General features: G+C 37.2%; 1 protein-coding gene across 1 annotated transcript; it reads left to right on the top strand.

Moving 5' to 3' along the window:
• Positions 1-87163: 87163 nt before the first annotated feature.
• LOC308693030 (leucine-rich repeat and fibronectin type III domain-containing protein 1-like protein) lies at positions 87164-197202 on the top strand. Its single transcript, XM_081369727.1, has 7 exons — positions 87164-87622; positions 132202-132394; positions 148856-150246; positions 179971-180602; positions 185349-185462; positions 185848-186171; positions 196778-197202. Exons 3-5 carry the CDS (start codon positions 148868-148870, stop codon positions 185414-185416), a joined length of 2079 nt encoding a protein of 692 aa, XP_081225853.1. The 5' UTR covers positions 87164-87622; positions 132202-132394; positions 148856-148867; the 3' UTR covers positions 185417-185462; positions 185848-186171; positions 196778-197202.
• The last annotated feature ends 91156 nt before the right edge of the window (positions 197203-288358 follow it).

Here is a 288358-nt window from a genome sequence, read left to right as displayed (position 1 = left end):
CATTTTTCGCCCTTGGTCCGGACCAAATGAACCGAACTACAGATGTGAAAGCACCCTAACATGCTGAGCGTTGTTATGCAGTTATCTATCTATGAACAGGGTTCTAAATTAACACCCGCCAACCCGCCAAATGCGGGTTAAAATTCATTTTGGCGGGTGTTAATAAAAACTTACTAGCCAGTTTGGCCGGTGATGCATGAGGCATTACATGCAGGGATGTAGTGGAGGCTAAACGCACGTAAACGCCGTTTACGCACCTCCCAAAATTCGGAAATAGCATTTCTCCTAAGTGTGTAAATTGCGTTTATCCACCTCTAAATTTCACGCTTTTCCAGTGCGTGATCGCCGAGCGGTACATGATTCGAGCATTTGGCCCGTTAACGACAGAGCAGAACATTGAGCAGAGAGCGCAGCGCGCCGACACACACACACACACACACACACACGGAAGAGAACGGCGCACACACAGAGCGGAAAAGACACGCTCGTGAAGTTACTAGCTGCGAGAGAACGAAACCTGATCGCCGAACACGGAGGGGCGGGACGGAACATTTTTGGTTTTATTTTTATTTATTTTTTTTGCAAAATCGTCTGTTAATGTCGGCAGCCATTACACTTGTGGAAACTACAGTGTAACTTATATTGTCTTTCTTCTGTTAATTACAGAAACTTTTTTTCTGAGTTTTCTTTAGCCTAAAGTTTGCGAGAAACCATGGAAACAAACGGACACAGAAAACACAAGAAATAAGACAAACGGAGTTGGCTAGTAAAGTAGGTTAATATTAAACGAAATGCGGCAGTGGTTTGGACAGACTTCTGGGGGCGAGAAGAGGAACGAGGCAGGGGATGAGGAGGGTATGACAGAGAAACTAAGAAAAGAAAATGTAATGCCAAATGGCTGACGGGTCGTGAATGGCGTTTGATCACAATAATGTCATCATGTATTGTCAGGATTGCCACATGTATAGCCTACTCAAAAAAAAAAAAAAAAAAAAAAAAATTGGCTAGTGGATATTCTGATTGGCTGGTAACTTTAGAAAGTTACCAGCCACATTGGCTGGTGATCAAAAAAGTTAATTTAGAACCCTGTCTATGAAAAGGAAAATGTATCTTTTTCATAGCTTCAAAAGTGTATTCCTATTTTATTGGAGTCTTCTTCTGATAGGCTTGTGACTGAAATGGCTTTGTCCTTTTTGAAGGACAGCTTAGTAAAGATCAGCCACCAGTTTTCATGAGGACAATCTGATTGAAGTTACAGTGAGGTCCAGTCACACTGGCCTCTATTCTTTAAACCTGTCTTTCGATCTTGACCCTTATTCCACAGAGACCCCCCACGCAAGTGTTTAATCTCGTTTCCAGTTCTATGGTTACTCGTCGTCTGACTCCATATTAGTTTCAAAGCTATATGGCAGCAATAAATCTGAATTGATCTGAAGGTCCCTAGCAGGGCTCAGTTACAGTACTGTGGACGGGCCATGATGAATATGTGTTTTTTGTTATTTAAATGTAATGCTATTTACATTATTTATTTTTAATCATGCATTACTATTTACATTAAAGGGGTCATGAACTGCAATCATTTATTATTTTATAACATTTCCTGTGGTGCACTTATAATATTATTATGATTTTTAAATCAACAATTTTTCATAATTTAGAAATAAAAGGCATTTTCCTACCCTGATTTTAGCTCTCTGATTTGATCGCTCTGTTTGAAGGGGCATGTCTGCTGTGAGACTTCAGTGTAAACGCCCACTGCTGTGATTGGCTAATATCTTATTATATGAAATAGGTATTACATGTAGAACTCTCTTGAAAACTTGTTACCATGTTTTTACTATTACAGCTCTTAAGGTTAACTAATCTGAAAAGTGTTGATTATAGCATTACATTTATATCATTATATTTAGATTGTGGCATGACAGGTTGCAGTGATGAGCATGTAGCCGATTACAGACATGTTGAGCGCATGAATGCAGTGATCTCATCATTGCAACTCGATTTCTGATTTGTTTGATCAAAAATACAGTACAAACAGAAATATTGTGTAATATTGTTACTATTGAAAATAACTGTTTTATTTTAATATGTTTGTGTAATATGTATATGATATAAGTGTAATTAACATCTGTGATGCAAAGCTGAATTTTCAGCATCATTACTTCAGTCGTCAGTGTCACATGATCCTTCAGAAACCATTCTAATATACTGTTTTTCATGGTCAAGAAATTTCTTATTAATATTAATGTTAAAAACAGTTGTGTTGTCACTTTTGGTCTACTTAATGCATCCTTGATTAATACATATATGAATTTATTTAAATGTATTACTGACCCCAAACCTTTGAACAGTAGTGATTAACAATTGAGAACTAATTTATTTTCAGATTTATTTATTGGAAATGTAAATCATTCATACATTTCTCCAAATTATAATTGGTAGCTCACAACTGAAATATAATTATGTGTATTATTTGAACCTCTAGCAAATTTCTAACATGCAGAGGACAATTTAAATAAAAAGGGATACCTCATAATCTCACTCTCCATTATATGTCTTTCTCATGTGACTGAAAGGTCTGTCCAATAGAAAAAATAATTGCCCAGTTAGAAGACAAACAGTACGCTTTATTTTTTCAGTTATTTCATAACGAAATCTTATACTGTATACTGCTTAGAGCTGCTTATATTTTTGTAGCATGCTCTTTTTAAATCCTCTGTGAACTGGTTCCAGGTAGATTAGATTTGTTTTAGGTCACTGGTGCAGTGGAAAGGGTGAAGACCTCATGCATGGGGATATTGTTGAATGTGTATTTCACACAACTGACAGCCAAGAAAGTAAGAGCTCATGTTTTTTTCATTCTAAATCGTTTACAGTATTGATACTTGAGCATTGCGCAAGAAACCAGCAAACACATTTTTTCCCCTTGTCAATGAAAACCCCATTTTGTGGCTTGAAATCAATCAGCACAGACCTTCATTTGATAAAGTTCGCTATATATGTTCAATCCATGCTGTGAAAGCAGTTCTAAAGGATTTACTTTTCCGACACAGTGTCCTTCACAAAGGATACATGATGGACTCCACTGACACTAAACCATCTGGGATTTTCAGTTATAATGTATATGTTTTGAATGCTGAGATGGGCATGTATTCTCCTCAGTTCTCGGGATGTGACCATGGCTATCATCTGACCCTTTGTCCCCAGTGACTATACGCTCCATTGATCAACTGTATGTTGCCTGTCGTAATTCAATTTTAGTCTGTGCTCATACTATAGATGATTCAATCATGCTTTAAAACAAAAATCCATGTGGCTGACAGAGCAAGTAAAGTCAGTCAAGTATACAAAAGGTCTCTGAAAGCTTCATTAGACTATTCCCACCAGAACAGGAAAACTTGATATGTGTACGACTAGAGCATGGAGAAACTCTAAGAATTATGCCAAATTATTGCAAACATGCAAAATGAATATGTTTGTCATTCATTATTTGCTCACCCTCATGTTGTTCCAAACCTGTATGACTTTATTTTGTTCGACATAAAAGGTGATTTGATTTTTCACCTGTAATTTCATCTGAATATCAACATTTATAACATTTTGAAATAGTTTTGAGGTTGCTGTTAATTATGTGTCTCTGAAAAATAGTGATCTATGACATTGTACTCTGTTTTGTGTGTGTGTGTGTTTGTGTGTGTGTGTGTGTGTGTGTGTGTGTGTGTGTGTGTGTGTGTGTGTGTTAATGAGGGTTTTGTGGGCACATTTATGTTTTTAGAACTGTTGAGTAAAAATTGTTTTCTTTTGAAGTGAAAAGATAAAATTAGGCCCTTTGGGTGAGATGACCCCCACAGAGCGGCATGCTGCTACTAGTGTTTCTATTTTTAAATGTAATATTAATGTAATTCATGGGGTTATTATTCTGATGTACATTTCAGACATTTTGACTTTTTATTAAAACCCATAGGCTAATTAAGAGAAATCGAGGAATTTGAATTCCTTATGTGCTGCTATCATGACATATCTTCAACTGAAATATGGGAAAACAATCATTTAAATTAATGTTTCTGTCATCGGTTATTCATTAATTCAACCGAACTGTCAAAACACAATTCTAAATAGAATATGATTTTTTATTAATAACACCTTAAAATAAGAACCAGTTTTTGGTTCTCAATTTACTTCCCTGACTAAATAATTTGGTGGCAGCAACGACATAAAGCTCTGTCCCCTCGTCCACGGGTTCTGGCTCAGCGGGGGGCTCACGTGACTTCTCCAAGGTCGTTGGTGAACTCTCCCTTTAAATGTCTTGATCCACACAGTGAGTGAAAAAAAGTTACTTTTGGAATCCAGCCCTCCTTTAATCTTATTTTTCGAATCTTTTGACCAACTTTGCTGAAAACACAGCTGTGGCCTAGTTGTGGCTTGAGATTTTTAAATACACGGTCCTATAACATTCCCCCTCAGATTAAACTGAACCCATCCCATTAAACCGTAATGAGGCTGTCACTCTGGACGCGCAGTAAGGAATAGGAGGTAAGGCCAGATTGAGTCAGAGAGAAAGATTGTGAAGTCCAATGTGACTCTAGTGGTGATTTCTCATTATTGGGGGCAGCATGTGTCAAGAGAGGCAGCTAATGGAGGATTCGGAACTGTTACCATGAAGGAGGCTCGTACCCCCCTCATGCCAGCCGGCCTGTCAGTCCCTCCTCAATCTGGTACTTCATTCTTGGCAAGTTCTGACAGGACCCTCTCTATCTCACCAAAAACATCAGTATTTTTAGTTAGTAGTGCACACAATTATGTGCCCAGCTAAACCCACCAAACATCTCATATGATAAATACAGTATTTGCGATATAGTTTTTATTAAAAATGTATTCTTTAAGCCAAAGATAAACCTAAAAAAAAAAAAAAAAAAAAAAAAAAAAAAACTAACACTATTCTTGTTTCATATAACCAGTGTGGATTAGTTAATTAAAACTAAAATGATTTTTGGTACTTGAAATGAAATAAATGTTAACTGAAAAAAAAAAATAAAAAAAAAAATAATAATAATAATAATATATATATATATATATATATATATATATATATATATATATATATATATATATATATATATATATATATATATATATATATATATATAATAAAAATGTTGCCAAGATAACATTTCTCGAGAAATGTGTCATACCTTTCAGGAAATGTGTCTTAGCAATTGGGAAAACTGTAATAGCTCAGGAGGAAATTCAAATGGAGGGCAGTTTGTACATGATTGAGATGGAGTGGTGCAATTCTGAGCATTATCATAAACCAACACATAATGTAATCAATAAATTACATTAGAAGATAGGCCTAAATTCAGGCTATACCATTATCTGCACTAAACATCTTCTAGGTGGGAAGCAATAACGTTTTTGGACTATCAATCATCAGTTTGAATAATGCTGCATTAGTTTAAGAATGTTTTAAGGATGATCCAAACGAATAAGAAATCTCGACTGATATTACTTTTTACTTCTAATCAGTATTTAGGATTATCTAGCCTTATTTGCTTAACCCTTCATTGCACCAAGTTGCCTCAGGGTAACAAACTAATTTATTTGCTTTACAAGCAAATGATGCATATAAGATGACAATAAAAGGTTAAAAATGAAAGGAAAACGTCTGTCAAACTGTCCTGGAAGTAATTTAAAAATGTTCTTGTGGCATGGTGCAGCACATAGAGGATGCACATTTTTGGAGAACAGCTCTCAGAATAGCAATGTTTATTGATTTTTTTTTTTTTTTTTTTTTACCCATGGAGTGAGTAAACATCATATTAAAACATTCAGAATTCTATAAATTATTTGTATGTTATGTGGAATTGCTTAACACTCCACTGCACAAAGTTGCTTCAGGGAAACAAACATATTTTGATGTATTTGAAAGCACATGTTGGCAATAAGGGTGGGGGGGATATTTCAGAGTATTTGAAATTTGAACGTATTTTTGAAAGTATTTTTGAAAGTAACACTTTAATAAAAAATCGAATAAAACTGAGTCCATTCTACTCAAATACCATTCTAAGTATGTGAGCAATGGATGATCACACATGCACCCATTATAAATAATATTGCAGTTATCATGCATTACATGTTTTTATTTGTAATATACAATTTTTGTAAAATAGCCTCTAATTATATATATAAATTATATGTGACACAATTTTATAAGATTCTGTCATGTATCAGTTATGACACTTAATAATTATGTTACGTTTTTTAGGTATTTTACATATTTTAGGTTTACGAATTGCTTAAGTCCCACTGTTGGGTTTAGGTATGGACCTTCACGTTTAGTTTTTTTTTTATCTTATGATTTTGCACAAATAAGATTGTACGAATTCATACAAATTCGTCACCAATTCACTAAAATGTAAAATAGTTACATTTTCTCATACGACTGAGTTGGTTACAAGGCCTTAAATCAAAGTCTTCTAGTTTCATTTGATGAAGACATCTTTCCGCCTGTCGACATCATAAGCATAAGCCTTTTGAGCTTCATCTTTTAGAGAGAGAGTGAGTGTGTGAGAGAGAGATAAAAAAAACAATGCATAGTCAGTATCCATTCCTTGAGTAATGATGCTGTCAGTACTAGCCTGTGCTTGGCCCCTGCGCGCTCAACCTCAAACATGGGTCATGCACTGTGGAGCACAAGACCCTGGCCCCTCTTCCATCTCTCACCTGATGTGCCTAGCAAAAATGAAAAAAATTAAATAACACACTGCATCCTCTGTCACAGAAGATCTCCAGCCTGACGCTCATCTGCTGGGTCTGTGGAGGAACAACTGCTCCTAATTACTTCACCAGCCTCTATCTTGCCTGTAGTCCACAATCCTAGCGCAGCACTGCTTCCACTCAGCCAGCAATTAGGAGAGGAGAAGCAGGCATTGCTGTTCTGCAGTGGCTCCCTTCACTGATCCAGTGTGTGTGTGTGAATAACTTGTGAAGTGACTGAAGTTCCTGGCGTTTCCCCAGCTCCAATTACTGACCAGCGCCGCTTATGCCCTTCAGAACAACAATTCGCAGAGAAGAACAGAAGCACTTGTGCATCCCACCATCTGTATGACTGCTTTAATGGGGCTTCGTAACAGAGGCGCCTTCGACCAGAAGAAATCAGAAGACATTAAAACTGCAGTGGGATTGTAAGCTGTGAACGCTGACACATGCTTCGCTGGCCCGTCAATAGGTCAAGACTTTGGAGGCACTGACTTGAATTCCATATCTTGATGTTTCATATGTGCTGTATGGTGATTACTGAAAGTGTCATAGCAATAACAAATAATGACCCAGTGAGCTTAGCTAACATATGATTTCTCAAGTGCTTTTGAGTATGAAATAATGACTGGATTTGAGTTTAACAGGTTATTTATGGATGACTAGGTGTGCGGGCAAAAACACAATACTGGTCTTGGCTTGTTGGTAGCATATATATATATATATATGGTCATCCAAAAATAACCTGTTAAACTTGGTGTGAAAAACGTTCATCCGTTCACTTCTAAAAAAAAACGGAAAACTTTTTAAGCAATTTGGTCACGACAACAGTGTTTTGGGAGCCTGAAAACACACACTTTTGTAAACAAAATTCAAAGTGCAAGGTTTTGAAAACAATACTATTATCGCATCCGTGTAAACTACAAAAACGGCAATTTGTAAAAACAATGACGTCATGTGTATGCGTATTACGTGTTCAGTCTATAGGCGTGTTGTGTTTCTTTAAGTGACATATCGCCAACTACTGGCCTGAAATGCATAATAAAGTCTTTGTCATTTTTTGCAGATCAGTGTGAAAGGGGATCGTTTTAACAACATTGTTGTCTGTACGTGAAAAACGCAAAAAAACAACCTTTCCGTTTTTAACGTACCCTTAGACAACTCAATGTGATCAAAGACCAAATACAATGCTTGAGCATCCGAACTGTGCTGTAAATTTGGATCTGCCAGATCTGCTAGGCAATGGAAGTTAATAACAGCAAAACATATGTAACTGTGTATGTAACTGTGCACAGCAGCAAATGAATCTCAAGTATGGTGCCTTGAAGATGTCAGTGAAAGAAAAAAAGACAGAGCGTAAGAGAGCTGACACAAACAACTGCATTGCAGTCAGTCTGTTTTTGTTATTGCACACCAGTTGCATGAAGTAATATTACCTCTGGCTTTAATTCCAGAACTCTTTGATGCTTTTGCCACAGATTGACAGCATATGGAGAATGCATATGTTTCATGCAAAAAAAGGCAATGTGAGCAGGTTTAAACTTAACCCCTTAGGAAGGTTTTTTCAACGTACTGCTTCCTTTCTATTGCAACCAGGGTTTAAAATTGACTTAATGCCACAAATACCAATAGCAAGTGCATTAATATAAAGAAGTATTTCTAAAGTATCCATTTGGATGGCTTACTCCAAGAAATATACCAAATATACTTCACCACGAGGAGTTTTAAGCATCCTATCTGATGGTAAATTTTCCACTGTTGTAAAAGAGGTCAAGTGAATCACAACAGATCAGTCTTTATATATTTCAGCGAACAGTTCTTAAAATAACCTTTATTTTCCTTATTATGAAGAACATTTTAATTATCCGAAGGACCCTTTTCCACTGCAAAGATCCTTTTGTGAAATGGAAAGGTTCCTTGGATGTTAAAGGTTCTTCATGGAACCATATATTCCAATAAAGAACCTTTATGTTTAAGATTGTGGCATGATGTTACGACTACTAATGGGAGCAGTGATCCCCGCCAGACATTTGGATATAGCAGTTGATCATTTAACGAAAACCAAGACCTTCAGTGATTGAGTTGCTGTGAAGACCAAGTTTTATTTAAATTGCTCACATCAGAAAAAGTTAGACTAATTCTTACAGCTAGACTAGTGATAGTTCACCCAGAAATTACAAGTCTGTCATCATTTACTCTCCCTCGTGTAAACCTGTATGACTGACTTTCTTCATTATGAAGAATGATTCAACTGTTTTTGCCCAGTGGCATTTTTCAAAGTTAAGGCCGTTTACACTAAGGATGATAACTATATCGATATAACAATGAAGATAAAGTAAAAACTGTTCTAAATATGAAATAATATACACACCACAACTGATAAAACAGCACAGAGAAACGATATTGTTGGAATCACTTTCAGAATTACTTTTTTTTTTGGAGACTGATATGGACATTAAAAGTGTTATCGTTATTGGTGTGAACAGGCCTTTAAACAGGTTTGGACTGACGAGGGTGAGTAAATGACAGTTTTAATTCGTTTTTGCATAAACTATCCCTTTAAATCACCTATTATGCTACAGTTCCTTATAAAGTAGCGTCTCCCTAGTTTGCTTTTACAAGAAAACAACCTTTGGGAATTTACCATTTAACACAATTAGGCGGTAATTTGGTTTGCACAACATCTAATCACCAACTTGGGTACAATATTTCTTCCTCTAAAGATGTCTGGAGAGTTTTATCACTCAGGAATCTTGCAATTTCAGCTTTGAGACTGCTCATTTGTTTTGTGGATAATAATAATAATGATACTTGAAATGGATTGTGTGTCATATTACCTAGAATTCACTTGGGCTGGTTTGCATTGTGTGGTAGAACAGCGCATCTCCAAGCAAATGGGTCAGAAGGAGGAGGTTGTCGTATTGGAGGGCTACAATTTCGCAACAGAGTGACAGGATGGACCCCGAACTGATCCTAATATCCAAGGCGATTGCGCTTCTGTTGACTCCTTCGCCCACTTCTCCTCGACTATCATTATTTTGGAAGATGACGAGTTGTATGAAAGGCAAATCAGCCTGTCTCTGCTCTGACATCTTGTCTAAACATGTATGTTGGCGGTGAGATTGGCTTGTTTTTGCTTCGGTGAAGACTGGGGGGACTTTGGTCTTGCTGGGTCCTGGCTTGCAGGAGGTGCAGCTTTACTGTTCTCTATGACATAAACAGAAACTGAGAGCCCTCTTCTCCGGCACTCAGGAAGGATGTGTTCCTTCAGGCGAACAGCTCATCTAAATGATCAAAGACACAGCACTTTTGTTCCCATCCTGCCATGTTACATGAGTCAGCTCAAATCGCAAAGTGTATCCATCTAATATGGTTAAGTTTACACGCATGCTTACTCAAGAGGGAAATAAACACGTCGTTTTTGCGGTGTAGGTAAACATGTCAAATGCACTTATAATTGGTTTATGCTTAGCAGTGATGCTATCAAACACAAAAGTGTGAACAGAAAAGCTTGTTTTCGGTCATTCAATTGAAAATTTATGAAACAGAACATTGGCATTAACATGTTTACTGTGTTAACAATGTTTATACTTTGATATACTGTATGGAAGTGATTCACATCTATAGTGGCTCTGCTCTGTGTCAGGGAAATATCACAATGTATCAACATATTTCGTTTGGTTTGGTTTAGGGTTAGTTGCAATGCAATTATGCATAATTTACAGTTATAACTGTAATGTAAATATTACAATGTAACTATTATACACACAGTATAGTAATATTAAGTACCGAGTAATACTAAGTAACTACTGTACATGTAGGTTTAGGGTTAGTTGCATGTAATTATGCTTAATTTATATGTATTACTATAGTAACTACATGTAAAATGTGTACCAATAACACTAAAATAAAGTGGTATTTGGCTCCTATATTAAATTAAATTATGACAATATGCCTATTTATTGTACTGGCCCTTTTTATACTTTTACTGGTCATAATGGCCAATGACCATTATGAATGAATGAACCATTATTGAAAAAAAAAAGAAAGAAACTATACAGAATACAAAAAACAAAAGGTTAAAACAACTCAATATTGTAATAGCCTCTATTTGTTGTAATACAAAATATTATTTTTGAGATGAAATATGAGTCATTTCATTGTGAGGAGAACTTATCTAAGGGTTACAGACTGTAACACTGGGGATTTAATTAGATTTCATTTGAATCTAAGCGTAATATTTAGAAGTGATTTTATACACTTAATAACTTCATTTGGCAAACCTACAGAAAGCACCGGCCTTGACGGCAACGTTTATTCCATTATTTTCATTTATAACACTGTTGCTAAGAAACAGTCTGTCTGATTGCACCGAGATGAGACGCTGTCGTTATTTCCTTCAGAGGTCAATACCAAAGAAGACGACACGTTCTTGCTTGTCACTGGGGATGTTCTTTGGTCACAACCATGTGAAATAGTTTATTGCATCGAAGGAGGAGGATTTATTTAGACAATATTAAGATGGTAGCTATTCTGATCTTTGGAGAAAAAACATAAACATTGTGAATCACACTTGATATAGTTTGAGGCCGAATCAACAGTTTAAAAATAGTGTGGTATACAAGCATAAGGACGGCTTCCAGTGTGTGGGAACTGCACATATATAGCATTCCTCACAGAAGGCTATGCTATCTGTTTATTTACAGTATTTTCTGAGAGAATTCATAAAGTGAATCTATATTGGCTTTGAAGTTTCAATGCCATAGGGATGAGGACGGGACAATCTGTATAACCTTTATTTTTATTGCATGTACTGCTGAGAGCGTGAGGCTACAGGCTTTATAAATGCTGCTTGTTTCCTTTCCTAAATCCTTCAATGAAAAAAAAAAGAGGATTTGTACCAGTTCCAAAAATCTGCAGTGTTTTAAACTATATTGAGAATAAATCTTATAAGCGAGAAGAGGAGGGAAATTGTGTTTATAAAAGCCACCAAATGAGTGATGTAACGGTCAAAGAGCGGCTTGGGGGTGTCGACAAATGGATAAAGACCAAGAGAGGTCTTGGTCTTTAGGTCGCAGATAAAGCATACAGTCCAGAGTTCAAGGAAGTTTCAGAGCGCTCTCATTTCATCATGACCCATGTGACTCTTAAACACTTGAGTCGGCACAACATTGTGGGTATCTGACATAATAATCCTTCCGGTTCTTTCTCATCCGTTCTCTTTCAGAGAATCTAAAACTGCAGTCACAGCTGCAGAAAATCTTTTAAATGATATCAATCTACCAAAAGCACTCTTTTTAATCCAGGATGAAATACTTGATTCTTTTGCATTTTTCATATGATCTTTTCATCCTTAGGCAGTTCATATCTCTCCACTTTTTATCTTTTATCGTTTTAGAGCACATTAAAGCGTTATACTTTAAAGTTACACTTTAACACTGTTATTAAACTGGAATTCGCAGCAGTAAAATCAATGGACTGTCGTACTTTTAATCAAGGAAAACTGTTTGAAAAATGAAATGATTTGAGAGGGAATGCAGAGAAAATTATTATTTTTACCCTTATCTCACACCCAGACTTTTTTTTCCATTATTATATTTTATTATTTATTTATCATTACCATTACTATAATACATTAAATCAATTCATAAAGAAACATAACAATAAAACCATAAAAAATGCATATATTGCATATTTAAAACTATTGTAGTCTAAACAGAGTGAAATAATCACAAACCTTTTCAGTATTAGAGTGATATGACAATATTCTATTATGTGAAAATAATAATTTTCTATGAAAATAATAATTTTCTTATAATTTATTATAATAATCTTTAATCAAAATAACTTCCCTTTCCTCTAGACAGAGACTTCTTCTCTGATTATGTGTTTACTGGCACGAGGGCGGGACAGCATGTCACTCAAATGAGATCGACCAATAGCAAACCACAATCATCCAATCAGTTCCCAAATGGACAAAATCAAGTCCAACCCTACATTTTTTTTTCATGTCCATAGAAGCCATTTCACTTGGATGTCACAATATGAAAAAAAAAGACTATTTCAGCTTCCATTTAATCCCAACTTAAAAAGTCTGAGAAGTGTTTTAAGAATGTATATATATATATATATATATATATATATATATATATATATATATATATATATATATATATATATATATAATAAAATAAAAAAAAAACCTTTATAAAAACGAAAAGTGCATTAGAAGTACGTTGGGACAACTGGCCTAAAGAACCAGGTGTAATTCCACTTAGATGAGTCGGACCTCTTGAGATCTAGAAACCTGAATCTGATCTTTAAAGTATAACAATTAAGCCTGGACAGATATACTTGTTTTCAGTATTGTTTCATCAAAATGTTAACAAACATCTCTTCTTAATAAATACTGTTTACCTCCTGCTGTACTGTATGTGAACCAACTTTAACTGGACACTTTAACAAGGAAAAAAGCTCTGCATTTTGAGAATAAAGTAAAATCATTTGTAATAAGCCTAATTTACATAGAAAGGTGCCATGTTTGTGCTGAAAAGAATTACAATGACTTAATTTACATAGCCAGGAAGCAGAGCTATTTCAGTGCATTTAGTGCCTGGCTAAACTGGATTGCAGGTGGTTGGTAGTTAGGCACCACTCGCAAAACTGTTTAGTGAATTCGCCTGAGAGGGTTTTCAAACACAGCTTTAATTTAACGGCTGGAGGAGACCCAACTGGTGATTCTCTGAAAGCATCAAAAACTGAACAAACTACCCTCTGAGTAATGTGCAATAGAAGGTCTGTTCCAATGTTTCGGGTGCCCTGTGGTTAGAGCTTATGTGCCACGAATGCAGATTGTGTGGAAATTCTCCTCTGATTTTCTCTCAGGAGTAAAAGGTTTTTCTTTAAGATCCATTTACTTGTCCTTTTGGTTAAAAAAGGGCCGCAGAAATTCAGCGCTGTGTGTGGAACGATTCGACAGGCTTTAAGAGAGAGTTTGATTGACATGTGTTGTCCTCCATCCTCCGCCACCCCTGCTGAGCAACACATCACCCCTATCTCTCATCCACCATCTCTCCAGGCGTATTCCCGGAACTCACTGCAATCAGCTGAGCATACCTGCGGAGCAGCCTTGGTTATAAAGCGCTTCCATCAAGGGCACGACATCTGTCAGCTCATGTGACCTAAATCATGTGATCTTCAGATAAACACAGTTCCACCTCTTATCACTAAACACTTCTCACATGTGGAACAACAACAAAACAAATACACCAAGTTGGTTGTGTTGCTGATTCAACAGCCTTTGAACAACATTCCTGTCAAACAATTATAGGTCAAACCCTTTCTGTAACTCTAAATCCCAAACCATAAAATCGTAAAAATCACAAATAACGAAGTAGTTCACTTCAGAATGAAAATTTCCTGATGATTTATTCACCCCCATGACATCCAAGAGGTTCATGTCTTTCTTTCTTCAGTCGAAAAGAAATTTATGTTTTTGAGGAACATTCCAGGGGCCGGTTTCACAAAGCTATTTTAGACGGGTCTATAGTGTTAAACAAGTCTAAAATTTGCTCATAGACAGTCTAATGCAAGTTTGACTGTTTCACAAAAATAAAGACTGACTTAATTTAGACCAAAAAAATTAGACACCTTACCCCCAGGCTAACTTAGGTCTAAGACTCTATGTTACCTTGGCAACCAGCAGTAACAATCAGTTACATTACAAACTGCCAAAAGAAAAGGGAAAATGGCTCATAATTTAAACATTTCTTCTTGTTACTAACGTTACATTCCCAAGTAAAATGTCCTTGTAACTGTTAGCGCCATTACATAGGCTGTGTCCAAATTCAGGGTCTACATCCTTCGGAGTACTCATTTGAAGGATGTTACGTCACAGCGCCGCGACGAAGGCTGTCCAAATTCGTAGGATCCTTCAAATGCGGCCCACAAATACGTCCTCCTTTTCCCCGAATTGGAAGGATGGGTGTGGTGGATCCTTTCCCGTCCTACCTATCCCATAATTCTTTTCGGCAGAGCGTAATGGCGGACGAAGCGAGCGGTAGTGGAGTGGGAGAGGAGTATGCTTTTCGATGTAAGTTTTTTAAAAACTTTTTTTTTTAATAAGGAATGGCCAAAGCTCAGGCTTGTCATGTATTTAACTTTTCATTCTTGAATAAGAATTGTGAACACCCCCATACTGAGATATAATTTAATTTTCACATTAAATTAAATAAAGTTTTCTTATTGTGGGATCCTTTATGGTAATACATATGATATGGTACAACTACAGTGCAATGCAAATAGTAAATATAAGATAAAGTGAGAGGTAGGCTAATAGTAAATAGTTTAGTCAATAAAATAAACAAACATACAGCAAATAAAATAGTAATGAAAAGTATAATTATATAATATCATAAGTACTAATATAATAATAATAATAATATATTGATAATAGCATATAGTTTATTTATAATACTATAATAATAGCAATAGAATATGAAATATCAATTACAGAATATAGACAATAAAAATAATAAGTTAAATAGTTACTATGAATAGTAAAATAATTTAACAGCATAACTATAATAGATTGATAATCGCAAGTGGTATATTATTATAATAACAATAATAAATAATGTAAATTTATACATTTTAACAAATTATTACATAGGCTATATAAAATAAAATGACGCAACCGTTAAATGTTAAATTTTTGTTAAATTTCAGTTTTTAAAAGGTATAAGAAGCTATACAAGTCAATAAATAAAGTAAACGATTCAGTCAAACATACAGCAGGCTACACCGTTAAAGTTAAATAAGCCTAAATATATAAAGTTATGAAACTTCACTTTGCCCTCAGCCACAACAATCTGCCAAGGAACAAATTATAGATTAATGAAACCAAAGATCGCCTGTTAGATAAACACAAGACGAATTATTCTCACTAAACTGACAGCGGCGAACGTCTAGAAGCTCTAGCCGAGGCAAGGCTGTTCTCGGCGGGGTACATGAGCGCTGAGCGCCCGGTGATCCCTGGATCTCACAACTCCGAAACCGTCAGATAACATTTTTAAAATGGCGCTCTCTTTATAAATAAACCACAGATTTGAGCTTTACACAACTACATTGTCGACTGAAAAACTCTTAAAACTACATTTCGTGACACAGTAACAGTAGTATTTTTAAATTTCGCGGCCTTTCTCCTCTGAAAATATGTGAAAGAAGGGTAGGCTGTCCAAATTCACAAACACCGACTTCCGGGCTTTGCGGTCGTCGGAGGACCCCTCCTCCTTCAACCGGGTAGGAAGGATCCTAAGGAGGATGTAGACCCTGAATTTGGACACAGCCATAGTCAACACGAGCAACGATCGACGCGCTCCCTTTCATACGCAAGCGTCACGGGCGATGCGTGAAATGCAATACACCGTGACTGTTCAACCGTCTATTTCGCTTCAAACGCTCGCTTTATACGCGCGTCCTATTCGCCTTGGACGCGCGAATGGATTCAAAATGTTCAAGCGTCGAACTAGACGCGATAGACGCGAATTTGACGCTCTTTTCGCGTTTGGTGTGAACGCTGCATAATAACAGGCTGCGATGTCAAGATTGCAATGCTGGAATGTGTGTGTGTATGTCAGAGAGAGAGATGGCACGGGCGCGATCGAACAGTGGAAACATAAAAACATACTCTGTCATTTATACTCCTCCAACAAACACATATTTTCCGCTGGGGTAAACTGCACTGAGCGGTTGAATGCGCTTACTCGATCCGCCATGTTTTTTGTTTTGAAAAGTGTCTTATTTTACCCAGAATGCATTGCAGTGTAGTCCTACTTAAGCTAGTCAGAGTCTTAAGTGCTTTGTGCAACGGTCTGATTTAGATGTCTATCTTAAGTCTGACTATCTACTATATCTAAGCCATAGTCAAAGTCTATCTTTGTGAAACCGGCCCCAGGACTTCAACGGGGTACAACAGTTTGAAGGTCCAAATTGTAGTTTCAATGCAGCTTCAAAGGGGTCTACACGATCCCAGCTGAGGAATAAGGGTCTTATCTAGCGACACCATGGCGGGCCAGGAAGGGCAATGTGAGTATGTGGTGTGAAGAAGGACGTGGCTGAGAACTGTGGGAGTGGAGAGAGGAGAATGATAGGAGGAGGAGTGACGACAGTGAAGGACGAGAGAGGACCAGGCATGGGACATTTATCTTGTAGTTTTGTTTCCAGTCATCCGTGAGGGCTGTCACTTTACTTTTGTTTTGTTGTTTATGTCTATTTTGTGATTAAAGTTAAAGTTAAGTTTACCGTTTACCGGTTCCCTCCTCCTCCTCCTTCCCTTATCGATGAACTGCGTTACAGAGATCTATCCACCATTTTCAACCAACTTTGAAAATCCAGTTTGTGGAAATGTTCAGAGAAACAGATACATTTATTTTTTTGATGCTCTCTCTTTCGCTCTTTCTTCTACTGTAGATTTCAGACGCTGGCACCAACCTCCATCATCACGCCGATGTCACGTCCAATCCTAGCCGATTTAAAAGACCGCCATGATTTAATCATCTTCATTAGGTTTCCTCATGGAAGTTATGAAAGAGCCACCAATGAATTAATGAAGTTCTTCAGGACAACCCATGTCTGTCTGTCCAGGACATCTGGTTGAGTAAATCACATTGAGCTCATAGACAGAGCTGTGCTTCATTAAACTTCTACTATAGAAAAGAGGGACTTTCACATTGCGAAGGAGAGGGAATACCAGCATGCCAATGTAGACACACGCATTACGCATTCACGCTACAGCTGAAAAAAACACCAATCCTCAAAATGTGAAATGTGTCAGAGGTGATCTGGAGCATATCCACACGTGACATTCTGTCTGAGACGCCATGGCCGTGCATTTGAGAAGCTATTGAGATGTGCCTGGTAAAGGGAAAGACGGGGCGAGAGAGTGACAGGGAAAGAGAAGCAAAGAGATTTGTTGGCAACGTTTCCAGCTTAGTTTACCTGCAATTTTTCCCCTGAGGCAAAGGCATTGTACTCTGAAAACAAACAGCAAAATCAATAAAACCAGCTTTACCAAATTGGTTGCACATTAGGGTTTACCTACCTAATTTAGAGAGCCAATTACCTCAGCAGTTCAGAGCTTTATTATAATTACTAATGCTGCTGTGCTCCTGTTGATCAACTATAATTTATTTCATTTCCACACAAAATATGATCTATATAAACTGCTGTACCAGAAAATGAGTTACTTTGATTTGAGCAGACCAAACTGATCAAACACTTTCACTTTAGTCTAGTCATCATATAATTGTTTTCATCAACAGGTCAAGTAAAATCAGTTTTTATTTTCACAAAACACAATACAGTTTTAACAATTGGATCACTATATCATCAAATGTATCATTACCTTGATAGAAAAAAATACCTATATTGTGGTAAAAGAGTTTGGTCATATTGCCCACCCTATTATTTGTATCTGGGAGTTGCTAGAAAGTTATTCCATGATCCTGTATTTTTGTTAAAAGCTAATTAAATGTTTAACAATTTAACATAAAAGTTTAACAATTCAAAAACAATTTATTGAAATTTTAATCAAGTCTGTAATTAACTTTTTATTTTCATTTGATTCATTTAAATAACGTTGCAATAATTGTATCAAAGTACTTCAATGCAGAGATTCACATCATATCTAAAAACGTTTAATTAAGTTGTATAATTATGTAAGTAAAGCTCTGCACAACAATATAAAAAAACGAAATAAAAAATGCTTATCTGTCCATGTTCTTAAAACACATTTTTCTCCCACAAGTTTATCATTACAATAAACATTACAAAATGTCCAATAGTGAACACACAAGCATCACAGAATAATATATAATATATTCATGATTGTTTGGTTCATGGTCATTCTTTCATACAACAAAAAAGGAGAAGAGAAAAAAATAAAAATAAAACTGAAAATACTAGGTTAAAAAAACATCAGTTTTTAATGTCTGGTTATGTTATCTGCTTTGTAGTTAGTGCTCCATGTTGAAATGTCCAAAATTCAAAAATTACAATGCAGTACAATAGTGTAATTGCCGTACAAGTCTTATTCACCATCACAGTGTTAAGTGTGTTTTTGTCATACTACTAAAGGTGAAACAGTGCGAGCGCAAGGCGGAGCCACTGATAGCGCAGTTACACTGCAGTGCTCCTGATGGATGAGTATCTTTAAACCTTCGTTGAGCGAAAGTACAACAGGAAAAACGTGGCGAGCTCACTACAATCCCAAACCAGAGCAGGAACTTGATTTAGATTAATGGGCCTGGTTCTGACAATGTGAGTATAAATGACCTCCAGCGCGTGGGTCTCTACAGCTAGATCTAAACTGTAAATGGTGAGCTGAGCGTTAACTTCAGCCATACCTGCCCCTCCTCACATGATCTCCACAGGCCTTTGGAGAAGACAGCAGGCTCTTCTATTTTTCTTTGCTTGGTTGCACTTTTGATTTCTCACCCACTCATCCTGCTGGGTTGCAGATTTGTGGAGGCTTCCAGACCGAGGCGCTCCCCAGGCTGAGGGTTCCTTTCACAACGGTCTCAAAACTCACAGTCTTCTTTGATTTGACTGTTCTTCCCCATAATGCACACATTCAAATAAAATGAACTCAGTTTGCTCAGCTTTACTAATCAATTTTCTTGCTTTATTTGGATTTTTACCTAAAGATTGAAGATTACAAATGTAGCTTATTGTAGTAATGTAAATTTGTTTCTGTGAAGTGGTTCTAAACATTAGATTGTTTGGTAACACTTTAGTTAGGGTGCAATTCTCACTATTAACTAGTTGCTTATTAGCATGAATATTACTAGGATATTGGCTGCTTATTCTGCATGACCATATTATACATCCTTTAATCCTACCCAATACCTAAACTTAACAACTACCTTACTAAATGTTAATAAGCAGTAATTAGGAGTTTATTGAGGCAAAAGTCAGTTTATAGTTAATAATGAGAACTGGATCATAATCATTACGATACCAACATTGCCGAAAGATATGGTTCTTGGTTTACTTGAGTCAGTTAGTTATTAATATTGTTCATTATGAGACAGTCATGTTTCGACCAAGAGTCTTGGTTTAATGAGCTAGTAGTTGTTTACCCAGCTCATTATAAGTTGGACATAGCCGAAAGAGTTGGTTCCCAGTTCAATGATTCTGAAAGTTGTTCACCGGCTCATTGACAGGCTGTCATTGTAAATAAGGAATGTGTTCTTAAAAGCATAGTTCACCCAAAAATTAAAATGCTGTCATCATTTAGGATGTCAGTCAAAACTTGTATGACTGACTTTCTTCTGTGGAACGCAAAAGATATTTTGAGGAATGTTTGGAACCAGACAATATTGGAGCCTATTGACTTTCAATAAATGGAAAACATTGAGACATTTCACATAATATCTTATTAATAATAATAAAAAAATGTATGACTCGGTCAGTTAGTTAACCTTCATTGTGAATAAGATGTTTTGAAAAAGGTTCTTGGTTCAATGATCTGACATATGATATGTTTGAAAGTGTCACTTAAAGATTCAATAAATAAGTTGTTAAATCTCTTGGACTGTATCAATCTGATTAGTTAACGCTTCATGCATAAAGTTTTTCTGATTTCAAGCTAGAAACAAACCGTTGCAAGTCATCAGATTCACTGAGCTTGACAGCTTCATTTGTAATACAAATAGGATGCATCCCTTACAGTTATATAACTCAATTTATAAGTTAATGCAATGGGCCCCAAGAGATCCATCTCTGCCGTCTGTGCGTGAACATGTTTGGATGACTTCTACAGATTTTATGCTAATGAGTAGTTCTGCTGTCATTCCAGCATTCTCTTACCTGTACTCGCCTCAGTACCTGCCGCCACACACAGACGCTTCTGTCTCCGTCTGCTGTAAGGTGATAATGTAGAGATTCCCCTTCGATTGCCCTGGAGGATGGCTTGAACTCCTCTCCATTACTACCATTAACAGACTGATAAAACAAATAACAGTTTCATTAGAGGAGGTTACAATTATCAATTGATTCATGTCAAAAGAACATTCTAGGTTTCACTCTCTTGCCTGTAATTTATGCCTTAATCTTTGTAGTGCTTCAAGCCAATTAACTCCCTACATTGCCATTAACTCCCTGCATTGCAATGGCTGATAGGTTCCACTTCAACAACTAAACCATTTGCCACCATTAAGTCAAACAAACTTCATCACGATCATGGGATTTATTTAACATGGGGAAACTTAATTGGCACACATGAAAGATTTGCGAGTATTGTGACTAAAGAAGACCATTGTAAGGCCAGATGCTCCAACACCGGGAGTCCTCCAGTGAGAATGGATGTGCGCACAGTCAATTGGATTCAGAGCACTTTAAATAATGTTAAAACTAGGTCATTAGGGAGGTAATGCACTCCCCACAGAGCTTCTGACAGCCATCATGTCTCATTAGCGTGTATAACAATCCCAATCAGTGATCAATGATAAATAATCTGGGAAAGCAAACCATGACAAGTTGTATTGGTGAGTTAGTAATGGACTAATTTTCTAAAATGTTTCACAATGTATCTAGTTTTTTATTGTCCCAATAGATCAGTGTATGAGGTTTGAGATATAACCTGTGTATGGTTTGAATGCTGCAGAAGGGGCAAGTTCATTTCGATGATCAAGAACCATTTCAATAATTTAGCTCCAGGCAAAATGGCAGCATTTGGGTGGAAAAACTGACAAAGTATATCATTTTTTCCCCTTCGTCTGAAGTATAATGAAGCTCTTTTTTTCACAAAAGCCACCATTAATTCTGAGCTAATGAAGGATATTGGTTTCGTAATACATTACAGCAATTTGGATGACTGTAATTTATATTCAAGATACTAAAGCACAGGTGATTGCTTCAAATTAATTGGCTTTGCAAAACCAAAAACACTACAGCCATAACACAGACACAACCATCAGGATAATTACAATCATAATTCAAAGCGGACATGATCCTACACTAACCCATTATCAAACATCAATAGCATTCAACCTCATGTTTGAGTAAACATCCGTTATAAAACACAAAGTGAATCTTGTTAAGCTATAGACAATGTTACTGATACTCAGAAAGTGGAAGGAGGAAACTGGGGTCATGGGGTGTGAAATTCAAACACTCTCAGAAAATATTAAAGTGTAAAAATGGTACTGTACCTTTAGGAGTACAGCTGTCAGTGGAGCAGTATCCTCAAAGGGATATATTTGTATCTTATCTACCCTTAAAGGTTCATTGTAGTTCCTTAAGGGTACATAATATTAACACTCTAAGGTACTAAAATGCACCTTTCAGGGGTAGATAAGGTAAAAAGTTGTCCCTTTAAAGCAGGGTTTCTCAAACTCGGTCCTGGAGGGCCACTGTCCTGCACAGTTTAGCTCCAACCCTGATCAAACACACCTGAGCAAGCTAATCAATGTTTTCAGGATCACTAGAAACTCACAGCTAGGTGTGTTTGATCAGGGTTGGAGCTAAACTGTGCAGGACAGTGGCCCTCCAGGACAGAGTTTGAGAAACCCTGCTTTAAAGGTACTGCCCCAATGACAAGATGTTGTACCCTAAAGGTAACATTTTTGCATATTTTTCTAATAGTCGATGTCAGTCTAACACTCTTTTCTAACCAGACAGACATGGTAAACTAAATCTGACACAACGTCAAAATATGCCTACTTCTCTACTAGATAGTATGCAAAACACAGTAAGATGAGAGTCGAGGGACATTTTTTCGAGTGCCTCAAAATCAAAAGTTGTTCCTTGTAGTTAAATTGTACTTGTTTAATATTACTGCGCAAATTATTTTGGGGGTAATACAAGGACAATACCAAGATGCTGGATGTACCTGTAGTATGCCACATAATGTATACATACACTGCATATCTAACATACCCACTTGTTACCATACCCAGATGTTCGTCATTTAGTAAAATATACCCATCTAATTTTTCAACGTGGAAAAAAACTATTTCTTATGAATGAGACTTCCACTGCTGAGACATAGCCACTAAATAACTGGAAGAACAAAGTACAAAAAAGGCAAAACTGTTTGCACTAAATCAGTTTATTCATGGTTAAAATGATAACAAATACTGGTTTGTAGAATCAAGCGGCACAACAGTTTTAGTATATACTTGAAGCGGCTGACACCGGATTCCTTGCACATTCAAGTTCAAATTTATCGTGCCCACTCTTGCATTAAAAAAGGGGCATACTCTGAAAGTACACAATTTCGAACACCGCTCAAGTTTGTTTTTTCGCCAAGGGGCAAGCGACAAGACATTTTGTCGATCACTTGATTTCAATTTCCATGATGTGGCCTTGGTTGGCACCGCCCACTACACCATCTCATTGGTCCCAATTCCCACATCCACATAGTTGTATATTAAACATTCAATCTTTTGATTGGCTGTGACTGTGCCATGTGACTGGAAACGTGTTAGTCGCATCATACCTGGTTAGTAAACATTGTAACATTTGTCAAAATACAGCTTTTAATTCTTGTTTACAATATATTGTAACTTCAAGATCTACAGTGCGTGTAAACTAATTGTACATGGATTGTGAAGTAGTCACAAACTCAAAATATGTAGAATATAGCCAGTCATTGGTTTGTGTAGAGGCTGGTTTCAGAGCATATGATGTGAGCTCACTCAGCTCATACAGGAAAAATACACCAGTGCCTTTTTTTTCTTTTTTTTTTAAAGGCGGACATATTACAACCATATCTGCTTTTACTCTAGGCCTATTCGGGGTTATTAATATCACCTTCTCTAATGTAAGCGGGCTCTTCCTCTACCCTGTTTGTGGTAATGCTGCATTCACAGGGGCTCAAGAATGAGTGGTACAGCAGAAATGGCCCCATTGTGCATCCCGGCTAATTACACCAGAGGCCTGCTAAAACATTGTGGGTCCTCAGTAATGGTCATGACACAAGAAGAGATGGAGAAGAGGTGTCTCCATTAAGACCACACTTGCATTGGTCTGCTGACCTCAGTTTGAAGAGCCCTATCTTTTGTGTACTAATGTTCTGTGCACGTTAGGGAACAGCGAAGCTTTGTCATTTCCTTCAAAGACAGGAACATTTTACACTCAATTTTGTTAATATTATATACCTAGTTCTGGCATGAAACTCTACATAGGTCAACATTCAAACAAATACCTATGTGTTGCTGTTAGCAGTTTGCAGCGTGCTTTCAGAAACCCCTCAGCTTCCCCAGCTCCACCTGTATAGGTCTGCTACGGGGGTTAAATCGTGTATTTTACAAATGTAGCAGCAGCAGCATGTCTTATATGCTCACAGCAATGTCTGTGAATGTATTGGCAGTACCAAGTCTCGGAACTTGCTCTGCAACAGCGTAGCAATTCTATTCTGCCAAGACCAAACACATTAGCATTGCCATATCCATTTCCATGCCAATCTCTGTTAACATTCTAATCTCCCGAGAGTTGCCATGACAAAGATTGTGTTATTTGGTCTATGCGTTGTGTTACAGTATGGGTAAATATAATATGTGGTTGAATTTAAAAAGGTAGATGAAAAGCCATTAAGTGGAAATAAGCAGTGTTGGGGTAACTCATTTCATGTAACCTGAGTTACGTAATTAGATTACTTTTTCTAGTAACTAGTAAAGTAACACATTACATAAAGTTTACAACAAAAAATCTGAGTTACTTTTTCAAAATAAGTAACGCAAGTTACTTTGTTTTCCCATTTATTGACTGACAGCTCTCTTATCCCCATGTCGAGACAAATTGAAGTTCAGAGGCGTGGGTAAACATGATGGTTAATTTAGTTCTAGACTAAATGTGAGTGTGCATTTACTCATCTCACTTGCACAAATAAAGATTCAATATTCTTCAAAATGAATAAAATAAGTGAAATGCAGAATCAGAATACTATGCAAACCTCCAATAACTAAATATGTTAAATAAAACATAAATTTTTATGCATTTAATCTCACTTTGATCAATGTAGGCTACTTGCTTCTGACCTTCGGTGATTCAGTTAAACCATAAGCAAAAATGACTATAGATTGTTTTGTTTATATTGGTAAAGTAAGTGTTTTTTCTCCTGCATCCTATTCTTCCGTTATCCAGAATGGCAGCACAGCTGAAAGGTTTGCTTGCGCTGCGCCCTCAACTGTACAGGCGTGAATTTGCATTTCCTTCAGCCTGAGGCTTATTATTTCACTTTTGAAATAATTTTGCAATTGATTTTGTACACCGACGCATGTATCATTCCTATTTTGCACCCGCGCACAGCGGACTTTTCCCTCCACAGACACACGTCGGTAAATTAAGGAATGAACTTGCGCTCCCGGGGGCGGTGCAGCAAAAGAGGAGGAGTGTTCCGGTGCAAACGTTCCCTGGTGCTATTTTGCAGGTTTAGAAAACAATTCCGCCATTGACCAGGAAAAACCTAGTCTAAAGTCAGTGGCGCGTTGTGCATGTTATTCATATGCTATTTTAAGGACGCAAGCTTGGCCATAATCAATGTAGCGTGTGCACAACGCGCATACACTTTGATTCTCTCATCTACACAGAAGCAGCAGTTCTCATTTTTACAAATCATATATACATTATTATGTATATATGTCAATAACATGTTCCCCTGGTCTAACAGGCAAGCCTAGTCCTGGACTAAATTGCAATATTGAGCTGTTTTAACGGAAAGCAACTTTCACTGATATATCTTAAAATATGTCAGTGCCATTGTTTTTGTCTCAAGATGCAGTACTACGAAAAAGTAGATACGAAAAATCTCATTTTTATAAGCGCGGTGGACTAAATGGATCTATTATCAAGCAAAGAATACAAAGTTCGATTTTGAAAGTTTCAATTGACCGTTCGCAAAGCCTCGCCCTCGAACGGTCCTCGTCCAATCCTAGCTCAGCAACTGTAAATAAGGAGAAGGACCTCTGTCAAACATTGCGATTTCAGCAACAAGGTGAAACGATGCGCCTATGGCACCTGCAAGTCTGACACCAGGTACCCCAAAAGTTTAGAGAGAGGGGTCGTTTTTTTTTTGCCTTTCCAAAACCCAAGACCCAAGCGTAAAGATGCCGACAATGGATTACGCAGTGTGGGAGACCTCACTCACAGCTAAGTGCCCCGAAGATTAATAAGCATACATATGTCTGCTGTAAGTAAAGCTAGCGCGCTAACTTAGCATATCAATTATCAATAAGTAGTTTAAGTAAGTTACTCTTACAACACTTTGCAGTTTTAATGATGTCCTGTATGAATAAAATGACGGAGTATTTATTTTTATGTTTCCACTGTTCGATCGCGCCCGTGCCTCCCTCTCTCTCTCTCTCTCTCTCTCTCTCTCTCTCTCTCTCTCTCTCTCTGGTGCATGCTGGGAGTTTGTGGAGGTGTTGAGCGCGTGTTGAGAGCGTTGTTGAGAGTGACTGTGGTGTTTTCGGTGATACCTTTCTGTTTTATGTATTTATTTACTTTTTCCCCTCTCTGTGATTTTAAAAAATAATAATCAGTAAAGGAAGAAAGGTTTTTTCGTGTGTGTGCGGTTTGTAGTCGCCGGGATGGCGACTGCTCACGCGCAGGTAACACCACCCCTATCACTCCGAAACGGCTGCAGGTGTGTTCCTGAGGCTGGAGTGACAGTGGAGGATTTACTCTTAGTTATCGGTCAGAAACTTGGTTTTGAAAACATCGTCTCAGCGTCACGGATGAATAAAGCGATAGTCGTGTTTTTGAAAACTGAATTACTCGTTAATGAACTGACTGTAAGTGGAATATGGGTGAAGGAAACTTTTGTTCCGGTAACCCCGCTATCGGCTCCAGCAACTAAAGTAATAGTTTCAAATGCCCCCCCTTTTATATCTAATGAAGCTATCGTGAAAGAGTTACTGAGATTTGGTAAGATAGCAAGCCCTGTAAAAGCAGTCCCACTCGGATGTAAGGACGCCGCACTAAAGCACGTTCTGTCTTTCAGACGACATGTTTATATGTTTCTCAGTTCGCCGGAGAGGACCTTGGAAGCTTCTTTCCGTGTTACCCACGGAGAGAATTCTTTCATGGTTTATGCGAGTACGGTGAGTTTAAAGTGTTTTGAATGTGGCGATTTGGGCCATAAGCGCTTAACGTGTCCACATAGAGATGAACAGCGGCCTTCTACATCTCGTGGTGAAGGAAATGGAGTTAATCAAGTACCGGTAAATAACACAGAAAGAACCGAGGAGCAGGATAAAGAAGCTACAGAGGGAGTAGACGAGCAACAGGAGGAGGTGAGTGAGCTAAATGAGAATGTTAGCTGCGTGGAGAAATCTGGATGTGTTTATTTACCTGATAAAGATGTGAGTGATGATGATGATGATGATGATGAAGAAGATCAGAGTGATGCTGATGATGATATTGTACAGAAAGGTGTTTCTGAGGAAAATATGGCTGATGAGACTGAAAGTTTATCACAGTTTACTGATGATGGAATGAGAGATGATGAGAAGTGGTCTGAAGAGGTTAAGGAGGTTGTAGAAGATTTATATCCCCTTGAGCAGATTAATTCCTTTCTGGATAAGACAAAAGGAAAGGCAGGTGTTGAAATAAGAGACTATTTCCCTGATGTTGAAAAGTTTATCGCCTCAGTAATGTGGGCTAGGAAAGAAAGTAGCTATGATGAACTTTCACAACAGAAAAGATTTCGTCTTAAAAAGTACTTAACTGTTGTTAGATCAGGAAAAAGGATGGGAAAAGCGAGGGGAAAATCTAAATAAGTATAATGGCTGAAAGTTTCTCTTTCTATCTGATCTGTTTTCTCTTTTTCTCTATTTTTCTTATGGAGATCTTAAGGGTTGGTTCTCTTAATATCAATGGGATGAGGGATGGGAGAAAGAATGAGGTTTTATCAGAAATCATTAATCTGAAAGACTTGAGTGTTACATTCTTGCAAGAAACTCATAGTAGTTGTAGTAATGAAGTTAACTGGGGTTTGTGGTGGAAAGGAGAGTACGTTCTCAGTCATGGGACCAATTTAAGTGCTGGTGTGGCTATTCTTTTTTCTCCTACTGTAAATGTTAAAGTGCTAGTAAAAAATGAAGTAGAGCCAGGAAGGCTTTTAACCGTTAAAGCTGAAATTAGTAATTTTAAATTCTTGTTTGTAAATATTTATGCTCCTAATGTTGGAGTAGAAAGGAGTTTACTTTTCAAGAAGTTTGAACAAATAGTTAGTGAAGAAAATGAAGATGTGTATATTGTTGTGGGGGGGGACTGGAATTGCACTCTTGATTTTACTCTTGACAGAAATGGGGAAGAATCTCATGCATCGTCAGCTTCCTCTTTATCTGGTGTTATAAAAAATATGAATCTCTTGGATGTATGGAGAGAACACAACCCTTCTGTAAAACAATATACATGGGTGAAGGTCTGTAATGATAGGATTTCTGCTGCTCGTTTGGATCGGTTTTATATATCTTGTAACTTGAAAAATAGAGTTGTTAGTACAGAAATTATTCCTAACACACTTTCTGATCATAAACTCATTAGGGTTGGTTTCACAATGTCTAAAAACACACAGAAGAGCTGCTACTGGCACTTTAACATTAAACTTTTGAAAGATAAAGAGTTCTGTGAAACTTTTAAGCTTTTTTGGGAAGCATGGCAAACAGAAAAGAGTCTTTTTGGAAATATAATACAGTGGTGGGAAGTGGGTAAAGTGCACATAAGAGATTTCTCTCAGAAATTTTCTGCTTATTCTTCTGTAGTTTTAAAAAATACTTTAAAGTGCCTTGAAAAAGAGATTGTTGATATAGAAATGGAAATGACTGTTAATGATGATGTTAATTTAAAAGAATGTTGGACTGAAAAGAAAGATCATTTAAGTTTAATTCTGGATGAACGGGTTAAAGGAGCTCTAATAAGAAGCCGTTATTTAACCCTGAAGGACATGGATGCTCCTACTACTTTCTTTTTTAATTTAGAGCGTAAAGTGGGTCAGCAGAAATTGATGCTGTCATTGAAGGACAATAATGGACATGTTACTTCAGACCCACAGAAGATGCGAAAGCTTGCTGTTGAGTTTTACTCCAATTTGTACGCTGCTGAAATATCTGATGAACATTGCAGAAGAGAGCTGCTAAAGGACTTACCGGTGTTATCTCAAGATAATAAAGAGATATTAGAGACTGATATCTCCTTTGAGGAGATCTCTCTGGCTGTAAAGGGTCTCTCTTCAGGCAAGAGTCCTGGCTTGGATGGACTACCGGCCGAGTTTTATAAATCATTTTGGACAATAATTGGAGATGATTATTTTGAAGTCCTTCAGAAATGTTTTAGTGAAGGTGTTCTTCCAACTAGCTGTCAACGGGCTGTTTTATCATTGCTCCCGAAAAAAGGAGATTTAACACTTTTAAAGAATTGGAGACCTGTGGCAATTTTGTGTACAGAATATAAAATTTTGTCTAAGGTTCTTGCAAATAGATTAAATAATGTGTTGTATGAAGTGGTACACAAGGATCAGTCGTATTGTGTTAAAAATAGATCAATCATGGATAATCTTCATTTAATCAGGGATGTTGTTGATTATGCTTATTGTAAAGATGTCAATATGGGTCTGTTGTCTCTGGATCAAGAAAAGGCCTTTGACAGGGTTGACCATGGTTTTCTGTTTGACACTCTTAACGCTTTTGGTTTTGGGGAAAAATTTATTTCAAGGATTAAACTTTTATATGCCGAAGCGACATGTATGATCAAAATGGGTGGTGGATTGAGTATCCCTGTTAATGTTAAAAGAGGAATCAGACAAGGTTGTCCAATTTCGGGCCAATTATACAGCATTGTAATTGAACCTTTGTTAGTTAAAATGAGAAGAGAGTTAAAGGGCCTACAGGTCAACACCCTAAACTGTTCTGTTAAACTCTCTGCCTATGCTGATGACGTCACAGTTATTATCAGAGATCAAAGTGACATTCGGGTGCTTAAACAGGCATTAGAGTTTTATGGAAAAGCCGCATCAGCAGTAGTTAACTGGGGAAAGAGTGATGCTTTATGGTGTGGTAGTGAGGTTAAAGGTCCAAATCTTCCTGGCGGATTACAGTGGGGAAGTGAAGGGTTTAAATATTTAGGAGTGTTTTTGGGAAAAGACGAGTTTAAGAAAAAAAATTGGGAGGGCCTCTTGGAGAAAGTGTGTGCAAAGTTGTCTCGATGGAAATGGTTGCTACCCCAGTTGTCATATAGGGGGAGGGTCCTAATATGCAACAATTTGGTTGCTTCTTCACTTTGGCATAGAATGACAATACTTGAACCTCCTGAGGATCTAGTGCGAGGAATACAAAAGCGACTAGTGGATTTTTTCTGGTCGGGACAGCACTGGCTGAAGGCGGCGGTACTGTATCTACCCAGAGAAGAAGGAGGCCAGGGGTTGGTGGATATCAGAGCGAGACTCAGGACATTCAGAATGCAGACGGCACAAAGACTGCTCTATGGAGTGGACGTGAGCTGGGCTGAAGTAGCCTGTGCCCTCCTAAGACGAGCTGGAAACATGGGGCTGGACCGCCATTTGTTCTTGATGGACTTTGACAAACTGAATTTAAGTGGGCTGAGTGTCTTTTACAGATCAATTTTAAAGTCATGGACACTTTTTAAGTTTTCACGGAGTGCAGACAGCACAGAAAAATTATGGCTGAAGGAGGAACCACTTTTCTTCAATTCTGAATTGGAATCAGATGTTTTTAAATCAGACACTTTCAGAAAAGCCATGTGGGCTGCAAATATGACAAAGATTGGACATTTAAAAGATAAAAAAAGTTGGATAAGCCCTGAAAATTTTGCTTCAAAACTTGGAATAAAATCAGTCAGGATGGCACAAAATATGTTGACTCAGATTATAGAGTCTCTGCCTCAGGACTATCGACAGGCAATGGAGACTTCTGATGAAGAGGCTGATAACTGTGATTTTCCAGAATTGTTTTTCTCAGCAAAGACTGGTACATGGCAAGAAAAGGAGGGCTGCTTATTGACTTTTAAGATACCTTATTTGGCCGGTTTTGCCGATGCTGATAAGAAAGCCATTTACACTATGTGTGTGAAAGTGTGGTATCTTAATACACTGCAGAGTGTCAGCGAGTCCAAATGGCTGGAGGTTCTGGGGCCAGGTGAATCCCCCAAAGGACGCTGGAGGTCCCTGTATAAGCTACCCATTGAGAAACGGTCTGGAGACCTTCAATGGAGAGTAGTGCACGGGATTATAGCTACAAACAGACACAGAGCACACCTTGATCCAGAGGTAGGGGTGGGTTGTCCATTTTGTAGTGAGGAAGAGACTGTTTTTCATTTGTTCTTAAAGTGTGAAAGGCTTCAATCCTTATTTTGTATCTTAGAAGAGTGGGTTAAAAAATTAGGGGGAGTTTTTACTCCAGTACTTTTTATTTATGGACCAAAGTATATTAAAAGTAGGAGGGAAGAACATGTTCTGTTAAATTTTCTTTTTGGTCAGGCAAAATTGGCGATATGGTTATCAAGAAAACATCGCTTGATCGATGCTGGGTCAACTGATGTTGTGTCTGTTTTAAAAGGGTTATTAAAATCTCGTATTAAAATTGAGTTTACATATTATAAATTGGTCAATGATATGGAGATGTTTAAAGGTAAATGGGCTGTAAATCATTGTATTTGTGATGTTGATGTTGATGAGTGTTTACTGTTTAATATTTAAAAAAAAAAAAAAAAAAAAAAAAAAAAAAACATACATGATGTATGTATAAATGTACTGTAAGTAGGCACAAAAGTTTTTGAATTGATGTTGTTATTATGATTATTTAATAAGGCTCTTATGTATTTATTGAATGATTAAAGAAGACCTAAAGTCAAAAGTCTCTCTCTCTCTCTCTCTCTCTCTCTCTCTCTCTCTCTCTCTCTCTCTCTCTCTCTCTCTCTCTCTCTCTCTCTCTCTCTCTCTCTCTCTGACATGCTGCATTCACACCAAATGCGAATAGAGCGTCAAATTCGCGTGTATCGCGTCTAGTTCGACGCTTGAACATTTTGAATCCATTCGCGCGTCCAAAGCGAATAGGACGCGAGCGAGCGAAGTATGAAATGTTTAAAGACACGTAGAACATATGCGATGATGAAAGGTTCAACTTGAGAGGTGGGGAAACTGTAGGCTAACGTTACTTGTTTAGGCTGGTCGTCATCCTTAGCTTAGCTAGCATAGCTAACCTGTCTGTTAGCTAGAACAGGTAGAAACTGAATCTTTGTAACCTAAACTAGATTGCAGCCCTTTCTGTCGTGCCCTGGAGGATATGTCTGCTGCATTACTCCAAAACCAATCACTTATACCAACAGGTATGGAGCTCAACCCAGCCATGGCAATACAATATTTCTACAATAATGCAATACAATATTTCTACATATATACATTATTACAAGGAAAAATATTAACAAACGAGGGAAATCATTGTTGTGTCCATGAAGATGTGAAAAAATAGGCATAAATCTAGCTTACACATTTACCCAAATTATTATACGCCTGTTTAACCGAAGCTAATTTGGGTGGGTTTCTCCCATCCCCAATGTAACTTCTCTGTCTTTTACTGCCCTGACGAGAACGTCGGTCTCCACGGCTGTGAACCGCTCCTGGCGAGCGCCTGGCAAATCCACCATTATAATAGCAATCCGCCATGGAACAAGCGCGCCTGCTCTTAAAGGGAATGTGAGATGTCGCTCTGATTGGTTTATTTCACGTTACGCCCAAACCACACCTATGAATAATGAAGCTACTTCAGACCAACCCATTTTAGATTTGCATCGGGCGCAAGAGTCATTTATCCCGTTGCTATAAATATTTATTTATAGCAACAGCGCCCAAGATCCGCCCACAAAGTTACTTGCGTTTCGCATTTGATACTTGCGTTTCAGATCGTTAAAATAGGGCCCTTGGTGTGAAAGGGTCTTTATATTTGCCCCAAAATAAAACTTTTTGATTATAAAAACAAGCCCACCACAGGTGAAAAAAAGTAACGCAAAAGTAACGTAACGCATTACTATTCTAAAAAAGTAACCAAGTAATGCAATTAGTTACTTTTTAAGGGAGTAACACAATATTGTAATGCATTACTTTTTCAAAGTAACTTTCCCCAACACTGGAAATAAGTAAGACTTTGCACACAAATTCAAGCAATGGCACAACGAAAACAGTTAAAACCAGGTTATGTTACAGCAGTACCAAACAGTACAGTCACTAATCAAAGATGGAAATCTCAAAGGCATAGTTCACCCAAAATGAAAACTTCTGGAGAGTCTTCACACAGCTTTTCCCTCATATAACTTCAAAATTGACAAAAGCACCATAAAAGTCGATGACTCATGTGTTATGTTCCAGATCTCCTGAAGTCAAAAACCACTGGACCTAGATAATTAAGTCAGTGAACTGAACTCGAGACCTGGATCAGTGAAAGGATCATTCTTTTGAACTGGTTCTATTCAAAGAACCACTTAATCCAGTTCACAAACCGGACTGAATGGACAATCAAGACTTATGTTCAACTCCAGACTCAATGAACCAGTTGCAGCCTTTCTTCAGTAAGCAGCTCACTGAAGGGGAAGATTATCAGACAATAACATGTTCCCCTGGTCTAACAGACAAGCCTAGTCCCGGACTAAATTGCAATATTGAGCTGTTTTAACAGAAAGCAACTTTCACTGATATATCTTAAAATATGTCAGTGCCATTGTTTTTGTCTCAAGATGCAGTACTGTTTTTTTTATTTTATTTTTTTTATTTTTTTTCTAAGGCATGTTTAGAAAAGTTACTTAAATGTCCTAAATCAAGGTCTAATTATGGCTTAATCTAAGCCCTGTCTGTTAAACCAGGCTGTTGAATCTCGGTTCCTCACACAAAGCTATCGTATGACTATAGAAGATATTTCATTTCTTTATCTTTGATATGGAGTAGGAGTCATTTATATTACATCCGAGTACACAATGCTGGATGGCTATGATTATTTATTAATAAAAAAAATACATAACAGCTGTCTGTTATTTTGTGCTATGGCTGGAAGATAATGGAACAAGCTGTACTCTTAAAGTAGCTTTGATGGCTTCACATTATAATTATGTAAGTGCATTAGTACAGGCAATTTAGAAATGCAACTGAATGAGATGCTTCTATGCAAAAGATATAGATACGAAAAATCTCATTTTTATAAGCGCGGTGGACTAAATGGATCTATTATCAAGCAAAGAATACAAAGTTCGATTTTGCGAGTTTCAATTAGTGTTAGGTTTTGGGATTTAGTTGCATTCAAATCATATTGTACTGCCAACAAGATATATTGCAGCACAAGTAATTCAGCCTTTCTGAAACTGCTGTTGAAATGCAATACAATATTTCTACAAAAATATTCCCCTTATCCTTAAGCATATAGCCTATGATATCTGAAAGTAAAAAATAAATAAATAAATAAATTCTGATTAAAAATTATTCTTAATTATTATATATAAAATTATTATTAATTACATCCTGTTTTCGGTCGAAGTCCACAGTAATCGATTGTCGAGTTCACGCGCATAGGTTTAGTACCTATGATCACGCGCGTGAACTCGACAATCGACTACTGTGGACTTCGACCGAAAACAGGAAGAAAATACAGGTATGTGCGCTGGCTGAATAAACATCATTTTTATTCATATCTTTCACATCTACTGCAGTCAGATTAACCCGCGTTCACCCCGAAGGAATCACTCACATGACCTGTGCACTTGTAATGACACATCAAGGATGTTAAGAGGCTAAAAGCAGGTTTAAAACTTGCCCCATTGAAGTCAAAAGGGTGCAAATTTTAAAAAGAGGATAACACGGTGTAGGCAACACCGATTTTTGTCGTTGTTCTCTGTACTGACAGCTTTCCAAATGTACAAAAAAATGAGCTCAATGTTAAAATTGACCGGAGTTCTCCTTTAATAAATAATGACTTGATATGATATACATGGATTTTCTTCAGTAAGTCTCCTAAGTGTATAAAGACCAATCTCTGCAATAAAATGTCTCTCTGGGATGTACTAAAGAACGGCATGTTTACCTTAAAGATGATGAGTACATTCTTCTGCACTCTCAACTCAACTCAAGAAAAGAGCAGTTGCTATAACACCCAAATGAGTAAGTAAATGATACTTCTTGACAAAAAAAGCCCTCTTATGTAACTTTAGCCCAGAAATGAGGCTTGCCACTCCAGACGTACTCTTAAACCACTCACACAATTTTAACAGGGAAAACAGACAGATTAAATATATATAGCCTATCCTCCCACTCCTCTACAGGCCTGCTGTCCTGCTCTTGTGAACTGGCTGGTTCTCAGCAGCAGAGCACCAAAAGCTATCTCCAAATGCACATTAGATCGGGAGAGCAATTAGGCTCGATTAGCACCGCAGATGTTAGATGCCACCAAGAAGTCGTTCTGCACAAGTAGACTGTCAAGTGTAACAACCCCTCATCTCATTTATCCACCCTTGGGCTGGCTTCTCATTGAGCTGTGCGCTATACATAGAAGGGTTGAACACACGTTCACTGACACCCTGTGCTGTGTTTCTGTACAGAAATTAGTTATAAATAATCCTGTCTCATTGATTATTAAGGAAGTGCACAGAGGAACTGTAATCTGTGGATTTTAAGACTTGCCAGATAAAGTAAAAACATATTACTCACCCAGTTTGGCAAAATCAATAAGGCTATGTTCAGACTGCATGCAAAAATGGCCTGAATTTGATCCTCCACCCCTCTTATGTGACTCAAATCTTATGTGACTCTTCTTAACAGTGTGAACAGCACAAACCACAATTGCGCCACTTCCATTTGTGGAACTAGATCTGATACAGGTTGTTGTTTTGCAAAGCAACCTCAGTCTGAACAGTCATATCAGAATTCATGTGACTTTTACCGTGTTAGCTGCAGCCAGAAATAAACATTCTGTTATTTATTCACCTTCATGTCATTCTGTATCTGTATGACTTTCTTTTTTAACATGTAAACATCTATTTTGTGAAATGTCTCAGTGTTTTACTGTATGTCCATGCAATGGAAGTCAATAGTCACCAAAACAGTTTGGTTCAACATTTTTCAAAATGTCTTTTTTTATTTTCCACAGATGAAAGAAAGTCATACAGGTTTGGAACGACATGAGTGAATCATAACGGAACTTACATTTTTGGGTGATCAATCACTTCAGCCAGACAAATAGTACATGCCACTCTCAAACTAAATATAAGTAGGGTAAATAAAAAAAAAAAAATGTTATATATATATATATATATATATATTTTTTTTTTTTTTTTTTTTTTTTTAGGGAGGCAAAGCCCCAAATGTGACAGTAATAAAGCTGCCCTGATATGACAGTGAATACATATATTAATATATTCATAATAGATATTAATAATTGATATTTTTCTCATACTATTAAAAAAAACACAGACCCTAATGACTAACCTTGTCTTTGCATAAAAAAGTTTAAATTATATGTTCATGTTTTACGAAATTTATATCTATGTGATACATGATATTTGTTGAAATTGAAATTATTAAGATGTGTACACATGCATTCAAGGTGTAAGAAAAATGATTACATTGTATACTGTATACTGTATGATTTCACCATATGCCATTTTAATCCAATTGTTTGTAATACATACTGAGTACAAGGCTAAATAAAAAAAAAAAAATCTTAGTTTCACTGCTCTGAGTCATTTGTGAAAGGAATTATTTTTCTTTATTTCACACAATGATATTCATTGCATTCATTTTGATCTTTTGAAGAAAACGCTGCCAGAATTTTGGATTATATAATTATACATGTAGAATTTAATGAATAGGAACCAGATTTGTTTTGTACTGTGCGATGATGACAATGGCTACATCATTCTAATAAATACTCCCCGCTGAGTGTGTAGGCTGGCTATGTCAATTTTGTTTTTTTGGCAGTATTGAATATACTGGCCGTATTCAAAGCCTAAGACACCCAGCTGGTGGGAGTCCAAAGGCTAGCATTTGTATGACTATAGTCCTCTGACGCAAATACAGAGGAAGGGTATTTCATAGTGTTAGCTTTTCAGTCTTTCATTTCTCAGAGAAAGAGATTGTTGTTTTAAAGCTGTAAAAACATATTGTAATACCTGTATTCAGGATCTTTTTTACATTATGTCAGAGTCTGAGAACTCCTTAAAAATCTTGGGTGAAAGTTGAATTTAAAGGTGCAGTATGTAATATTGACAGCTAGTGGTTGAATAAGGTACTACATTCCAAATTTAAAAAAAAAAAATTAGAGTGTTTCCCTAGCTCCCTCCTCCTCAAACTCGACGTTCACACGGTTTGCCAGATTGAGGACATACATGCAACAGTAAAGAACGCAATTGACAATGGAAGGCTTCGAGCCCGATAATGTAAGTTTGTGAGTTGATTTATCAGTGTTTTAATATTCTTCTGGTCATACAGGTTTTTAGATGGATGCTGAGGATTTTTAGGTCAGGTAGAATCTGTGATCTCTGACCCAGTTCATTTACTGGATTCCATGGCTGCAATTTTCCACCAACTGGCTGAGTAAATTGTCAGTGGGCGGGATCACACAGACCAAAACAAAAACAGACATTCCAAAACGGAACGCACATTCCAAAGTAGAATAAAGGTCCTTGCACACTGAGTCTGAAATCTTTCTGCAAATCAGAAAAAAAAAAAAAAAAAATAAGATGGATTGTTTAAGAGAAACAATAAAGTGAAATTAGCATGTTTTCTGCAAACATGGTATTTTTATGCAGATAGATGGACAGATAGACAGAGCTATGCATTCTGCATTTTGTTAGATTTTATATAATTTGAATCCCAGTTGCTTTCAGAGTAGGCAATTTTTTTCTTCTTAGTTTAATAAATTGAGGCTGTGAAAATTGAGCCGTGCTCTTCAGTGTTTCCGCCAGTAGTTACGCACATTCAGAATTAGCCGGAGGATCTAATCCACGTTGTTTAAAGCAGTTTCATTCTTCACGAGAATGACATTTTAGGTATTTGAGGCAAGTGCCATTTACTCAAAGGTCAAACCAACCGCTAGAACCATACATTTCATGCATTTCTGGCCTGTTTCATTTTATATTTAAATCTACTGGAACTAATACGTTATTAAAAGAACACAGAATGTCGTGCCACAGGGCTACAGATGATATGTTGGACACGACTGCAGAGGAAATACTAATGAATTTCTTCATGGCTACTCAAGGAGATGGAATTTGGAATTTATATAAAAGTGTTTTGTAACTAGGCTACTGTACACATCATCATATTTCATTAATGTACAGCTATTGTGTATTTTAGCCATTTTTTAAGTACAATCCAATTTACTGTATAATCATTGTAATTAAGAAAAAGAACATAAAACTCCAGATTCTCACAGGGGTTTATTATGACTGTGGATTACCAAAGACATTTTCTCTTCTCAGTGGTTTCCTGGCATGTTTCTCTGACTCAAGCTGAGATTTTTCCTAGAGACTCTTCACGCTAGAGAACCAGCCAATTCCACTTGACCTCCACAAGTCAGCCAGAACTATAACCCTGCTGATCAGCCCAAACCACAAACTTTGTCATCACCTTGACTGTGGTGACAACTAGATTTTTGGAGAATGCTTGCATGCAGGAACATTTATGTGACCATGGATCACAAAACCAGTCACGTCGCACGGGTATATTTTATTTTTACAACAATACATTGTATGGGTCAAAATTATTGATTATTTTTTATGCCAAAAATCATTAGAATATTAGGTAAAGATCATGTTCCATGAAGATATTTTGACATTTCCTACCGTAAATATACTAAACACTTATTTTTGTGAGTGAATGCAGCGTGAACATAAATGGACAACTTTAAAGGCGATTTTCTCAAAGTTTCGATTTTTTTGCACCCTCAGATTCCAGATTTTCAAATAGTTGTATCTCGGCCAAATCCTAACAAACCATACATCCATGGAAAGTTTATTTATTCAGCTTTCAGATGATATTTAAATCTCAGTTGTTGTTTTTTTTTTTAAATTACCATTGTGACTGGTTTTGTGGGCCAGGGTCACATACAGTGACATTCAAATTATGAGCTACAATTGAAAGCTGTTCAGAAACTGGAAAGGTTTCTGTAACAGACACTGTCCCACATTCACGAGATAAGAAATGGACAAAGATACAGAAAGAGAGAGAGAGAGAGAGAGAGAGAGAGAGAGAGAGAGAGAGAGAGAGAGAGAGAGAGAGAGAGAGAGAGAGAGAGAGAGAGAGAGAGAGAGAGAGAGAGAGAGAGAGAGAGAGAGAGAGAGAGAGAGAGAGAGAGAGAGAGAGAGAGAGAGAGTTTTTTGAAAGATGAGTTGTTTAACTTATATAGCTTTTGCTAGGCAACAGATCAAATCCCAATTATTATTATTATTATTATTATTATTATTATTATTATTTTAATAAACACAGTAAAATATATTATATCTGTTTTATCTGAACATTTGAAGATGGACAGTAAATTATGGAAGCAACACAACATATTTGCTATGTTAAATATTTCTCTTATTTGTCATGTACTTGGATCATATCATTATCAAACAAACACTGTTATCAAACACTTTGACTGGCTAACAAGAATGAACAAGCAACACAATAAGGATAATCACACAGTTATAATCAAATTCAACAGAGATAAATTGTGATCCTTCCCCTCCAGAAAAGAAAAGTAACATTATCTGATAAAATTATGAAGCATTAATTCTGCCTTGATTTTGCTCTGATTATGTGTTGCCGAATTTAAGTGCTTCTATAATTCAATTAAACCCTGCTGCAGACATAATAATCAGACAGTTTATTTTCTCAGCATTTTGGCAATCCAAAGAGCCCTGATGGCTCTATTGTCCTACAATGCGCCAAAGGCATATAACATTTGAACAAGTTTGATTGAATAGTTCATGATTACCACTTTGTCTGGCCTCTTGTTGGGCCCCCAGGTGGCACAAATCAGTGCAACACATATATTTACATATGGCACTTGTGCTGATAAGAATAGAGAGGAACAAACTTGAAATACAATTTTTCACTCATGCTTGAAATTTGAGAACATTTGGGTTTGGACTTGTTCCCAGTACTGGCTTCTTCATTTAGTTTGAGTTCCAGTATTTGTTTTGGTTTGCATTATATTGATTCTGAGCCCTGATTTAGATTCACTGCAAACTAGACCATGTTTAAATGCACAGATACTGTCAGTCTAAATCAATTCAGCACAACTGCAGATTCCTAACGAATGGTTTTGTACCGTAAACGCAATCTGACGAAAACATCACATGCATTCTGCACATGTGAAGAGCGTTGTTTACTGTCAGCATTACCATAGCAGTGAGAAACTTCTTGCGAGTCCTGTCTGAGAAAACAACATAATTTCCACGTTTGCCTTTCTAACATATCTAAATATATGGTGAAAAAAAAAGAAGCTTTCTTTTCACGTTGATTAACATACTGTACACAAGTTAGTCTAACATCTCTGGATGAGAGGAAGTAGATTGGTGCATGAGAGGTTTGGAATAGAAACACTTTTAGAATGACACCGCATTTGTTATTTTGGGCTGTGACTTAAATAAAAAAAATAAAAAAACATGTAAAAAGCCCCCACCCTCCCCCCAAACAACTGCTCTATTTCTAATTAGTGCTTGATGTCTTTGAGAAAGATTTGTTTCAGTTCACTAGGGAAATCCTGAGCATTACTAAAAACTATTTATTTACTTGATTCACAATGAAAGATACCATCTCATTAGTATCAAATATCTTGTCCAGATCTGCAGCTGATACTGCAAGTCTTGTAGCCGTTTCTATTGTAATTTGGATAATGAATTAACATTTGAATAATAAGTGACACAGCAGGAGGTCACAGCATTTTCAGATAGTAGGACATCCAGCGTGCTCAGCAAGATATTCTGAATCGATCAAACGTATCGGAAACTACAGGAATCCAAATGGGGGACACAGGTCAGATCAAGAAGATGTGTTCATGTGTATGAATGACAGGCTATCAATTATTTTATTTATTTTTTCTGCTGATTTGGTATCTCGGAACTGCAGCATTAGATGGTATTTATAATTAAGGAAGGGATATTGTCATTCTAGAGATAATTTATTGGACAAATTTGTATATATGCCTCTGTGGATAATTTTGGTTTATTTTGAAGACAAAAATGAATGTGAAATAAATGTGTGTATACATCTGCTAAATTTTATTTCGTCTTTTATTTAGGTCTTCAACGAGGCTAAACCTCCGTATGATGCATGTCAAAGTTCATCGGTAAAGCACAACAAATGCAACATTTCTAAAAGGAATTAACAAAGCTCAAAGGTTGCTTCAGAGGAAATAGAGGAGGTTTACCATTTCAAAAGCAGAGTGAATCAGGTACACACAGGGGTTTGAGTATTTCAAAGTCTCTTTTGAAGTTTCATTCTGAAAAGCCTGCTAAAACCACCCAACAACTGACGGTTTTGGAAACCTTTGCCACTTTTATTAGGACAGCAGCAGCAGCGTTTGTTGTGAGAATACCTGCCGATTTTCTCACTCTTGGTTTATCCTCAAAAATTCCCAATGACTTTTAATAAATTTGGATCATAATTCCAACAGTAAAGCAATGCAAATGTTTCTGTTTTTCTTGCCACAAACAGGTGGATGCGGGGGAGCGACGTGTCCTTTCTGAGATTAGTGTTGCTCTTGTTTAACACGAGAGATTGTCACACGCTCACTTTTGGCAAAACGAAATGCCATCTATGGAGGCGGGGGATTAATTTTTAGATAATTAATCCCTGACACGCGCAAATGTGACGTTGTGTGTCATTCCAAGATGTTCTATTCTTTTAAAGGTGTCATTAAAATCGCATCACCTTAAAATGTTATGAACTGAGAGTGTATTTATTTCGCTGGCAAAATCACCATGATTTGATTTTAACTTGGAAGTAGGGGTGTGACGATACACTTAGCTCACGAGACAAGACGATACACGGTATTGGGTTCAGGAGAACGAGACGAGGCGATATTTTAACACTTTTAAGAAACCTTCAATGACAAAATATGTGACTGAAAGTCAAAATGCAAAACAATGCAGGTGCATTTTTAAATGTTTTAACTAATCTAGGGCTGTCACTAATATATATATATTTTTTTTTTTATTGAGTAATCGGATAATATTTTTTTGTGGCAATAAAAATCGATGTAAGAGAACAAGAGTCAGACTGGGGGAAAAGTTGCTGTGATGCCAAACCCCCTTATGAAAGAAGAAAGCTGTCGTGTTTACAGCTGTGACAATAAGCAAGTATCAGGAATAAACTAAAAAATGAATTTTCAAAAGTATGTGAAATTTACGTTCTTGAATAAATTGCAAAAGGTTCATAAATCTAAACATTAAATCTTGTGAAATACTGTATTAATGAACAACTAATATCAAAAGTTGGATCCAACATGGCATGGTAAAATGCCCTTCAGATAAGATCAGAGATTATGCAGCTAGCACATGGACCGAGGAATTCAGACAGTAAGTATTTATCTAAAGTCCTTTTACCTCATCTTTATCTCTCTCTCTCTCTGTATGTGACACAAATACACAATCACATAAATATATAACTCTGAATGCTAATCTGTCCATCCATCTGTAAGCATACTTTAACAGATGGGAGAGAAATCATGTCATTTTTAATAGTAAAGAGGGTATTTTTAGTCCCGTCATTCCCAGACATGAAATAAAGCTCCTCTCAGGTTCAGAGAGTGAAATTCAGACGAAAGCGTGGGACATTTACAATAATCTTAAACAGTGTTGGGGAGCAACTAACTAAAAATAGCGACGCTACTTAACTATATATTTACAGCAGGTGCTTTTAAGTATCTTATCCTTAGCTTTTCTAGTAAGCATGTTTTCCAAACTGCAAAACAATATGAAACATGTATTATCAATGTAGATATTTCTATATATTTAACTATAAATATATAGTTTAATAGAACATAATTTATTTGAAAAATAAATATTTTGTTGCATTATACATTTACTGTCACTTTTCATTAAAGTAATGCTTCCTTGAAAAATAAATGCATTCATTTATTTAAAAAAAACTAAACATTTAAATGTTAATGTAAACTTTTATAATAGTGCAGACCTACATTCCCTTGTAGACATCTACTTAAAGTGTCCCTATTATGCTATTTTAAAGTTTTCTAATGTTGTTTTGGAGTCTCCTATAACAGGTTTACATGCATCAAAGGTAAAAAAACTGTTTCATTTCCTCATAATATACAGTACATTTGCACATCACCACATTTTCAATGATTCTCAAACAACTCGTCAGATCAATCAATCTCTCTAAATCCCTCCTTTCCGCGAGCTACTCTGCTCTGATTTGCCAGACAGCTCAGTCTGTTGTGATTGGTGTACCGCGTACTACCATACAGCGTGCGCATAGAAAACAAAAACACCCATTGCCATAACATAAGCTCTGCGTGTCCTGAGGCTTCCTACACCGTAAACTAAACACAGTAACGAACAATGACGTCACTGTGACCATATCAATGCGAGTATATTTTTTCTAATATATTGCGGTGAACACATGGATCAACTGTATCAATAACAGTGCATGTATGCAATGTATAGAGTAGCCGAGCTCTAGCGTGAATGACTGATGTTACATAAACGTTGGTAAAACAAATCTTTATCCATGCTTAATCGTTCCTCAAAGTAGTGAGAACAACAGACAATCTGCATTAATAGACACTGTTATAGGTAATAGTGGCCCACAACTGATTAGCAGAAGTATTAATAATATGAGTTAACCAGTTAGCAGGAGATCTTCACAATATAAAACTCAAAACTAAGTATTTTTAACACCATCTTTCAAGAGCAAGCGGTTTGCGAATCCTGCATTGAACTCCGAGATTTGAGAAGCAGTCGTCTATTTCTAGTCATTTAGGTCTCAGCCTATTGGCCCCGACTGAGACCTGGATCAGCCCAGGGGACACTGCCACACCTGCTGTTCTCTCCACTAACTTCACTTTCTCACACACCCCTCGCCTGACCGGAAGGGTGGAGGCACTGGTCTTATCATCTCAAATAATTGGAAATTTGATTCTTTACCACCTCTGTGTGACAACAGCTCATTTGAATTGCATTCAATTACCATCACTAGTCACTTGGCAGTTTCTTGGAGGAGCTTGATGTGCTACTCTCATCATATGAGAGGATGATACCCCTCTCATAGTTCTTGGAGACTTCAACATTCACCTAGAAAAGCCTCAGGCTGCTGATTTCCACACTCTGCTTGCCTCATTCAACCTCAAACGAGTATCTACTGCGGCTACTCACAAATCAGGTGACCAATTGGACCTTATTTACACATGCCACTGCTCCACTGACCATACAGTAGTCACTCTACTGCACACCTCAGATCACTTCCTCCTCACTCTCAACATCAACCTGCATCAGAACACAACACACACTCCTCCACAGGTCACCTTTCGGCGAAACCTGCGCTCATTCTCCTCTCGCCTATCCTCTTTGGTCTCATCCACACTTCCTGCACCTGATCAGCTCTCAACATTAGATACTGGAGATTCCTCCAGGGCCAGCCCACGCCACACCCTCTGCCCCCTGGTTATCTGATGTTCTCCGCGAACATCGTTCTAAACTCAGGGGTGCAGAGAGGAAGTGGCACAAATGGAAAGATCTTACTGACCTTATCAATCCCTTCTCTGTTCCTTCTCTGCTAATATCTCTACTGCTAAAATGACTTACTATCACGACAAAATTAACAATTCTTCTCCTCTCTTCTCAACCCTGCCCCTCCTCCCCCTTCATCAACCCTAACAGTAGACAATTTTGCCACATTTTTCATTATGATAACAACCACCATCAGCGGCCAATTTACCAAACCACAAACTGACATGCACATCTTACCAGCTAACACACACATTCTACCCTCTTTCTCTCTGCTTTCAGAGACAGAAGTCTCTAAACTCCTTTCCAATCACCCTACCACCTGTCCGCTTGATCCTATTCCCACTAACCTACTTCAAGCCATTTCATCCTCGGTTGTACCCACACTCACACACATCATAAACACCTCTCTTCAAACTGGTACCTTTCCCACAGCATTTAAGCAGGCTCGTGTAACCCCACTGCTTAAGAAACCCAGTCTAAATCCAGCACATCTGGAAAATTACAGACCGGTATCTCTCCTTCCATTCGTCGCGAAAACACTTGAACGAGTTGTTTTCAACCAGATCTCTTCCTTCCTTACACAGAACAACCTCTTGGACAACAATCAGTCTGGTTTCAAACGCGGACACTCAACTGAGACGGCCCTGCTCTCAGTAATTGAAGCTCTGAGACTGGCAAGAGCAGCTTCCAAATCCTCAGTTCTCATCCTGCTGGAACTGTGCCTTTGACACAGTTAACCACCAGATCCATCTGTCAATCTCAAAGATGAAGGGCATCTCAGGAACCGCACTTCAATGGTTCAAGTCTTACCTCTCATATAGGTCCTTCAGGGTGTCGTGGAGGGGTGAGGTGTCTAAGACCCAACATCTAGCTATTGGAGTGCCTCAGGGCTCATGCTTGGACCACTTCTCGTCTCCGTCTACATGTCATCACTTGGATCTGTGATTCAGAAACATGGCTTTTCCTATCACTGCTACGCTGATGACACACAACCTCTCATTCCAACCTGATGATCCAACGATAGCTGCTCGCATCTCAGTCTGCCTGACAGACATTTCTGGCTGGATGAAGGACCACCACCTTCAACTAAACCTTGCAAAGACAGAGCTGCTTGTGGTCCCGGCCAACCCAACACTGCACCACAACTTCTCCATTCAGCTAGGTTCGTCATCCATAACTCCATCAAGGTCACCCACGAACCTTGGAGTTGTGATTGATGATCAATTTAACTTCACAGACCACATTGCTAGAACTGCCCGATCCTGCAGATTTGCCTAATACAACATCAGGAGGATTAGGCCCTTCCTATCAGAGCAGGCCACACAACTCCTTGTCCAAGCGCTTGTTCTATCCAGACTGTACTACTGTAATGCTCTCCTGGCTGGTCTTCCAGCTTGCACTGTCAAACCTCTGCAACTGATCCAGAATGCTCCAGCAAGAGTGGTCTTTATCGAGCCGAAGAGAGCACACGTCAATCCTCTCCTCACTAAATTGCACAGGTTGCCAGTTGCCGCTCGCATCAAATTCAAGTCACTGACGTTTGCCTACAGAACAACCACTGGCTCTGCTCCCTTGTACCTAAACGCATTACTTCTGACATAAGTGTCATCCAGAAACTTGCGCTCTGCAAGTGAACGTCGTCTTGTGGTGCCATCTCAAAGAGGCACAAAATCTCTTTCTCGGACCTTTACCTTGAGTGTTCCCTGCTGGTGGAATGATCTGCCTAACTCAACCAGAGCTGTGAGTCCGCAGCCATTGTCAAGAAACGGCTGAAGACACATCTTTTTCGGCAGCACTTGATCGATTAATATTAACGCTTTCTCTTCTATTCTATATCTAAATACATTTTTTTAAAAGTACTAAGTTAGATTAAACTGGGAAGGGTCATATATATTAATTTTGTTTCCACAAATTTTCTTCCACAATTAAGGTGTGGACTGTAATAAGCACAGCCCACAGTTCAGTTATCTGAGCTCTGTTTCTGCAAAACATTTTTGAAAAGAAGCTTAAACTGACAATAAAGTCGAACAAACATGATCATGTCTTGTGGCACAACGATTGTATTAATTCATTAAATTATGCTTATTGAGTGGCTGTAATATGCTAATTGGTTCAGTGGCTGTAATAGAGTTGTAAATGCCTTGTTTTGACAGTGATTTGATTTTGTTTTAAACACATTAATGAACAAAGAACACAAGAATCACTTAACAGTTAAATCACATGTTTGCTATAGGATCACACATGTTCTTTCTGCCTTTGTCTGCCTCTCTTTTTCCCTATGTTTATGGGTAATAATTATGTCTCTTTAGATGTCACTTTTTTGAAGAAATAGTTCACACAAGAATAATAATTCTGTCATCTTTCACTTTCATTCTTACAGAATGGACGCTTGAGTAATTTGAATTGAATGTAGCATACTGTAAAAGAGGTTTGAGACTGGATATATTGCATGTGCATGTATCCTTTTCTGGACAGTGTTTGAATTCCGAAGGGAGAGAAATATTGACTATATGAGGATTAATAATAATTTGTAGCAAATTGTTCAGTGAAAACATGATATATTTTGTTAACAATAATACAAGACACTAAAGGAAGAATCGTTGTACCAGACAATACTTTAGATGGACAGAGTGCAGTATTTGCTGCAATATTCTTCTAAATATTGTTCAAATAATTTCCATTGGTCACATATAACAGTATAAGAGCTTAATAAAATCGAGTGTGAATTTGAAAAATATAGTGCACTAGTCCTCTTTGGTGTTTCTGAACACGAAACAGCCTTCGTCCCTTTATTACTGCTCTATTAGGTCTCCTCTTGAACATCCAGGTACAAGCTTCCCCTTTTACATTTCCGATATTTACACTCTCTCTTACTTTCATGTTTCACCATCTCAAAACATCACAGTTTTCCCTTGCTGCCACCAATCTATGTGGTAAATTTGACAACCTCCTCTTCAGATACTGGAGTCCGATGACAGCTATGATTGCCCACGGGTTGAGCTTACAAAAAAACAACCCCACAGGTGCTGGTTATGCACACATCAAATAAGCAACCAAAAGTTTTTGAGGCGTTCTTGAGATTTTTTTATTTTATTTTATTTTTTAGATGGATTATTTATGTCTCTAAATAACCCTTTATTGGCACAACAATCATAATTAAAAAAATAAAAATAAAGATAAATTATTTATTTGTATTTTATGGTTTCCTCAGGCAGTAATATCGAAACAAACAATGTTTTATTTGTATATATTCAATAATCAATGGATAATAATAATAATGTCCAAGAATCAGCATTGTTATGGTAAAATAAAAAATAAAAAATGTAAGCTGAAATAAAATAAAATTTAAAAAATATGAATGCAAGTGAATATTTGTAAATGACAGATATGCATCAATATTCACTTGCAACATGGTGCAACGATAATAATATGAATAATTGATTGTTGGATGAACTATTCCTTTAATTCAAAATGTGCTCAGCCACACATTTTAGAGGCCAGTTTAAAGGATAATGCAAAATGTAAAATTTGCCTTTGTTCATTTGTTACTTTGGTAAGCATGAAGCTTTACAGACTACAGTCCTCCATATTCAAAACGGCAGCTGTAAATCATCAGGCCTTTTTAATGACTTTGACTGTGTCTATTTTTTTGCAGAGATCAAAACATGAATTTGCCATATTGGTGTTCCACTCTTTTGTTATTAGTCTTCTCTGTCCCTGACACGTCCAATATTTTAGAATATGTTAAATGCTGTCAGAATCACTTGAGATGAAGAGATATATTGAAATTGATGCTCCCAACCAGCCTGACAAGTGAAATGAGATGGAAGAGAGCGTGGTGTTCGATCATGTCTTCACTCTAACATAAATTGTCTGGCTTGCTGAAATTGGAGATGCATAAGATGTTGGTGTTTATGATCTCAACCTTGATTGTTTCCAAGTTATGCATAAAAAGTGATATCCATCCGATTGTTGGGCTTGATTGATGTTAATTCACATATTTTTATGCATGCATATATCGTGACAGAAGACAATATGTTTGTAATTATATTTTGCAACCTAATGAGCACAAAGAACACAATGGGAACTGAACAGGTGTTAAGGTGATGATACACAGGGCAACTTTTTGAGCAATGTTGCTGGGCAATCTTGCCGAGCGATTGTTGCTTGGGCACTTTCCCATTGAAACCATTTCTATCTGGATAATTTAGATTGGTCATGGGCCCTGTGTCTCATCTGGTTGCCCATTGACGGCAACATTGCTCAAAAAGTTGTCCTGTGTATCATCACCTTAGCAGCTGTGATTCTGCAGCTAGAGAAGCTCTTTTAATTTTGAGAAAATAGCCTACACATGCAAATAGATAAAGTGCAATTAAAACACTTAAGTGTATTTTAGATGTTTTCTTCTCACTAGTCTTAAACAACATGTTATGAAGAGCTAAATAGCCCAAAATCTCAAACTTGACCAGTGCATGTAATAGTGTAAATCATTTTAGCATCAATTAGAAGTTCAGTTATGAGTAATAGTAATATCAAGTGATCTTCGACCTATCACGACCTGTCGTGGAAATTCTCAATATGAATACAACCTACTAATCCGGGCTGCGTTTCCAGATAACGATGGATCTTAGCACTTATGAGGATTTTCTACGTGCGACTTTACGAACGTTCGTGTTCATTTCACGTGCGTTTCACAAAAACGGAATTAGCACGATTGCACGCAGCTGTGCCCTAAGTGTGCTGTGCTTTAAGTGTGCTGTGCTTGCAGCTGTGCTTGTATTTTGAAATTTATAAAAAGCTAAAACCTTCGGGTGGAGACATTTTTCTAAAAGAGGAGATTAATGTCATTTTAGATGAGGTGGAGCTATACAAATTATTTTTTTTTTATACATATTATTTTCAACAGGTTTAAGGGCAGTCAAACAAATAAACAAAAACAAAAAAATCTAGGAGGATATTGCTAAAACTGACTGCAACTAAGGGCATTAAAAGATCAGGGAAGGAGGTCAGGAAGAAGTGGCAAGCCTTGCTAAAAGGAAATGGTTACTGCAGAGGACAACATTTAATAAAACAGGTGGTAGGTCCAATAAATCCTCCCTTCTCACAGCAGAGGAAGAAAAGGCATTGTCAATACTTGGCACAAGTGCTTCAGATGGCATTTATGGTGGTATTGACGTTCATGGAGGAGTAGGGGTAACTCAACCTGAGCCTGAGTCAGGTCCTTCATGCTCAGAGGAACTATCAGTTTCATCTGCCATCTCCCAGCACATCTCCTAGTCCTCCAAACAACCCTCCCAGGCCTCAGCCTCCATCTTCTGTTGTTCAGACTGCAACCACACACCTCAGCAATTTGAGAATATTTGTAGTTGTAGTCAGGACATATGAGAGTGTCCTTACTTAACAGGGAGGAATAAGATGAAGAGGTGGCGGAGGAGGAGGAGGAGGAGGAGGAGGAGGAGGAGGTCAAGGATGGCATGATGGGACCAAATGATGGCCAACCCAGAAATGCCCAATACATGGTACAAGTCATTGACAGATTTTTTTTAGTTCATCCCTATTTTTCCCAGTCTTTGAAGCATATTTCATCTTTTCTAATTTTTTTTTTTTTGTTCATTCATTTCATTTAGATTAAAAATTATTGGATTAAATTATTTCTATTTTTGTTGTTGTTTTCTGCCCTTTTTAATTATTTCATTTAGAAATTCATTTAAACAAAAAACGAGTAATAAAGTGTACAATAAACTTAAAGTACAATTGAAACCTTATAATCACATTGCTCTTGAATAAAGGTGTAATCTGCCGGTTGTCCTGCAGGTGACCTCATAACTCTGTCTTCTTACGATGCACTTGGGGATTTACGATTACTCCAGAGCACTTGTAGATCTACGATAATTTTCAAGTGCTACTTAAATTACGATGCTTTTGGGCAACAGACCGTAAAATTAAGATCAGTCGTACGATCGTTTGTACGATCTTCATTGGCTTACGATGCTTTTGGGAAACGCAGCCCTGATTTCTTCACCACAGACAATTCGAGCAACCTTCAGTTGTCAGTATAACACAATACAAAACTATATTATCAATTCAATAGTGCAGTACCTTCAGGGTAATAACCTTCCCGAATTCATACAATACAATACAATACAATACAATACAGGTAATTCCTCTCCCAAAATATGGTGACGGCATCCTGTCAAGAAGCTACTATCCCTACCTCAAACCACACATAAGCACCAGGTCTTTAGCATCTATAAACTCTCACTAGTGTACGCTGGTCTGGTACAGGATCATTGATACTAACTCCGGGTATTACAAGCCTCACCCCGAGTGCGGGTCTATTGTCTTCCAACACTATCAATGTCCCAGCTGTGGTCCTCTGAGCATAGAATCTTTAGTACTTATATTCTGCAGCGGTGCAGCAACCCACACGACTCCTGAGATTCTCTTTCCAGGAATTAAAGTTTATTCCCTGTCGGGAGCTAACGGTTCACAACAACCGAGAGAGAGAAAGATACATGTACATGTATACCTTGCAAATCAATGCACTCAAGTATTCTTCACTGTAATTGGTTATACTGATCTGGTGATTGGTTTGTAATGATCTAAGCTAATCTGTTAGCTCTACTGTGTTCGGCACTTTTTGGGTAAGTCTAGATTCTTTGATCATGTGATGTATTATTAGCCTGCACTTTTCCAAAACATTTAATTTTGAAATACCCTTTTGACCTCTTCTAAGGCCATTACATAAAACATTTCATTCACAATCCTCTAGAGGCTTTCTTTATTACTATTTACTGAAGAAAAGTTAGGCCTACTGTAGTTGAGGAGTTGAGAAAGAACAATACTTCTAAGGTAGGCCATCCATGTCACTAGCTGTCACATAAAGCTGTTCAAACAATGCATCATAAAATCAGAACATTCAAACTTCCTACCGAAGGTCACTTTGTAATACACACCCTGGTCAGCGCTGCCCCATAGACTTCAATAACAGCCTCTGTGCAAACCCTGCATTATGTTTTGACAGGTTCTTAAAACAATCCCCTTGAAATCCCCTTGCTCAAACTGTTAAAGTGGGAATGACATGGGACCTTTTTAAAAGTAACTTTTTTTATAATTCTGCAATCCTCGGGAAAACATTCTGGACTAATTGTTCATTTTTATAGTATCTATTAAAAACCAATGGATACATTAGGATATAAACGATTAGTTCAACAAAAATAAACAAATAAATATTAAATTTACTCACTCTCATGTCTTCACTTGAGAACATTATCAGTACAATGCAAATTGCCCATTCAACAAAAGTCAGTAGGGTCCAATGTTGTTTGGATGTGGTCGCCATTTACTTTTATTGTATGGATATAAGCACTTTGGACATTCTGATAAATATCTACTTATGGGTTTCATGCAATAAAAAAAAAGTCATATAGGTTTGTAAATTATGACAGAGTTTTAATTTTTTGGATGACCTGTTCCTTTAACTCTTTCCCCACCATCGATGTGATTTTCCGTCATCGTTATGGCAGAATGGTTCCTCACCATTGAGAGTTTTTTTTTTTTTTTTCTGCCAATCTGTATTTTCACTGTTTTATGGTAGAGGGCGCTGTCTGAAATAGTACAGCATCTCCGGATCCAAAACTAAGCAAAGAAAAAGATCTGCATAATCCAGATGGAGCAAATAGAAGTTGCTTTCACACAAGTAAGCTACCATCAAACACTCAACAGCATATAAATCAAAACTGCCTAATGGTACGGAATGAAATGTCCAACACAAGAAGAGGTACAGGACTGTGAAGCTTTAGGGGTGTTGATGGACTTGATGTATGTTTTGGTCAACGTTCTGAATCTGATCCGGATGATGTGTTTTGATACATTAACTGATTTCAAGACATTCTGGGATCTATGAACCAACAAACACATTATAATGTAGTTGTTTTAAATTAAGCATGCAGATATAGGCTACTTGTTCAGAATTATCTGTCCTTTAATGTATTTTATTCGATTAGGCAGCTCTACCTATGCAGGAACTTTATGAACTCTCATTCATTTGGCTTGACATCTCTATGAACTAGTGTTTAACTAGAGGTACACATCAGTGCCTCTGTTTCCCTCACGGCACCTTAGATGATGAATGACTAACAATTTGGAGATGAGCTTGTTTGTTGTGAAGTCATTTTCTTTTTCTTGCATAAGCAAGAGCTTCCTTAATAAACTGAATCAAAATATATTAGTACTCAACATTTAGGAGCAAAACACTTCATAAGTTTTAAATGTATGCAAATGTTTTACTCCTAAACTTTGCAATCACACAAAATAGTCCTAGCACTTGATGATAAACAGCGGGATGTTGTTTGTTATGATTGTAAGTGTAACATGCTAAATGACTTCCGCCAGTCTCTCTCTCGACTTCTCGCCAGTACTCAAGAAAAATATGTGGGCTTCAACGTACAGTGGTGTTTTACATGTCACTCCATTCAGAATTACTTGACTTGAGTGAACCTGAGGTGCAGTATGCTTGGCACTTATTACAGGTCTTCAAAGCTGTTTTGTACATCATTTTGCTGGTTTGGGACTGAAACTTTTGAAGCCCCATGAAGGCTACACAGTAAAGCTAGCGATGTAGCATGACAAAATGCTCTCTTTAACTACAGTCTCTTATTTTTAGTGTTAGGAAATCCACCAGTCCTTTTGAAAATGAAGTGCACTTATGCATGCTTTAAAAAAATATTATAGGAAGAATATAGTTTAGTATGAACTGAATGTAAGCCTAATGTTTTTCAGACACTTAATTAGCTGAACTGTAATGTTTTTTGATTCAGTTAAGTAGGACTTAAAGCTAGGGTAGGCAATTTGTTTAATAAACACTTTGTGTTATACTGTTCCTGAGAGCAATCAATAATAGAAGTGGTCTTAATTAGGGGTGCACGATATATCGAATCAATATCGTTATCGCGATATCACGTTGCTCGATATCATATCGAAAGTCTCGCGATATTTATGCGATATTTTGTTTATGATGCGTCCCGTCCGACATGCACCGTTGATTTTCCCCCGACTGATTTCCTGGTTCTACTTCTCCATAAACATGAAATCAAGGAGAGGGTTAACTTTGCATGCTACAGATTTCCAACAGTTGTCAGAAAGAACAGGGGAGACACTTTGTTTCACTTCTCCCTTGCTCTACCACACAGTCCCCACAACACACACACTTGCCGGCTCGACGCACACACCAGCGCGCAAGTATAAACATCAGGCCACCTGGCCACTTCATGCGTTATCACAGATCGGATAGCTATCTAATTTATCAAAACGATTCCTTTTACACCTGTTCACATAAATGTGTTTTTTGCAAAACGGATATAAATCCGATCTTCAATTCCCGCGCTATATGCAGATTTAATGGAGTTCACGTCACCGAACACAGTTATGAGCTGCATTTTATTGATCATCAGCTAAAATGTCAAAATCAAATACCGCAATAATAGAGAACGGCAACAGCACTGGTAAGATAATTTCACTTCTTTACTTTTAATGAAGATACTTGTGTGTAAAGCGTCTGCAACTTACTTTCACTTTGATTTGCGATAGTTTGCGCGTTGGCTTGACCGGTAGATGCTCAGCTGCTCATGCGGTGATGCGTGTTGCAGACGTAGCGTCGTCATATCTGGCCATAACATGCCATATAGCCTATAACACGTTCTCACAGTCACACATTTATTTTTTAGTGTTTTTGGGAGGAGTACATTTTACATATGTGGTTTCAACAACCAGATGCATTTACACTTCGTCCAGTTTCGTCTGGAATGCGGCCCAGATCTCCTCCTGATGTGGTTTGAGCGATCAGATTCAAATCCGTCTCGAATGCGCTCAATAAACCTTATGTTGTAAGAAAACTTGTTTTATTTGTTATGAATCTATTTTGATGCGTTTTCCCATAACTTTTGTAGTTTTACACATGTTTAAAAATATCGAAATTAATATCGATATCGCAATATTCATTATCGATATCGCAATATCACTTTTTGTCAATATCGTGCACCCCTAGTCTAAATATCAAAACATGTACATATATGTTCTGTGGAAGACAGGACCAAAACAATATTTGGTCCGATGCAATGATTGGATGAACAATGATACGATGCAATGATAGGATGTCCTACCTGCCTGTCAACATATATTTTCCATACCTCCACACACCTGCTGGCGCAGATATCACATGTCATCAGCGCGAACATGAGGCTATGCAGAGTTGTAGACAGACCGTCAGCGAGCGCCTAAAACAAACAGCAGCAGCCTTTTACAGTTCCTCCTGACTCAAAACAACGAGATTATGCTGCGTTCACGTCCTCAGACTTGGATTTATTCATTTCTACATCAACACTATCAATGCCGAAATGAATGTGCAGCAGTCATGCGGTACAAGTAAGAGCTCTCTAAGTTGTTTACATTCATTATTAGGCACTTTTTAAAAGTGTACTTAAGTAGGAAAGTGTACTCTAAGCGCACTTAAGTGGTCTTTTATTTAAATATTATATTAATATTCTCTGTAGTATTCTATATCTGTTGTAGTTGTTTAAAACTATACAGTAGCCTTTTTTAATATTTGAAGTACACTACAAGAACATAATCATTTTTCTATATATTTATTAGTTGTATTTAGTGCACAATCGGTTCAATCATCTTATAGAGTAGTCTGATATAATATATTCAATGTTACATTTTGTTAGCAGCTTGCATCTAAATACTTGAGTAGCCAGTAGCTTGGAAACTCGTTTCAAAAGCGATTCCCCAGCACTGCTTCCTACCTACAGTACAGCTCCTGGCAGCTCACTAGGCTTTGGAACATGCATTACATTTCATTGATATTATCATATGAAAATTATTTATGTGTCACAAGTCACATACTTGATATGACATCAACGTAAGTTTCTTCCTGGCGCTGATCCTCCAATCATCAGGGTTTTAAGGATGAAGGCTGGTTTGCAGTCTGAGCAGGTAGACTAAATCAGGCAACGTGTCCCATATACATTTAAAGTACCTTAAATTATTCCCCACCCGCCTGGCTTTCCTCATCTGTTTGAAGTGAAGAGAGCAAACGGATGAGACTTTGGGAGCATTTTTTTTTATCAACATTGCATCAGTGTTTCAATGTTAAAATTACTAGTTGATGTCTGATGGTTATTCTATTGTAGGATTTAAGGGGCGAAGCAAACACAAATGAATCTTCCAGATTAGGGCTGCACGATTTGGGGAAAATGTCATATTGCGATAATTGAGGTCAATATTGCGATTACGATTGTGATATGCGATATAATAAACAAATGGTTTCATCAGTCAACTTGCTTGGTTCTCAAGGAAAATAAATGCACACACAGATTAGTGATAATCAGCCTAAAGAAAAAAGTTATTTAGTCAAGAGCAGTGAGTGTTTTTCTCTGTTCCCTTTGTTCTTTGATTAACTTTAGCGACAGATTTAATTTATTTTTTGATTGCATTTTAACAAGAACAAAACATAATGTACATACAAGAGTACATATAACCATACATGTCAGGGGTAAAGAAAAATAATAATAAAAAAAAAAGCAAAAAAAAAAAAATAGAATAACTTTAGCGACAGATTTAATTAGTGGCTACTGTGTACTATCCCTTTAAGACCAGCCGCTGTCAGAGACGCGGATCTCACACGCGCCTCATTCTTTCGAGTCATCACAACTCTTCATGTTCATCATAAGACTACTCTTATGTTATGAAGACACTCGACAAAAAGACATTTTGGCATAATTGTGTGTGTTATTGTTCGTTCAAGCTCGAAAGAGAACTGTATTCTGTCATGCTGTTTTGTGCGCACGCACGATATTAGCGCGAGTCTTTCTGTGTGTCACAGTCAGACATTCACAGGCAGCGCCAGCGCGTTCATTTTGGCATACATGTGTGTTGTTCGTTCTACCGCGAAAGAGAACTTGATACTGGCGCGTGTCTATCTCTCTGTGTGTGTGTGTGTGTGTGTGTGTGTGTGTGTGTGTGTGTGGAGGAGAGTCACAGGCAGCTCGTTCTTTTATGTATTATCGCGCATGAATGGTTTAAAAGCATTTGCATTAATAAGTGCGTTAACAGCGCTAATTTGTTTATTTAATATAAAATCGCAACATTTTGCGTCATATAATCGCGTAGGCTTGACATCGCGATTGCGATTGCGATACGATTAATCGTGCAGCACTATTCCAGATGAATCGTTCAAGCATAATTTCACACAAAATTCAGCACCTCAGACCCCACATCACCAATCCAGAACCATAAAATCCAGACTCCAGCCAGTCTACTGACCAACCAAGGAAAACCCCCAGCTAAGAACTTTACGGCCATGCAAGCTTCAAAGAGATGAGACCAGCTAAAGGAAGAACGTGTCAGTGTTAGATAGTTTGGAAGATACTGATTGGTTCAGAGATGGCACAGCTCAGGACCCACCAGGATTATTTGTATTATTATACAAAATAATCTTGTAAAATTAATATGCGCTTTTGCGGGATTTTTACTGTTCTGATGCTTTTAAGGCAAACCCAAAGTAATTTTTGCAGTTTGGACAAAACCTTATGCATAGCCAAGTGCAGAAAAAGGTTTAGCGCATAAAAATGCCCACAAGAGTTTAGACATGCTGTGGTGACACCTTTCCTGAAGCGGCCTAATCTGGCCCTGGATGATGATCTCACAGCTGCCTTTTGTTTCGAAAATTCTAGAAAAAGTAGTTTTCCAGCAATTACTTTCATTTTTAAATGAAAATTCTATATTAGAAACGTTTCAATCTGGTTTTAAAGCAGCCCACAGCACAGAGTCTGCACTGCTGAAAGTTTTAAATTATATTTTTTGGGCACTAGACAAAGGTGATGCTGTTATACTGGTGTTGTTGGATCTGAGCACAGCCTTTGACATGACTGATCATGATATCCTTACACTCGTCTCGAACACACAGTAGGCATAAAGGGTACAGTTCTGAAATGGTTTCGATCCTTTATAAGAGATAGATATTTTTCAGTCAAGTATGGAAATTCGACCTCCACTAAAAGATGCCTTCCTTGGGATGTATCGCAAGGGTCTGTTCTCTCTCCAACACTTTTTTCTTTGTACTTGCTCCCCCTGGGTAGCATTTTTAGAAAGCATGGAGTATCATTCCACTGTTTCACCGACGACATTCAATTGTATTTAAATACGGTACAAGATTTTAATGTTTGTATATAAATCGCTAAATAATCAGGCTCCCGTGTACCTTGCAAACCTTTTGATTCCCCATAATTCCCAGAGATCATTGCACTCAGAAAATCAAAAACTTCTTGTCGTACCAAGGACCAAACGCCTACATAAAGGCGATCGCGCTTTCGCTGTTATGGGACCGAGATTATGGAATGAGCTGCCTTCATCTATTAGATCTGCTAAATCTATAGCAGTTTTTAAGAACCTGCTCAAGGCCCATTTATCATTGACCGCTTATAATAGGTCATTTTAATGTGGTATACTGTATGTGGTGTCTGCGGCGTGAGATTTGTTACTATGTACTGTCTTGTGTTACTAAATAAATGTGGCGTCACATGACAGAATTAGTCTTGCGTCTGATATGTCAAATTTATTAAAACTTTTGTGAACTGGCAAAAAAGAAATCTAAATTCTGAACATTTTTCACTGTAAATGTTAAAGAACTATATATAGTATAGTAATTATTTGAAACACAAAATACACGTTTTCATATTTTTCGATAACAGAACAGAAGAACTGGATGGAAACTTGGCTTATGTTAGCCGGCTAACATTATTTTGTCAAAATTTGCAACAACATTCTAGAATACATCACAGAAATCCAAACATTTAAGTTTGCACAGTGCCCTCCATTTTGGTTCATCGCATGTTGTGACATGTGTCAGCCTTTTTATTAGTTTATTTGCAAACCCAGCCAACCACACAATTAGTTATCCTAACATGAACTCTCTGAGATGTACAAAATATGACAGCATGTTCTCTGGACAACAAACAGCACAAATTGAGGTGAACAGGATGGCTGGACTGGTAACACAATATTCCAGAAATGATCATTCGACCACTTAACATTAATGTTATACAACCTTTTCGATTGCAGAAACCTTTTTGATTGCATTCCTAAAGGTTTAATAAATGTGTAATATATAAACTGCATTTAGCTTATTTGTCCACATCTGTGAAGAAGCAAGACAGTTTTAAATCATTATATATAAAGAAGAAAAACAAACCACAATCTAATTTCAGGAACACACATTCTCTCCCCTGAAAGTGTTACTGTCATGTACGTTTCCTGTAAATGTTTCCATTTTTAATTGTCCAGTCATTTGGCATGAGATTTAGTTTATTTATGTGAGCCTGAGACAGACCCTAATGCATGAAAGTTGGCAACCCTGCATGTGAGTGTTATGCTGGTCCAAAACATCAACGGTCCCCGACTTTATAAGTCTGCCGGCCAATGTGGCGTCAACGCCACTGCAAATGTCATTTAGTGGCCCATTAGATGCAGACAGCTATTCTGTGATGCCATGAATTATCCAGGGCTCATCTCATAACAATATAACCACACACCGTCCAGTAACGTTGTTGTGACTCTTAATTCCACGCCCCACTGCCCACGGAGCCCAAGAGGACAGGAAAGAATATAGAAAGAAAGAGAACCAAGAGACACTTAGGAAGAGCCCTACTGTGAGCCGAGATTTACAAGCGGCAAGTCAAAGGGGCGATTAAAGGTTAGACGTCTATGGAAATAGATTGACTTTGTCAGAGAGGGCAGCCTTACATCATTACGGCACCTATGAGTGAGTAGAGCTCTGGTAAATGGTTCTTAATCTGTTTTGGGTCTGTTGTGTTTTAGCACACACTGAAGAGTAAGTGAACGAAGGTTTGATGATATTCCGACTGCTGCGATTAGGGCTCAAACGTGTGAAAAATCCCATGAGTGGATATGTCAGAAAGGCTTTCGTTTAGTTTAGTAGAGGTAAATCCAATTATATTTGCAGAGGGCAATTAAATAGCAGTAGGAATGAGAGCTGTAGAGTAATCATAAACTAGTAATGCCCTGCTTTGTTCAGAAGGGCTCAACAATAAATATGCCAGTATAGGAGAATTTCAGACCAGTTGGCGAAACAACACCGATAACTTGTTTCTTTTCTGCATTGACAATGAAATATTTTCAGCCATTAATGAAGTGTAGTGACCATGATGGACAAAGAAATTCAGAAATCACAAGAAAACATCCAACCTATCAAATAAACAAAAGGCGGAACAATAAAATATGCTTCTCCTGACAAAGTCCCTTTGAGAAGAGAGTGTATGGTAAAAGAAGGTCCAAATGCCATTATGCCAAAGTAAAGTAAGCTCTCAAACAGAATGCAATCTTCAAATGCTGGTTGTAAAAGTGTTACTTACATTAGCACCGGCACTATGATGTTTGCATATTCGACCCTGCATATTCACCTACATAAAGCAGTCTACTAGGTATGAAGCTTATTATGCATAGGCTATTAGGCTATTTTATCACATCATACTATAGGTTTAAGATTTTAAACTATTTAATTCAATGTTAATTTAATTTAATTGATGTACAAATAAAATTTCTTTAAAAATATTTTAATATTTAAATGTTAATAATTGTATCAATTTAATTTGATTTAGATTAATTAAGGGGCTGTTTATACAACACTATTATCAGTTAAAAACTTTTTTTTTATGCATTTTGGCCGTTCATTTACACAACTGCGTTTTGAGTGCCTGAGAACGCAAACTTCAAAAAAGGGTTTCAAAGTGCAAGTCTCTTTTTTGTGAGAACATGCGTATGCATATTGTGTGTTCAGTCTATAAGCGCGTAGTGTTTATTTCAAAGTGACATCGCCAACTACTGGCATGGCAGGAAAATACAGTGTTTTTAATAGTTTTCGCGGATCCTTGTGATGGGGGACCGTTTTGACAATGTTGCCATCTGTATGCACAAAAACGCACAGGAAAACGTTTTAGCATCGTTGTGTGAACATACCCTAACATTGTTCCCATGGAAGCATCCTAACATATTGAAGCTTTAGCCACTGAGTGAACACATATAGAGTATAACACAACACCAGCAAGCAGTAACCACACATTAGGTTACAGTACAGTATCACGTTATTCATTTTTCATATCCCTGATGTCATTATGTCATGGAAAATTGCATTAGCTAGCTCCAGGAAACAAACTTTATAGCTCTTTCCAGTAGTTTTAAATAATATGTGTGGGAATTCCATCACAATACCTACAGAGGCTGATGTAATGGTTAGTTACCCTAAGAGCTTGAACTGTAATGCGGTTTATTAATGATTTGATATTCTGGGTTTTCCCGATTGTTATTAGACATGGGAGATGAGGCCTGCGATACCCCTGGCGATGCTGACTAATTAATGATACGGAGTGCATGAAAGCTGCAGATCTCTCAATCCCACGCTTTCAATGATTCATTTGAGTTTCCCTGTGGATTAGATGTATGGGACTTATGAAACCAGGTCATCCAGGAGCGGGATAAACATAATTTATGTGCAATCGATTAAGTTTTCAAGATGTTTTTACCTCTATAAAATTTCACATCAAAGCAATTGGTTTTAAAATCATATAGGTCTAAACAGAGGGTATAGCCTAGATTTCTATCTAATAATCCATCCATGTAACTATTGCAAAGTCATTACAATTGATGGACAGTTTGCATTATTGGCTATATTTATGTGTACTTTATTTACGTATGCCTTCATTATATGCCATGATGTTATTGTATACATGGCATACATCTGCATACGTCTTTACTTAATCGTGATGTACTTGTCTTGCCATTTGTTATGCTGCATTTGAATAATTCCGCTCATTAATTTGAATTTATGTCCTTAACAATAACACACAAAAGCTCAAGCAATAGTCAAGCAACGTGAGTCATGAAACTACTATGACCCATCTCTATACTGATAAAAAAAAAAAAAAAAATGCATGTATAGCTTTCCTTATCTAAATATCATACATATTTTAACATTGGAAATATACCCATATACCCAATATTTCCATAACAAATGGAAACCCGTTTAAAAAGTTGAAAATGCAACAAGCCTTTAGGCCTCCCTGCTGTGGTATAGACAAGATGAACAGTAATGCAATAGATGATATGTTATTTTGTACTACATGTTTACACAAAGCACCGCCTCTAAACAGCCCATAGTCATTCCCTATAAAGATAAAAAAATACACACATGGTTATTTATAGAGTGAACCTGCATCTTAAGTGCTTGTGCTTTAAGTTCCCCCCAAAAAAAGCAATACAAATAAAAAATACTTTTTTTTGTTCCCCTTAAAACAAGAACAATTTTGTACCACTCCCTTGATATAGCCTACAATCCCATAATCTCTGTCTATCAGTATTGCTGTCAAATAGGCACTTTATGATGCTGAAAAAAACACACAAAAAAACAAGCAATTTAACACAGCCAGTGAAGTGAAGTACACTTCATTTAATAAAAACCTTTTTATTAGTAGACCTAACAGTACAAGCCTATTTTCTGCATTATGGTGCATTAATGATACGCAAGAAATGTCTGTTTACAAGACGCTGTTTTGAATTAAAAGTGAAAAAGTTTGAATGTGTTTTTTTGTCATTCATTCACAAGACAATAGCGTTTTGGGGGCCTGAAAACGTAAACATTTGAAAGCGTGTGGTGATTTTTGAAAATGATACCGTTAATTTCCATGTAAACTATAAAAACGCAAATTTATGAAAATGGTAACGTCATACAAATTCATATTACGTGTTCAGTCTATAGGCACGTTGTGCTTCTTTACAAAGTAACTGGGACATTCTGGGTGGAATTGTCATTTAAAAGCCACATATCTGTCTCTATAACAGTATTTTTCATTCTCAGAAATATTGCAAGGTTTTAGAATAGGCCTATGCTTTCTTTTTAAGACAGAAAAGTTATGTAACGTTCATAGCTTCGTCACTGGATTATGGTAATGCAGACCTCAAATGTTCCCATAAATATGCTGCAGCTTGTTCAATATGCTTGTTTATATCAGTCATATTATCATTGATACACTGATTGCCAATTACTTGTTCTTTATCAATTACAAAATACTACTTATAAAGTTGCTCAGTGCTTAAAATGCCTTATTACCCTATACATCTCTCAAGGTAATTCCTGTGCAAAGTATAAATAATCCATATTTACATGTCTAGCAATTTTCAGGACACACACTGTACTCTGTGTTTAAATCTAGACAGAAGACTGTTTATCCAGGCATATAGTTCAATTCCCACATTCTGCTTTTAATCCTGCTTTAATCCAGCTCTGTGCTCTGTATGCTGAGAAATACAGTTTAATTCTTTCCTTTACTTCTCCTATTTATTTGCTCTATCCATAGCTTAAGACGCCCATCCCGAGGTTCATTGGCTCCTGTCACGCCCAGATTCACCCCTGGCTCACATCTGTACCACATCTGCCATCACAGGTTCTCATCCTATGACTAGCTGAGCACCAGCATCTTTCCTGCCCGCATATTACATCAACTCATGTCATTAGAAATCTCTACAGTTGTTAAATATATATATATATATATATATATATATATATATATATATATATATATATATATATATATATATATATATATATATATATATATATATATATATATATATATATATATAAATATATATATATATAAACATCAAATTTGCCAAAATTATCATTATCGCTATGTGGTCAGATTAAATCTGTTAAATTGAGATGCATGATGCATAAAATGCATGACAACAGCCTTCCCTATATACACACTGACTGTACGCCTTCACATTACAGCAGACAGGGACATGTGAAGAGATATCACACTGGACAAGGTCAAGCAACAAAATATTCCAAGGTATTATTATGATAGACGTACTTCACCACAGCTGAAAGCCTGCACATCTGGAGCTGCTCACTTCAGAACCCTAGCAACACACGTCTTCCTTCTCTTCAGCAGTTTCATATATGGAACGGTACCGGCTTCATCAGCAGCATAAATTAAATTTCTGTGAAACGGTTTAATTCAGCAACCAATTATAACAGCAAGAAAGTACTCTGTAGGTGACAATTACTCCTACGTTTCTGCTTTTTATTTGTTTTCATTTGCAACAGCAGCCATCATCTTTCCTCCATCTTCAACCAAAACCAAAAACACCATCATGGCTGCATCCTAAACTGCATACTCTCTTATTTGGTATAAGTACTTATTTTGTGACCTCTAAAAAATATATGTTCTATATAGTATGAATGTGTGTATGAATGTACAACATTTGCCATGTTGTCATTCTCATGTGATCTACCAGCGTCGGTTGCGTTGATTCACTGCCATTCATATATCCTCTGCCGTGGCCTTATGGGATAGTAAAGTGTCCATTGTATGCACACTTCAGAAGCTCGCTGGAAGAACTAGCTAGGTCATACGGGTACTTTTACGAGTACTATGAATTCGGACATACTACTCGTCACATACTGATTTTCGCCTACTAGGCTATATAGTAGGGAAGTATGTGATTTTGGATGCAACATCTTTTTCAATCAAAGGGATTGTATTTTGAGGTCAACACTTCTGTTTGGATGTAACCGCACTATTGCATCATCGCAGGTCCGCGGCTAAACCATCTGGCGGTTGCGATGAGATGCTACATAGGGCTTCTGCAAAACACTCTAACAAGAAATCTTTTTGAGATTTATGGATTAATACTATAAAAAGTGTAAAAGTACATCCCAAATGACGCCGACACTAAGCCAACAAGACAGTAATCTAATGCGCACTCAACCTCATGGGTTGGTTTGATTTACATTTTGCAACTTAACCCATTCCTGGCATCTATGAATATGGCATGCAAACAGAATAAATATGAATTAAAATAAACACATCAGGAACAATCCTTAGAATTAGTATTATGTAAGAGGATTATATGACAGTGTATGGATGAATTCTTCTCTCCATCTTCCCTTTCTGACAAGTACAGACAATGGGATTTTCAAATAAATAACGGCGCATTGTGAACTGGGCACAGTTGAGGAAATATACCCCGAAGGAATGATTACTTAAAGCTTTTTGTCTTTGCCTAAAACATTCTCTCTTTCCTTATGTCGCAGAACAGTGTTCAGAAAAAGGCCTTTCATCTGAGCTCAGCCATCAAAGTGCCATAACTGAATGCTTTGATAGCTTGGAAACGCTGTTCAGAAACCACAGCAAAATGGCACAACTGGGAGATAATATCAACAATGCAACATGCACAATTCATCCTACTTTTATAAAAACAATTCTGATGACAAGAAGGTTTCAAAGTGCCACGGGGCCTATAGCGGGGGGTCGTGTTCTGACCGTTGAGGCGTGACTGCAGGAAATTTCAATTAAAGGGAATACAATTTATTCATTTATATTCCCTCAAACATGTGGATTGTGAGAGGTCTGAAGGCTGTCCAGAGGGTTGATACACACTCTCTTAGACATTCTGGGGTTGGCGCTATATGTGGGGCCTGTGGGAGCCGGGAGACTTCTGCTAGACCACTGTGGCCCCCCAGCAGTGGTGGACAGTAACAAAGTGATTTAAAGTATAGGCTAGTTCACCCTCAATTTGTTCCAAACTTGTATAAATCTCTTTCTTCTGCTGAACACAGTTGAAGGGCCCCATTGACCCATTGGGGGGGGGGGGGGATACTATGGAAGCCAATGGGCCCATCAACTGTTTGGTTACTTTCTTTATAAGAGTATTTTTATTTTGGGAAACTTTTATTTCACTACATTACAAAGCATAGTATTGTATTTTTTCACTCAACTACATTTAATAAAAACATGTCGCTTATTATTTTGAACTAAAGAATTTGTCACCCGCTCACACGCGATAGCTGTGTCCGATTTCATGAACGAGCTTATTCTTTTCAATTAACCTGTTAAATCGCATTGCAAATTGCATTGAACCATTCATTTGTGAACTGGACCGATATGATCGTATTCTGTTCTCAAATCAACAACTCACTGATACAAATGATCCGGTCAGAAAAAGTCTCCAGTTTACAATTCACTGAATTCACAAGACTGATTCAAAGTGAGCCAAGAATGGGAGATCCTCTCACCCTGAGTGAACGCGAGACTGATGGCGCGAAAGTTACTAATGCTGATGACTAGTGTCAGTGGTTTATGAACTAAATCTGCTGTAAAAGGCGAGCTGTTTAAACCCATTGTATGAAATGCTTGAATGTGGACATGTCTACATTTGTGTATTACCATCTGAACAGGATAGGACATAAAAACATAACTTTAAATAAAGCAAATTAATGGATCTTCCCCTCTACTGTAGAAATTCCAAATGATGTAAAACAGCTGTGCTGCTTCATATTTTTTCCAGAATTCGTTGATGGATTAAAAGTTAAAAAGATCATAATTTATTTATTTTTAATAAATAAATAATAATCAAACATCCATTTTTACTATTGTATGACTTAATTTATTAAAGGAATAATTGAAAATATTGATTGCTATTAAGTTTAAATTGAATTATTCCATATATAGATAAAAAAGATATAGAAAAAAACCATAATGTAATATTCATTTTACTTTAATATACTAGTGTTAAATATTAAATATGAATTTCAACATTACATCTAAAACTAGAGCTAAATATAGCTTATGCAAACATTAAACACATAAACACAGTATAAGCGCTAACTATTGGCCACACATTTGCAGTAGTATGTGTTTCTATGCTTTCAGCTTGAATCAGTGTGGATACAACTGAAGTTCAGCTGTGTCAGACAGCTTTAGAGTAAATATGTACGTGTAAGGCCTATTGTGATTTATCCATTTATTCCGGGGATCTGTAGAGTGTTTTAAGATGCATGAACCTGTGCACTGTAAAGCTTGATTCGTGTACATTCTGAGGGATTTTGAGAGGGTCCTTGTTATACAGCAACACAGATTAAGCCTGGCCTTGAACCCTCTCAGCTGGACAGCATCCAAGGTTTAGTTCAGTTCATGCTGACAACAACAGCCCTCGTGAGTATTAGTGATCATGGCTGCTTCAGCATTTTGCACACATTACCCCACTCCAGGAGTAGCAATAAAAAGAGAGCAAATCACTGTTTTGAAAGTAACTTGGCGCTTCAATTAACGATTGTATTGATTAGGCGACATCGTTACACAACTAGGTGACGACAAGTGACTTAAAAGTGACTCAATTCATTCAAGAGATTTGTTCATTCAAGTATTTATGAGTGAGTCATTAAATCATTCAAACATATTTATTTATATAAATACATTTATAAATATATATAGGGCCTATATAAAATTCTAAATTAATTAAACATTTTTAAATAGACAGCAGCAATTAATATTTTGTCAGAACTGCAAGTAAATTACATGTTTAGTTCACTGTTCAGAATCGTGGGGGAATCGTGATCTCTATTTGAAACGAAATTTATCAAAACATTGAGAGGTGTTTCTTGCTAGATGTTGTGATGAGAAAGTATCTGGTCAAAATCTTAAAGAGCAACTTGCAGGTAAAAAAAACATCTAAATGAATATATAACCGTGTATGAAAATACCATATGAAAAGATAATGCAGGATTTAAAATGTTTTAAAACGACATAATGACACCAATTTAGTAGATAAAGTGAGCGTTTCTTTGACTGCTCGTACAAGCCGCTTTTTTTTCAACATCGCGTCATTTTACGTCACACGAGGGAGACGTGTGCTGTGCTCTGCCGCAGCTCAGTGCAGAGTAGGTTGGTATTCAGTAAGAGCGGTCGTGAGACAGTGTGTTTTCAGTAGTTTTTGTATTTCAATTTATCATCGTCATGGTAAATGTATGTGTTTGTGGAGCTTGCAAAAACTCCAGCCTGTCAGGACATCGAGTCCACCGGTTTCCTAACAGGAAAAAGGACGGTGCTATCTTTTGTGCCTGGGTGCGGGTTGTGCAGGTGAAGAGACGGGATTTCTCTTCCGCGTCGGCTTCGGAAAACGCGGTCGTGTGTAGCGTTCACTTCAGATCGGATGATTATCGTCCCGGCGATATGAAGGAGTTCAACATGGGATACCGAAGTAAGAACCGGGTGAGACTCAGAGCTAGTGCGGTTCCTTCAGTGTACGCATCTTCGGGTTCTCCCGCTGGATGTAGGCGCGAGCACAACATCAACTGGCAAACGCAATGTAAGCGGAACGAAACTGAGCTAACAGTTACTCGTTATTGTGTTTGTGTGGACCGTTTATCAGTTTGGACCAGTGCAGCGCGAGCCTGATCAAGCAACACTAGCCTAACTGCGAGGTAAATAAAGAGTTCGCCACTGAAGTAATAACATCGCTGCGAGATCTAGTGAGAAATATTCACATTTCTCCGTTATTAACGAATCAAACAGCGCTGACGTGAAAACCAGGAATAAACATTGTGCAATGAATGAACGAACTATCCAGTGTCCACAGATCAGCAACATTCACCATGGCTTTACTGTAGTAACACTAACTGCAACCATGGAAGTTTGGCATTTTCCACTAAGGCCCAGTATGCATCCACCTCCCTGTAACACTGACTTTCCTCAGCTGTAAACATTGCCTCGCATTTCCCACACAAGCACCTATGGAACAAAAAATGTATCATGAATAAATATCTCTCTGTCTCTCCATGAGAAACTGCTAAGTTATATCACGTAACGTTAGTCTGGGCGGATATTAATGAGCATGACAAACGCCTGATCAAAGCTTAGTTTCTGTTATTGTAAGTTCCAATATGTTCTGTCTAACATTAATCCTGGCCTGTCCCTGCTCTCTTGGCAGCCTAGCAGGCTCATAATTGTATGGCTGTGGTCCGTAAACAATTTCCTCAGCGTCCGAAATGTCATTGCAATCCATATTTCCCTGTTGTGTGAATCGACCGCTCTCCCTCGTGCTACGTCACGACTCTCGCCCGTCACGCCCATTTTCAGATGCGGAAGTAAAATTTTCTCACAAAAACGACTCCAGAAGCCACTGTAGCATATTTATAATTTTTTTTTAAAGAAAATCTAGTTCCTACATTATTTTTCTATACATTGACTTGTTGGGTCTTCTAACCTGCAAGTTGCTCTTTAAGGTGGACTTTTGCCGATTTTCAACTCGCTTTGTATTGTGACAATGTCGGTAGTAAATGAACAATGTTCACTGTGTTATCTGGACCGAGAAATTCGCGTTTGTTTTGAGGGCTCCATGACAGTTGGATCGACAGAGGGTTATACAGAACAGTAAGGGTATGTTTATCACTGAAATCGTATCGTACTTTGTCTACTCTTTAAATCAACATTATGGTAAAAACGGAACACTGTGGCAACATCTTTCTTACCTGTACTCGACGGCGTTTTGCTTGGATGGATTGCTTCTTCTTCGACTGGTAACGTTAGTGAGGATCAGAATGACATATTTCCCCTCCCTTTTAATAACCTCTCCCACAAATAAGTTAAGTTACTGAAAAAAGAAAACTATAACATTAATTTACTGCGTTATTTTATAGAATAGCCTACCTAGTTAGTTTAAAATGTTGACTACAACTACTGTGCTGGATCTGTATTGGAAACTGAAAGTAACTCACACGCGCTAAACGTTTAGCCTACTCTTTGAATTCTTGCACCCGGGAACAATCCAAGGTGACAACATTATAACTAAAAGTTTGCTAAGAAGTTTTTCCTATAAAGCAAGGTGGTGTTTGACTCTGGTCAAGCGTACCTATAGCAGACTGGTGGGCGTGGCCTTGTACGGCAACATGCCCAGTGCATTATGGGTGTTACAGTTTTCCTAATTATTTGGCAAAAGGAAAAGCAACAGCCTCTCTCTCTCTCTCTCTCTCTCTCTCTCTCTCTCTCTCTCTCTCTCTCTCTCTCTCTCTCTCTCTCTCTCTCTCTCTTTGCGCATGTGCGAGTGTGGTTGAGCGAGTTGAGCGTGGCTGTGAGAGCGAGTGTGCAGGTGCGTTTTTCAAACTTTTCTATCTCTTTTCTTTGCTTAAACTAGTTAGTGTAGTCTAGTTTTAAGGAAAGGTTTGTTGTCTTTTGTGCGGCGCGCCGTTTTTCCGGGGTTCGGAAGTATGGCGGGCGCCGTTGCAGGAGTTTTGGAGTCTCTCACGCGGCGAAATGGAGTGAAAGTTGCGTCAGCGTTGAATATAGAAGAGTGTTGTTTAGCGGCAGGTGAAGTGGTAGGTTATGATTCGGTGTTGTCGGCTTCTAGAATGAATAATGCCATAGTAATGTTTATGAGCTCTGTGGAAAAAGCCAATGAATTAGTGGAGCGTGGTTTAGTGATAAATAATGCTTTTACGGTCGTGCTTCCGCTTTCAATGCCGTCTAAAAGAGTGACGTTGTCAAATGTGCCACCTTTCGTAAAGGATGAGTTTTTAGTAAACATGCTGTCTCGTTATGGAAAATTGGTTTCGCCAATTAAAAGGATTCCACTAGGAAATGTTTCTCCACTCTTGAAGCATGTTGTTTCCTTTAGGAGATATGCATATATGGTAATAAAGGATAACGCTGAACTTGAAGTATCATTTAATTTTCGAATGGATGATTTTGATTACTTGATTTATGCAACTACTGATAAAATGAGATGCTTCGGATGTGGTAGAGTAGGACATTTGGTGCGTACATGCCCAGATAAAGGTGAAAAGGATGAGGAGGTTAGACCACAGACATCTGTGGAAGCATTGGTGGAAACGGAGGGTTCCAGGGCTAGTTTGAATGTTTCAAAGGTGGCTGAAAAAGAGCCAGATGTGGAAGTGGTTGTTGATAAGAGTGTGTCTGAGACTGTAGAGTCTAGACTTTCTGGGTCTGAAGAACCAATGGAAGAAATGACTGTGTTGGTGGAAGGCGAATTGCAGAATAGTAGTAGGCCTACTAATTGTGGAAAAAAAACATCTGAAGTGGTTTCTGATATCTCTCTCACAGAAACTGTGGATTCACAGTCATTTAAAGTGCCTTTGAAAAGAAAGATGAAAAGTGGTAGTAGTTTAAGGATGGTGAAAAAGGCAGGTACAAATGAGTTGTCAAATGGAGAAGAAGATGAAAGTGATGAATATTCATCTGATTCCAGTAGTGTTTATTCTCAGTCGGACTATAGCTTTCGGGGTTATGATGTTCAAGACATTAAGCAGTTTCTGAGAATTACAAAAAACAAGAGGAATGTAAATGTTGAAAAGCATTTCCCGAATGCTCAGTTATTTGTGGAAAGATCGCGGAGTTTAATGAGCGAAGGGTCTTTTACTGATAGAGAGGTGTACCGACTGAAGAAAATCGTGAGGAAAACTAGTATGGAAGTAGGCAGCAATGATGGTGTTTAAAGTGTCGGCTTCCATGGTCCCTGCTGTAATGCTTGTATGGGGCTTATATTTGTGTTTTATATTATCAAGCATGAGTAACATCAATATTGCTTCCCTGAATGTGAATGGTGCAAGGGATAGCAAAAAAAGGGTGGAGATTTATGAGTTAGTTAAACAAAAACATATTGATGTTGTGTTACTGCAAGAGACACATAGTGATGTACAAAATGAAGTAAATTGGGCCATGGAATGGGATGGGCTTTCCTTTTTGAGTCATAATAATTCACTTAGCGCTGGAGTTGCTGTTCTTTTCTCTAAAAATTTCACCCCTGTTTCTTACGAAGTCGATGAGATTATAAAGGGAAGAATTTTAAAAATTAGAGCTGTGGTTGAGAATCAAGTTTTTGTTTTTATGTGTGTTTATGCTCCTACTGTAACTGCAGACAGAATAGTTTTTTTAGACTCTTTATGTTTGGCTTTACAAAAGTGTACTAATGATGATATTTTAGTTCTTGGTGGTGATTTTAATTGTACCGAAAAGAACATGGATAGAAATCACCTTGAACCTCACATGTTGTCACGTAAAAGGCTTATCCAACTTATTAACACACATGAACTTAGTGATATATGGAGGACTTTTCATCGGGATAGTAGACAATATACATGGACACATGTTCGAGATAAGATTGTGTCTTTGGCAAGGTTAGACAGATTATATTGTTATAGTCATCAGAGTAATGTTTTTAGAAGTTGTTGTATTTTCCCCGTTTCTTTCTCTGATCACTGTATGGTTCATTGTTCTGTTTTTTTGAGCTGTGTAAAACCACAGAGTGCATACTGGCATTTTAATAATGCTCTTTTAAATGATAAAGAATTTAAAGCTATTTTTGAATTTTTTTGGAAGGATTTTAGAGACTCCATGAAAGTTTTAGAAATGGAAATTGTACAATTGCAAGAGCAGTTAGAATCTAATGGACACTGGACTGTTATGAGGAGTATTTCAGAGAAAAAATCCAAATTGGATGACTTATTGGAGACGAAAGCGAAAGGGGCTTTGATTAGGTCACGGTTTCAAAACGTGGACCAAATGGATGTACCATCTAAGTTTTTTTTTGGCTTGGAGAAAAAGAATGGTCAAAAAAGGTTTTTTCATTCATTGCGATCTGACTCTGGGAGAATGCTGACTGATGTTAGTGAAATTCGCAAAAGAATTTCTAGTTTTTATAAACAGTTATATAAAAGTGAGCTAAAAGAAGAACAAAACATAAGTGATTCTTTTCTTAAAAAACTACCTCAAGTTTCTGTTGTGTCTAATGGGGATCTTAGTGGTGAGCTACGTCTGGAAGAGCTGGAAAAAGCACTTCAGAGTATGGCACTTGGGAAGGCCCCAGGTATAGATGGTCTTCCGGTCGAGTTTTTTAAAGCCTTTTGGTCTGTGGTAGGGGAAGATTTGCTTGAGGTTTTAAATGACAGTTTTACAAATGGTCATTTGCCTTTGAGCTGTCGTAGAGCTGTTCTTACCCTTCTACCAAAAAAAGGAGACCTCACAGAAATTAAATGTTGGAGACCAGTGTCAGTGTTATGTAGTGACTATAAGATACTATCCAAAGCCCTTGCTAATAGACTTGCAGGAGTTCTAGAGCAAGTGATTCACTCTGACCAAACATATTGTATCCCGGAGAGGTCTATTTTTGATAATATATCGTTCATCCGTGATATTTTTGACTTGACAAAAATGAAAGGTTTTGATGTTGGCCTAATCTCTTTAGATCAGGAGAAGGCCTTCGATAGGGTTGAACACCATTATCTTCTAAAAACTTTAGAGGCTTTTGGTTTTACTAAAGATTTTGTGGGAAAGATTAAGGTTTTATATAATGATATTGAAAGTATTCTTAAGGTTAACGGTGGCTTATGTGCTCCTTTTAAAGTGGAAAGAGGTGTAAGACAAGGTTGTCCTTTGTCTGGCATGTTATACTCTATTGCAATAGAACCTCTTTTATGTAAGGTGAGAGAAAGCATCAAAGGTTTAAGTTTGCCGTATTCTGGTAAAACTGTTTCACTATCAGCTTATGCTGATGATGTGGTGGTCTTAATTAGTGACCAAAAGGACATTGATACAGTGGTAAATATTTTAAATGATTTCAAAGAAATATCTTCAGCTAAGGTAAATTGGGCCAAAAGTGATGCAATTTTGGTTGGACATTGGTTACAGGGTGCACCAAAGCTCCCAAATGACTTAAAATGGTCTACTGGAGGTTTTAAATATCTGGGTGTATTTCTGGGAGATGATTCTACTGTTAAAAAAAACTGGGATGATGCCTTTGAAAAAGTAAAAGAAAAATTAAGTAAATGGAAGTGGTTGATTCCTAAGATGTCGTACAGGGGACGCACTTTAATTATTAACAACCTTGTTGCTTCTACTTTGTGGCATCGTGTAGCATGTGTGGACCCTCCTCTGTGTTTACTCACTGATATTCAGAAGGTTTTAATTGATTTTTTTTGGGAAAAGTTACACTGGGTATCTCAAAGTGTACTTTTTTTATCTAAAGATGAAGGAGGACAGGGTCTTATAAATGTGCAAAGTAGAGTTGCAGCTTTTCGGATGCGCTTTATACACAGACTTTTATATGGATCATCCAAGTCAAATTGGAAGGTTGTTGCTTGTGAGATTTTGAAGAGCTTGGGAGGATTAGGTCTTGATAAGTCTCTTTTTTTGATGGACCCCCCAAAGATGAATGCATTGAAGGCACCAATTTTTTATCAGAACATTTTTAAAGTCTGGAATTTGTTTGGTGTTAATATCGGACAAAATTCAAGTTTGTTTTGGTTACTTCAAGAACCACTGATTTATGGAACCCGGTTTGAAAATGTAGTAAACCGTTCTTATTTTCCTGCAAACACTGGACTATTAATTAAAGCAGGAATTACGACACTGGGACATTTAGTGAATATTGCAGGACCGGACTTGGACAATATTGAGAAGACAGCGGAAAAGTTGGGCTTTAAATCTTTAAGGCTGGTTCATCAACTTTTAATGAAGTGGAGGTCAGTTCTTGAAGAAGAAGAGTTGAAAACCATCAAAGACTTTTGCAGAGGTGTCATAAAACCAAATGAGGATGACCCTTTCCATTGTTTAATCCTGTCACCTAAAATGGATGAGTGTGAAGGTCCTTTTTTGGAAAAGAAAGATGTATGTTTCAGTGCTGATTCATTTAATGTGAAAGATGTGTATACAAATTGTGTGAAAGTTTTTAACAGAAAGCTTTTACATAACAGGAGTGATACACCATGGCGTAATGTCATTGGTTTTGGTAGAGATTGTAGACCACAATGGAGAGCACTATATAAGCCACCGTTACCTAAGAGAGCGGGTGACATGCAGTGGAGAATTTTACATGGGGTTATAGCCGTGAATGCTTTTATTTCTGTTATAAACCCAGAGATTAGCTCTGATTGTCCTTTCTGTTCTCAGAGGGAAACCGTTTTTCATGCTTTTATGTTTTGTGATAGATTGAGACCTTTATTTATTGTTGTAGAGTCTTTTTTTAAGGCTTTTGGTGAAACTTTCTCTATGCAAATGTTTATTTGTGGTTTTAAATATGTCAAGAGAAAGGCTCCTGTGTGTCAGTTGTTAAATTTTGTTTTGGGCCAATCAAAAATGGCAATATATGTGAGTAGGAAGAATAAGATTGAAAACATTTCTGGACATGATGTATTGTTGGTTTTTTCCAATGTAATCAAGTCAAGAATAATTACAGATTTTAATTATTTCAAGGCTATGAATGATTTGTTATTGTTTGAAATGAGATGGTGTAGTGGAGAGGTATTATGTTCTGTTCATGAAGGGGCATTAATTTTTGCTATTTGTTTGCAGTAAAGGAGTATTTTATGTTGTTATTTATGAATAGTTTAAAGGGTGTTTTTTTGTGTATGTTTGTTTTTGTTTTTTTGTCTTTAATGTGAATGATGTAATGAAATAATTTTTTATGGTATTAAAATGTGTTTTCAAATTCAAAATTCAATTCTCTCTCTCTCTCTCTCTCTCTCTCTCTCTCTCTCTCTCTCTCTCTCTCTCTCTCTCTCTCTCTCTCTCTCTCTCTCTCTCTCTCTCTCTTCTTCTCTAATTAGGTAGTAGCCTACTGATTTTTTTCTTCTGTAGCCTATAGTCAGCCAAGTTTTATCAAAAGCCCATTTTACCAGCACTGAAGTACCCCTTTAAAGTGGATTTAGTGATGTGCATTTGGTTGGGTTAAATTGTTCTTTGTTTCTCATTAGCCACAATGGTTTTATTGGGAGTGATGTTATATTACAACCAGCACAATACTGTGAACGCTACATGAAACAATCATAATCTACAATAACATAAAATCCCATTTAAATATATTAAATATATATTTAAATAATATATAATAAAAATATTTTATTCTTTGAAAAAAAAAATAAAAAAAATATCCTTAGACTGATTTCTGAAGGATCATGTGACACTGAAGACTGGAGGAATGATGCTGAAAATTCAGCTTTGCCATCGCAGGAATAAATTATATTTGAACAGTTCTTTAAAATTGTAATAATATTTCACAGTATTGCTGTTTTTACTGTATTTTTTTATCAAATAAGTGCAGCCTTAGTGACTTCAAAAAACTTTTCAAAAACAATGATGTCTTCCTAAAACAGTGGTTCTTTTCATTAAACAAACTAACTAATAAAAAAGCTTTAATTAAAGATTTTAGACCACCTAACACAACAATTATGGTTTCATTTGAAATTCCTTTTACTAATCTGGCCTTGAGCTACACTAAGCAATATTATTTCTAGACTGTGTTTGTTCTAATTATATTGAAATGAACAACTGCTAATTATATATCTAAAGACCCCAGATACGAAGTTGGACTGAACACTTATGTACACATACAGTAACAGTTACATTATATAAGTGAAACAAAAACACTTTATCGTAGAATTAATGTTAACACAATCAGTCAATTCGTTGTTATGAGGCGATTGATTAGTCAATTACATTTTTTTTTTTTTTTCACTTGCAATTACTTTGCATTTAGTTCAATTTGAGAGTCACTGTTCAAGAAATAAGAAGAGATGGATCTTGGCTAGCATACAAGTTTGCTCCAGATAGCACATTTGAAGACCAGCGCATAGATTTTATATGTAAAACAGAAGAGGTACTGACAAGATGTTCACCCTCAGGGTTGAGACTGTTTAAACAGATTACTTACATGGCAGCAGACACCTTACACAAACCTGTCCTCTCTTGCTGATTCATGTGTACACATATGATTGATATTTAGAATCCCTTAAGGCCGTGTTGCAGTGTCACTTTTGGTCTGAGTGATTTGCGGTGACTGCCCTGCTCTGTGAACTCTATGATATCAGAAACTTTCTTCAACTGTTTGCATAAGTCATACATCTTAATATAAGAAAACTATGCAGGTTTTGTAAGTGTAGTGTAGAAATACATAATATTTAAATATTTGTATGATCTTTTTTAATTTTTAAAAATGAATAATAAATGATATTAATTACAGTGCATTAATGCCCAATTTCAATATTAGTTGCAAAGTTAATCTCAAACCTCCTCATTCTTCATTTAACTGTGTATTATTTATGTGATTAAATCATTTATTATTCATTGTCTGTCATCATTAAATTGGATGCTTATATTAGAACCAATAAAATATTTTATAATATAATAATGGTCACTGACTAAATAGTATTTGCCAACCTAATTATGCAAAGCTGGTTATTGTAATAAAAATAAATTGTGCTCACAGTTTTTTATTTATTTTTTTAAACTTACCCTCTGTCTCAATGTCCATACTATCCATCCTAAACAGTGTGTGAGATTAAAATAAGTGTGTCCCAGAGCATAGTACCAATAAAATCTTTTTATTTTAAAATATTTGGGGCGGCAGTGGCTCAGTGGTTCATGTTGTCTACAAACCGGAAAGTTGGTGGTTCAATCCCCGGTTCCACCTGACCGAGTGTCGAGGTGTTCATGAGCAAGACACCTAACCCCAGCTGCTCCCGACGAGCTGGATGGCGCCTTGCATGGCTGACACCACCGTCAGTGTATGAATGAGTGAGTGAGTGAGTGAGTGAGTGAATGGGTGAATGTGAGGCTATATGTAAAGTGCTTTGGTGGCCATAGGTCTGTGAAAGTGCTATATAAATGCAGTCCATTTACCATTTACGTTGAAAATAGTGTATGTATGTTGAAAAGAGTGTGCTAGAAGTCCCCGGATGGTCTATTTTTCGGTAGATTTTCAAAGTGTGGATCCGTGCTCACTCTAAAGTCTAATATTGCCCACAACCCATTGTGCTTTGTAGGGTTCAGAACTACAAACACGAGTAAAAAGTGTTTAAAAAAACTACAAAACATGGTGAATGTGTGCAACCGACGGTAAGAGGTTTAGATAAAGGTTTGAGTGTTAGTTAGAATGCCATTACAGACATATATTATTTACAATCATTATTAACTTATTCCACAAATTAAAGTGTTTAATATAGAGACAAAGTGAGTATTCGGCTGGCCAGCACTCTTAATTTCTTTAGGAGTAAAACATTCTTATGTGAAAAAAAAAAAGTCACATAAAACATGGCCAACACAAGTTTGTATTTGTGACAAGTTACCTAAACAAGTCAAACAACCATATTTGTACGTATCTGTAACAAATGTATTTGTATTTGTCCTTAGATAAGCAAAAATTGTCTAAATTGAAAGTCGGCATGAATTGGAATACCAACTTAAAGGGATAGTTCACTTTGAAATTAAATTTTGGTATGTTTTAGCTTACCTCAAGGGCATCCAAGATGTAGGTGTCTTTTTTTACGCAGTAGTTTCAATTTTGATATTTTTAGGTCAAACTGTTCTTGTCTGACAGTCATATTATGCAGGTCTATGGTTACTGTCTCAAAGAGCATGCGCATAGTCCAAATTAAAACAATTCCCCGTTGTCCAAATTAAACAATTCCGCATCGTAAGTACACACTGATGGCCTAAGACACGAAACGAGCGGTTTGTGTGAGAAAACGAACAGTATTTATATCGTTTTTATCTCTTGCAACACAGCCACGTCCAAGTGATCTGAGGGCGCGAGCGCATCCTGGTGTGTGACGTGTGTGCAGACTGGTGCATAGATATATACACTAGATGTCGCCTTGGCTACGGCAGTTCATTGGAACGAATGTCTTTAATGTGACATCTAGTGTATATATATATCTATGCACCAGTCTGCACACACGTCACACAGCAGGAAGCGCGCGCGCGCTCTGTGTTACAAGAGGTAAAAACAATATAAATACTGTTCGTTTTCTCACACAAACCGCTCGTTTCGTGTCTTAGGCCATCAATGTGTACTTACGATGGGGAATTGTTTAATTTGGACAACGGGGAATTGTTTAATTTGGACTCTGTGCATGCTCTTTGAGACAGTGACCATAGACCTGCATTAAATAACTGACAGACAAGAACGGTTTGACCTAAAAATATCAAAATTGAAACTACTGCGGAAAAAAAGACACCTACATCTTGGATGCCCTTGAGGTAAGCTAAAACATACCAAAATTTAATTTCAAAGTGAACTATCCCTTTAACTGCTGTATTTGGAAATATTTCTAAGTGAAACTTTTATCGAACAAGAAAAAGAATAAAAAATGGAAGAGGGCGGATTTTATCCAACAGTTATCCATTGGACTTGAGTTTATCTGGCTGTGCTGGATTGTAAAAAAGTGGCATATTTTTCACAATAAGACCGGTTAAACAAGGCTGATATTGATTTCATGCAGATTCCAAATATGTAGTAAAAACTGAAGGTGATTTGACACAGAATAAACGCCTGCAATAAAAATGAACTTAAGCAGAAATCTTGAAATCATTTCCATTTTCCCCACATCTGACACTCTGCAAGGTAGTTATTATCAATTATTCAGCTTTAGTCATTCCTTTCCTGTCTGTCAGCTATTTCTATTATTTCTTCAGCACACACCAACCTGTTTCACTTTTCATCTTTCTTGCTTTCTTTCTGATTCAGTGATCGGCCCTTTAGACACACACTTTGTTTCCGGAGTGTTTGTGTATTTTCACACAAACCCTTCAGCTTTTCTTTTCACTCAGTCTCCTATCGACTTTCCTACTTCTCTTTATCAGCCGCCAATTGCTTTTAATGCCTCAAATGAGTACTGCAGCAGGCATGCTGTCTCTTTCATCCATCCACCAGTCCTCCATTTTGTGGAATTTCACATCCGTTTTCCTTATTCTCGCAGGGTCTCTTGGGGTTAAGTGACATTCCCAAGGTCCCTGGGTCATATTAGTCGCATTAACCTATTCATCAAGTGCCACAAGGGTGAGCATATTAAGTTTTCATGACAACATGAGACAGGCATGATGGAAGGTATGGTGTTTTTTTTTTTTTTTTCTGAACAACTGAAAAAACTCTTGTGGCAATTATAACAACAGATACATTGAATGTTTCCTAATATTTAAACAACAATCAATCATAAAATGTATTTGTCCAAGTTTCCTGATGACCAACTTTTGCTAAATGCTAAACTGTCATGTGATTCCCTTGCCACTCATGTGATCTTGTCATGTGCTTCCTTTGCTTCATGTGTTTTGATCTGATAGGTTCATTTTTTTATTATTAGTGTATCTTGTTAGTCATTAGTTTTTCATGTTCCTGTTGTCTCTTGTCTAGATTTGTTTGTGTAATCTGCTGTTGGCGAGTTCCTGGTTCCTGGTTTTGTTCAAGTCAAGGCTTGTTTATTTGTTTTGTTTTTGTTTAAACAGTGTTTGTTTGACACTTTTGTTAAAGGGGTCATATAATGCCATTTTTGTACAAGCTAATATGATTCTTTAGGGTTTAAATTAAAAGTTTGTAATATACTTTAATTAAAAATTCTCATTAGTATTGTAAGAAAACACTAATTTTACCTGGTCAAAAACAGCTCTGTTTTCAGCACGCCGTTTCAGTGCATGTGTCTTTAAATGATAATGAGCTTTGCTCACCCCGCCCCTCTGTTCTGTGGGTACACGTTTGAAATAATAACACAATATCCATAACGCCTTGTTCATTATAAACGTGGGATTATGAATTATATTGAGAACGTTGTACATAAAAAAACATGCTGTAATGTACCCTGAGTGTAAACCTTAGATGCATTCATCTTGAAGCATGCAGCAAGGTTTGCAAATTTTCAAAGATTAATATAAATATTAATATAAAGGTTAATAAAACATTACACTCACTTCTGGAGGTTCAGCAGGAACACGTTGGTACCGATCCGTTTTTTCTCGTTTGTAAAGCTGTCTGGTGTGAAATGATTCGCCCAGACATGAAAGCATGGACGATCGTGGGGAATCCCCGTGAGGGAATCCCCGCGTCAATCCTTTGGGTATATCCCTTCAAAAACAAAACTCGGCCACTGCGTCTTCAACGGTTCGGATTTAGGAACATCAAAATGACTGCTGTGTTCAAGGCCGTAACCAGGGTTTGAAAATTAGTGAGGTCCGAGGTGAGGTGCAGGGCCGGATTAAGAATTCAGAGGCCCCTGGGCACAATCAATGTCTTGTAGGCCCCCCCTTAGGCAGGCCTAATGTATAGTTTGTCCAAGGACATTTTAATTTTGCATTAAGAGTTTTAGTTTACTGACTTAAAAGGAACTTTGTTGTACTATGCTGGAGTAAAGTTCATAAATGATAGATCTTTCCCATATAGGATTTTGTAAAACTATGTTGGGTAAACCTCTGTCCCTCTAGGGGGGTTCGGGGGCATGCTCCCCCGCAAGAAAATTTTGTACATTTTAAGGTTAAATGCATCAATCTGGTGCTCTTTGAGAGCTCAAAATTAAGAGCTTCAACGGGCTTCAACCCATGAACTGTGCACAAATAAAAAACATTGACTTGTACCTGGACATTAAAGGGGGCTCAAACATATTTTTTAGTTATGATATGGAGTTTCAGTCTACATTACATTATAACTGGTGTTTTAGTATGCCAAACAATTAGTATAATAATATAATAATGATTTCTATAATTATTCCTATGACATAAAATCCATATAGCCTAATAAATGAAAATGAATATTTCAAAAGTATATTTTACATTACACTATAGGAAAATTACAATACTTTTGTCCTAATGTCTTCACTTGCAAGAAATAAACCCTTTGATCGCGTGAGCAAAGTGCGCACTTTTCTTTAAATCACGCAGCACAAACATAATGCCTATATAGGATACTTAAAGTCTTGTGCTGTTTTATAAAGCACAAAACCATATCACGGTTTCGATATTAGTTCGTTGGCAAAATATAACGCTAGAGACCTTTATGTTAGGCTATACATTTTACATCTCATGTGTATTGGGAAAAGGGAGAAGAGGGAGAAGAGCGAGTTCGGCAAAAGGCGGATTCGAACTCGAGTCGAACGCGTCAAAAGCTACTTAGTTTCAAGCACCTCACGCACGCCCAACGACCCGTGCAACTGTAGCTATTTAGTTGTGGGTGCCTTTTTTGCTAAAAAGACAGGCACTTAGTGCAAATTATACGCGCCATTATCGGAAATGTAAAAGAAAAAAAAGTTTATTGGCACTTTTTGGTCATTTCATGACTTTCAAATTGACATCAACTACGATGCTGTTGCATCATGCTTGTAGTTTCTTTTGCGCTTTATTTATAAATTATAATAAAGTGACATAAAGCGCTCTGCCGCATTTTTTACAGTCTATGCTCACAACACGCTCTCAAGCCCCGTTCACTGATCTACCTTCTCGCAGCGACATAAATTGCAAACACACATATGACGCGGTTTAAACGGCTAATTAATCATTCAGAGAGCTTGAAATTTTATTTTTGAATATAAAAAAATGACCGAGGTCCGGACCTCGGTGACCTCATAGCTGGCTACGGCCATGGCTGTGTTCCTTATTACACCGAAGAACAATTGCAGACGCCATTCTGCTCATAGACAGCGCTCCAGTGAGGGTGTCAACAATGATGAGCGGACTATGATGACAGACAGCTGGCTCACGAGGGCGGGTCTGTGTTGAAACGCTGCTGTCACTCACCAATCGTGGGAGGGGCGTCGATTTTGTGACGTCACAAAATCGAACAGCTTAGGCTTGTTCGACTTCATGCAGCTCTGCGCAGACCGATCGGCGGCTGACTTAAAGCAGTGCATGCCGGTTAGAAATTTTGTCCGACTTGATACAGCGCCGACGCCACGTGACTGTGACGTATGCCATCAAAGTACCGCGAGAGCAATTCGAGAGTAGCCGGAGAACTCAGCCAGCGAGCGGCTGCACTGGGCTGCGATGACGACACAGCTGTTCCACGATTGGCTGGATTCACCGCATGACAACGATCACATGTGTTTCGTGTTTATTCGAACACCTTTAGTTCCTCTAAAGCTCTCAAATCAGTTTATTATAACAGTGAACACTCTTTTCATGTGTTGTCATGTTATATTGTGTCATGTTTATCAAATTAAAACTGCTTAAAAAACGTAGACTCCACTTCATTGATAGTAGCTTATGTTGAACTTTACTCTTGTTCAAACAGACGCTGTATGAAGCATAAAGTATTGAATGAAAATGTCTCTAAAACATCTGTGTATTATTTGGCAAATATTGCATTTATTTCACTGCAGCTGTGGTAAAGTATGCAAACACCACGTGAGCGGTCACTACGGGAACCAGAAAGTGTCCGACTTCACGTCTCCGTTTGCAGCTCCTCCCCGGCTGCACGCCGCTACTCTTGCCGATCGGTTGCATCCAGCCGCAGGCGATGTCGAACACACCTCTTGATTCAGGAGAGGGTCAAACATATAAGGAGATTAAAAAAAAAACACTGGGTGGATTTTTATGATTTTATGATGGTTGTGTACAGGCACTGCCAACACACATTTCAGTGCAATCAACTTGTAAAAGTGCATGTACCATTATATGACCCCTTTAACATTTTTCTTATAAAACTGCATGGGTTCTCAAGTTCTCAACTCTAGGCGCCATCAGACTTTGAAATTACTTTAAAATGTATGATAAGTATATTTAGAACACTTACCAAAATGAGCACAGAATATGGTATCTGACAGTACACTCACCTTAACTTTTAATTTTCAGAACTGTACTGTAAGTAATATCAGTCATAATTTATAGCACCTTTCTCGACTCATTATTTGACTGGACTTGCAAATGTGAAGACAATTTAGAAAATAAATAAGAATTCATAATAACAGTTGTATTTCCAAAATGATAAATGGACGCCACATGTTGAGTTAAATATGCAACGTGCTGAGGTCATGTGACAAACTCTTTGAGATCATGTGATCACAGTGTGTGTGTATAGATAGATAGATAGATAGATAGATAGATAGATAGATAGATAGATAGATAGATAGATAGATAGATAGATAGATAGATAGATAGATAGATAGTGGTGTTGTCACAATACTGACATTTTTAACTTCCATAAGATATCTTGAGAAATATCGATATTCGATACAACAGGAAAAGCTGCCATAGATACCGCCAACATACAGATAATTTTGGTGATTTTGTTGTTATAGCTTTCACACTAAGGGAGGCTTTATTTAAATCGTTAAACAATATATATATATATATATATATATATATATATATGAGGGGCCGTACAAGCCAAAATCCATTCTTCGACTCTCACACACATACATTCTCCTTTCACATACATACATTTCTACTGTCACACACATACATACTCCTTTCACATACATACATTTCTATACGCACACACATACATTCTCCTTTCACATACATATATTTCTACTCTCACACACATACATACTCCTTTCACATACATACATTTATACTCTCGCACACATACATACTCCTTTCACATACATTCATTTCTACACGCACACACACATACATTCTCCTTTCACATACATACATTTCTATATGCACACACACATACATTCTCCTTTCAAGTACATACATTTATACTGTCACACACATACATACTCCTTTCACATACATTCATTTCTATATGCACACCCACATACATTCTCCTTTCACATACATACATTTCTACTCTCACACACACATACATTCTCCTTTCATATATATATATATATATATATATATATACAGTGCTATGCATAAGTTTAGACACCCATGCTAAAGTTGACTAAAAAGAGGAATAAAAAATCATCTTTTGGAAATTGAACTTAATGCCTTAATTTAAAAAATTAGGAAAAATCCAACCTTTAAGGACACCAATTTTCTTTGTGAATGAATAATGTATCGTAAATAAATAAATGTTCTTCCTTAAAATACAGGGTGCATAAGTTTGGACACCCCTATGTTAAATTCCCATAGAGGCAGGCAGGTTTTTATTTTTAATTTTTTTTAATTATTTTTTTAGGATACTATGCATCCTGATAAAGTTCCCTTGGCCTTTGGAATTAAAATAGCCCCACATCATCACATAGCCTTCACCATACCTAGAGATTGGCATGGAGTACTTTCCATAAGATCATTTCTCAATGCAAATCAAACCAGCTATTAGGCTAACTGAAATAAAACCATGCTAATCTCTAGGTATGGTGAAGGCTATGTGATGATGTGCAGGATGCATAGTATCCTAAAAATTTTTTTTTTTTAAATACTTAAAAATAAAAACCTGCCTGCCTCTATGGGAATTTAACATAGGGGTGTCCAAACTTATGCACCCTGTATTTTAAGGAAGAACATTTATTTATTTACGATACATTATTCATTCACAAAAAAAATTGGTGTCCTTAAAGGTTGGATTTTTCCTAATTTTTTTAATTAAGGCATTAAGTTCAATTTCCAAAAGATGATTTTTTTATTCCTCTTTTTAGTCAACTTTAGTATGGGTGTCTAAACTTATGCATAGCACTGTACATATACACTCTCAGACCCGGAAATACATATGCAATACTTGCTCAGCTCTTCATCACAACTTTACAATGATGCTAATGCTATTCAAAGTAATCCTGTTTTCTTTTCAGTTACAGTTTTTACTTTTTGGAGTAGGTAGCAATGAACATGAAATCAGACATTTTTTTTAATAATGTGCTGACCAATGTACTGACCAAATGCAAAGAGAAACAGATTTTTTTGTGCATGATAGGCTGCATTGAGATCTTTGTGATCACATTCAAACCCTATGTGGATTTCTGTCAGTCTCAAGATTTGTTGAGGATTCAAGAAATAGAGCAGCAGTATACACTGGAGTCATTATATGGATGTCTAAATGTAGTGCAGACTGCTTATGAATCCAGACAAAGAATCAGGTCTAAGAACAGTTATGTCCTGTTGCACACACAGAAGAGGCTGTTTTTCTGGTGGCACATATAATTTTTATTTCTGTCACACACTGTACAATCTGCAAATTCAACAAAGACAACAATAAATTCGTTTTCGTTTCACAGCGTTGAAATAGCTGGCAGTGTGACTACTTGTCAAAAAGTGAAACGCTCTTTCAGTAAACTCACATTACACATTTATCTGAACTGTATGGTCACAGAAAATGAAACCGTGTATTCCACCAAATAAAACAATACTGACATTAACATTTCAGTAATCAGATTTAACTTTATAACTGTAAACTCTCTTTACAAAAACATTGAGTGCACTGAAAATGGATCTCTTTTAAACACTGTCAAGTCGCGATCTCCCGCACGACATCCGACAGCGCGGCCGCGGACATCCGCCTGAGTAGCTAACGTAATCGGATGAAAAAAAAGTTATCTTGCTGCAGTTCCTGAATTTACCGTAATCATAATAGACGTTCGCTGAACGTAGGCTATATGATCGGAACTCCACGCAGCTCCCGTACGACTCTTCATTGGAAATGAATGACTTCCGGTCAAAGGGCTATCGTTTGTCATGTGCAGTGGAAAGGCGGCTTAATAAGCGCACACCCATTTTTTGGCGGCTGACCGTGTATTTTCCGGTATTTTCAAACCGCGGCTCGCTTGACCAGACCTGCCTTCCGTTTCCATTATACACCTTCCGTTTCCACTATACGCCTTCCGTTTCCACTATACGCCTTCCGTTTCCACTATACTTTCTCTCTCACATACATACATTATTCTCTTACATACACACATTTTTTTTCAGACATACATACATTTTCTTCTTACATACATGTATTATTTATAATAATAGATGCATACTTTGAATACATTTGCATAAGAGTAAAATGTATATATATGAAAGGAGAATGTTTGTGTATCAGAGTAGAAATGTATGTATGTGAAAGGAGAATGTATGTGTGTGAGAGTACGAATGTATGTGTGTGACAGTAGAAAAGTATGTATGTGAAAGGAGAATGTATGTGTGTGACAGTAGAAATGTATGTATGTGAAAGGAGAATGTATGTGTGTGAGAGAGTAGAAATGTATGTATGTGAAAGGAGAATGTATGTGTGTGAGAGTAGGAATGTATGTGTGTGAGAGAGTAGAAATGTATGTATGTGAAAGAAGAATGTATGTGTGTGAGAGTCGAAGAATGGATTTTGGCTTGTACGGCCCCTTATATATATATATATATATATATATATATATATATATATATATATATATATATATATATATATATATATATTTTTTTTTTTTTTTTTTTTTTTTTTTTTTAAAGAAGACATGTAAACAGCCCGACATAAACAAATTGCAAACAATAGCACAAGTTATGAAATAAACATTTATCTAAAAGAGGTATTCGGGAAAGAAATACTACATAAATTAAAGTAGTCACATGTAAAATAAATAGTAAGCAAATCATGAATCATTTATGGAATCGTTAAGGAATAGGAATCGTTAAGTGACAAAATTCCCACCCCTCTACCAGAGACACGCTTGGCAAATGCTGTTACAAACAGTCATACAAATCACGCACAAAATCTGTTTGTAAGCGTTCTTCCGAGTTCCTATGCGCTGTCCTTGGTGCTGAACAAGCACTGACACTGGTGCTAGGCAAAGAAACCAAAGCGCGCAACGCATTTGAATCACCGCGCCTGTGCTTCTATGGTCAGGTTACCGTTTATTTGCACCCGCGCTCACGTGCTAGGTAACCATTTCAGCACTATCCGTTAGTTTCAACTGAGTTCAGTTCCCCTATCGTACTCTGAGTAATAATGTGTCCTTTTTACCTCCTACCAAGCTCAAAGTCACAAGTTTCTTCCATCCGCACTGACAGAAAGCCTGTTTGTGTGCATGTAGAGGAGCAGCGCTTCAGGCGGAGGCATGCATGCTTATTGGCAGTGAGCCGTGAAGATCTACCCCAATAACGCCCACTCTCCAGCATGCTCCAAGAAGAGCAGACGCTTCGAGTGTATTTGTCTTCTAACTCACCCATCTATCAGGATGATATTGCAAGAGGGTTCCTTCTCGAGGATCTACACCTCTGACGGATTGGATTGTCCTGTATTTCAGCAGCATATGGATATGTATTCTTTATTGCAAGGTGAAACTGAAAAGCCAAGGAAACTAGATATCTGATTCGACGCACCTGGGAAAGGGTCGAGCGCGAGAATGGGAACTATTTTTGCGAGAAAGCAAAAGTAACGGCAAATTGTATCGCGTAAAGAAAATGAAAACATCTTGTTTTTTGGCGCACATTGTGAAGAACATTAAGGTACTGTGCAAACGTACCGAACCTGTCTGATCTTTCCCCCCGGCTTTAATGCCGCTTTAATTAGAGCTATCCCACCCTGTCCTCACCAAACGACCACCGGCTGGCACTTTACACCGGAGGACAAGGAGCATCGCAGAGGAAAGGTAACCTTTTCTAATAAGACTCTCTAGATTGTTGGAATGAATTGAATGTGCTGCACAAACTATTTCTCTCTGTTCGGCTTGTCTTGGACGTTTTTGCCGATCTTTTGATTTCAGATTAATCTCAAGCACAAGCTGATGACTATAGGTTATTATTATAAGTAGTGTGATGTGCGTCCCAGTGCAAATATCTCGATGTGTTTCTTTCGATGCTGAGTAATGGTCAGCAATGCACCAGAGCCACGATTCTCCCCCATCGTGAATTTGATAGCTCACTTTCTCCTCTTTATTTGCATATGCAATTACTTGAATGTTTGCATCGGTGCAAGGACTTAGTTAAAATGGTGGTATGAAATGCTGCGAAATTCTGTTTAGACAAACGATATGCTATATAATAGTCCTTCTAATGTTAGGGTTAGGGTTGTGGGTTAGTTCTGCCTGACCAGATATTTTACCCATGGTGGCAGCACACCCTGATTGGGTTTTCTGCATGACAAGATGTTCTGCCCACGTTTTCAGCAGTTTTTTTTCTCTCTCTCCTTGGCTAGATGTTTTACCATTTTAAAGATTACTAAAGGTATTAAATACACCAGACCTCTGTTACAACACTGATTTAATTTAACAGCAAATATGTGTCCAATTACCAGGGGAAATATGAATACAGTATTCTGAGTCACTGCAGGTCATCAAAACCATGTTATTTGTCTTCAATTTGCATATGGATTTCTTGACATTTCATTGTAATGCAAATAATGTCCTGCGAGAATCATCATGAAGCCATTAGGTGGCATGTGTCATTATTGTTTTCTGATGCATTAATAAACACAGTTCTACATTAGTTCAATAATGCATTGTAGTGTTGTTCTGCTTTAAAATGAAGATACACCCCCCTTACTTCTCTCTTCACAACCAATGACCAGAAATTGGAGGAGTTTTGAATGTCAAGTTGCAAAGCTCATGTAATGTCTTATTCTTGTCCACAGATAGGGGGTGTAGATGCATGCGTGTTCTGTATGTAGCCTGAAAACATTTGAGTCATGTTAGGTGCAGGTGGTTATTTCATAACCGGTCTTAATTTAATCCCAATGTGCTGTTAGCAAACATACGTTTCTCTTTCCCTTTAACGTCCTTCACCGTCTAAGTTGAGTTTCTTTTTTGCCATATTTAATTTTATGATGATATGCAAAAAAAAAAAAAAAAAAAAAAAAAAAAAAATATATATATATATATATATATATATATATATATATTCTGACTTAATATTAATATATTAGTCAGTTGTACTGTATTTGTCCTAGTATAACCACATGCAGCCAGTTTATTTTATTCTCCCGTATAAGATATTGGATGATGGATGGTTGGTGACGTTCAAATATAACACGGCAGGACAAATGAAATGCATGCGTGTTGTACAAATCTCCAGAGCTGTATTTGGGACCAACACGTCCCGTTAATAGGCACATGGCACTGTTTTAGGAGTCGCCATTTAACTGTGAGAACTGGGCTGGCAGAACAGTTTGGTTTTGCTGCATCTGTCACAGCGAACACAGTATGGCTATTTTCTGTCTGCTGCATCATGATTCATTCCCTGTTGCGTGAAATGAAGAAGTGACTTTTGAATTAGATTGATTTGCAAGACTTTTTTTTCCCAGCATTTTAGAGTTTCTGCTAGTGTCAAATGAGCAGTGTGAACACACATGGCAGAAAAGGGCTCACTAAAAGCTGAAAATGGCTCTGATTGGACTTCTACTCTCCTGGTGAAACCTTTCTGAGCTTATTGGTGTCCAAATGATCCTGTTCGAAAGGGTCTGTTTTTGAGAGTCTTTTTGAGCAAAAAATCTTCTAGACAAATAATAACCTCATCCTGAGCTGTGCAAATCTAATGGTTTTGAGGGGGAAATCACTCGTGTTGTGTATTTATGTTATTTATATACTTATTTAAGTTATTAGTCATTTATTTGCACATCTATCTACTTTTTTAATCATTAGTGATGCTGAAGACTGGAGTAATGGCTGGAAAAAAAAATGCAGTGTTGACATCAGATGAATAAATTACATTTTAGGATATTAAAATTGAAAACCAGTATCTTAAATTGTAATAATATTTCACAATACTACTGTTTTTACTGTATTTTGATCAAATAATCACTATGATTTTAATTACCAACCATAATTTTAAACAAAAAAGAAAATAATCTATTAAGATTATTAATAGACTATTCAAATTATTTATTCATTTTTTATTTATTTCCAGATACTTTGGTCACGCTTAAGTTTAGGGGTCCAAATTCTCACTATTAACCAACTATTGGCTTTTGCCTCAATAAACTCCTAATTACTGCTTATTAATAGTTAGTAAGGCAGTTGTTAAGTTTAGGTATTGGGTAGAATTTAGGTATTGGGTAGAATTAATGGATGTAGAATATCATGCAGAATAAGCCATTACTATGTCCCTTATAAGTACTAATCAACCAATATCCTAGTAATATTTATGTTAATAAGCAACTAGTTAATAGTGAGAATTGGACCCTAAACTAAAATGTTACCAATACTTTTTAAAATTTGATTTCCACATCAGCTGTAAGCGTTTTACATTAGTTAGCTGTATTGGTTTCATGGTGTCACTAAATGTAATTTAACCACCGGTTGTTGCGTAATTCCATAAGTGCCAAGTGAGTTTGAGAGGAATGTTTCAGATTTCTCCTTTTTCCCTTCCTTTCTCTGCCATCCAACACCAAATATGCAGACGAGGCCGTATTCCGAGTGTGTGCTCAAGATTGAACACTCCATCCCGGGCTTTTGAAACAGACTGTCATATTTTCAGCAGGTGGTAGGACCAGGGTGCACACTCCAATCTCCAGAGAGAAAGACAGAGAGTGGGCTCACTGTGAAGCAGAGTGGTGCTCAGGGATGATTGGAATGGAAGCGGAGAGCAGGGGCGAGGAAGAGGTAGAGGAAGAGGAAGTCTTCTCTCTTTCTCTCCATGTGGTGCAGAGTTCGGTATTAACTAGAGGCAGTGATGAGTGGGGTCTGCAATTACCCTCAGGCCTCCGTCACGCCACAGAAGCCTCGGCTTGCGGCTAATTGCTCCGATGTATTAGCCTGTGTGTTGCTCTTCTATTACCTATTAGTCTTCCTCCTCCCACTCTGCCGGCGACCGCGCTAAATGAACTCTTGCCACTTTTGAGTTGATGCCCGACAACAGACTTTTCACCAATGGAGCTTAAACGGCCAGACGTGTAATTTTCCAGTTGATCTGGTCTGAAAGCCAGCACGGATACACAATGCGGGCAGCGAGATGGAGGCGAGGCTGTAATATGGGTGGGGAGCGAAGCGGAGTAAAGGATGGAGGAGGTCAGGACTGTTCTTCCATTATGTTGTAAGCACATCAATATTTTGCTTAAACATTTCACACCTCAGCAAAATCAATGGCTCTCTGCTAGGCCTGAGGAGGCTACTAAAGCTTGTGGGCTTTAAAGGCTAATGTGTTTATCTTTGGTATTAGCGACAACTCGCTACAAATTTTTGTAGCTACAAATTTTTTGAGTCAGCGATCAGACTTTCCTTGAATTCATTTTAACGTCAGATAGGAGGCCAGCAGATCCTGAACCACGAACTGTTGCTGCCTCCCAGAAAGCTGGCAAGAAGTTTGAAATCCATAATGAAGGTGCAGCAGGCAGAGCAATGAGAAATTTGACTTTAGTTACGGTTTTCGATGAAGGTCGAAATAAATGAGGAGAAGCGTAGTGTCATTCCGCAGACGTTCCTATTCGGACAGGATTACATTTCTCAGAGGACACCTGAGATAGAGGGGGGAAAAAGTAGGTGATTTGCTATTTCTTTGGTTCTGTGAGAAAAAAAAACACACAGACGTGTTTGATTTCAGAGGATTAAAATCACAAAGTATGTCTTTGAAAATACAAATTAACCTGACCTCCTCAGGGGAACTAGTCCTGTCCAAAAAAAGGGCTTAAGAACAGGAGCTTTCACAGTATGCAGTGACCACTGCTCTCACTGGAGTACTCACATATGGAATAATACAAGGATTTGGCAGTTACTTTTTGTATGAAACCAGTTGTAATCAGAATCCAAAATAAGCGGTTTTTCATGCCTACCAATGGCAGGCGAATAGAGAAAATGTGCTGTACTTATTATTATTATTATTATTTTACCTGCCAATTTTTTTTATAGGTTATTATTTTAAGAATTAATAATATATTTATTTAAAATAATATATATTGTAATTATATTCATTCTAAATTATTATTATATGACATCACTGTCCAGCCGGGAGGGAACAATGCTACTTTTCAGGAAATGGAAAAAACACTGTATTTTTTAAATAGACAGACGTAAATGGTGACCAATAGTAATGATATAAGAATAAAAATAAAAATGACAAAATATGAAGATTCGAGGTTTACACCAGACAGCGATGAAATGATTAATCATAATTAAATTTATTGTTCATCTTGTCCCTTTGTAATTGTTTTGCTATTTCTCTAGGCTACATACATTATTTTTCTCTTACAAAAACAGACTCGATTTTAATCCTCATATTTTATTACGGTTACGGCTGTGTAAATCATCGCAATTCCGATAATTTAGAAGATTCACGTTTAAATTTGGTTGTCCTCCTGAAACTTTGCAGTGTGCAATTTATGAAAGTACTGATTGAGCGTTTTCGTTAATTTTGTACCCTGATTTTTGTTATTCAAGAATTTAAAGTTATATACACAACTTTATCCCAAAACCGAACTGTAAAAGGTTCCTAGTGTTTCATATATTAAAAATGCATGTTGATAGTGTTTGATCCAGTCCTTACCAACAGTTTTTCCCGCACCAGTATAATAATTATATAAAATATGACCCAGAACATTTAGCATTTGGCTCTCTCAGTTCAAATCCAGTGTTCAGTATATCTTCAACATTGTTTTGTTGGTATAATTAAGGTTTGCTTAAGTGCACTTTATGTATTTTATCCCGCACTCCAAAGCCCTCCATTGATCTACGGTTACAGCCAGTGAAACCACAGCCAAAGCCTTTACTAATCCATTCTGGGGTTCCTGCAGAGAAACAGATCCAGCACTGTGGGAAACCATCACTTCCTATTTGGCCTTTCAAGGATGACCGATCCCTACAGTCTGTCTTTTCTTCTTTCCTTGGCTCAATGAAAATCATTTTATGACAGTGTCTCGGCACATTCGTGTTCACTGCTGCCTGACTGACGCTGGGTCTACCGTTAAGTTACAGTGAACGCTCTGCCTTCTTCATTCGGGACTGATCAGCAGTTATGTGCCCTCCAATAAAGAGATTGAGTTTGGCGTTTAGGGAAATGGTGGAGCATGATCACTTGACCACAAAACAGTGACAATCATATGACGGCATATACTCAGATCAATCAGAATAATCAGAAAATGTGCTTGTAATTATAATTGCTGAAATATTATCTTGTTGTAAAACAACTGTTCAAGAAAAATCATTTTTGCAGTGCAGTCAAGCTCACTTTTGTCATTTTATTGGGGATTGTTGGTATTAAAGGAGAACGCCGGTCAATTTTAACATTGAGCTAATTTTTTTGTACATTTGGAGTGCTGTCAATACAGAGAACAACGACAAAAATCGGTGTTGCCTACACCGAGTTATTCTATTTTTAAAATTTGCACCCTGTTGACTTCAATGGGGCAAGTACTAAACCTGCTTTTAGCCTCTTAACATCCTTGATGTGTCATTACAAGTGCACAGCTAATGTGAGTGATTCCTTCTGAGTGAACACGAGTGAATCTGACTGCAGTAGATGTGAAAGATATGTATAAAAATGATGTAATTTAAGCCAGCGCAAATACCTGTGTTTACATCCTGTTTTCGGTTGAAGTCCAAAGTAATCGATTGTCGAGTTCACGCGCATAGGTTTAGTTACCTATGATCACGCGCGTGAACTCGACAATCGATTACTTTGGACTTCAACCGAAAACAGGATGTAAACACAGGTATTTGCGCTGGCTTAAATAACATAATTTTTATACATATCTTTCACATCTACTGCAGTCAGATTCACTCGTGTTCACTCAGAAGGAATCACTCACATTAGCTGTGCACTTGTAATGACACATCAAGGATGTTAAGAGGCTAAAAGCAGGTTTAGTACTTGCCCCATTGAAGTCAACAGGGTGCAAATTTTAAAAATAGAATAACTCGGTGTAGGCAACACCGATTTTTGTCGTTGTTCTCTGTATTGACAGCACTCCAAATGTACAAAAAAATGAGCTCAATGTTAAAATTGACCGGAGTTCTCCTTTAATTCTAGGAACCGTGGCACGCAAATTACATTCATCACAGATTGTGTGGCTTTGTTTAGCTCTTTTACCTGTTTTGTATAATTTCATCTTTTGTGCCAGTGTCAGTCCTTGAAAGTTAACATTCAGAAACTTTAGGCTCTACTTTAAAGACATTTCACTAGTCGGAACCAAAGAAAACTTGTCTTTTCATATCCGTATCCTTAAGAAACCCAGCCATAAAGTTGAATTCTCTAACTCTTCTTTTTATCTTCGTTTCATAATAGTAACGAATCGTACATGCCCCTGGAGCCGAGAGAGTTTAAGTGACTCAGGGTTTTGAGATAGTAGGATTTGAATAGCATTTTGTTTTGTTCAAAGTGTGACATTCTTAGCACAGAGTCGCTTTCCCTTATCAGGCCAAAAGTGTGAAGGCCACTCCTTTCTTAAATATAACAAAGATATGCCCTGTGAAGTGAAGGTTGGGCATTTAAACCCTAAAATACTTTCTCCCTTTTCCGGTTTAATGTGCAAAAACAGCCAGCAACCTGTGTTCATAAGTTGATTTCTCAAAGAGTGTGAAAGCTATCTCTGTGGGGTTTCTATATTGCTCTGTTTGAGTGGTCGAATATCTTGAACTTAATGTGACAATGATGTGACTTTAGAGCAGGATAAGAAGTTAAAAAGGGATTTCATTGTCAAAATACGGTCATTAGAATAGAAATCAATGCGATCAGGAGTTTCGCGTCAGGGTGAAAAAGTTCCCCATGCAGATTCCACTATAGTGTTTAATTCCGTTGCCCTTTTGACCAACAGAAAGCTGCTTGAAACAGAAGTGACTTCTCTACCCTGTAGACAATGGACAACAGTGGATCTTGTTTTGCCCACTTTTAGTTTTGGTGAACTATAATAACCCTCTTTATATCTCACAATGTGTATCAAAATGACGACTTTATATCTGCCAGTGAGACTTTATAATTCCAATGGGACTTTACTAAATATATCACAATGGGACTTCATATCTCACAATAGGTGATATAGCCTTAAAATGAACTATATCTCACAATTATCTTTTTTATATCTCTCTGAGGCAGAAAATAGCTTTCATTTTTGGCAGACTCTGATAGAGACAACGGTTTTCGCCTAGGGCGCCCCTCTGTCTTGATGGGCAGAAGGGGCTTTGGGAAGCATTTGGGGAAGCCTTTTTGGAAATTGCATTACTTTTTCAGTTCCCTTTGGTGCTACTAGCTGCATGGAAAAGACCCAGTATGCTTTGACTTCATTGAGTAAGTAAAGAGGTTGCCAAAGTGAATTTTTACAGTTGTCTCTGCTTCCTGTTGATTTTTGTATTCATCATTTCCCAGCTCATTGAGATGTGTGAGTTGCTGTCACACACAGTGAGATATTGTAAACCCAAAAAACAGAGCATCCTGAAATGGATTTTTATCTCCGCTGTGTTCTACCGGTTGGCGTGTAACTGCGCGGAGAAGTGTGTTTATCAGCATTTTCTCTTGACGCAATTGTCTCCAGCTGCACCTCCAGTGGTGATGGAGTCAATCATCCATGACCTTCGACTACACCTTTCTCTGTCTCTCTCTTTCTTTCTCCGGAGTTATCTTTCAGTCTCTCTGTACAGCTAAGCTCAGCTTTGCTTCTTTCTATGCCATACAGAAAAAAATAGAAATGTTTTCAGTGACCATCTGCCTGTTCTCATTGGTGGGTGAGGCGGGTCAGATTATGGGATTCGTATAGACATCCGGCGGGATGGCTTTTGCTTCTGTTCCAGTCCTTCCTCTGCCCAAATGCATACAGATGTGCTGCTCAGGGTTACATACTGTAGCAGGGGCTTCTCTCTTGAGCTGTGGATTTATTGAAAGTGATATAGCTGATATGTTGCAAGGGATGGTTTGTATGTGTGTTTTGTGGGTATTCGTCGGTAGGATTACAGTCTGGGGCGGATCAACATTCCCAAAAGTGGTCGATGGCAGATTACTGTCGTAATCTAGGAAAAACAAGGACTAGAGGAAAATAGACTAGAGGAATTAAAACATGTACAGTAGTAGTTATGTTTCCATTGAAAGTTTTCCTGTAGCTCAAACAGTAGAGCGTTACCGCTTGCACTGCCAAGGTCATGGGTTCGATTCCCAGGGAAAGCTTAACTGATAAGGATGTTAATGTGTACCTTGAAATGCAACGCAAGTCGCTTTGGATAAAAGCGTCTGCCAAATGCATAATGTAAATGTCAGTTGCGAATTTAACTTGTGCAAAAAATTGGAATTTTGCAGAGAGCAGCGTTTCCATCCCATGGGCCATATTAACTAAACAGGGCAAATTAGCATGAGAACGCAAAAAAAATCAAATAACAAAATGTTCTGCACGTGATCTACTGACGATGCGCAAAGTAAAGAACACAGACGCAGCCGGATCATTTCCATAATGACCAACGCAATCTACCAAGTGCAGTAAACTGATCTTATTGCATATGCATAAAGTTCAGGCACAAATTAAAATCTGGTTTAAGACATGCTTTTTTGGGGGGCGTTAAATAATGGCGCAAATACCAGTAAATTGACTAGAGCAAACCTTAGTAAATCAACTTTCTTGATTCATTTAAATCCTCTCCTCCCATAAATTTTGAGTCTGAAACTCTTACAAATGCATAATAACTGTGCCCACGCCTTTTCAGCGCTAATTTTTCACTGCGTGGCTTTAGTAAATCCTGACAGTAGTTTTTTAACTCCAAAACAGGGTTTGCTTTGTTAGTAAATCTGGCCCTATGTGATCAAGATGAAAATCCCTAATTGTTTGATACTTTAAGGGACTTATTGATATTGACATACATTCATTAAGATCTGCAGGGTTCTTCTCTATGATATAATGTCCTGTTCTTTATTTATTTATTTTTCTGCATTTTGGTGCATCACAGGACTTTGCTGATCACAACTCATGACTTGAATTTGAGTGTTGTAATTTATAAATATGTGTATTAAATAAACATGTTGTAATTAGTAATTAATATATGAAATTTCAATATATATATATATATATATATATATATATATATATATATATATATATATATATATATATATATATATATATATATATATATATATATATTTCATAATCAATTTCAGGGCAGTTTTATTCCTCTGATTTGTATTATATATTTGTTCTAAAGAAGTAATTGTGATTTTTTTTATTTTTTTTTCTCATAATTGTGAGTTGATATGTTACAATGTGTTATATACAAAGTTATATATTACAATTATGACTATTTCTCATAGGACTTGTAATGTGACTATATCTCGCAATGTAATCTTACAATTGTGAATTTATTTCTGATTTAAATCTGTCACAGTGTGACTTTGTTGTTGTGACTCATGTCAGTGACCCATATAACGGTTGCACATTTTCTTGCAATTTCATATAGCGATTTCATTGGAAAGGAGAAATGGAGCGTGCTTGTCTGACAGCTGTGTCACGAACAGTGTTGGTCCACCTACAGTATGATCGAGAATGTCACTGTTTAGTGATCAGACTTTTTAATGGTGGTAAAGTGAGTATTCAGAGTGAGAGCATGTTTAAATAGGGTCTAGCTACTTGTATGGACACTGTACATGAGGACTAATGTCAAAGGAACAATAATGGCGTGGGAACAGGATTGAGAGAGGTAAAGAGAGAGAGGCTGCCCCAGCTGCTCTTCAATCAGATCCTGTCTGGCCTGGATACTTAATGCCGATCATATGATTTAATGCTAGATTAAGCACATGCTTGACAGCTAAAATGCCCCCTCTCTTAGCTAGGAGTCACTCAGGGTTTATTTGCCTCAAACAACTCTTAATCTGCCCCCTCTGCTGAATTGTCACAAAAGAATTTCACAAAAATACTATCCAGAGTGCTGCAGGAGATGTTTTTTTTTTTTTTTTTACCATTTGTGCTTTTGACCTTGGATCCGTAAATGCAATGTTACCAGTTCAGCCTGTAATGCATATTGGGCAGGATCTAGGAATGACTTGAAAGCCATTAAATGGCTTCGTTGTGTTTCAAACAGTGCAAACAAGAAGCCTTTTTAGAGTAGAGTAAAACTAATCCTACCCGCCTCCCCTTATGTAGCAGTGACTTGATTGCTACTATGCAGAGCACACAATGTGTAATCGACCACATGATCTAACACTGATGAGTCAACAAACATCGTTATGCAATACAAGTGCCTGAGTCATGTGATGCTTCCACTTTTCAGATGCTGTGTCTTCATTAATCTATAGCCCATTATCTATCAGAGCAAAACAACTAATTTAGCATTTAGCATTGTTGTACTAAATTGTGGACGCTCATTTCTGCCTCAGTGTAAAAAAGTACAAAGGTGATTGTGACTTTATTTCTCATAATCGTGACTGCATATCTCACACAGGGCTTGACATTAACACCCGCATAACGTAGTCATTCCTACTAGCCACTTTGGTTGAATTTTATATGTACATTTTTCAATTGTAGACTTTTAAAAAGGCATTTGAAATAATAAACTAAGTGCAATGTAGTGTTGTCAAAAATATAGATTTTTCAATCATTACTGAAATATCTGAAATGCTTCTGATACTCATTTCCACAGAATGGATGCACGATACCAGCTGCACTTTCTCCCTCTTTAATCTCTCCGACAGCGAGTTGACACACAAACCTGCCTCCCCTCACTCACTCGTTTCTTTTGCTCCGGATCAATATTGTTGGTGTTACAGGGCTTAAATTTGCGTGATTGCGTAAGATTGCGCGTGTATTGCACATATTTGACTAATTTCTGCAGATTTTGTGCTTACACCCAAAGTGCGCGCAGATAAAGCCTCTCAGTACCAAATTTTTCACTGCTTTTCACACTTGAACAGTCAAATACACACAAAATAATGTAAAAATGCGGGTCTTGGTGAGAATTCACATCAAGTGAACGTAAACAGTTGAGAAAGAAAACACGTGTAACAGTATAATGTATTCGTCAAGTCTTAAAGTGACAGCAGCCTAATATACCTGCTGCCAAATTATTAATCAAATTATTATTATTAAGATTTGTACAAAAAATATCTATATGACATTTTTTCCCCATGTTATTGATGTCAAAATTGTGGCCAGTTAAAATCCTATGTGGCTAGTAACTTTGGAAAACCACTAGCCACAGTGGCTGGTGAGCAAAAAAGGTTAATGTCAAGCCCTGATCTCAATATGTGACTATATGTAATATAACTATTGTGACTTTTTCTCATTTTTTTTTCTCATAATGTGACTTTATATCTAACAATTTCGATTTTACTTACAATTGCAACTACTTCTCATATATATTGAGGGCTTATCATATTACATTTTTAGTGTAATGACAAAAACACCTTTTTGCTATAGAAATATATCTACCTCTAACAATAGCAGCTAGAAAATCAAAGATTGTCGTTTTTAGTTGTGATACTGCTTACATATTTAACAACCATTAATTTGTGGAAAAGGGATTGACTTAATTATATGTATGTGTCTTAATTTGCTTTTGCCAATGATACAAACTCTCAGGCAGTGTACTACTTCTGCGCTAGCCGAGCAACTGCTTTTGAGATGAATGGCAATGCAAACAGATAACTTCATCCAGGTATAGATCTCCTTCATACTGTAAAACTGCACTAATCAAAACATTTCAATGGGTCTTTAAAGGGATACTTCACCTCTGGAAAGATGAATGTGTATTTAAAATGGGTCATTTATGTAGAAGAAATGTGAAATTATTTTTGAATTTGGAGCTTTCTAGACTGAGAAAAGTCAGAAAATGTATTTTTGGCTCATGTGGATGAAAGACAACAACTCCCAGAATGCACTTGCTTCACTATCCTAGGAGGCCACTCCCAAGCCACGCCTACCGGTAAGAGAGCACAGTTTAAAACAACAAGGCTAGGCTGCTAGTGAGTCTCCGTGACGAGTTTGCCCGGGATTTCGAGATCGGCCAAAATGTCCGGGATTCAGCTTTTGCGTTCTACAGTCACCCTTCATCATGTTTACTGTGGCGAGCAGGACGAAGCTGAGGGCCGCGGGAGAACGGCGCGAGGCCGGTGGCGTGATTACTGATATGTCTCTTATTTCTCACAGAGGAGCGTGAATTTTCTTAGCAATGTTAAAACGCACATCAACCGATCACTTATTTAGCGTTCATGTAAACACTACATTCAGATTCACCAATCGGAATGAATTCAGTTAGATTGAAACAAAAGGTGTGCATGTAAACAATGAATGGCGACAGCAAAAAGCAAAAGCCAAATCCCGGACATTTTGGACGATCTCGACGGCCGGACATGTCCGGGAAAAAGAGGATGGTAACCCCTACTACTCAGCTTTCTCCACAGAACAAGAGCCTGCTAGCTTAGCTTCCAAAGAAAGACGGCTGATACTATGTGTACATTCTGTGAGTGAGATCCCACCTCCTATGGGCGGGTTGAAAACATGCGGAACAGCTCCTCCTACTGGCTGTAGTCTTTAGCCTCTGGCCAAAAAAGCCTCCGATGACGCAAAATGACGATTTATAAAAAAAAATACATAAATCTCTCATCTAAGGGGGATATGAGGGTGGAAAGCACGGTAATTCGAAAATACTACAGGTTTTCTACTAATACAAAGCTTAATGCTAAATCTTGAAGTATCCCTTTAAATTTGAAGGCATAACTACTAACAGTAGCTCCTCAATTCATTGTGGAGTCTGACCTGTTGTTCTGTTGCCAGTAACATTAGTTTTTATGGAACTATATAATAGGCCTACTGCATACTCAAAGTGCCTTCTTGAATATGTGCTGCTTGTCAGACATGGCATTTACAATGCAGGGGAGTTACAGTTGCGTCACTTTGATAGAGATAAGAACAACAGAGGCAACGAATCACACATTGAGGTGAGAGGTGACTTCGGAGAATGGAGAGGGCAAAGAAGGGTTTCTCAATCCACATGTGTTTACTGGTGCGTACAAAGGGCGACTACATTTGAGTTGGCAAACAACTGACCTAAGGTATAATTTTCTCACTCTAAGCGTGCTTTGTTTTCATTCAACATCCAGATCTGTCGGGTCGCATCTGCTGTGATGATCACAAATCTAAAAAAAGGGGAAGAAAAAAAGCATTGTGAACATTCATTTGGTATAACCATTTATTTTTAAATGCAATCACTGCCACAGCGTTTCAATGGCGGAGGAGTAGTTTGAAGTAATGTGTAAAATATGTTAATGAATATAGGCCTGCAAATGTAATTCTGCTTTGATTCGCACGTTCCTTAAACATAAAGATTTATTTTTTTAAATGTAATAATGCAGCTAGTTTATAGCCTAATTATTATGCCATTTCCAGATAACCACTCTAAATGAAACCATGAGCACTTCAGATCTCTGAGCAGATATTATGTGCGTACCTGTTGAACAACAAATTGCATGTGCCATTTTCCTTCAATATGCAACTATCCAAAAGCACTTCTGCACACATTTGAGAAGTATACTTAGATCTCATGGCTTTGCTATGGAAGCTTGTTTCCGCCACAGAATATAACATTTTAAAAGAGAATTGCAACTTTACATCTCTCATTTCTTAGCATTGCTCAGTCGCTCATGTCCGGCGTAACATCGGCGTTATAAAGTCAGAATCGCGTTATATAAAGTCGCAACTACGTGTTATAAAGTCTACTGACTATATCTCACAATTTTGACTTTATAACTCACAATTGCGACTTTGTATCACACAATTCTGAGATAAAAAGATGTAAAAGATTCTGAGATGTAAACTCACAATTGTGTGTCGGGATTGTGAGATAAATTTTGAGATAAATTGTTAGATAAAAAGTCGCAATTACGTTTTTATTTTTACCATACTTTACCTTTTTCCCCAATTGTAAAATCAGTGAAGCAATGCATTGTTCTTCTCACATATACATGTTTCTCATGCTAGGTTCGTCTCTTTCATTCTCTTAATTCACAGTCACTGCAATTGGATGGATGATAATGAGTGGGTTGCTTGGTAACTACAATTTGTGTGGCATCTCCCAAAGAACACCTCACAGTCATTAAGACATTTATTCTGAGCACAAACAGTTTGGATTCCCTGTTCTTTCTCTCTCTCTCTCTCTCTCTCTCTCTCTCTCTCTCTCTCTCTCTCTCTCTCTCTCTCTCTCTCTCTCTCTCTCTCTCTCTCTCTCTCTCTCTCTCGCACATAGCTCATATGCTGCAGAGTGTGAGAGGCTGGTCATGTGACCGTTTTGGGCACACGCTGACTGAGAAGGGCCTGTGCATACAGTGACACGTCTATGTGGGAGAATGATGGGAAAAGCTGGAATTAAAGAAAACAAGAAAAAAACACAACTAGGTCTGCTGCAAGCTGTCAATATAGTACATGGATAATAATCATAATAAAAATAAAACACATTAAATCACATTAATTTTAAACCATACTTAATTAAGAAATATTATATGAGCAATAGTGATGTTGTTTATTTATTTATCATAATTTATTTTGTATATATTTGTATGTATTTATTTCATTTTATTTCATTCATTCTATTATTATTATTATTATTATTATTTAACCAGATACATTTGAAGGATTTTAGACAAAAAAGAAGAACATTCAAAATCATAAAATCTCATAAAATTAAGATTTATTTATTTATTTATGGAACTATCTCATACATACACTTTCATTTGCACTTTTAGAGGTAATATAACATCAACAATAATAATCTTCTGGTTTACATTTTGTAGCTGAAATTAATGAGATTTTGGAATAAATTATTTACTCAAGCACTATTCCGGTTTTGAATTTGTCACTGTGTTGTGGGAAAACCGAGCGGTTCTGTCAGATCTTCTGCAGTATTCAGCAGCAATGATGAATAATAATGTCCAGAGGAAGAACAATGTTTACTGCAGCTAAAGCAATAAAAATATATTTCGTGTTATGAAACTATTGCTCACACAGCACACCTGTCTAGTACATTACAACACACTCTAAGAGGAGGTTTTGTGAGTATGTGCAAAATGCATTTTGTACACTGCCAGTACTCCTTCACAATTTCCTTTTAAGATGGATAGTTGGCATGAGTCCTTGTATGTAGGAGGTGTTGAGTTTTCTAACACCACTTTGCTACTACAATCTGGGTGTTACTAGCTCTACCACACATAAAGACCATGCAACTAGTGTATGGTTTAAGAAATGTGCTATTCCAGAAGTGTTTTGACCAAAGGTGGTAATTTACTTAAAAGCATAATTGACTTGCTTTCATACGTCAGCAGGTTTGTGCAGAATGTGCAATTTAAAGGGGACAACAATGACAAAATCCCTTTGATTTGCACGCAGATTTTAAGTCATGTGGTGCAACCAATATGCTGAGCAAAAGAAAAACAGAAGATGTTTTTAGGACAAGGCAAGGTTAGTTCAGCTTGTGAAATGTCATTTTTGTATGATGGTTACACCACATGACAGTTTATAGTCATTAAGGGTTCGTTTACATGAGAACAAGTTTTTTCTTTGCGTTTTTTTGCCTACAGACAACAATATTATCAAAACGATCCCGTTCACACAGATCTGCGAAAACGACTAAAAACGTTGTATTCTGCTGCCAGGCCAGTAGTTGGCGATGTCACTTTGTAAAGAAACACTACGCGCCTTTAGACTGAACACTTAATATGCATGGAGATGACGTCACCTGGTTTCACAAATTCACGTTTTTGTAGTTTACATTTTCAATGTGTGGTTGAAAACGGTGTTGTGTAAACGGCTCCTTAGTTAGGCTAATTTAAACTTTTCTTGAGACTGGTATAAAAGTTTTTCACCAAATTTTCACTAGTACATTTCTAAGAACTTGTATGTGTTTTTTAGCTTTTTGTTTTTATTCTTCACAATGGATACCCTAAATAAAAATATACCAACATTTAAAAGACATACTAAGATTACTACAAACCTACATTTTTATTGACATATCACTTAAGACTTATTGATATACAATTATAATTAAACTTTATTTGGAGTATATCTTTATTGCACAATGCACATTTCTTAACATTAAGCCTAACGTGTTTTAATATAATTATTAAAAAAGGACTGCATGATCTCTCTATAAAATCAGTCTTTAAATGCAAGATATTTAAAGTGTAATATACTTGCAATTTGCACTTTGGCACAATCAGGTAGAAACTCTAAACTCTATATAAAGATATACTTAAGTATATCTTTAGTTGGACTTCAGCACTATTTCTGCACAATTAAAGTGCATTTAGTACAAAATTAGTTGTTCCAATTTAGAAGACTTTAAGTATACTAGTTTAGTATGCCAAAAGTACAATTGAAAGGTATTTTTTTATTAAGTACATAAATATGTTAATGTATTTGTAGTATACTTAGCACAAAATGTATGTATTCCAAATACATTTTAGTATATATATATATATATATATATATATATATATTTTTTTTTTTTTTTTTTTTTTTTTCACTAGGGTACTCGTGTTTCTTTGGACCAACTCTTCCTTCTCACGTTCTTCAATCTAAAAGACGTTCACAAGGCAGAATAAATCTTTCAGATACTCTTTTATCGTTTGTCGTATCTCACGTGGGAGACAAAGCATCTTGAGTGTTTGTCCCTTTCAAACTTTCCAGAGTTTCTAACCGTTTCACCGTCACACTGCATGTTTGCTATTGTTGTCAAAGTTGCATTTCAAAGGTTCCAGTGGGTTTGGCTGTTTCCAATGGCTGATCAAAGGGTTAGGGTTGTTGTGACAAGAACGCGACAGCTCCTGAATCACAGGCCCTCAAGACCTGGATTCCCTCAATACCACAGCAATCACAAGTTGTCACTGGTACTGGAATGTCTGACACCATCTGATGTATGACATCTTATCAAGGGGGTGAGAAAGACAAGCCTCATGTCTGCTGTAACATCTCTCCTCTTGCTTTCTGCTGCTCATCCTCACACTTCCTCCACGGAAGCTGACTGTGGCCCATCGTACCTCGTGAAGCTTCCACATGTCTGTCTTTTCTTGAAAAACAACCAGCAAACAGATTCTCTCCTGAGGTGTGATGCTCCAAAAAGATCTACCTTTTATTGTATACATTATTAAACACAGACAATATATTGTCTGTGAAGTTTCGTTCTCGTTGCACCAAAGCGTCTAACCTCTGATGATTTTGCACTGGAAACAGTGACAGCTGCTCTGGATTTTTGGGTGGAGATGGTGAAATTACAGATGAGGAGGAAACAAGACTTCTCACTGAGAACAGAGAGGAACACATGGAGATTTGCTGCTGCTTAGTACTTCCCAGTTTCAAGGCGCACATCATTGTGCATAATGCAGCGGAAGAGGCTCCCCGCAGCGGGCAACTGCTGAAGCGCTGGAAGTGGGGGGTATGCTGGGAGGGAAAAGAGCCCCACTGACTGGATATCTGGTGTTATGTTGGGCTTACCAGATGAAAGATGGCTTCTGTAGAACAAGATACAAAGAAGTGCTTGCTGCATGGACCAATATAGTTCATTACTGACTGAGACTAGAAAAACACAAAGAAAAGCCTTGCACGCCTATATAGGCATACTAGGCTTTTTTGTGTTTTTCTTTTAATCACTTGACAGCTCAATTATAATGTTTTATATATATATATATATATATATATATATATATATATATATATATATATATATATATATATTCCGGTAGTTTTTTATTCAACATAGAATGTATTACAAAAGTTTAAATGGCCATTCAGGTTGAGTAAATGATGACAGGATTTTCATTTTTGGGTGAACTATACCTTTAATGGGTTTTTTTATTAATATGCAAAAAGGACTTCTTTTTAAATGAAATTATACTCTAGAAACTAAAACTGTGCATAGGTGGAGGTAAATGTCTAAATGAGTAAGTCTCTGGCTGCATCTGAAATGACATACTGTCTTGGGTAGGTACTTATTTTGAAGTAATAACTTCACGACCACTAAAAAAGTATGTTTTATATAGTGTGAATGTAATCTGGACGTACTATATTTGCCATGTTGTCATTATCATGTGACCTACAAGAGTCAAGTTATGTCACTTCACTTCCATTCATAAATCCTCTCCAGTGTCTATCGTATGCATCCTTTTGATGAATGTCGTTGGTCATTCGGGTACTTTTGCCTACTCTTTCGGACATAATTCTTTTGTCACATGCTGTTTTTCATCTACTATATAGTAGGGAAGTATGCGATTTTTCGGATGCAGCCATTGACTCATTCATTCATTTGAATCGTTCAAACGGCTGATTCATTCAGGAATGAAGTAAATGGCTCTCTTTATAAATGAGCCGTTGAATCATTGGTTCACCCGATTGATTCACTCAAAACGCGGATTCATTCAGAAACACAACACGACCTTCGTAAATCTGAAGCAGGATGGGTGCGTTAAATTTTAACGAGTTTATTTTTATTAACTAATTAATTAAACGAACGCATTAAATTGACAACCCTAATGTATACAGTATATGTTATAATTGAGTTTCAAAATTTGCTCACATTTGTAATTATTTTCAGAATGTGTTTAAATTTGTTATTTAATCCATTTGCATTGAGGTTAGGTGTTTAGGAACACTCCTGGGAGACCCAGATACACAGACAAGACTATTGTGCTCACCTGAAAGACACAATTATCAGAACACTATGTACACTATACAATAGTAGATCAGCTCAGACATTTTTTTTTCCTCTGTGCTATCAAGATTTCACGTTTTATACAACCAGAGTTTACGACTAAAATGGCTTCTTCATACTTTAATAGCAGAGTTTTCTGGCTACATTGTATACAGTGGTTTCCATTTATTAATCATTCAGTATATTCCTAAAGCACCTTGTCCCTGAGGGCCATCTATGCAAGGCCAGGAACAGGACAAGAATCACACTCAGTTAAAGCCCTTGTGATGGCAGTAAAGGCGAGATGTGGGCGGCATTTCCCCAGAGACCCGCTACCCAATGAAAAAAAACACACACACAACACACACACACACACACACACACACACACACACACACACACACACACACACACACACACACACACACACACACACACACACACACACACACACACACACACACACACACACACACACACACACACACACACACACACACACACACACACACCACTCTAGCTATACCAAGCCTATAAATTGCTAGAAAAGCAATTCACATTTTTCTGTTTGTTTCTCTATTGTTTGGACTCTCTTTGTGCAAGCAGTAAATTGATAATTAGCGTGATTTGTTTAAAAGCGTAATTGACTTGCTTTCAAGCTCCATCAGTGTGTTTCGTTGAAAGGTTTTTTTTTCCCCACAATGTGAGAGGCCCTTATTGCCCTTACAAGGGCACAACAATGACAAAATCCCCATTTAGGAAGTTTCCCAGAGGGAAACAACTGCGAATGTGTGCTTTTCATGCCTTCTCTCATTGGAGATTCTCATCTAAGCGTCATCCAACACCTTTCACAGTTACATAATTATATCCAGAGGCCAATCTGTCCATCACATCTACCCTAGTGTCCTTGGGATCCGCTCCATTTTCCTCTGAATCTGTGTAACTTGCCAATGACATCTGTGCCAGTCTTTGAGAAGCTGCATTGACTGTTCCTAACATGTAAATGTGAAAGATATACCGTTCCAACCAATTTTGCTTCACCTTCGTCTCCTTCTGTCTGAATATTAACAAGAGCACATGTCAGTTTAGTGCATTAACGCCCCGTGGGTAATTTCCTGTTGTTTTACAAGGACGTACAGGGTCAGTTACTGTTAAATGCTAACCAGTAATCTTCCCCTAGAGGATCTGAGATGATTCACTGATGATTTATTGTGCAGAATAGAGTCTTGAATATGACAGAAACATTTAGCTTAAAGAGAGAGTTCACCCAAAAAAAACCTCTGGCGTCATTTTGTCATCCTGTCATCTTGTCATTCCGAAAACGTATGACTTACTTTCTTATTTGGAGCACAAACTGAGAAATTTTGAAGAATGTGCTGGACGCTCTTTTCCATGAAGTAGTAGGTCATTTATGCCTACTCTTTTATAAGTACTGTGAATTCGGACATACTTCTTGTGTCACATACTGTTTTTCGCCTACTACTAGGGAAATATGTGATTTCGGATGTAGTCATTGTCTCTTCCATTTCTTTTTTGACTGTTAAACAACAGCTCCGTCCAGCATTGCTACCTTGTGGACAAACTAATTTATGCAACACAAAAAAAAAAAAAAAAAAAAAAAATGCGCAATCGTACAGAATACGGGCTGCTTGTGTACAGTATGCATACTATGCTGATGATGAAATTTACATCACACACACTGTAAGCGTTTGGGCTTTGGGCTTTGGGCTTAAAGGGGTGGTATAATGCACTTTTCATAAGATGTAAAATAAGTCTTTGATGTCCCCAGAGTGTGTATGTGAAATTTTAGCTCAAAATACCCCACAGATATTTTTATATAGCATGTTAAAGTTGTCACTTTTTGAGGTTGAGCAAAAACGCACCGTTGTGTCTGTTCCTTTAAATGCAAATGAGCTGCTGCTCCCGGCACAGAGGGCAGAGCTTCAACAGCTTGCACTCACACAGACATGCACTGAAATTTTCTAAAACTTTTAGCCTTTTATGTTCAAACCGGAGTCAGACAATGATGGAGAGACTCAAGAAGAAGTGACATGTAGAATGCAACAGGACATTTCTGAATGGTTAGTTGATGGATTTATGTAGCTGATGTGTAGTTATCTTCTAGTCATTGATTAGCATATTCTGTCTTGATAATCTATAAATCACATTCCCGGGGGTGGGGTTTATGTAAATTTTAGGGTTAGTGATGTCACTAACCTGGGAGGAAGCTTGTGTAGTCCCTACCAGCCGTTTGTTGTAGTCCTTAAAAAGCGATTTCTTTAAAAGCAAATATCTCCCTTTGCTTTGAACTTTGAGCGTTGTAACTTTGCAGATGTTATTTATACTCAAACAGCAACATTACACACTAACTAAAGTTAGAAAAGTGAAATCATAATCAACCACCCTTTTAAAGTCCATTTAGTTTGCTATTCACTGATCATCTTCACCTCCAGTGAGCTGTTAACTATTGCTGATGCAATCAATCCGATTCATGAACAAATCATCCAGACCAATTCTGTGCACTGGTCAACTGGATAAAGCAATTCATTGAACACATCTGACTCAGTTATATTGACATGCACTAATCCATGTAATTCAAATTCTAAAAGTTGTTTATATGAACCCTAGGCTTTGCCATTCAATTCACCTTTTCATTTACATGTCTATCGAAAGCATCTGAAACAATATGAGCACATATATATATATTTCGAAGTTTGAAAGCCCCAGTCCTTAAAAAAAATAAATAAATCATTGTTGCCTTTTTTTGGAACATGCTGCTCTCCCTGGAATATGTTGCTTTAGATAAAGAGACTGTATGGTGGCGTAAGAAAACAGAAAGGGGAATCATGGGTCTGCTGCACAGGAACATGTGAAGAGGCTTCTAACCCTAAGGCTTCTGATTCACATCTGTCAAGGTTGCTTTTACCTCTGCTTCATCTCTTCCTCCTCATCTTCCTCGAATGTAATGTCAAATCATGAACCCGTTAACCTTTTTTACAGCAAAAATCGACCCACGAGCTTGTCTTCACCTTATGTTTATTGTGCTTGCTTGAATACGAAAATACAAAAATTGGTTATGCAGGCTTCAGTGTCCTTGAAAAGCAGCTTTGTGAGCCTTTACTAAAGGCGCCGTGTTTCCAAGGTCTCTCTTCATGATTGGATAATCCTACTGAGAATGAAAATATCATTAATATTTGTTGGATGTGAATAACTGGTATATCTCGATTTGTGGAGGCGTTTTTTTTTTTTTTTGGTTTTTTTTTTGAGTTCAGGAATCTTCTGTAATCATTGCAGCCAAATCCCAAAACTCTTGTCATGAAGCGTTAAAGTCATTTTAAGAAAACGGTTAAGACACGTTTTGAGAAGCAAGGCAATCTGGGGCGCTTGCGTATGTGTGCGTGCTAGGAAAATAGAGTCGGGCTAACAAATAGACTAAGAGATCATGAAATATATAGGATCCGGTGGCTCATGGTTTACACGGAACCGGAAGGCAGCACAATTCCATTGCATAAGCTTTTTGTGCATTGGGTATGTTTTGTAATCTGCTTAAAAGGGGAAATTTGGTCAGCGTTACTCATCAGATGATGCGCAATAAAAGCTAGTTTCTTTGGTGAGACATCTTTAATGCACCCACAGCTACACATTTCTAAAAGAGACTCTAGTAACTGAGGGATTCTCGAAATTTTCATATGTGTATCAGTCGTACAAAGGAGAAAACTGACATTGAAATTGGTGACAATAAATGATGGAAAAGTGGGAATGTAGAAGAGCATTATGTGCAGTCACTTTGCAAATAGTCAAAGCTAATTTCTGATGCATTATAACCAGACAGGGAAATTAGTAATAAAATTGCCCTTCAACTGGGAGACAAAAACAAACACCACAAAATAATTAACCACTTAGAGAAAAACAGCACTTTTAACTTTTAATGTCTCTCATATACGTCATGCTCTTTGTTGCTGTCAAACATTCACAGACTCAAGAGATATATTACAGATTATTCATTTTGAGAATATATAGTAGCATTTTTTTAGCAAGTTGCTGAAGTTTAAATTTTTTGTCTGTTGTTGTCGATTATGAATAAAGTAATCTGTTTAAAATGCACTTACGGCATACAATCATATTTTTATTATTATTTTCCAGTAAAAATATTAAAAATAATAAATAAAAATAATAAAAGTGTGTTTTGTTTTTCTAACTATAACCACAAAAAGTAAAAAAAAGGTGAGAAAGGTGTGTGTGTGTGTGTGTGTGTGTGTGTGTGTGTGTGTGTGTGTGTGTGTGTGTGTGTGTGTGTGTGTGTGTGTGTGTGTGTGTGTGTGTGTGTGTGTGTAACTAGAGCAAAGTAACTCAGTGTTAATGTGGTTGGATGAACAACTCAGGCAGTTTTCAGTTTCACAGACAGATGTTAGAGGTCACAGGGGAAGACGAGTTTGCATGTTGAAATCTTAGGTGCTCAAGTGCAATCCAGAAAGACACTGGTTGACGTTTTATTTTACCCATCCATAAAAGCCCAGGTTAAAGCCCCTATGGGCCAGCACTTAAGAAGCATTAACTGGCAGTTAAACAAATAAGTGGTCAAGTTGATTAAATGTCTTTTGGCCGAGTCTGACTCATTGCCTACTGATCCTAAGACTTATTTAGGAACAGTTTTCTATCTTAAAGTCCTGATCAATTAAATTATTTGAGAGGGAGATGAAGTACGGAATCAGATTTGACTTACAAACACACAAAACATTTTGGAGGAAAAGAGTATTCATTTATTAAAATATAATACAATGTATAATGTGAAATTTCACATGTTTTGGATGAGTAAATCAAAAGTAGGGATGTACACAAAATTATTAAAACTTCAAGGAATAATCAAACAATTGTTTTAAAAGTAAACATCTGTTGCGGAGGAATTGTTTAAATTTCATTTGATCACATTTTAATAGATTAAATAAATTGTTCACGTTTTAGTCCTTATTATCTTGATGATATGATAAACGTTTTTTATTAAATCATAAATCCCCAAAAGATTAAAACACAACACACAAATAACTAAACTAATAAATGAACGAATAAACAAACAAACATATACATAAAATACTTCATAGGGTCATATTATGTAATAATAATAATTTAAAGTTTTATGAATTCACTATGTTAGACATGCTTTTTGATTATTAAAAAGTAATTAAACCATTCAAATGGAATCCAGAAAAAATACAACGAAACAAAAACAAAAAACATGGCATTTGGGTAAAAATAAAACGGAATTTGAGAAAAAATAAAACGTATTTCACAGTGCCCTAAAACTTTTATTTGTTAAACTATTAAAACATTTTTTGTCAAATTGTGTAAGTTTCATGATTTTAATTAATAAGACATGCTATTTGATTACTAACATTTAATTTAATCATTAAACCTGAGTCCAGAAAAAAAAAAATTATGGATAAAATTCAATTAAAAATAAGAAACATATATTAAGCATATGGCAGACCGTATATCTCATGCAGTTCTGAGGGGAAGTTCAGTTAAACTCCAACTGTGAATGAATATGATATTGAACTTATAGCTAAGTTTAGTTTTGATGTGAATATTTAATGCTCTTCAGCAGAAAAAAAAAAAAAGAAAAAGAAAAACATCCTGAGGCATCTGTTTACTCCAACTTCAAACATTTTGCTGAATGTTTCATAAGATACGACAGGTAAATCACAGGCTCCGAAAACAGCATCCCTAAATATGTCTCTGCCCGAGTCGGGTCTGTCATTTCTGATGATGAACTCAATTAAATATTCACCTTTGACTGGAAAAGTGACACAACAGAATGCAAATTTAAAATTGAAATGAATATGTGGTTTAGTTAGTTAGTTATTGTTATGTGAGCATCAGTGTGAACCAGAAAGTAAAATAGTCAAGGTTTCAAAAAGGTGTGCATATATTTTGTATTGTTGTTTAATGTGTGTAAATGCAATATATAAATACATATGGAAAAATAAATTGCTTTTGTATGTAACATTGAGTTCTAGCACCGATTCATCTGTATATTTAAATTCCTCCATATGCTCTATTCTAACCTGTATAGTGCATATGGGATCCTGTAGAATCAGTGACACATCTTCACAGTTCTAGGTAAGTCAGAGCTTAAAGCAGGCAGTATACAGCACAAAACTGACTGCAACAGACTAAAAATAGCGCCTGGAGACTGCAGAAACTGTTCTAAAGGGCAAACAGAGGAAAAAGCCATCGCAGGGTGATGAGATATGTGGTGTAAACTTTGTTGTGTTAAATTCCCTTTGGAGTTTGGCGTCATTCAGGGGAGATTAGGACGTTTTGCCACTGTTGCCTTATTCCCCAAAGCATTCAGGAAAAACTGTTTACCCTTCTATCCAAACGGAAGCAAGGTTTTTGTTGTTATATACAACAAAAATGAATAATTAAAATGAAAAATTATAAATGAACAGGACTGGTCCTCGAATCTGATTGGCTGAGAGGTCTTTCCAGCCATGCAATATTCTAGAACAGGAACCGTCTCACCGTTGGTATCACTCCGCTTGCAGCATTTCTCACAGCGAGTTTCATGGTGGAAACCCACCATAATTTTACAAATACTTTGTTGTTGTGTCACATAATGTAGTTTTAAGAGTTTTTAGGAGATAATGTAATAGTAAATGTACTTCAAATATGTGGTTTATTAATGAAGATAGCGCCCCTTTGAAAAATAGCTTGGACGGTTTCGGAGATGTGAGCTCCAGGCCATTCGTTTTTGGTTTATCTAACGATCTTTGGATATATCTAACTATAACAATCTTTGGTCTCATTAATCTATTATTTGTTCTGTTGCTGAGGGCAAAGTTTCATAACTTTTATTGTTATATACTGTAATGTTAATGCCGTATCAGAGTGCTGCCTTTGTACTTTTGACTGAATAGTTTAGCAACTTTTATAATGGATATTGTTGTTTATTATATATTATTGTTCAACAAATATTATTTTATATAATAAAAGTAGGCTAGTATTTAATAATATTATTTGGTATTGAGAAACGGTCTGTGTTAGTGACTTTGACTTCAGTGCAGGTTAAATTGTTACGCCATTAGATGGTGACGAGACTTTATAGATGAGTCAGTAACAAAGACTTTTATATTGAAAGGGACTGAAACAAGGATATAAACAAGGACATTATTTTTACTTTCAACAACATCTTGTAAGACACAACCAAATTGACCAGAGTTGTCATGAGAAATCTCCACAATCGGTGAAACGATACTACGACAAATAAGCGTATTATGAATGTGAGATTGACCTGAAGAATGAATGCTGAATCAGGTGCAGGTAATGTTCATTCAATCTCTTTCTCTACTCTACATAATAATTTTAGCATAGAGCTTATAGCATATAGCTTTAAAGTAGGTTACTCAACAATACTTTTAAACATACCAGCTTTTAACTTCAATGAAGCAACTCAGCGTTCCTTCATTACTATTTCTAAAGTTCAGTTAAACTGTTAACTTGAGATCTGAATATGTGGTGGAAGGAATTAGTTCCCCATTGTCCTTTCTTATTTATTTAATTGTGCCGTCGAACTGTTGAATAAACACGATCACACTCGAAGTCATGCGACATGGCTCTATTTCAACGAGGCTGCTATCGGCCGAATCACAGCCGTGCTGATATAGAGCCATGTCACACTCCCACTTGTGTGATATTGCTCATATATACTGTATGTGTTTTCTTATTTATTCTTAATTCATTAGATGTTAAAGCTGGGATAATCAAATAGGTATTTGGGTTAATGAAGGTTTAGTGAAGGTTTCCTCTATCTGCAGGCTGAAACTGTAGGGGGTTGTTAAGAACACCATGGCTAAGTGGTGTCTTGGGTACTCCGGCTATGAAGAGTATTAGGTTAGAGTAAAGGGTTTTAACACAGCACAGCAAACATGAAGATGCCTTAGTGAAAGCAAAGGCAAAATCCATTAAGTTTAAAGTAAGTTGGCACCGAAGTCATTTTCCTCTGTGGGGAATAAGCCTCAGCTGTTAAATTGCTTTGCGCTGCCACCTTCATCCCTAATGCTGAGCCAGATATTGGCATGGTATTGATGTCATGTCTCTTTGTAGATTTTAGTTCAAAAGCATGCTGTGGAGAGGGGCTATAATCTTCCTATTTGGTCTCAATAGTCAAAGATTCAATGTGAGTTGAAAGATTCAGGAAGAGACACGTTTGACCACGTGAAAGGGATGATGTATTTTGAAGGATGGAAGAGGGTGGCACTTGCGGGTGGGATGTATTTTGAGTTAAAAGATAAACCAGTGGAGAATGTCTGCTAGTTAAAAGTAATATTCAGTGGTTATAGTCCAATTTAAGGAGTAATAGTTGTCGAAATGACATATTTTGATTTTTAAAACCAGTTGAAATGTAACCACATGAAGTACTTTTTGGTTGCCTAATAAATAATTGTTAGTGTAGGCAAAAATGCATGTGTATCAGTATATTGGATCCATGCATTTGCTCTTAAAGTGATAGCAGCCTATTATTCCTGCTGCTGTCTGTCACTAATGTTAATCAAAGAACAAAATAAAAAGAAATACACCCTCAACTCTTGACTGAATAACTTTTGTAACTTTAATTGTAAGGACTGATCTGTATTTAAATTTTACAGTAAAGACTATCCACTGTTATTTTACATTTGATTATTTCCTACCTGAATACTACACTGTTAGACCTACCTGAAAAACTTAAAGCGCTGTTTATATCATTTGTATCTTTACTTTATTCTATGAGTTTGTAAATTCAATCCAAAGTTTGAAATAAAGCTTTCGTGTGCTGTGTGTAACAAAATTACCCCATTGTAAACACACAGATACATTGAGTGAGCAAACATTTAGATGAGATCATTGTTATAGTAAATTATCAATGTTTATATGTAAATAAAAGACTAAATTAAAATCTGTTCATCATATTAAGATATCATGTCTCTTTAGATAGGCTTGGATTAAACCGCTCGTTTAGTATTACTATATGTTTATTAGTACTTATAAAGCACATATTAATGCCTTATTCTGCAAGGATCATGTGACAGTGAAAGACTGAAGTATTATTTTCAAATATATTCAAATAGAAAGCAGTTATTTGGTAAATGGTAATATTTCACAGTATTTCTTTTTGTACTGTATTTTCGATCAAATATTTCCAGCCTTTGGTTGTTTTTAAAGATACTTCTTTGTGATTATTATCATCAAATACATTTAAATGATCACCCATCCCCATGGTAAATATCAAATAAGCAACTAAACACAACTACTTATGCCTGTGTGTGATTGTCAGTTGCATGCACAATAAATATCGTCAAAAAAGATCCCAGATCCAATCTACACTGCAAAGGCAATGCCATTCAAATCAGTGTGCAGTGTTGTTTCTCTTAATCAAGCGTTTTGGGACCATTTAAAAGATTCGTAACCCTAATAAAAAGTGTTCTTTTTGATGAACCTATCAAAAAAGACATTTTGAATCAAAGAACAATGGTGCAGATCCCACCAAACTGAACTATTGGGATAATTGTAGTGCAACACAGTTAAACATGTAATTTGGTGTGTCTAACAATTACAATAATAAGCATTTCCTAATCTTAAATTTATCACTCTCTTCCCTTGATGCAGACATTAGTAACAGTTTAAGTCAAATCAAATGGCTTTATTTTAAATAAAAAGTAGTCCGTTTTTCCTCATGCATTTTGTAGCCTGAAGCTGAGATTGCTTTTCCCGAAGTGCCTCGGATCACATTCTCCCCTCTTTCTCTCTATTACAGCGATGTTGAAATAATGAAATAAATTAGCAACGAGATCCCGTGCGGCAAAGCCTCAGGAATAGGTATGTGGATAATGTGTTTCATGTCTTTTGGTTTCTCTTACTCCCTGTATGCTTCTTCTCATTGAGAAAACACTGAAGCCGAGAATGAGGTTAGACTGGTTTATAGTAGATCCATGACTCCTCAGAGAGATATTTAACTCCCCTCTCTGTCTGCTTCAATCTTTCCTCACCTCTAAATGAAAAAAAAAAGTGTGATTATTTCTGTGGCATGTTGCTGAGGGGATACATTCATAATTTAAGCTGCACTCTCGCAGCCGACACAAGTTGAGAATGTCGTTTTGGTTTCCTCATTGAAAACTGAGCTAGAGCAACATGTTATTTCCGTCAGTGGGTCAGTGACAGATCAAAATGTACATGATAATGAAAAGGAAAATGGTACTCTTGGTATTCATGTTGGGTTCATTTGGTTTTGAAATAACGTTTTGGTAATACAACTTTTATAACTAAATGTAGATATACCAATGTGGAGAAAGAGAACAAATCTTAGTTAATGTTAATTTCAACATTTGCTAATACATAAATAAAATCAAAAGTTGAATCTGTTAATATTATTGGACCCGAGTTAACATGAACTAACAATAAACAGTTGTAATTTAATTAACTATCAATTACCAAGATTAATAACTACTGTAACAAATGTAGCTATTGCTCATTGTTAGTTAATGTTAGTTCATGCATTAACTAAAGGTAACTAATGGAACCTTGTTGCAGTGTTACATTTTAATGAGTGTTTCAATTGAGTCACTCTAAAAGTGTCATGTGGTGTAACCATCAAGTAAAAAATTAATAACTTTTTCATAAACTTTTCATACATAGCCTAAGTGTACTGTACACTTATTATTTTCAAGAAAGTATATATATATATATATGTGTATATATACACATACAGAATACAAAATAACACGAAAATGTAATTTTATTCTTTTAATGAAGCATCATCATGGTTCTTTTCTTTCTCCTCTGTTAAAGGGACCTTATATGTGTTATGATCAACATAAGAGTAAGTAAATGATGACCGAATATTATATAAATGTACTGTATATGGGAGGTGAATGCTTTAAAAATTAGATATGAAGCTCAATATCCGAGTACCATGTAGAACACGTTTCATGATGCATTGTTGAAGCTGAGCCATTTAATGTGGAGTGGGTTTAATTTTTAATCACTCTCTCGGCCAGCTCCTCTGACTCCAGGCTGGATCACATTTGTCAGAGAAGTGTATGTGGAAGGAGAGGTCTATTTTCTTTTCATCTGCCTTGAAGGTCACCTTTCTGGTGACCTTTAATATATCCCTCGAGTGACAAAAGCACAACTCTTTTACACTCAGAGTTCATTCGTGTTTGTGGGACTCTCTGGAAGCCATTCCCACCAACGTCTCATCTTTCAGAAGTGTCACGTAAAATGAGACATGGGCCAGAAATGGTTAATTTGGTGTGTGTAACACTAAGTTAACTTCTTTTGGAAGATGTGGCTGTTGAAAGTGTTCCTCGTCTGCAGTGCTTAACTCTTTCCCCGCCATTAGCGGAATTTTCCGTCATTTATGACAGAATGCTTCCCTGACATTGACAGAATTTCCCAACAATCCAAGTTTTCACTGTTATACGGTTGAGGGCGCTATAATAATAGATAATGCGTACACGCATCTTCTGAAAGAGTACTGAATCTCCAGATTGAGAAACGGGCGAAGAAGAAGCAGAAAAATGTGATAGAAGCATTGCTTATGCACATGTAAAATAATACGATCATCAATATTAAACAGCATATGAATCCAAACTGCCTAATGTTGCTGAATGAAATGTCGACCCAGGAAGAGGTATAGGACTGTGAAGCTTTGGGGGTGTTGATGGACTCAATCTATTCCATATATGTATTGATCATCATTCTGAATCCGATCCGGACGTGAAATTGATCCTTGTTTTTGTCATGAAAAAAGGTTTTTGTTTTTTTTTTTTTATGAATCGAACCCACATTCAAATGTGTTGATAAAAAAAGAAAGTATGAAGCTATAATAATTTTTTATTTTTTTATTTTCTAAGCAGAGGCTCTGTTCTTTTTTTTTTGATATATTGCATGTTCAGATATTAAAACAAAAACAAAAAAAATATTCTGGGGGCCATGAAAATTTAATGAAACCGATCAGTTAAAACTCTAAAGTACACTTTTATGCCCTTTAGTTCATTAATATTATATTCTCTGCAACCATTAAAACAATACTTAAAAGATTTGAAGTACAAGTGCACATTCAATCAACACAGCATTTCTTTTTCTCCTCAGAGGTTTAATAAGTCAAAAATATGATTATTTGTGGCTAGATCGATATTATTCTATATTTTTAGTGTCAGATAAAGTAGAAAAACAGACAGTGGTTTGTTAAGCTTGACTAACTACTAAGCATCGTTTGCTCTGTCTCTAGTGTTTTATTTTGTATAGTGCTTCATAAAGAGTGTTTTCACCTGACACAGCACTGTAATTAACAATAACATTAATTACAACATCTATCATGTCTTCTAAAGCACATGACCTGTTTCTCGTCTGGTTGCACTCCTTGGCCTTTTCTGCTATTATATTCTTTTCTCTGTTTTCACAGGAGTTAAACTGGAACTGACAGTCTGACAAGAACTGCTGTCCAATTGTCCATGTACAGCAGAGACTGGGGATGTCTTTTTTTTTTTGGCAGTTTCTCAGTCTTTTTTGTCTTGTCATCTATAAGTCTTGGTTTGGGATTACGGATTTTTGACTTTCCTAGCAGAGCGCTTTAGCTTTAACCGGATACTGGTGCATATAGGCTAGTTTCACAGAGCCAGACTTTTCGTCAGCATAAAGTCTGATCCACTTTGCAGCTTATTCTGCTCAACAACCAGCCTATTCCAGACCGAAATGCACTCTCTGAACGAATGACTGATCATAGTTTTTTTCTTTAGTTTGTTGTTGTTTCAGACCCTGATGAGCAATTACATTTATGTCTATTCATTTAGCTTTTATTCAAAGCAACTCACAAATGTGAAATATATACACAGCTGATGTAATGTTACCAAACCAAGTTTTCTTCAAATTGCTGTAAAATTGTTTGTTTGTTTGTTTACGTGGTGCAAAAAAAGCTAGTTACTTTGTATACGATTTTTTAAGTGCATTCATTTATTTACAGTGCAAAAAAAGCTAGTTACTGTAGTTTGTATATGGGTTTACATGTATTTATGTGTTTGTTTGTCAGCATGTATTTATTTTATTGTTTGCATATTAATTAATTTATTTGCTATTGTTCATTCATAATTGTTAGACACACCAAAATTACATGTTTAACTGTGTTGCACTACAATTATCCCAATAGTTCAGTTGGGTGGGATCTGCAAAATTTTTTAAGTGCAAAAAAGCTTGGTTTGTATAGGCGTTTTATGTAAGGCAAAGTGTGTTAGTTAGTGTGGGGAGTCATTAATTCATTCATTCATTCATTCATTCATTCATTCATTCATTCATTCATTCATTCATTCATTCATTCATTCATTCATTCATTCATTCATCCATTCATTCATTCATCCATTCATTCTGTCATTTGTTCATTTATTCTACAGTATAATTCATGCATTCATTTGTTTATGCATTCATTCTGTCATTTTTTTGTTATTTATTCATTTACTTCAGATCAGTGCGTGCATTTTTCCAGAAAGTGCTTATGCGCAAATGAGTCTGATACTACACTCAGGCATGCTTTATATCTCATAGACCAATGATCATATTTCTGTCTCTTTCCTTTTCTTCATAAAGCCGCAACCAACACTGGAGATCTGAGTGCTTTCCAGCATGAATAGTATAATTTTGTGGATTTTTCAACCCCATCTCTGCAGTATTACACTATTATGGACTTCTCAAGTGACTATTTAACTATTATCACACAGACGTCTCTGTGTGGCCACATGCTGCCTCATTAGCATGAACATGTTGATCTCAGCCCCTTTAAGCACTCGTGTTGGATCTCTATGCGAATGAGCAGTGCTACAGTGGTACGTGACAAAGGGATTTGTGAATGATGGCTTCTAATAGGGGAGCCCATTAGGCGTGTACTGTGGTCTCCTCACAGTAATGATGAGAGGGCTTGCTGGGGGGTCCCGTCTCACGATCCCTCTTAGCCTCCATTTGCATGACGGCTCACATCCCGTCTTAATACTAAGTCTACACTGAGTTTCAAACATTGACGCTCATTGAGCACTGGCCTTTTCCCGTGGCTCTGTATAGAGAGGTTTTGCATATGGCGGTACTTGCCACATGTATGTTATTATGAAGCATAAAGAATACACAGAGTTGCATTTTCTTTTAAGGATGCCATGGGAAAAATGTGCACTTTGAAGGTAGATGTTTGAAAGATTTTGCAAGTGCACAAGAATGTATTTCATGAATGTTGTCTCTCTTCTCTGTTTATCGTATGGAGGCCTTTAAGAGCATGATGCGTTTTTGAGTCTATTTTTATATATATATATATATATTATTATTTTTTTATATCTAGTTTATTATTTATTTTTCTGCTGAGTATAACAGCACAGAAACACCAGAAGACAAAAATACACATATCCATTGGTGTCACTCTAAAAAGTCAAATAGTTGATGTAACCCATAGTAGGGCAACAAACATACTATGGAAGTCAATGGGGTACATCAACTGTTACTGACATTCTTCAAAATATCTTCTTTTGTGTTCATACAGGTTTGGAACAATTTGAGGGAGAGTAAATGATGACAGGATTTTCATTTTTGGGTGAACGACTCTTTTTAATCCGATGGTAAGTGAATGTGAGTAGTATATATAGCAACAGATTTGTGTGCATTTTGTTTGTGATTTCACTAGAACGGATGGAGAGCTGAGGATATAGATAGTGTGTGGGAAAGAACATTGCCTGCCACTTTTAGTGACTGATAACGATCACAATGAACCCTCTGCAAAATATTATAATATGCAATTTACAGTGCTTGATAGACTCTTAAGACCAGGGATTAGAAACTCAATGTTTTCATTTTGATTCGTTTTTTGAGCAGATACCGAGTTTTATGCTTTGGCTCCAGCATTCCTAATGGTAATCGGTTAGAGCAAAATGTTATTTATTTTGATTATTTGATTTAGATTTTTTATTTTGTATTTTTCCCCCTAATTCTTAACGTTACGTTACGTTACGTTATGTTACGCCATGCTACGTTACGCTACGCTATGCTACGTTATGCTACGTTGCGTTACGCTACGCTACGTTACGTTACGCTACATTACGTTACGTTACGTTACAGTACGTTACGTTACGTTACGTTACGTTACGTTACGTTACAGTACGTTACGTTACGTTACGTTACTTTACTTTACTTTATGTTATGTTACGTTACTTTTTGTTGTATTTGTTCTCCAAACCGCTTGCCCTATGTCGGATCGCTGAGATACTGGAGCCTATCCCAGCATCTCGGACCATAGTCTTTCCGTTTCGTTTCGTTTCTCTAGACTCATCATCAAACAACCATAACTAGAACAAAAGAGTAACCCAATCAGTTAAATATAGCGGAAAATCTGCAAAATGATGCCTTCAAGTGCAAGACTGCAAAGATGATCAATAATAAAACATGTTTTGTTTCCTGAAAGCATGCTGGAAAATGATTTGGAGTCCCCAAGTCGCTTTTGTGTTTGTTTTGAATGCATTTTTAGTTCACATATACAAACATTAGGAGGGGGGGGGGTGCATTCTGGGAGATTGTGCTATCTGTTCTGAAAAGTTCTTGATTGTGGTGCAGAGAAACAGAGCCTTTGGCACTATGTGCTTAGTGAATTGGGACACAAATGCTGGTGGCATTGTTGTTGTTTTTTTTTTAATATTTCGACGCACATTTTCTTTGAGTCATGCGGTAAGCCCCTCGTGGTGAGCTGAGGTGGCCTTGCACCGATTATCCCTGCGATTGCGAAACATGACCACCTGCTGGCATTTTGCCCTTAGTCAAAATCCCTACACTGCCGAAGGACTTGTTTATTTTTCCTCTGGTGGTACTGTTTTTACGAAACAAGTTTCACAATTACCGTGTGCCCAGGGATAAGGCTAAACATGAAGACATGGGCAGGCAGGCACAACTCCAGCTAAATATAGCACAAATGATTAGCTGTGCTGAGAGGGAGTTTGGGCTCAGATAGACTTGGAGGAAGGCAGATGCTCAATTAGAGGGAGAAACTGCCTCCTCCGAGGTTACGAAAAGATAAAAACTACACAGAACACATGAAATCTTACTGATATTTAATAGCCATTCAGCTCTGTATTTTAATACATCAGAGGTCTGGATTTTTTTCTACCTTGGTAATTACTGACAATGTTTAAAGAGGCACTTTTTTTAAAAATGTCTTGATTTTGTGTTTGGGGATCTACTAGAATAGGATATTATGCTTGATTTTTTTATACACACTTTTTTCAAAAATGTTACTTCCCATTCTGTCAGTAACTCTCTGGGATGCGTTTCCTGTACAAGGACGTTACTTGCTGCTTAAAGGTATAGTTTACCCAAAAATGGAAAAAATCTTTCATCATTGACTCACCCTCAATTTGTTCCAGATCTCTATGAATTTCTTTCTTCTACTGAACACAAAAGAAGATATTTTGAAGAATGTCGGTAACCAAATAGTTAATGGACCCCATCGGCTTCCATAGTATTTTTATTTATTTTTTTTATACAATGGAATGGCCCATCAACTGGTTTGGTTTGGTTACCCATTTTCTTCAAAATTACACAAATTTGGAGTGCTAAACATTCCAGTGCTGTTAAACTAAATAATAGCACTCTTAAAATTTTGCTTGGCCAAACTAGATTAGGATTGTGACTGGTAAATAAATAAAATATTTGATTTTGAGCAATGAGTATTGTTTTACTATTGCACTCTATTTGTATAAGACCCCAACTAATCTGTAATTTCCATCATTGATTATTATCATGTTTATCGATTAGTTTTTGGTCGTCCCATTTACTTTATCTAGCTGAATCTTCCACAGGTTACTAAGAAAAGCTTCTCATACCAGAAGTCTTTCCCCCCCTCTGCTTAAAATGCCATTAAAGCCTCTCTTTCATAAAGCTGGCTCTCTTCTCTGAACAACTTTATGCCTATTACAGGCAGCCTACTGGTTATCAACCACAGCCCATCTGCTGCCTGGAACCAAAATAAATGAGAAAGAATGGACTTTTCAAATGCTGTGCTGTTCATTATGAGTGCTTTTAGTGTGACCTATTTGAATGAATTGCTGTATAAGTTAGTGCAGAACTTTTAAGCCAAGAACAAAATCACAAGTCTTGGCAAGAGCACTACATTTATTGCGGCAATTTATGAAAAGAATTGCTCAAAATGTGCAACACAGCACTGCATAGCAAAACAGATTTACCTTTATAAATACTGCTTTGTCAAGCTATTCATCTGTCCACTTTGTCAGATGAGCTTTTTTTATGCCAGGTTCAAACTACACAATATTCGTGTATGTTACGGCATGATTATGTGATTTTGACTCCTAAATTTTTGTTGTGTGTGGGCAAGAAACATATTAGACTACACATTGCTTCCCAATCAATCATCGCCAGCTGCCTTTAATGATGTGCATGATGTCATCAAGAAGGCGGAACTAGTGACTGGCTTCACAAGAGCATAAACAAACAATAGTTGTACTAGCCTAATGCTAATTCCAGGACTAGCGTGATGCTAATTCGGACACTGAGTGCTCCAGAAGGGCTGCCGCTTTTGTATATGTTGTGCTTGCTGTTTAATAATCATTTGAAACTTAGCAAACTGGTAGCTCCAGTAGTAATGAAAAGAATATTGAACTCTGTCATGGACATTAGCATGTATAAACCTTAATTAAACTATTTAATCAATTTAAACTGAATTTATACCTGTATGATATTACGCTGTAGCCACATTGGACCAGCGGTTTGGAAAATGGATGGATGATTGACTCAGCTGCATTATGGGTATTCTTTAGCCATTGAGCATCCATTGGTTGCACACTCATTATTGCGGTGCATTATGGGATTGAATGAGTGCACTTGATAACGTCCACTATGGTTTCAGACACCACTACAAATGGCTGTCCCCTCAAATAGTGCCCTATTTAAGGGTATAGGGGGTAATTTCAGACACAGCCCTAGTATTTATGTTGTGGCGATGTGAAGCGTTGCAGACATGGAGTTGTTTGTCGTCCGTTATGACTCACTATACGAGATTGTCATTTACAAATCACAACGACATCTGATGTCAAACGGATCGTGCCAAATTCGGGCTGATATTGTGTAGTCTGAAACCTTGCATTAGAGGTCTGAAGGAATATATCTATTCTATTCTATTCTATTCTATTCTATTCTATTCTATGAACTGTATTAAGAAGTCCTTGCTTCATGAATGGTTATTCATACTCATTACCATGGGTTATTTAATCCTGAGAATTCTGGTTTTGAGATATCACACTGTAAATTAAGAGGTCAGAAACACTGACTGGATGAATACACAACATATTTTTAAAAACAGCTTGTTTATTTGCAAACCTGTTGCCATGTAACTATCCACACTGGCTGTTTTCAGTTCAGTGCTGGAGCTATTCAGTGTTTGAACAACTAACAAGTCCTATGACGAGTGACTGAATTAACCAGGTTTATATAGGCAGAAACTAACAAGCAACAGCTGAATACAATCATGGCTGATAGTCTGGGAAGTGGGTTATGGGTAATGCAGTCTTTGGAGTGCCCTCTGGTGGTTCTCAAGGGCACTCCAATTGGTGGCTGTAACAGTATGCATGTAAACCTATTTTAGGAGACATCCCAAACAGAATTAGGAACCTTTAAAATAACATAATAGTGGCACTTCAATCTTTTGTGCAGTGAAAGTTTATTGATTGAACAATAGATTAAACCTTATTTTTAAGAGTGTAACACCCACTTTTCACCATCCAATCAATTTCTGATTGAAAAATCAAATCTTGTCCAGTATTTTTTTTTATAGTTGAATATCCTGAATATCCTGTTTCATTCCCCCCAAGTACCCCCTTGTAAGCTGAAAAGCGACATCTATCTTTTCAATAGCAATCGACAAATCAAATTGTTCATGTACAATATGTCAGCCGTACTTGTGATTGCTTTTAAAGGCAGTGCACTGACATCGGGACACGTATGCGAACTCACACATCCAGAAACACTCTCTGAGATGACACAAGCAGAAGCACGTTCACACCCCTTCATCCTCACCCACTGTGTGGTATTGACCCAGCCTCTAATGGACTAGTTTGGAGGGAGGACCACGTCTCCACGGAACACTTAGAGAAAAACCGAACTCCATGCGCAAGTCACAGCAGAGCAGCTCAGCTGAGGCCTGAAGTGTGGGTGGGAACGATAAAGCCGGAATATCTAAGTCAAGCTGGGATCATTATCCCATCTTAATGCACTCTCTGTTTGGCTTGGTGTGCTCCCACTTTTATTTCCTTCGAGAGGCTTGAGTGCCGTGTTTACTCGCCAATTACTGCTGCTCCCTATCGTTAGAGGATGGATCCTCTCAATTATATATTTTCTCTCATTTCATAAAGAGAGAGATGTAAATGGCGTGTGCCTGGATGCATATCGTATGCTGAGTTAGCACTGCATGTTGATAAAATTAACTTTAAGCAGATATACACATTTAAAATTAACAGTCTTTCTCATATTGGAAAACAGTCCATCCATCCATCCATCCATCCATCCATCCATCCATCCATCCATCCATCCATCCATCCATCCATCCATCCGTCTGTCTATTGTTGTCTATCCATCATCCATCCATCCATCCATCTAGATAACCAGTATTAGTAAAATGATATTTATGGCTCAGATGATTGGCTCAACACAACATGGCTGCAGAACTAAGCACTTATTAATAACGAAATTTCAAATCAGGTTCTTTGGGGTCTGACATTCTCATTAAAACACACAAATATGGTTTGGAGTCTTCTTGTTATATATTATATATTATTTCTTATTTCATTTATTTATTTTTTAATACATGTGGATAAATTAGCAATTTGCAATAATTCCGTAATGCAAAATAGTGTGTTATTATAACAGGATTATAATGCATTTCCAATGTATTTTCTGTTAAGTTTATTGCTTAGTTAATATGTGTGCTGAAAATAGAATCAGTGCCTAAATTATACTAGTTGCATCTATGCTTATGTTCCTGCTCCACAGCATCACTTATGCAGGCAATGTGGATGCTATTCCCTGTTAATATGGCCATCAAAATAAATGTGCAATGCCTACACACAATCTTGCTCTATGATGAAAGAAATCCTGAAATGTGTCCCAGTTGGCCAAATTGTGGTAAAAACTGCACAGTGTGTACTCAGCCTAAGATGCCAGGGCTTTTGTGAAAGAAACTTTCACTTCAAAGCAAAAGAGAGGAACTAACAGGAAATAATGACCTTTGTATTGAAAAAAACAAACAAAAAAAAAAACAATCTACGGCAGCCATTAATACATAAGTGCTACGGTGGGTAATGGAACGATCAGAGGGTGCCGTGACACCCCACTAGAATATTGGATACAGCTCTTTGCTCCTCTGTCTTTTTAACCTCACTCTGGGGCTCAACAGAGCAGGCGGATAACACAGAGTCACTGAGGACAGGCCAAAAGTGAGTCAGAGTCTTGACAAAGAAACGCTTGTTCTCCCGAGGCAGCTGGGCTCATTCTGATGATGCACTGAGGAGAGAACGGCCATGTACATAGACACTAATCTGCACCCTGTGTCATACTCGATATAGGGAGGGGGAGCTCTGTGATCTAAAGCCGGTGTGATGAGAGGATATTGCATTGTTAAGCAGAGCTTCTGCCCTATCAACTCAGTCAGCACCATGGCCGTAGCCAGCTATGAGGTCACCGAGGTCCGGACCTCGGTCATTTTTTTATATTCAAAAATAAAATTTCAAGCTCTCTGAATGATTAATTAGCCGTTTAAACCGCGTCATATGTGTGTTTGCAATTCATGTCGCTGAGAGAAGGAACAGTGAACGGGGCTTGAGAGCGCGTTGTGAGCTTACAGTCTATGGTTGTGAGTGAGGGCGCGGGTGCAGCCTCTGTGTTGCCAGATCCACCTATTATACGTCTTTTTGGACTTTTTGGACTTTTTTCCATTTATTGTGACACTTTAGGACGTTAATAAAGTGGAAAGTTGAATGTTAGGGCTAGTGATATATTAATTTTCTTTTCCAAAACACAAGCTTTGAACTTTTTTCTCATTATTATTATTTTTTTGTTTTTTTAATGTTTTTCGTGGCATTAATAAAAAGAAGAAGCTTAGACAAACTGTAATTGCTGACAGGAAGATACCAAATTCGGTAAGACAAACGCAATGATCATGATTATCTGTAAGAAATGTAGGCTACAACACTATCAAAAACAATAGCATAATACAAATCTGTATCATTATTCTAACGTTATTTGTAACTTGTTACGAAATAAAAAGTCTCTCACCTAAAAAAAACGTACTTTCCTGTCCCGTCAGTCTCGTTGCGCGTCCTCTTCAATTACACGCGCAAATGCGGCAGAGCGCTTTATGTCACTTTATTATAAATAAAGCGCAAAAGAAACTACAAGCATGATGCAACAACATCGTAGTTGATGTCAATTTGTAAGTCATGAAATTACCAAAAAGTGCCAATAAATTCCGCAACTTACTTCATGTTTGGAATGATTTACATGCAGGTTTATGTTCATTCAATTTTCATTCTATTCATCAGGATCAGTGGTCATGTTCATTAACAGCTCATGTTAGTATTGTGTATTTACCATGGTTACTGTTGTTTCCTTAACCCAAAAATGCCACTTATTTTCACTGTGTTTTTGCACTATATTTCTAAATGATTGTGGTCTGACATACCAACTTATTTGTATTTACAAAAACTATTTTGGAACTGCTATTTAATAGCCTTATACTTTATTCATCATCAGTATGTGTCATATTCTTATATACAGTATATATATATATATATATATATATATATATATATATATATGTATATATATATATATATATATATATATATATATATATATATATATATATATATAGGCTATATATCACTAATTGTTTGGCATACTAAAACACCAGTGATAATGTAATGTAGACAAACTCTATATCATAACTAAAAAATAAGTTTGAGCCCCCTTTAATGTCCAGGTACAAGTCAATGTTTTTTCTTTTTGCACAGTTCATGGGTTGAAGCCCGTTGAAGCTCTTAATTTTGAGCTCTCAAAGAGCACCAGATTGATGCATTTAACCTTAAAATGTACAAAATTTTCTTACGGGGGAGCATGCCCCCGAACCCCCCTAGAGGGACAGAGGTCCCCCCATCATAGTTTTACTAAATCCTATGGGAAAGAACGATCATTTATAAAATTTACTCCAGCATAGTACAACAAAGTTCCTTTTAAGTCAGTAAACTAAAACTGTTAATGCAAAATTCAAATATCCTTGGACAAACTATACATTTGGCCTGCCTAAGGGGGGCCTACAACACATTGTGCCCAGGGGCCTCCGAATTCTTAATCCGGCCCTGCACCTCACCCCGGACCTCACTAATTTTCAAACCCTGGTTACGGCCTTGGTCAGCACATATTCTCTTGCAGGAGACATATACATCTTTTGCATGTATAAGATCAATGATGACACACATTTTAGATTATGCAATATGATTGTGTAGCACTTGATTTTACAGTCCTGTTCCCCATGTACATATTATGAATTTATCATAGTAATTACTGGGTAACAACTAGGTAACCCTGAACCTACCCCTAAATCTAACCTGAACCCTTGTTGTTACTTTATTGCCCAGGGCCAGTACTGAGGTACGTACACTGTAAATACACGTAAGTGCACATACTGTAAAATAAAGTGCATCCATTTTGTATTTCCCCAATATTTAAAGCATGTGTGTGTGTGGGGGGGTGGTCCTGGTAAACCCTACGTCACAAAGATGTCCCCACAAAGATGGCAATATCCGAAATCCTTGTGGGGACATTTTTTTGGTTCCGATGAGGAGAACAACTTATACTGTATATCATATTAAGTCATGTTTTTTGAAAATGTAAAAATGCAGAAAGATGGGTAGGTTTAGAGGTTGGGTTAAGTAATATAATGCACAGTTTGTACAGTGTAAAAATCATTATGTTTATGGAATGTCCCCATAAAACATGAAAACCCAATGTGCGTGTGTGTGTTGTGTCAAGCCAAGTCACCTTCATTTATATAGCGCTTTTAACAATACAGATTGTTTCAAAGCAGCTTAGTGTTAATAGGAAATTAATGGAACAGAGATTGTTTTGGCTTTACAGCAGCTCTAGAACAAAGGTAATTGTCCAGCTAAAGTAAGTTTTTGATTGATTCATTTCCGTTGTAAAAATCATTAGTTATTAAATTAGGGGCCGCTTACACCATCCCGTTTTAACTGTGTGTGTGTGTGTGTGTGTGTGTGTGTGTGTGTGTGTGTGTGTGTGTGTGTGTGTGTGTGTGTGTGTGTGTGTGTGTGTGTGTGTGTGTGTGTGTGTGTTAAAAACATAATACATTTATTGGCATCCTGTCCACCACAACAATTTTTTAATTTTTTTATGAAGACCTTGAGAAGAAAGTTTAGAACATGTGAAAGTAGTCCAATACAACATTTGGCCAATACAATACATCGTTCAACATATTAGGGAAATCACATTTGTATGTTCAGAAAGAAAAAAAGAAAAAAAAAAGACAGAATTATCCTGTGACTGTTTGTTCAGTGCAAATTGTTAAATAAGCTAGTTAGAGCATGAAAGTGTGTTTTAAGATACATTTTGTCCACAAGGCCAAAACTGCCCATAGTTGAAGAAACGTTGAGTAATAGAAATAGTTATGCAGGAACAAAATCTGCAAAATCTGCACAAAAGATATCTGAGTAAGAGGATTTTTTGGCTTGCCTTTCATCAAAGTAAGGGACAAAAAAATGTCTAATTAAGAAGTTCTAATTAGGTACATGGAGTTGAGAGATCATCAGGGAGTGTAAACGAGATTGAGAGAGAGAGGGGGGGGGTCGTTGGTTAGGGGAAGAGAGAAATTGTATATACAATAGCAAACAGACTCAGCGACCCTTTTGTTTTTGTTTTATATATTTTTTGTTGCTTCCAGACCAAACAGCATTTTGACAAAACTCCACATTTTGAAACCACTTGGAAGCACCTGACAGCTTCAAGTTGACACGAAGAGAGTGGAAGTTAATACAAAGTTCTGTCATGAAACTCTAGATATCGCAGACTAATTGGCCCTTAACTCAATCTGCTTGCAATCAAATCATTCTCTATTGTAGGACACATCTGATCGGTTCCTGCTGTATCTGTAGCCTAATGAGCTCGTTTCTCAACCTTCGAATACTTGGTCAGCTTTTGCTGTAGCAGTTTGCAGCACACTTTCAGAAACCCTCCACCTTCCCCAGCTCCACATGTATAGATCTGTACGGGGAATTCATGAATGCTATTGTACAGCAGCAGCATGTCTTACTTGCTCACTGCAGCATGTTGTGTATGTATTGGCAGTTGCAAGTCAGCAATAACCAGCAGCAACAGTGTAGAAGATCATATCCATTACCATGCCAAACACTCCGAGTGTTGTCATGGCAGAAACGTTTTTGGGTTAAAGATTACAAGAACACATTAATAAAAGAATGTGCAGGTGCATATTATTCATTTATAAGGAACAATGAAATATCCCATAAACAAATGTCATGTTGAAAAGATATTCCTAATATCATTATTGTTTTTTTTTTTTTATGTTTGAGCTCATATATCTCAATTTTAGTATAACAGTCTGAGTAATATGAGTATTAAACTGTAAACCCTTAAGTGTTGACTTTCTTAAAAAAAAAAAAAAAAAAAAAAAAAGTATATATAGTTATGTGTATATTCAGAATGACTTATGAGCAGTAGACTTTTTTTATTTTTGGGTATGTCACTTATGCCCCACTTGCCAAATTGGGGTGTGTAGGGAAAGGGGTTAATATGATACACACTTCAACTAACAAAATCCCACAAAAATATTTTATTATCTTTTATTTGCATTATGGCATTATTTTCATGACCAACAATCAGTTATTGCATAATGCAGTTCAATTGGAGTCATCAGATTAATCAGAATGATCATAAAAACCTAAAATATGACTCATATTTTTGAGATTTACTCAACAAACACAAGCTCATTGTGGAAATTTTACATTACACCTACAGTCAGTTCACCCTGAAAGAAGTAATTAAAATGGTGCAATCGACAGAGAGAGAGAGAGAGAGAGAGAGAGAGAGAGAGAGAGAGAGAGAGAGAGAGAGAGAGAGAGTGAGTGCTGGTTTATGCAGCGTTTGTTTGTGCAGTGGTATGCATTTAGAGATTAAAACAGAACAAACTGTAATTGTGCCAACTGTCCAGTGGGACAGATACAACCAAGAGCATTGCAAGAGGCAGACAACTGTAAAAGAAACACTTGAAACAATAACAAGGATTTGTTTTCAAAGAGAATGGAGCTAAATATATTGCGTATGGCAGCTATTATCAAGAGTGATGGTAGGAACGTTCAAACAGCGTGACACTTCTGGGTCGTTATAAATGTCCTCACTCTTGCCGCATTCCGTTTTCTTTTTGTTCCATTTGTTTTCTGAGTTGAAAAGAAAAGGGTGTCTAGCTCTTGTTTTTGTCCTGGAAATGCATTGGCCTTCTTGTCCCAAGAGGCGAAAAATCCAGACAGACATGCTTTGTGTCTCGTGTAAACGTCCCTCCTCCCTTTCTCCTTTCACAGGTGGATGGAGCTCCAAAATCGGCAACGCTGTCAGTCGTGGCTCTGAGCGGCAGATACTCTCATGTTCCCGGGCCAATGCCTCGAGTCTCTGCTCTCTGCCAACCTGTCCCGAGTCTACAGCTATACTCAGAGCTAACGCTGCCAGTGGAGCCTTCATGAGCATCTCCAGCCTTTCTACACTTCTCAGATAGAGGTACACTTCAGATCACACTGCAGGGAGGTGTTCAAAGAATAATGCAACCACAATTCTGTCATCATGTATTCACGAGCCTGCTAAAATATGACTTTCTTTCTTCCTTTGAACACAAGAGATGTTATGCACTGCTCTTTTATGAAGAGTGAACAAAGAATGTCAAACACCATAAAGCAAACTAAAGGTTTCTTTAAAGCAGTTCAAATGACTTGTGCACTACATAGTCTTCTGAAGCCAAGCAAATTGAAATTTAGATATTTAGTTATTTATAGAAAGTCTTCCCTTAGGCTATTTTTTTTTTTTAGATTTGAGAGCTGCAGTGGAGATTATCAGTGTGAATAATTTACATTTAGGACTTTTCATCAAACAAAGCTTTCAAATGGTTTCAAAAGACATGAAATATAGTTCATTGTAGGGATCACTTTTATGGTGTGGAAAATATCAGATTGGATATTCTTCTAAATATTGCTTTTTGTGATCTGTGGAGGAAAGAAAGTCATGTGGGTTTGGAATGAGATTGCTTTATTTTCATTTTTTGGGTGAACTGGCCCTTTAAGATTATCCTAGATATGGAATTTCACACCTAAAATGAAAAAGCAGAAGAGATGTTGATGTTGGCAGCTGTCATGCCGTAACTTGATGAGACTCTGAGAGAGGAATCTTTATTAACATTCTTTGAGACATTTAGGTTTTATTCAGGCAAACAGCATTTTTTTTTCTTTTTTTTTTTTTTTACATATTTGACTCAAAAGTTGTTTATAGTATGAACAGCAAAAACATTGGATGAGTATTAAAAAAATAAATAAATAAAAATCAGCAGTAATGCACATATTTCAACAGTAATTCAAATGTATCATTTAATCTTTATCATCTTTTTATTCATCAATGAACCCTGAAAAAAAAAGTATCACGGTTTCCACAAAAATATTAAGTACCACCATTTTCAACATTGATAATAATGTTTCTTGAGCAGCAAATCAGCATATTAGAATGATTTCTGAAGGATCACGTGACACTGAAGTCTGGAAAAAATTCAGCTTTGACATCACAGGAATAAATTACATTTTTTGGACATATGTTTCAGCCTGGACTTTCAGCTTGGATTTCAAGTAGTTCTTTACATGCCCAATGTCATATAAGCTTCATACATTACAAAATGCATCAGCCATTACTATGTAAACCATGTACTGTAACGGATATTGACTACACTGTCTGAACAAACCAATCTGATTTCATTACTTGTGAAATGACAGTCCAGACAGTCAGTTCTAAAGATTAGAAAACAAATCAGAATGTTTTTCTCCTCATTTATTACTTCATATCCAAAAATGACAGATCTGTGATTCAAAACACATCCATGTCAAACTCTGCTTTCTATTGTCTAATCATCTGGATATGATGTGTTTACATAATCGAGTTGTAAGGCACACCAAGCTCTCCACACGTGATTCAATTTAGATTTTATGCGGCGTATGATGTTGTTTTTGAGTGGCAATATAATGGACAAAAAGACAAAGATACGCTGTTAGAGTTAACTTTTTCATTAAAATAGGAATCTGTAAGTTAATAAAAAAAAGCTCATTCTCCTCAGCTCATATTCTTATACTTAATGGTTTCCATCTTTTATATTTGCATGTTACAGAACAGACATGTATTATATTCTACTCAAACTGCTAGCTAATTTTCATATTTCTGTTATTTAATATCCTCCCACAGCTGTTTCTAGATGTTATTTTGCCTTAGTCATTAGTCATAACTCATACTTGGTGGCATATATTAATATTTTTACTGTCATAGTTGTATAAGAAAAAGAAATACAGTTGCTTGCTACCTAGTAGCTTTCGTGAAAAAAAGCTAGATCCAGCTCAAGAAAGTCACAGCTAAGGTCAGAGGTCAACTAAAGGTAAAAAAAATGAAATACAGAAGAAGTGGGTATGTTCTTTCTGGAAAACAGGCCTGCCACGGTCTGGCGCATACCCTACCTTGCCTAATTCAACGTGAAGGGTTCTTTAAAGCTCCAGAAACATGATGCTTTCAGAGTTGACTGGTGAGGCCCTCTGGGTAATAGCCTCAGTCCAATGCATTTCAGTGGCAGCTGACTCTAAATGTCGCATCAATAGTCCGAAACATCATTTTTCTTTGGGTATAATCTGACCGAAATGCCACAGAAACACGTGAAACCGATGCAGGTGCTCTGAATGCATTGAGTGAATGAAGTCAGCTAAATGGTGCTGTCAATGTACCGTACATATATAGAGCAGTTGATTGTGTCTGCATGTCCTTAAATTGTTTTGTATAGGGCAGAAATATAGATGCAATTTATGATGTTTTGTGAGTAATGGTGCTGTACTTTTTGGTGCAGTGCCCAGCATTGTTTTGTGCATTTATTCCTTAAGGGGTGGAATACATAACTGTTACAATCCAAATGTGTACTGTATATTAGGGCTGTGAAACTATTGCATAAAAAAATATATGTTTCCAGTGTTATATATGTTAATACTGTATATTATTACAAATTAATTAAAATATTAAAATAAAAAAAAAAAAAAAAATAATAAAAAATCAGCCCTGTACTTAGTTGGATTTGTTAGAAGTTTTATTAGTTTTTTGTTCTGTTTTGTTTTGCGGCTCGAGACGCTAAAGACACAACACAAGTGGTTTGGAGAATAGATGGGGATTTTTTTGCTTTGCTTTGCTGCGCTGGGCGAGACGCAAAAGACCCAACACAAGCAGTTTGGAGAATAGATTTGTTTTGTTTTGTCCCTCGGCCCAAGACACTAAAAACCCTACATAGGACAAGCGGTTTGGAGAATGGATTTTTTTTTTTTTTTTTTTTTTCCTACATAGGACAAGCGGTTTGGAGAATGCACTGTAAAAAAAAAAAAAAAAAAAAAAAAAAAAACGTAAAAAAACGCCAATTTTCTGGCAGCAGGGGCGCCAGAAAATTTCTGTTAAAAAACGGAAAAATACTGTTAAAAATGGTGATTTCTTCCTGTTGTTTTTACGGAAAAAAAACTGTAGATTTAACATTGGATTTCAGTAATATGATATAATGTTAATTTACCGTTCTATTGAAGTATTAATATCTGTTTTGTACATTGATAACCACCAATCACAGCAGTGATGAGAGTCACATGATCAATCAAAGCTCAACACAAGCAGTTCTTCCACAAGAAAGTTAATACTAATATATATAAAAGCTGAACAGTGTCATTCACACAAACATTAAACACCATTATGGTAACACATGAAATTTTAAAAATGCAATAAACATTAATTTAACAACATTAAATATAACATAAACCCCTAATGTACATAACTGATTAGAAAAAAAAACGAAGAAAACTATGAAAAAACATAGTTATTTCAACAAAAATACATCAAATGTGAAGTGTCACAGGGAATTGTGGGAATGTCAATTTACGGTTTTTCACTGTAAATTATACGAGTGTTTTTTTCACTTTCAAAAACTGTATTTTACAGTAAAATTACATTAAATGTACCGTTAGATCTATCACAGTTATTTACCGTATATAGTACGGAAACTTTCTGTTAACCAATTAACAGTTTTTCACTGTAGCATTTTTACAGTCTTTTACCGTTAAATTTACAATCATTTTTTACAGTGTGGATTGTTTTGTTTTGTTTTGTTTTGTTTTGTTTCTCGGCCCAAGACACTAAAGACCCTACATAGGACAAGCGGTGTTGTGTTGTGTCGTGTTGTGTCGTGTCGTGTCGTGTCGTTTCGTTTCGTTTCGTTCCGTTCCGTTCCTCGGCCCAAGACACTAAAGACCCTACATAGGACAAGCGATTTTGAGAATGGATGTTTTGTCTTGTTTTGTTCTGTTCGTTTTTGTCTTCCTCAAAAAGACACTGAAAACCCTACGTACGACAAGCAGTTTAGAGAATGGCTGTTTGTTTTTTTTATACACACATATACAGTAGGAGTGTGAAACATGGCGAGTTAGGGCAGCAACAGCTGATATAACTAACTTATCACGCTGTGGGCAATGAATGAATAGCAGTAGGGGTCTGAAAGGTTGTCTATGCTAACCAGCGGTAATGTGTCAAGACCACATCTGTCTGGCTGACCTCATTCAGCGGTAGAGCTTCACATGCTCGCCCAGACACTACAGAAGAGAGTAGACGATGACAGTATCTGGAGAGGATGGGCGGCAGAGCGTTTCAGGGTCATTTAGGCTGTAGAGCAGGGAGTTGACTGATATTATATGTTCGCTGACTGAGAGAGGTTATCTCAGAACCGAGCCCAGTCGCTTCCCTGCCAAGATTCTTTTCCTGAGGGTATCCAGGCGGCGCTGCGCTAATTAAAGCAAACATCAGCAGAACGCCCAGCAGAATTTAGTCATTCAAGGGCACAGAGTTTTTATGCGCTGGTTACATTTTCCTTATGTTGAATCTCACTATGAAACTAACACATCATGAAGAGTTAGACAAACCGAGAGGACAACGGCTAAACGCAGAGTATGTTTGTAGGGCAGGATTAAGCATCTTATGATGGATTATTGACTTGAAAAATACATCTTGAGTTCAAGGCCTAGAAAAATAAATCACACAAACTGGGTCAGATTAAATTATCTCAGCATTTTTGATGAAGCCGTTGAGTTGATATAATTATCAGTCGGTATAGAGGCTTGTTGTTTGAGCGCACTTATATAAGCGATCAATCACAACAATGATGCGCTTCATGCAGTGATTTTCTCACTGTGCGAAACCTCTTGAACTCATTTGACAGTGATTTAAAAATGGAGTTTGAATAGACAATAGGTTTTGATTCAGATGCATTAGTATAAATCACTCTGGCTAGAATACATCCATTCAGGCAGTCTGTTATGTCTGTCCAACAAAAACCTCATATCAGTTTAATAAGAGTACTTTTGAAAGGCATTAATGGACTAAATGGACTGGTGTTCATTCCAGGGCATTGTACACCCTTTTTTAGGCAATTTATGTGGCAGTCCACTTGGTCCCCTTTGCCAGATTATTAGACAATTATTACTATTATTGTTGTTGTTGTTGATGCTGTATTTGTCCACTTTAAACATCCAAGGGCACATGCTGTGTCAGTGTTATTTATTTATTTATTTTCTAAATAGAGTTGAATAATTGTAATAGTTGTAAGACACACTATATTCACTTTTGTAGATATTGCTGCATGTCCCTTCTGGTGATGTAATGCCCTGCTTACATGGCCGTAAACATCAGTGATTTGGTTTTTGTTTAGGGAAAGATTACCGCGTTGGAAGAGGGACCGTTTGGGGTTTAAATCAGCGTGGGCTGTGGAGTGTTGAATTACTGTCTCAAGAGCTGATAAGATCTTATTTGTGTGTTTGTGTGTGCAATGAAGTTTGACCTTCATGTTTAATGGCTGAGAAAATGCCGTGACTCTAACAGTTTAGTTTTCATTGCTAACACTATACATCATCACGCCCATATGATCATGTTCTTACTGCATTAATATACTTTATTACGTTAACATTAACACAAGCTGTTCCACATAATAAGTACTTATATTGCATATACTGTGTGCAAAAATGTGGGCTTTGCTTTATGCTTTATTTCACTGTTTCATGTATTGTGTATCAGGTTTATTTAACAATGATGGATTTGCAGATCACATGGTTACATCATTTATTGTTTAGTTGAAAAGGATGGAATTGTATAATCTCCACAAAGAAGTGATTTGGATGACAGAATAAGATATGACAGCTGCAAACTTCCTTTCTATTTTGCTGAGTTTTGTTTGGAGCTCATGATGTCAAATTGTGAATCTTGTGTTCAGTGGCAGTTTTAGTTTTTTTTCTAGTCTAAATAGGCCTCTGTATTTATTTTGCTATTCAGAATAGTGAGCTGAGGGAACAAGTTAGACATCAATGACAGAAAAATGAGAGCACATGAAATGTGCAGTAAACAGGATGTGAAATATCACTCCAAAACAACTAAAAGAACCATATTACAGGCAGGCCGAGTCCCATTGTATTAAAAGTTGCATTTGCAAGTTTGTCTTCAAAAAGTTCTTTAGAATTGTTGCAAGGCAATGGGGAAGGCAATTCTACATATTTAAAAGCTATAATTATATATATATATATATATATATAAAAAAAATTAACATATTGGAATGTATGTTTAGGGCCTGGGGATGTTTAGGATTGGCAATCAATGAATGCAGCTGCTAATAAACCTACAGAACAACATATTGCACAGTCACAGCTTTCTACAGGGACGGCCATAATGCCTCAATAAAAGCTTAGTACATTCACATTTGATTAATTTATTAGATTCATCGTTCAAGAATTAGATTCAAGTAGACAGTAGCTTTTACTCAGAGATTTACAGACAGTGTTTTAAAAGGGCAAATCAATCCTGTAAATATGCAAGAGACATTTTAAATCCGGAATTGATAATAATATCGAACATCAGTTGGACATTTGACCATAGATATTGCTTTCTAAGCAAAAGTGGCCCATTTTTTTTTTGTAGGCGTACCCGTGTATCTGATGAGGCTTTCAAAACGCGTGCAGGAAAAATATGTGGAGTCGCAGTGCGGAACTCCTCTGTCTCACAAGAAAAACTCAGCGGCGGAGGAGACTGGTATTGTGATGTTCCTTGCTGTAGTCATGGCCAGAATCATCATACCTTACACACAGGTTTCGACATGATTGTTGTGTGTCGCATTAAGTGTGACGCAAAAGACAACCGCCCAGACTTTACAAAAATCCACCTGGATAAAATCTGGATATGCAAAAAAATCAGATTTTTGCTGGCAGATTGAACAAAGCCTAAATCAGATAAAAGTCGGATTGTTTTGAAATGCAGTTATATTGGAATTCCTTCGACTTTTATGCCACTCTAGATTGACCTTTCATCACAATTCACAGGGAGTTTGATTGACAGGCGATCTGACCAATCATAATCCTCCATTTTGTCTGACAAAGCAGTCAGGAGAGTTAGTAGATTAACGTTGGTGGATTTGAACTCAAAAAAAACGGTGTGTACTGGCGTTTTTCCACGGTTGAAACAACATTCCTTCTGATGTTCATTCATTTTTATTTGATGCTATAAATTAACCAGAGGGATTTGATGATTGGTTCATGAGCAGCTTTAACTGAGGCTCTACAGCGATCTGTCTCGACACATTAGAGCTAGAGTTCTCAACGGGTCGGGTCGGCCCGACAAACCAGACAGGACCCGCGGGTTCGGGCCGGGTTCGGGTCGAAAATATAATCAAATGACTCGGGTCGGGTCGGACCTCGGGCTTAATCTTTTCCGCTCAGTAAAAAAAAAAAAAAAAAAACATTTATTAATTATCGCTGCTGGTCACCGTAAAGAAAGTCTGGCTGCTGCGTGTAACGTGCATCATGGAGAGGGGCGGGGGCAGACCTGACGCCGCTGCGTGCACGCCTTTAGCCTGGAGAAGAAGATGGAGTTGGTGAGAAGTAAACTTGCCGCAGGTGAATTCACCGTCGCTACTACAGCCTATTTATATATTTAAAGTGTATTGTTTCAGTTGCTTGTATTGTTTGTATTGTTAAAAGGCGTGAACATTAAAGGTTGATTTGAATTCCCGTCTGCTGGTCATGATAATACGTGTAGCCTATGAGAGAAAAAAAAAAAACGACGCGGCGTCGGGCCGCAGGTCGGGTTCGGGCAGATAATTCATGTTTATGTGTCGGGTTACATCGGGTCCGGGCTTTAAAAGCCACGGGCCGGGTCGGGTCGGGTTGTAATTTTCAGGCCTGTTGAGAACTCTAATTAGAGCCACAAAAAGGTATTAATTGTTTATATTTCTTTCAAAAATGACTAAATTTGAAAGTTGAGTCTTTGTTTCATATTATAATTAAGCTGCTCTGTCCTGTCTGTCAGCGCGTTGTCAGTGTCCTCTTTGCTCCGCGATGTATTTTTCGCTGTGTGAGAACATGATGTGTGACGTGAGAGCGGCATGGCTTGTCGGACACAGCAACAGTAACTAAAGGGGGCGGGTCTTTGCAAACGCTGGCGGATGGTACATACCAGTGGTAGTCAGTGGAGGAACAGTGAGGTCTAAGTATCACAATGACAGCTCTATACAAGCAAACATAGAAAATATTATTTATAATATTTCTGCAAAATATTAATTACAAATATTTATTTACGTATTACTTTCATTCATTTTATTTATTTTATTGACCTGCTCAAAAAATAACATCGCAAGTTTAGCTTTCGCCACTAGAGGCGCAGTATCCCCCCGGCAGCCCCCTGAACTCCCGAAATGATCAACCCAGACAGTCACTGTGGAAAGCTACAAGAATATCTCTAAATGGAAAACACATGGAAAGCTATCTTCAAAAGGCAGCGTATATCTTTAAATAATTTTTCTTATCACATCAAAGAAAGTGGCCTAGAGGGACAGCTGCATGTAGGGATGCTGAATAGAAGCCTGTCTCAAAGAGTATGCCACTGCTTTCCTTTCTCCTTGAAACAGCTCTTTTGAAGAGCTGCCCAGTTCTGCAGGAGCCCTGCGCAAAGGTCACGGCCAATTATGTTTCAGTATGTGTTGTGTTTTCTCTTTCTGCAGCACTTTGTGTGTTAAAGAGCTCTTTAAGAATGTCCTCTGGAATTCAAATCGGGTCATCAAACCAAACTGACACTTTTCCCTTTTTTGACCCAGCTTTACATTTCCATGTCTGTGTGTGTTTTGACATCTTTAATTCAGAAAACTGTCATTCTCAGCATATTTGACCAATTCAGTGACCAACCTTTTTATATAGGCTACAGCTGGCATGTTAATTAAGGACTTTTTAATTGGTTAGACTGCAAAGATGGACATAAATACAGACTGAAACTTTTTAAAAAAGATATTTGCAATTATCTACAAATGACTGTTAATGCATTTACCTTACGTGTAAAACATTTTACCAGTTACTGATGGGCGTCGAGTGAAAAATAAAAATTTTTAACCAGGCAATCTATTGGTGCTCTTAGCATAATTTTCAATATTCAGGATCCCAACAGGAGGTAAAGATTCTTCAATTTAAAAATAGTTTAAGTTTTGCCTCCTACTGTCATTTCATTTTGCACTGTTTATGTGCACCTGGTTCCATGCTCATTTATTCTGTGTCCTACAGTGTGACCTTTACCAAACACAAAGTAGAGATAGAGATTTTCAGCATTAATATGAATAAAGTAGGTTAAAGCTGTACTTATGTGTGTGGACATTAGCATATGAGTGTATAAGTGTTGGCAACAACAACATGTCAGAATAGTTTAGTGTGACTCTTGAACCTTGGCCCTCTCACCCCCTTCCCTCATCGGGAAAAAATAAACTCAGCATAACATTAGCCTAGCTTACCATGTCCTCTTCAATAGTACTGCATTAGTTACTTTTGACTAGAAATGCAACAAGCAGTCAGCGAAGTGAGTTTGAGGGTTGTCACCAAAATAAAACTAAATGTAATAAAATGCAAATCCTCATTACAAATAATTGCATCGTCAAACAGTCTCAAAGTGCATTTAAGCTGAATATGGTGACAACTTGGCCAGGTTGCAAAATGTATGACACACAAAACAAAATTTAATTTAGCGCTCAGACCAAAGCAAATTAATGACAGACACTTACGCATCATAGACAGTGAACAGCGATCGTGGCGTTTTGGAACCAATGTTGATAATTAATAATATCATTAGACAGCAGATGATTAAATGTTTGTAACAGACCGTAATAAACGTATGGTTTATTTGGGAAAAATGGAACTATTATGCAGAATCACAGCAAATGTGCATAATGATTGCTGAGTTGGTAAATTTACAGATTGACCGGTAATTCTGCAAAATTACTTTTCTCAAATGAAGCTTAACATAAATAAAACAGTGGCAGCGGCGGCCAGATTGAAATATTTTGGCACGTGACCTGTTCGATTTTAAATAACTACCCAAACAGCAAACAGTTCCTTCTTGGTTGATGCTGCCATCTAGCCTGGTAATACCAAACTCTGCTACTTCGCGGTAACAGTTTCTATTTCTCGCGGGGGGTGGAAGTTTAAAATCATTGGTTACCCGTAAGCCAATCACATAACGTTTGGTTATGGCGTGTGTTATGCGCATGCTGAGCCGCATCTAACTTCCACTGTAAACACATGTATGATGCGAAAACAAAACCATAGAGCGAAATACCGGAGTGAACATGTCTGTGAACGACTTTTGCAGATTATGTGAAGTAAATCTACGCATCCACGGTACAATCAGCGTCTACGTCACGGCTCTCAACCCGCCCTCTGTTCGTTGATTGGCCGGCTGTTTTCAGGCCGGAGGAAAACGGAAAGCTATTACGCTGTCTCAGACTGAGTACAGAAGCGAAATGAAATTGAGTGGAAGTACGAAGTCTGACGCAGTCAGGCTAGCTGCCATCCTGGGGTTTCGCTTAAAGGCCTAATTGCTGGGGCTGAAATGCTTTCAAAAGCATTGACTTGCTATTGGCTCTATGTAATTCGACAGCTGGACCACCAATCACAGAGCTGAAAGCGTTAGGTGGAAAAATCAGAATATGTAGAAAATGGGCATACACACAACACAACACAAACTGAATAGGCAGATTTGAATGTTTTTTTTTCCTCAAAAAGATTTACTGTAGATTTATTTTAAAGGTTTTAAATATTATTTTTACACATAGTTTAGCCCTGACTGGCCTCCTCTGATATATATATATATATATATATATATATATATATATATATATATATATATATATATATATATACTGTGAATGTATATATATACATTAAGTGTATATATATATATACACTTTTTTGTATCAATAGTGAAATTACATTTTCAAATGTTTCAAATGTTTCAAAAGGGCCTTTAATGTTTTATGAACCATTTGTAAATTGTCCCGTTACTAATTAAATACATTTTCAGGGTTAAATACACTTTGAGCTCTGTGAAATTAATGTTATCAAGTACCACAAACAAAACAAATGATTCTATAAAGGAGTTGTGGATTTTGTAGACCACCTAAAGAACTGTTTTGAACATTTAAAACAAGTCTGGAAGTTTCTCGTGATTCAGTGCCAAGGATATTGAGGGCATCGTCTCCCTCTGAGACTTAACACAGAACAAACAATTAACAACCCATCCTGCATGAGTCTGTGAGTGCAAAGTCTCCATATTCTTCAATGAGAAGACTTTCAAACTGTGAATATTTGAATCCACTGCATCTCATTTGGAAACTTGAGCCATGTTAAATGGACCAGGGAACATCTGCAGTCAAATGAGGCCTTCAGTAACTAGGAAGATTTGTGAAGGATTCAAAAGCCATGGAAACAGTGGAAATGGATAACTGCTGTTATTTGAATGCGTTATGTATTCAAAGCATTTTGGCTCCGAAAAAACGCCTGTTTCTGCAGGTTGTCATTGTGTTGATATAATTCAGATCAGTGTTCAATACTGAGAAGCAAACCACAGGCCCACTGTTAAGATAAAATGCCTGATACTGGGATGTGATTAATGCACTCTCTGTTTTAGATTGTCATAGCAACATGAACTAATGGGAATAATTTTACCCAAGATGAATGAGTGCTGGAGACAGCTGATATCCCGTGTAAAACGCTCAGGTCTGTGTCTCTGCTGGTCTCAGAGTTGTATTTTTATATTTTTACTCGGTTTCGCAAGCTAATTTGGTGCACCCCAAAGGGGTCTCCGTCTCTGATGACACCCAACTGGGCCTCCATTGTGCCGAATTAAATCCTTTGAGAATTTTTAATTGAAAAGCTCTATACGGTAGCCTTCGTTCAGTTCATAATTCGGCGCACACTGTGAGTGACAGACAAGTATGACATCCGCCCTGCGGGTCACGTCTCGAGTCCCGAGGCAGCATATGATTACTGTGATTGCTTGATTCTAGAGCTCTCCACTGGATGACACTGATTGAAGCACAAAGGGGTTTGAGTCACATGATGATACATGTTGTATTGCAGCAAAGTAGTTGCAACTAATTTTCAGCCGCTTTGAATGGACGGACAAAAACAAAACAAGCTAAAAATAATGGTGCATCTGATCAGAGTTCTGAGAGTCTGTAAGGCTATTTTTCTCCATTCCTTCCAGGAAAAGGAAGTTCATATCGATTCACCACACTTTTACCTCACAGGGCCCATGGGCACTCTGGTAGAAAGAAACATGGACTTGGTAATCCATCTCCATTGCATCACAGCTCTCTGGGCTAGGAATTCTGTTAGTCGCAGAGGCACGGAACGGTAGAAAGACTCCGGAAATCACTTACCGCCTCTCACTTACATCAGAGTAAAGTGGAGAAGTGTTTCTCTCTCCTTCTACTTCAGTTAGTTTTATCCACCATTCGTTCTTTAAATCTAAGCTGCTTACAGATATAGACGTTTAAGAAGAAGGAATGGCTACTGTTCTGAAGGGTATTTAGGTTTGTATCTGAATTGCCATGAACTAATATTTTACTAATTCCGAGTGGAAATTCCGATATGTATGGTGTGGCTTTTGCTTAATTAACTGACTCTTGATATTCTTTTGATATTCAGGATTATTTGTCTGAATCATGACCAATATATACATTATAAAAAATAATTTGCATTGTCTTTACCCTTGCATTTCAACAAGTGTTTTTTTTTTTTTAAACAATGTACACTATCGTTTAAATGTTTGAGGTTTGTAAGCTTTTTTAATGGTTTTGAAAGAAGTCTCTTGAGCAAAAATACTGTAAAAAAAGTGTGTGTGTGTGTGTGTGTGTGTGTGTGTAGTGAAATATCATTGCAATTTAAAGAGCTATTTATTTTGACTGTTTATTTTAACTGTTCTTTTGTGATTAATTTTCACTGCACTTACAAAGTTAAATTTTTCAGTAGCTATTACTCCAGTCTTCAGAGTCGCATGATCCTTCATAAATCATTCTTATATGTTGATTTTGGTGCTCAATAAACATTTCTTAAAATGATAAATGTAGAAAACATGCTGAACATTTTTTTTTTTTTTGGTGATTATTCTATATATTATGCTAAGATTTTTCAGTGAATAGAGGGTTCGAGTTCAACTGATTAATTTCAGGAATTATTTGAAATATAAATATTTTGTAACTTTATAAATGTATCACTTCGCCCCCAAATGTCATGTGTTGCAAGCAAAGACGAAAACAAAAGATTGATCTATTTGCAAGCAGTTTCTCTTTGTAATCAGAATAAACCCAGGGACACAAAACTCGAGAAACAGAAAAAAAAAAAAAAAAAAAAAAAAAAAAAAACGCTTACATAATGAGGAGATCAGACCAAGACTGAACCAAAAACAGGGCTACAAATACACAGACACAATGAACATATGTTCGAAATTGATTCAGCTGTGAGCGCAGTCTTCTGGCAAGACGCAGGAATTCATTCGGCACAACCCTCACAGTGCATTATGGGTATTATCTAGCCTTTGAGTATACATCAGTCGTACACTCGTTATTGTGGTGCATTATGGGATTGATTGAGTGCACTTGATAACGTCCACTATGGTTTCGGACACCATTACAAATGGCTGTACCCTCAAATAGTGCCCTATTTAAGGGTATGGGGGGCGATTTCAGACACAGCCTGGGGCTAAACAAAATAATTACCAAGACACAGGTGGAACACATGAAGGCAAATCAAAAACCATGGCAACAGAAGAGCATGAACAAACACCGGAAACTGAATTGAGAGCAGCGCAAAACTAACTCAAGTAAAGTCCAACTCAAGCAAAACACTAACACAGATCGGATGTGATACCAAACTTTGAATGGTAGTATAAAATGTATTTATGTATCTATGTATAAAATGTAAAATGTACCTGTTGTTATAAATGCAAATCTGAGAGGAGCTTTGAAGAACAATCCATAATCATGTCACATCATCAACAATTAAATAAAGATAATTCAGTAATGAAGTACAAAGAACAGCAGGCTTTTTGCTGACGCCAGTGGTGCAGAAAAACACACATTTAACTGGATGCCAAATCAGATGGGTACATCAGAGAGAACTTTCTATGAAACAAGTCTTAAGCCCCATGAGAGAATTTATCTTTTTTTTTTTAACATGCCTATGTTGTGTTGTATGAGATGCAAATCTGTTTGGCTCACTCAAGGCAACTATAATTAAATCCATGGTTACATTGGATTCAATCTGTGTTCATTTCTAAGTACTAAATGCCTAAATAGAAAAAAAAAAAAAAAAACATATTGAAGACAGTGGCATGATTTATTAATTCCATGTGTATGATTCCTTTTTCCAAAGTCACACACAATTTAATGGCCAATAATGAGTCTCACATAGACCGTTATGTTGTAAAAACCAACGGTATGGCAGCTGAAATTGTCATAAATATTGTCAACAAGAGGAGCTGCTGTATGATGTCATAGCATAACCACAATAACAGCTATACATCTATTAAAGAGATCACAAGATGCATCTCAGAAAAATACTTTTTTGTTTCAGCAGGACAGATTTGCTTCAGTAATGTTGTGGTTTCAGTCCTGTCGCGTGGCAGCTTAATATACACAAAGATTAATCTCTATTTTGCGCTTACCTTAAAGCCTGCTGAGATGCGCACATTTAATAAAGTGCAGATATTTGATTGAACATTCTCTGTAAAATGAAAACTGGTTGTATTGTGATTGAGAGGAGAACACAATTAAATATGTGTGATTTTTTTTTTTTGCTTTTTTCTTCTGATATTTCTGTGTTTGCACTCGAAGGAATCTAGTTTGACATAGGAAAACATGCTGTATTTCTTTTTTTTTTTTCTTTTTTTGCAGTGCAGGCTTGCTAATGTAGTTTCAAGTGGTTACACATTTCTGCCAACTTGCATCATCTCCACACAAACTACTTATGAGTTGATTCTACATTACTGTGCAACCATAACATTGAAAAGCCATATTCTGCTTTTGCGGTGGTAAAAGGATTCTTACTTTTGACATCAGTGTATCTTGTAAGCTGTGATGCACGGTGAAAGAAATAACCTATTTTTTTAACCTTTATTCTGTATTGATATCATTTTTTTTTCTCTCAGAGGCCCCAAAAATGTATGTCTAAAACAAATGACAGCAATTTACATAACTTATTATTTTCCCTTCAAATTATTTTAATATGATTCTCTTTTAGTCAAAGTCCAGACTCAAAGCCAGATATTATTGAAGCCTCACCTCTCAGTTTTACTAAATAGAAGTAGTGCACTATTTTGGAAATGTGGTTGCCATCCATTGTGATCACTTTTTTTTCTTTTTGGGATCAATTTGATTGTTTTGACATGTTTCCAGTTTAAATTAAAGCAGTACATGTTATAAAGCCTTTCACAATTGTGGTTAAGCACTGGTTTAGAACAAACCAGAGCTGGTCGCATATTTAAATGTAATAAATTGTTTTATTAATATATATATATATATATATATATATATATATATATATATATATATATATATATATATATATATATATATATATATATATATATATATATATATATATATATATATATATATATATATATATATATATATATATATATATATATATATATATATGCTGTCAGGGTTGGAAGTATCCCTAAAATAGGTATCTAGTGTTCTTTTATGGGTGTATATATATATATATATATATATATATATATATATATATATATATATATATATATATATATATGCTGTCAGGGTTGGAAGTATCCCTAAAATAGGTATCTAGTGTTCTTTTATGGGTGTATATATGTATGCATACATATGTATTCGCAATGCATATTTTTCAGCTTTTGGCTGGAATCATGTTTGTGTACTGTCCCTATTGAAATAAAGTAATAAATACAAAATAAAAATAAGCCATGAAGTTTCAACTTGATACACTTGATCACTGTTAGGTACACATTCCAAGGTATTAATAGAGCATTGGAATCTCTGAGATCCCAAAAAGAACATTGTTACGACCCGGCTCAAAGTCATAACATAAAGAGGACAATTCACAAGATGGGTTTCAATAGAGAAAATATAGGTTTATTTAAAGTTAAACAAATAATGTCTAGAACCCACTCTTCACAAAAATACACAAAACAAAAATGAGAGAGAATTAGAGAAAATTCAGGAGTTTCTTAAATAGGTTGCCACATGTGCAGCTGGTTTTCTTTAGGGCAATCCCGCCCACCAATGAGTCGGTTCTAGATTTCTTACAAAAAAAAACTAAAGTTAAAGAACAGGGGTAGGGCTGTAACAAACATGCATTTGATTGTGGATTTGTATACAGAGCCCAATAGTGACAAAAAAAAAAAAAGAAAAAAAACCTTTACAAACTATTGCCCTAACTCTAGGCCAGTGTTAGCAATGTGATGTTGTTGATATGTATTCATCCAATACAGTGACATTTCTCATTTTACAAAGTCATTGGCTTAGAACTTCACCTGTGGAGTACATGTTGTCACACTGGCACACTGTGTTTGCTTGTCTTGCAGTTCCCCCGAGAGATGGAGTGGCTGATCTTCTCCCTTCTGGTGCTGGCTGTGTCTGCTTCGGGGCAGCTGTGCCCCAAGCGTTGCATGTGCCAGAACCTGTCGCCATCTCTAGCCATCCTCTGTGCCAAGACTGGCCTGCTTTTTGTGCCAACAGTCATCGACCGGCGTACAGTGGAGCTGCGTCTCACAGAGAACTTTATCACCGCAGTAAGGAGGAGGGATTTCGCAAACATGACCAGTCTCTTGCACCTGACGTTGTCCCGCAATACCATCAGCCAGATTTTGCCTTATGCTTTTGCCGATCTTAAGCGGCTGCGTGCACTGCACCTGGACAGTAACCGCATAAGCGTCATCACGGACGACCACTTCCGAGGACTCACCAACCTACGGCACCTTATCCTTGCCAACAATCAACTGCACAACATCTCGCCACATGCATTTGATGACTTTTTGGGGACTCTTGAGGACCTGGATCTTTCGTACAATAACCTGGTGGATATCCCATGGGACACTATAGGACGCCTCACCAATGTAAACACTCTCAACATGGACCATAACCTCATAGAGCATGTCCCTCTAGGAGTCTTTTCGAACCTACACAAACTAGCACGTCTGGATATGACATCCAACAAGCTAAAGAAAATACCCCCTGACCCATTGTTCCTTAGGATACCAGTTTATGCCAAGTCAAAAGGGTCACCCCTTTCTTCCCTCGTCCTAAGTTTTGGAGGGAATCCACTACATTGTAACTGTGAACTACTCTGGCTAAGAAGGGTAACACGAGAGGATGACCTGGAAACTTGCGCGTCACCTCCCGACCTTATGGCAAAGTACTTCTGGACAATTCCAGAAGAGGAGTTCATCTGTGATCCCCCTGTGATTACAAGGAAATCTCCCAAAACCTTTGTCATGGAAGGTCAACCCACCAGCCTGAAATGCAAGGCCAATGGGGACCCAGACCCAGACATTCACTGGATCTCCCCAGAGGGCCGTCTAATCGCCAACACCTCCCGTACTTTAAGCTTCAGCAACGGGAGCTTGGAGATCAACATCACTTCCTTGAAGGATACGGGAGTCTTTACCTGCATTGCGTCAAATGCTGCGGGGGAATCTACAGGCACTGTGGAGTTGGTGGTCAGCCCGCTGCCACACTTAGCTAACAGCACTAACCGGATCCGAGAACCTGATCCAGGTCCATCCGATATTCTAACTTCTGCTAAGTCGACTTCATCAGTCAGCAATGAGACCAGGTCTCCGGAGAGGAAGGTGGTACTTGCTGAGCTTACGGCAAATTCTGCACTCATCAGGTGGCCTTCGCAACAACATTTCCCTGGAATCAGGATGTATCAGATTCAGTACAACAGCTCGGCAGATGACACCTTGGTCTACAGGTAAGATGTCTCATTATTTTGTGAAATCTAATTACAAAGAAGGCTATATGGTTGTGCTACCATGGCAATGTTATTCTGGTGCAATTTGGCATCTAATCACATATCTAGCCTTCTCCTATAAGTGTAGCACAATGATATGATGTTCTTGTGTTGTTAATTGATTTCATTACTGGGACTTGCTTTAAATTTTGCTGCTGTTTATTTACTGTATTGTTTAATTGAACAATCAATGGCCTTCATCTCCATGGACTTGCCTTATGCTTCATTTTTCAGTATGGCAAAAAATGACAAGTGCAACTTTTTCTGTATTGCACTGCAGGATGTCTTTGTCACGATAAAAGAGAAAATCTTTGCTTCATCTGTCAGAAGTTGCACTGTTTATGGACCATGTATTCCCAGAGCATTTTCTAAAGCTGTGGGATATCCAGAATTCAAAGTGTTTGTGTTCAATGTTCTTTGAGCCTCAGAAATCCCATTCATGAAAGAAGACAGAAATATCAGAGAAGATGACTCTATGGTCAGACTAACAGATGATTCTTTTTGACGTGAAAGAGAAAACAAAATATGTGCTGGGAGAGGTGGGCACAAACCAGGCTAATTTGTCTTTTTTCTAATGTTTAGAATCCACAGCAATTGTGATATCTTCTCATTCACAGCTGTTCTGTATGTTTAATTAGTCTGGGTGCTGGGGAAGACCGTGAATAAGCATCCATCTCACAACCTTGGGCAATATGCTACAGTGAAAGAATGGCCATAAAAGCTAAACACATTTTCTGGAAGAAAAGAAAAACTGAATGGATGAAAGATAATTTGGCTTTATGAATCAATGATACTAGTTCAGGGATACATGCTGGATTTGAAGATAAAGGCAAGGGGCACTAATGGAAATTATACATTAATTCAAATTAATTATACTAATGACATTCCCAACATTGCTATCTCTATGCAGATAATATAAATATGGCTTAAAATTATTCAAGGGACCCAAAATATTAAAGTTATTAAAGTACACCCAAAGTGAAAATTATGTCATTATTTATTGTCCTTCCAAACCTACAGTATATGATTTTCTTTCTTTCGTGTAGCACAAAAGGAGTCCAGAGGGGACGATTTTAGAAAAGAGAATAACAAATTATAATTTTGATTCATATAAAGCTATCATATAACATCAAAAGACTTCACACCACATGTATAAGTAGAGCATAAGCAGCACTTATATTTTCAATTTTGAACTATACGTTTAAGAGTGGATTACTGTGAAATTCTGGGAAACTGGGTCATCCCAAGGAGAAGTCCAGCTTGCCAAACCTCATGCGCATTAAAGCAGAGCGATTGATTCTAAAAAAGGCATCCAGTCACTTTTGCTTAAGCTTTCTCTTTTCTTTTTTTGACCTTTTAACCAAATCTCCACAATGCTCCTCCTTCTGATTGAATAAGCGTGTCAATAGGTTTGTCTAGGCCACATTGTACCATATTTCTCTATTAAAGTCATGATACGGGTAAATACGTACAAAAACAGTTAAAAATCCATAAAGGCTATGCTGGATTTGGACAGGCACTTGTGCTCTATTATCAGTGATGATACTGGCCACACTTCCCTCTGACAGGATGCCACAGGAAGTACATGTACCACTGACAGCTAAGAGTAACACCTTGAACAGCCTCTCCAAAAGAACAGACGAATAGAGACATATCAAAAAAGGTTTCTGCTTTCTTTTCACACTAGAGGACAGCTGGAGGGGACAAGAACACTGAACCAGCACATGTCACTTTATGCATTTTTTTTTTATCCCATAAATGAAAGGCTGCCTATTGTAAGGCTGGTGTTTGGTTGGGCTCTTTGTTTTCATGTGTCATGTGATCCCCACGTTTCCCTTGTGTTCATGCCGTTTGCTTTTGTTTTCATTTGTGTAACATTGAGCTTTCTGTAATGGTTCCACTGAAGCAGAGCCAATTTTCTGAGCCCAAATGCAGTTTATTTCATGATTAAGATTAAGATAACTTAAACTTGACTAAAGCATGGTGTTGACGTGAAACTCACATGAGTTGACTGCAGCATCAAAAGATGATAAAGCTTGACAAACACGCAAGGCAAAATCAGGGCTGTAAATACACAGACTACTAATGAGCAATTGAGCAACACCTGAATTTAATGAAACCAATGAACCAATGAGAACATAATACCAAAAAAAAAAAACAAAGAGCCAAACCAAACACTTACCCCGGATTTCCACCAACTGCGGAACGGCTGCGGATCCGCTCCGGAACGGCGGCGGAGTCGTCAATAGGTTTCCATTAAAGTCAATGTGTGTATTTTCACTGACTGCGGAACGGCTGCGTTCCGACTCCGGCGATCCACAGCCCTCCGGAGCAGATACGCAGAGCTTCTATTTTTGCCGGATGCCGGAGAGCTCCGCAGCAATTCAGCACTTATATCGCGCGATCATAGTGAATTCGCGAGATCTCGTGGGTCCTTGTGACTTCAGCTGTCAGTCATGGTCGCAGCTGTTCCGCAACAAATCCGGACCTAGTGAGTATTGAAGGACGGCGGAGCACGGAGCCGACACGCAGCGGAGCCGATCCGCAGCCGTTCCGCAGTTGGTGGAAATTCAGGGGTTAGCCTTGCACCAAAAAGACTGCACCGTAGGTATGTGAATATAAATATGTACGTTATGAATAGGCAACAGCACTTTAGTAATTTGTTAAATTCAAGTTTTTGCCAAGGTTGTGCATCATTCAGAAATGAATTGATGACCTTGAAATTCTAATTATATTTCTGAATTTGAGTTGAATATGAATTGAAAGTAAACTAGAAAGTAAATAAAAAGGTACCGTTTATCAAGGCAAACTTTGTAAGTATAAAAAGTCTTGGGGACAGATGGCTTTAGTGTGAAGTGGCTGCAGTAAAAAAAACTTTATTCATCCAGGCCAATAAATGTCAGAATAACAATAATATCGGCACGAAGTAGAGGCAAAATGTGAACAAAAACGTAGACATGTGGTGCACCCGAAATTGCATGCTATCTGAGTAGGAATTTGAATCTGAATTTACTGTGTGACTGTCAAGTATAAAAAATTATGTTCTATATAGTATGAATAAGGGTACAGGGTTATTTTCCATTTCAAAATTCCAGACTTGCCAGACTCAAATTGCTTCACTGCCATTCACAAATCCTCTCCCATGGCCTCATGGGATAGTAAAGTTTCATCGGAAGTAGTAGGACATTCGGGTATTTTTCGCCCACTTTTTTCCAGAAACGATGTATTTGGACATACTACTTTTTTGGCGTACTTTGCATACTACATAGTAGAGAAGTATTTGATTTTGTAAGCAGAGAAAGAATGCACATTTAGGTAGGCTTTTATCTAAGTAATCCAAATCACATTCAATGCTATCATTTGGTTGAAAGTAGCATTTGGTGCTAGTATAGCCATAAGCTAATGTGTACAGGAGAGTTAACAAAAACGTGCCTTAATTGTCGTTGAAAATCATTGAAAAGGTTGATTAAGTGGCTTTGCTTATAGAAGTGTCTGATGGGAAGAAAGCATAATCAGTGATCACAAATTCAGTTCAGTTGCAAATTATCATTGTTTCAAAAGAATGCTCTGAGCAGCAGCATATGCTTGGCTTTGTCTTTAAAGCACATCTTGTGAGGGTAATACTTTTATTCTCTGAGACTGAGTGTTTTATTTTGAGAAAGAAAAGAGCACAGCTGTGTTCCCTAAATAAAGATCCTTAAGAAAGCCTTGTGTAAGGCTGCAGAAAATAAGCTTATCCATGTAGCGCATGGTAAAAGTGGTTAAAAGCAGCTCCTCATAAATCAGAGACTGAGCACTTTGTTGTTTAACAGCTAAAACGCTGGTTTTTGTTCCGTTTCCATTCCATCTTGTAATTCTGAAATCCGATAAGCTCTCTTCGGATAGGATTAATTTCCCAAACAATGTTTAATTTACAATTATTATGTGATTTGATTCGGACAGGATCGAAACCCATTGAAATGTGCAAGACTTGCATATGCGATATAATTACAGAATTATGTGTATATGGGAGGAATTAAATCAAATGAGCACCATACTTGACTTTTAAAGTAGTTCAGAAGAGTTTGTGATCAGACTTTCCTTATTTATTTATTTTTGTACATTGGATGGGATGCCAGCAGTACTGGAACCACCAACTGTTATTTTACCCTGTCCAAAAGATTGACATATATAAGGTGCACCAGGTAGTGAACTTGACATGGTCAACATATATTATAAGCGAAGGAGTAGAGTTAGCCAGATATGTTCAATTCGGATGGGATTAAACAGGATTTTCTGCAAAACACAAACTCCTCAGGGAAAACCTGTCTGAATAGTGAATAATTAATACAGTGTGACAAGCAAATAGTGAATGACGTGCTGAAATTCACAGTTGGTGCGAGTGACAGTACCATTAGTATTGTGGGTATGTTCATGTGCATTATTGGTTATTTCTGCACTGTTTAACTGTGAATCACACAGTGGGAATGTCACTGAACATGAGATGCATGGATGGATAATGGATTTGAAGAAGAAAAAAAAAATCTATTAAATTAGATAAAGCAACACTTTCACTAGTGGTGAATTACCATTTTGAATTACCATTATCAAAACTGTGTCAAAAAAATTAAATAAAATACAAATAAGAATTTCATATAAAGTTGCATTAGACTTGAATACATGAATTTACACTACTTGGGAGCAATGCTGTACTGTAATTGTTAACTAAAGCTTAAACTATTAAAATCATTTTATGATATAAATAAAGCTAAAATAATAAGAAAAAAAAAGACTGTATAGCTACTATTTTAAAAACAGCCGAGCTACTTTCATGTGACTGAAAATGAATTGAAGTAAGTAGCGTTGCTACTTTTAATTAGTTGCCACCCAACGCAGGCAGACGGGTGTTCTGCTAATACAAATGGCAGAAAGGTTTTACTCTTAGCAATCTGCTAATTGCTTTCTTAATGGATATTAAACCAGCACCGAAAAATTCAGGGGTTTATTTTCACTGGGCCCCCCAGCAGATGCTTTTAAAGAAACACAGCAATTATCCACTTCACAGCCAGACCAAAGCAAAGTCCAAAGCTTCCCTGAAATCTTAATTAGATCAGAACATGTGTGCTTTAAAAGCAGTCAATGTAAATTGTGCCTTTGGATGAAAAGGTGGATATGCTTGTTATTGAAACAGGGGACAGATGGTTGGTGCAACCTGCCTGTCTGGCACCCACTTGTGTTCAATAGCTATGTGATTGTAACCACCGAAAAGCTCTTTTTAGTGGTAAAAAGGTATTTTTCCTCCTGGTTATATGTATTTTGTTCTATAATTTTCATGAACCCATCATTACATGTTATAGCTCACCATTTTAGTGTTCACCCTGGCACGGGTTGTAACTTTTGAAACCGATGAAGCAAGCAGAGGATCCGTTAGCAACAATCTAACTTTATTAAACTGAATAAACAGAACAAAATCTGTCATAGGAAGGTACATGAGAAGTACACAGGAGCAAACCTAACCCTGAAGACACCAGACACTAAACTGAACTGAACAGAGGGTTCAAATACACAAGAATGATCGAGACAAGTAACAGGTGCGCAATTCAATTAGAAACCATGGTAACAAGCAAGGCACACAAACTCAGGCAACTAGTAAACAGTGAAATCCATGGCTGCATCCTAAATCCTAAACTGGATACTTCCCTTCTATAGCAAGAGAAAAAGAATATGTGACTAAAGAAGTGTGTCCAAATTCACAGTACTCATACAAGAGTAGGCCGGTACCCAGATGACTTACTACCTTCGATGAGATTCTGAAGGGATGAGATTACTATCCCACGAGGCCACGGGAGAGGATTTGTGAATGGCAGTGAAGGGACGTAAGTGGCGCTGGTAGGTCACATGATAATGACATGGAGAATGTAGAACATCCAAATTACATTCACACTACACACATTCAAACTATATAAAGCATACTTTTTTTAGTGATTACAAAGTAATTACTTATTCAAAATAAGTACTTAATCAAGAGAGTATGTGATTTCAGCAACGCATTCTCATCCTTGGGCGTCATAATCCTGACGCTTTTGACATTTCGTCTACATCAAACGCACATGACATCCTTTAGCGTCAATATGAGACGCACAGAGCTTTGTTCGGTTATGGGTAGGTTTAGGTGTGGTGTAGGGTTAGGGTTAGACCGCTAGGAGGCGCCTTCTGGCCCATTTCTATCTGCGTCTCATATTGACGCTAAAGGGTGCCATGTGCGTTCGATGTCGACGAAATGTCAATAGCGTCAATATATGACGCCCTAGGATGAGAACGGGCTGGATTTCAGATGCAGCCCTTGACAATGAAACTAGGTAGAACATGTCAATGAAACTAAGTAAAATATAACCCTGCACCACCTGCCATGATTACATAAATAGTGATGCGCCTGTAAAAACCATGCACCTGGTATATGAATGTTAGTGTCATGTTATATATTTCTATTGAGCAGACTACAGCTATGTGTTGTTTTGAGTGCTGGTCTTTAGCATGGGATCTTCCCACCAGGCTTCTAACCAGCTAAAGGATTCTTTCCCGTGACTCAGATGAGGTTGCTGCATGTTACAATGGCAAACAAACACAGCCCACATACTGATCATGACGGGATGCCGACTGTAATGGAAAATGTATGGTGAAGGAAAGTACATGTCGTGGTCATGTTTCCCTGGGTGAACTTAAAGAGTAGCTGTGCCCAATCAGTCCTGATTAGCAGATGGTTAATGTGTGAACTGGGAGGCAGAGAAGGGCTAATGTTTCATTCATCATGAATGACTGATGAGCTGATTAAAAAGACTCCCAGCAAGGGCATCACTGGACTGCAGAAGAGAGCGTGAAGTCTGTGTTATCTGCACCATTCCTTCCATTTCAGATGCCAAACTCTCTGCATGTGTGATACCATTGCATTATCGTGACGAAAGGCCATTATATGGGTAGATTAAAGGCTGTAATCTAGATTACTGTTGGTGTGCAAATCCCCATCCAAATACTATATTTGTGCATACAATATTAGCAACTTGTCAGTGATCTAGTAATGCAATTTTGCTATTGTCAATCTTGCTGATAGAGCTACTACTGTAGCTCACTATACAAATTCAAAGTGTGCATATTAAAGGGTTAGTTTAACATTTTCTTGCCTTTATTCATTGGACAGTAGTCACATGTTTAACAATTAAATCTGAGGTTTATGAAGTGTTCGCAAATCTGGAGAGAAAGATTTCTGGAAGATTTATTAACATTTCCTTATACATTTGTGAAAGTTTCATGAATAAATATATATCGCTAAATATATTAAAGCTCATCAACAAATAGAATGTGATAATTTCACAATCATTTGTTAGTAGAATTCTTACAATAAATGCATGTACATTTTCAAAAAAAAAGATCATGCCTTTGGACATCTATCATTACATTTTTGTTCTCGATAATTTCAGAACTTTTTTGTTTTATACTTCAATAGAAAAGCAATGTTAGTTGGTAAGTTTGATTAATTTCTGTGAATCATTTCAGTTCAAATTGTGTCAGTAAGATTTTTGTTGTTGTTGTTGTTGTTGTTGTTGTTGTTGAACAATTAATACTTTTATTCAGCAATGATGCATGAAATTGATCAAAAGTGACAATAAAGACATTTATAATGTTATAAAAAGATTTTCATTTGAACTTTCCATTCATCATAGAATCCTTTAAAAAATCATGTTTTCCACAAAGATATTAATTAGCAAAATTTTTTCCCAATGTTTCTTGATCAGCAAATCAGCATATTAGAACGATTCCTGAAGGATCATGTGACACTGAAGACTTGAGCAATGATGCAAAAAAAATCAGCTTTGCATCACAGGAATAAGTTACAATTTATAATATATTAAAGTAGAAAACAGTTATATTAAATTTGATTTTTTTTTTTTTTTTGATAAATACATTTTGATAAATAATAATGATAATAAATGCAGCCTTGGTGAGCATAAGAGACTTATTTCAAAAACATAAAAAAATATTTTCGACCCCAAGCTTTTGAGCAGTATTGTGCGTGTGTGAAAAACAGTGCAGAACACATACAATGTTTTTTTTTTTTTTTACAGTTTATTTCCCACCCAGCCCTATTGCAATGAATGCATACCTTATTAACCACCTAAATATGCAGACTGTCAAAATGTTGAGTTTGCATTTCGATCAAGCGATCCTCCTCTTTTCTTCCTCCCTCCCAGGAATTTCATCATTCCTGCAGTGTCCCAGATCAATTTTTAATTATGGACGTCACTATGACTCCCCTCCCTCTATACCGGAACAAGACGACACGCTTTAATTAAAATGACGTGCCATGTCCCTCCAGATAAAACGGCTCTCCCTGCCCTAGATAGTGATTTTAATGACAGCCGACAACAGGTAGCCTTAAAAAAAAAAAAAAAAGATGCTAATCTAGCAAAACAAAATAACTTGAAACCATTGTTATAAAAGAGAAGGATTCTTTCTGCCCCAGACCATGTTGTCCTCTTGAATACAAAGTGGTTTAATAATTTAAAAATGAAACTTCAGAACAGAACAAATTCTAACCTAACATAATGGCAAAAGTAATAATAATGATGATGACTGTTTTCAAAGCATAAAGTTCAATTATATCTGCAGAAAGCTAACAATTATTTAATACAAACTGTTAGTTTTAATATTTGGTGCCTGATTACAATAAAAAAGCACTTGGCTGTTATTATAATTTTTTTTTAATCATGAAAATATGTTAATGTCTTTATAATTACATCACAGAACACATTTAATTAGTACTACTAAAACATTTCCCCTTCTTTGTGTTTTAGAGAGAATTATACGTACAAAAGATGTACTAATTGTTGTCTATCCACATTAAGCAGGGGTAGAAGAAGGTATTTTAACATTGAAACACTTTACCTTCCAGTTATTAAACATTTCTGCACCTCGTCTTTATGGATTGCATTTATTTACCATTTTTGGAGAATCAGCCACCTATTAAAGATTGATTTTTAAAAACCTTTTGCTTCAATTTTCATGTCTTTTCCATCCTCTATACCGCCGTCGTTCTAAACGAAGCATAAAATTAATTTTCCTTGTGGGGGTGTAATTAGCATGTATTAGTAAGCTGCGACACTGGGGATTTTTTATCTACTGTAGATATTGGGTGTTCTGTGTTATAGAAGAATGTATTGTAACTCTCATGTTCTGTTTGCCATTTTGAATTTTCCTAATCTATTCATAAAGTACATTTCAATTTAATCTTCCTGAAAAATTATACATTACTTGGGTTCAGGGTCTCAGAATATAATTTTCTATTTGGTATTTACTTCTATTTGCTTCACTGCATTTTTCTAATATGTGACCCTGAATCACAAAACCATTGACATGTCGCACGGGTATATTGGCAATAGCCAACAATACATTGTATGGGTCAAAATTATCGATTTTTCTTTTATGCCAAAAATCATTAGGATATTGATTGCTTTACATATAGAAAAGATCATGTTCCATGAAGATATTTTGTACATTTCCTACCATAAATATATAAATCATTTATTTTTATGAGTGAATGAACATATAAATGGACAACTTTAAAGGGGATTTTCTCAATGTTTCGATTTTTTTGCACCCTCAGATTGCAGATTTTCAGATAGTTGTATCTCGGCCAAATATTATCCTATTCTGACAGACCATATCACTGGAAAGCTAATTCGTTCAGCTTTCAGATGATGTATAAATCTCAATTTCAGAAAATTGACCCATGTGACTGGTTTTGTGGTCCAGGGTCACATATGGGTTCTTGCAGGGGTCACTCTCACCCCAACACAAACAATGTTGCTGGATGTATAGCAGTCTCTAGAGCTGCATGATTAATCAAAAAACCCTGACATGGCATAGTGCGATTCTTAAATTGTAAAGGCTGTGATTAATTAAATAAATGTATGCGCTGCGTGTTTCAGTGTGAAGCGCAGCACTGTTTATTTACACGTGAGCAACTCATGATCTGCTGTTTTCAGTGTCTCAGAGCAGCTCTGTTCACATGAAATGCTCCACATGTTCTCATCTCTGCAACTGCTCTGAGTTTGAGTTGCTTATTACATGTTTTTGGGAGCACATGTGCCAAACATTTTCCCCGAACTTGAAATGAGACTAATTGCTTTTTTCAAACAGCTGTTGTCAACAAAACAGAAGCTTAAAGTGCCGCACACAGTTTGGACCATCTAGGCTTGTTTGCAGTGGGAGGGTAAATAAAGAACTGGTTCTTTGAATAAGTGCAGCGTTTTCTTTACTCAAGAAACATTAGATAAATAAAGGCTAATGTTTTATGCATTTAAGGAGTGGAGAAGAGTGTCTACTCTTAGTCTAGCATTTGTCATCGAGTCATGGTAAATTCTGTCTTAAATAGTTTTTAATAACATGAGATTTTGGCCATGGCAGAAACAACTGAGCGCCCACATAGCTACAGTAAACTTTCTAACCTGGAAGTTGATGAAAATGTAATGCGATGCATTCTAAAATCTCAGGAATTTGCTGTTCAAAAACCTCATAACTCCATTTGACCTTGATTTTGGTCAAATGTTAATAATATAATGACACATGCAAGTCTCTGGCCATATATAAATCCACAATATCAACTTTGACAATGCTGTGTTTACTAAAAAAAATACAGTTATAATAAATATTATTAGTCATATTGATATTAGTGTTGTCAAAAGCACCGACTTCTGAACCAATTCGGTACTGACATTTTAAAAATGTGACGATACCAGCATTTCCCTCTAGATTTTGGAGCGCTGTTGAACAGATTCTTCTTAACCGATAGCTTACACAGATACACACGTGGGCGTTTGAAAGCAGGCGTCTATCAGCGGATGCGTATCAGTGGATATATTAGGGATCCGCTGATAGACGCCTGCTTTCAAACGCTCCCGTGTGTATCTGTGTAAGCGTTCGGTGAAGACATCATGTTTTTGAAGCATTGATCATTGTAGCCAATCACAGGCATGTATGTTGAGCGCGTCAACACAATGGCCAATCAGAGGTGTTTAATCCGTTCAACAGCGCTCAGAATGCTAGTGGGAAATGCGGGTATTGTCACATTCTAAAATGTAGCACTTTTAGTACATTTAGACGAAGTCTGTACTTTTGACAACACTAATTGAGATATAATCACAAACTATTTAGTCAAATTGTGCAGCCCTACTAACAAACCTACAGCTTTTTAATTATTTTAAGGGCATTTTAAATCCTGTTCACAGAAAAAAAAAAGCAATTTGATTTTTTCCCCTAATAGTGTGGCCCTAACAAATACCTTTCTAAAAGAGCTTGTCTAAAATTGAGGGATACAGCTTCAGTAATATCTGTCTGGGCTTTGACCCAGAGGAACATCTCAAAAGATTTTGAAGGGAAAATAAGAGTTTAGCTTCCAAATAACCATGGGGGTCTGAGACCTCAAACAAAAACCATAAATTGAATTTTAACACAACAGAACACGAGGGTGAAACAAATTTGTTTGAGCGGTCCGTTTCAGAAGCAACATTTACCATGAATAAACGAGGTTGAGTTACAAGGGTCTCAATGCCAAATCGTTCAAAATCATAGTGCAGTTCAGCGATCAAAAGAACGCTATGTAGGACGAAATGCATCCGTTGTAATGTAAGTACACCCCCTCCCCTTAAGCTAGACAGCAAAGCCCTTTAGCTAGCATGTGTGACTGAGGTTTCAGTTTAATGCAATAAAGGAATTTCTGAGCCAGACCATCTCCTCCTAGAGCTACTTAAAGTTCCTGTGCTTACAGTGAAACCAGGCAGATTTGAAGAAGTGACTAGCACCACCATATTTTTCCCCGTTTATCAAATCAATCGATCCTTAGAAGGAAAGGGGAGAGATTTATGAGGCCACGCTCTTCTGTTGAACCAGCTTTTTCCTCTCTGCTCTCTCTCTCTTTCTCTCTCTCTGACCATTTTTCTTTTTTTTTCTCAGCATTTTGTTTATTGTGCAACTTTTGCCAGCAAATTTTTTTTTTTTTTTTTGAAGATGTGGCAGAAGAAAAGCCAGTCAACGTTCTGACAAAAAGAGAGAGAGAGGTTTCCTTTGAGGACATTAATATAGAAATATTCAAGGTGCCTGGGAATCTTCTTTCGGACTGGAACTGATGGATTATCCGGGCAGTTTGCGAATGAGCCTAGTTTGTTGAGTGTTTGATCTTGACCTGGATCCAGTAGGCCATTTATTTTCACTATGCTGTGTAAAATTATAGCTATTGCTTTGGCAGATGTGACTATAAAACGATGAAGCATCCTGCGCTGCCCACCTGAGGCCTACGCAAGGTCTGCGAGTTGAAAAGCCATATTGTGAGACTTAACGAGTTGATTGTCGGACAGCAGCTTTGCTACAAAAGCCCTATCTATCCATACCACTGGCATTGAAAGCTGTTTAGCCGGCATTGTGAAACACAATCCAATCCTCCTCTCCTCCAGTCTGTCAGGCAGTTACCGCAAACAGTTTCCTCCCCTGGCTGAGCGCGAGATAGCATTCAGAACTGCAGTGAGGAGTCAGCAGGACTGTTTAAGCATGTACCGATTTAATTGCGGGAATGCATCTTTCCCAGTGTGGCCGGATCGCCCACGGCATTTACACAGAAATATGAGAATGCGGTTTGACTCCTCATGTTCTCGTAGCTTTCTGCTTCTTTTGCCTCGGGTATATTTTCCAATTTTGTATTTCTTCCAATTATGGCCAGCTCAAATGTCCATGGTTGATAGAAAAAAAAAAAAGGAGACTCATTAGAATCCAGTACTGAGATGTGAATATAAAGTAAATATGAACTCCTAATATTCAATTAAGGCGGTTAGGTGGGATTTAAATATGTTTTGTGAAATAAGAAGAAACTTCAGTTGGAAGCTTAGCCTTCTGGCGAGGTTTAGTTTGCATTGTGTTGGGATAATGTCCGAATGAACTTACATTTGAGGATATTAGATTTATAACATTTACATCAATAACAGGATATATGTACAGAACCCCTAAAGGGACATGGTGGTGGGAAAAAAATTAGTGGAAAAATTATAAATCAATAGGGGCTTTCGCACCGGAGGAACCTTTTCATAGTTCCTAGAACATGTTCACGTTTTTAACGAGTTCACACCGCAGGAACTAACGACTTTAGTTCTAGGAACTCCTTTTGGAGGACTTAATTTAGTTCCTACTGTACTTCAGAGTAGGGTCTAAACCAGCACTATAGGATCTACCAGTGACATTAGCGTACACTGATTGGCCGAATGCACGCGAAGCACTCGCCATTTTTTTTAAAAAAGTAGTGTAAACATACAGATTACTACGGAAGCTTGTTTCCACCACAGAATAAAACATTTTAAAAGATAATTGCAACAATTTCTCACAATTGCGTTTACATCTCGCAATTCTGACTTTATTTCTCAGAATTGCGAAATATAAAGTCAGAATTGCATGAAATAAAGTTGCAATTGCGTGTTATAAAGTCAGAATTGTGAGATATAAAGTCAGAATTGCGTGAAATAAAGTCGCAATTGCATGTTATAAAGTCAGAATTGCGAGATATAAAGTCAGAATTGCGTGTTATAAAGTCAGAATTCTGACTTTTTTTCTCGCAATTGCGACTTTATATCATGCAAATCTGACTTTATAACACGCAATTGCGAGTTTATATCTCGCAATTCTGACATCTTTTCTCAGAATTGTGAGATATAAACTCACAATTGTGAGATATAAAGTCCAATTCTAAGGGAAAAAAAGACATACTTTTTTTTTTTTTTTTTTTTTTACTCCAGAATAGTTTATATCTCACAATTCTGACTTTATAACACGCAATTGCGACTTTATATCATGCAATTCTGACTTTATATCTCCCAATTGCGACTTTATTTCTCAGAATTGCAACTTTATATCTCACAATTGCGACTTTATTTCTCAGAATTGCGACTTTATATCTCGCAATTGCGTCTTTATTTCTCAGAATTGCGACTTTATATCTCGCAATTCTGACTTCATATCTCGCAATTCTGAGAAAAAAAGTCACAATTCTGACTTGATATATCGCAATTGTGAGAAAAAAAGTCAGAATTGTGAGATAAAAAGTCGCAATTATTATTATTTATTTATTATTCAGTGGCGGAAACAAGCTTCCATAGATTACAGCCTGTATATTTACTCCAGAAACTATACGAACATGGAAAACAGTAATAGATGGGCCTCTTAACCTTTATGCTAAAGAGAAAATCCAACGCAACTTTGAGGGGACCAAGCCAGACATGATTATGTATTTCTGCTTAGCTAGCAACACTGGACATCAACCACATGGTATACGCTAATACTGTACATTTTCATATGCTGTCTACTTTCTATGTATAACAGTTCTATCTAATAATGCATTAGACATGACTGTTAGACAGATCGTAAACTAATGAACACTGAGAATGTGAGCACTGTGAGCTCTGGCGTTCTCAGCGCCGTCAAAATAAAGGTCCGCTGCGCCGTCAAAATCACAACAACGAAAAAAGTCACAACAACAAGAGCGGCTTATGTCACTTCTTGCAACCAGGAAAATGTTCTCAAGGGAACCATTAGTTCTCGGGGAACCACCCTGGTGGCTAGTTACTAGAACTAAGTTCCTAGAACTTCCCGGTGCGAAAGCCCCTATTGCTTTTGCGTTCCCCCCAAAAGATCTTTGCGTTCACTCGCAAAACCTTTTGAGCTCTTTATGATCGAGTCTCTTGGTGGAACGCAAACGGTTTTGCGAGGGAACACAAAGTTTCTCAGGGGAACGCAAAACATTTGCGAGAGAATGCAAAAACAGCTTTTTTTCTTCACCATGTCCCTTTAGGGGCTCCGCATAGTAGTATATAACAGTAAACATATTTATTAACATTGTATTTGGTATTTATGTGTTGATCTTTATACATCTATTTAACCTTTATACATTTAATATATTATTTAATTAATATATAATATTTTAATATAATATGTTTTCCCGGACATACCCATCTGAGCACTACCTTCACTGCAATTGCCCCAGCTCAATAAGAACACCAGATCCCCTATTCATTTTGGACACTTTTATCCCCATAGACACTTTATTCCCCTTTCTGGACATTTTATGTTTATTTTTATGTTAATAAACGCCTATCTGAGGCTTGACGCCACACTTGCACAACACCAGTATGACTTGCTACTTACTGATTGTAGACAGATGGTATTAGAGATGTTCTCATTTACGAGTATTTTACGGGATAAAAAACTGCAAATGACTGTGCCAGGATGCATCTAACAGTTTATCTGATCACTTGCATAAGCAGATAGAAAATTAAACAGACAATTAAACAGACTCAAACACAAATGTGGCAGCTTAGTTTTGAGATCTGCCAGACTAATATAGCAGAATTCAGCGTGTCTCATTTTCTTGACCCACTCCTTGATGACATCTTGGGTCTGTCGACTCCCATTTCTCCATGCTTTATTAGGCCCAGCTCACTTTACACCACATTAGCTCAGAGACAGCTCTAACTCACACTAGCGCGGGCCGACCAGAAGACCGTGGGCCATGTGAGGATAGAATTGACATTTCTCAGAGGAAAGCACTGGCATGTCACCGCCTCTTTACCGGCAGGCACGCCTAAATGCAATTTCAACCGCATTCTCATGTCAATATAGAGATATTCTCTCTGACTGGATGTAATCATACTCCAATCAGACATCTCCTTGAGCACGAGCTACCGTTATACCTTCATTTGCGGTGATTATTCGACTCCAGGGCGACTGTCAGACTGATGTCACACAAGCCACTGTTTACCTGCAGGAAACAAGCAGTCTCCGTCTTTCTTAATTAGTTGATGTTATTCAGATGACTGGAAAGGAAGAACGATTTGAACACTTCTATTCACTGTGGTCTGTGATGAGCAAGTGCGATGGTTTGCCAAAAATAGAACTGTATGTATTACATTGAATGCAAAAAAAGCTGTGTTGAGTTTTTATGTTTAAATGGTACTGGCATATATATATAAAAAAAGTGTTTAGGGAAAGAAATGGGACTTATTCATGTTTTTAAATTTTCAGTAAGTTACTGTACTGAGTTAATCTTTGGTAGCGCCTCTTATTATTGGCTATGACATAATAAGTGCTTTAATTTAAATCTAAGATGCTAAATGTTGGCACACTCTGCAATTCTTCATAATTATGATGCTCTGATGGAAAATTTTTAAAGTTGGCCATGAAGCAGATTGACTGTATTTTATAATATATTTCATTTATATTTCTAATGCTTAGTTGTGACAAGCATAACCTTCAAGTGTTCCTGTAGCTTTATGTTTTCATATATGCATTATGGTTTCCCAGTACATGAAATACTATATTATATTGTGTGGGGCAAATATTAAGTGTGAAAGACAACAATTAAGTAACTGTTTTTTTTTTTTTTTTCAATTGCCATTTATTTATTTATTTGTTATAGTACTTAAGCCATATTGTAAATTTGCAATAAAGTATTATCTAGAAAATATTTACTTTTTTTATTATGTTGACATCTGACATCAACATTTTTTAGGGCATTCATTTCTTCATTAATATCCTCACTGATAAATCTATGTCTGTTTTTTTTTGGAATAGTGTGTATTGTATATTGGACAAAGCAGTCTCAAACAGATTAAAATTTAAATAGAATAAAATGCACAATTAATCACATGATTACTAACCAGTCTTTAGAAACCAGAATGAAATTATCATTATAAATGATCATGTATTATCAAACATCAAAAGCATTATGTTAAACATATCATTGACATCTTTAAGGGATGGTTCACCCAAACATATTTTAAAAAATGTTTCAGTGATAGGTTTAATGTTGTTTTAACCCCAGTGTTCTTCAAAATATCTTATTTAGTGTCATGCAGGTTTGGAATTAAATGAGATGAGAGTAAGTGCACATGTGTGCACCTTTAAGTAAAAATAAATTTTGTAACATATTTTCATATCCTCAGATCTCAATTTGAAAATGATGTAAAAACGTGGGGGGGGAAAATAGTGTGGGATGAAATCCATGTATAAATGCATGTTTCTAGGCAATAAATGCAACCTATAAAACCTCTAATTCAAGAACGTCCAACATTATAATTCATATTTAATTGGAAGATTGATTTCAGACATTACAGCATCTTAATAACAACTTGCAGTCTCAAGGACATTCGTGTGTTGGCTGGAATTTATACATGGATCTACACACATGCTCCAGACATTTCACAGTTGACTGTATGGTCATTCAGCTTTCTGCTAAAACCAACACAAGCCATTCATTTATACTCCGTAACGGGAGAGTGAAGTAGCAGTGTCCTTTTACAAGCAAAGGAGTGTCCGAGCAAAGTGGAAATGCATTGCATTAATTATTAAAAAGGCTTTACATTTCCACCAACATTCACTTTTTCTCAGAGTAAATGTTTGCATGCTTTTGGTTTGTACCCTTGTGGAAAAGAAGCACACTTTAGCATACCTTTATTAGGGACTGTTCGTTATTTATTTAAGGGGCCACCGGAGGAGTTTTGAGATCTGTTGTCAAAAAAGACATGACCCTCCCTTCGCCAGCAATACATTTTTCTATGACCCTCCAAAATGATTGTGAAAAAAGGCATGACCCTCCCCGATAATTTATTGATTAGACTAATTCTGTGCTGGTTTGCGTTTGGCAAAGATGTTCAGATAGCCATTGTTTGTTTGTTTTTTAAACCATAAACTCTTGCTTTCTCATCTTACTAGGGCTGTAACGATAGACCAAACCTACCATTCGGTTCGTATCACTATTTTTGATTTTATATTTGAAAAAAAAATCATGTTTTCGGTGCTTATGCGGTGTGACTCGTTCAACATATGGGGGTGGCGCTGCCAACAAATCATCTAAAAGCTGTCACAAAGAACCGGCAAAAGTAATGATTATTAATATGTCAAATATAGCTAGGAGAAATTTTAATTGTTTATTAATAAACAACTGTGTCGACTGCAAAGATGAAGTTGACGATGCGTCGCGATCTTCCCAGAACGCGCCATAGAGAAAAGCACATTTCATAAGCAGAAACAGTCTGTTTTCCCTCGTTTTGAATTGTTCTGTTTAAAAGTAGACATTTAAAGCTTTCTATATATTTCTCAGGTCTGTGAGGCAAGTAGCATAGCCTACCTTACGCTGAGTTTCGGTTCATTTATGAGACAAGAGTCCAGTTCACTCGCCCGCGCCTCCGTGTCATGATTATCTATTTTCTACTACATTTAGACTACTTCTTATTTATTAAATCCAGATGAAACATTGATTAAAATTAAGATAAAATTTATAAAAAAACGAAATTCACTTTAAAGAAAGGCTTTGTGCTTTCTGTTTGAGGTCTCTGTGAAATTTTTAAAGTCGCTTCAGAGCAGTCATGTCCGTAATGGAGAACTGTCACGTCCGTAACATTTTTTTTTTTTTTTTCACATAAATGCGAACACGAAAAATAAAATAAAATAAAAATAATATAATATTTTATGTTCTGTGGAGGCCGATCTTTATTCATCCGGTGGGTATATATATTTTGGTTTGCACAGTGTAATTTATAGAATTACTAAAAAATATTTTGCCACCTAAAAGTTAAAGATTTTTTTGTGTCACGTCACATGTGTATTTCCCTCATATTAAATATAAAACGCATGTGTAGACTGATATTTTTCTAATGTCTTGACTCCTTTCAGACGTTTCAAAATATTGGTATTAAATGCATTTTCTGAGAATTTATATTTCAAGTTTTGACTGAAAATGTCACGTCCATAACACTGGAATCGCCCAATTTTAACGAATTTATCCTCAACTAGTTTTTGTGGTGTAGGTCTACGACGTATGTTATTATGTTAACTTAAATAATACTAATATTAATTTAAAGATGTGGTAGCCCTACATCTTACACATCGTGGAAACAAAATAAGAATGGAAACTAAAATATGCAGTATCGCCCTACAGCGCACATTCTATCAGCAGCAGTTCTGGCGCCTCAGTCCTACGTTCAGATCACACATAATAATGCAGCGGTAGAGTTACACTCACAGGACACTGTGCACTTAACAAAAGTTCATTATTTGCTCGTGCTTTAAAGCTTTGCCGGGTAAACATTTCATTGGCGTTCTGTTCTGACATGATGCACTTTTTCTAAGCGCGAACTGAAGTGCGCGCGCACTGTCAAACAGCGCCAAACTGGATTTTTGTTGGGTCAGACCCATCTGATATCGAAGGGGGAGGGCTGATAACGCGAGATCAACATGGAGCTAAATGGAAAAAAATAGCACCAAACAAGCCACTTTGAAATGTTGCTGTTTTCATGAATATAAAAGTTGGGTGACCCTCCCCCTAGACTAAAAAAAGTTGGATGACCCTCCCCTCAACAAAGAATAAAAAGACATGACCCTCCCCTATTTTCCTCCGGTGGCCCCTTCCATAAATACCGAACGGTCCCTTACACTTTAACATTTTACAGAAATAATATACTTTAAATATACTTTTATATAATATATATAAAATACATATATATATATACACTTAAAGTAAATGAAATGAAAATGTATTGATTGGTTCCTGCTGTATAGCCAATGAGCTCGCTGCTCAACTTTCAAATACTTGGTCAGCTTTTGCTGTAGCAGTTGCAGCACACTTTCAGAAACCCTCCACCTTCCCCAGCTCCACCTGTATAGATCTGTATGGGTAATTCGTATATGCTATTGTACAGCAGCGGCATGTCTTACTTGCTCACAGCAGTGTGTCGTGCATGTATTGACAGTAGCAAGTCTGTCAACAGCAATAACCAACAGCAACAGTGTAGCATAACTATTCCGCCAAACCAAACATATCAACATTGTCATATCCATTACCAAGCCAAACACTCAGAGAGTTGTCATGACAGAACTGACCTTTAGAGTGATCTACTTTTTTGATCTACTTAAGTAGGACATAAGTATATGTATATTTCATAATTAATTTACTTCTGTTGTCTTTGTGTACAGTAGGGCTGCTGCATATACTGACAAGAAATTATAGTACTCTCGTTAAATTGACTTTTTTCATTAATATTATATTATCTACAAGTACAGTTTTTGTTAAAGTATACTTTTTAAGATTTGAAGTGCAATACAAGTGCACATTCGGTACAGGTAAGTTCACTCTTTTTCACAAGGTAAGACGGACTGAGCTTTCAGGACCTCCAAATTCAACTGAAGACCTCTATTACTCAAATTATGTTTGCTAGGTACAGACCACTGATGTGAGCTTATGAATAAGAGATAAGTGAATCCGCAGTCGGTTATGCTTGGTGTCCTAGCGCAGAAGAAGAGGGACATTGAGGGCTTGGAGACGGGTTGTATTTGCCGCCCACCGGCTACCCTCTGCAAAGCTCTTTAGAAATTCACCACACATCAATTATGCAAGTCCTAGCACAATGCACAAGGTAGACGAAGACACGCAGAAGCTCGCCGTTGTGTAATGTGCATTTGGGACGGAGGGCAATGGCTCTACGTTACCGTGAGTTTGTAATGAGGAAGCTGTTATGCAACTGCATACGATTATTATCACGGAATTCAAATGAGGAAGGAGCCAATGGTAATGAAGTATCATAAAACGGGGTGAAGTCTGGAGAATTCATTACCTAGTGGCTGTCTGGATGTCTCCATCTTTTGAAAAATGTATTTGTACATCACTCGGCTCCCAGGGATTTTTTTGGGAACGCGAGACTTGCAAATGCATTGCGACTCTCCGTTTCGCATGCAAACTGGAAACAGACCTTCTCTATAGCTGGGAAAGGAGATAGAGAACATCTTGAGTTGCCTGAGGCTCATGGTCTCCTTGGCTCTCTTCTGGGAATGAGGAATGGGCAAAACCCCCATCCTTCCATCCCTCTCCACAGGCCTGCCAGCAGTCTGACATCCCAATGTCAACTGCTTCTGAATGTCTCTGATGAAGTACAGCTCCATGTAACATGAAGCTTCATATAGTCTGGGTTGACTTCTGTTGTCCTCCAACTTATACTACAACTTTTACTGCCATTCGAAAGTTTGGGGTTAGTCAGATTTTTAGTTTTGACAGAAAATACAATACAAGTGATCCAAAGTGACAGTAAAGATATTTATGAGGTTACAGAAGATTTACATTTCCAATCAATTTTGTTTATTTGAACTTCCTATTTCACATGAATCCTGAAAAACCTGTACCAGTTTCCAGATTTTTTTTTTCATGATTAGAAATTTGTTTTGAGCATTAAATCAGCATGTTAGAATGATTTCTGGAGAATCATGTGACACTGAATACTGGAGAAATGATGCTGAAAATTCAGAAAATATAAAACAGCTATTTTAAATTGCAATAATATTGTTACAATATTTTGATCAAATAAATGCAGACTAGGTGAGCATAATCTTTCAAAAACATTCAAAAATATTGAATGGTGTAAATAAATAGTGTATTTATTCCATCCTTTAGTACGATTTTAAAGCCAAAGTAAAATTGTATTCTTTTTTTTTTTTTTTTTTTATAAATATTCCTAGTCATATGATGTATGATTTGTCAGAGCACTTACTTTTGTCTTCATTTTATTTTATTAGAATGTAATAACTAGGCCTGTCATTTTCATTACTTAATCAGAATCATCATTAATTAATCATTAATCATCAATTAATCATTAATTAATCTTGTAATTAATTCAGTCAAATGAACATAGTTAAATAAATAAAAGAAAACATTACATTATTGTGACAGACAAGTAAAGCATTGAATTAAACATTAAACCAAAAGTGGATTTGGATGTCAATGTATTGTTTGTTTTATTTCTATTTTCATTTGAATGTAAACCAATAGCCAAATAGCTTTTCAGGCATTCTGGTGTTGTAGGGAATGTGGCCTTTCTAAAATTGTGTGAGTAGTCTACAATTGTAATTTAATGCTGGTTAATCTTCATGTAGTAAAGGTTACAGCAATAATAGCCATAATAATAGATTTTTAAAAAAGAAGCGTCACCATTGGAATATGTCAGGATGCTCTCTAGGGTGAGCTTGACCTTCAGCCTTCATCTTCTGGTCAGCCTCCTCAAATGTGGGTGTTGACTTTCTACAGGGCTGCCAACTTTTGAGTTTAGCTTGGAGTGAGATTTTTTTTTTTTGGCGGGGGGGGGGGGGGGGGGGGGTATGTAAAAACAAATATTGCATCACAATAAGTGTAATTGTGATTGTCAAGACATTTGGTAACTAAATAGAATTGTATGAAGTTTAGTGACAACATGTTACAATGTTTACATTGTACAATGACTGGTAGGATACAGTTTTTATTATTGCTTGACAAAAAATTCAAGATTTCAATTCCATTTTTGTGATTTGATTCCGATTTTGATTCAATATTGACTAATTTGGATACATGTTTATTTAAAATTTTATTTCAAAAAATTAATCTCACCTAATGCTGTAAACAGGGCCCAATCTGCTGGTATTATTAAAGGTTAAAAATAACAAATTAAATTAAATATAATGCAGTTTTTGTTATAATAACAATTATTTAATGACATAAGTAAAAATATAATAAATATGTAATATAGAAGGCTACTCAGCAAAATCTCCTCTCTATCTATTTTTTCTATTCAGTTAACATACTATGGTCATTAAATGGCTTTCCTGAGGTAAATGTAACGTTATGTGACATAATTGTTCTCCTGTTGTTATATATTGACCTCTTTCCGTGGTTGAAAAAAACTAATTGGTCGATATTATGTATACTTTCGGTAAATTGTACTGCATCTTTAAATAAAAAAGTAACAGATGATCGGTTCACGTGCACTTGAACTGAGGCGCTCAGCGATCTGTCACGTTACATTTACAAGCGCCAAACGTATTTTTGTTTGAATTTCGTAATAAAATTGACGGAATAAGAGCTGAGAATTAGTTTAATATTAAAAGTACCTCTTTGCTCCGCAATTTTTCTTTGCGTGAGAAAATGGATGTGTGGCGTGAGAGCGTGTGAAAAGTATAAATTGCGTGAGTCTCACGCTCAATGCGTGAGAGTTGGCAGCCCTGCTTTCTAACACTCACATTTCACAATTTTTTAAGATATACTTTACTTCCATAATGTGATGTGCTGTTTTATGTAGAGTTTAACTGAAATATTTTTTACGTCCAACTGAGTTCAATGTCTTTTTGAGTTCTATACTGGGCAGAAGAACGTTCTGTGTGTCTGGCTTGATGTCTGTGTGCTTCCACAGTCCGGAATCAGATATCAGCTGGTACATATTCAATGCTGCCTGTGACATTTAAGTCAGACTTCAATCCACCAATCCCATAGAAACATCTTAGTTAATTCATCAATCTCTATCTTGTTAACATATTGATAAACAATATATGTTGCATTCCACTAGAAAAAGGTTCTGAAGCTTCATATAAATACAAAAAATATGCTTAAAAATATGCTAAAAAAAGAGGGGTGTGGGGGGGGGGGGGGGTATATATGTATAAAATTAATGAATTGATACATATAGCATGTCCAGTATAGGCCAATTCCTCTTACGAGTTGGTTATTTTTAGTCAATCAAAAACATGCAGCACAACCTGGCTAGCCTGATTCCTGAAACATATATATATTGATTATATATATATATATAAAAAAATAATAATAAAAAAAATCACATATTTGACATTGTTGCAGCACCTCTCTTCTCAGCCTGTCATTAATGCTCTGTTTAGTTCCTGTCTCCATGAAGCCCCTCCTTCTGAAAAGCGCACTGTGCTCTGGTTGGTCAGTTGGACCAGTGTGTTATGATTGGTCAACTGCTTCCGGCGTGTTTCAGAAATGCCACGCCCCTTATCGTAACTACAAGATTCAACACACTACTAACACAACTCAACCAAGCCTTTTTGTGTATGCCTTGAGCGGGAATTATTTAAATGAGGAATATTGTGACGTGTACATTCCCATAAGAAAACTCGACTTCGATCAAGGTGTTTCAGGGAGTTCAGAAATAAAAGACATTTTTCATGCACAAACAGCAACATTCCACACTAAATAAAGTTAAAAATGTAAATACAGTCACCCTAATTAAGATTTCTGCATTTGTTATTTTTAAATGAACTACTTGAATAGCTTTTAGCAGCTATCTACCTTTTGTTAGTAGCGTAGCGAGCTAACTGCTTTTTTAAAAGTTTAGCTTGACTGATTAATTAATTTTATGACTAGCTTGTAGTTTAATAAACTACAGTTTCATCGATTCTGGTTCAGTTTGTTTTAACTGCTGACTGTACATATAATTTTGAGAGCCTGATTATTACCTTGATGCAATGAGAATAAAGCATTTTGTAACGAATAGCTTTTAAGCTGCGAGTTAGCAGGCGTGCTTTTAGCTGTGGCCTGATATGAGCTAAATTGGTGTAATAAATTGGTCCCTGAAACTGAGCAGCATTGAGATCATAACCTGCGAGAGGCAATCTTGCTGTGGCAGGATTCTGCTCGCACGTACAGAAAGATTGAACTCAGCGATGCTCCCCAAGCAGACCCTTGTTAACAAACTGGTCAGGTACGCAGGAGACTACAGCGCTGATAATTTTACAAATAAATAAGCTTAGTGGATGCTAACGTATGGAAAAAATGCACCCGTGTTGGAAAAATCTGCAATGCGTGCAATGTTTTTGGGTCACTACCTCTACTGTGTGGACTAATGCTCCCTTATTCTCAAAAAAGTTACTCTTATATGTTGGTTTTATTTAGTGAATCAGACGGTGGAAGGAGCATAGCCTGATTCCTGAAATAAATGACTCTTGTGAATCTATTATTTTTAGAAAATCAAAAACATAGACCTACAGGATGACCAATGTTGCGTAGTCAAATTGCAAACCAAATTACTCTTATGGGCAAGTTCTCTTGTGAGTTGATTCTTTTTTGTACATTTTTTTGAGTTTATAAGTTCGCTTATATTGCCTGATAAAAGCATATACTGTGAAAAACTGCATTGACAAATAGGTTTACAGCACATTTTGTTCGATTTTTTTAGCCCGAACTGCTAAAAAAAGCAGCATATGTTGTATTTTGTGCATCATTTGTCTGTGAGAATGACAAATGAGGCAATTCCTTACTAGCATCTAGGTGTTACTTAAAGTCAAATATTTTATGATAATGTTTCACCTCGCCAATTAAATAAACTGCTTTTCCCCCAAAGCATATCTCTTTGAGAGCATAGTTTTCTTATATTTTATTTTCAGTAAAGTTAATAAATGACTGAGGTTTGTGGCAGGTGTGCGCTAACAGTGTTATGCTTAGCAGTCGTGTTATTTTCATGCCGCAGTGTTTTATTACTGTTGGTTGAATGCAGGGATTGGAGGACGTGATTCCCTCAAGGACATTATTTGAATAACTTCGTAATGCATGTTTCCGTTGAAGAATCAGTGAGGTGTGTTTTAAAAACTCAAACTTACAGTCTTTCCATACTGTTTTTCTTTATTTCCAGCCTTTATCAAACAGAATCGAGTATGACAACAATAAACCACTTTGCAAAAATGGAGAACGGCTTTGATTTGTGTGGCACCAGAGAAAAAAGGATTCTCAGTTGTTCACCAAATTTTGGGTGTTTTAATTTGAACATTTGTATTGTGTCGTAGCTGCACACAGTCCTCTATTGTATTATGTTTTGGTTCATTATTAGCAGATATTTTCTTGCCTGGAATACCTCTGTAATAACTTGAGACTTTACTGGAGGCCCTAATATCATAGAGAAAGGAAAGGCCCTCGACTGCATGCAAATGAGGCGAGCGTGTGTGAAGTGTGTTTGAGTAATGAATTAAGGTGCTGAGGGATCTGACGCATGTCATCTTCAATGGGAAAAACAAAGGCACAGTTTCTTGATGAATGAACAGAAGGACGGACGCAAATAAGAACACTTCAAAGAGGGCTTTAAAATCAATAACCAGAAGTTGCTTGTTTTTCCTTTGCCACGTTGTAACATGATGCATATTTCTCAATTTATCATTGTTATTTTAGCATTTTAACTTGAGCGCCACATTTTTACACGAACGAGACACTGCAAAAGACGCAAGACGTGAGCGGAACGGTCAAACACATCAAACAATGGAAAAATAGAGCAGTGGATTGGAAAAATGCATTCTGTGAACAGCCCCTAAAATGCACTCTATATAGGTTACCTCAAAGGTTCTGTATAAAACAGGGTTCTGTCAGGCACTTCAAATATAAAACATTTTAGGGATTCCCATCATGGGATCATTTTATGGATTTAGTTTAAATTAATTATTAAGCAGCTTGTAGAAAAAAAAAATACATAAAAGTAATCATTTAAGACATTTACCCTCATATAGAACCTTTTTTTGGCATAAAGGGTTCTTAAGAACTCTAGGGTTCTATATTGAACTACATCAAACCTTTTTTTTCCTAATAAGAGTGTGGATCATTAATTGATTTTTCAGTCTTTTTTTCACATAAAGCTGTAATTTTTGGCTTGTTTGGGGCTTTAATGGCAGGAGCTGCATAACATTTTCTAGTTCTGTGTTCTAGAGAGAGAGAGAGAGAAAAAAAAATCACAGCATAAAGGGTTGAAATAAACATGAGGTTTTCTTTTTTTGGCTGACCTAAATGTGTAACACCACCATATTCTTATTCACCATCATACTCTTAGTGAAAAAGGTATGGGAGAAAAAAACATATCATCTAACTTGACTTTCCAGTGACCTCTGTGGAATTAAAGGCTGTATTTTTTTTTCTTTTTTTTTTCTGCTCTCGGGTTCAGCAGTTCAAATGTTGCATGCTTGCTCAATCAAAATATCCCTGGATGCAGAATCTTTTTACAGTAGATTTCCAGTGTTGCCATCTGAGCACTGGCTCAATGAGTGGGACATCACTAATAACTTTTATGATTCCCACTTAATAATCAGCACGCTTATATTGTGCATTTTATGAGATTCGTTTATATTAGGTTTGGTCTTGGCATTTGTTTTGCTGCTGTTGCTGTTTCAGAGCATGCACTGGACATGCTACGTCCAATACACATCGCTGTGAGGAAGTATGCTGCTGCTGTACAATAGCATACATGAATTACCCGTAGCAGATCTATACAGGTGGAGCTGGGGAAGGTGGAGGGATTCTGAAAGCCCTCTGCTGCAACTGCTAGCAAATGCTGACCAAGTATTTGAAAATTGAGCAGCAAGCTCATTGGCTGCTGATACAGCAGGAACCAATCAGATGCGTCCTACAGAGGACGATGTGAGTACAAGCATATTGAGTTAAGGATCAGCCTGTGCCATCTAGAGTTTCATGACAGAACTTTGTTTTTTTCAGACTGAGATGGTATGAGAAGCTCTTATAAAAGCAAGTGATTTATTTTAACAAGCAATACTGTGCAAGTAATCTGATTTAAGATTATTCATTTAATACTAAAATATCCCTCAGTGTCACCATTTGCATTTCACATGCAATTTATAAATGCAGTGTAATACATGTGTTATGTTAATATCAATGCATTAACAATGAGATCAACAATGGTCTACCACGAATTGTAATGGTATTTTTGATGCTTAGTCATGATATGTGGGATTATTATGTACAGTATCAGTGCTTGGAAAATGCACAGATTAACTAGAACCAGGATTTCTCTGAACTTAATCTAATGACTGTTGAGTTCTGTGTTATGGGTACCATAGTTCTTGGAAATCTCTCTAATCGTTGTAGTTGAGAGATTCACAGAAATGTTTGCTTTGATAAATGGTCAATTTTCAGTTACCCTCAATGAACTCTAATGACTTTTCGAATAGTCAATTGAAGCAATAGAATACTTAATGCAGGTTTAATTGTGTCAAGCTCTTACATTATTTATCTTAAAGGGGTCATATAATGCCATTTTTGTACAAGCTAATATGATTCTTTAGGGTCTAAATTAAAAGTTTGTAATATACTTTAATTAAAAATTCTCATTAGTATTGTAAGAAAACACTAATTTTACCTGGTCAAAAACAGCTCTGTTTTCAGCACGCCGTTTCAGTGCATGTGTCTTTAAATGATAATGAGCTTTGCTCACCCCGCCCCTCTGTTCTGTGGGTACACCGTATTAGACATTCTCTGACTGTATCTAACACAATAACCACGTGTTATTCGTTATAAACGTGGGATTATGAATTATATTGAGAACGTCGTACATAGAAAACATGCCGTAAAGTACCCTGAGTGTAAACCTTAGACGCATTCATCATGAAGCCTGCAGCAAGGTTTGCAAATTTCGCAAAGATTAATATAAATACGAATATAAAGGTTAATAAAACATTACACTCACATCTTCTGGAGGTTCAGCAGGAACACGTTGGTACCGATCCGTTTTTTCTCGTTTGTGAAGCTGTCTGGTGTGAAATGATTCGCGCAAACATGAAAGCACAGACGATCGTGGGGAATCCCCGTGAGGGAATCCCCGCGTCAATCCTTTGGGCATATCGCTTCAAAAACAAAACTCAGCCACTGCTTCTTCAACGGCTCGGATTTAGGAACATCCAAATGACTGCTGTGTTCCTTATTACATCTAAGAACAGAACACCACAATCGCTTAGACGCCATTCTACTCCAGCATATCAACAATGGCGGACTACTATGACGACGGCTGTCACAGCTCGCTCAGGGCGGGTCTTGTGTTGAAACACGGCTGTCAATCACAATAGCGGGAGGGGCGTACGATCTTATGACGTCACAATATCGAACGGCTTGATTTCAGAGATGGTCAAACATATAAGGAGATTAAAACAAAACCACTGGATGGATTTTTATCATGATAGGATGGTTGTGTACAGGCACTGCCAACAGACATTTCAGTGCAATCAACTTGTAAAAGTGCATGTACCATTATATGACCCCTTTAAAGAAAATATTTTCTCGCTCGAAGTCAACCCCAAGGAGAGTGTCGCATATAAAATGTAATTGTAATAATTTTAAAAGCAATACTAAGACACACACTGTCTGTAGTATGTGCAAATCAGAGCAATACATCCCTCCAAATAGTGTATTTTCCATACTGTCTCAGTAATTGCACAGTAAATAATAATAATAAAACATTCAAATCCAATCAAAATTTGTTTGTTGTGATCTTGGTGCAGTGTCTGATAAAATTATGTGATACAGTGAATACAATAAGATACAAGGTATATTTTTATTTATATTTTTCTTTTTATTTCCGGGGAATTTTTACTTTTATTTTATTTTAAAGATTTTCCAGGGAGAAGAGTCTCTAACATATTTATACTGTATATTGTTTAAATATTAACACTGCACCTATAGATTTTCATTACACTTACAGCACACCTTATGCATGTAGTAAATTTTATTGGAAACCGATGTAATATCTTGGGTATTGATTTTGACTTTATGTTGATGGAGCCTTTTAATAAAGAGTACATTTTTGCCTGCTCTGTATTTCATGATGGGAAGTAGTTCTGCAATAACTTGCATTGCAGTATATTAAATTCATCATTGAGGATGAACATAATGTCCATAATATTCAGAATTATGATATTATTACTCAAGTTTCTCTAATTTGATCATGTGGCCGTAGATAATACATGCACATGCTGGCTAATCTTAATTATATTCATGTATTATCTGAGGAATACATGATAATGTTCTACTCTTCCCTGCTTCTCTTGCAGAATGATTCCCTCTACAAGTTACGACTTCCTGGTGCGAGACCTCGTATCCGGACGAGAGTATGATCTGTGCGTTCTGGCCGTGTACGACGATGGCATGACCTCGCTGACCGCCACGCGCCAGGTGGGGTGTGTCTCATTTGTCACGGAGACCGAGTACAGCCAGTGCCAGTCGCTCCGAAGCCATTTCCTGGGCGGCACCATGATCATCATCATCGGAGGCATCATCGTGGCATCAGTCCTCGTTTTCATCATCATCCTGATGATCCGATATAAAGTCTATAGCCATCAGGGGGCAGATTCTGGAAAGGGAACCGCCATGACGAACGTACGCTCGCAAACAAACGGGGGTCAAGCGGCGGGGCAGGTCCCGCGCTCCAGCTCCAAAATCGTAGAGGGCCAGGAGGCCTCGGGAGCGGGTTTAGGGGGGGCCGCTGGGGCCGCCGCCAGTTTAAAAGACTCCACTGCCATGGTGCTGGGCACAGACTCTGAGACAGCTGTGCAGATTTCAGAGATGACCTGTGAGGACATAGTCTCCCCCACACAAAGGCACCATCCCAGAACTTGTATAGAGCTCAAGAGACGTCCTTCGCTTTCCTCAAAAGAGGGTACAAGCACAACAGACACGCAAGGAGGTAAGTCAAAGAAAATGTGGTAACACTTTACAAAAAGGTTACATTTGTTAAAGGGGTCATGACATGAGAGATCAAATTTGCATTGATTTTTGACATATAATAGGTACCATTAAAACATCCTGCAAGTTTCATAGCTTAAAGGTGGCATATATTGCCCTTTTTCACAATAAGTAATATAAATCTGTGGTGTCCCCAGAATGTGGCTTTGAAATTTCAGCTCAAAATACCCCCCAGATCATTTATTATAGCTTGTCAAATTTGCCCCTTTTTGAGTGCGAGTAAAAACACGCCTTTTTTGTGTGTGTCCCTTTAAATGCAAATGAGCTGCTGCTCCCTGCCCCTGTTCAGAAGAGGGCCAATCCTTATACACGAGCTTCAGATACTCAGGCAATAACAAACACGTAAATAATGACACTCATCCAAAATCTATAATAGCCAGTAGCGGAGTGCAGCCTTACAGAGAGACTTAGGAAGAGGTTGCAACTTTTAGACTGAACCGGGATGTTTCTGAATGGTTAGTGGATACAGTTCTGTTGCTGTTGTGGAGTTACATTGATTCAACTTTGAAACAATTCTTCCTTTGTACTGTCCAAGGTTGCGAAAGCACTCCGGCTTGAAGTGATTAGCGCACACAAGCAGGTTTTTGCTTACTGTTTCTGGGGGATTTCCGTTGACAATAAAATAAATCCACTGCTCTCTTGTCTCCTCTGAGGCTGGTACTCTAAATAGTGTTCTGTGCTCGTCTGTGCAACCAACAACAGAACAGTTTGCATGCTTTGCATGAACTTTTGCCATTGCGTTAGAACTGGTTACACTGTTGTCACTTGCGAAAACCAAACCACAGTGGCGCTGTGGGTGGAAACATGCAGTTTAAGGGGCAGTAATATTATAATAAGATCCCTTTCCTATGTCAGATGGGTAACGAAATCTGATCGGCTTATCTTTTTAAATACTTGCAAAAAAAGGCTTACCAAAACAAAGTTACTGGGTTGTCACTTTTCACGTTTTCTGGATTGGTAGATGCACCGGGGACCTGATTATAGCACTTAAATATGGACATTTTCATGATATGTCCCTTTTAAAACATGCCCCCTTATTAAAAACAAAGCATTTATTTAATCAAGCTCCAAAAATGGCTCATTTTAATATTGTGTGATCTGTGACGTCACACAGAATGATACAGGACTTCAATGAATATTTGCAAGATAGAGCAAGAGCAATACATAGGCGCCCTCCCACTGGCATCCAGTCCTTGACGGCTGACATTTGCCTACACGGGATGCGAGCATTGCGTCGAAAAGCTAATAGAACCCATTATAATCACTGTCTACACTGGATACAGTATACAGATGCACGTTCAGTTTCTGACATACTCCACGCACTTGAGTCTGTCGAGAACAGGACAAAGGGAAAAGTGAAAGAGCGTTCGCTTTGACGCGTCTAGTTTCAACAGCTTGTTTGCATCTCTTTATGGACTTCAGAAAGATTCCAGAGTCATGAGCAGGTAAATGGTTTGTTTTAATGCCGTCCCAGATTGAGTTGGAGGATTATACAGTATGTTTATTCGGAGCTTCATTATTTCCTGTCTCCATTCTTGCTTGTGTTTGGTTGTGAAATGTAGTTTGTACACCAGACAGAGTTGTCGGTGATTGTATTAAAATGTTGTGTACTGTGCACACAAAAGCAACTAAATGGTACCCCAGACAGTTGTGCAGTGTGAGAGGTACAGCGATCCGATGACTTGGAAAATTGTGCAGTGTGTACCCGGCGGTAGTTAATACAGTTTTAGGTACCAGACAACAGCAAGCACGCCAAAACCAAAGGCAAGTCGTTTGATTTAAAATGCTTAAGGTTGCTTTCAGGTAATTGCACATTCATATGACCCCTTGACAGCGTGCGTTTAACAATGCCTTGGCACTTTACAGCTGCTCGGAGTGCATATATAGACTCCTGTAATTGCCAGGAATAGAGCTATTCACTTGATTCAATGGACCACGTCTAGGTATTCCTTGAAGAGCTTTTCCTTTTGTGGAATTTGGATTTATGGGTCCAATCAGGTAATTGCAGTTTCTAGATGAATGCTCATGGAATTCAAGAGGACCTCATCCTTAAATCGTTAAATCGATAAAGACCATTCAGTCAAGAGCTGGCGATGCAGAAGGCTGAACTTCCATGATTCTCCTGATCCCGTCAGTCACTCAGACACCTAATGACCACGAATTAAATGCAATCATCAATCAACTAAGTTGGCACAGGATGTGAATTAAAATGTATTATGTCTGAAGGAGCATGATGACACAGACAGGCTCTTTAAGATCTGGGAATTTTTTATTTTTTTTATTAGCTTTTTCAGTAAATTGTTAGAAAAATTAGAGGCTTAACCTACATAATATTCACAGGCAACTTCAGTAGATAGTAGAATACTATATACTAGTGCATAATATGTGCTGGTTCATTTAATATAAATTTTATATGTGGTTTCTGATTAGTTTCAACCCCGTTACCATGCAAGAAAGCATATAAAGATAAACATATGTGTGGATAATATGTGTGAATAATTTTTCTTGAATAATAGGGTTGAATGTTTGAGCCTGGTGTATCAAATCTATAATTTGTATAAACAATTAGAAAACTGTATTATTATTATTATTGGCTGACTTTTTTCCAAACAGTCCAAACAGACACTTTTTGAGGAACAGTTGGATCAACTTAAAAAAAATACTTCAATTGGTAACACCTAAAGAAATTAAGTTTTCTCAACTTAAATTATTGGGAAATTATAATTACAATTATAATTGGGAAAATCATGTAGTATTAGCTACACGGTATGTTTTTGGTAGTTATAAAAAATTAGTTTTTACTACAGTGTGTGAATTGTATTATGAGCTGATTATGTCAAATAACAATGTCATATGAATTTAATTACGTTATGCAAATGTACAAACAGGAATTTGAACACTCATATTACTTGTCATGCTCATATGTTAATTGCATGTGTGATAATATTTTACCTAACATATCTATACGTTTTCACAGCAAAACAAAACAAAACAAAACATTGGATTCAAAAGCGCCAACATATACCTCACAGGATTGCATTTCTGTATAGCTACTGATCCAAAAATGGCATCCCACCAACACACGGTCGATAAACAACATGGAGTGATACAAAATGGCTTTGTGCATTACATAATACATCAGAGGAATCCGTGTATGAAATAGTATGTTGTATTTACTTTCTGTTCTACATGTGCAACAAACAGTTCGCTGATTAGTTGAACAGCAAGAGTAGTGACAGATCTTGACATCTGAAAGACGTTTGCTTATTGTAAATCAAAAGACTTCGTACCAGCAGAGAATTTGTTTTGGCACTGCATAAGAGTCAGGATTACACAGCTCTCTAGAATATTTGATCTTGATTGGTCAATTGCCACTGTACAGTATATTTGACCCGTGTCCCTGTTCTGTGATAGCAGCTTTGCTAGTCTCGTATCTCATCAATCATATTAATATTCCCCCTTGTACACTATAGCATACTTTTAAGAAGAGTACTTATTACGGAAATAAAATAAGTGCACAAGACACTTCATTGCAATAAAATGAAAATAATGCATAGTTTAAACTTAACCAACGTAAGTACATCTTTATATGTTATTTCATAATTACTTACTATATTCTTGGAAATATGTTTCACGTGCACTTCCAAATGTACTGACGAAAATGTATGGTAAATTATGGTGTCATGTGTTGAAATTTGAAGTAATATCAAATAACAAACTAAGTTAAAAGTATAATCATGTACTTTACATGCGCTCAACTAAATATTAATAAAACAATGATTTAAACTGATAAAGTACAACTTTTAATTTGGCATTATTACGAAGTTCACATTTTAAAAGTGCACTTAAAGGAGTAGTTCACTCAGAAACGAAAATTCTGTCATAATTTTCTCACCTTCAACCTCAAGTTGTTCCAAACCTGTATGAATTTCTTTCTTCTGTTGAACACAAAAGAAACTGTTTTGAAGAACTACTGGTGGACCCCATTGACTTCCACAGTATGGAAATAATAATATTAATAATACTATGGTCAATGGGGACCTGAAACTGTCTGGTTACCAACATTCTTCAAAATCTCCTTTTGTGTTCAGCAGAATAAAGAAATTCATACAGGTTTGGAACAACTTGAGGGTGAGTAAATGATGACAGAATATTCATGTTTAGGTGAACTATTGAACCCTTTAAGAAACAGACATGAAAGTGTACTCTCTTTAAGCACACTTAAGTGGCATTTTATTTCATTAATACTATATGATAAAAAAAGTATACATTGAAGTATACATTTATTATAATTAAATGCCACAAAAAGTCAAGTCTATTTATTTATTTATTGCGTATAGCCACATAAGTGGGATAAAAATCAAATTTACAATATCGGTATTACTACGATATTTTGATATCATATTTCAGGGTTTATTCTGCTTCCTGATCACCTTATCAGTGTTTATCTTGTTTTCACAATCAGCTGATTGCATATTATCCCTTATTTATCTATTCTGTGACACATTATATTGTAGTTTTGGTAGTAGAGAAGATCAGCTGCACTACACCACAGACCGGCTGTTCTCCTTCACCTCTGCCAGCAGACTCCCATTGAGTGGTCTTCTGAGAGAGGCGAGAGAACGCTCTCTCCTGTCACTAGCACAGTCCCATCCATCCCTCACGGCTGTTTTCCTGTCTTCCCTAGACGCCGCAAACCCACAGGTCAGTGACGAGAAGAGGGTTCAACGAGATTGGAGCGACTTTAAAATTTGATGACTCCTTCCGCTGTCCCGCAAGAGACAGCCATCATCCCTGAAGAGTAATGCCACCTTTCTTTTTTACTTCTTCTAAAGTCATCTGCTATGTGGAATTTTATGAAGTTCATTTATTTTTGTAAATGGTCAAAACTTCGCTGTGAGAGACTGAAAACAAAGAGACTGTCCTACACATAACAAACACATTTTTTTCTTTACACGGGTTCTGGCGTAGTTTCTGCAGTTCTGTCTGGTGCATATGACAGCTCTGTTTCATCTCTGTTCTGTGTAGTGTGACAGATGCACTTGTTCTCTATTCGGGTTTGTATTTCCAAAAAAAAATCTGCACTACCAGCTGAGACATCTGCTCTTCATTTGGGTTTTGAAACTGTTTTGTTTATTGTTGGCCTCTCTCTCTATATCTCTCTCTCTGTTTTCAACCCATCCCAGAGCTCGCCAGGTCATCCGATTATGGGGAGAGGAATATGGGATAATTTGTCTGAACCCCTACTGGACTTTCTCCCTTGAGTGTTCACTTCTCACACTGTATTCCAAGGACTATCCAACCGTTTCCTACCGGGACATATTTGAGGACTCAATCCACTACTGCAACGAATGGAAACGGAGCACAATAATTGTTCTCCATTGCTGGCTTTTGGAACATATTGCCTTTTACATCCCCGCGGCCGGGACTGACTATGTGTTTGCTGCCGACTTCAGCATGCATTGTTTACTGGATGGTTTGGGTTCGAGAATAACACCTCACTGGAAGGGGTGAGTATACACTTGCTCTTTTGAAAAGCGAATATTCACCTTAAATGTGTCTCTACCTGCCAATGCAAACTGAAACATTAGAAGCATTTCCTTAAAGTTGAATGGGTCTAACATTTTACTTATGAAACATATTCTATCAAGATGCAATACATCGAAATTCAATCAGTTTTCATAATTGTTCTCACTGGTTTAACAACATAAATGTTTTGTCAATAAAATTATGTAGAATGATGTTCTCGATAATGCTTTTGTATGTGACATAGGGCTCATCTTACACACACATAATAGAATCCAAAGTTATTGTAATTCTTCCAATTCCATCTAGTTTTAAATAAAACAAATCACAACAATTAAAACAACGTATAAAAAAGCCACTCTCTATACCACTATATTTGTGTGTATGTGTATACATAAATACTGTATCTACAGTATAGATGCAAATGATCGGTCCCGACGGGTGACCGGCCGGTCAGTCTCATGTCTTTCCGATTCCGAGCTGCCCGAGTCGGTTTTGTTACCAGCGGCACAGGAAACAACATCAGCTTTGTAATCTTGCACTCTTTTCTCCGTCGGCAAAGTGACACACACACCCGCCTCCTCTCACTCACTCCTCTCATTCGCTAATAGTGTTTGTATTGTGCATCATTTTAGTATTCCCACAAGTTTCATGCTCAGACCAAAAGCACGCGCACCACTGATCTACATGTACTGTATATAATTGAAGCGAACAAGCCGCCTCTCAGTCTCAAGCAGCTTGTGAGTCGTGAGTACCAAAATGAGTGGTTTACACACAAAATTGTGTCAAAATGCCCAGCTTGGTCTGTGCCAATAGCCTTGTGGGCAGCGCGGCGGCAAATAGTGCAGTTACGCTTCAGGCGTCCCGAGTTCGAATCCGACTCATGGGCCTTTCCCGATCCCATCCCCTTCTCTCTCTCCAACTTTGCTTCCTGTCAATTAACTGTCCTGTCATAATAAAGGCAAAAAACGCCAAAATAAATCTTTAAAAAAAAAATACAGTAGCCTAGTCTAATAATCCTGCTGCTGTCTGTCATGTTAATCAAAAAACAAAAGACAAAGAAAATCACTCTCTGCTCGTTACTAAATAAGTTGTGTTACTTTAATTGTAAACATTAATCTGTATTCAACTTTTACAATGAAGACTATCCAGTGTTATTTTACATTTGATCACTTTCTTACCTGAATAATAACCTACTGAGACCCACAAGAAAAAATTTAATCAGTGCATCTCTAATTTTAAAATACAAAACAGTACATTTAAATTGTAATAATATTTTGCAATATGAGCATAAGAGTCTAATATATGTATATAGTAAGGTTTGCTCACTAAGGTTCGCTCACTCAAAAGAGATCAGAGTCAGTGATTAGGAAGCTCTCAGCTCTTGTGTTGACATTGCTGTGTCTTTCCTATCAGCTAATGTCTTGAACCACAGCTTCATGTATCAGAAGCTCTACCAAAACTCATGATCACTCATGTGGAAATATAATTAACTTTTTTGTGTTGCATAATCAGTACCTTTCATCTTCAAGTATCACCTCTGACTGCAAACAAATGCCAACATAAGGCCATAGTAAATGCCAAGTATGTACATTTTCGCCCATTTAAGACTTGACGTCAAGCAGAGGTTATAATGGAGCCATTCACAATTTACAATTTACATTACGGTTAAGGTGACTTAACAGCATAAGTTGTTGCACAGTGGATATGAGGATTGTATTCAAACTCAGAAACAGTGCAACAAGCCTCATGAATTATTTGATCATACTGTTTTATTTTTTTTTTTTAACTGTTGCTAAAAATTCCCTCACCATTCATGCTTGGTGACGTCAGAACAGAGGTCTGACAAAGCATGTCAAAAGAAATATACAGGATGCTGCACGCAAACCAAATGCACCAGGGAATGTTACTCAGACACTGACCAATCCATCGAAATAGCACGTCAACAAAAACCCCCCAAAAAAGTTGGTTTATAATTTCAGAAATAATTACAAAGAATCTGCAGGTAACAATTAATTAAACATGAAATTTTGAAGTTATAGAAATACCTACTATTTTCTTGTAAAAACGTACTCAAGTGATCTCTCTTTCATTGTTCGCTACAAAAAATATTTTCTTACTCAGCATTTTTGTCTTGTTTTCCCGTACAGATATCTAAAAATTCTTAAATCAAGGGAAATTTACACGAGAAGCAAAATTAGTTAATATTATGTGTAATATAATACTTTTTGTTTTAATACTTAAAGGAGAACTCCGGTCAATTTTAACATTGAGCTCATTTTTTTGTACATTTGGAGTGCTGTCAATACAGAGAACAACGACAAAAATCGGTGTTGCCTACACCGAGTTATTCTATTTTTAAAATTTGCACCCTGTTGACTTCAATGGGGCAAGTACTAAACCTGCTTTTAGCCTCTTAACATCCTTGATGTGTCATTACAAGTGCACAGCCATGTGAGTGATTCCTTCTGAGTGAACACGAGTGAATCTGACTGCAGTAGAATTCACGCGCATAGGTTTAGTTACCTATGATCACGCGCGTGAACTCGGCAATCGATTACTTTGGACTTCAACCGAAAACAGGATGTAAACACAGGTATTTGCGCTGGCTTAAATAACATCATTTTTATATATATCTTTCACATCTACTGCAGTCAGATTCACTCGTGTTCACTCAGAAGGAATCACTCACATTAGCTGGGCACTTGTAATGACACATCAAGGATGTTAAGAGGCTAAAAGCAGGTTTAGTACTTGCCCCATTGAAGTCAACAGGGTGCAAATTTTAAAAAATAGAATAACTCGGTGTAGGCAACACCGATTTTTGTCGTTGTTCTCTGTATTGACAGCACTCCAAATGTACAAAAAAATGACCTCAATGTTAAAATTGACCGGAGTTCTCCTTTAATGGTTACATACTGTATTGTCAGAGAATAAACAGCACTCAAAAACTTTAGCTGTCGATTAAGTTGCAACTCTCTTGATTAAATATTGATTGAATTTGATGACACATGTGGCCTGGCTGTCTGTGACCTGAGAAAGGTGTTTGATGCCGGTGTTATACGCAATCAGTGGGATTCTGTTTAAAAGTCTTCCTGTTAAAGGAGCTGACAAGGATAAATTGACAGGCCAACGATTGGCGCTTCACGTGGCTATTGATCCCAAAATCAAAGCTTCTGCTTCTTTTCCATGACTTTGAGGAACGAGAGCAGTTAAAAGTTCGAGATGCAAAGTTAAGATGGATTGAGATGTTTATTCCCCTGTTTCAATGCTTAAAGCTGTGAATCAACCCTAGCTATCAGGACTCATGTGTCGACTGAGATTTGCCTCTGTGATACCATCTTGATTATGTAGGGGCCATTGACAAACTATCTACATATAGCTATTCAGGCATCTAACAACAATAGCTGAGAGAAAAATGAGCAATCATTTCTAACTGTGACATAAATTATACACTACTGTTTAAATGTTTGGGGGAATTTTTTTTTTTTAAAAAGAAAGTAATACTTTTATTCAGCAATAATGCATACAATGCATTACACTGATCACAAACGAAGACATTTACATTGTTACAAAACATAAAATTTCAAATAAATGCTGTTCTATTCAAAGAATCCTAATGAAAATGTTTCACAACTTCCACAAAAATATCAAGCAGTACAACTGTTTTCAACATTGATAATAATAAATGTTACCTGAGCTGCAAATCAGCATAATAGAATGATGTCCGAACGATTATGTGACACTGAAGACTGGAGTAATGATGCTAAAAAATATACATTTTCTATGACTAAGCTTTATTTCAGACCTTCTTTTCTCAGTGGTGCATCTAAGTTGTTATATTTAAGTCCAACTGAACTGCAATTACACAGTATTTTAGTTGTTGGCACCCCTTCGCCACACTTAGCATTTCGTTTTGACTTGTCAAGCCTCATTTCTTCGCCAATTAAAAAATCATTACGTGACTAATCACTTCACCATGCCGATGACACAGCGATAAGCTCACTGAACACATTTTGCTGCCACAGACGCTTATGCAGGTTGTCCGTTTTGATTACATATTTGCCATTTAATCACAGAAATGCCATTAAAACAGAAATTACACTTACAAGAGCAGTTTTACATATTGATATGTAATAATTCATTATATCGGGATCGTAAATGCAATCTCACCTCTGGTTTAGACTGTTGGCTCATGGTAAAGACCTTGAAATGTCCTTTACCAGTGTTGGATTGGATAGGAGTTGGGAAAAGCATAGTTGCTGCTGTTTTAATTAGCTGTTCTTGTGATTTGTTGTTGTTGTTTTCTGTGAACACGGTGTTGAAGGAGTTCACGGCGATGTTATCTGGCCTATGTCTGCTCACCCAGAGGGGATGTTTGCTGATACCTTAATTCTTTGTTCCACCTTCCACCTCTTTGAGATAAGTACTCCGCAATTGGTAATTACCAAAACGTTGTTAATCACATAGTACAGCCGCGCTCCTCGAAATTAACGGTTCGTTGCTGGTTTTGTTGCTAATGTTTTGTTTCTTGGAGACCCTTCAGCATGCGTTTTCTGTCTAATTGAAATTAGGAATGAAACATATAATGACTCACGAATTTGCCCTTTCCATGAGCCCAGATGCTCCCCTCATAGGGTCAGAGAAAACGCGAATTTACTCACTGCTTAGATTAATCAGATGGATTTAAATGGTCGCCCACTTTGACTTCTCCAAATGCATCTTGTTTCGTTCGTTCGGAGGTCACACTGGATTTTAAGGTTGTAAAATCCTTTCCGAATATTGCAACAGCCAGGATATAATACCCACATTCCATGGCTTGTGATTTGAAGAAATACATTTAAAAAATATATATATTTAATTTTATAAAGGACAGGTGGTTTGGAAAATTGATGGATTATTCATAATGTTAATATGTTTGTTAATACACATTCCAGTAATATAGCAACTCTTTCCTCGATTTAAGTTTTAGAAACATTCACCAAATTGAGAGTTTTCTCCAACTTTTATTTGAATGCACCAGGTTACTGTGATGTTGATCAAGCATTTTTTCAGAGATTTCACCTAATTTGAACATTTTCAGGATGACATATTGGTGCTATATTTTATAACCAGATGGATCAGTAAGTGATATAATGTTAATCTTGGACAAAATCTGCTTTTGTTTTTACCTTAACATATACTGATAACCACCATGATAATACAGATGACAAAATAGAAAGCGACATGATGAATCAGATAAATTATAGCCAACATTCATATATAGACAGTGTCATACACGCAAAGACAAAAAAAACAAAACAAAAAAAAAAACATTAGGGTTACACACTACACTAAAATAATAATGCAATAAACATAAAATACAGAAAATACAACATAACATGGTGCATTGCTGATAATAAAAATATTATGAAAATCTAAATATGTAATCATGTGATGTGTCACGCAGGGACTTCTGAGAATGTTATTTGACTGTTTTTACCATACATATAATTCATAGTTCACCAATTAACAGGTTTTTACTGTAGCATTTTTTTTTAGTAAAAATAATAATTATTATTATTATTTACACTCAGTGTATGCAGAAAAAGATGAACATTATGCGTCAATTAAATAGGTTAGCATTAGATTTGAAATGGAGTTTACTTATCTCTCTCTTTTGGAAAGTGATGTGGCTGTCATTCCCCTGTGTGTCATTTGCATGACAGACTGCTGTTTTATTAAAGAGCTTTCTGTGATTTATACCCAGCTGTCATTCACTGTTTGCCCCTGGGTTTGCACAAAATCCATTGAAAGACTCCTTTATTTGATATCTAATGGTCGGCTGGATTTAATTGCAGAATCAATAGTGCTGACGAGAATCAAGGTGTGCTAATATAACTCATAATGAAAGCTATAATGGCAGCCAAACCAAGTAATACGATTCTCTGAGTGTTGAATACCGTCCTCGTTATCTGATGAAAAAGATTGGACTTGTTTACGCTAAAGTTTTCATCTACGGGTTTAGTATAGTTCTTCATCAATTTAATTTAAGCGTGGATTAGTCTTTAAAAAGTCCTCTCGATTGGCTGATTAAAAGAAATTGCACTGCCAACAGAACAAAAAATAAATAAAATAACATACTTTTAAATGTGTACAGTACTTTTGTTCAAAAAATAAATAAACAAAGTATTTACACAACCGTTCAAAAGTTTGGGGTAGGTAATATTTTTTTACATTTTTTTTTAAAGAAGTCCACCAAAGCTGCATTTATTAGATACAAATACAGTAAACACAGTAATATTGTGAAATATTACCGCAACAAAAATATCTGCCTTCTATTATTCAGTCACATGATCCTTCAGAAATCATTATAATATGCTGATTTGCTGCTTAAGAGACATGTATCAATATTATCAATGTTGAAAACAGTTTTGCTGTTTATTTATTTATTTTGTGGAAACAGGATTCTTTGATGAAAAGAACAGCATTTAATTGAAATCTAAAACTTTTTGTAATACTATAAGTGTATTTACTGTCATGTTTTGATTTATTTGATGCATCCTTGCTGAACAATAAAAATAAATAAATATTTTTTTTACAGACCCAAAAGTTTTGAACAATAGAGCATATTTGAATACAGTGGTGTTGATATATTTCAAAAATTAGGAGAAGCTTCAGGGCAATCGAAAGATATTAACAAATCTAGACTTGATTGCCGTGAATTATACAGTGAGGAAAATAAGTATTTGAACACCCTGCTATTTTGCAAGTTCTCTCACTTAGAAATCATGGAGGGGTCTGAAATTGTCATCGTAGGTGCATGTCCACTGTGAGAGACATAATCTAAAAAAAAAAAAAATCCAGAAATCACAATGTATGATTTTTTAACTATTTATTTGTATGATACAGCTGCAAATAAGTATTTGAACACCTGAGAAAATCAATGTTAATATTTGGTACAGTAGCCTTTGTTTGCAATTACAGAGGTCAAACGTTTCCTGTAGTTTTTCACCAGGTTTGCACACACTGCAGGAGGGATTTTGGACCACTCCTCCACACAGATCTTCTCTAGATCAGTCAGGTTTCTGGGCTGTCGCTGAGAAACACGGAGTTTGAGCTCCCTCCAAAGATTCTCTATTGGGTTTAGGTCTGGAGACTGGCTGGGCCACGCCAGAACCTTGATATGCTTCTTACAGAGCCACTGCTTGGTTATCCTGGCTGTGTGCTTCGGGTCATTGTCATGTTGGAAGACCCAGCCTCGACCCATCTTCAATGCTCTAACTGAGGGAAGGAGGTTGTTCCTTAAAATCTCGCAATACATGGCCCCAGTCATCCTCTCCTTAATACAGTGCAATCGCCCTGTCCCATGTGCAGAAAAACACCCCCAAAGCATGATGCTACCACCCCCATGCTTCACAGTAGGGATGGTGTTCTTGGGATGGTACTCATCATTCTTCTTCCTCCAAACACGTTTAGTGGAATTATGACCAAAAAGTTCTATTTTGGTCTCATCTGACCACATGACTTTCTCCCATGACTCCTCTGGATCATCCAAATGGTCATTGGCAAACTTAAGACGGGCCTTGACATGTGCTGGTTTAAGCAGGGGAACCTTCCGTGCCATGCATGATTTCAAACCATGACGTCTTAGTGTATTACCAACAGTAACCTTGGAAACGGTGGTCCCAGCTCTTTTCAGGTTATTGACCAGCTCCTCCCGTGTAGTTCTGGGCTGATTTCTCACCTTTCTTAGGATCATTGAGACCCCACGAGGTGAGATCTTGCATGGAGCCCCAGTCCAAGGGAGATTGACAGTCATGTTTAGCTTCTTCCATTTTCTAATGATTGCTCCAACAGTGGACCTTTTTTCACCAAGCTGCTTGGCAATTTCCCCGTAGCAATTTCCAGCCTTGTGAAGGTGTACAATTTTGTATCTAGTGTCTTTGGACAGCTCTTTGGTCTTGGCCATGTTAGTAGTTGGATTCTTACTGATTGTATGGGGTGGACAGGTGTCTTTATGCAGCTAACGACCTCAAACAGGTGCATCTAATTTAGGATAATAAATGGAGTGGAGGTGGACATTTTAAAGGCAGACTAACAGGTCTTTGAGGGTCAGAATTCTAGCTGATAGACAGGTGTTCAAATACTTATTTGCAGCTGTATCATACAAATAAATAGTTATCTGATTTTTAGTAAATCATATATTGTGATTTCTGGATTTTTTTTTTTTTTTGATTATGTCTCTCACAGTGGACATGCACCTACTGTACGATGACAATTTCAGACCCCTCCATGATTTCCAAGTGGGAGAACTTGCAAAATAGCAGGGTGTTCAAATACTTATTTTCCTCACTGTAAATAGATTTCGGGGCAAGCATTTGAAGAGCTGAGGGATCAAGTTTTTATGACACAATGGGATTGTAGTTTGAAGTTCATTTATCTTCTTTCTTATACTTGAAATAGTCTCTTCACCGGAACAACTGGCATGTCTTTTCTCTTTGTATTAACTGCCATATATCTTAAGTAGTCTGTTTACGTCGTCACACTCCAAACTGAAAACATTCATTTTTCACCTAACAAGATTAAACACCGGAACCGCGCGGCTTTTTCTGGGTAGGTGAGAGAAGAAAACGGCTGAGATTAAAAACAAGCAGCAACAGAAACTTCACTTAATATGCAAATGCCCGGAGCTGTTGATCTTAGCTGTGTTTAGATGATTTTGGTTGTGTGCTCGGTCTTCTATCACATCTACGCCGCGAGGCTCCAGACAGAACCATCTCGGAGGCCACATGCAGTGTGAAACATCCAGAATCTGTCTCAGAGCTGAGCACGCTTGGCTGGAGCATATGGCCGCTCTAGAGGCCAAATTCATGCCGATGAATTTTCTTTTGTCAGGGCCGAGCTAAAAATAAATCACTCGTGACATGCTCAGATCAATATTGATGGACGTTCATTTAGGTTTTGATATAAGACTGATTGTGGTGTTTGCATGGATGGAGGTCCTTGTCCAGGTGTTGAGCTGTTGAAGGTGGTGTCGGCGAATACATTATCTGAAAGAAGCAGAAAAGGCACGGGGTCGTGTCACTGGCAGAGATTTCGTCTAATCCCGGCTGCTTTCATGGTCTCTCAAGCTTTCCAGAGCTTGGCGGCACCGTTTGCTGCTCCTGCCAACAAATTAACATTTATATCAGCTGTTCTCCCATCCAAAGGGTCCAGAAGCCCAAAGAGGAGACCACCATCATAGATTTGAGAGAATGCCAGCACTGCTGTTGATTCCTTTTGTTCCTTTATGCATATAAGATCAATATAATTTTAGATGTCACAATCTCCACTTATGAAAGCCAATTTTACCCGCTCCCTCTGGTCTTTGAAGACTTCAGACTATGAAGTTAAGCTCAGTTGACAGGATTTGTGGCATAAAGTTGGTCATAGGATAAATTTGTTTGACTATGCCCTTTAATTTTTAGCGTATGTATGTATTTATTGCCATTTAAGTGAAATTATTTAACTTAAATATACGAGCTTGATAAAAATGATCATTCTAGAAGAAAATTTCAGATGGCACTTAGAGGCTTTTGCATCTGAACTCTTCATATATATATATATATATATATATATATATATATATATATATATATATATATATATACAGGTATATATATACATACATACATACATACATACATATTTTATATATTTTAATATATTGGTGTTTTATTATATATAGGCAGTTATAATGTCTCAGATTTCAATTTATTGTTTATTGTAGTTTATTGTAAATGTAGAATTAATTATTGTCATAATGAAAAAAATTGTTATAAATAGCTTTAAAGTTTTGTAAAGTTATTAGAAATTTATTTTTATGAAACATCTTCATGAAAATAAAATTGAAGTTGACCCTGTAGCAATCTAGAAATGCACTACAGCTAAAGCCACATGTCTAAACATTTTATGTTTAAAATCTGAAGATGATAAGTCTAAAACTCTGTATTTAGTTAATTTTTAATTAACTGTATCATGTGATCCTGGAGTAAATGGTTACTGGAGTAATGTATTGAAATGAAAACAGTTATTCTAAATTGTAGTAATATTTCTGTTTTTATAGTTTTTACTGTGCTATTGATCAAATGAATGTTTGAATGAATGAATGAGCATGAGATACTTCTTTCATTTAAAACTTTTCATTTCATTTAATACTTCTTCGCATTAAATAAAACCCCAAAATTTAGATATAGATAGATAGATAGATAGATAGAGATAGATAGATAGATAGATAGATAGATAGATAGATAGATAGATAGATAGATAGATAGATAGATAGATAGATAGATAGATAGATAGATAGATAGATAGATAGATAGATAGATAGATAGATAGATAGATAGATATTTTTCCATACAAATAAATTCACTCTGGTAATCGTGCCACAAATGCTGTCGATAGAGCTTAAATTGTATTGAACTGAATCATTCTTCTAAACTGTATGTTAGCTGACCTGCGAGCCGCTCCACGATGACTAGGCAAGGGCTGCAGTCTTTTCTTATCTCTTCAGACGCTTCACACCTTCTGCCAAGGGCTCTGATCTTGTTTCTCTCTCGTTTCCTCTAGATATTCATCATCCTCCTCCCATTCAGTCATGCAAACTGCACCAGTGAGAGGAAACTCAGATGGGACAAAGTAAACAGCATGTCTGTGCTTCCTGCACTTTCATCAATTTGCCCTTCTCCTCCTCCTCCTCCCCCTCATCCTCCTCCATCTCAACTGGATTTACAGTGTCATCCATGACCCTCCTGCCCAGTGAGAACTGAAACTCAAAGGACTGAAAGCAACAAACAGATGACGGCAGCAGTCTCAAATGGGAGCACAAGTATACATGTTAATTTGTTTGGTCACTTTTTATTTTGCCATTTTCTTTTGTAACTGTACATAAATCAATTTAAGATCTTATAGTTTTGTACATGTAATTTTTATGGTGTGTGATTTTTTTTTTTATATAAAATAAAAGACTAGATCAATTCTAATGGTCTCATTTTAACGTGTGACATTCCTTTCAGGAATTTTCTTGTCAATGGATTCACTCTCCTAACTGTTAATTTCCTCTTCCCTTTATAAACAATAAAGTTGCAGGCAATACAATTATCACTAAATATGCTAAATTATTTTCACATGTGCTAAATTTGTCAAAGCTGTTAAAATTAAACAGGATTCTGTTTTGTCATGTCGAGGAAGTAAACACCCACATAAATGAACACTAAAGATCTGTACTGTAAATTACCTGAGGAAAGCTATGGCTGCATTCGAAATCACATACTTCCCTACTATATAGTAGGCGTAAAACAGTATGTGACAAAAGAAATATGTCCGAATTCACAGTACTCATAAAAGAGTATGCAAAAAGTACTCGGATGACTTTCTGCTTCCAGCGAGATTCTGAAGTGTGCATACGATGGACATAAATACTATTGGTCACCCTTTACACAGTTTGGACTGCTTTTTTTTGGCTCTGTCTGAACATGTTGAACAATGATTATTAAATCAAACAACAATATTGTTGAGTTAATTTATTGTTTAAACGCTATAAATCCATCTTTTTTTTTTCAAAAATAATACATTCAGAGTCATTTTTAGTAAAGTGTCAAACCTGTAACAAGTAGGACCAATTTGTCCACTACATATGCATGAAAAAACAAATTATTAAAAATATTCAATAATGATAACGATATTCAATAGGCAAGTCAGTCAGTAATAAATACATTGGCATTCAGTAAAGTGTCGAACCCATAAAAAGTAGAACCATTGTCCGTTTTACATAAAACAAATAAAAACAAGTCGATGTTGCATCATTATGTAAAAGCAGCTTACGAGCGCAAACTTTCCCTCGTCACGTCTCTCAGAGCTCTGTTCAGAGCGCCGCCATGTTGGATTGCGTAGAACGCTCACCGAATTCTGATTAGTCGAGAGGATGTATCGCGTTTAGGCTAAAAATTGGTTCGGTGCTTATCGCGGTTTGGAAAGGAACTGCATCTTGCAGTACATTTTAAACAAGGAAATATAGTGATTTGGCATGAAATGTTGATGGAGAAGTGAATAGGTTCAGTACACAGCAAAATGACATGACAAACTAATTTTTGTAAAAAAAAAAAAGGCGTTTATCGCGTCTTGGAAAAGAGCTCTTCAAATAAAGAACTGGTTCTTTGAATAAGCGCAGCACTTCCTTTACTCAAAACAAACAAACGAAAAAACACTTTGTCTTTAATAACATACATTTGAATTATCATCACTGAAGACAGTATGATGGTGTGCAGGTGGAAGTTAATCCAGTTTGCCCTACTTCTAAAGTCCTTCCAGTAAGTTTCAGAAATAAGATCTCCTCCATCTCCTGCTTCCGCTATAATAATTCATCACTCTGAACCTGGGATGATGTCATAATGTTGGCCCCTCCCACAGGTTCCTATAGAGCAGGGATGGGCAACTTCGGTCCTGGAGAGCCAATGTCCTACAGAGTTTAGCTCCAACCCTAATCAAACACACCTGAACAAGCTAATCAAGGTCCTCAGGATTACTAGAAAGTTACAGACAGGTGATTTTTTTCAGGGTTGGACCTAAACTCTGTAGGACAGTGGCCGTCCCGGACCGGAGTTGCCCATCCCTGCTATAGAGGGAACGCGCGTGACGTCACCGTCGGCTGGAGTGCCTGCAGTTACACGCAGCGAGTGGCAAAAAGTTGTTTTCAGCATGAATGATGCATGCGAAAAACACACAAAACACATATAAAGCGGGAAAGAGCTTTGCGATTGACTGTACAACTAGATTTGATGAGAAATCGGACATATATTTTTACAGACTGCCGAAAGCTACAGAACAGAGGAGCAAACTGATCGCTGCAATTCACAGAAACAACTGAGCCCCAGCGAAAGGTGGATTTGCAGTTATCATTTTAAGTCAATATGCTGAATTTAGGTGTAAAATCATACCCTATGTATTGTATTGTTATATATTGTATTAACAACTCATCAATTAAATATTTGTCATTGAACACTGAAATAAGTGATCACCCGGATTTAGACCTACCTATATTGTATTTATAAAATGTTCACGGGCAAATTTGCTTTATGTATTTCCCCGGCGTCGAAATCAGGCACACATGTCAGGCAACACGATTCCTGGCTGCATGTCAATATCCATGGATCACTGGATCTTTAGTAAGTTGTAAGGAACACTATATTGAGTCCAACCTTTAGTTTAAATTGATAATCGTTTGTTTTACTCGCATTTTTGCAGTTTCCCCGATTAAATCCAGTCACGCAGCAGCTCTTCTGCCACTCAGTCCGGCTGGAGGAGCGTGTTCCGGCGGAAAAGTGACGTCAATGCATTCCCTCTATACTGAAAACTCCACTTCTATTAGAAATGAAAGTTGAATGATTTTAGCATTGCACCATAGCTAATATGTTTTGTTTCTGATATAATTGGTGCCTAATGTTTTTATTATTATTATTATTTATTTAAACGATATATCTGAGACTGTCTTGCTACAGTAAAAGCTACTCTGCTGTTGTATAATATCTTGGATTTGGGATGGCCACCATCAACAGCGGTGCTGCATTCATTACATCCTATTTCCCTTAACTCAGACATAGACATTTTTAGTCTTAAAAGTCAATTCTTTCTTCCGACAAAACTTGCACCTCAGAGTTCAGACTCATCTTTTTTAGTCTAGCTGACATAAATTGTCCATTAGCAACTGAGTGGCTGAATATGGTCAACCTTATGCACCCCTGTTTCTGTGCGTCTGGAAATCTCACTCCATTTGTATTTTTCAGCACAGAATCTGGAGACATGTAATGTCACAACCTACTCAAAGGTGTTTCTGCAAAACATCCTCACACTCCTACGCCGTGCAATCACTCAGGGGAACCTCACTTTGTCAAACCATATGGCCAATTTCCAGGGCAGTGTTTCCAGACCCATGCAGTCACGAATTAAACTCCACAACCGATGAGCATTTTACTGTGAAAATCTGTTTTAGTCAACATCTGCATCTGTTCAGGAGACATTATTTAGAGAAATTGTTATTTGGTTCTTCACAGAAAATGACCATGATGATTCTAAGATAATTTACTTGTCAAGTCAATGGCTCTATTCCAAAACCTACTAAACTGCCTTGCTGTCTGCTAGTACATAAGCCGCTAATATTACCATTACTCTTGCACAATCGAGTGGTGCAGGTATGACGTCACATTAGCATCACGCTGGTTCCCTCGATAAAAACCCAATGGGAACCCCCCCCCCCCCCCAAAAAAACAAGCTCTGTGATCAACAAAAGTTTATGATACTTTCACCTTTTGTCCATAAAGATAATTACAACTTTTATCAATTCTGAAGCCTAAATGCAGTTGCCAGAAGTAAAAAGCTAAACGGACTATACCATGGTTGCTCGACTTCAACGTCACCATCACTAAGCTTCCGACAACTCAGAACGTTCCCCAGAACGTTTGAGTTAGATGAGCATAATGAAGCTGTAAAAACGGACTGAGCTTGTTCAGCGACCTGTCCAGCGTGATGATGTTTAATATTCCCAACTGCCTCTGTAGTCCCATTTAGCCACTTGTTAGCAACCACCTTTTTCAAGACACGTTACAGCTTCAAAGTCACGTGTGAGGTAATTACTGATGTATTTTATGTCGTAGAACAAAACGTCAATGTGTCTTAAGCTTGTGTTCACCACACACCTTATTTCAGCCAAAAACTAAATTTAAAAAATCCCATTAAAAAACAAAACATTGACTTCGGGATGATGGAACCGGAAGTGCTAAAATGCTAACTCGCTTCCGCGTTTTGGCCGCGTTTTGATGTCATACCTGCACCACTCTATAGAGAGCCTAAGTCCCTCCCCTCCTCTTCCGACTCATGGGACCTTATTTCGGAAAAAATATGTATGGTAGTCAATGGCGAGAGACAACTTATCTTTTTATTCCGTCTGAACTGTGCCCTGAATTACACATATGTTTGTCAATTTAAAAGATAATTATGAAAGTCAAGAAAGTCGCAGTTTGTCATAAAACAGAAGAGTAACATTTAGTTTTATGTGAAAATCGCTCAATTAAGTACATCTCTCGTCTCGCACTATGTACGTCACCATGTGTGCAGTCTGATACAAAACACTCAGGCGTGACGGTGTAACGTTACAATTATAACGTAAGACTATAAAAAATGACAGACTTTAGCTTCAATAAAGTTAGCTGCATTCATTGAGAGAAAAGGTATGACGTCACATGTGCGCCTTTTGGGTTTGTAGTCTTTGTAATTACGTATTTTCACAGACTTATACCTCAACAGTTTTACATCAAACTGCGACTTTAAAATGTATCTTTTAAATTGACAAACATCATATGTGTAATCCAGGGCACAATTGACCGTTCGCAAAACCCCGCCCTCGAACGGTCCTCGTCCAATCCTAGCTCAGCAACTGTAACTAAGGAGAAGGACCTCCGTCAAAAATTGCGATTTCAGCAACATGGTGAAACGATGCGCCTATGGCACCTGCAAGTCTGACACTAGGCACCCCAAAAGTTTAGAGGGAGGGGTCGTTTTTTTCGCCTTTCCAAAACCCAAGACCCAAGCGGAAAGATGCCGACAATGGATTAAGCAGTGTGGGAGACCTCACTCACAGCTAAATGCCTCGAAGATTAATAAGCATACATATGTCAGCGTATAATATATATAAGCGTCAGTCACGCCCGTTTCACAAATACTCCGTAGTCCGTTTACAGTGCGTCCGTTTAACGTATTTTTTCCCCGCACCCATGTTAACAGGTAAAGCTTTCACACGGCATGCGGATGCTGCAATCGTTTCTGCACCGAGTCTATTTTTTCTGTGCTGCACGCGCTGAATTAAAGTGACAGCGCATGGTTCTTGGTCAAAACGAACACAGATTGACATGAAAATATAATAATCTCACCATAAATGTATTTAATAAAATAAAATGTAGTAAACTCACCATAGTATTTTTGGACTTGCAGACTTGGAGAAGTTCCGTTTGCACACAAGCACACGCACACGCACACACACACACACACGACTTGTTTAAATACATTTATATTGTTAATAAATAACAATAAATTGTTGTTGCACCAGCAATATCTTCAAGTTTTGTTTTTCACTGTATTAATCTCAAATGTCATGATTTGCCAATACAAGAGAATAACAGTTAGCCTAAGCAGTTAACCACCTTTTTTCCCCCACTTCAAGCACTGGCCTCGATTGTTGTAATATTCCCGTCTTTGCTTATTTGAACATTTTGAACATATCCCTCCACTGCATATTGCAGCCTTTTCTGTCGTGCCCTGGAGGATATGTCTGCTGCATTACTCCAAAACCAATCACTTATACCGGTATGGAGCTCAACCCAGCCATGTGTCTGGTTCTCAATTGTTTGACGGGCGTAGTAACAATAACTAGGGGGCGTGGCTTTTGCGAACGGTCAATTCAAACGAGATCAAAATATTTGTTGTCTCTCGCCATTGACTACCATACAATATTTTTCCAAAATAAGGTCCCATGGTGGTCCACCGGAAGGGGGAGGGACTTAGGCTCTCTATTAGCACTCCTCTTGTTATACACATAAAAGAAGCTTAATTTGAATTAGCATCAGTAGCATGAAAGGCTAGCATTTAAAGGCTAGCAGCTAAAAATGAAATACTCTAATAAGCACTGAACATTTAGCACACACAAATAGTCGTTTCAATTCCTTAATTGAAACTGGCAGTCCCAGAATGCACTGTCACAAGTTGTATCCAGGATGTATCCAGGATGGTGGACATGTGAATGTATCCAGGATGGTGAACATGTGCCATTTATGTGCATGCTATGTTCTCTGCTTTGTGACTGACAGGCTGATGAGCATTAGCATGCTAATGTCACTTTATATTGAGATCAATTCTGAGGCAACTCTAGCTTTCTCTAGTTAAAAAGTAAAATCAAGAGTGCTTAATTGAATGTTCACTTTTAGGATAAAAAAAATAAAAATCTACTTGCAGATAAGAAATAAAAGGCACCTTAAAGTATATTATTTCTGTTGTAAGTATAACATGTCCTTTTTCACACGGGTCTTTAAGGCAAAAGGCAACTTACTATATTTATAAGCAATGTTTTCTGATGTCTCCAATGACCTTAAAAGCTCTCTTAAAGGTAGCTCATTATAGGTTTTGGAACATAATGTGTGGATTGTCTCAACTGAGATATGATTTTTCATTGAGTTTCACAAGTAAAATTGGCTAATTTTAATAATGAGCATTAGCTTGTCTAAACTCAGAATATGAATTTTATAAATATTTGAACCTTTAATTTAGCTCTTTTTACATGTTCGTTTCTGAGAATGCAGTCTTGGTCATCCAATAAAAAGTGAAATAGAAATAACAAAGCAAATAGGGGCAGCGAAGGAAGATTCAGGGCAAAGGAAATCCATAATTTAAGAGGCTGAGATGCATCCATAAACAGCCCTGCCTGTCCCAGTGCGTTTTTCCATGAACAATTGCTGGAATAATCGCACCTCACAAGCCAAGATCACAGAGGAGGCTGATGCAAACCAGACAAATGCATATCAATAATTAGTGTTGGTTAGGAAGTGCAGCCGAGACAGACCAGTACACTGCTTTTATCTAGGAGCAGTAGGAGGGGCGCCTAAATGATAGTCATGCGGGGTTTGTGACACGCACAGCATACTGAATCATTTGGGGAAGAGAGGGAAACAGAGTGATAAAAATGAAAATGAAGGATTGTCAGATAATAATAATGGCAATTTGTTATTTAGTATATAATTATTAAATTTAATTTAGTGTGTTTAAAATTAATTATATGTATTCTTTTAAAAATAAATAAATAAATAAAGAATTTTACATAAAATGCATTTTATTTATTATTCATAAACCTGTCTGGTTTCACAGACAGGGCTTAGATTGAGCCAGGATTAGGCCTTAGTTCAATTAGGTCATTTAAATATGCCTTATGCAAAAATATTTTAAGATATGCCAGTGAAAGTTGCTTTCAGTTAAAACGGCTCAAACATGCATTTTAGTCTGGGACTAGCTTAAGCCTTGTCTGTGATTCATTTAGTTAAGCTTTTTCAGTTCATTAAAAAATAAAGGACATTGGTGGAATATCTCTTCTGCTGATGAATTGGTTCAATTCCCACAGTGCTAGACGCAACCGAAAACATGCTAACTCCATCTTGTGAAGCATGGATGCTATACTGACAAAATCTGTCCATGGAAAGGAGACGTTTTTGCTTTTTCCGGCCTCCGTTTCATCCTCTTTTCCTATGTTCAGCTCTTCTAAGCCTACCCTTGGGTCTCAGTCACAGCAAACTGACCATCAAAGCCGAATGTCCGCACTTGAGGAAACAATCCAAGCCGTGGTCTGTGAAGGTAGAAGCCTGTCTCTGGAGCCAAAGCTGAAGGGTAGCATCGCCAAAGTAGCTGGACCAGCACAGAGAGAGCGTGGGGCTTTGATCTGTCGTCTCAACGGTTCCAGGAGACTCAGCCACTGCAGAGAACATGGATAATGTGGTTACCGAATTCCCTCCTAGACACCTCTCCCTCACAAGCTGACACCAGGATCAGGGACGAAATGTGTTGGGAAGGCAAACAGACGAGGGGATTTTCTTTTCTGAATGTGTCAGCAGCAGCCAGAGATGGGAGGAATTTAGAACCATATTCCTGGAGAAATTACTAATTAATTACAAAAATCAGCAACCTCATCCAAACACACAATAAAGCCCATTTCACACTCATCGCATGCATAAGCAGCACATAGGTGGCACTGGAGAGAAAAAGCCACAGCTTTCACATTGTTTATATTGGGTGAATAGCATTTCTCCAATATATGCTGTTTGAAGATCTATATTACAATTAATAAATAAATAGATTAATAAAGAGTCATATTTTTCAGCTTAAACTATACGTCTCACGCATGACACAGCGAGATGCTCAAGTTAAAAGCAGTTCAGCTTTTAAAGTCGGCATGAAATGGAAGCTACAACTGTCTTTTCTTCTCTATTGTGAATAAAATGACTTCTCGAACAAGAAAACAAAATGTAGGGCGAGATTTGAGTTTGTACAAACTTAGTGTGTCAGTAAAACCAAACATATGGAGCTGGTTAAGTGATGCATTCTCCTAAATATATTTGTTTACAATCATGCACTATGGTAAAAAACAATTGTTTTGAGGTCATAACATAATTGTGCAAGGATCCACGTGAAAATAAGTCTTTATTAATGAATAATCTGGCCCTGTAATCATAATTGTGTGTGAAAACGATAAAAAATGCTTGCTGTTTTACTGCCTCTAGTGTTCATATCTGTTAGAAACTGCAGTGATGTGTATGTATAGGTACGTGTTTTGCGTTTAGCAAAGAAATTGCCACAGGTATAAGCCTTTGTTAGCATTTTTTATTGGTCAAGAAGCCATTTAACTCGAATATACATCACAATAAAGAAGAAAAGAGTGTAATTTCTGTTGCATGTCAACTTTAAATCAGTACCTACTGCCGTACACTGGTTTGACACTCCCAAATAATCCACCTACTGGTGTAAAGATGCACCCACAGAAAAAAATAAATCTGAATTAATCTGTATGAGTCTTTGGTGACCTGAATCAAAAGTCAACATCTTGAGAGATGCTCGGAAAAGGTCACAAAGTGGGCTCCTATTCCATCCTTCTCTGGTGATAGTAGGTTACTATATTTCTTTATACAATACAACTAAGATACAATAATTGTTTTACTAAATGTAGTGGTGATCTGATTATTTTGTCACTGTATGTAATAGATATTTGTGTATCCTGATTATGCAACAATTACGCGCTCCGCACATCAAATCTGATGGTAGCATATTCCCTACACACTTAATACCTATTTTGATAACCTGAGTTCTTTATATAAGAGGAATTACTTGCTTTCCTACTTCCTTGATTAGGGCTTTATTAAATAATCTTATTTTAATGTTGCCATGGACATGCAGTGTCTGTTTTGAAACACGGTATCCTCTCTCAGGCCTCATCCCGCAGTGGTTTCACAGGATGCATTATCAGTGAAATGCTGGACCACACATATGTCTGCTGATGGAGAATGATTCATTCATACTTGAACTGGGACATAATGCAAAGAGCACTTCCTTGATTATACGGCCATCAGGGAACACATCCCAGCAAAGGCTGGTGGCTAATGCAGCCCAGCTGTATTATTGAATCAATTACATGTGCTGGTTTGAGAGAATCTAATGGTGTCCTCTTGGAAATGTGGGTAGTGATACACTTTTTCATAAGCAGATACGTTGTGTGAACTTGTGTTAGCTCAAGAACAAGTGCTTGCTATTTATTATTATTATTTTTTTATCTAAATGATGCATCCGTATATATTTAAAAATCAGCCAAATCAACTGGTTAATAAAAAAAAACAGGCTTGTTTGTTCATGAATCAGCCTGATCAGGGGTGAATTTCCAGTACAACAATATAACTCGCTGCTTATCTACCATAGTATGATATATAATTGAAGAAATCAACTAGCTAGTCACGACTGTTTCCCGAAACAGTATTTTCGTGAATTTCTCATTCAGCACGTTGGTTGATGATGTAACACTAATAACTTATTTTAATTAATCTGTTTGAGATCGAATTAATGCTAGATGTTTTGCTATAAATTACGGACATGGTCTAATTTTGCTTTATTTCCAGATTCAATCATATGCTCCTTATGTACTAGAGCACGTATGCACACTCTTCAAAAAAGGCGCTTTAAAACTGTCACCGTCCCGCTAGCAGGACTCCTACGTTTACTTCACTATATTACAATTAAATCCTAATCTAATCATGACTAACTATATATCATTGGAAAGGTCTAAGACTCCTAAATATATATTTTAGCAATGTTTTTTTGTTACAAATTATGTAGGAAAAGTAACAAGCCGCATTTCCATTACCCTTCAAATTGCGCAAATTGAAATTGCGAATTGAAAATACGCTTAATGGAAACACGTCAATTTCGCAAAAACTCCCATTTATCGCAAAAAAGTTTTTACACTCTCATGAGGTGGTTTTTCAGGCAATTCGAAAAAGGAATATTTCGCAAAACTGCAATGGAAACAGTTTTTGCGCATTTACAGTCACCTGACTTAGAAGACGCGGTGTGTTTGAAGTCCATGTATAGCTACGCAAATAATAATAATTTTATATTATTTTATTATAACATTTAATAGGCTTTATTTAGAAAAAGCTTTTATGCAAAAAAGGAACAAAGCTGAGCGTGGAGCGCGCACTGCATGGCACAGAGGCGCGGGCGCGAACACTTGCATTTTCCTATCAACAGTGGAAACAACTTAAAATACTCTATCAATTCTGGTCATACAGAAAATAATAATACATTATTCTCAACTACTTTTATTTGTGTAAACTCACAATAACAAGAAAACGCTGTGCTTTTGTAAAATAAAAGAAACAATCAGACGCACTTTCATGATCTCCATAAACTGGAGCGCGAGAACTGAAACAAAATATAGCCTATGTAGGCTAAAGCTTGAAATGTCCACTTTAAAACGAACAAATTCGAAACGCAAGCTAATACCTTCTGATTATGTAATCCGTATGAAAGGTGCATTTCTCTCTAAAAGCGCATCTGCTTAACAGCGGAGATGGAGATGTGATTTTAGCCGACACTTAGAAAACAATAGTTTATTAATAATATCAATGGCTCTTCTCATTCAGCACTGCGGGAAAGACATCAATTCCAGTTTCTAATTTGGCCTTAGAAAACCAGTAAAATCAATATGTTTTTCATATTAATTTGTGAATATTTTAAATGTTTAATAAAGGGGCAAAAAGTCATAAACAAAAATCTGAAAATTCGTCGATATTTACTTTTTTGCGCAGCAGTTGGTGTAGCCAGTTCAAATTAAAATTTTGGTGTTCAACTTTGCGATTTGCAGACAACAACCGTTCATTTTTCTTTTTTCAATTAGGGGTTAAAAAAGGAAAAACAAATGGACACAAAAGTAGCCTACATGGATCGTTTGGACAGAATACGAGACAGAACTCTTTATTAAATTCATAAAAGAAACAATAATTAACCTATAGGAATACTGGATTCTAAATCTCAAAGAAATGCCACAATCAAATCCTCGGAGCAGAAATGAGGGCGAAACACCCAGAAACTCATTATATGTGTCGTTCGGGGGTCTTTCCCTGCCATTAATGCTTGGATAACACGCCACGTCTCCTTCCATTAATAATAATAATAATGCCTAATGCGGTGGCTGTGATATTATAACCAACGTCCGTTGCCGTGATTTTTGGAATGACTTCTCGCGAGAGAAAAAAGGACGTTTTAGTCGCATAACATCGGTTAATGGAAACGCCGTCATTTCGCAATAGTTTTCTATCGATATTTAGATAATAGCGCAAAACATTTGCGCAAATCTGTAATGGAAACGCGGCTACAGATGAATTTATGACAAGAGCACCTCAAAAAATCCACATCCACAGGAGTTCTGACCTGTCACAGAAAGTCAACTCACACACTTTTAAAAAAAATAACTTTGGTTTTCATGCTAAATGTCCATAATAAAACATATAATGTAGTATTTGTCAATAAAAAATTATGAAATAACATTATATATTTTTTCTGCTATCCCAATTTTTATTGTCTTTTTTATTACATAACGTATTTTAGTAGTTTTCATAAATTAGGTATCATTTGAAAGCTTACAAACTCAGAATTCATCCAGTGAAAACCGTTTTGAAATTGGACGTTTCGTTACCATAGAAATGGTAATCTAAATTATTTTATCGGGCTCCTCCCCTTTTGGGCGTCATCATGTTTCATAATTTATGATCAAAACCTTTTCTAATCTTGACAAAACACATATTGTCAGAAAGGTCTGAGTCTCAAGATTCCATATTTTGTGACAGAAGTGATATTTGGACAGAAATTGATTAATTTGTTACGGCAGAATGCATACAATTAAATTCAATGGAATGTATGTCACCCGGTGGCTATTTTTGGTATTATGCCTAAACAAAATCTCATGGGAACTTCAATTGTTGTGATATCAAATTCAAATTTGGAACACAACTTGGTTAGATATATGGCTTTGATTTTGTAGTCATTTTATAGCAAAAAATATTTTGTAAAATATATATAGAAAGTTAAAATATATAAAAAGAAAAATATTACAGTATGTTTGATTTACAGTAAATTTAAACCCATTACTTTTTCATACTTAAAATTTTTTGAAGTGCTTTCACTTCAGTAATAATCTGCTGAGTGTTTTCTTTAAAACAAGACCGAACTTAGGTCTATATTCCAAAGCATTCTTGAATTACAACCATTTAAATTTGAATAGTGCATTTTAATGTCAATTCTCAAAAAGGGGGGTGAGAGTAAGGGGTTAAATCTCTTGACAAACTAAAATACATAGCCTAAATGAAATTTGTATATTTTCCAAATGAAAGATATAGAATGTCAGCTTGCTTATTTTGCTCAAGATAAGGATTTCGTTTCATGAGTTCACACTTACAAATAATGCGATCAGAGTAAAGTAGTATGCGTATTTGGCGTGTTGTCCGGGGGTTAGGAAGTAACCAGGTAAGTGTGGAGACAGGGTGGTGGAGGGATGCTGAAAACTGTCAAGGAACATAGGTGGGTCGACTGTGTATATATAGGCCTCCACTCATGCTGATTGGGTAGACATGTTGATGACTGATTGCTGACTGCTGGTTGGAATGACGTGATGATTGGATAGATCATTTGAGCGTGTTCCTCCCGAACTTTGTTAATAAAACCACATGCCATAAAAAAACAAGAAACTATGCTTCTAACCACAGGTAGCTGTCGTTCCAGTCACACAACTTTGCGATGCTTTTGCGGATGTTAGTTGGAACTATGCTTTCAGGAAACAGCAACTCGTTGAACTATTATGATAACAAAGGAACTTGCGACCATAGTTGGCTAACAATGCTTTTGGGAAATATGGACAATTCAATAAGAATTGATTATTGTGAATGAATTTAGTCTTTTTTCACATTTGAACATTGATCAGCAAACATAAACAGAAGCTCAATTGTACTTGATTTGTTCTTGAGGAAGCTCAAACGTGCTGCGTAACACGAGAATGAACCTCATTTGTTCTTAGGGAAGCTCAAACGTGCTGCGTTACACGAGAATGAACCTCATTGGTTCTTGTGGAAGCTCAAATGTGCTGCGTAACACGAGAATGAACCTCACTGGTTCTTGAGGAACCTCAAACGTGCTGTGAAACACGAGAATGAACCTCATTGGTTCTTGAGGAAACTCAAACGTGCTGCGTTACACGAGAATGAACCTCATTGGTTCTTGAGGAAACTCAAACGTGCTGCGTAACATGAGAATGAACCTCATTGGTTCTTGCGGAAGCTCAAATGTGCTGCGTTACACGAGAATGAACCTCATTGGTTCTTGCGGAAGCTCAAATGTGCTGCGTTACACGAGAATGAACCTCATTGGTTCTTGAGGGAACTCAAACGTGCTGCGTTACACGAGAATGAACCTCATTGGTTCTTGAGGAAACTCAAACGTGCTGCGTTACACGAGAATGAACCTCATTGGTTCTTGAGGAAACTCAAACGTGCTGCGTAACATGAGAATGAACCTCATTGGTTCTTGCGGAAGCTCAAATGTGCTGCGTTACACGAGAATGAACCTCATTGGTTCTTGCGGAAGCTCAAATGTGCTGCGTTACACGAGAATGAACCTCATTGGTTCTTGAGGAAACTCAAACGTGCTGCGAAACACGAGAATGAACCTCATTGGTTCTTGCGGAAGCTTAAATGTGCTGCGTAACACGAGAATGAACCTCATTGGTTCTTGAAGAAACTCAAACGTGCTGTGTAACACGAGAATGAACCTCATTGGTTCTTGAGGAAACTCAAACGTGCTGCGTTACACGAGAATGAACCTCATTGGTTCTTGAGGAAGCTCAAACGTGCTGCGTTACACGAGAATGAACCTCATTGGTGCTTGCTGAAGCTCAAACGTGCTGCGTTACACGAGAATGAACCTCATTGGTGCTTGCTGAAGCTCAAACGTGCTGCGTAACACGAGAATGAACCTCATTGGTTCTTGAGGAAGCTCAAACGTGCTGCGAAACACGAGAATGAACCTCATTGGTTCATGCTGAAGCTCAAACGTGCTGCGAAACACGAGAATGAACCTCATTGGTTCATGCGGAAGCTCAAACCTGCTGCGAAACACGAGAATGAACCTCATTGGTTCTTGCGGAAGCTCAAACGTGCTGCGTAACACGAGAATGAACCTCATTGGTTCTTGCGGAAGCTCAAACGTGCTGCGAAACACGAGAATGAACCTCATTGGTTCTTGCGGAAGCTCAAACGTGCTGCGTAACACGAGAATGAATCTCATTGGTTCTTGCGGAAGCTCAAACGTGCTGCGAAACACGAGAATTAACCTCATTGGTGCTTGCTGAAGCTCAAACGTGCTGCGTAACACGAGAATTAACCTCATTGGTGCTTGCTGAAGTTCAAACGTACTGTGAAACACGAGAATGAACCTCATTGGTTCTTGCGGAAGCTCAAACGTGCTGCGTTACACGAGAATGAACCTCATTGGTGCTTGCTGAAGCTCAAACGTGCTGCGAAACACGAGAATGAACCTCATTGGTGCTTGCGGAAGCTCAAACGTGCTGCGAAACACGAGAATGAACCTCATTGGTTCATGCTGAAGCTCAAACGTGCTGCGTAACACGAGAATGAACCTCATTGGTTCTTGCGGAAGCTCAAACGTGCTATGAAACACGAGAATGAACCTCATTGGTTCTTGCGGAAGCTCAAACGTGCTGCGTAACACGAGAATGAACCTCATTGGTTCTTGCGGAAGCTCAAACGTGCTGCGAAACACGAGAATTAACCTCATTGGTTCTTAGGGAAGCTCAAACGTGCTGCGTAACACGAGAATGAACCTCATTGGTTCTTGTGGAAGCTCAAACGTGCTGCGAAACATGAGAATGAACCTCATTGGTTCTTGCGGAAGCTCAAACGTGCTGTGTAACACGAGAATGAACCTCATTGGTTCTTGTGGAAGCTCAAACGTGCTGCGTAACACGAGAATGAACCTCATTGGTTCTTGTGGAAGCTCAAACGTGCTGCGTAACACGAGAATGAACCTCATTGGTTCTTGCGGAAGCTCAAACGTGCTGTGTAACACGAGAATGAACCTCATTGGTTCTTGCGGAAGCTCAAATGTGCTGCGTTACACGAGAATGAACCTCATTGGTTCTTGAGGGAACTCAAACGTGCTGCGTTACACGAGAATGAACCTCATTGGTTCTTGAGGAAACTCAAACGTGCTGCGTTACACGAGAATGAACCTCATTGGTTCTTGAGGAAACTCAAACGTGCTGCGTAACATGAGAATAAACCTCATTGGTTCTTGCGGAAGCTCAAATGTGCTGCGTTACACGAGAATGAACCTCATTGGTTCTTGCGGAAGCTCAAATGTGCTGCGTTACACGAGAATGAACCTCATTGGTTCTTGAGGAAACTCAAACGTGCTGCGAAACACGAGAATGAACCTCATTGGTTCTTGCGGAAGCTTAAATGTGCTGCGTAACACGAGAATGAACCTCATTGGTTCTTGAGGAAACTCAAACGTGCTGTGTAACACGAGAATGAACCTCATTGGTTCTTGAGGAAACTCAAACGTGCTGCGTTACACGAGAATGAACCTCATTGGTTCTTGAGGAAGCTCAAACGTGCTGCGTTACACGAGAATGAACCTCATTGGTGCTTGCTGAAGCTCAAACGTGCTGCGTTACACGAGAATGAACCTCATTGGTGCTTGCTGAAGCTCAAACGTGCTGCGTAACACGAGAATGAACCTCATTGGTTCTTGAGGAAGCTCAAACGTGCTGCGAAACACGAGAATGAACCTCATTGGTTCATGCTGAAGCTCAAACGTGCTGCGAAACACGAGAATGAACCTCATTGGTTCATGCGGAAGCTCAAACCTGCTGCGAAACACGAGAATGAACCTCATTGGTTCTTGCGGAAGCTCAAACGTGCTGCGTAACACGAGAATGAACCTCATTGGTTCTTGCGGAAGCTCAAACGTGCTGCGTTACACGAGAATGAACCTCATTGGTTCTTGCGGAAGCTCAAACGTGCTGCGTAACACGAGAATGAATCTCATTGGTTCTTGCGGAAGCTCAAACGTGCTGCGAAACACGAGAATTAACCTCATTGGTGCTTGCTGAAGCTCAAACGTGCTGCGTAACACGAGAATTAACCTCATTGGTGCTTGCTGAAGTTCAAACGTACTGTGAAACACGAGAATGAACCTCATTGGTTCTTGCGGAAGCTCAAACGTGCTGCGTTACACGAGAATGAACCTCATTGGTGCTTGCTGAAGCTCAAACGTGCTGCGAAACACGAGAATGAACCTCATTGGTGCTTGCGGAAGCTCAAACGTGCTGCGAAACACGAGAATGAACCTCATTGGTTCTTGCGGAAGCTCAAACGTGCTATGAAACACGAGAATGAACCTCATTGGTTCTTGCGGAAGCTCAAACGTGCTGTGTAACACGAGAATGAACCTCATTGGTTCTTGTGGAAGCTCAAACGTGCTGCGTAACACGAGAATGAACCTCATTGGTTCTTGTGGAAGCTCAAACGTGCTGCGTAACACGAGAATGAACCTCATTGGTTCTTGCGGAAGCTCAAACGTGCTGTGTAACACGAGAATGAACCTCATTGGTTCTTGCGGAAGCTCAAATGTGCTGCGTTACACGAGAATGAACCTCATTGGTTCTTGAGGGAACTCAAACGTGCTGCGTTACACGAGAATGAACCTCATTGGTTCTTGAGGAAACTCAAACGTGCTGCGTTACACGAGAATGAACCTCATTGGTTCTTGAGGAAACTCAAACGTGCTGCGTAACATGAGAATGAACCTCATTGGTTCTTGCGGAAGCTCAAATGTGCTGCGTTACACGAGAATGAACCTCATTGGTTCTTGCGGAAGCTCAAATGTGCTGCGTTACACGAGAATGAACCTCATTGGTTCTTGAGGAAACTCAAACGTGCTGCGAAACACGAGAATGAACCTCATTGGTTCTTGCGGAAGCTTAAATGTGCTGCGTAACACGAGAATGAACCTCATTGGTTCTTGAGGAAACTCAAACGTGCTGTGTAACACGAGAATGAACCTCATTGGTTCTTGAGGAAACTCAAACGTGCTGCGTTACACGAGAATGAACCTCATTGGTTCTTGAGGAAGCTCAAACGTGCTGCGTTACACGAGAATGAACCTCATTGGTGCTTGCTGAAGCTCAAACGTGCTGCGTTACACGAGAATGAACCTCATTGGTGCTTGCTGAAGCTCAAACGTGCTGCGTAACACGAGAATGAACCTCATTGGTTCTTGAGGAAGCTCAAACGTGCTGCGAAACACGAGAATGAACCTCATTGGTTCATGCTGAAGCTCAAACGTGCTGCGAAACACGAGAATGAACCTCATTGGTTCATGCGGAAGCTCAAACCTGCTGCGAAACACGAGAATGAACCTCATTGGTTCTTGCGGAAGCTCAAACGTGCTGCGTAACACGAGAATGAACCTCATTGGTTCTTGCGGAAGCTCAAACGTGCTGCGAAACACGAGAATGAACCTCATTGGTTCTTGCGGAAGCTCAAACGTGCTGCGTAACACGAGAATGAATCTCATTGGTTCTTGAGGAAACTCAAACGTGCTGTGTAACACGAGAATGAACCTCATTGGTTCTTGAGGAAACTCAAACGTGCTGCGTTACACGAGAATGAACCTCATTGGTTCTTGAGGAAGCTCAAACGTGCTGCGTTACACGAGAATGAACCTCATTGGTGCTTGCTGAAGCTCAAACGTGCTGCGTTACACGAGAATGAACCTCATTGGTGCTTGCTGAAGCTCAAACGTGCTGCGTAACACGAGAATGAACCTCATTGGTTCTTGAGGAAGCTCAAACGTGCTGCGAAACACGAGAATGAACCTCATTGGTTCATGCTGAAGCTCAAACGTGCTGCGAAACACGAGAATGAACCTCATTGGTTCATGCGGAAGCTCAAACCTGCTGCGAAACACGAGAATGAACCTCATTGGTTCTTGCGGAAGCTCAAACGTGCTGCGTAACACGAGAATGAACCTCATTGGTTCTTGCGGAAGCTCAAACGTGCTGCGAAACACGAGAATGAACCTCATTGGTTCTTGCGGAAGCTCAAACGTGCTGCGTAACACGAGAATGAATCTCATTGGTTCTTGCGGAAGCTCAAACGTGCTGCGAAACACGAGAATTAACCTCATTGGTGCTTGCTGAAGCTCAAACGTGCTGCGTAACACGAGAATTAACCTCATTGGTGCTTGCTGAAGTTCAAACGTACTGTGAAACACGAGAATGAACCTCATTGGTTCTTGCGGAAGCTCAAACGTGCTGCGTTACACGAGAATGAACCTCATTGGTGCTTGCTGAAGCTCAAACGTGCTGCGAAACACGAGAATGAACCTCATTGGTGCTTGCGGAAGCTCAAACGTGCTGCGAAACACGAGAATGAACCTCATTGGTTCTTGCGGAAGCTCAAACGTGCTATGAAACACGAGAATGAACCTCATTGGTTCTTGCGGAAGCTCAAACGTGCTGCGTAACACGAGAATGAACCTCATTGGTTCTTGCGGAAGCTCAAACGTGCTGCGAAACACGAGAATTAACCTCATTGGTTCTTAGGGAAGCTCAAACGTGCTGCGTAACACGAGAATGAACCTCATTGGTTCTTGTGGAAGCTCAAACGTGCTGCGAAACATGAGAATGAACCTCATTGGTTCTTGCGGAAGCTCAAACGTGCTGTGTAACACGAGAATGAACCTCATTGGTTCTTGTGGAAGCTCAAACGTGCTGCGTAACACGAGAATGAACCTCATTGGTTCTTGCGGAAGCTCAAACGTGCTGTGTAACACGAGAATGAACCTCATTGGTTCTTGCGGAAGCTCAAACGTGCTGTGTAACACGAGAATGAACTTCATTGGCTCTTGCGGAAGCTCAAATGTGCTGCGTAACACGAGAATGAACCTCATTGGTTCTTGCGGAAGCTCAAACGTGCTGCGAAAAACGAGAATGAATATTATTGGTTCTCGCACGTCAAGCAAGCATGCCTCAGCTTACGTTTACCATGATGTGTGCGTTGATGAATGTTTAAATATGTGAATAAAAAAAAAATAGTTTTGATTTGTCAAAGTAGTAGTTATATCGACTGTCAATGGAGGAACATAAATCTCTTAGATTTCTTTAAAATATCTTCATTTGTGTTCCGAAGATGAATGAAAGTCTTACGGGTTTGAAATGACATGAGGGTGAGTAATTGATGATAGAATTAAAATTTTTGGGTGAACTAACACTTTAAATAAAATATTGCTGACTGATCATTTAGGGTTCATGAAAGAACAACCTCAAGGTCAGTACTGACACATGCACATAGTTTTATAGTGTATCTCATAATGCTACACAATACAGCATCAGCAAGGATCAAATCAATAAAACAATAAATACAGAAAATATTTTGCACTTGGCTGCTTTGTGATACCTGACACATTTCGTTTTTCTATCCATTGATTGACTTCTCTGCCCTCCGTGTTTAAACACACCGTGACCCCCAGCATGCTCTCTATCATTTGTCTACCTGCTGACCCATGACAGCAGACACAGACGCAGATGTCTGCAGATATCCTCCATCCTTATTCACAGTCATGGAGCAAGGTTGACTGCAGGCAAGAATGAGACGTTTTAACCTTCATGGCTGGGTGAGCAGGGAGGCTATCACCGCGAGACTCCGTTTATTTCCAGGCATGTGTCCCTGTCCTGTTGCTGCGCCCTCCAAACATGCCCCAGATAAGCTGGCAGGAGCTTGGCGGAGACAAGGAGAGACCTAATCCGATTCAACAACAGGGTGGTGAGCAGGTCGCTCTGGGAGTTAATTGTGGTGCTGGCAAGTTATATGAACATCCTCAAAAGGACAAGAAGGAGAGTGGGAGTGAAGGATGTTTGTATACCAGAGCACCAGCACATACATGCTTGGTTTGCAGCGAAATAATCTTTCATCCACACCAGATGCAAATGAAAGTGCAATAAGAAACAAAAGGTATATTCAAACCATAGCTCCTGTACAATAGGTGGTGCTAATCCACAGACAAATTGACTACGGTACAACAGATGCACACCTTTCAGCTAAGGAATGTTACCGTTAATAATGCATTTACCTAATGTTGCAGAACTATTTCATTCTATTTAATATTAGATAACATTCACAGATAACATTCGCTCACAATAAATGTTTGGTCTTAGTGTGAATTAAGCCTGATCCAGCCAAGAGGGACAATTTATTTTAGTTTATATTAATTCAGTTTAATGGATTCTTTGGAGTTTAGATCAAGTGTTATATCTGTGTTTATAATGTTTTTATTTATTTCAAGTGGTGAATTAAATTAATTCATTGGATTTGATATAAAATGAATTTAGCCATTACTGTGCAGTATAAGTTAACTGGGCAGAAGAGTGAATCGCAGTTCACACTAAATATAACTCATTATCTACTAGAACAGATTTGGGAGTTCATTTAAATCTATTTCCATGCAAATGTATTGGCAAATTTGCAATGAGAAAGACTAGAGTAAAGCGGTATGTATAATTACTGTCTTTACTTATTTATTAAATACTATAATTACACAAATACTAACCGATTAGTTTGTCTAAAAAGTAAAAAAAAAAAAAATAATAATGAAAAAAATAATAATAATTCCCCTAAACTTGCCTCTTGGGAGTTTAGGGGCATTTTTGTGTTCAACATCACATGGTATAATGTTTTCAGCTATATGCTTTCAGATTTTCAGATTTGCTTTTGTTGTTGTCACATTTTTTTATGCTTAGCTCATGTTGAGCATCAATCAAAGAAAACAAAAATGAGTGGACATGTGATTTCTGATTGCGTGCACTTTGGTGCAGTTTGGAAGGCAGGGAGGGGGTAATCAAGAACGGATTGTGAGAAGTAACTAGGAACTTCAACAAAACCTATTTGTGTTTTTGAAAGGAACACTCACAACAGGCCCAGAACATTTGTGCTTCAATGGTACAAATATAAAATATTTTGAGTTATTTAAATATATAAATCAATTGTTTATGTGTGATAACGCAACGAAACATGCCAAGTATTTTTTGGCCAGGCTGTCATATAAAATTTTAGCGGCGTGTTGGGGTTCCAGTACATCAGCCATGTCAACCAAACGAATGAATGCAGGGAGGGGGTAATCAAGAACGGATTGTGAGAAGTAACTAGGAACTTCAACAAAACCTATTTGTGTTTTTGAAAGGAACACTCACAACAGGCCCAGAACATTTGTGCTTCAATGGTACAAATATAAAATATTTTGAGTTATTTAAATATATAAATCAATTGTTTATGTGTGATAACGCAACGAAACATGCCAAGTATTTTTTGGCCAGGCTGTCATATAAAATTTTAGCGGCGTGTTGGGGTTCCAGTACATCAGCCATGTCAACCAAACGAATGAATGAAAATAAGCTTATCAATGCATATCTAAATTCACGCCTACGGTATCATTGTAGAACTTAAAAAAAAAAAAGATGCTGCAGCCAATGAGCAGCTGGCGGGGGCTGGCTAAAGGATGACTCAACGTCCACGGACAGTTTTTTATATTTTATCAGACAATAACTACTTAAGATTTTGCTTTAGTATAATTTTCGGGACAATTAGGGCCGGATTCGGGATTCGGGACAACAGCTTAGATTTCGGTACTGTCCCGAATTTTTTGCGACGTCTGGTCACCCTATTTATGAGACAACACTTCCCCTCCATTGACGGATTTTTCCGGCTTTCCGTGTTTTCAATGTAATGCGGAAAGGGCCGCTACCATAATGAAATATCCCTTCACAATAGATGCATCACATAGCCTTCACCATACCTAGAGATTGGCATGGTTTTATTTCAGTTAGCCTAATAGCTGGTTTGATTTGCATTGAGAGATGATCTTATGGAAAGTACCCCATGCCAAATCTCTAGGTATGGTGAAGGCTATGTGATGATGTGGGGCTATTTTAATTCCAAAGGCCAAGGGAACTTTATCAGGATGCATAGTATCCTAAAAAAAAAAAAAAAAAAAAAAAAAAAATACTTAAAAATAAAAATCTGCCTGCCTCTATGGGAATTTAACATAGGGGGGTCCAAACTTATGCACCCTGTATTTTAAGGAAGAACATTTATTTATTTACGATACATTATTCATTCACAAAGAAAATTGGTGTCCTTAAAGGTTGGATTTTTCCTATTTTTTTTAAATTAAGGCATTAAGTTCAAATTCCAAAAGATGATTTTTTATTCCTCTTTTTAGTCAACTTTAGCATGGGTGTCTAAACTTATGCATAGCACTGTAAAGCTTTACAATCAACCCTGTTAGAGAGCTGCATGCAACAATTTATCTGTTCAATAAAATACTAACTTGTTGAGTAATAAAAACATCTCTGTGTCGCTTTTACAACATTTCAAATCCCTCAGTTCTCGCCATCTTCTGAAAAGCCAAGCCAATGTTGATTCTTGTTTTATTACGAGCTCTGTCGCATTCTCTTTCAGTCAGGCGTTTGTTTTAAACGGGTGATTCGCTGGAGCCGAGTTTGAGATTTAGCGGCTCCGTGTCGACCCTTCTCACTCGCTGTGGCAAGTGACCTCTGCAACTCACACCATACACGCGTCAAAGTAGCCAGAGCAACTTTTCTGATAACGGACATGACGAGACAGGTGGGTGAGTGACGAAAAAAAACATCATGCTAATTTTAAAATATAACACTTAAAATAGGCTTACCATAGCAAATCAGGATAAGACAAGGATTGATTGAGAAAATGTTGTTAATTTGAACCCCAAAAGTTCCATATGTACCTTTAAATTGCAATACTATTACTGTATGCATCAAATAAATGCTTCCTTGGTAAGCAGAGACTTCTATCTATTTCTATCAAAAAAAAAAAAAAAAAATGTTACCAAAACTCTAAGCTACAGAATATGTTCGCCTGACATTTTGATAACCTCTGCAGTGCGGAATGTCGAGTATCTGAACTAATGCTTAGTATTGTTTCTCACGCTATTCCACCAGGAACGGAAAAGCACTGATTGTTTATGACGAAAAGGAAAAGCATCATGTTGCTGATTGAGGAAATCTTGAAAACATGCAAATGGTAAACACACAACATGGAGGCAGAGTCACAGTAGCAGATGTGTGGGTGGCAGTGGAAGGCCTCCTGATGAACACAAATAAAACAAACATATTTTCTTGTGTGAGGATCATTTTGGAGATGCCGTAAATGTACTGTTGGGGAAGAACCTACGCTGTGGTTGCCATGCCAACAGGTTAAGAGAAGCACCTGCTACCTTGCGGTTGCCGTCAAAATCCCCACAGACCCAGGCTATCATTTTCAGCCTGCCTTTCCCATTTGATTAAAGGCTGTTACGGACCTAACACGGCACGGCTTGCATCTCCCTCTTGTTGTGGTTGCGAAATTACCCTGGACTTCATTAAGTGGCTCATTACCTGCTGTCAAAGCTATCAGAGAGCCGTATTCTGTTCCAGTCCCTGTTCCTTTCTCTTTCCAGCCTAATCAGACGGTTCACATGACAGGAACATGAGCTCCTGCTCGGCCAGGCTTTGTGGATGACTGCAGTGATGCTGAACCCACAAACAATAAACACAAAAATAAATAAAAAAAGTTAGATTTTAAACTGGAAGAAAAAACTGTAGCCTGAAAACACGACAGGCATGTCCTACTTTTCTGTATATTCATGTTCTCAGTATATATGTGTTAGCATTCTGAATTAAATATTAATATTACATTTCAATATCACAGTTTTTAAGATGGAAATCATATTAGTTTTATGTTTCTTATATCATAATTAAGCAAACAGAAGGATACATTTTTGCCATGTCCCTGGGTGCTATGTGAACTAACTTAAAGATCATTATATTATATCATATATTGGTTCTATATACTGTAATTAAGAAATATTTCAGGTGTTTTGTATTTTTTTTTGTAATGTCTTGAACACTAGATATTAAATATACAGTATATTGTAACCAACATATAGATTTGTCCTGTATCACTTCAATATCACCTTAGTCTTTTGTATATTCCTATGACAAACAGCCATTTCCTCAATGACATCATCCTCCACACTGTAAAAAATGATTGCTGTGATTATTTACCACAACTTAAAATTCAACATTAGAATAAGAAGTAATGTGTTGTTTCAACTTAAAAAAAGTACTTGTTTGTGCTTGACTTAAAATAGTAAGTTTAGTTAACTTTAGTTTAGTTGGATATTTAAGTTATCTCAACAAATTTTAAGTTAAGAATTGCAGCTACATTTTTACAGTGCAGGAAAGGACATCATTTTGGATATAAACACAAGTGGATTTGATAAATTTGGCGATATTCTGTGGTATTGCCATTATAAGTGTAATTAGTAACAGTATTCTTAGTAAAATCAGGTAAAAAGGTTATAAAAAAAACCTAGCTGGCGGTTACCCAGATTGTGTGTAGCAGGAGTCGTGTGGCTTTTACCAGTTCCTATCTAATAAGTCTTCTTCAAGTGTCCTGGAGACTTGCATGGAAACGTTTTGATATGTTGTGGACAAGTGGTAGTATAAGGGTTAAATGTTTAGGCAGAGATCGTAAGTTTTTGCCTAAGGAACACCAAAAAAAAAAAACTTGACATCCTCCTTTTCCTTGCTGTGTTTGTGAGAGAAGCACTGATTCTTTCTTTGCAAAACCATTTACAATCGTGACTGATGTAATTTAGTTAAAGCTAGCGTAGGCAATTTCAGAGAGGCTAGCAATAGCAAGCTAGCTTTGAAAGGATAAGATCCCAGCCTCCCTTCAGAGCGTCTCCAAATCCACGCTTCCTTCAAAACACATGACCGCACACAGCCAGAGAGAGCATGCAAAGCGTCACGAGAGACGGCGTTAAATTACCTCACGTCTCAAAGCACATAACATTAGAATAATTATGAGCGTAAACAACTTAAAGATTTCTGACTTGTACCGCCTGACTGCTGCAGATTAATTTCAGCATTAATAGCGTTGCCATAGAAACACATCTAAGACTGAGGACGTGGACATCTCCAAGTAGAACATCACGGGTTGGCGTCTCCTGATTACGGTAATGGACTAATTTACACATTATGCACAACTACTTCTGCATTAGTACATATCAGGAGTTTCCGGTTAGAGCGTTCAGCACACCTGCATACATGAGAATGCAGATTATCACTATGTTTTATGGCTGCCAATTGATTAAAACAATGAATCATGATCTCTGTATTAATTATCTTGAGCCTGCTGAAATGTTCCTATAAATATATTTTCTCTCCAACTGCATTCTGAATAATAAATAGGCTAAATATATTTATCCACTAGGCTGCAGCAGTCATATGTTCATCTTCTCATTAACAGTTTTTTTTTTCTCTTTCTGACATTTCAAACCTGTTGGGTTTACATTTTTAAATTAAACTGACTTTTAAAAGGATTGCTTGTGTGTGCTGGTGTTTATTCCAGTATTTTAAAATAGTTGAATGAATGCTGGCGAGGTGCCTGTAACGATGTTAAATAGGCTAGGCTATTTAATCAACGTACACAGCGTAGAGGAGAATGACAGTCAACTTCTTTGAATATTATAGCATTTTGGGCATAAACATGTAGCCTAAATAGTGAAAAGATTGACATTGAAAAATGACACAGAATGATTAAAATATTTAATCCAAATAAATAAATGTTTGTGGTTTGTACTGATGTTATTCATCTGTTCTCACACACTTCTGCATCGCGGTCAGTAGTTTAGACGAACACTGACACCCTGTGGTGAAATAATGCCGTATTTTTAACACCCGCTGCTTTCTCAGATCGGCTTGGGTTGGATTAAAACTTCATGTTCCGTTAAGTTTGGAAAATTCTGCACACAGTAAACACCAGAATATAGCCTACCTTCTCCTGTCAATAAAAAGTGCCAAATTTTTTAATCTTTTTGCGGACACTCATTTTAGGTGGCGTTTGTTCAACTCATTGACAAGCCCATAGATATCTATATAAACGCTAGATGTCTCGTGCGCGCTGCTGGCCAATGGAGGTCGACGTTCGCGCGTGGCGGCCATCATGCCACAGGCAGCTCACTCACTTGTTTAATGGTGCATGTACTTTTAAATAACCATAACTTGCTCAATTTTCAACCGATTTTCAAACGGTTTGGTTTATTATAAACGTCAGAGATGTAGCTATGACACTGCATACATACACTGCATACATATGAAAAATTATAACTTCCATGTTCAAGCATTCGGAATTATAGCCACGTTAATAACGTTTGTAAGAAACCAAACCGTTTGTAAATCCGTCAAGATTTCAGCGAGATAAGAGGATTTGTGTGCGTGCTGATCATTCACTTTACATTAAGCCTGCCTGTGACAAGATGGCCGAACGGTGATGCCGGAAGTGACTGCGCCATAAGACATCTAGCGTTTATATATGATATCTATGGACAAGCCTACATTGAAAGTAAACATAACCGGAAATAAGAGAGACGTACCATTTCCAAACGGAAGTGCGTCACGAAGCTCAGTGCAAGTGGTCCATCAGCATAAGCTTGTTGTCTTGGTTCAGTAGGAACTGTAAAAGGTGGCTGCATGCTGTTTGTTTGAGGCGATTGGTGAGTGTCTGTCTACAGCTCTGCATAACCGAATGCAATGATTGGACGAAAATATTTTGGTCATGCGACTTCCACAGAAGATATATGTACATACTGAATCGTATATCATTATCAGTGAATAATGACTTAAATTTTGTCGCTTCCTCACACAAAAATTTTGCATTGACAGTTCCATGATACACTCATACAAATAAATGTTCTTTATTGGCATGGAACATTTCCATTGGACAAAAATTGTTTTTTTTTTTTTTGTTTTTGTTTTTTTTTCTACAGTGGAAAAAGTTTATTTCTTTAGATTATTAAAAGGTTCTTTGCACTAAGAAAAAAAGTTATTTTAAGAACTTTAAGTTTTTTTTTTTTTGTGAACCCATCATGTTTCTTCTATGGCCTTTTGGCACCTTTATTTTTAAGAGTGTTGCATTTGTGACTATTAATTGAAAATTAAAAGCTTCAGTCCCAATGCACTGTAAATGCATAAAAAAGAGTGACCAACACAGTCTTGCACATTTATCTTTTTGTGCTACAGAAAAAGAAAGAAAGAAAGAAAGAAAGAAAGAAAGAAAGAAAGAAAGAAAGAAAGAAAGAAAGAAAGAAAGAAAGAAAGAAAGAAAGAAAGAAAGAAAGAGAGAGAGAGAGAAAAACACTATCCATAAACAAATCCACAGATCAGAAAGAATGCCCTTACGGTACAAAAATATATGAGAATATACTGCAAAATATAATGTGATATATTACATAATACATTTCCACATATTGGAATCTAGTGCTTCTATTTTTCAATATACTGCAATATATGCATTGACCATGTATGGCTATATATTAATACATATAAATGAAGACAAAAATAGTATTACATGTAATATTCACAAAGTTTCATCCTTTATTGTGTAGGCCTACATATATTGCAAATACATGTTCCCATATAAATGAGAATGTATGTTTACACTTGTTTATATATATCTACGTACACACACACACACACACACATTCATGGAATGAGTTACAACAGATTTCTAGTTCCCAGCATACTTTGCTTCTGACTTTTAAAGGAGAGCAAATGTTAAAATGAAGTGTTATTTAATGTGTTTTGGGGGAATCTGTTAGTGTTTAATGCTCTATTATTTTGAAATTTAAAAGGTTTTGTATGTCTGAGTGTTTGAGGTTATTGTGCTGAAGAGTAGAGCCTGTGGTTCGGTTGATGATTGGCCAATGAATAGTAAGACTATAATTTGTATTAATTTGTACGATTGACCTACCCCTGGCCCGCCCCTAAACCTACCCATCACGTGGGTTTAGACAAGTGCAAGTGAGGTCGTAAGAATTAGCCACCTTTTAATCAATTGTACGAATTCATGTGAATTGGTCGTGAGATAGCGTTGATTATTCTGCATATTTTCAAACATACTGTTAAACCATTTCATATATTGATCATTCATACTGTATATAGGGAATTCAATTTTCTTCTCACAAGGGTGGCCACTTACTTTGGGCGATGCAGTGTATCTTGTTGTGTTTTTCCATTCAAAACTAAGATTTCCTGTGTGCACTAACAAGCAGCGAGAACTACCAGAAGTGGCCAAAAACAAACAATATACACTAGGGGCAAAACCCCACTAAATGAGTGTATCAGGCCTGACTTTCATTGGGTTATCTTCAGCTTTGTTGTAACACACACAGTTATCATCAGAGAGCAACTTTCCTAGCCTGCAGCTATTTTCCAGTCTCACACTCAAACAGAGCCTTCTGTACAAACACATATCTTTCACTGGTGCTTGGAACGAGTTTATACACGAGTCTGTACACATACTTCCTGCAGAGATGACACTTAAACCTAAAAATCCAATGCTAAGCTTATCAGTGGTGTATTGCACCTGAAGAGCTTCGTTTGTGGAATTGATTGGTTAGATGGCAGAATCTAAATGACTCTGCACATGGATCACTTTACATACACTCTGCAACACAGCAGTTTTTGCAGGGTGGTAAAAAGGCCTGATGTCATGCCTACTGACTGCATCTTCCACAATTTAAAAACATTCTAAATAAAGCTAGAGAGATAAATGCTAAAAATGACCCCTTTTTAAAAGGACTCTTGAGTCTCAGTTAACCTTATTTGCATAAATGTAGGCTACACTTGTGATCTAGTAAACTTATCTCCTCATCTGGTGCACTCATCTAAATACTTGGTAACAAACAGATAAACAGTCTCTCTCTATAAATTCTAGTTGTTCTTTAAAGAGAAAAAGTGGTGGGGACAAGACCGATCCTGGCAAAAAGTGGGGATATATCCAACCTGCAAATTATGCATTTGCACATAGTGTTGGTGCTTGCTTCTTCAAGTAACAATCAAATAGTATGTTCAAGTAGATAAGTAATGCATTACTTTTAAAATTGCTTACAGTATGTACGTTATCTCTTAGATGTAAAATATTCAAGAATGACAAAAATACAGGTGTGTTTTTCTGTTGCATATCACACAGTCAGCTAGTTTAACATCATATTAACAAATAAAAACTAGTTTGGACAGATGAACCATAATGAGTGGATGCTGTGCATTACAAAACAAATTATGGTGTTTAAGTGCTTTTAAAATGCCAGCCCTCTGACAGAGTCTGGATCATAATATGCCAGGAAATATTGACATTTATATATGCATAACAATTATTGCAACAAAACAAAAATTAGATGCTTTCTTAAGCTTATGCATATACTTCAACTAATGCTGAATCACTGTTATTTGAACCATATAATTAAACTTAACCTTCCTGTATTAGCATATTCATAATCTATTGACAGTACTGCATGAGCAGTTATCATATCAAGGGTACATTAGCTACATGATTTTGTGAATGTGATTTACATAATCCACATGAGCAGTGAACTGTAAAGAGTAGTACTGACACAGAGGTGAAATATTATCCTCCATGTTTGGATCTTTTGCTGTCACTGGATAACATAAAAAACCTTTTAGTCATCTTTATTACCACAAACGCAACATGCAACACTACAAGAATATGCTCACCTCACCTACGTTTCCCAAAAGCATTGTTAGCCAACTGAACAAAACCATAGTTCCAATGAACAGTCGCAAACAGCATCGCAAAATTATGTGTTTGGAACCACAGCTCTCGAGCTGTTGTTAGAAATGAGGACTTAAACAGATCATGCTCTTAGCAAAATGCAAGCTAACATGCTGTGTAACATAAACAAACTTCATCCTACGTCTTTTAGTTTGTCTAAGATGTGGGAATCTCCGGAGTGACATAACGGGGACCCGCAATTGAATAAACCGAATTGAAATAAGGAAGGACAAAAATAGCAAAGAAGACCTCAGATGTCATGTTCGTTATTCACATGAACAATCTGGCTTTTGATCTCGAAGTGATTCATTAGCAGAAACTATTACTCCACCGCCTGTGTGGTGTCATTCTAACCAACATGGTTCAAACAAGGATGTGCGACTGCGGTTTCAGGAAACAGAGTTGACTAGCTAGTTTGTTTCTCAATCATTGCATCATACTATGGTAGTTAAGCCAGTTACATCGTTGTTCGAGAAATGCACCTCTGTTTTGTTAAAGCAACAACATGGAACTTTTCCTCTGCGGTCGCCCTACAGGTTGGAAGCGGAATTGTCCATTACCGCTGTCGTAAAATGATTTACGGTTACTGTATATGAAGCATGCAGGTTTTTTTTCATATGGGAAATGATAATATTATTAATCTTCCCCCTTTCATAATTTATACATGTTTAGTAGACTAAACATTTTAACTCAAACATTTGCGATTTGCATGTCGATTGCAATGCTCAAATCTGAACGAGAATGATAGCGATAGCATCCTAACCATCTAAAACTACCATGTTAGTGTTTACTAGCTACCAGATTGATAATTCGCTCATCTACTAGCTGATTCATGAAGATAAATAAATGGAGGACCAGATAGTTTCCATAACGTAGCCAGGCAGACAACAGATTAGAAAAACTAAAGATAGTATGCAAGCAATTTACAGTTACTTACTAGTTCAACAGCATGACGGCCAAGTCAGCATCGGTCTGGTAACTCTCCTCCTCCATAAGCTAACGCCAGCGAGCAAACGCTCGACCCATATTGATCCTCGTCCTGCCTTTCAGTTTATCACTCTCCCTTTTCCTCTTTCGACTCTACTCCGACAAAACCTTGGACTTCTTACGTTTTGCTGCTGCTTCAGCCATGACGAAAACAGACGTACGAAAACAAACGCGCTGGTTGGCCACATTTGAGGAAGTGGTGGGCAAAGTGACGTATGCCGTAAAGCAGTCGAATTTTGTAGTTCTTTTTGAGCGCTGGTTACTACCCGCACCCCGAAGTTACATAGTGCCAGTAAAAGCGATACAGACCCCGTCAGGCTCTGGCAGACGTCTCATTCAACCTATTGTAAGTCGATGTACTATCACAAGGGTCTTGGAAATATATTATGAAGGTTGAAAAGTTACATGTTGTTGCTTTAAATCCGCTTAATTCGGCTTTTGTGATTCTCCTAATGCCATAACATCAACGGACTATACAATTCTGTTGTAGACCTCCAATATATTAACTATCAAATCAATTGGGTAAAATAACATTACCAGGTCATCCTTGGCACAGATGCATTGCTTTTGGGGTAATGCTAGTTCTGCCAAAATGCAGACATTAAATAGCTTAAACACAGCTCACAAAATCTAACGCTAAGGATTCACCTCAACTTTTCCAGCTGACTTTTGTGTGGATTAAGGCAGATTTTAGTCATAGACACTCTGTGTCTGTGCTGCTCTTGTATCTGATTAGGTTAATAGCTTTTACTGATTATATTGACTGTGTCTGGATATTACTCATTCTTACCCCACAGTCACTGGTGGGTGTTTTCAAAATGGTAGAATATACAGTATATATATTTTTTTTCATCTCTTTATTTGGAGTCCCAAAAGGATCCTGAGAGAACTTTGTAGATATTGTGTGTCTCAGCACTGAAGTAGTGCATTATAAATGTATAATTCTCAGCAAGGCTATAAATAAACCTCTCAGTCTGTTAAAAATGTTACATAAATCCAGAGAAAATGTCTGTGAATAGAGTGTACTTAGGGTAAGATGCTTTTACAGTCAGAAAACTGTCTATTTAATTTGATTTAGAATACATTAAGCTTTACAAAATGCCAACTCTGATAAATCTTGAAATTATTATTACAGATCCATTAAAAAACTATAAGCAATTAGATTACAATTTTTCAAGTGCAGTTTATCCCCATAATCAGTGGGGAGTTAAGACTTTTTTTGATTGGGGTAAGACAAAGCATATCCTAATATCTCTTATAATAATAATAACCATTTCAATTTATAATATACTAGCATTACATCCAATTCATTTTGCGCTTTATTTACTTGATGATGTAGCTAACTTTACGTTTCCCTGGCAAATACAAATTTTCCCTTGCCTCTTCCCACCATTTAAAATTGTATTGTAACATTTGCTGCCAAACACCGAGCGCCATGCCCTGGGTATCTGAAGAATTGTACATAAAACAGATTACTAGAGTATATTTTACAAGAAAATATTTTCAGTCTTTCTACTTCGAAATTACATAAATAATGCAATGTTACTTGTTGTTTTGTATAATCATTTGTGAAATTTACTAGCAGTTTCTGTGTGAAAATTGTTTCAAAGTAAATGCTACACTTAAACAGTTAGTTCACTGAACTAGCCCTTTTATTTGTACCAAACGAAATGATCAAAATAACTTTTTTGTATTCAACAACATTTAGCAACAGCATTTCCAATGGCAATTGTGGCAGTTTGCTGCGATGACTAAAGATTTGGGTTGAAGAGTTAAAGTATCTTGATTTAAACTCTGCATGGGACAATTTATGAACTAAAATAGTTTTGCAACGTGCATAATATCCCCACTCGGCACCATAATTACTGCTTGGAGTTACGTTTTTATAATAACAGAATGTTATGCCATTATATGAATACTTATAAAATGCTGTAAATAAATACTGTAATGTTCAATTATTTTGAATAATTATTGGAAAAAATACCATTAACATGAAACATAAAAATCTCTGAGGCAAGTTTTACGCCTTTAAGTTGGTATTTTTAATGATTTTCTGGTTGGCAACAGTTCCTTTGACCCTGTCAATAAAACACTCTAGTTTAATAGTCAGACCTGCAATTCATATAATTTTTTCTTGAGCTAAATTGGCTCTTTTCACCTGTGACAAACCTTGAAAGTACATTGACATTCATTACTGACTCAACAATGGTCTGAAAAACAAACTAATATTGTAGAATTCACAGGAAATCAGAAGTGATTGACATGTAGTAAGTTAAAGGGTTGGTCTGATGTCAGAGAGCACTGGCGAGAGTCACAGGGATTCATTGTTTGTTGCGTTATTATACTACATGACTGACAACTTCATTCTGAATGGCCTGTGATTAACAGCAATTACGTATGGAGAGATTTAATAAGATCAATCTCAACGCACGTCTGCTGGCCCGAAGACTTCAAACAAATTTATGAGCAAAGCTGTCAATGACTTCAGTGAATAATACTTCATTGATGCTAAATTGAGTGAACAGTTTTTAATTGGTTTTATAATTACATAATGTTCATAATGGGAATATTCAGTTCCATTTTATTTTACAGTATGTGCACTTATAGCAAACTTACCTGAGTAATATAAGGTAACTACATGGATTAAGGTACTGTAGGGGTAGGTTCATGGTTATTATATAGTTATTACCCAGTTCTTGAAATTACTATAATAAGTACATATGTACACAACCTTTCAAAAGTTTGGGCGAAAAAAAAAAAACAATGAACACTTTTATTCATCAAGGATGCATTAAATTGATCAAAAGTGAGAGTAAAATACATTAATAATATTACAAAACATTTCAATTTCAAATAAATGCTATTCTTTAGAATTTTCTATTAGTTCATCCTGAACATTTTTTATCACGATTTCCACAAAAATGTTAAGCAGCAACCGTTTTCTACATTTATAATTGATGTTACTTGAGCAGCAAATCAGCATTAGAAGGATTTCTGAAGGATCATGTGACACTAAAGACTGGAGTAATGATGCTAAATTCAGCTTTGCATCATATATAAATTACATTTTAAAATATAGCCAAATCTAAAGTTATTTTAAACATTCAAACATTTAACAATGCTACTGTTTTTACTGATTAATTAAATGCAGCCTTGGTGAGCAGCAGAGATTTCTTTCAAAAACATTTACAAATCTTACTCACCCCATATTGAACGGTAGTGTAAATGCGGAACAGGACTGTAAAATAAAGTGCTACCGAATTTTCAATTTCTATTACAAGTTGAGCTGCAGATTTACATTTGCATTTTACGTTTCCAAATAATACCATCATGATAAAAGCAAAAAAGAGATAACATTGAACAATCAATCTATTCATTTACAAATCCAGTCAAACTATTTTGCCTATAATCTAAATTATATCTAGTCACAGCAACTCACCATTACCACTTTATCAAACATGTGGACAGGGGCAGGAGAAATGTTTCTGTTGTTCTGATGAAATCCTTGAAAAGTGCAGTTTCCACAAGCTGCCAATAAAAGCAATACATCATGGTAACTGGTAGACATTAAAGTGGCTTTAAGGTAACAGAGAGATCATCCTGCAGGAAAAGCCGGCCAATCAAAAGGAGAAGAATTTCTGTTGTTCAACATGTTCATGGATAAACATCTCTGTTGATCCTGGAACAACATTAGAATCAACCAATCAGATTTGAGGGGCAAGTTTACGGTTTGTCAGGTTTAGGCTTACAACCAGGGTTAAGTGCTTCTACATCAGTGTTATTCATCATTTCCATCTGATTTTAGGGATACGTTATGGTTAGGATTAGGTCTAGGGGTAGGGATAGGGTTAAGACCAAATTTTCAAACAGGAATGTTGTTCCAGGATTAACAAAATATGTTGATCCATGAACATGAACTTTTGAGCTCTTTTTTTGACCCACTTAAACTTAAAGGGTTAGTTCACCCAAAAATGAAAATGCAGTCAGTAATTACTCACCCTCATGCTGTTCCAACGCGTAAGACTTTCGTTCATCTTCGGAACACAAATTAAGATATTTTTGATGAAGTCTGAGAGCTGAATCACTCCTCCATAGGATTCTATGGGATCGAAACTTGCAAACCCAGAAAGTTAGTAAAGACATTGTGAAAATAGTCCAAGTAACTACAGTGGCTCAACCATAAGTTTATCAAGCGACGAGAATACTTTTTGTGCACAAAAAAACAACAAAAATAACGACTTTATTCAACTATTCATTTTTGTCTGTGTGGGCCTGAATGAATTCACGTAGTGTAACAGCGCAGCGCTTCTGTGTTGTACGTCACACGGATCACACACATGACCAGCGTCGGCCAATAGTGAGCCTACGTGGTGACTTACAACCCAGACACGCTGCGCTGTTACACTACGTGAATTCATTCAGGCCCAGTAAAAGTGACCTTAAATGTGTTAAGAAACAGTCATGGAAGTGTTCTCTTTTCATATGAGTATCATTTTTTTATACTTTTAAGATTTTAAATATACGCTACAATGCACATTCAATACAATTAAGTGCAATTTTCTTTCACAGGAGGCTCCAAAATTGCCATACTGTAAATGTAGCGTACAAGTAATCCAGACAATCCAGGTTTTTTACTTTTAAATGGTTATTAACTTTCAAATAAAACCAAATGTCTGATCAACGTAAACAGACACACCAACAAATAGGGCAACGTCAATAAAATCCAACCCAATTTGGAGACTAATGAATTACATTACTAGAGTTTTTGGATTACTTGTATGCTAACATCCCAGACAGCAACATAGTGTCGGCCCAGATCTGGTACGCGTTGAATCCACATGTACCAGATATGGCCCGGATCTGGGCCAACACATGTTGCAACATGAAACAACATGGGACTGAGTAAATAATGTCAGAATTTTTCTGTGAACTATCCCTTTGACTATTTTAACCACAAGCTAGACCAGCACCAAACCAGATTCATGCAGATTTGTGGTCTTTTTTTTGTTTTTTTTCAGCAGGAACACCAGGTTTCCGGAAAGGTAAAAGATCTTAAAATGACTTCATGTTGAACTTATCTTTTTCAGGATATTCTTCACCCAATGTTTTGCTGCTTTCCTGCAGTTCCCTTCTCACATTTTTTAAAATGCAAATCCAAGGATTTCAACACTCTGGTGCCCTGTCACATTCACAGCCCAGGGAAAAGGAGGGAAGTTCTATCACCCCGCTTTTATGGTGCTTTTATCTTCAGTGAGCCACAAATAACCTCAGCCTTAACCGATAATGTCTGCGCGGTGACACTTGTGTTACATTACCCTCTCAATATCTTCTCACATTGCCATTATCATTTATCTGACTTTTTTTCATCACTGCCTTGATTTAGACACATTTCTATGGGCTGCAAGAAATGCACAGTTCACAACCACGAAGGCTTGAGCCTCAATGATTAAAAGTACACACTTTTTTGCGATGAAGGCCCGCGATCAGTCAATAACCCGTACTACATCATACCGCATCGCTGGAAGCGCCTCTTGTTGGCCCATCCAAGGTGCGACATTAATCATGACCGAAACGTTTGATATCAATTTCTTATCCTATCCACGGACAACAATTTCTGAGTAATTGGATTCTCTTTAGCAACATATATATCCATCTTTAGGGGTGTAGAGTGCTGAGAGCAATTCATCACATGCCAATTCTAATCAAAGTGCCTCTTAATCACATTATTTGCTTGCATCTCTGTTTTGTGCTGAGATTAATGCTAAAATGGGATCATCCAGGATTTGATTTCTGTTTTAGGAGCGCACCTTTCTTTCCTTTTCGCGGACTGTCAAAATATCCCAGCGTCACAAAACTGCTTGCCGTGCAAATGATGAGAGACGTATAAATGGAACAGAAGAGAGCTGTACCTTTGGGCCAGTAATTATTCCAGTGAGACTGTGGAACTCTGGGAGGGGACTAAACAGCTGTATTTTCGGGAAGACACATTGAGGGCATGTGAAGGTGGTCTGTGGGGTTCTGTCAGGCTTAGATTAGGCTGCTGCATGGAGAGGCACAGATTGCTTTAGGAATAAGCAGCGCGCTCAGCAGGGTGGCAGGAAAGAGAGGCAATGAGTTTCTGAGGCCGTGAAAGGTTCCACCGTCATTATTAATAGCTATTTTTCCCCCTTTTGGCATGGGGTAGCCTACTGTATGACATGGCTCTTTTTTTACACCTTTTTGGTTTTAAATTTCCAGGTGTCAGATGTGTTATTATAGATCATTCAAATATGAATTCTGAATGCATGTGGTGAACAGATTTGGAAGTTTTATTTTAGATTTTATTCTATTTTTGTTCTTTTATTATTATTTTGTTATCAAAATAAAGTATTTAGATTAAGATCTTGCCTTTTTGATGTAAATGGATCTATAGTTAAAATTAATGATATATATGTATACCTATACCTATGAAGACTTCAGATGCAAAAGCCTCTAAGTGCCATCTGAAATTTTCTTCTAGAATGATCATTTTTATATTTAAGTTAAATAATTTCACTTAAATGACAATTAATAGGTAATTTGCATTGCCATTTAAGTGAAATTATTGAACTTAAATATACGAGCTTGATAAAAATTATCATTCTAGAAAAAAATTTCAGATGGCACTTAGAGGCTTTTGCATCTGAACTCTTCTTATATACATACATAATTAATCATGACCAAATATATATATATATATATATATATATATATATATATATATATATATATATATATATATATATATATATATATATATATATATATATATATATATATATATATATATATATATATCATATCTGAATATATTTGTTATACTCTTCATCATAATTGTGATGTGTAAATTCACTTGTTGCATTTAAAATGGTGGATTTTAGTGTTTGATTTTTATGTATTTAAACAAAATAGTATACAATTGTAATTATTGGCCTTTTAACAATTATTGGCCATAATATTCTAACTTTCAAAAGTTGGGTTCAGTCAAAATGTTTATAAAGAAATTAATAATTTTATTCAGCAAGGATTCATTAAACGGTGTACATTGAAGACATTTATAATGTTACAAAAGATTTCTGTCTCAAATAAATAATATATATATTCATTTTGAGATTTGAAAGATTAAAAGATTACATTTAAATTATTAGCTTCAAGATTTACTTAATTAAAACTCAATTAAAAACTCAATATTAACTGACTATTGATAAAAAGTTTGGAGTTGGTAAGATTGATTACTGTTTAAAATAAGTCTCTGATGATCACCAAGAGTGGATTTATTTGATCAAAAATGGAAACAGTAATATTGTGAAATAGTGGTATCATTTAAAATTTTAAATGTTTTCTTTTCTTTCTTTCAAAGTTGTGCTAAGATACCTCAAGCTTCCTAAAGCATCTATAATCTCGTCTCATCTAGTCTATGTCCATCATTAATACCTCTGATTTGAGCATCTGTCCTCGACTTGGCTAGTCAAACACAGATTCTGATCAAAACTGATCTGGGATTTTTGGATTGAAAGAATCTTCTTTTTCATTAAGAAGGAGAAGAGATTCCTGTGAGACGTCATGTTTTGAGGTAAAGCCAGCTGTGTGGATGTCTGATGGGCTCCTCTGTACCAGTCTTCGCCATGAAGGAGTTGTTAGCCTGAGATCAGCTTTGATGGGCGACGGCGTGCCTAACTCAGAGTGGGCTGATTATTGGATTTCCTTCACTGTGGTCGGTGAAAACCCCCCTGGGGCACGGTCACACAGAAAAACACTGGTCTTCACCCACTTTCTCCTTGCTTTCCTCGATGTCTATCCTGAAAACCAATCTATATACTGCAGTGGACTACAACACCATGCTGTGAATAGTTTCCCCTCAAGAAATCTCTTTTTTTTTTGATGCCACATTGCTTCCCGTCCTTTCCTCTTATGTCTATTTACGCTGATGGTGATTCTATCGCTCGAGGTCACCAGGCCACTGTATTATTGTTGGTAGTTACTGCAGCTGAATGGGACATATTGTTTGTGAAAAAAATAAGATGGCATTGTATTTTGACAAGAAAACTGTGCTTCTGCTAAACATTGCATCTCCAATCTGTTATGATGATGAGGAAGGAGAACCCAGGCGCAGACAACTTACACTAAACGATTTATTATAGGCAAAAAGGGGAAAATAAAGCCCACAATGGGGTAAAACAAGACAAGACTGAGGATACTAACTAGACTATAAACTTGACAGAAGTCTAGACACTAACTAACAGCAAATACACAAACAGGATCTTCACAGGACTCGTAACGAAGACAGGATACTCACAGGAACTATTTTGCAATGACTCACATGAAATAATAGCACAGGCAAGATTCACAGAGTAACATCACAGCACTATTCACATAAGATATAACAATGAATGAGCACAGGACAGCAAACACCAGGGGATTAAATGGGGAGAAACTAATGAGGGAAACAGGTGACAAGGGTAAAGCAATAATGACAAAACGAGGATAACAAGGAGGCGGGGCAAGAGAACGAGACAACACAAGCACATGGCCCAAACAAATGGCCATGTGCTTGCACATAAAACATGGGCCTGTCATGATCCTGCCTCAAGACCAGGGAAAATCAGACAGGAAGGCAGAATCATGACAGAACCCCTCCCTTAAGGAGCGGCTTCCAGACGCTCCCTAAGGGAACACTAAACACATGACATGACAGACTGAGACAAGGACACAAACCAACAAAACATGACAAAAACCAACAACGGGAAACATGAATAAACAATAACAGGGTTGGGGTGAAAAATTTAAAACAATAAACAGGGCAGAGGAGGTGGAGGAAACACAAAGTCCTTGGGGGGCAGTCCAGGGTGAACAGGCGGACTAGGGGTCTTGGGTGGACAGGACGAGGGCTGACGGCGAGGGGTCCGGGCAGACATGGATGGGGACACACGAGGGGATGACTTGGGGGAAACAGTCCGAGGCTGGGAACTCACAGGGGTGCTAGGGGAAACACTAGGCAGTCTGACAGGGGTGGAATCTGACACATGAACAGAAACAGAAGGTGGCAGGACAGGACTCTTGATGGGGGACACAGGAGGCGACACACCAGGAAACAAGACAAGGGATGCTGAAGGTGACTGTGGAGCAGAAACAAAAACAGAGCTCCCCGAAGACGGCTCAGTATTAACGCTCCCCATCACAAAATCGGGGAGATCTTCGTCGGCAGCTGACTGGGGTGCGGCGCTCACGGCAGCTGACTGGGGTGCGGCGCTCACGGCAGCTGACTGGGGTGCGGCGCTCACGGCAGCTGACTGGGGTGCGGCGCTCACGGCAGCTGACTGGGGTGCGGCGCTCACGGCAGCTGACTGGGGTGCGGCGCTCACGGCAGCTGACTGGGGTGCGGCGCTCACGGCAGCTGACTGGGGTGCGGCGCTCACGGCAGCTGACTGGGGTGCGGCGCTCCTAGACTCAGGACAAGACATGACGGGGACTTCCAGAATTTGTACCAGACGTTTCAAGTACTCAGACATTGTCTCGGCAGCGACGAGGACAGGCATCTTTTGCGAAGCAGAAAACGACTGTAAGACAGCTTCAGCAGCTGAATCAGCCGCTGCTCTCTCTGCAGCACATACGACTGCAGACTCGGGAACAGCGCCTGCAGTAGCGGGCTCTGGGACAGCGCCTGCAGTAGCGGGCTCTGGGACAGCGCCTGCAGTAGCGGGCTCTGGGACAGCGCCTGCAGTAGCGGGCTCTGGGACAGCGCCTGCAGTAGCGGGCTCTGGGACAGCGCCTGCAGTAGCGGGCTCTGGGACAGCGCCTGCAGTAGCGGGCTCTGGGACAGCCTGAGATGAAGAACGAGAGGCTCCCTTTCTCTTCTTTCTCCTTGGTCGCGGAGCAGATGCCATGGACAGACTTGTGACTGGTTGGGGAATTTCAACAGGAGCTGTGACTGGGGCATGGAGGACAGTCTCTGACAGGGCTGATTCAGTCGCGGAGGACTCCGATGGAGAATCCCAAGAAACCCGTCTCCCTCGTTTGCCACGGAGACTTTCAGGGATGACTGAAGCCTCAGGGGTGGAAGTGGAGCCAGCCTGATTCCCCTGGGTAACCACAGCCAGGACACGACCCTCCGGGATCACTGACAGCTTGGGTGATGGTGACGACAAGGTGGAAGCCCGCAACTCCCTCTGCGACAAACAATTCACCATCTCACCAAACGGGCAGCAAACCAGCTTCTCCCGTTCTGCCAGGGGTGGAGGAGTGTTGAGACCCGCAATGAGGTAGCGGTTGAGGAGAATCTCAGGTAGGAACAACCTCCTCTCACTCGCGACCCGGGCGTACTCCTTCAGGGACCGCTCCCCCTGGGGAGGAATAGGCAGCTTGCCATTCCTAGCATCAGAAACAGTCCTCAGCCACCATTGTGCAAGGTCGTCAGGGTTATGCTCGACAAAAGAGGACCTACTGTCTGCTGGGTTCTTTGTTGGTCGGTTCATTCTGTTATGATGATGAGGAAGGAGAACCCAGGCGCAGACAACGTACACTAAACACGATTTATTATAGGCAAAAAGGGGAAAATAAAGCCCACAATGGGGTAAAACAAGACAAGACTGAGGATACTAACTAGACTATAAACTTGACAGAAGTCTAGACACTAACTAACAGCAAATACACAAACAGGATCTTCAAAGGACTCGTAACGAAGACAGGATACTCACAGGAACTATTTTGCAATCACTCACATGAAATAATAGCACAGGCAAGATTCACAGAGTAACATCACAGCAGTATTCACATAAGATATAACAATGAACGAGCACAGGACAGCAAACACCAGGGGATTAAATGGGGAGAAACTAATGAGGGAAACAGGTGACAAGGGTAAAGCAATAATGACAAAACGAGGATAACAAGGAGGCGGGGCAAGAGAACGAGACAACACAAGCACATGGCCCAAACAAATGGCCATGTGCTTGCACATAAAACATGGGCCTGTCATGATCCTGCCTCAAGACCAGGGAAAATCAGACAGGAAGGCAGAATCATGACACAATCTCCATAAAGCCGTTCCTTTGCGTGATGCTACAAATACGCTGAACAAGAAAAGGAAATGGCAATAATACCATGAGCTTTGCAGGTGTTTAAATGCTAATAAAGTAGCAAAAATATCTTTGGATAAACAATGTAATGCTATTAGGTGTACAATTATCAACAGAAAGGATTATTTACTGTCTAATTTACAAACCTACATCTGCAAAAGTTTGCTAAACACATTTTATTTGCATGTTACATAGGAACATTAACTCATTGATGATTTTCATTTGCGTAGAAGTGAATGATTAGCATTAGCATTAGCATTAGCGCTTCATGTCTGTCACTGTTCACAAGAACTTGTACACCCTCATCTTGGCAAAATCAGATTTCCACATGAGTTTTATATTTGAAAGTCTGACCAAATGTTTGCTAAAGTTTTATTAGCATGTTATCTAGGACTCATTCACGTATTTTATCTGCAGAACAAGCAGAAATGGAAAGTTGCGCAGCACTTTGTGCACCACGGTAAGCGAGGTATTTCTGCTTCTGTATAAGCGCCACCTAATGTCAGAGAGTGAATTAGCATTTTCATTCAGCCCGTCTGCTGTTTTTACATGTTGGTTTTAACAGAAAATTCACATGGAATTTTTAATGAAATTTTTCAGAAAAACATTTTGTCAAGTACCGTTCTAATGCTTTTTTCAAAGTAGGAAGTTTGTACACTCTGACTTTTGGGGTTGATTGAAACGTAGCATTAGTCATAGTGAAAGTGCAGACTATCACTGATTAACTTCAGTCTTATCTCATCAAGACGCTGTCTTTTCAACTGAATGATAAAAACTCTGTGCAGTATTGAGGGTCAAAATAACAAAAAAAGGAAATTGCTGAGCTTTTACTGTAATGGTTAGAGGCTAGAGTGATTAATTTCCAACTCGCTGCACTCCGAATATGCAGCAGCTAATTCTCTTCTGGAGTGAAATGCAAATGAACATCTCAAAAGTGCACGGCTCATAAAAAGCTCACCAGTCTATTAGCGTTCAGAATCCAAGAACGAGGTCAAACAATAAAATGAACTCAACAGGGACTTCAGGTCCGACTGAGTGAAGCTTCTCTGTAATGTAAACAGCATTTTTGCAGCATATTCAGAAGATAACTCCCACCGCCTGTGATGTGTAGCGCTCCAGGACACATGTGAAACATGGAAATTAGAGGTGGGATTGAGGGTTTTCTGTCCTAAGCTCTTCCTTTTTATGTCCATGCAGCTTTCAGAAATAACACCACTGAGGATTTAATGACGTCATTTTAGCATATCATTTTACATTGTGAGATGCTGTGTAATGGGTAAAGCATAATGGATTTTTGGCTGATGGCTAAAGGTTGTAAATTCAAATCTCGCAGTGGAAACATCACAGTTGTGCATTTGGCCAAGACACATTAAAGTTACTCCAGGGTCACGGTGCCTGAAATAAGACGCTTTCACTGAGGTTTTGTTAAGTGGTTTTTACAAAACCCAAGCTGCTTGTTTAAACATTTTATTTTTTCACTTATACTTATTCTGTTTATTCAACCAGGTGGATTGCACATATGCTGATCCATTCCATCATCTGGAACATTGCTGTTGACTCAACTTCTGTTGTTATGTTGTGTGTGTGTGTGTGTGTGTGTGTGTGTGTGTGTGTGTGTGTGTGTGTGTGTGTGTGTGTGTGTGTGTGTGTGTGTGTGTGTTGTACAATGCCTTGATTTAGCTAAAGAGCTTTGTAAAGTAAATAATAATAATTGTTATTAGTATATTAACTTGGGTATCATGGCTGGTCATGTGATCTCAAAGCACCCGTGACAGAATTGTTTTTATTAGACTGATATGACTGAAGTCTTCATCGAATGTGAGTGCACCACATCTTAATGACATTTCTGTATTTCTTTGAATTTTTTTGTATTTCTAATTATCACAAAATTACTGAGTGGACCTTTAGTTAAAAGCATTAGCTAAATGACTAATTAGATCAATGGAACATCCATTATCCCTGGAATGCAAAGTTAACTCCCCCTCTATATGTATAACTCCCCATGTGATACAGGGTACAATTAGATACGCATGCTTTTTCACACTTCATGTTCTGTGTATAACATGACACTAAATTGTAATGATAATTTATATTATGTGTGTACCTTAACCTCAGGTTACTCCAAGGGGACTTTCACTGTAAAAGCATCAGCTAAATGCTAAATTAAATTAAGCTAAATTATTTTCAAGGAAGTACTGTCTATTAATGGGTAAAGCTACAGTAACATTCAGCTAGTCATCTTAAGATCCTTTCCATCTAAACTGGTTATATCTCTTAAGCCTAGTAGTGAATGTTTTATGAGCATTAGGATAACCATATTCATTCAGCCAAAGCGCAACCAAATAAATGTTCTTCTGCAAAATGAATGCCGTTTTCTTTTTTAATCGCTAGAAGGCCAAAAGTTACACGGTGTACCTTTAAAAACAATTAATTCACGTGATGAGAGACACCTTACTTGAAGAATCCATGGAACGTAGGATGAGAAGACCACGGCTGCGTTTCCCAATAACGTCGTCTCGAAGCGTGCTACGAAGACTCTAAAGGTATAACTTAACTAAAGATATACCTTCTTACGTGCGACGTCACCAGGTGCCGTCCGTGGCGATGGTGCTGAATTTGTTGATATTGATGGCTCGAGAATCAATTATTCACTCATGCAGGGGCTGCTTCTCTGCGTTATGTGAGAAAGCGGTGTTCTTTATAATAATCACTTCAGAAATAGTGGAAATTGCATTTATCAGGATTAATGGGATATTATAAAAAATAATCCAAACTATAGCATAGCCTACATTTTTAAAAATTTGTTTCATATATTGTTGCCACAATAACGGCCCATTACAAATGTTTACGTGCTTTCTTTCTCCTTTTTAATTTCGCTGAGGTGGAGCTCTGATGAAATATTGTTCTTGTAAATACTTTCCAGCACTTCAGTAGCCTAATAAAAGTTGACATCGTATGGTGCTTGGCAGTGATCAAAAAGGATTAAACAGTGAAGTCTGAAGTGATCTCTTCTTGTAAACTTAGAGATGTGGATTCGGACGGCAGTTAAATCACCTCACGGCCCTGGTGTTAAAAAACAGTAGCCTAGGGAATATGGCTGGAGATTTTTACGCGCCCGTTCTCATCCTAGGGCGTCATATATTGACGCTTTTGACATTTCGTCGACATCGAACGCACATGGCACCCTTTAGCGTCAATATGAGACGCAGATAGAAATGGGCCAGAAGGCGCCTCCTAGTGGTCTAACCCTAACCCTACCCCAGACCTAAACCTACCCATAACCGAACAAAGCTCTGTGTGTCTCATATTGACGCTAAAGGGTGCCATGTGCGTTCGATGTCAACGAAATGTCAAAAGCGTCAGTATATGACGCCCAAGGATGAGAATGCGTTGGACATTCTGGATTCGGACGGCAATAAGATCACCGACTAATCCCTGTAAATGTTTAAAATACCGTAGCCTACAACCCCACGAGAAACAATTAGCGTCCGAATAGGGCTAAACTGACAGTATGCTTTCACTGGCCTTTAAAAGGGCTCTGTGGACAGCGCCGTCTTTCATTTAGCACAACTATTCGCTGTATCGCTGCCATAGTTTGAGCAATCATTCACAATCATTTCCTTTAAATAGACTCCTAAGCTTTACTGCCTAATGGTTTGCCAGCTGATGCACATTTGGTTAATATAATTAAAAAGCTAACAACAATCAGTGTGAATACAATTTTATTCTGTGCATGAAAACACTTGAATTAGCCTAATTGAACACTGGGTGTATTAACTTCAAAATTATATTTGTATACTGAGATGTAATTATAATTTTTTTTGCAGTGGTGGCCACCTGTTCACAGGTTAACAAGATGCTAAGAGTGGTCCAGACCAACCTTCCAAACGTATGACTTACAGAAGGTATACTTAACTAAGAACGTTTCGGGAAACACGTATTAACGATAAGGTACAGCTTAAGGTATAACTTAAGATGACGTAGCGTTAAGAATGTTACGGGAAGCGCAGCCCACTTCATGTAAAAAAAATATAGTAAAATAATTGGGCAGTTATCCAATTTAAGGTTGAGTATCTCTTGTACATTTGTAAAGTATGTACTGTAGGCCTACTGTTGGTCTTAGATGACTTTAAGGTGTAATTTGGATGTATCAGCTTGTAATTAAGCAGGAACTGAAACAGTTTATCCACACGACCAGCCCCCTCATACTAACGCCAAAAAATCCACAACACGCCATTATGTCAATATCATGCAATGGTAGTTCTGCTGTGTGTGACAATGTGTACAGTAGCTGCCAGTAAGTCCTTGGATAAGACCCTGAGTCAAGTGAGCATGTTGGCACGATAAGAGGGCTCTTTCAAGCAGAAAATGCGTACAGATAATGGAAGAAAAGATATGCAGCTCGAAAGGAGATTGAAAACCCACTCAGTCCCATCCTCATGTAGAACACATGTTTTACGTACATAATGAATACATTTTCAAGAACATTTGATGATAGTCGCACAGAGAAAATTAACATTGACATGTAAAAAAGCGGGGGAATTCTGTGCAAATTAACAGACGACGGATTGAAATAGGTGTGGGTGATGGCAGAGTGAGTGCAGGTGATGAACAGGGGTGACCCTGGGAAATGTGGTTTTTGACTGGATGACTTATATAGAAGATGTGCAGATGGAGAGCGTACGTGACTAAATACTGTATAAATGATGTAGGCAATTCTGAGTTCAGGTCTACCACCAGCATACACAACTTTTAATATACCAAGCAAAATTGCTCCCGCATATCAGTAGATGTGTATCAGTAACAGATATTGACTGAGTATACTTGCTAAATGAAGCTTTAACATGTGTATGCTGGATTACCTGGACTGGATTGCCTACAGGAAATGGACTGGACTGACAAATAAACAGACATTTTATTTATTCCTTTTAAAAAAAATTCTGAGCCAATGTCACCCCTACTGGACACTGAAAATATGCACCGCAACAAGGCTATGATTATGAGCAATAATGCTGTGCAACACTTAGATGGACAGTTTCATTGATTCTAATGGGTCACTTCAATTGCATATGTCCAGTATGCTAACGTGTTCAGACGCCCATGGCCAAAATTATAATCCTTGAATGAGCCCTTCGTCTTTTTCCAGCCGGTCAGAAATTATTCTATCTAAAAAGTACACCTCTCACCTCATTTATTACGTGAGTAAATGTAGTTACGGTAATAACAGTTTCGGAGCCGGCAGTTTTTAACTGACAGCCACATAATTGAATACAGCTTGAAATGTGGTACTTCAAATGTAATTATGGAGCCGGTTTCTCTCTTTCTCTCTCACCATGACACTCTAAGCTATGACAGGAAACCCATTAATGGGTTGAAGGAATTGCAAACGATATTACTCCCTTTGCAGTGTTTTAAACCAGCTCGAAAGAAGCTGAATAGACAGTGTTTGTTCTTCTTTGATAAACTGGAGCGTTCTGAAAGTTAGGGAGTTCTGCAAATGAGACCACGCTCCATTTTACCGTGACTGTGAATTAAGTCTTATCATAGTGAGATGGAGTGAATAAATGAATAGGAACTGAGAAAAAAAGCGATCATTTCTAGTTTTGTTAACCGCTGGCTTATGTGGAGTTACATCAAAATGACATTAATGCAGGATATTGCTGTGAAACCACATGGCACGTGGCCTGGGAAAGAGAAGAAATTTTGGCAAAGGCGAAGCGGCACATGCTAAAACCATAAAACTCCTAGAATGGCACAGGCTGATGGAGTGTGAAAATATATAATGCTTACTGAATGTTTAGAGGTTCTTCTCCTCAGGGAGAGCAATTAATAACAGCAGCCTGCTGCCTCACTGTTAATCCTGTCAGTTTGGCCCGAGAGGGGATGGAAAGATGCCCCTGAGATGAGAGATCTACGCTAGTTATGGTTGAACTAGTAGGGGAAGGATGGGCCAACACACACAACCACTAATTGCCCTGTTGCCCAATGTTATGTCTTATATGTCCATAAAGACATCTTGCACTGAAACAGATTAAAGCAGATGCTATTTTAATGTTAAATTAGATACACAATTTGTTAAAATCTATAACATAAGCATGTATATATGGTTTGTGGTTAGTAATAAAAAAAAATAAAAAATTAATATTATTTTTCAGCAATCATCCATTCATTTGATTAAAAGTCACACTATAACTTTCACTTTGATATACAAAGATTTCTATTTTTTAAATGAAACATTGTTCTTTTGATCTTTCTATCCTGAATAATCCAAAAAAATAAAATAAAGAAATAAATAAAGAAAAAGGAAATGTATCACAGTTTCCACAGAAACATTTAGAAGGAACTTTGATGATAATAATAAGAAATATTTTTTGAGCACCAAATCAGCATATTAATAATTGCTGCAATGGCTGCTGAAAATTCACGAAAATTTACATTTTATATGTAGAAAACTCTTCAGTTATAATGCAATAATATTTTACCATATGTTTTATTTTTATTACATTTTTGATCACATAAATGCAGCCTGAATTTGCAGCACTGATACAATTTTAAATGTATTAAATGTAAAATGATTTATTTTTTTATTTTTTTTGGAATGCAGAATCCACTTGGCTCAAAACAACAGTGTCTTTAAAAACATTAATGTGAAATTAATAATAAATGATATAATTTCTTTGTATCTTTGTATGCTCCCAGGTCACACTTATTAGCTGCTTGTATCCAGATCATTTGCATTTGGAGACAGCTCACATTCTTCACAACTCTTGTAGTGCATCTGCGGCAGAGAGAAACAAGCACTATTCTTCATGTTTTGGTGTTATATCCAAAGGGACAAATACTTCAATAACAGTGAAACAGGCATCTTCTCCTGAGAAATCACCTAGTTAGTGATAAACAGCTGCCGCTAGTAATCACACCGGTGGTATTCATGGACTGTGACTCAGACCCAAACATATAATGTGAAAAAATGTTTTAAACCAAGTGTCAAGGCAGTAATAATTACGCCAGTCAAATGGAAAACATGACCGTATGTTATACTGAAAGTCAAAAACAAAGTATTTCAACACCCATCTGGCTCAGTTCTGCACCAAAGTCTTCGGTGAACATCCTGCTTATGGGAAGCTGAGGGAGGCTCTTATTTTAACAGTCTAACCTTTCCCCTTTGAGCGGTAATTAGTCTTAGGAGAACTCAATCTTTAATTATTTTGCCAGATTGTTGGACAGGATTTGGGGAAACATGACAGAAACTATCACAAACACAGATAACACGTTGTCCAAGAATTAATGAAAGTGTCTTATTTAATTCACAAAACCTTTCAGGAAAAGATAATGACCTTTACAAATAATTGCACAGTTTCTCATTTTGAGGTCTGTGGACACAAAATAAGGAAATCCAAAATCAGTTAGTCATTAAAAAGACTGGAAAGTGTTGTAACACATTTTGATTAAACTATTCTTTTTCAAATGTCCAATCTTATTTTATTTATTTTTTTGCACTATGTAACCTTTATATAATATTTCCACAATTAAATTATATATAAAAAAATGTATTAAATTAAAAAACATGGTTTAAAGAAGACCCACAAGTGTTGTACCACATTTTAATTCTTTTTATTAAATGTCATTATTATGATGATTATTATTATTATTATTATTATTATTATTATTATGTGTCTTAACCTTTATATAATATTTCCATAATTGAATGCAGTTCTATAATAATAATAATAATAAAAAAAAAAACATTCGGAATGTATGGTTTCGCTAAATTAATGTCATTTTGCAATTTTTAATGAGTTGAGTTGATTTTTCAGATTGTTACAGTAGTAAAATGTAGTTATTTACTCTATAATTATTTACTTTTATTATTAGTATTTGTAGTAGTAGTATAGTAGTAACTGAATTTGAAATGGCAAACAAATAGGAATCATTAAGATTTAGTATTATATTTACATTTTACTTTTACTCCATTCTTTTATTATTATTAACATTTATATATATATATATATATATATATATATATATATATATATATATATATATATATATATATATATATATATATATATATATATATATATATATATATATATATATATATATATATATATATTTTTTAGAACAGACCTGCAACCCATTTTTGGGTGATACCAATGAGCTGAGAATTACTGCTGTATTAGATGCCTGGTTGTAACAGTAATTTATCACCACATTCAGTATTTATTTGAAGCCATCATTTGTGAAATGAGAGGAGGTTTGTAATAGCAGATTTTAGTGAAATGAGTGTGTTTTAGCGCTGTCTCCATTCTGTGCTGTCACTGTGAGCTATGTCTGCCTCTTTCAGAGTGACCTTGCTGTAAAGTCAGACTATTTCTCAAAGTCTTGAGAGACTCTAGCAGTCTCTCATTTAGGGACGAGTGAAGTTCCCAATGTCAGAAAGGTTGTATTCTTCACAGCTGAGACCTGGATGCATTGTATTGGTTCCAGTTCATCTACTATTACAGATTTACAGATCTTACACTCTGGAGTCCAACAGAAGAATGAAAGGGTAATTTAAAAACTTCTAAACCCAGCACACTTAATGGGCCAGACTTTGTAAATTCTTCATGCTGTGTTACTTTTAATGACCTGCGAGGTTAATCACTATCTTGTGTCAGGACACAACTCAGCCTGTTCTGGAGGAAAATAAATGCAAACTGTTTAGAAGTGAAACCCAGGCAGGCAGATGAGCTGAGCGTCTCTTTAAGAGCGTGATTTATTGTTTGCTCGTTTTGGACATGAGGCTACACCTTTGTGATGGTTAATTGAACTGAAATAGGTAATTGATGTTAGATTATATATGACTCTTGCTCCAGAGAGCATTACTCTCGAACATCTCGCACGGTGAGTCATTAAAGTTGATTAGCGAGAGCTAATTATACATAAAAAACTTTTGTAGCTTGCGATATCTGCCTTCTAACATCTGTTAACAGAATATAAAAAGATTTATAATAATTTATAATAGACTGTAAACCCGAATAAGTTGACAAAAAAAATCTGTTACATCAAAACATGTAAGTTAAGAAATTTTGTTCAAGTAAGCAGAACTGAAACACTTTTTTTTGCACTCATACAATTGAATTGCTCTTAATTTGAGTAAGCTAATTCATAGATTTAACTTAAAATGATCACGCAATCTTAACTTAAATATTTTTAGTAGTGGACACTAGTGATGGGTCGATCATGAACCATTTGTTCATTTTGAATAAATCTTATGACTCAACAACGAGTTGTCTTAGAGAGATTCGTTATTTTTGTGTGCGTGTGTGTTGACCATGTATTTTCAATATCCTATAGATTCTGTACAGGAAACAGAAAATATTAGTTCACCTCTTGAGTCATCAGGTCTGAGTCGTTCGTTCATCCCGTATAGGCTGTCGGTACCGGAAACAGAAATTATTAGTTCACCTCCCGAGGCTTCGGGTCTGGGTCGTTTGTTCTTTTATTACGTGACGTGACAGCCATATGTGATGTAGATGAATAAAAGTCTAACGTTTGGAAACAAGGAACCAACAACAAGACAGAACTGATACCAATAACCAATAACCAATGAGAAGATGACACATTTAATAGTGCTGCATTCACACCATTTCGTAATTACCGTAATTTCGAGATAACACCTAACATTTATGCATTTTAATGGCAACATTATCAATGCAAGATTGATATCAATTACAAAATCTGCAAGGAAGTAATTTTTTTTTTTACACATGGTAATTACGAAATTTGCGTGAATGCATTATAAAGGGACCAAATGACAGGATAACATGACAGGATCACAAGGCAAAAATAGGAAACATGACTATGATGATTTTCTAATTAAAAGACATTAAAACCATAATAAACATGGGCTAAGTACATTAAAGTGTGAACAGAAAACAAAAACCTACAATAACAGTTTAGTAATTAAGCACATTTCCCCAAAAATTCTCATTACCCTAATGAGTTTATTTTATAGTTGAGTTTTTTGTAATTCCTATAAATTCCCAGTAGTGGTTGTCATTTGATTCTCATTTATGAAATAGCAATACCTTTTAACAAAATATAATGTTCATATTCTTTAGGCTGCATTTATTTATTGTTAAGAATTGTGTAATAACTTTAAAACATTGCTAAAAAAAAACAGTGTCATTAACTTTATATACCATGTTACACAAACAGATTTATAACTAAAACAACTACTGGTAACAATTTACAATACGGTAGCACTAATATGCATTAATTCATGCCTAAGTAATGCACAATTAAACTTGAGCTAAAATTTTTCTTATTATAACTTTTGTTATAATCAGTTTTTAGTAATTTATTTAGTAATTAGTATCACTGTAATACTCTTTGCTGTTCATTATGGGAAAAAAAAAATCTTTATATTTTTTACAGCAAGTTGTGATTACTGAAGTGCTTTATTCTCACCGTGCCTGGGTGAAACCGTAAATTGAGCTGGCTGTAGCTGTCGGACCAAAATGGGATTTGAAGTGATCGTCACGCCACAACTGTTGTGAGTGAGATAATAGGAAATGGATTTTTAGGGAGTGGCAATCTCTGGTGTTTCATGTTCATGTTGTCTTTGGGAATTATTAAACAATAGATGACCTCAACATGTTGAAAGGATCACAATGTTTTTGGTTCCATATACCATATACATATAGTTTACACTAAAAGTGAAACATTTCAAGCTTGTTCCAAGCAGTTATAATTGAAACTAAATCTTTTAAACTTCTAAATAGGACCCAAAAGCACCAAAAACCTGCACAATATTCTAATTCCTATGAAGCCATTAGATAGTTTTGTGTGAGAAACAGACAAAATGAATATATTATATGAAATTATAACATTGAGCTGCCAATCCAGATCAATTGAACTAGTAAAATAAGCATTTTGAACCAGTTTTCATCATGACAACCCTTGAAGTGAATTATTTAACCAGCATTTATTGGCATGGGGCATGAAATGTACATATGCTTGATTTTGGTAGACAACATCTGCTATGCTACTGCTGAGCAAATATCAGAATGTTTTTAGCATAGTTAAATAACATACATAAAGGACATGGTGCTGCAAGAATATATTAAACCCGGTGGCAGATCTCTACAGGTGGTGCTGGGGAGGAAGAGGGGTAAACAGAACTTTTCATAATCGCGCAATATTGCAGGCAAGGGAACAAACATGGTTACGTGGATTTGGAAGTGTCTGGTTGGCTAATGCCATAGTGTTAGATGAACCAATCAGAGGTATGTTAGAGTTTCATGACTGAACCAAGTCAACTCTGACTTGAAGTCAAGTCAAGTCAAGTCAAGTCAAGTCAAGTCAAGTCAAGTCAAGTCAAGTCAAGTCAAGTCAAGTCAAGTCATCTTCATTTATATAGCGCTTTTAACAATGTAGATTGTTTCAAAGCAGCTTTACAGAGATAAACGTATAATTTAAGGTAACATTTTGGCTTTATAGCAGTTCTTTAATAAAGTTATTTTCCAGCTAAAGTTAGTTTTGATTGATTAGCTTCCGTCGCAACAATCATTTGTTATTAAATTAGGGGCCGCTAAGACGACACCATTCTCTCTACACAGACTTTAAACGTGAACCTGTGAGAAACGCTGATGGCGTTCACATGCGCATTAAGAATTGGTTCTATAGTTATGTGCGTTTGAATATATGTGCGCAGGTTGGGAATTCCCTACAAACCAAGCCTAAACAAAGTACTGGTGTTTCCTTATAATTTTTGATACTGAATTTTATTTTATTTGATCAATTCGGGGTAGATACGTGAATTGAGTTTCCCGACAACGCTTTATCTGTAGAGTGGTAAAGGGATCCTCCATAGGGAGAGACTAGTTGGCACTTCAGCACTGCGTTGTCATCGGGTCCAGGCGAAGGTCCTTCGTCAGATCTGGATACGGCCTGGATCTGGCAGGATACGGCCTGGATCCGGCAGGCTGCGGGAAAACCTCGGGATAAACACAGACACTAAAATTAGCGTAGATGCCATTCTTCTTATGATGTAACGAGTACATAAGGATTTATGGGAAGTGTTCCCGGTTCCACTTGACCTAATCTATGCAGCCTAACATTGAATTATAGAAGTCTATAATGTATTATGTGAATGCTAGGTCAAAGAGATGTGTTTTTAGTCTAGCTTTGAACTGACATAGTGTGTCTGCTTCCCGGACAATTGTAGGAAGACTGTTCCAAAGTTTTGGTGCTAAATAGGAGAAGGATCTACCGCCAGCAGTCGATTTTGATATTCTAGGTATTATCAACTGGCCGGAATTTTGAGATCGCAATAGACGTGAAGGACTATAATGCGTTAAGAGCTCGCTCAAGTACTGCGGAGCTAAACCATTTAGTGCTTTGTAAGTGATCAGCAATATTTTAAAATGTATACGATGTTTAATAGGGAGCCAGTGCAGTTTTGACAGAACCGAGATTTCATCGCTAAATCTCCTATGAATTCACTGAATAATGACTTACATTTTGATATATCTCTCACCCACACCTATCATTTACTCTCAGACTTGAAATATAGTGCACAAGTCATAATGACCACTTTTATGAAACTTTATAGCATCTGTTTTGAAGCATGAAAACTTGAGGTGAACTATTCCTTTAAAAAAATGTTCCAGGTCTAAAAAGGAATAAGGAAACATGATATATTACTCTAATATAGTTCTGGAAAATTATAGAGTGGTGTGGGATCTGGTCTTTTGGAAATGCTGCTTTAATCATGTGGTTCTGTGAATTTCTCCATATACCATCTTCCATCAAAACCTTTTCCCCTTTTACACAGTAATTCACTGGAGATCTTATTTACTCAGCTTTATTTATGCCTCTTGCTAAGAAAAACACTTAGCCAATCCACAAGAAAACCTATATGTGTTACTTGCAGAAAATACCCCCACAGTTAGTTTAATACTTTTACATTATGACACATAAACTAGTCCAACTTCTCATACCAGCAACCTGTTCACTTCTCGCTACATGTTAAGCGATACGACTGTGAGTTCAGTGCGCAAAAGGCCGCGATGAATGTGACAAACAGAGCTGAGATCTGCCCTGTGGTTTGTTTTAATGTGATTATGAGTGTGTCTCCGTCACCATAAACAATCTCTATCATCCAGAGCTGAACTGCAACACAAATCCTCTTATTCTACAAAGACTATTCCAGAGAACACAGTTCTGCTGATTTGTGTGATTAAGCTTCTCGTTTTAATCCCAGGGTACAAATGAGCCTCATGTGAGTACACATCACAATACAGTGAGTAAAAAATAGAAAACATGCATTTTGAATAATTTCTAAGGCATACAGATTCTAAAAAAAACAAACAAAAAAAAAAAACAGTATTGACTATATTATCAAAAGAAGCTATAGAAAAGAAGAGCAGCATTGCATGCTCTGGTTTTTGGAAATGGATACATTCATTATGTAGATGATCATAATCACGTTATGTTATATTTTCCATGACAATGTTTCACTAAACAAGTTGTGTGTATTGGGCTGTTTAGAATCAGAACTAGTGACGCCTGATTAAATGAATAACTTCATGAATACGTTTTTTTTGAATGGGTCAAATGATTAGCAAAACAGCCTAAATTGGTTCGTGATTTACTGTGAATATAATGATTGATATTTAGCTCTTAGACACATAAGGACTGAAGCAGTTTCAAAAATCCCTTGCGAAAAAGAAGTAGCCTACACATAGCATACTTTTATAAAAAGTACGTATTATGGAATTAAAATACTTTAAAAGACTGTTCCAAAGTACAAACTGAATGTAATGTTTTCAGATACTTAATTGCATGTTATTAGCAATTAAGCGAAAAATATATTTGTAACGAAGTTACTTGTGACGAAGATTTTAATATAAAAAAATAAAACAAATACAAAATGAAAGTAAAAGACAGCAACCCCTCACAGAAGGCTGCTGTCATATCAAATAAAACATAAACATCAAATAAAATCCAGGCCTGGCCTCTGCCGATCTTCACTGTTGTCGCTCCTCCTTTTATGCTTCCGCTCCTCCGTGAGAGATACGAGACCGGTGCGTCTCACAGGTGTCGCTCATTAGCAATCACGCCACCGGCCTTGCGACGTTCTCCCACTGCCCTCCTACTCGCCACAATATTATAGTTTATATTACATGCTAGCTGAACATTAGAGTGTTTTTGACTCAATAAGTAGGATTTAAGTACATCTTTACATGTAATTTCACACTTCTTTTGTGAAATATGGTTGAAGTGTACTGCCAAGCATTTATTGGCAAACTAAATACATAACTGCCCTTTCTATTTAAACATTTGCAGTGATAAAGATTATAAAAATATACTTACAGCATGTAAAATTATAATCAAGCACTTTACTTTAGTACAGTAAGTCAACACAAATACAGCAAGTGTACTTCATTGCTCCGCCTCTAAAGTTCACCCTCCAATCCTAACCGCCCTGCTCCGACTCAGAATCAAAGTGGAATCAAAGCAACCTCCATGTCTGTTTTCAGGCCTTCCCGCTTCTCTTCAGCGCTGGGAAGCTTTTCGAATAATAACACGGGTCCTAAAGCTCTTTCCTGATCATAATTTCCTGATTCTTATGAGCTTTTCTCTTTTGTAATGTCTCTCAGCCATCTCTCTTTCTACAGTCTTTCTTCAAATCTCTCTCTTGCCCGTTCTCTCTCCTCCACCGTCTCATGCCCCCTAATGTTTATTGGCTACATGTTTGAGGAGTCAAAATTCAGAAAAATTACAAAAGAAAAATTAAAAGTGAAGTGTGTACATTTTAGCGGCAGTGGTGAGGTTGCGAACTGCAACCAACAGAAGTTACAGTAGCCAAAATGCCTATTTCAATGTAAGGAGGCCCGCAGTGTACAGTATGTAGATATACACTCACCTAAAGGATTATTAGGAACACCTGTTCAATTTCTCATTAATGCAATTATCTAATCAATTTTCACGCACAACCATTTCTAGGGTTTACAAAGAATGGTGTGAAAAGGGAAAAACATCCAGTATGCGGCAGTCCTGTGGGCGAAAATGCCTTGTTGATGCTAGAGGTCAGAGGAGAATGGGCCGACTGATTCAAGCTGATAAAAGAGCAACTTTGACTGAAATAACCACTCGTTACAACCGAGGTATGCAGCAAAGCATTTGTGAAGCCACAACACGCACAACCTTGAGGCGGATGGGCTACAACAGCAGAAGACCCCACCGGGTACCACTCATCTCCACTACAAATAGGAAAAAGAGGCTACAATTTGCACGAGCTCACCAAAATTGGACAGTTGAAGACTGGAAAAATGTTGCCTGGTCTGATGAGTCTCGATTTCTGTTGAGCCATTCAGATGGTAGAGTCAGAATTTGGCGTAAACAGAATGAGAACATGAATCTATCATGCCTTGTTACCACTGTGCAGGCTGGTGGTGGTGGTGTAATGGTGTGGGGGATGTTTTCTTGGCACACTTTAGGCCCCTTAGTGCCAATTGGGCATCGTTTAAATGCCACGGCCTACCTGAGCATTGTTTCTGACCATGTCCATCCCTTTATGACCACCATGTACCCATCATCTGATGGCTACTTCCAGCAGGATAATGCACCATGTCACAAAGCTCGAATCATTTCAAATTGGTTTCTTGAACATGGCAATGAGTTCACTGTACTAAAATGGCCCCCACAGTCACCAGATCTCAACCCAATAGAGCATCTTTGGGATGTGGTGGAACGGGAGCTTCGTGCCCTGGATGTGCATCCCAGCAAGCAAGATGGATAGGAAGATGCTAGATGCTATCCTATCAATATGGGCCAACATTTCTAAAGAACGCTTTCAGCACCTTGTTGAATCAATGCCACATAGAATTAAGGCAGTTCTGAAGGCGAAAGGGGGTCAAACACAGTATTAGTATGGTGTTCCTAATAATCCTTTAGGTGAGTGTAAATGGCTCATTCTAAGGTAATAAAAACATAACAGTTCATTATGTAACGTCTTTATACACCACTGAAAACATAGTTATGTATATGATATTGCTAGCCTGGTTAAAACCAGACCATTCTCAGTAGTAACTGAGATATGGTCTGGCAAAGCTCCTTTAATAACTCATTTCCAAAGGGGCGTCACCAACGGACGTCGCTCAAATGCCTCTGGGCACAGTTGGATAAACCTAAAACCCCTAAAACCAATCAGAGATCGTCATGTGTAAAGCCATATGCTGCGTCCCAATTTGCCTATGTTACACTCTATTTTTTTACAGTCTATGGTTACACTACGCCATATGTACTCTTTTTGTGAAGAAAATCTATTTACTTTTGAGTGTGTAGCAAAAAAGTAGGCAACTTTGGGACATACTACTTCGTCATCTTTATCGGACGGATCTGTCGCGTGCATCCCGTCATGTAAACTGCCCTGTCAATCATCTTGTCACAGTTAAAATCCTCTATTAAATCTAATATAATTTCCTACCGTTTCGGAGAGAAATGTAGTAACACGTTCATCTGCCAGTTGGTCTTTCATGGAGACTGTCCTCATGTGTTTGCAATTTGAATATAATAATGCATTTAAAAGTTGGTGCGCTTCACCAACGGATGTCGGAGTGGACGTCGCTCAAATGCCTCTGGATAGGCTAGACCTAAAACCAATCAGAGCGATCGTCATGTGTAAAGCCCGCCTCAACGTTTCTGATTGGTGCCTTGATTTCTCGGCATGGGGAAATGGACTTGAATGAGCTCTTTGCCAGACTTACTTGCAGAGCAAATCTAAATTTGCCGGAAGTTGTCTGGGTTTTCCCATGCTATGGTATTGCATGTATGTCATCAGATCTTCCAAAATATTACACAATGCACCTTTAAAAGACCAATAACAAACTAAACTTTTCCGGAAAAGCTATGCAAAATATAAAAAATATTAGTATTTATTTGATGAACTTCCTTTATTTGTTGCAAAAAAAAAAAAAAAAACACACACATTGAAATCCATTAAAAACACAATCTCCAGATTCTTATGCTATTGAAAACATTATAGGCCAGCATTTACACCCTGTTGGAGCAGGGGCATAAAATCCCTTGTGAATGTGTGATAAATAGCCTACCTGTGAGTTTCCAATCACAGTTCAGTGGTCCTGCGTAAATACAGAATTCTGCTGAAGCCCCTAGTAATGCCAGACCTTCACTTACCGCAGTGCTTTACAGGGCTTGTAAACTTGTAGAAATCAAGTGCTCTAAAGAGCATCTGTTTTTAGGTTCTGTGCTCTAAGCTATAAATCACTGGCTGGGCTCAGTGATTACACTAGCTCATCATCACAGGACACTCCAGCAGCCCGTTGGGCATAGCAGAAATGGCGAAAGTATAAATAAACATTGCTGTGCTGTTAATGAAAGGAACATTCAGCTTGCGTAAACATCTCCTGGGCCACCTTTACCTGTATGCTTCCCACCACAGTCATTTCACCAGTCGATACAGTCGTACAGCGTTCAAATCAAACGGTTTCCCCATGAGCTTCCAGATGATTTGCTACTTAAATGCATCAGATCTGCCTTGCATCCTTGAATTGTCAGTAGACAGAGGCAAAAAGATGATCTGAAATCTATTAAATCCAAACTTGCAGTGCTTAAAGGAATAGTTCACGTCAAAAATGAAAATCCTGTCATAATGAACTCGTTGTTCCAAACCTGTATGATTTTGGGCAACGCAAGAGAATTTTAGCTGTAGGGAAGGCAGGAGAATTTATTTTCCATTTTTAAAAAATGCAAAATTAAAAATACCAAATGTTCATGCCATTCCATTAACATTCTCACATTTGCATGCTTCCACCGATAAGCACTGACCTCCAAACTACAATACTCTAGAAGTGGTCCCTGAATTAAATTGCTGCAAAACACAGTCATTCCAGTCGGAATCTGTGCGATCAGGAGTTTCATGTGAGGGCCAAAATGTTCCGATGCAGATTGTGCTTGTGTTCAAGATGGTTCTGCGAAATCGCCACATTTTCCAACAGAAAGCTACTTGGTGTGAAAGTGACTTCATGCATCGCCACACTATTAGTGAATAGCGTATCTAGTGAATCACAATCAGAGCATTACATTTGAATTCCAAGCTGACGAATGAGCGTTTCCCAAAAGTGCAAACAGATCGAAGAGACCATTGGTTCTAATGATTTCAACAATCTACTTACAATATCTTTGGGAAATGCAGTCCAGTTCTTTTTAGCAAATCAAAAACAAATAGCACGTCCAGTGATGACTGCTAATGACTCTAATGAACCAGTTTGTTTTTAGTGAATCACAAATACTGTGTTATGTTGTACTTGCAAGAAATTCTTTGTAGTTATTAAATGCTTGTACACATTATGGGTTGAATAAAATAAGCAATCACATTTTTTATTCTTTAATGTTTTACATTTATTATAGAAATAGTTCCTTTAAAAAAATTTGCCTTGTTTTCCAAATGTATTTTCCTCATATAATTAGGGAACTGGAATCACAAAATTCCTTACATTTCTTTCCCTAATGGAGTCTCCATTTAAATGTAAGGAGAAAAGCAGCTTGGACAAAATACTGCATCTCCTTTATAGTCAACAGAACTTATATGAGTTTGAAACACCATGAGGGCGAGTCAATTATGACATAATGTTCTTTTTTTTTTTAGATGAGCTCCATATCTCTTAGTTTGTTAGTAACCAGATAGATTTTCTGACATGGTTGTGATATGGCTGGTCTTAGTGACAGTCTCCCTGGGGCTTGCGTTTTTTTTTTGTTTTTTTTTTTGCTCTCCGCTTGGTGGGCTTGCAGTAAATAGCTGAAGAGTTGATTTTTACACTTTATGAATAATATCTCCCACGTCTAGAAGATGAAAGCTGAAGTGTTAGCAAGCCTGCACCCAGGCTGAGGAACGTGGGTAGAGAAGGTGATATATTGTTTCATTAGAAGCTTAGAAAATGCATGGCAGAATTTGCCGGAAAGGCAAGATACATGCAACTCATTCGAATGCATTATCTAACAATTTAGATAAGCCCCAACTCTGCACGTCTCTTTCGCCTTATTTTCACATTATATGTTTTTTTCATTTGCATCTTCTCCTTCAACTACTCCAGGCGATACCTCAACTGGTTAGCTGGGAGTGCATTGGATTGGTTGACAACTGAGCTGTGCTGAATTCATATTAAGCGCAAATGACAACGGACGTGTTGCGGGTTGCACTAGCTCTAGGCTACCAGGTGAAATTATTTACAGGACAGGGCAGCTACATTAATCATAGCATCATCTTGCAGGGAGAAAACATTTGTTATTCAGTGGCTTACTATACTGGAAAGCATCGTAACTGTACCTGCCAATGAAACGGCCGGTGTATTGCAAATTGATCGTTTGTTTTCCCGCATGAGGGAGTCACACAAACAGTGAGGGAGGCATCGGTCAAAGTCCGTGAGGGAGTCGGCGCTGTACATTGTGTTTCCTGATTTCTCTGCCAATGTCAAAGCAGTGCAGAGGCATAACAAGCCAAGCGGTTGGGAATAAACAAAGCCGAGTGGGCTGAGGGGAAACACTGGCCCACGATGCACTGCTGCTGCCAGTCTGTATTTATAGGCCTGCGCATCATCGGCTCCGCTGTTACACAACCGACTGTTCACACTAGATGTTTTTTAGTTTTTTTTTTTTTCATCTTCCTTTCCTTTGTCTTCTCAAGGACTCCAATTAAAGTCAAGAGAATGTACAGTATGTGCTGTATCAAATGCCTACATACAGTAATATTCAGACCCATAACCAAGTATCGCACATCATACACTAAAGTTGTTCTAATCTCAAAACACTAAAAATGTTGTGCATCAGAAATAAAGGCTGAATGGGCGTTTTATTTATTTTCCCCTTTTGTTAAACATCATTCCTTAATTTATTTTTAATCTTAAACTGTTCAAGCGTTCTTTTTTTTTTTTTGAAACAATTGTTTACTTTTATTCAGGAAGGACACATTCAATTGGTCAAAAGTGACTAATGACTTTTATCTTGTTGCAAAAAACAATAATGTATTTTTAAACGGTCTATTCATAAATTAATTTTGTAAAGAAAAAGTATTACGGTTTTGATAATAATAATATGAAAATCTCTATTATGTTTCTAGAGCAGCAAATAAACACATTAGAATGATTTCTGAAGGATCATGTGACACTGAAGACTGGAGTAATGATGCTGAATTTAAAATATGTTAAAATATAAACAGATATTTTAAATGATTTTAAATAATATTTCACATTATTACAGTTTTCATTGTATTTTTGTTCAATAAATTGATGAGCAAAGATACTTCTTTGAAAAACTCTGAATTGGACATTTCATTATATTCAATATTACAATTTGTTTTTATACATTTTATATAATACTTTTATAACTAATTCTGAAAATAATAGTTTTACAACATTATTATAACCAAAGTCTGTAGATCATTTTAAAATGTAACAATTAATAATTTTATGTTGGATTTTCATCTCTTAAAATTAAAAGTCTGTCTGAGACGTGGAAAAAAATCTAAATGCAAGACATTTAAAAGGTAGTACAATTTATATATAATGATTAAATGAATGAACAGTCCTCTGGAATGATTATTTTGAACGTCTTCTACAACATGTTCATTTATTCATGTGTGACTGTAACACAGTCGATGATTTTGCCTGCGGCTGCTTGAACCATGAGAGCTGAGATAAACGAGAGGTGGCCGTTAAACCCTACTGTCGTTCATTCAGTGCCGCGGACATCAACAGCAGGTGCTCTTCACTGGCTCTGCTCATCAATTCAGCTTCTTCGACATCCGAATCTCCACTCCCATCACGCATCCGAGGACACCTGCATCTGTGAAACTCCAGAATCACTGATCCTGCTCTGATCCCAGAGTAACGCAACAACAGTTTAGCGTATCCCATGGTACCAAATCCAGTTTCGATAGCAATTTTTCTCTTAAGCTTTGGGTGTTGTAGAGCCCTCAGGGTTCAGTTTTTGTTTCCATCCAAATAAGCAATAACCAGCCTTAGTCTCGGGTATTGTGGAACCTTCCGACCTGATTCAGCCTCTGGCGATGCTATATCTTCATCCAAAAACTCTGCAGCTTTGGGGTTTTTTTGTGTTTGTGAGCACCAAAAAATACAATTACATTTATAGAATCACATTTTTTTGTGACCCTACTTTTCTGGAACAGTACATCATGATCATATGCACCGAAATGGTATTTAAATGCTGGTAGAAACACAATGTTCTTCTACTTTTATGAAGTCACACATAAAATACCACTCGGCTTCATCTCTGCTGAATGAAATCCAATACTGTTTCTTACTAATTTTGGGGTGCCATTTTTGCTTTTGACAGCAAAAGCAAAAATGGCACCCCAAAATTAGTAAGAAACAGTATTGGATTTCATTCAGCAGAGATGAAGCAGAGTGGTATTATATGTGTGTAAGGAAAATGATTATGTGTTATCCCTTAATAACCAGAAAAACTGCCACAAAACATATTTCTTATCTATATCTTCTTATCTCTGTCTTCTTATCTTTGTTCAATTCTCAGACGATTTTCACATATGACATTATTCTATGCTTAATCCTGTTTTCAACGTTAGAATTATGGGAAGTGACAGAGGAAAATGCAAATATTGGCAAAAACATGTAATATACTGTATGCAGAGAGTCAATATTTACAGTGTTGACCCTTCTTCTTTATAACCTCTGCAACTCGCTATGGAATGCTGGAAATCAGCTTCTGGGCCAAATCCCTACTGATGGTGATCCATTCTTGCCTTATTAGTCCTCGGAGTTGTTCTGTATAGGCTTTTGCTTGTTTGCTTGTCCACTTACCCTTTAATGATTGAACACAGGTTTTCAGGGATTAATGGATTGAGATATTAGGGAGTTGCCTGGCCACAGATTCAAAATGTCAATGTAAGGATGCACGCGTCACTTACTTATCACCCTTTCCTTGTTACATGGTGCTCCATCATTCTGGATAATGTATGGATCATCAACAAATTTCTCCTGGGTAGTTTGGAGAAGTTTTGTCTTGAGTGTTTTTGGGCAGAATTGTGAGAGAGCCCAGTCTCTTGAATGAAAAGCAATCCCACATATGGATGGTCTCACTTTTGGCACGACACAGGACTCATGGTAGCGCTCACCTTTTCTTCTCCAGACAATTGATTCCCCAGATGTCCCAAACAGTCAGAAGATGGCTTCATCGGAGAAAATAACTTTGTACTTGTCCTCTGTTGTCCAATCCTTATACTTCTTGTAGAATCTGAGTCTGTCCTTGATGTTTTTTTTTTTGGAGAGAAGTAGCTTCTTTGCTGCCCTTCTTGACACCAGGCCGTTGTCCAAACGTCTTGGCTTCACTGTGTGTGCAGATGTACTCACACACACCTGGTGCCAATATTGAGCAAGATCTGCACTGGTGGAGAACCAATTCTGTAGCTGACTCCTCAGGAGGAGGTGGTCCTGGCACTTGCTGGACACTCTGGGACGTCTTGAAGCTTTCTTCCCTGCTGTTGAACCTTTCTCCTTGAACTTCTTGGTGAGCCAATACATTTTTCTTTCAGGTGCAATATTCTTTGCAGCAATGTCCTTGCATGTGAGAACATTTTGATGCAAATTGATGATGGCTGCATGTCTTTCTTTGGAGGCAACCATTGATAACACACGAACACGAAGATGAAAGCATTTCTTCCCTCCTTTTATAGCAATCAGTCTGCTCTTATAATCCAATCAGAATGATACAGTGATTTTACCTCACTAATATTTGTTCACACTTTTCCATGTGCTGCTGATATGATTAGTGAAATTATGTCAGCTGGTCATTTTGGAGAAGGGTCTGTCTGCATCCAGAGTTGTCCATTGTTTTTCCATTGTCTTATTGATATATGTAAAACTATCTGCATGCCTTATCCCTAGGTGGCGATAGTAAAGCTTAAAAAAAAAAAGGAAAGTGAAATAGAAGGAGAGCGTTGTGACGTCATCAACTAGAGAGGTGCTGATTAGTTATGTAACTCGTAGCGGCTTATTTTTGGCCAATAACGCTTTTTGCAATTATTTAAAATGCTTCTGATCACTCTGCATGAAAATCTATAAACAGATAGCTGTGGTAAGAATAATTTGACAATACTTTGACGTTTTGTTCTACAGTGTAAACTGCACACTCTCACACCCCAAACTGTCTTATCTAGTTACTTGTTAGAAACATATGTTCTCAAAAATAAATATAACTGTTTCAAAATTTGCGTTGTTATGTTCACCACCGGGTTTATTTTACTCATAAATAAAAAAATAAAAAAAAATGTATTCAAATTAGTCTTCCGGGTTTTCACGTCATCCCTGCACCACTCTATACTTTTGGCCATGGCTACACATCTGTGGGTGTTTTCCTACATCCAAACAGCAACAGAAAATTTAAATAATAATAATAATAATAACCTTGTGTTTATGTACATTTTGATGGTTCCAAAATGCTGTTTTTGCAGCGATGCCATTGAAGAACCATTTTGGGATCCTCGAAGAACCTTTCAGTACACATTTCTTAAAAGAACCATTTTTTTTCTTAGTGTGAATATATATATATACACTCACCTAAAGGATTATTAGGAACACCTGTTCAATTTCTCATTAATGCAACTATCTAATCAACCAATCACATGGCAGTTGCTTCAATGCATTTAGGGGTGTGGTCCTGGTCAAGACAATCTCCTGAACTCCAAACTGAATGTCAGAATGGGAAAGAAAGGTGATTTAAGCAATTTTGAGCGTGGCATGGTTGTTGGTGCCAGACGAGCCGGTCTGAGTATTTCACAATCTGCTCAGTTACTGGGATTTTCACACACAACCATTTCTAGGGTTTACAAAGCATGGTGTGAAAAGGGAAAAACATCCAGTATGCGGCAGTCCTGTGGGCGAAAATGCCTTGTTGATGCTAGAGGTCAGAGGAGAATGGGCCGACTGATTCAAGCTGATAGAAGAGCAACTTTGACTGAAATAACCACTCGTTACAACCGAGGTATGCAGCAAAGCATTTGTGAAGCCACAACACGCACAACCTTGAGGCGGATGGGCTACAACAGCAGAAGACCCCACCGGGTACCACTCATCTCCACTACAAATAGGAAAAAGAGGCTACAATTTGCACAAGCTCACCAAAATTGGACAGTTGAAGACTGGAAAAATGTTGCCTGGTCTGATGAGTCTCGATTTCTGTTGAGACATTCAGATGGTAGAGTCAGAATTTGGCGTAAACAGAATGAGAACATGGATCCATCACGCGTTGTTACCACTGTGCAGGCTGGTGGTGGTGGTGTAATGGTGTGGGGGATGTTTTCTTGGCACACTTTAGGCCCCTTAGTGCCAATTGGGCATCGTTTAAATGCCACGGCCTACCTGAGCATTGTTTCTGACCATGTCCATCCCTTTATGACCACCATGTACCCATCATCTGATGGCTACTTCCAGCAGGATAATGCACCATGTCACAAAGCTCGAATCATTTCAAATTGGTTTCTTGAACATGACAATGAGTTCACTGTACTAAAATGGCCCCCACAGTCACCAGATCTCAACCCAATAGAGCATCTTTGGGTTTGGTTAAATCAATGCCACGTAGAATTAAGGCAGTTCTGAAGGCGAAAGGGGGTCAAACACAGTATTAGTATGGTGTTCCTAATAATCCTTTAGGTGAGTGTATATATATATATCATTAATCTAAATTTTCCAAAGTTTCCATGTGTTAAAGGTTCTTCCTGGAACCACCTATGCCAATAAAGAACCTTTATTTTTGAGAGTGAAAAGCTTTTGACTTATGCCTGCTTTTGTAATTTTGATAATTGCATTAAAGCTAATTATTGCATTATTTGACAAATCTTCATTCTTATTTAGTGAAAAAAACTGTATATGATGGAAAGTTTTGTTAAAATTTTTGAACCCAGCATTAACTAATACAATGTCTTTTTTTTTTTTTTTTTTGTGCAAATTCAGCAGACTTTTTTCAAACTGCGGGGCTGTGTAATAGACCTTGTTGAACTGAAGCGGTGGTTATACTTCAAAGGGATATATTTCAGTGCATTATTAATTCAGGTTTTGGACCCTGTTAACCAAATGATCGTTTTTGCTGGTGCAAGTGCAGTGCAAAAAAAAAAAAAAAAGAAGAAGAAAAAACAAAGTCTCTCGTCCGCCTGTGAAGGCTCTTGATATTTTATCCTGATTCTTTCAGCACACAACCTCTCACCTCGCTCGATCACTCAAACTCTTAGTGCTCTTTTGTGCTTTGCTCCCTGTGACATAAGGACAGGATAGCCTCAAACTCCTATTCAGTTTGGCTAGTGGGTGGCTGTGTTGGTGGAAATAGCAGAGAGGTGGTTTAACCTTCGCCCAAGATGTTCCATAACAGAGAAAACACTAGATGTGTTAAACTCATCTTTACAATTATTCAGTTACCTGAGCATTGTCACTTAAAGCTCTAGAGCTGTATCAGCACTACATATAAGGGGTTTATGTAGGTGTTTATTTTGCTGACTGTCCATATCCTGTATATTACATGGCTGCTTACCAAATAAGAGAGTAAATGGGCATGAAATATTGATTTGAGCTGAAGTCATTTTACTATGTGAGAAGAAAGATATTTTATCCTATTTTAACCTCCGTTTTATCCTTAATCATGGTAAGACAAAATTATTTATTTTTCAAAACCAACAGTTCATCAAAAGACCAGACCTCACTTGTAATGATTTCCCAGGGATGACAAAACAAAGAAAAATGTTTTATGCTATGCAAAAATACAATAGAAACAAGATAAACAAAATGAGAACAAGTCATGGGCATACAGCAAAAAAAGAAAAAAATACTGCTGTTCAGAAGTTTAGGGTCAGTACGATTTGTTTTTTAAGATGAAATTAATACTTATAGCAAAGATGTATGAAAGTGATTTAAAAGTGACAATACATTTATAATGTTACAAAAGGTTTATGTTAAATAAATGCTATTCTTTTTAACTTTCTATTCTTCAAAGAATCCCCCCCCAAAAAAAAGATCATGGTTTCCACAGAAATATTAAGCAGCACGACTGTTTACAACACAGTTATACAAGAAATATTTATTGAGCAGCAAATATTAGAATGATTTCTGAAGGATCATGTGACACTGAAGACTGGAGTAATGATGCTGAAAATCTTTGATCATAGGAATAAATTATAATTTTGAAACTATTAAAATGTAACAGGTTTTTGAAATCGCAATAATATTTCACAATTTTGTTACCATTTTACTGTATTTTTTAAATCAAAATAAACACCATGGTTAGCATAAGACACTTATTTAAAGGTTACTGACCCCAAACTTTTGAATGGTAGTGTATTTCTAAAGAAAATTGTACTGAGTAAACTATGGTAATATTTGCATGTTTGTACTACTGTATATGATTTTCACTACTGATTTAAAAGGCAAAGCGATTTGTTGGAGTTCAGCGTTCACCAAATGTATACAACAAGATCAGATGCAGAAGTGTGTTTGGATTTAGAGGTCTTCATCTGATTTGAATACAATGTCAATGAATAAATATGTAAAACAAAATGAGTACGGATAGAAATGTCACTGCGTCTGAAGTTGCATTAGGTTTGAAATACAATCGGGAGATTTACATTCTGCAGACGCATTAACAATAAAAATACTATTTAAATTAGCTTTTAAAAGTCTTCACATTCACTACTGAACAGTGTGCAACTCCTCATTGTTCCTTGCGAAACATCTCAGATAATGTTGTACATTAAAATGAAAGATGACACACCGTAAAGTGCCATGTAAAGTTAAATAAACAGTTGTATCATGACAACTCTCTGAAGAGTTTAGCATAGTAATGGAAATGACAATGTTAATCTATTTGGTCTTGGTGAAACAGATCTGCTACTCTGCTGTTTTTGCTGCTGCTGTAGAGCAAGAACAAAGACTTGCTACTTCCAATACATACTGTACATGACAAGCAGCAAACAGCAAATATGAATTTACCCACAGCAGATCTATACAGGTGGAGCTGGGGATGGTGGAGGGTTTCAGATGATTTTGCAAACTGCTACAGCAACCACTGAGCAACTATTTAAATGTTGAGCAGCAAGCTCATTGGCTGCAGATGCAACAGGAACCAATCAGCTTGTGCCAGAGTTTCATGACAGAACTATTCATTGACAATAATGCAGGTGGAACTTCGTTTATCCATTCTTCATACTGTATGTCAGATGTGATGATACATATGGAAAAGGTATGTTATACTGTACATATATATCTGACCACAACATGTGATGATGAACAAGATGTAACTGACCAATCAAAATAGGGTATTCCATATATGTCTCTATTGTGTAATTTGCATTTAACACTTGACATGCACTGTTAGCTACATTTTGTGGTAATGGGCACTTTCTAAGTCAATTTGGGTAAACAGCATTTGCCAAGAACATAATAGTAAATGTAATGTAAGTGTTAGTGGTTTTATGAAATGGCAGTGAAATTGTGCTGCTTAGACATGCATGAGGAATTTAAGGCAATTGAGACCGTTCTCATAAGAGCAGAAATCTTTAAATTTATACAATCTTGTCATGGTGAAACGTCTCATCTATTTTTGAGAGTTTATCCATTTTAATGAATTCATTCCAGACCGCTTCAGGTGTCTGAGACATTTAAAAGCGATAACAAAGGCTTGACCCTCATTTATAGTTTTATTTTATAGACAGACTGAGAAATGCACCTGCCAATGGTAATGAATTTTTCATGAAAGCTTTTCTATAATTTCTCTTCCATGTTGTCTGATGAAATGTTAATGGTTCGAGACCAGATTATCTACTGAAATCTTAATGTGTGATGGGGTTTGTGACATATAGAAACACACATACTTAACATGATAAGGAATGGCGGTTTGGATGGATCAGATGAAATGTCTCAGTTTTGTTTAGTGTGGCTGGTGAAAGTGAAAGAGAAACACACACACACACACACACACACACATACACATATATATATATATATATATATATATATATATATATATATATATATATATATATATATATATATATATATATATATATATATATATATATATATATAACTGAGACATTTCATCTCCGTGTATTTCTCAGTCTGTCTATAAAATAAAACCACAAATGGGGGTCAATAGACAAACGGCGGCATAGACAAATGAAGATTTATTTATATATATATATATATATATATATATATATATATATATATATATATATATATATATATATTCCTTTGTCTATGTCGCCGTTTTGTTGATCCACACACCCCTTTTTCTGCAAGCACATCGTAAAAAGATAATTGGAGAACTGAATTAGGAAAGTAAAGCTTTGAAGTTAAGCCTTTTATTGCTGCAGTTTCTATCACCAAGGTATGTTTTGAAAGTCTTACTCATTTTAAGTTTTAATAAAATAAATAATTAAATGTTCAATTAACACGTTTTCTGTTCCAAATGTTTTATTCCAGGACAGATGATGAATTTATGTTGTTTTATCTGTTCTTCTGAATTTGTCGGCTCCAAAATACCTTCTATCACAATAAAACACATAATAAATAGATCAGGGCACATTTCAAATGCATTAGTTAAATATAGAGAATGAGTCAATACATTTGTTTTGTTCGAAAATCTAATAAGTGATCATAAGCATAATCATACTGGATTATAATACCGGCCTTCTTCTGGTCAAAATCTAGTGGGCCTATTGCATGTTTGTTTAAACAACAATGAATGAATTGTAATTGATTAATCCAGTCATCCATAATGTTAATTAATACATTTATCTAAAATAGACTGAATGTAATGTTTTCGGACATGTAACAAAAGCGGGGGAAATAAGTATTGAACACGTCATCATTTTTCTCAGTAAATATATTTCCAAAGGTGCTATTGACATGAAATTTTCACCAGATGTTGGTAACAACCCAAGTAAGCCATACATACAAAGAAACAAACAAAAATAAGTTCAGAAATTAAGTTATGTGTAATAATGTGAAATGACACAGGGAAAAAGTATTGAACACATGAAGAAAGGGAGGCGCAAAAAGGCATTGAAAGCCAAGACAACTGCTGAAAACTTACAGTAATTAAAAAGCAATCCAGCCCCCTGTCCGTGGAAATTAATAACAGCTGGTTCAGTCCCAAATGATGGCCTAAAAAAGGTCTCATTGCCAAGGTGTCACACAAGACACATCTCATGATGGGTAAAAGCGAAGAGCTGTCTCAAGGCCTTTGTAACCTAATTGTTGCAAAACATAATGATGGCATTGGTTATAGGCGCCATTCTAAGCTTCTGAATGGTCCAGTGAGCACTTTTGGGGCCGTAATACGGAAGTGGAAAGACAATAATTTCACCATAAATTTGCCTCGACCAGTGCTCCTCGCAAGATTTCTGACAGAGGAGTGAAAAGAATAATCAGAAGAGTTGTCCAAGAGCCAACACCAAGTTGTATGTTGTTTTTAGGGTAATGTGCACTGCCATTTCTCCTCCAAATATGGTGTATTATGGCATCCAAACTGTTCAATTTTGCTCTCATGTGACCACACTATATTCTCCCAGTATTTCACTGGCTTTTCCAAATGTTGTGCAGCAAACTTTAAATGAGCTTCAACATGATTTTTTTTTCAGTAATGGAGTCTTGCGTGGTGAGCGTGCATACAGGCCATGGCGGTGGAGTGCATTACTTACTGTTTTCTTTGAGAACACAGTACCTGCTATCTGCAGGTCTTTTTGAAGCTCTCCACAAGTGGTCCTTGGCTCTTGGACAACTCTTCTGATTATTCTTTTCACTCCTCTGTCAGAAATCTTGCGAGGAGCACTGGTCGAGGCAAATTTATGGTGAAATTATTGTTTTTCCACTTCCGTATTATGGCCCCAAAAGTGCTCACTGGACCATTCAGAAGCTTAGAATGGCGCCTATAACCAATGCCATCATTATGTTTTGCAACAATTAGGTTGCGAAGGTCTTGAGACAGCTCTTTGCTTTTACCCATCATGAGATGTGTCTTGTGTGACACCTTGGCAATAAGACCTTTTTGTAGGCCATCATTTGGGACTGAACCAGCTGTTATTAATTTCCACGGACAGGGGGCTGGATTGCTTTTTAATTACTGTAAGTTTTCAGCAGTTGTCTTGGCTTTCAATGCCTTTTTGCGCCTCCCTTTCTTCATGAGTTCAATACTTTTTCCCTGTGTCATTTCACATTATTACACACAACTTAATTTCTGAACTTATTTTTGTTTGTTTCTTTGTATGTATGGCTTACTTGGGTTGTTACCAACATCTGGTGAAGATTTCATGTCAATAGCACCTTTGGAAATATATTTACTGAGAAAAATGATGACGTGTTCAATACTTATTTCCCCCGCTGTACATGTTATTTGCCATAAGTGCAATTAGTTGAACTTAAAGGGTAACTTTGCTGATTTTCAACCCGCTTTGTATTGTTACAATGTTGGTAGTATATGTAAATGAACAATGTTTACTAATTCCCCCGTGTTACCTGAAGAGAGAAATTCACATTTATTTTTCAGCAAAAGTCTGACGGATGTCACAAAATGGCAGTTTATTTCAGTTTTTCTCTTCCATTTGGCCTAAAACATGGTGTTCGTGGTCATCCAGTTTGAAATGTTGACTACTGTACAAATATGGAGGTTTTCCTGTTGCGTTTCTTTGCAGTCTTTAGCCACTGACAACAACACGCTAGATCCTTCACTGGAAACCAAAAGTAACCCACTCTCTGAAACGTTTACTCTTTGAATTCCTGCACCCGGAAACAAAACAAGACAACACCATTATGACTAAAAGTTTGCTAAGAAGTATTTCCTACCAAAGCAAGGTGGTATTTGACTCTGGTCAAGCATATCTATAGCAGACTGGTGGGAGTGGCCTTGAACAGCAACATGCCCAGTGCATTGTGGGTGTTGAAGTTTTCTTACCTATTTGGCAAAAAGGGAAGGCAACAGCCTTTTTTTTCTGTTTTTTCAAAAACATTTCCCCATTCTACTGTATAGCAGCCAAGATCTATTGAAAGCCCATTTTGTCAGCGGTGATAGGACGTATGTAATTTTATAAGTTCTATTGTCTTTGAAATATATTTAAAGAATACTGGCAAATGTGACAAGCATTTATAGTAATTATATATATATATATATATATATATATATATATATATATATATATATATATATATATATATATATATATATATATATATATATATATATATATATATATATATATATATATATATATATATATATATATATATTAGAAGAAAAAACATTATTTTGTTGTTGACATCATCATTATCATGTGTTCAATCAAACAATATTATATTGCAATATTATATTACAATATTATATTATATTATATTATATTATATTATATTATATTATATTATATTATATTATATTATATTATATTATATTATATTATATTATTACCACCTACTGTTGAATGTAAAATATTGATCATGAAGCAAAACAAGTCAAGAGCCACAGCTTTAAGACCAGTGTAGTAGTGCTCAAGATTGGTCCTGGGTCCAAGTCCAAGACCATATTTTCATGGACTTGGAAGCATAGCAATTGGACTTGATCTTGACTCTGACTCAACCCTCTTCTGGTCTCAGTTTTGATTCAGACTCAACCTACTCAGGTCTCTGCCTGGACTCTGACTCGTACATGAGCAGGTCTTGACTACAAATATACATCTTGTAAGTGATGTTGAGAATTTCAGGTGAGTGTTTGTACTTTAAAGTGAAGTAGATGCCTAAACTTCTCCTTCTTTTGCTTCATCTCCTCTCCCACAGATTCACATCAGTGCTCTTCAAAATGGCTGTATTGATCATGTTCAATCAGCCGTAATCAACAACGATAACTTGGAGGAATATGGGAAATAATCAACACTAACACAGCATGTACAGACACAAAGTCCTTTGATTGATTTAAATGGGTCTATCCCAATGCTTAGCCATTTTCCTACAAAAACACTGTCCTTAAAACTGGCTTTACAAAATAAATTCCTCTGTCTTTTTGACCCTGAACGAGGCAGGTTCTGTTGGTCCTAAACAGTAAAAAAAAATCCGATCTCTTTATACAACATTGGGCTACAATGTGGCTATCCATTTCCCAAAGAGTTGTCTCTGAGAGCAACTATCTGCTCACTATAGGGAAGACTGATATGTTAACACTTTAGCAAACCCCGAAGACCTACTTGTGTTGAACAAGTGTTGAGACAAGCTTTTATGGCTCAGCCTGGTGATAAGTGTTGTTTTTCAGGGTTTAAGTGTAGATAGAGAGAAATGGATGTTGGGCCAGTCATGACCGGTCACTGAGAGTTAATATAGCACCTAATCATCTATTACTGGGTTTTTGCCAGTGGTGGTAGCGAAATATGACTAACATAAAGTCTGGTTCACTTTACAGTTTATTCTGGTCAATAATCTGTTTTACCAACATACAAAGCAATCAATTACATAACATGTAATTTGTATGTGCCATTTAAGAGCGATTTATTTGATAATACTGTATGACAATAATAGACCACCAAGGAAAAACTCTTACAAATTATTGTGCGACTTTAAAAGAATACACTTATATGCAAATTGAATATGATGTAACAATAACACTTACTTACCTGCATGTTAATTACATTGATATTAAATGTAATTAGTTGATCTTTTTGACCCATTTAAGTACTTAAGAACATCTTTATAAATATTTTGTCCTTGGATTATGGTTAAAGTGTATTGATAAATTAGTAACCTTTTATTTTACAGTGTCCTTGTTACATGTTACATGTACTTACTATAGTAATAACAGTAAATAATGCATATTTACATGCAACTAACCCTAAACCTAATTATATACCAAGGACATGTTATTAATTACTACTCAGTGCTTATATGTACATTTACACCGTAACACGAGTACTTTAAAATAAAAAAATGTAACCCAAATTTTTAATGATGTGGTACATTTAAAATATATAAACTTTAAATCAACTAGACTAGGCCTATAAAGTTAACATTACGATCAATTACTTTACATGTTCTTTTGTATTTTAGTCAACATCGAAATAATGTATGCACTTTTGCATGTAATAATATGTACTTTTCTAAAGCACAATTAAATGATTACTACATTAATTACTATTATTAATAACATAATTACATTATTAAACTGTAATGATTTAAAATTAACTTTAAAGTAAAACTTTTATTGTTACAACCTTTAAATTAAAACTTTTATTGTTGCATTATTAAAAAGTGCACTTTTTAAAATTGTACTTACTGTAACCCAGACGGCAACATAGTGTCTGGCCAAATCCGGCCCACATCTGGTACATGTGGATTCCAGGTGTACCGGATATGGGCCGACACTATGTTGCTGTCTGGGAAGTGTGTTAAGAAACATAGTACACTTAAGTGGCCTTTTATTTCATTAACATTATATTCTCTGCAAAAAAAAATACTAAACATTCAGTACAATTAAGCGCACTTCTTTTTCAGAAGGGGTCATGTGTGTTGATGTGTTGATAAAAATGTCGTATGACGTATGACGAATCCTGAAGTATAGTTTAATTCTGTTTTGTGAGCTGGGATCGCAATAAATTTGTGGAGCAAAAAAGTATAAGTATTTTTTGACCATGTGTGACAGATAATATGCCGCATCCTCTACATTTTGCATGAAAGGAAGGAATCAATTTTAGCCCAAATTCTTCTCACTGAAAGTTAAAGTACATAAACGGGCTGGAGAGTTTTACCACTTCCTTTGGCCTGTGAAAATTAGCTACACAGTACATTTTAGTGGATGCCCTCAAAGGATAATCACTGGAAAAAGAGTTCTTGGGTGAGAGAGGATTATGGGAGGGCATAGAAAGATAGAGCAAGTAGGTTTGTGCATGTTCATGTGCATGCACATTCGCGTCCAAACTTGAATAAGTCGGGTCAGCCCTTTAGACTTCCAGTCCCTTGCTCGTTCATTATACTGAAGCTCTTTTAACCTGCAAAAACAGCCTGTCAGTGCACTGAGGCATCCTGGCCTCTATTTCAGATCGACCCAGTACAGCAAACAGACTCTCATTCCCTGCCTTCTGGAGTCAGCTTAAACAAATGCTGAATTATTAACCAGACTAATTTGGGAAATCATGAATCTTTCAAAATACGGAGGCCCCCATTTTGCATTTTCATATGAAAACCGCATCTGCATTTCATTCAGAATGAAAAAACCACAAGAGGGAAAAAAGGAGATGAGGAATGAGTTGGAATGACAGAACTGAGAGATGTTGACAGACTATATCTCCTTTTTATAGATGTGACACCTGAAGAAAAGAGTGAAAGAGAAACTCATATCAGAGGAATTATAGGAATACGCCAGATAAAGACTAAAGATAAAGGCCCAGCAAATCGTTTAAACTGATTGTGGAAAACTTGCTCTCAAATGGGGGAAAATACATGATCCCTTGTGAAAAGGAAGTGCACTTAAAGGGATTGTTGCCACAAAAAATAAAATTTGCTGTTAATTCACCCACTCTCAGGCAGGGTTGCGGGAAGTAGGGGTGCTATGCATGAATTTGTTCATTTTTAGCATTTAGTCATTTCTTTGTAATAAACACTTTAAGTGGGCTATTAAAAATGTGTCAAACTACATGCACATGTAACAGTTATTTATATGCTGAATTATGTTTTTTATGCTTGATGTGCTTTGTGGAGTTTTGACGTGTTTTATAGACTCAATATTGTTTCTTATTAAATGGTAACTAAACCCTAAAACATTTTTTTTAGTTAATGATCTGTAAGACTGGGGCTTTATTAGTGCTGTTCATTGATTCGAGTAATTTTTTTGACATTTGGGTATAAAATGTTTTAATTCTGCAATATATGGTGTAAAAATGAGTGTTGCCCTCTTCAGGTTGAACGATGGCAGTTGAATTTTCCTATTGGAAGTTGTTTCCCCGTGTGACGTAAGCTGGCACCAGCTCACCATGCCCTTGTTATAGACTCGGCCCCTGGTATAAAAACATCTTTTTCCGTCAAAACCATTTTAGCAAGTCAGGAGTTGGAATTGCGACTATTGAAAACAAACAGGATAGCGTATATTAGCATCTAGTTAGCATAGCATTTATATAGTTATTTCGATTATTTTGTGTAGCCTAGGTAGTTAATTAGCATAGTTGTTAGTGTAGTATTGTTAGAAGCATAGTTAGTTAGTAGCATAGTATTGCAGCAGCATCAGTTAGGATAGCTTCAAGTTAGCATAGATTTTTAGCATTAGCTTTATCTGTATTTAGTGCAGTGGTTTGGATGGGACGTAGGTGTCGTGTTGCTAGTTGCAACAGCACTGCTGGACTGCATTGCTTTCCAGCAGACTTGGAAATTAGGCGCCAGTGGTTGCATGCACGTGTTGCAGCCAGATAGACCGTTCTCGGGTGAGGCATTTCACTAGTCTGTGTTCTCCATCAGATTACAACTCTAGGTTTGCTAGGTTTGGGAATAATTGACGACGGCTGCTAAATTATTTGAATTTTTTTTTTCAGCGCAAGCTGTTTGGAGAAGCCCATGTCCACCCCCATTGCGTTGGAGAAGCAATCTCTCATAAAATGCAGGTTGCACACTCCAGCTCTAGGCGGGAACTTACGGTCTCCCAGGCCAAGTGCATGCAACCACTGGCACCTAATTTCCAAGTCTGCTGGAAAGCTATGCAGTCCAGCATATAGCAAATAGATATACACACACATACACATATATCCAGCATATATATATATATATACACACAGAGATATAATGCAGACACACACTCGCACATAGAGCATAAACGGAAACTTTATCAATAAAATAGTTTCAAATTTAAGAAGCGTAGCCTACCATTTCTCAGTTGCATATTGATGCCGCTGTTCTTGAAGCACTTCTCTGTTATGGCATTTGAAGCACTTCTCTGTTATGGCATTTTGAATTAGCAACTGAGGCTTGGTATCTGACAATAAGAAATAGACCAAAAACCTGGACTGAAATTCCTCATCTGAGAATGGTCTCTCTGGCTGCAACACGCGATTTGCGCCAAGTAACGTTGCAGTTGAAAAAGGCGATTTTACAAGTTGAGTGCAACATGGTAAAATTACAACAAAGAAATAAACTTACCTTGAACAGTTTTCTTCATTAGTAGACGGAGACGCAGACGGTAAGAGTTTTGAAGAGATTTAGTTGACCGCTTTCTGCAGACGAGAGCTCGTGTCTTATTGAAGGTGCCCCGCCCCCATGTGCTGCTTTTTACAGCGTGAGACTGTTTTTCTCAGAAACAAACCGGCTTACTGTTAAATGCTGTAAATGTACTGCAAGTGCTTAATCCCAATTCTACCCCTTACCCCTTCACTCTCCCCTACCCCTCTGTATTGCGCGTTCCCGTGAAGTGGTAGGGTTGTCTCGATTCTCTTTTGTTGGAGGGGTAGGGGGAAGGGCCAGATAGCCCTTGAAACGAAGATTTTTCGGGACCACACTTCAAACGAAGGGGTATGAGAAATGTACCTGCATACACCGGCTACAGGGCAACATGGCTGCCAATAATCATTTTCTTTATGTCACATTCAATCTTGTGTTCATATTTACAGCCATGTCCTTCAAAGAAACGTTTGCAAAAAAATCGCTGAAGTTTGCTAACGATAGTCCCACAACATATTTTCATGTCTGATAACTGGAGAATGTAATTGCGGCAGGGAATTGGCTTATCTTTTACCATACGTCTGCTATGAAGGCATTGTTTTCTTGTGGTTACTGTATATGAACACGATATAAACGAACAGTGCTTACACCAGGGGTCTCCAACACGTCGCTCGCGAGCTACCAGTAGCTCGTGGCCTGACTGGAGGTAGCTCGCCAAGGGCCGTTCACATATCGCGTCTTTTGCGCGCTCAAGTTCGTTATTTCAAATAATTGAAGCGACGCGCTCATTTTTTCCAGGCGCAGCGAGTCAACATGAAGGATGCGGGTGCACCCAAACACTGGGTGTTTTTTTCTTCTCCGTAAATAAATATTGTAGCAGAGCTACAGCAAGCGTTTTTCGGTGGTGGAAATCCATTAGCTATTAAAACTTTTGTCGTTGTGGCGAGCGCAGTGCATAGTTGCATAGCAACGACAGACGCCACGGGAAAATCGGACCGAATTTTACTATTAATAATAAAAGATAAGCTAATGTGCATTGTAAATGTCAGTATTTTATCTTTTTTGACTCATTCTTTTTATAAAAAATGATTTAAAGGCTGAAATATGCGAGGTTTATCTTTTTATAAAAACTTTTTTGTCAAAACTTTATTTGAACTTGTAAGTTACATGCTAGTAGATAACATGTTGCAAGACACTCCTTTAAATCTGGCCATCATTTTTAATGTTATTATTTTAATGTTTATGTAAACAAAAAGTGCATATTGATGCTAAGTTTATTTGTTATTTGCTGGTTTTCGACATAAAACTGGGTGAATTGATGTCATTGTGTAGTATTAGTACTTTTTGAACAGGATTCTGTGATAACTGATCATTTTGGTCACTATAATCATGAAATTAAATTTTCATGCAATTTCATCTCTAGTTATCATGCACTATAAAATCAACTATAATTAAGTGTTTTTACAGTATAATATGCAAAGTACAATTTTCTATAATTTTTTTTTATCTCTGATTCTGTTCTTTTCTCTGACATTTAAGGGTGACATATATAGGCCTACAAAAACTATTTTAGGTCTAAAACAGTTTGGATAGTTGTTAATGAGAGTTATGAGACATTATTTAAGAGATTTAAGTATTGTATTACATGAGTAGCTCTCGGCCACTTTCATTTTTAAAAAGTAGCTCTCAAATGAAAAAAGGTTGGAGACCCCTGGCTTACACAGTTTCGTGCTTTTTGCAACATGATCAACCAGTCTTGTATGTTCTTTATCAAACAGGGACACCTGAGGAAACCCGGAGGCTCATTCGTTTTCGTGCTGACAACGAGCAACGTTTCCTGAAGTCCAAAAATACTTAGGCGTCGAAGATATCGTCATCTCCGTTGTTTTCTGCAAACTTCAGAAGAAAAATGTGAAAAAATAGCTGTAACCCACGCAATTGAGATGACTACAGATGACAACGGCAAGTTTGTGATAAACATTGGCGCATCTCCTGTGACATAGGCACTAGCGACGGCGTATAATGACGTGTAACGGTGTAGTAGTGGTGTCCCATTTCTTAGGGGAATATTTTCACCCCTACGCCTTGCCACTCTGTTTCAAGGGGCAAGAGTAAGGGGTAGGCAAAGGGTTAGGGGTAGGCGAAGGGGTATAAAATAGAATTGGGATTGGGCCTTAACAAGCATTAGCTGTAAATTTACATGATTTAGCAGTTTATTGAAATAACTGTATTTTACTGTTGGAAATTGGCTGTAATTGTAAAGCAATTTTTAGCGCAATTTTCCACCGGACAAAATTGCGATGGTAAACTCATGATTTCTGTTCTGTCTGTGCGCACCAATCTTGCACTTCTATCTACTCCTCAACCAGACCACCTAGAGACTTCGGGTTTTCGGCATTATGTTAAGGAAGGTCTAATTTCGGGAACGCACAAAAAAAATCCAGGAAAAGATTTACTATCTCTTAGTGTTGTGATCCCATGACGTGAGAAATTTGCGCTAAAACACTCACTGAGTTTTTATTACTTGTTTTTACAGTGTATGCACAGCACCTCAACCTAAATCATCTTTCCACGGCCCTGCCCTCAGGCCATCCAAGATGTACAGCCCTGGTCAGAATTATTGGCATCCTTAGTAAATATGAGCAAAGAAGCCTGGGAAAATAAATCTGCATTGTTAATCCTTTTGATATTTTATTCAAAATAATAAAATTTTTCTTTATTAAATAAATGTTTTCCTTCAATATACGTGTCACAATACGCTGTGTAGATGATCAACACAAACAAAATGATAAAGATCAAAGGCAGTCTTTAATGAAGCCAAAGGCATAAATCCAAACACCATTCACACACGTAATATAATCAATACCCAACAAACTAATGAACTTAATACTGATGAAAATCAGGTGCGCACAGCTGAACAGAATGACAATCAATTCAACAACAATGACAACAACTCAGGGGAAATGTGCAAACAGTCCAACGAGTGTGTGTCACAATATGTTGGCCACAATTAATGACACCCTTTTATTCAATGCTTCAAAAACCTAATTTTGCCAAAATAACAGCTCTGAGTTTTCTCCTAATGTCTGATGAGTTTGGATAACCCCTGACAAGAATCTCCAGATCCTTCAGATTCCCAGCTCTATGGGAATATATATATATATGTATATATATATATATATATATATATATATATATATATATATATATATATATATATATATATATATATATATATATATATATATATATATATATATATATATATATATATATATATATATATATATATATTAGGCTTTCTGACCTAAAATATAATATAGGGCCCTTAAAATGAAGATATCAAAAGAAAAGTGCATTAAGAACTAGAATCTTTAATAATTCTATCTTTAATAATTCTTGAGTTACAGGCATGCAAACTTGGTGCAAAATAATTAAATAAGTGCTTTTTCCCATTTTTGAACTGTCACCGTTGGCATATACTGCAACAAAGAATGCTAAAGTCAACAGATTTAATTAATAGACCTACCGATCTCTATGTAGAAATAAAATAATGATGCTGCCATCTTTCTAAAGTCATTTCTTTACCCCACTGTAATTTGGCTCCACATCTAAGGTGAAAATTGTAATTTTGACCCCCCTCTACACAATAGTGGATTACTCAGTAAATATACACCCATGACATTTAATATTTTAGCTTTCATCTTCATTTATGTGTTTCTTTCACCAGACAAAAAATGTTGAAGTCATGATGACCTGCAAAACTGTGCATCATGCTTTTGAGCTCTAAAAGAAATTGCTTTTGCTTCAGAAATCTAACTGAGTTTGAGTAAGACTACTCAAGTAAAGCAACAATTCCCAAAAATAAAACTTAATAATACTGTAGTGGTAAAGGGGAAATTTTTGCCCTTTTTATTTGTTGTCCCTGCCAAAAGCATCAAGTAATCAGTATATGTTTGGTTGTAGAATGCAGTTGTCACTCACATAAACATCTGAACTCTGTGTGTACAAAACTGCATTACACACTCAGCTACTTTATTTGTAGCTACAGTGAGTAAGTGGCATTAGCAATTTTATATTTCAAATTCATCAAAACAGTCTTCTAAGCCATTTCATTCTTAGTCCTGGGAGAGGAAATACTGGAAATCCTTAAGTGCGTCCATTGTGCATCTATTTTTTGAAAGCATGGATTTTTTTATTTTTAGGCCCATTATGCACATAAGCTTCTGCACTCGTCATCTGAAACAACATTTATTCTGCTCCAAGGACAAATCTTTAGACTACCACAGTCACAGAAAACATCCACCAGAGACCAACGCTGCCTTTCCAAAATCCAGTTGGCAGCCATTTTGTAATACAAAGCATGTAATTACTGTCTCCTCCAGAGAGACAGAAATCTGTTGTCATCCCTGATACAGGCTGTAACAAGCGATCTGTCTGTCAATTTGCATGTAAAAAAAAAACATACAATATCACACTTATGAAGTGTGAAGACATATGTAGTTTGTTATTCTACAAACACACACACACACACACACACACACACACACATATATATATAATTATATATAATTGATTTATTAATATAATATTTAGTTACTTATTAATTGTAAAACTGCAAAGTTTTGAATATGTGTATGTAGGTTATATACATAACTAAAATTATAGAAATATACATTCAAGTTTTGGTGACAGAAAAAAATATGTCTCGCTATAAATGCATTTTCTGTATAATCATTACGTCTTGAATATCAGACCGCAGATGGACATGTCATGTGTTTCCAGACACACAGACCACAACGTGTCACTGTGACCTGCCTACAGAAAACATATCAGAGGGCAGGACAGATGAGCGTCCAGGGTCTGTTACACAGTGCCAACACATCAGATGCGCCCCGACACATTACTCTTCCCCTGCCAGAGGCCGGCAACTTTGTGAAGGTGGTTTTTTTTTTTTTTTGGATAACATCCCACAACTGCAGGTTCAAAGGATCACTGCCTCAACCTGGCAACAAGCAGTGTAGAGGAAGATACTTTAAAAGTTGCCAAGCTAAAACTCGCTCATGATTAAAAACTGTTTTTCTAAAATGAGTCAAACTTGCCAAAAGTATTGGAGAGATTTGATAATTGCCTCAGCTTTTTAGGTTGTAAGAATGAATAGAAAATCAACAACAACAGACCTATTTGAACAAAAATATAGTATAAAACAGGAAGAAAATTTGCATTTAATTCAATTTTTTTAAATTAAGATGTATGCATCACCTGAAAGCTGAATAAATAAGCGTTCCATTGATGTATGGTTTGTTATGATAGGACAATATTTGGCCGAGATACAACTATCTGGAATCTGAGGGTGCAAAAAAATCGAAACATTGAGAAAATCGCCTTTAAAGGGATAGTTCGGCCAAACATGATATTAAACCCATGATTTACTCACCCTCAAGCCATTCGAGATGCATATTTCAATCATTTTTCAGACGAACACACATTCAGTTATTTTAGAAAATGTCTTAGATCTTTCAGTGGTTATAATGTCAAGTTATGGGGTCCACTCATGTTCGCGATTGTGCTGCATTCACTCACAAAAATAAATGTTTTACATATTTACAGTAGGAAATTTACAAAATATCTTCGTGGAACTTGATCTTTACGATTTTTGGCATAAAAGAAAAATCTATCATTTTGACCCATACAATGTATTGTTGGCTATTGCCACAAATATACCGTATGACATGTGACTGGTTTTGTGATCCAGGGTCACATATTAATATTTAACTGGTGATGGAAATAATGAGAGGTGGGAGGAAAAACCATATTGCAATGCTTTTGTGAATGTAAAAGTATTTCAGTGCAATTTTTTCTCCCATTTCATATTTTTCTCATCACCATGTTGACTTTGAAGCTTGGTATGTGTGTGACATATGTTACTGCAGACAAAACTTTTGACCCGAGGCTTCATGGGATTGTAAAGCAACCTAGCAATTTAGCATTTTACTCATATTTAAAGGGTTTTAAATGGTCCGACTCTATTCTAAGGATAAAGCTCTAACAAAACTGTTTTTTTATTACTTTCCATTAAATGCATTGCTGCTGTATAAACTTGTTACATACCTATTTGATTTTTTTCACCTTAAATCAGTTTCAGTGTCATGTTTTCAGATTTTTAGTACCGTTATGCACTTTTATATCTGATGCAACCCGCATTCCAATAACAGCGAGTATCTGCAGACAACCACAAGGGAAGAACATTTCCAGATACACACTCCATCAGCACAATCCAGTTGGCAGCCATTTTACAATACAAAGCAAGTAATTAGTGTCTCTTCCAGGCAGCCAAGAATCTGTTGCCATCTCAAATAACATCCCAGGTCCAACATGCCAGCAGAGTTGTTCAGGTCTGTAAAACGCACTAGAAACGGGGGGAAAAAAAGAAAAAAAAATCTCCAAATGTCAGCTCCTTCTGCATCCATGCGTAATAAGCAGTCTCATAGCAAAATCAATTGGAAATTTGAATAAAATCTGTTCTCTTTCCAAGTGTAATCCCATTTAAGAATATTGAGCATCTGACATCTTATGATTTTAATACCAGCTTTTTGATTGAATGTTCTATGATGCCACGTATGATGGAGGATTTACAAATCCTTCAGATATTTGATTGAGTGGAAAGACTATGTTTGCAATGCAGGCGATGACAATTTGTTTTCTAATGTGATATTTAGGATTGCCCACACTGTTATTTACTTGTGATCGAATCAGATCCTGTATTCAGGCAGTTCTATCTACTATGGTTGCTGAAGTAATCATTTTGGCATCCGCACTATGCTAAGCAGTTTTCTTGTATAACTACTGTAGCAGTGTTGTAATGTAACGGAGTACAAATACTTCGTTACTGTACTTAAGTAGAAATTTCACGTATCTGTACTTTACTTCGTTATTTAAATTTATGTCAACTTTCACTTTTACTCCACTACATTTCCTAGATAAAATGTATACTTTTACTCCGCTATATTTCCACTAAGCATCTTCGTTACTCGTTACTACAAAATAAAATCGGAAGAAATGTGTGCGACAATAAGGGAGGTTTGGCGAATCACTGCTCCTAGATTGCAGTACGCACGCTCCGCACGGCGCGCGCTCTATTTCAGCGTAATGCTTGTTTGTTGCCATGCCAAAGGAGGAGGAAGCACAACTGAAACCGCCATGGAAGCATGAGCACCTGCTGGAGGACCTGGAGCACGTTTAACCAGAGCTGCCAACTCTCACGCATTCACCGTGAGACACACATTTACCTCAGGAAAGCCATTTAATAAACATAGGCAAGAAAAAAAAATAGCTATAGAGAGTATTTTGCTAAATATGTGTTCTATATTACATATTTATTATATTTTTACTTATATCATTAAAGTTTTTTTATTATAATAATAAAAAATGCATTATATTTAATTATTTTTAACCTTAAATAATAGCCTACTACCAGCTGATAGGGCTCTCTGTATGTTTACAGCATTAGGTTCGTTTTTTTTTTTTTTTGAGAAAAATTAACGGCTATCTTGTGTAGCCTACCTAATATTTATACAAATGAGTCAAAATTAAATAAAATCACAATTGAATTGAAATAATAAAAAAGCGTAGCTTACCAGAAATTGTACCATGTAAACATTGTACCATGTCACTAAACCTAATAAAATTCAGTTTAATTACAAAAATGTTAGTGACAATCACAATACACTTATTGTGATGCAATTTTTTTTACAGCTAAAGGTACATGCAGTGGGAAATAAACGATAACACAAGTAGCCTACAGTACAGGCTACACAGTCCCTCCAGTTTTTCGCGTTTTCGTGATCACTGAATTCAACGCATAATCCCCCCAAAAAAAAAACTTTTACTTTTACTTCAATTACTTAAGTACATTAAATATCAGAAAATTACTTTTGATACTTAAGTACAGTATATATCAGATACTTTAAGACTTTTACTTAAGTAATATTCTAAAAGGTAACTTTCACTTCTACCAAAGTCTTTTTCTAGTACGATACTTGTACTTTTACTCAAGTATTGCTTTCTAGTACTTTATACAACACTGTACTGTAGGAGCTGTACGCTCAAGCTGGAAGTATATAGAGAGCAGACAGAAAGCTTTGTACACTGTGGCGTCTAGAGGAATATATGTGATTGCTTTATTTCCCGTCACTCTCACCAACAGAATCGCTGTGCATTGTGGTGTGTGGAAGTAAAAGCTGTGGAACATTCCAGGAATAGTTTAAGACAGAGAATTACCATAATCTGTATCAGATTTTTTTATTATGCATTTGGGTGTTTATTTAACTCTGGGGACTTATGTACGGAGCCCCTAAATGGCGGGAAAAATGAGATGGGAGGTCAAATTAAATTTCACTGCTTGTGTTTGCTTCTGCGTCCCCCTAAAAAAGTCTGCGTTCCTCTGAGATACTTTGCATTCAATTGCAAATAGTTTGTGTGAAAACACAAAATTAGTCATGGGAATAATATGAGGTGGAGGGAAATGCTATATTTCAATGCTTTTGGGAGATAACCCAAAGTTTTTTGGGGAAATGCAAGGATTTTGCAAGTTTTATGATTATATTAATACTGTTTCACCACTATATCCTCTTAGGAGCTCAATAGTTTTGGCCTTGACGCTGTTCAGAAAATTCACTCTCTTAACATACTAGTTTGTTGTCTAACATTATATACTATTTATGCATTGCAAGAGAAAACATTTGCATAAAGCCAGCATATGATCTTAATTGGCTGCCCGTGAACATCTACAGTACTTTGACCCTTTAAACACTGTAGATCTAGCTGAGGCCTGAAAGAGTTTGGTTTGTGTTGTCGACATGTCAAGAAGATGCTTTTTTCTGTGCTGTGAAAGCAAATCCATTTTTCAAGCACTTCTTAAGGATTAGGATTCTAATTGATACGGTAAAATCCACGTCATCATTACTGTTCGTTTCACTGTGTATACAAGTGCTAATAACTGAAATTCAGATATGGTAATGGGTGTTTGGTTTCCAACACGTACTGTAAGAGGTAGACCAATCACAACAAACTGCGCCATCGGACCAATCAGAGCAGAGTAGACCAATCACAACAGACCGGGCCATCTGACCAATCAGAGCAGAGTAGACCAATCACAACAGACTGAGCCATCTGACCAATCAGAGCAGAGTGGACCAATCACAACAGACTGAGCAGAATAGGCTCTCTGAGACCAGGGGTTTAGAGAGACCCGATCATTTATCAAGCCGTTTCAGACACTGTGAGAAAAGAGGTAATGCTGCAATGTATATTATGAGAAAATAAAAGTGTTTTTTGATCTTGGCTGAATGTAAACCTATTGTAAATAGGATAATAGCATAATAAGGTCACTTTAATGAAAGCATTCTGTTGCGGAAATTACATTTTGGAACAAAATGGCCAGTGTCTTTGCCTTGCAAAGGCTAATTTTATATTACAATCTAAAAAACAGTAAAATACTATCTACAGTATGCATAAAAAAAGTTTAAATGTGTATCATAAAAATAAAATTTGCTTTATTCACGGGGTCTGGTCTGGATATGATGTGTATTGAATCCGTGTGGTTTTTATGTTTAAAATCACATAAAACGAATCAGATATGAATCGAATGTGCAAAACATGTGGATCATGGCGCAGCAATGCAAACATCTCATCACTAATAATAATACGAGTAATTGTTGGGTCACAAATTCTTGATCATCAGTTTCGTTGTGAACATTTGTTCTGCAAACAAACTGCCTTCTTACAACTTACAGTATGCATTATACATCAAAACACATTTATGTGAATGTGATTGTTCTGACTATTACATGCAAAGAGACATAAGTGTGTAAAGAAAGCTAACAAAAGTGATAAATATGACGGGGGGATCATTTAAAATAAATTGACTTTCATTTCATTTCTCATTAAAATACAACCAAATCACAGCCAGCAAAGACATCCATCCATAATGGATTTATGAAATTAAAGATAAACACATCTTGTAGATTAATGTGATTAAGACACTTCGGGGAAAGCTGTCATTTGGATTCATAAGAGAACATGTATTTTACCATTGGAAAACTCTTTGACAGCTCTCATAGAAATGTTCTCGTCTTGTGCTCTCAGCTTTGGTGGAGTAGAGAGGTTTTTTTTTGTTGTTTTTTTTTTTTATTCTTAAAAATGACTTTGAGAGACTGATTCCCTTGGAGTTCTGAAAACATTTGATGCCTATCTCTTCAGTAATGCACATTATTTATAACACTGACCTTTGCAATATGGTAATATGGACTTTGGTCTAGATATGTATTGTGGATTCCAGAAAGCTGAGGATCTGGTGAAGTGTGGTGCTGAATATACACTACTGTTCAAAAGTTTGGGGTCAGTTAGTTACTATTTCAAATAAATAGTAACTAACTAACTATTTGTGTACCATTAAATAAAAATAAATAAAAAATGCTTTAGAAGTAGTTTTCAATGTTAGTTAATGTTAACAAATTGGACCTTATTGTAAAGTGTTACCTTATAACTCACTTAATAGAGAAAATCCCAGGGTTTTTCTTGAAATTAATGAATAGAAAGAAAAAATCATAGTAAAAAAAGTCAACTGAACGAATCAATTATCCTGCCCGAGTACATTCTGATTATACAGCAGTAAGAAATTCGTGCATGTAAAAACCTGACAGTGTGTTTCTGTTAACTGAGAATTGATGAAAGCTAAGAGCTCCAAGTGCTCTCACCATATGCTTTAGTCCAATTATGCTAATTCTAATGCTGATGATAATGAGGTTCATAATATAAGCCAGTAGCCCACAACGTAACCTACAAATGATACTGTACAACCCAGAGAGCCCAAAAACACAATCTCTAAGCCAGTGGTTCTCAACTCCAGTCCTCGAGACCCGCTGCTCTGCACATTTTGTATGTCTCTCTTATCTGACACACTCAAATCAGTTCATGGAATCTCTCCTAACGAGCTGATGATCTGGTTCAGGTGTGTTAAAATGTGCAGAGCAGTGGGTCCCGAGGATCGAGTTGAGAACCACTGCTCTAAGCTTTCCAGAAGACTTGACCCCTTCACAAAACAGCACCTTGTTAGGAGACCTATGACCAAAAAAAGCACATGGCACGTTCATTCATAATGAATGTAATAAATAAACCATGAGTACATATACTTTGTATATGCAACCAGTGCCGGTCTGTGGCTCTTCTACACAGAGCCGCTTCCTGAAATCTAGGTCAATAAGAAAAAAAGAGCATAAGTTTTCTCTGTGGCATTGAGCAGAGAAACATACAAACACAAGGAATCCTTAATATTCCCTAGTTGATGGAAGGTGAAATGGGGTTCAACCTGGAATGTCTCTCTTCTTCTTATACAATAGATCAATGAAAACTAAACAGACATGTTATGACAAAACAAAGAATAAATGTTCTTCTCTCACTAATCAAAATAAATGTCTGGGTTAATAAGTACATGTTTTTGCTGGTTTGCTGTGGATAACTGGATGGGTATACTATATATATATATATCAAAAAATTTAATTATCTAGTTAAACAAGATTCAACTTATTTTTAATATGACTTATACACAGGGAGTGCTGTTATCTGTGCTGTTATCTGTGCACACAGCCTCACACACCCAAAGCACGTGTACGCAGAGAGAGAGAGAGAGAGAGAGAGAGAGAGAGAGAGAGAGAGAGAGAGAGAGAGAGAGGGGCGCTTTTCAGACAGCGCTCAAACACCAAATTGATTCCTCTTTTGCGTTTACTTACGCTTGAACTGACACATACACACAAAATTATGTCAAAATACGTGTCTCGGCAAGTATTCTCTTAGTTATGTCATAAGTGAACAGTTGAGAAAAAAAAAAGGATATGTGTCAGTATGTTCGGTCTGTGCATTCAGTCTTAAAGTGACAGCAGCCTAATAATAAAATAAAATAAAAAAATATCATCATCATCATCATCATCATCATCATCATCATCTACCATTTTCGAGAGAAAATAAGATATTGAGAAGATCAGTCAGGAGGAAAGTGATTGGACAGCTTGTAGGATAAGTGTGCTGCGTAAAGTGTGAGTACCAAGCATTAACTCCAGGTGCTCCCTTGAGAACCAGACCAAAAAAGTTATGTGCACCCCTGCTTATACAGCTAACTTGACTGTACTTAATTTCAGGCAGTAACTTTTTTTTTCCTGTGTTATAATTAACAATTGCTATACGTAATATGTTAACATCTAACATTAAATGGGATAAAAAAATCACTGTCAACTTATAATATGCTTAAAGGTGCATTAAGCAACTTTTCATGTTAAAAATACCCGTTTTTCTAACCCATACATGCTTAAACAATTGCCTGATGGGCTGAATGAGCCCTTCTATGATCTCTGCGATTGCCTCTATAATCCTGTACAGTAAAATAAATAAGAGGGATTCGGGACGGAATCGACTGGGCGTGACGTCATGCGCGTTCACGCTCACCTGGCTATGTCTGGCAGGTTTGTGTATTCGCCGCTATTATCCGCATAAGCGAAGACAACTCAAGCGACTTTGGCAAAAGTAGAAGATGGATTCAAAGAGACCGGCTTCTAGTTCATCCCAAACTCAACGCAAACTCCACGTAACCGCGTGCACAACTCTGGTTGCAGTTTCACGTGTCGCCAGAAGGGGGCATAGTTCTGCAAAAACTCAGAGAATTGCGCAATGCACCTTTAATATTTAAAAAGGAGTCATATATACATAGAAATATATAACTGCCCCCATGTTTTAGAAAGAGGGTACCTAGAAAGAGGATTAACTTTTGGGGGGATCCTTAATATCAAAAATGTTTTGACAAAACTTCTATCTGCCCTATAGAGCATGGAGTGCTACAATGAGCTAAATGAGCAAAAAAAAAAAAAAAAGCATAACATAATAATGAAGAAGCTAAGAACTTTACTGCCCAATAAAAATAATTAGCCAATAAAGCCATAATCTTCCTCACACCTTCTACCA

The sequence above is a fragment of the Scardinius erythrophthalmus genome, assembly GCF_964197995.2.
Source record: "Scardinius erythrophthalmus genome assembly, chromosome: 7".
Classification (NCBI taxonomy): Eukaryota; Metazoa; Chordata; class Actinopteri; order Cypriniformes; family Leuciscidae; genus Scardinius; species Scardinius erythrophthalmus.
The sequence above is the reverse complement of the archived record's forward strand: the minus strand, read 5'-3'. Positions and strand labels throughout refer to the sequence as shown.

What these genes read in the sequence shown, in the direction of transcription:
- LOC308693030 (XM_081369727.1), top strand. Translation starts at nt 148,868, where the DNA reads ATGGAGTGGCTGATCTTCTCCCTTCTGGTGCTGGCTGTGTCTGCTTCG. An exon ending in GATGACACCTTGGTCTACAG is followed by an intron (nt 150,247 to 179,970) that starts GTAAGATGTCTC and finishes CTTCTCTTGCAG; the next exon opens with AATGATTCCCTCTACAAGTT. An exon ending in CACAACAGACACGCAAGGAG is followed by an intron (nt 180,603 to 185,348) that starts GTAAGTCAAAGA and finishes TGTCTTCCCTAG; the next exon opens with ACGCCGCAAACCCACAGGTC.